At 42.6% G+C, this 254,903-nt stretch overlaps 15 protein-coding genes and 1 non-coding gene across 29 annotated transcripts; 7 read left to right on the top strand and 9 right to left on the bottom strand.

Moving 5' to 3' along the window:
- Positions 1 to 46,693: 46,693 nt before the first annotated feature.
- desi1a (desumoylating isopeptidase 1a) lies at positions 46,694 to 52,442 on the bottom strand. Its single transcript, XM_042087985.1, has 6 exons — positions 52,025 to 52,442; positions 51,412 to 51,433; positions 51,187 to 51,256; positions 50,798 to 50,907; positions 50,438 to 50,560; positions 46,694 to 49,202 (listed from the first exon to the last, which is right to left on the bottom strand). Exons 1-6 carry the CDS (start codon positions 52,113 to 52,115, stop codon positions 49,109 to 49,111), a joined length of 510 nt encoding a protein of 169 aa, XP_041943919.1. The 5' UTR covers positions 52,116 to 52,442; the 3' UTR covers positions 46,694 to 49,108.
- Positions 52,443 to 57,767: 5,325 nt separating this feature from the next.
- cbx7a (chromobox homolog 7a) lies at positions 57,768 to 63,543 on the top strand. 4 transcript variants are annotated; one of them, XM_042087971.1, is made up of 6 exons: positions 57,768 to 58,135; positions 59,310 to 59,353; positions 59,867 to 59,932; positions 60,035 to 60,101; positions 61,439 to 61,814; positions 62,224 to 63,543. In XM_042087971.1, exons 1-6 carry the CDS (start codon positions 58,067 to 58,069, stop codon positions 62,769 to 62,771), a joined length of 1,170 nt encoding a protein of 389 aa, XP_041943905.1. In that variant the 5' UTR covers positions 57,768 to 58,066; the 3' UTR covers positions 62,772 to 63,543. The 4 variants fall into 4 exon arrangements, with proteins under 4 accessions (XP_041943905.1, XP_041943903.1, XP_041943904.1 ...); XM_042087969.1 differs by having other exon boundaries at positions 60,020 to 60,101; XM_042087970.1 differs by having other exon boundaries at positions 59,864 to 59,932.
- Positions 63,544 to 64,909: 1,366 nt separating this feature from the next.
- Positions 64,910 to 102,574, bottom strand: ep300b (E1A binding protein p300 b). The gene is given in 32 exon segments (XM_042087920.1): positions 64,910 to 68,358; positions 68,563 to 68,844; positions 70,001 to 70,162; positions 70,552 to 70,719; positions 72,671 to 72,836; positions 73,055 to 73,168; positions 73,391 to 73,537; positions 73,745 to 73,907; positions 74,161 to 74,228; positions 76,057 to 76,134; positions 76,318 to 76,374; positions 76,678 to 76,758; positions 78,834 to 78,922; positions 79,932 to 80,171; positions 82,234 to 82,352; positions 82,640 to 82,811; positions 83,124 to 83,357; positions 86,061 to 86,345; positions 86,347 to 86,592; positions 86,697 to 86,849; positions 87,247 to 87,332; positions 87,631 to 87,708; positions 89,984 to 90,158; positions 90,351 to 90,468; positions 92,872 to 93,006; positions 93,292 to 93,400; positions 93,728 to 93,967; positions 95,095 to 95,208; positions 95,578 to 95,878; positions 96,014 to 96,175; positions 97,233 to 97,852; positions 100,166 to 102,574. Coding segments are annotated over 32 exon segments (8,319 nt in total). The 5' UTR covers positions 100,260 to 102,574; the 3' UTR covers positions 64,910 to 65,295.
- Positions 102,575 to 102,948: 374 nt separating this feature from the next.
- On the bottom strand, positions 102,949 to 139,081 carry xpnpep3 (X-prolyl aminopeptidase 3, mitochondrial). The gene is made up of 10 exons (XM_042087955.1): positions 138,726 to 139,081; positions 131,966 to 132,088; positions 130,206 to 130,613; positions 128,043 to 128,227; positions 116,928 to 116,990; positions 116,376 to 116,489; positions 115,939 to 116,024; positions 115,384 to 115,567; positions 103,429 to 103,549; positions 102,949 to 103,318 (listed from the first exon to the last, which is right to left on the bottom strand). Exons 1-10 carry the CDS (start codon positions 138,790 to 138,792, stop codon positions 103,146 to 103,148), a joined length of 1,524 nt encoding a protein of 507 aa, XP_041943889.1. The 5' UTR covers positions 138,793 to 139,081; the 3' UTR covers positions 102,949 to 103,145.
- Positions 139,082 to 139,169: 88 nt separating this feature from the next.
- st13 (ST13 Hsp70 interacting protein) lies at positions 139,170 to 143,328 on the top strand. The gene is made up of 13 exons (XM_042087972.1): positions 139,170 to 139,331; positions 139,693 to 139,830; positions 140,172 to 140,220; positions 140,310 to 140,397; positions 140,523 to 140,596; positions 141,154 to 141,220; positions 141,388 to 141,472; positions 141,576 to 141,686; positions 141,779 to 141,881; positions 142,437 to 142,553; positions 142,686 to 142,740; positions 142,917 to 143,059; positions 143,170 to 143,328. The coding sequence occupies exons 2-13, from the start codon at positions 139,721 to 139,723 to the stop codon at positions 143,299 to 143,301; spliced, it is 1,134 nt and encodes a 377-aa protein (XP_041943906.1). The 5' UTR covers positions 139,170 to 139,331; positions 139,693 to 139,720; the 3' UTR covers positions 143,302 to 143,328.
- Positions 143,329 to 148,340: 5,012 nt separating this feature from the next.
- Positions 148,341 to 152,363, bottom strand: rbx1 (ring-box 1, E3 ubiquitin protein ligase). The gene is made up of 5 exons (XM_042087991.1): positions 152,214 to 152,363; positions 151,481 to 151,559; positions 151,311 to 151,381; positions 148,753 to 148,838; positions 148,341 to 148,581 (listed from the first exon to the last, which is right to left on the bottom strand). The coding sequence occupies exons 1-5, from the start codon at positions 152,289 to 152,291 to the stop codon at positions 148,569 to 148,571; spliced, it is 327 nt and encodes a 108-aa protein (XP_041943925.1). The 5' UTR covers positions 152,292 to 152,363; the 3' UTR covers positions 148,341 to 148,568.
- Positions 152,364 to 154,004: 1,641 nt separating this feature from the next.
- chadla (chondroadherin-like a) lies at positions 154,005 to 160,106 on the bottom strand. 2 transcript variants are annotated; one of them, XM_042087936.1, is made up of 8 exons: positions 160,018 to 160,106; positions 159,673 to 159,849; positions 159,111 to 159,305; positions 158,416 to 158,717; positions 157,679 to 158,186; positions 156,465 to 157,157; positions 154,686 to 154,852; positions 154,005 to 154,517 (listed from the first exon to the last, which is right to left on the bottom strand). In XM_042087936.1, the coding sequence occupies exons 2-8, from the start codon at positions 159,847 to 159,849 to the stop codon at positions 154,205 to 154,207; spliced, it is 2,355 nt and encodes a 784-aa protein (XP_041943870.1). In that variant the 5' UTR covers positions 160,018 to 160,106; the 3' UTR covers positions 154,005 to 154,204. The 2 variants fall into 2 exon arrangements, with proteins under 2 accessions (XP_041943870.1, XP_041943871.1); XM_042087937.1 differs by having other exon boundaries at positions 159,673 to 159,874; positions 160,018 to 160,090.
- Positions 160,107 to 160,828: 722 nt separating this feature from the next.
- Positions 160,829 to 171,162, bottom strand: LOC121706311 (ran GTPase-activating protein 1-like). 2 transcript variants are annotated; one of them, XM_042087952.1, is made up of 16 exons: positions 171,019 to 171,162; positions 169,902 to 170,022; positions 169,396 to 169,523; positions 168,751 to 168,810; positions 168,397 to 168,576; positions 168,090 to 168,224; positions 167,841 to 167,999; positions 167,417 to 167,530; positions 167,123 to 167,222; positions 166,197 to 166,281; positions 165,943 to 166,078; positions 165,456 to 165,572; positions 163,739 to 163,844; positions 163,519 to 163,607; positions 162,084 to 162,205; positions 160,829 to 161,765 (listed from the first exon to the last, which is right to left on the bottom strand). In XM_042087952.1, exons 2-16 carry the CDS (start codon positions 170,017 to 170,019, stop codon positions 161,690 to 161,692), a joined length of 1,725 nt encoding a protein of 574 aa, XP_041943886.1. In that variant the 5' UTR covers positions 170,020 to 170,022; positions 171,019 to 171,162; the 3' UTR covers positions 160,829 to 161,689. The 2 variants fall into 2 exon arrangements, with proteins under 2 accessions (XP_041943886.1, XP_041943887.1); XM_042087953.1 differs by having other exon boundaries at positions 171,023 to 171,136.
- Positions 166,778 to 166,893, bottom strand: LOC121706335. The gene has a single exon (XR_006031008.1). It is a non-coding gene; the product is annotated as a U5 spliceosomal RNA (small nuclear RNA).
- Positions 171,163 to 171,613: 451 nt separating the features above from the next.
- Positions 171,614 to 191,310, top strand: LOC121706306 (zinc finger CCCH domain-containing protein 7B-like). 5 transcript variants are annotated; one of them, XM_042087930.1, is made up of 23 exons: positions 171,614 to 171,847; positions 172,258 to 172,322; positions 172,455 to 172,491; positions 172,811 to 173,008; positions 173,834 to 173,992; positions 174,255 to 174,335; positions 175,246 to 175,305; positions 175,451 to 175,493; positions 176,497 to 176,720; positions 176,941 to 177,280; positions 177,531 to 177,592; positions 177,675 to 177,774; positions 178,506 to 178,667; positions 178,949 to 179,154; positions 180,041 to 180,141; positions 180,708 to 180,892; positions 181,285 to 181,361; positions 181,891 to 182,081; positions 182,503 to 182,602; positions 183,484 to 183,592; positions 184,531 to 184,664; positions 184,884 to 185,047; positions 187,781 to 191,310. In XM_042087930.1, the coding sequence occupies exons 1-23, from the start codon at positions 171,836 to 171,838 to the stop codon at positions 187,959 to 187,961; spliced, it is 2,991 nt and encodes a 996-aa protein (XP_041943864.1). In that variant the 5' UTR covers positions 171,614 to 171,835; the 3' UTR covers positions 187,962 to 191,310. The 5 variants fall into 5 exon arrangements, with proteins under 5 accessions (XP_041943864.1, XP_041943867.1, XP_041943865.1 ...); XM_042087933.1 differs by having other exon boundaries at positions 172,147 to 172,322; XM_042087931.1 differs by having other exon boundaries at positions 171,614 to 171,868.
- Positions 191,311 to 194,524: 3,214 nt separating this feature from the next.
- tefb (TEF transcription factor, PAR bZIP family member b) lies at positions 194,525 to 197,915 on the top strand. Its single transcript, XM_042087978.1, has 5 exons — positions 194,525 to 194,901; positions 195,625 to 196,131; positions 196,652 to 196,869; positions 197,078 to 197,289; positions 197,800 to 197,915. Exons 1-5 carry the CDS (start codon positions 194,775 to 194,777, stop codon positions 197,831 to 197,833), a joined length of 1,098 nt encoding a protein of 365 aa, XP_041943912.1. The 5' UTR covers positions 194,525 to 194,774; the 3' UTR covers positions 197,834 to 197,915.
- An 8,602-nt stretch (positions 197,916 to 206,517) lies between these two features.
- LOC121706316 (protein Tob2) lies at positions 206,518 to 211,130 on the bottom strand. The gene is made up of 2 exons (XM_042087961.1): positions 210,951 to 211,130; positions 206,518 to 208,831 (listed from the first exon to the last, which is right to left on the bottom strand). The coding sequence occupies exon 2, from the start codon at positions 208,630 to 208,632 to the stop codon at positions 207,367 to 207,369; it is 1,266 nt and encodes a 421-aa protein (XP_041943895.1). The 5' UTR covers positions 208,633 to 208,831; positions 210,951 to 211,130; the 3' UTR covers positions 206,518 to 207,366.
- Positions 211,131 to 212,990: 1,860 nt separating this feature from the next.
- On the top strand, positions 212,991 to 225,697 carry LOC121706308 (aconitate hydratase, mitochondrial-like). The gene is made up of 17 exons (XM_042087938.1): positions 212,991 to 213,075; positions 214,177 to 214,319; positions 216,203 to 216,461; positions 217,368 to 217,460; positions 217,718 to 217,876; positions 218,133 to 218,283; positions 219,062 to 219,166; positions 219,284 to 219,375; positions 219,557 to 219,662; positions 219,869 to 220,026; positions 220,167 to 220,240; positions 220,416 to 220,527; positions 221,107 to 221,385; positions 221,799 to 221,990; positions 222,195 to 222,327; positions 222,682 to 222,803; positions 223,007 to 225,697. The coding sequence occupies exons 1-17, from the start codon at positions 213,040 to 213,042 to the stop codon at positions 223,139 to 223,141; spliced, it is 2,349 nt and encodes a 782-aa protein (XP_041943872.1). The 5' UTR covers positions 212,991 to 213,039; the 3' UTR covers positions 223,142 to 225,697.
- A 424-nt stretch (positions 225,698 to 226,121) lies between these two features.
- polr3h (polymerase (RNA) III (DNA directed) polypeptide H) lies at positions 226,122 to 229,873 on the top strand. 2 transcript variants are annotated; one of them, XM_042087983.1, is made up of 7 exons: positions 226,122 to 226,291; positions 226,506 to 226,617; positions 226,820 to 226,916; positions 227,082 to 227,168; positions 228,027 to 228,090; positions 228,302 to 228,515; positions 229,307 to 229,873. In XM_042087983.1, exons 2-7 carry the CDS (start codon positions 226,507 to 226,509, stop codon positions 229,355 to 229,357), a joined length of 624 nt encoding a protein of 207 aa, XP_041943917.1. In that variant the 5' UTR covers positions 226,122 to 226,291; position 226,506; the 3' UTR covers positions 229,358 to 229,873. The 2 variants fall into 2 exon arrangements, with proteins under 2 accessions (XP_041943917.1, XP_041943916.1); XM_042087982.1 differs by having other exon boundaries at positions 226,123 to 226,291; positions 226,503 to 226,617.
- Positions 229,872 to 235,747, top strand: csdc2b (cold shock domain containing C2, RNA binding b). 4 transcript variants are annotated; one of them, XM_042087989.1, is made up of 5 exons: positions 229,872 to 230,297; positions 230,902 to 231,015; positions 231,576 to 232,005; positions 232,144 to 232,266; positions 234,511 to 235,747. In XM_042087989.1, the coding sequence occupies exons 3-5, from the start codon at positions 231,827 to 231,829 to the stop codon at positions 234,671 to 234,673; spliced, it is 465 nt and encodes a 154-aa protein (XP_041943923.1). In that variant the 5' UTR covers positions 229,872 to 230,297; positions 230,902 to 231,015; positions 231,576 to 231,826; the 3' UTR covers positions 234,674 to 235,747. The 4 variants fall into 4 exon arrangements, with proteins under 4 accessions (XP_041943923.1, XP_041943920.1, XP_041943924.1 ...); XM_042087986.1 differs by lacking the exon at positions 230,902 to 231,015; XM_042087990.1 differs by lacking the exons at positions 229,872 to 230,297; positions 230,902 to 231,015 and adding an exon at positions 231,022 to 231,499 and having other exon boundaries at positions 231,535 to 232,005.
- A 389-nt stretch (positions 235,748 to 236,136) lies between these two features.
- LOC121706325 (phosphomannomutase 1) lies at positions 236,137 to 245,733 on the bottom strand. The gene is made up of 8 exons (XM_042087979.1): positions 245,361 to 245,733; positions 243,918 to 244,035; positions 243,172 to 243,248; positions 242,582 to 242,673; positions 242,076 to 242,175; positions 241,546 to 241,621; positions 238,230 to 238,345; positions 236,137 to 237,777 (listed from the first exon to the last, which is right to left on the bottom strand). Exons 1-8 carry the CDS (start codon positions 245,442 to 245,444, stop codon positions 237,655 to 237,657), a joined length of 786 nt encoding a protein of 261 aa, XP_041943913.1. The 5' UTR covers positions 245,445 to 245,733; the 3' UTR covers positions 236,137 to 237,654.
- Between the last annotated feature and the right edge of the window lie 9,170 nt (positions 245,734 to 254,903).

Below are 254,903 nucleotides of genomic sequence, written 5' to 3'. Positions count from 1 at the left end.
ACAAGACTTCCTTTTGAACATTCCATATATTATCTTAATGTAGAGGAAGTAGATTGGGGCCCAAATAGAACGTTCAAGCATTGTTTTTGTTTACCTTGTTGAAAGGGTCTATAAGGAGGAAGAGTGAAAAGGAAGCCGCAAACCCCTTCCGTCACTGCCCTGCTCGCCACTTGCCTCTCTGATGAAATACATCCCCCCCCCCCATCAGTCTCTTTTCTCATCTTCAGCACAATCCCCCCTCCCCGCTCCCATCCTCATCAGCCAACAGCCCCCCCCCCCACCCCTCCTGCCAGTTCAGCCCACCACAATTCATTTTATCCAGCTTGTCCCCACCTCCCCCTAGCCATTTATGTATGTGAGTGCCGGAATGTGTGTGTGTGTGTGTGTGTGTGTGTGTGTGTGTGTGTGTGTGTGTGTGTGTGTGTTTGTGTTTTCCTGTGTGGTGCTGGGGGTCTGCAGTCTCATGTCTGATGCCTGATGAGCGATGTCACTCCCTATCCACAGCCCTGGCGCCCACATACCCCTCGGCCATCTGTCGCCTCCCCCTGACCTCTCCCCTTGTGTGTGTGTGGTGGGGGGGGGGGGTGGGGTAGAGTGGATGGCAGTGGCCAGGAAAGAGGGCACTGAATGGGAGAGGGCTTAGGTGGGGTGGGTTGGGATAAAATGAGAAAGAGTTGGAATATGTGTGTGTGTGTGTGTGTTTGTGTGTGTGTTTGTGTGTGTGTGTGTGTGTGTGTGTGTGTGTGTGTGTGTGTGTGTGTGTGTGTGTGTGTGTGTGTGTGTTGGGAGGTGGGGAGGGGGTACAATTTAAGAAGGAGAGTAGAAAAGGTATTGGAAAGTGGGAGTAAGGAAGGGTTTTACAATGAGAAAGAGAAAATGAAATGAATGACAAATGGAGAATGGTGGGGGGAGTAGCACATGGATCAACACATGGACAGTGAGCTGATATGAACATGGATAATGGTGGGGGGAGTAGCTAAGGATCAACACATGGACAGTGAGCTGATATGAACATGGATAATGGGGGGGGGAGTAGCACATGGATCAACACATGGACAGTGAGCTGATATGAACATGGAGAATGGGGGGTTAGAATATAGGGAAAGCGGAGCTGTAATGGTGTTAATGTTGGGAGGCACTTGGTTATAGTGTGCAGACGTGGTTACAGTAAAGTGAGAGTGAATGAGCTCCAGTATAGCAACAGGAGGGGAAGGAAGAGGAAGAAGAAGAGGAAGAGGAAGAAGAAGAAGAGGAAGAAAAAGAACGCCACTGTGATGTAACAGCAGTGGAAATGAAAATGGTGCAAAATTCTCTCTTGTCTAAACAGTGGGGAAAAAACCACAGCATGGACCCCGGGCCATCACGACCCATTGCTCCTGTCCATGTTGGTGTGTGTGTGTCTGTGTGTGTGTGTGTGTGTGTGAGTGTGTGTGTGTGTGTGTGTGTGTGTGTGTGTGTGTGTGTGTGTGTGTGTGTGAGTGTGTGTGTGTGTGTGAGTGTGTGTGTGTGTGTGTGTGTGTGTGTGAGTGTGTTTGCAGCACATGTGTCAGGCTGCTACATGCCTATGTTGCGTGGTGCGGTGCCGTGGATCGTGGGTCAAGTGTAAACACGGCGGGCAGTGTGTGTGGCGCGATGCCAGGGAGCGGCGAGCGCGTACCGCGTGTGCGTGCTACTCACACCGTCTGATTCATGCGGAGGTGAGTGTGTGTGTGTGTGTGTGTGCGTGCTACTCACACCGTCTGATTCATGCGGAGGTGAGTGTGTGAGTGTGTGTGTGTCAGCCCGCATTACTCGCCGCTGGAAGGGCGCCGACGCACGTGTGTCGACGCCTGTCGCCTCCCATCCCTCTTCGCTCTCCCATGTCGCGCCGTGACTCACGTCTCCTCCCTGTGTCTCCTCCTCAGAATGTGTGTGTGTGTGTGTGTGTGTGTGTGTGTGTGTGTGTGTGTGTGTGTGTGCGCGCGTTTATGTGTGTTTGTGTGGGTGTACATTTGTGGGTGTCTGTGTTTGTGTGTGTGTGTGTGTGTTCCTCTCAGATGCCTGGGATGCACCACATGCACATGCTTATCATGGTTGTTCACTAGACACCCCCTGTAGGTGATGACTTGTCTGTCTGTCAGTCTCTGTGCGTGTGTGTGTTTGTGTGTGTGTGTGTGTCTGTAAGTCTTCATCTTCATCTGTCACTCTTGTTGTCTTTGGTAAAATAGCTCTCAGCACCCCCCTTCCCCACTCCCATTCACACACACTGAGAAGTATGTATGGATACACACACACACACACACACGCACACACACAGAGATAAGTCTACAAACATCCAGATAGTGCCTGAATACACAAAGGTACTGAATACACAAAATCATCTGCCTCTCTGTTCCCAGCCTGTCAGATATGATTGAATATGATTGATGACAGAGCCATCACACAAAGAATAGCAAATAACACTGATCATCCTCTCAATCCATTATTCACACTACAGTACTACCATCCGGTCACGTATACAGGATGTTAAGCTGGAAAAGAGCTTATTTAAAAAGGAGTATGCAAATTCCAAACCCTTCTGAAATTCAAACCTTTTTATGCTAATAGTTTCACTTCAGAGTTGACCACTAAAATATTCAGAAAGCTAATAACTTATCAAGATTGAAATATTAATTGAAATACCCATAATTCAAATTAATGACTTTGCTGGAAAGTATGTTCTGACACTAGACTTTTTCCTTGTGGCACATAAATATGAAAATATTGAGTGTAGGGCAGGGAGACGTGTTTGTGTGTGTGTGTATATGTGTGGGGGGGGGTGTAAGTGTGTGTTGGTCCACATGAAGGTGACCTCTCTTTTTTATATGATGTAATAGCAATATAATGTGCTATTTCTGTGTTCATAATCAGTTTGTTCTGTATAAGGTTGCAAGCTTGTAATTATCACGTGTGTAATGCTGTATAGCTTGAATGACCTTTTGTACATATTAACTAAAGAATAATGAGCACTTCTGTGTTCAACTCTACAGTGTTACAGTGTGCTGGAAAGACTGTCTGGTTCCTGTTATTGTTCTCTCCCCTTATTTCCAAGAAACGTGTACTCTTCCAATCCTATATCTTCTGCTTGGTATGGTCAAGCCAGTGATGAATCATACCATTGATGTAATTTTACGATCCACTCTCCAGTCTTTTCCTGGGACTGTTTGTATCCCTTTTTCCTTAGAATTAAATACATAGGAAATGCTTTGCCGTGTCAATTTTCATTTTTCATTTCATTTTTAGTCCCGGGCCAGAGTTGAAGTCCAAATTTCTTTCAAGGCTTATCTTGTCCATCTATTATAAGTGCTGAAATCAAAAACTTATCCCAAGAAGAAGGCACAAGAGTCCGACAATGTTCATTCTGTCGGAAATCCAACATTACATACCGGAACAGATCTCGAGATTCTAGCTAGCTCCTCTTTGTCTGCACTTCCTTTTTATACCATTAGGGGGCTCCTACTGTGGGGTTGGGCCACGTTCAAAGGAAATTCATTTTCTTATTTAAGGTTTAAGAAACCGTTTTAGTCCAAGTTTGAAAGGCAACACCTCTGAGTGGTGTGACTCATAATGGCTTTTTGCAATCCTCTACTGTACATGTCCCTGATCTCCAGACTCTCTGTAGCTGAAGGGGGGAGACACGAGTGGATATACGACTCCTGTCAGTCAGCTAACCTCCTGTTGCTCACGGGATTCTTGAGTTACGGCCTCCATTTCCTCTGCATGGCCAGCGCTGGAAACATGTTAGTTCCGCCAGCACCATGGGGTCGTGCAGAGTCAGCAGAAAAACCCCTTGACATGGAACATCATGAGATGAATGCCCCACCCATTCCATTCTCAGAGAAGTGTCAGGTGTCTTGGTTCATATTCCCTTTTTTCCAGGACTTGCTTTTCTCCTCTTTTCCTAAGAATTACATTCTAGGATTTTGTTATTGTTCCTTTTAGTTGCTAGGAATGAATTGGCATAAATGCATATTATTCTTCACACAAAACTACAATTCATCTGTTTGTTCCAAGTAACCACAAGCTACGTATCTTTCTTATTTTGTTTCATCTGAAAACTGTAGATATGAATTGTATCACTGAGAGTGTTGTGAAAACTGAACTTGACCTACTTAAGTCTTCTTTGTCGCCATATTTACACACAGAGAGAAGCCCACAGGAGGCCTCTGAGATCCAGGATTGGTATTGGCTCTGGCCACGTGCAGCACCTGGGAGTGTAAATGATTTTCTAAAGTGAGCAGAGTCTTTCTCTTCTAGTGTGCCAGGGCCCGCGTGTGTGAGTGTGTGTGTGTGTGTGTGTGTGTGTGTGTGTACTGTATGTGTTTTTGTGTGTGTGTGTGTGTGTGTCTGTGTGTGTGTGTGTGTGTGTGTGTGTGTGTGTGTGTGTGTGTGTGTGCATGCGTTTTGGGGCCCATTCAGTGGAGACTCCCGCTGGCCTGCAGCCTATTACAGCTCCTAATGATGGGAAACAGAAGTCACGGCCAATTCAGATGCGCACTTGGGAGCACAGCAAAGCAAAACAATCAGGCTCTACTGATGGCATAAAAGAGGGGACTGAAGCACACAGTGATTACTCTAAGCACTGGAGAGTGGTGGGAGAAATAGAGAGGGTGGGAAAGAGAGAGAGAAAGAAAGATATAGAGAGAGAGAGATAAAGAGAGAGAGAACAACATTAACCCACACAGAGTTTGTGGATTTAAAGAGAGCATTTGAATAGTTTTAGACCTCACAGTATAGGCCCCTGAGAACTTGGAGCCCTGCTTGCCTTGCAAGCCCATGTTGCTCAGGTGGCAATAGTGATGGTGGCTCCAAAACAGAGATCAGTAACAATGTAATTTAACTCTGTATCCATAAAACACATTTGTAAAAGGTTTTTTTACATGGCTGTATAATGACCGCTGTTAAACGGGGTTTGTGCTTTTGATTCACGTCTTTTGTATCATTCTGCAAGTAGTCTGTTCGCTTAATGCAATCAGGGCCGGCAGAAGGCAATCCTGCGCCCTGAGCGAAATAGGAATATGTCGCCCCCATGTTCATAGAATGTGTGCCACTTTCGACTGTGTGCTACCTTCGTAGAAGCCCCTGGCTGTAGCGGGCAGATCGAGGCTGGTTTCTATGTTGGGGAGCTCAACGTTGCTACTTTCCAGCGCTACTGGACCACAAGGAAAAATAAAAAAAAATGTTGCGGGACCATTGCAATCAGGCCTCACTATACAGAAATCGGACTACTTAATATGATGCCGTCTGTTAGGTGTGCATTTAAACGTGACATTAGGAGCGCACTTCGAGTGTCGCTGTGTATCACCCCGCAATAGGACCATCTTATTGCAGGGAAACGAGCTCATTGCTCCCCTGATTCGGTGACATGGTGAGATTCAGATTTTACCTTATTACATTGTCGTCCCTCTGCTACGTTCCACTGCTAGCAACCTGACGATTCAGGCTGAAGATCAGCACCCATACGCGAGAGAAAAGTTTTTCAACCACTTTTCTGTATTATGCAGCACTATGCTTTGAACGTCTCATTCATGACTGTTATTTAACCGATATCAATGTGGAGGTGGTAAGCACCTACAAGTATCTGGGTCTCCACCTGGACAATAAACTGGACTGGTCAGCCAACACTGATGCACTCTACAAGAAAGGTCAGAGCAGGCTGTACTTCCTGAGGAGGCTGCGGTCCTTCAATGTGTGCAGCAAGCTCCTCAGGATGTTCTATCAGTCTGTTGTGGCCAGCGCCCTCTTCTATGCAGTGGTATGCTGGGGAGGAAGCACAAAGAAGAAGGATGCTGGGCGACTTGACAGGCTGGTAAGGAAGGCTGGCTCTGTAGTGGGAGCTGAACTGGAGTGCATCACTTCAATATCTGATAAAAGGACCCTAAACAAACTGATCAACATCTTGGACAATGAATGTCATCCGCTCTACAGCACTATCAAAAACCAAAAGAGCTTGATCAGCTGGAGACTTCGCTCACTGCCATGCACAACTGAAAGGCTGAGGAAGTCATTTGTTCCTAGGGCCATTGAACTGTTCAATGCCTCACTAAAGGGAAGAGGAGAGATAGACTTCTCTGCTTAGTCTGTCTGCCTCTCCACCCTCTCCATGTCCATGTTTTGAGTACTGACTGCCCACTACTGCTTACTACTGTTTTACTACTGTTTTACTAATGTACACAGCCTAATGTTTTCACTACTGTTTTACTGCTACTGTTCTTCATGCTATATTAGCACACATGATCAATGGCTGCGGTCAGGCTTCTGCTACAATACTGAATGAATGAATGGCTATAACCCTATTACCTCAACCTTGCACTGAAATAGTTTTTTATTTTACCTTGTCTACATTATACTTTACTCTCCTATTCTTCCATATTATTTATGCTGGTCTCTAGACCTTACTCTTGCACTGTTGCACTGTTGGACTAATGTTAGACTACCTTTTGCACCTTCACCATGACACTCACTCTCTTGAGCACCTTGCCAGGCACACATAACTAAAGGACTATGGTTGGACTACTTTTTGCACCTTCACCATGACACTCACTCCCTTTAGCACCATACCAGTCCCGGCCCTGTCACTACAAGCGTCTTATGCTTGATCACCCTCAAGCACATTGGACTTTCTTAATTTAATTTATATAGTGTATTTAGTATTTAGTTTTGTTAGTTTTCTTATCTTTCTTATCTTCTACTGTCTTTATTGTACAGTGGAGTTTAGTTATATGTTTATACTTATACTTATGTTTACCATTTCTGCTGTAAGTGCATGTTGTGTGTGATGTTTGTATGCTACTATGACCCTTGAATTTCCCCTTGAGGATCAATAAAGTATCTATCTATCTATCTATCTATCTATCTATCTATCTATTACTGAAAATGATTTAGGCTACTTACACACTTACTGTACCGCATTTAAACCGTCTATGTCAGTATTTGACAATTAATCTGTTTTCAATCTTGTAGCCTGTAGCTCGCCATGCTGTGGCGCCCCTGGTAGTTTGGCGTCCAGAATGCTCATGCCTTCCGCCAGCCCTGATTGCAACACCTGAAACTGTCAAGTTCTATTTGTATGGTGAAGTATTTGTTTTGTCAGCAGAAGCCACAAAACGGTAACAAAATCATTTTAAAAGACCCATTGTGTGAAGTTTCTTTTCTCATTTTTTCAAGTAGCCGTATAATAAGCAGGATAATGTATTGTCCGCCGGTAATTATCGGAAAATAAGTCCCTTCAGGACGAAGCAAGACACCTCTGCTGGCGTGTCAGGGTCCTGTTCGCTCTGTCGGGACTTATTTTCCAACAATTACCTGCGGACAATACATTATCCCTTACATAAAGTATTCATTATGCCTAATAATGGCTGACATATACTACTATTCATATAAATGCTGTTTATTCACCAAATGCCCTTTTGGGAGCCATGTGTGACTCGATACAAACTTTCAAGTTTCATAATTGTGTAGGGCTTTTACAACATCATAATGCTTTGGCTGATCATGTTAGGCATAAAATGAAATGAATAGATATGTTTATAATGCTGAATACTGGGTTTAAGTAAAGTGTTACAGAGATGTCATACTAAGATTTGGATTACACATATTCAGGAGATGCCACACAGACTGGATCTGACACCCTCTGTAGGACAAATGGACAGCTTTTTGTAAAAACAGCAAGAGCCTGATAGCTGTATTTGTTTACCCACATGGCTGACATTCTTTTTATGCAACTGGAACTACATTAAAGGTACAATTTTGGTTGGAAACACAACACTGAATTGTGGGATTGTACAACTGTAACCCCAAAATGTCTGGGGGTTTCTCACTGTATGTATTCATGTATACAATGTTTCATACAATTTATGTGTCATGTGTAGGTCTAGCATGAGCAAAATACTGTAAGCTGCTGATCAAATCACATAGTTAATGGGTAGGAATTGCCATTTTTCCTGGTTGGTATGTAACATTTACATAACATATCCATGGTTCAATTAAAATTGAAATTGCCTGCATGGATGAAAGGCATTTGTTTTTCTAACAGTGTTTCCCTTTTTCATGAAAACTGAGTCAAGTGATGTCCATTAATCACAGTCTTCTCACGCCTGACTTGAGTCTGCCAGCAACAACAACAGAGGTGAATCTTCCCTTGCTTACAGCCATAGATGCACATAGGACTACAGTACATACTGTAGGGGAATGGTGATTGCTGTGTTTGTGTGTGTGTGTGTGTGTGTGTGTGTGTGTGTGTGTGTGTGAGAGAGAGAGAGAGAGAGAGAGAGAGAGAGAGAGAGAGAGAGCCCACGCACACATGTGATGTGAGAGTGACTTGACCCCCACACACAGGATGAACACACTCCGTCACACTTAATGGAATGAGCCACTGACCCGGCAGGGCATTCTCTGTGTTGATACTGATGAGTAATGTTACCTGTCTGAATCACGACAACAATCGATGGGACTGACACACTCATATGATTTTAAGCAACCTGGCGAGTCCCAGAGCAATTGCCCATTCAATGACCTTCATGGTAACTCCTCATGCTCATGTGGGGGGGCAATCAGTTAATTAAGCAATGAAAACATGTGTGGTTGTACTCACATGAAAAGCAGGAAAAAAATATTTAATAGGTAAAGTATATACCTTACTGATTAAAGCACAAACAAAAACATATACCCTGCAGAAAATATATGAAAGCTATAATAAGGATCTTCATCATTCAGATACAGATACATGTTGGAAAGAATGTTTACATTTAACTAATGCTATCACCACCAATGAAAATCTCCGCCTTATACAATATAAGCTTATGACCAGGGTATATTACACTAAGTCCAAATTACATAAATTTGATTCCTCTCCCTCCACCCTCTGTGTTAAGTAAGTGCTGCTCTCAGGAAGGCACCATTATACATGCGTTCTGGGAATGTGTGAAGATTCAAAAGATCTGGATGGAAATTCAAAATTGGTTAACAAATAACTGCAGAATGCGTAACCGCATCAGAATGTCTCTTGCAGAAAACCAATCATCTGAAATACCTTAAAAAACTATGATGTGATATTACTTAAACATAGAAAAAGCAATGCATGAGGACAGAAATAAAAAGCAGCAGTTTAATAAAAAAATATGGCAGGAAATCTATAATGCTTTATGAAGGACACATGTAAAGAAAACTGATGAGCTGGCTTTGATGGGGAACCTTTTGTGTTTTGTGTTTGTGAGTGTGGATGTGGATATGTTGTCTATGTTAGGTGTGGGTATGTGTGTGGGGGGGGGGGGGGTATGTGGATATGGGTGTAGAGATGTATGTTATGTGTAGCCTATATGGGCGGAAGCCTATGTATTGTGTGACTGAGTGATTTGTTGTAATGTAGATTATGATGGTAAAGATCTAATATTATGTTTGATATGCATATTGGGACTCCAATGTAATCACTGAAAAGTAAGCTAGATGTACCGTACAAAATATGACCGCCGCCCAGTCCAGCACATTTTTTCCACAAAAATAAATCACGCTGAAAGGCCTATATGATTCTAAATGTCTCACTAAATTGCATTATCCACACTCAATTCTCACTGGTATCTGCTAGACAACAAGTACCAAAACATGATTAGTTCATAGATTTCACATAATTAATTTTATACAACCCCACCCCCATCTTGCCTGTTCATAATTCTGAGAAATTCTTGAATTTTGTGCATGTGTGCACGTTTATGTTTATGTGTGTGTGTGTGTGTGTGTGTGTGTGCGTGCTTGTGTGTTTGCCTGCGTGTTTGTGTTTGTGCATGTGCATGCATGCGTACATATTCCCTGCAGAAAATATATGAAAGCCGTGGCCCACTGGTTAGCACTCTGGACTTGTTGCCGGTTCGAGCCCCGACCAGTGGGCCGCGGCTGAAGTGCCCTTGAGCAAGGCACCTAACCCCTCACTGCTCCCTGAGCGCCGCCATTGTAGCAGGCAGCTCACTGCGCCGGGATTAGTGTGTGCTTCACCTCACTGTGTGTTCACTGTGTGCTGTTTGTGTTTCACTAATTCACCGATTGGGTTAAATGCAGAGACCAAATTTCCCTCACGGGATCAAAAAAGTATATATACTTATACTTATACTTATGTCTACTGTGTGAGTATGTGTCATACGTATGATTACTGTGAATGTGTGTGTGTGTGTGTGTGTGTGTGTGTATCTGTTTATGCACATGTGTGCACATGGAATGGGTTAACATGACCCCTGGAGGCAAACATACGGAAAAAATTGGTCACCCTAGGCTCTACGGTTCTCAAGATATTCACAGAAAACTGTGTCTGCCCTACCCTCCTTTTGGGGGGTCCAGTCCAGCGGGGGGGCTACAGATCAAAACGAAAAATCATGGTTCCATGCTATCCATGTGGGGTTACATGCCCACCAAGTTTCGTGTACCCCGGTCTTTCAGTGTCCCGGGAATCCTTGTTGGTGTATGGTCACTAAATGTACACATAAATTCTTTTATTGTAAGGCCCCCCATGAACGAAAGTTCTCAAAACAGTTTTGCAGTTTTGACCATGTCAGCCAGAGATATTGTGATGAAAACACCTAATTTCTTGCTTTTTATTTTTTAACTAGGTGGCGCTATACATGAAATAAGTGGTAATGGGATGGGTTGACATGCCCCCTTAAGACCAACATACAAAAAAAAGGTGGACCTCCTAGGCCCTACGGTTTTCGAGATATTCACAGAAAACTGTCTCCGGCCACCTACAGGCCAGTTGGTGTATAGTAACATAAATGAATTTATTGTGTGGCCCCCCATGAACGGAATTCCACGAAACTTGGCGTGCATTCAGAGGGTGTCATAATGATCCTACACTTCCAATTTCGTGCAGTTTTGACTATGTTAGGTCACAGATACCTGCGATTACAACACCTCATTTTTACTTTTTTGTGTTTAACTAGGTGGTGCTATACATGAAATGAGTGGTTATGGAATGGGTTGACATGGCCCCTTGAGATCAACATACAAAAAAAAAATGGTCCTCCTAAACCCTACGGTTCTCGAGATATTCACAGAAAACTCTGTCTGCCCTACCCTCCTTTCGGGGGGGTCCAGTCCAGCGGGGGGCTACAGATCAAAACGAAAAACAATGGTTCCATGCTATCCATGTGGGGTTACATGCCCACCAAGTTTCGTGTACCCCGGTCTTTCAGTGTCCCGGGAATCCTTGACGGAAATTTGGACATGCGAAAAAGAAAAAAAAAAAACTAAAGACTAAACCTATATGACCGGCGCTTCGCTGCGCGGCGGTCATAATAAAAACAATTTTATATATATATATATATATATATATATATAAAAACTTGTGTGTGTATGTGTCTGGGCGTCTCTAAGCTGGTCTTATTAAGCCCCTCCGACCTTAGGTCACATCATTGCTTTTTACTCCCAAGGTCAATCCATGCGACTCCCACCCTACCCTCTCTCCCCAGCTCATTATAAATGGAACAGGCAGCCATTTATTGATGCGAATCAGCCCTTCTTTCTCATTAATGCTTTCATTTCACCATAATGAATCGGCTTCCAACGAAAATGCCGTAGCTCTCATTCCAAAGCAAAAAGAGGTACATGGATAAATGTTTTTATTACATTGTATTTCCAAGGCTAAGCTGTGGCACAGATTGATGTTAGTATTCTGTGCCTTCGACTTCCAAATTGCACAATGCGGCTGTAACTAAAATTAAATCCAGCAACTGTCCACTCCAATTGTGCTGCCAGGATGCAATGTCAGTGTGATCTTCATCTTAATGCTATCCTGTTTGGCTCCCCCAACCTAATAACATTCTCATTAGCCGTCGTGTTTTACATATCTGTGCAGCGTGTGGGAGATTGCTGGTGGGTAATCTCAGAATCTATTAAGCTCAACAAATCACATTAGACCATGGCACCAGTGTCATCTTTTTTATTGATCCCGTACCGAATATCAAAGGCAGAGGAAGTCATAACCAAGTGACACTTGTGCAGTGTGGTAATTTACATTAAAACTACTAACACACATGCAGTTATCAGCAAGGGGTCACAGTGGTGGCCAGGCAATATCTTCCACAGCATTGGCTAATTGTGCTGGTTCACTGGAGTAATGCTATTTTTTCGAGTCGGTGATTTACCTTATGAGTAGATCATTGCCCCAGGCAGGACAGCAGCATTTTCCATAGGATGTCGCAATGGTATACATGGATGCAATGGTAAATGTAAGCTGGGAACTTTGCATTCACCCAAACTGTCCCATATCAGACAAGCACCAATGACTGCATAGCACCAAATGCACCAAAATGTGATTCTACTTATACTGTACTAAACTACATTATTAACACTATCAAATAGTCAGTGTTCTTTTTTTTTATTTCGATTGTTTGTTTGTTTATGTGTAATTATTTGATTGCGTGGCAGTACAGCCATTAACTTGTCATTATGATGGATGGGTAAAAATGGTTTCAGGTTCAATCTCAGTCAGGCAGTCAGTGAAGGTCACATGGCATGTATGTTGGGGCTGTAACCCTCCAATACATCAGTGGAATCAATTGATGAGTGAACAGCTAATTGCGTTGCGCCAACAAGTTGAGGCTGCGGCCATCTGCGACCTTAAAAGGACATTTCCTTTAGTGAGGGGCGGCGAAACAAGTGTGGGCCCGCTGGGACGCAGAGTGAGGAGATGGCGCGGCTAATGTGCAACGGTCGCTTGGGTCCAGACAAGGCCATTGGGGACGGGAGATCTGAGGCAGTGTGTCTATAATTTCACCAACATCTGGAAGTCGGTGGGGGTGAGATATGGGGGTTGAGGGGGGGAGCTGGTGGTGAGGTGGTACCCAGAGGTGGAAAGCTCTGAGAGAGTTCCGAGATTTGGTATTTGATTTTGCCTGGCCGAGTGAAGACCCAAGAAGCAAGAAAAGGCTGTCAACACCAAAGGTGAGGAGCAGGAAGGTGCCTTTATGTTTAATTAGTGGAGCCAAATTAATTAGCACCCGAGTCGGGATTAATTATCAGTGAAAAGTGTTAGCGAGAGGACCCCACAGAGAGCGGGTGCAGCCCTCAAACTAACTGACTTCAATGTGTGTGTGTGTGTGTGTGTGTGTGTGTGTGTGTGTGTGTGTGTGTGTGTGTACATGTATGTGTCTGCCTGTGTGTGTGTGTGTGTGTGTGTGTGTGTGCGACGCGTGCTCAGATTAATTTGCAATTTGATTTACCTCCATTTCCCTCGTGGTACATTGCACAATTTAATTAATACAAAATAGCCTCCCCCAAATATAAGCCCCTGTGGTTTTACACAGTTCCCACTTTTCCGTTGGTACTAAAGGCAAATGCTGGCCGGCAGGCATCCAAATTGATGTGTAATTATCGGAGGTTTCATGTGTTTGTTTGTTTCATTGGAGCAGTTCAACTTTGCCCCAGGGTCACAGCAGTAGCCCGATGATGGAGCCATTCTGTCGAACCTTCTCTCTGTCGACAAGTTTGTCAATTGCGACACAAACTAAACCCACGGAATGATTAAGCGTTACACCCATCCCTGGCATGACAGTCGTGATTGCCCCAGCCCCACATGGGAGCGCCAAGTAATTCTTCTTCATTTTTCTTTTACGAGCGGATAAAATGGAGCCGGGCGCGATATGTGGTTGATGAGACCAAAGCCAACTCACTGTTCCATCACCCTGACTTCTCTCCCCATTACTCTCTATACCCCCAAGCCAAGGCCAACCTCAACCCACACCCACAAACCCACAAACAGAAACAAACATGGTCTTCACAATGGGATTGTCCCGGCATGGCAATCAGTGTGTGTACAATAGTCTTACGATAGTGCCTATAGATGGGTATAAAAGCTAGCTGTTGATGGACATCATATGCGCTTAATAGGGGCTCGTTCCTTGTCAGCTGTGTAACCCCCCAGATAGGCCATATCGATGGTCATATCAATGGTCGTCCAACCAGCGAACAATCCGTACATTGACCACCCAGGCCGGATCGATGCTAATGACTGTGCGAAAAAAAACAAACAGTGCACCACATGGGTTGGGTACAAACAGCAAAACCTGAATGTGAGAAGCCAGAGGAGATGCTCAAATAGGCCTGCACCTCAAAGAGGCCCACACAAACTCAATATCAAATTAGCCAAGGAACACTACATAGATAGGGTCAAAAACAGAATTTCATGCTTTGCATTTTACTTGGCTAACCTTGTGACTAGGATGACATCAATAGCAATATTTATGTTATCCTTTAGTGACTAAGAAATCTTCCCATAGGTCAAAGATGTGACATTTCAGAGTATAAAATGCAAGGAACCAGGCACACATGAACATGGGTCTCCAATAATTTATCCATTTTCAAGAAGCTGGAATTAAAGATGATTAACGTATTAAAAGAAAACCAAGATGCAATTGCTCAGATTATATGACAAAACCTTGACAGATGTATTCAAGAGGACACAGATGTGTCCAATGGGTGCATGATCATACTGTGGCCATGGTCCTTATGAGCCATCTTTAGTCAGCATTTTTGTGCTCCATGTGGGGATCAATCAGTGGAGGGAACAGAGGAGAAAGAACAGCCTGCACTTGAAGCTGCATTTATGATTCACGATACAACACTGTGAAACAAACTTCAGCTGACTGAAAAAGAAAAGGCTGAACAGGAAAATCATTACATACTAGATTGACTTAATGCTTAACCCTGATATTTATCATCCCAGCTTGTCATTCCCGAAAAAAAAAACCTCAGAATGCCAGAATGCCAGCTTCCCCCCTGTATAGCCCCGGTCACATTTATCAGTAACTCACAGCCATGTATTCAAGTTGCCAGGTGGGCAGATCAGTAATCACCTTACACTCGCAGCGCATTCATCACCTCGGTTTTGTGGGTCAACTGCTAAGCGGGCAGAGGCGGGTGAGGTGTGCGCACGGCTCATGGTGGAGAAGCGTAGGCTGGCTAGAAAAGCCTTGTGGCCCAGAGAGGGTTCAGTCCCACTGGGGGATGGGGTGAGGATGATTGGGCCATGCAGCTCCAGCAGCGATCTCTTTGAGCCCCAGCCTTATCCTCCCAAAAAAACTGTTTTCGTCTCTCTTTCTCTCTCTCTCTCTTTCTCTTTCTCTTCCTCCTCCTCTCACCTGGGTACAATACATCCAGTGCTAAAATTAAAGTGGTCTCGGTCTTGTTTTCTCTCCCTCTCTCTCTCTCTCTTTCTACGTCTCTGTGTATCTCATTCTTTGTCTCATTTTTATTCTCCTTGCTCCCCTTCTTTTCTCTTTCACACACACACTCAGATTTGCTCTCCACACCATCTTCCATCTCATTGTTGCTGCTGTTAGGGGTGTTGCTTTTGGGGTCACTGATTATGAATGGATTCTAGTCTCAACTCCACTGTTCAATATGTGTGTTGGGGTGGGGGGGGGGGGGGGGCAGTGTGCGTCAGCATTTTCCCTGTCATGTGTGTGTGTGAGCTACTGCTTCTATGTGTGTGTGTATGTGTGTGTGTGTGTGTGTGTGTGTGTGTGTGTGTGTGTGTGTGTGCATGCTTCATTAACTTTGTCCTCATCAATAGCAGTCGCATTTGGCATACATAAGAGTGCAGTCAGTCTGTGTGTGCATGTATGTAGGGTTGATATATATGTGTCTGATGTATACATGACTTTTAAGCTTGTTAAGCCATGAAGGTTCACTGGACCAATTGGTATTCTCTGCAGAGGGCTTGTTATTCTTACCGGTGCCCTTTCTACTCCCCCACCAACCCCACCCACCCACCCACACACCCCCGCCCACAAACACACCCCCAACCAACACACACACTCACACACACACACTCACACACACACACACACACACACACACACACACACACACACACACACACACACACAGACCATTCCCCCTTTCATTAATTGCCCCCAGTCCTCCCTGTTGTTTCTCTCTTGTTCTCTCTTCCTCTCCCATCCAAAAACTCATCTAAAAATACTAATCTAGCGATTATTTTTCTCTATCACACACTTTCTCCCTCTCTCTCTCTCTCTCTGTCACTGGCATCACTTTTGACGGTGTCTGAATAATCACGGTAACAGGCGTGGAGGCGATAGATAGGCGGCATGCGCCGCGTCTGCCACTTCAAACGGATCCCGCCCTGGGGGACGCTGAAGGAGAACGTCCGTCTTATCAGAGCGAATGGCGGCGCGGAGAACACACAGGGCTGAGAACGCAGCCGTCGTGCCTGCACCACCACCGCCTCTGCCAACACCACTGTGGAATGAACAGCTTGCTATTCTAGTCTGTGTTCCTCTCACAGACACACACACACATATAGACTTTCTATAGATACACTAGCAAGCAGTCCCACTCCACAACCTCAAAATTCTGAAAAGACACAAGGTGATACACATACTACACACATACTCTCACACAATCATACTGTGTGCAAGCACAAGACTGCAATCCCACATGCTCAATCACAAAACTTAACAAAGTGTACACAAACTACACACACACATGAACATCTTTGTGACAGTGAAGGTGTTACTTGCTTACTTGTGGGTGGCTCAGGTGCAGTGTTGATTGCGGACGCAGATGCACACCCGTTTCCACCCTCCTCAACCAGTGGATCTGTGGGTTTACACTTGGCATACCAATGCCAATCTCCTCCCCAAGCAATATTGTTTTGTAGGGAAATACTGGATATATACTGTATGTCACATCTCATTTAGATTGCTTTTTTTTTAGGGATATTGGCTAAAAATGGTTTTATAGAGGGAGAGAAAAAATGCAATCATCTCAATTTTACCGCTAATCATGGCCTGTAGCCTCTGAGAGGAAAGGAAATGGAGTCTGCTGTCTGCACACTGTTTTGCTTCAATGCAAATGAGTGTTTAATCTCGTCGACCTGGCATTTTTCAGGGCCAAACTGATGAATGGTGGAGATAAGATGGCATTTTTCTATCTCTTCTCAGACAATGGTGTGCTGCTTCTTCCCAGAAGAAAATATTAATCTTTGATATTTAGGCTAACACCAAGTTGCTGACTTTCATTGAGGAAACTATGGAAAATGAGTCTAGAATGTGTGTCTTCAAAAGTAATCCTTGCCCTAAGTGCCTTATTTTAATGATGTGCAAAATGTTCGTTAATAACTCATTAATAAGTATGTAATAAGCATGACTCTCAACTTAATTCTCAACCTCCTGTCAAATAATAATCAATTAAGCCTAACCCAACCAAACCTATCCTAAAACACCTTAAAGCCATGACTCCATCGAATGGACCAATCTTAACCCTTTGATATAGCCTATCAAATTCTCATAAGATATCTTGAACAAATGATCCGTATGTACAAAAGGGCTTTTTTAAATACACTGCCTAACCCTAAACCCAATCTTAAACATACTTGAAGTCTTCCCAATCATCACAGCTTCGAAGGATGGATTGATGGCTGATGGATTCTTTCAGGTCACCGTTTACATGGTGTGGGGGCTTGCTGTGTCCTGGTGTGATGTTGGGTCAGTGGCATGTCTGTGTTGTGTCCTGATGTGATGTTGGGTCAGTGGCATGTATGTGTTGTGCCCCAGCTGCCCAGTGAGCTCGCCACTTGGATCATAGACAGAGGGAGAGGAAAATTCAATTACATCAGATCTCATACTCAGTATAACATTATGAGGGGTGTATCTGAATTAGGCTCATTTAAACAAAACAAACAATGCGTGTATGTGTGCACTAGCTTATTGAATTTCTACAATAGACGCCATGTAAGAACATCATGCATCATGTTTCCGTGCCATCACGTTCTGGCCCACGCTCATTGGGTTCAGGAGTGGCAGCCAGTGTTTGATGGAGAGGCCATTGGAATCCACCCACCAGCAGTGGTGAGATCTAATCAGTCACTTACATCTCAGTGCCATCCGTCACTCTCCCCAGCACTGCATAGGAACGGCAGCCATCAGTTACTCCCTCATCGGAGGCATTAGCCCCACTCTGTAATCAGCATCCGCATTTGTCTGTATTCTCAATAGGGGTCCAAGCAGAGAAAACCCCTCTTGTGATATTTTATTCTGATTATTCTCTGATTATTCCCCTTCCTCCAGGTATTATTTTCATTACTACTGTTGATACACAGAGGGTAGCATATGACTTAAATGTGCTGGGGGGGGGGGGCTGCTCTGAGGTGACAGAAGCGCTTCTGACTGTGCGTGGGCATCCCCAGGTGGCACCAGTCGGGTGAGGGGAAGGTGCCGTGGCAGCAAGGCGTGGTGAGATGGATGGTGCCGCCCCGGTCCCTGCCAGGTGTCTCTCCTCATTGGGCCGGGCCTTCATCACTGACGTGGGTAAGGACGTTAGGAGACCGGCGGGTGTGTGAGTGTGTTGGGGGGGGCAAGCTGGGGTGTCTTCCTTTCGTTCTCTGCACAGAATAAACTTTAAGATCCGCACTGCAGCATTCTGTGAGTTACACAACAGCAGTGTGTGTGCGTGTGTTTGTGTGTGTGTGTGTGTGTGTGTGTTTGTGTACCCTCTCAGAGCTGGTTATTGTATGCCTTAATATATCATTCTCACTGAGCAGTTTCTATCTATCTTCCCATTGTTTGGTTACCTCCCTGCTACTCTCTCTCTCTCTTTCTCTCACACACACACACACACACACACACACACACACACACACACACACACACACTTTGTGTCTTCCTTTCATTCATTTAGGTATTTACTTATTCATTTCCTTGTTGGTTTTCCCTCTTTCCTTTACCAGAGCCTTTCTCTCCCTCTCTTTGTTTTCTCAATCTCTCTCTCTCTCTCTATCTCCCTCTCTCTCTTTCTGTGTCTTGGTCTCTCTCTTTTTCACCCTCTCAGGGCCCTGGGAGTGCCGTGACTGGCAGGAGCGCTGTGGTTTTCGATGAGGAAGGCGCAAGCCTTGGAGCGAACACATCTGGTGTTAGTGTGAACTTAAAAGAGAATAAGGGATACATTACAGGAGAGGAAGTGAGGGAGAGAGAGAAAGAGAGAGGGAGGGAGAGAGAGAGAGGTGGTGGGGAAGGAGGAGGTGTGAGCATAGGGCTGTAAATAGATATAACTGTTGAGAGAGAGAGAGGGAAGGAGAGAGAGAGAGAGAGAGTAAGCATTAGAGATCAGTGAGGAAAGGTATAGAGAGACAGAAAGTGTGAGTAGAGAAGAGGGGGTGAGGAGAAAGAAGGACAAACAAGGGAAAAGATGAATTTGAGGAAGGAGAAAACAGGGGAGTATGAGACACAGGTGAGTTCACACACACACACACACACACACACACACACACACGCACACAGAGAAGCAGAGGCATCAGAGAAAGCTGGGAACCGGTCTGGATCCAAATACGTGGTGTTTATTGCAATCATAATTAACCAAGCCAAGCTGACCTCCATGGCATAATTTCTTGTTGTTGTTGTTGCTGAGATCCTGGCAGCAGCAGGGAGGTCCTCATGGAGCTTGGAGCATGTTTGAATTTGAGATGAGAGAGAGGAGGCCGCTGGCGAGGCAGTGGGGAAGAGAATGAGGAGATGTGAGGACTGGAGAAGGATTCTACAGGAAAAAAACGGAGGAGTACAAGCATGTTCTAGTATTAGAAGCCCCCCAGTTTCAAATATCAGTGAATTAGTTTAAAGGTGGATGATTTTGATATTTGCCAGTTTCGGCATGTTGACAAACTGACAGTAGATTGTAATTGGCCAACAGACGAGAGTAAGACAGCTACTAAGATGCGGTTCCATCTCAGTGGTAACCGACAGCATTGCCGTGTGGCGCTGGCAGGGTTTTCTGAGTGTCTCTGGGCGTGTCTGTCTTCATGCTTGCGTGTTTGTTTCTTCCCAAATTTAACTTTATCCTCTTCCCATTTATGCTCATCCGCTTATCTACAGGATATGTTGTGCTAAGAAAGAGCATAGAAGAGAGAGAGAAAGAGTGAGAGACAGAAAGATACAGAGAGAGAGAGAGAAAGACTTACGAAAGCACACTAGTTCAATTGTAATGTTGGCATTTGCATGCACCCACTGAGCAAACCCATTAGTGTTCCTCACACACACACTCCCACACACAACCCCAGCCAGACAGAAACACCCACCACTATTTCACACAGTCACACACTTTCACCTTCAAACACAAACATGCACAAAACACACATGTGTCCATGTTAGATCAGCTCATTAAAAACATACCTGAGGAACAGAGCCCTGACCCAATGCTTTAGTCTTGCATGAGAAATCAAAACATGACAGCAGTCTGAGTCAGTGCAATGAGGTGCAAAGTTTGCTGAAGTACGCAGGGAATCAAGCAACAAAAAACATCTTTTCTCTCTTAGTATTTTCTGTTTCGGTGACACAGCATATTTCTGATCCCTTTGCTTTGCAACTGACAGGCATCCGGGTGAACTCAGTTCAACATTCCCAAAATGTACAGCACACCAGAAACAAAAACACCTATTTCCACAGACTGACATCACCCTCCTGAGTTGCATCAGCACCTAATTTAGCCTTCCACCACCCAGCTCCAGTGATAATCTCATGCAGTCATGCTCACCTGGGCACCTGGCTGTGGCAGCACACAACACCTATTGCAGATGCTACTAGTCAGCGCAAAGGGCAAAACTCTGTATGGTTCTCTGTTTCTGTGTGACTCGGGCCAGCAAGTCGTAGTTGGGTGCAGTCCGCTCCAGCCCACCCTAATACAGCTTTTCTCTATTGCTTTGATACACTTAGTGAAACTGGGATCCACTTGATCTTGAGCTTCACCTTCTTAGCACAGCAGAAGTAATCTCTTGCAAATGACACATTTTCATTGGGTTAACTCCTTTTTCACATCCTTTTTCAAAACATTTAACACAGTTCTCATTCAAAGACTCCATCGGATTACCGTTTTTCTCGATCGTTTTAATGCTTGTGTCAACTCTGACATCACGTTCTCAAAACAGTTAACACCCGTGTCTGAACAAAAGCACTCTGGCCAAAATGACACATTCTGCTTGCAAAAGGCTGTTACTCTCTCAAAACACATGCAGCAAAGTAAATCTTGCCTTCAAACAACACATCCTGTTGTCAAATCACTGTGTGACTTCAATCAATCATTACACACTGGATAACAAAATGCTAAATCTATTTCTCAAAATGAGCATTTTTGCTATGTATTCCATTTCATTTTTCTGGTATCAGAAAAAAAACTGTGAAAAGACAAAATGTACTGAATAAAAAATTATTTATTAATTCCTCCCAAGATGTAACTGTCATTGACAAGTAAGACCTACAGTAAACACCTAGGCAAGACAAATTTCATAGAACTACAACTTTCATCGAAATAGACCTACAGTAAACACCTTTTGTACTGTTTTCTTCATCAAATAGGCCAATATACTTTGTCTAAATGTGCATTAGATACTTGCAAATAGCAACACAGAACAGACATGACATCTCTTATGGATAATGAATGATTGCTGATTGAAGAATTGTGCAAAGGAGTTTCACACAAGTGTATCAGAGATTCAGACTTGTGCAAGGAATCTATACCACCTGTAAAAAGATGTTTTCCTTTTGTTTAGCACGGGAAAACCAAGAGTTTGGGGTTTTTGAATGACATCTGTGTTAACTGTTTTGCAGAAGGGTGTGAGAAATGTGTGAACCCAATGAAAATGTGTAAACACATTCGCAAGAGATAATTTCTGCTGTGCAAAGAAAGTGTTCATGAAGACCAAGTGAAGACCTTAAGCAGGTCAAAGCAATCGAGAAAAACTGTAATTCTGTGAAACACGGAAAACATGTATTCACAGCTAATAGATTGCTTGCAAACTAAAAAACTTGTAATGTCAATGTGTGAATCTCCTTTGCACAATTCTTCAATTATCAATTATTCATTATCCATAAGCGATACCGATTGTAGCAGGGTAAGCAGGCCCTGCATGCTCTCTGCTGTCTGTAAAGGAGTTGCGGCTACTGGGCGACGTGATCTGTTTAGATCGGAACAGGCCCGGTACCTCATGGTGATTATTCTGTGTGGCTTGAAGGTAAGCTCCTTCATTCTGATGCTCGCCTACTCGCAGTTTTTAATCCTTGGTTTCACCTGGTGTATCAAATCATGTAGCTCCATTTTTATAATAAATATTTTTTTTTTCTAAAAACACGTCTCTGCCCTGCATGTGTCGAACCTGTGTTGCCAATTAGCAAGGTTTGTGTGAATTGGTGACTGTTATCATAGTGGTGACAAATACCCTAGGTGGCATAGTCAGCTACAACTTTCCCCTTTTGAATCTGCCACACATGTCTGTTCTGTGTTGCTATTTGCAAGTCTGGATCTAATAGCCTAGAAATCTAGACGCACCCTAGCGGCAGCAAATTACATTTGCTGCCAGGGCTAGTCTAGCAACTCTCCGTTGGCTTGTGAGCTGGAAAATGAAACTTCTATCAGGCCAATCAAATCGTGTATAGAGACGTTAGGCGGGCTTAACATAATGATTGATGGCAGAGTTGCAACGGTTTGGCTTGAATTCCCTTTTTACTTCAAAACAAAGGATGGATGTTGCTGTTGGCGAACAGCGTGACACGAGTTAAGCTTTTTTTAAGTTGGCAAAAGTTTGAACTAGCCAACTAGCTCCGCTGGTGGGAAAATGCATGGGACTCCTAGCGCTGTCCTATTGCGTGCAGAGGGAATTTGAAAGACAACCGATTATCCCGCCCCTCGGACTGAGCACTGCCAACGGTGAGTGCCCAGACCCTACATTTTACAGTAATGTGGGTCTGGCTCGTTATGGATCTAAGGCACATTTAGAGAAAGTACTGTATTGCCTACTTGGTGGAGAAACCAGTATAAAAGCTGACAAGTCTAGGTGTTTACTGTAGGTCTATTTAAATGAAAGTTGTAGTTCAGTGTATGAAATGTGTCTTGTCCAGGTGCTTACTCTAGGTCCTACATGTCAATGGTAGTTACATCTCAGGAGGAATGAATACAATTCATTTTTATTCATTACATTTTGTCTTTCCATAGTTTTTCTGATTCCAGAAAAATTAAAAGAAATGGCACAGACATAGCAAAAATGAAGGCTGAAACTCCTCATTTTGAGAACAGTGTTTTGCATTTTGTTGGGCAGTGTGTAATGACTGACTGAAAGTGAACAGTGATTTGACTACAAGTTGTGTTGTTTGATGGCAAAATCTGCTTTTGCTGTGTGTTTTAAATGTTTTGAGAGTGTTAGAGTCTTTTGCAGGCAAAATGTGTCATTTTGACCATGAGTGCCACTGTTTCGGCCTGTGTGATACAGTAACTGCTTTGAAAATGTGGAGTTTGAGTTGACTGCTGCATCAAAGCAATCAAGAAAAACTGTAATGATAAAGTTGGACACGCTTCATCCCTCTGCTCTGCTGTAAAGTGATGTGCACATGGCTGTTGGTGAAGTTGGGATGTTAATAAAAGAAGGCTTGGTTATTACTGGCTGAAACCTTTCAGTGTTTTATATAAGTACACTGTGGTAAACTAAACAACATTTTATATGTCAGATATAAGCCAAATTGCGCTTTCTTCAAAAGGATGGTTGGCATGACACACAGCAACCACCTATGTCCTGTTTACCAAACTCTTAGGGATAGTATACAGTTTCCTGTTGTTGTTATATTTGATAAGCTGCTTAACTGTGAGAGCTTTAAATCAGCCTGTCAAAAGTATACAAACAATTTTGCTCATATGGCACTTCCTCTAGCCTCTGTTTGCATTTCACTCTCACTCAGGGAGAGAAGGATTTTTGTATAACTGCCACTTTGAAATAGCAACTATGGTCTCACCCCAAATGAAGTGCCTTAGTTATTGCATAACATAAATAATAAGTAATAGTATAGTTGTTACATGTTAGTACATGAGTTACAAATATTTACATGTTACTGTTACGGACCCTTTGTTGAAGCCCGAGTAATGCTAATAGCTAAGGGGCTGTTCGTTATTTATTTAAGGGGCCACCGGAGGAGTTTTGGGAGCGTTAGTCAAAAAAGACGTGACCCTCCCTCGCCAGCAAGAAATTTTTCTATGACCCTCCAAAGTGATTGAGAAAAAACGCATGACCCTCCCCAACAATTTATTGATGCCTTCTGTACTGGGTCAATTAGGGAGCTTGCATGTTACCACACCTTCCTTGAAATGCCTTGAAAAGGCTGTCGTTTGCACAATTTCACAAATAATCACTTCACCGGGACCGAAACATACCAACTTTTTCCGGGTTTATCATATTATGCGTGCGGGTATTTGAACTTTTTTTACGCTGTCTTAGGAGGAGCTGCAGGGCCGTCGCGAACTTGACAGGTGCGAGGCCCTTTTCACTTGCATGAAATCATGCGATAGCCTACTACACGTAGCCTACCTGTCGGTGCATTTTATAGGCTACATCAGCTTGTCTAAGAGGGGCAATTGTATAGCCTATAACATTAGCTGAGTCACATAGGCTATTTGGCCATAAGCCGTTTATCATACAGTAGGCTACATCACAAAACCAAACTAGTGTAACAAAGCACTTTAACAGGGGATATTAATCATGAATTAATTGCATGAATCATTGTGCTGAACGCTATTTGTCAATGAGCAGAAACACACTCGACATTCCAACTATTGATAAGATGTGCACTATGGAAACTGGTCTGTAGGCTAACATTGGACAAATAAATGACATTCACTTGCCATATCCTGACTCAGAGTAAAAAACATTTTCTTGCTTACTTTGCCGCAAACTCAGCCATGAAATCATAGGCCAGCTTGCAGGTAGGCTATAGCCTAACGTCTTTTTGAATTAATTGAAGGGCGTCGTGCAGGTAACCTAAGGGCATCGTGCAGGTAACCTAAAGATTCTAGTGATTATGAGGAACAATATGAGAGAAATTTGGTGATCACTGATTGTTGTTTTAGGACATCAAGCTTTTAGGCAATGAAGAATAAACGCTTAATGTCATCTTTGGCCAGGTGCGAGGCCCATCAAACGAGGCCATGGGCGACGGCCCAAATATTGCTGTTTTCATTAATACAAAAGTTGGGTGACCCTCTCTCCTAGAATAAAAAAAAATGGGTGACCCTCCCCTCAACAAAGAATAAAAAGACATGACCCTCCCCTATTTTCCTCCGGTGGTCCATTCCATAAATACCAAACAGTCCCTAATACGAACCCCAGGTAATGCTAATATTTGTTTCTTACATGTGATTATTAGCCCTACATTAGGTACATTCTCTGACATCTTACCAGTATAATTACTACACTGTACTCATTCATATTAAATACCAAAGGACACTTAACGTAAAATACTTTAGTATAAAGTACTTTATAGGCAACATGTTCAAATGGAGACAATGGCAATGAGAAATGTTACAGTTATTAAGCACAATGCAGGCACAATCACTCGCTTAAAAAAGTCTGAGAGGGTCTTCTTCTCTCCTGAGAAGAGCTGATTGAGAATGCAGTCAGTGGGAAAATTACAACAAGAGGGATTTGGGCAAATGCAGGATTTTCTCAGAGTCTGTCATTTCATTTGCATTTTGGAGCATAAATAGTGCCTTTACTAATTGCTTTATAATCAGCTCCAGAGACAATGGAACTCTGGAAATGCCTTGTGCACAATTGCCTTGTGCGCCTTGGCCAACACTTCAAACAGCTCATCCAGGAGAATTAGCAGATGGAGAGAGACAAAGAAAGCAAGATTGGAACCGACAGACAGAGAAAAGAGGTGAGAAGATGAGAGTGAGAGAGAGAGAGAGAGAGAGAGATATGGAGAAATACCAAAGAGAACAATTCGCAGGAGAGAGGGGTAGAAATGAGTGAGATAGTTGGGGAGGGGTGGAGAAAGAGTGAGAGTGAGAAGAGGTAAAGAGTGGGATAGAGTGAACAAGGAGAGATATTTGGAGGGAAAGTGGGGTTGTATGGGAATACTGTACAGTACATGTACTGTATGTAGCAGGTGCTATATTTCCAGGATCGCTCACCCAACACGTAATGCTGAGATGCAGAATTCAGGGACGCCCTGAACAAATAATAGCTGTCACCAGGCATATGCTGCCTCGGCTGTTTACCAAAGCAGCCACCCAGATAGACATTGAAGTTTCTCTCTCTCTCTCTCTCTCTCATTCTCTCTCTCTCTCTCCCTCTTCCTCTGTCCTTCTCTCTGCTCTTTTAGTGGCATTTCTATTCTGTAGCCTACAAAGACAAATTTACTGTGGCCATGTGTTTGTATGTGTGTTTGTGACAGAGAGAGACACAAACCTTGTCTTATTCACATATTCATGTTTACAATTCACCAATCCACTGACTTTATCTTGGTGGGTTCTCTACTTCAACATGATACCTGCATGATTTATAGATATAACACAGAATTCATGGGATATACTAGAGAGATGTTATTATTGGATGATGATAATGATGAATATGATGATAATGGTGATGATGGTTATGTGACATTCAGGGATGGATTACTGCACGGGCCTACCGGGCCCAGGCCCAGGGGCCCAAGGGGTCAGGGGGCCCTAAAGCCCAAGCCTTTGCATGGAATCATTGCCTCAATATCAACAAATCAGGATGTAGGCTATGAATCTGATTGAATTTAGTATTGGCCATCCCCAAAATGCACCAGAATACAGGAAATCACATCAAACTAATTAAAACATTTCTGGGGGAGGACCCCAAAACCCCCGTCCCACATACGACAATAAGTGGGGGCCCTGGCCATGGCTTTGAAACAGGGAGAGGGAAAGATAGAGAGAGAGAGTGCAGGTGGACACAAACTGAAGCAGACAGGCCAAAATCTCCCACTGCCTTCCATGCACCAATGCACAGACACACACACACACACACAAACCACTCAGCCAGCACTTGGGCGCATTTTATAGGGAGTAAAGGTCGCAGCATCGTCTCCAGTACAGTCTTGACCTAGATATGGGTGGTTGTGTGTGTGTGTGCGTGCGTGCGTGCGTGCGTGCGTGTGTGTGTGTGTGTGTAATTTTATTTTACATTACTGGTTCCAGGCAGTTGTCACAGACCTGAGCCACACTTTGCAATTTGTGTGACCTGGCTGTTAACAAACTACACACATACACACACACACACACATACAGTACACACAGTGGGCCCTGTTAGACGTTGTGTAAAGTGATGACAGTTTATGAGAAATCTTGCTATCACATTAGCACTCTGGATTAGACGCTGCTTAAGCCCTCTCTCCAAGTTAGTGCTCCAGCTTCACTTCTTTTCTTGTATTCAGCATGTTATAATCCTACCACAGTTCAAACACACACACACACACACACACACACACACACACACACACACACACACACACATACACACACACACACACACACACACACACACACACACACACACACACACATTCTCACATTCTCACACACTGTATCTCTTGCCTTTTTACTCTCACAGAAAATTCAAACACTTTGTGACGCGACGCTTTCATATACACACACATTTTATTTTACTTCAGACACATACACACACACACACACACACACACGCACACACACACGTGTACTCACACACACACAAACATACACACACACAGTATTTCACACAGTAAGCACACATGATACATACATTCTCCTAATCTGACGTTCTCTCTCTCCTCCTCACCTGTTCTCTTTCTCTCATGCACGCACACACACACACACACACACACACACACACACACGCACACACACACGCTCCTCACTCGGCTGCTTTGTGTTAGCTGAGCGTGTCTGTGCCACACCAGAAGCAGTAATTAGACCGTTGCGGAGACAGGCAGGTAGTCTGCTCTGTGCTAATGGAGGGGGGGGGGGAGCTGGTGACGGGGGGGGGGGGGGGGGGGCAGGCGCTGCTATTTTGGGTTCCCGCAGCCTGTTGTGTTAACAATGCTGCGAGGCTATGAATTCTGAACCGGGTGGAATTAAACGGTTCCTGCCCTCCCCTACCTACCAGCATGCACGTTCCCTTTCTCTGAATCCGTTCTTTCCTGCTCTCTGGTTATCTCTCTTCTCTCTTCTATTTTCTCTCTTCTCCCTCGCTCTCTTGTTCCCTCTCCATTTTACTGTCATTTTCCACAGCAAGAAGGCAATGGAAAGAAGTGAAGAGGCTTTCATGGAAAAATAAATCCGCCATTTCGTGTAAAGGTCAAAAGGTCGCTGGTGTCAGAGCCATCCTCAGGCTAGATTCATTATGTGGTACTTCTAATTTCACACATGTAGGCCTGAGTCACACCCTAATGCTGACCTTGATTATAAGCTTGTTGTTGTCCCAAGTATGCATAATTACGATTATGACCTTTAAATGTCTTTGTGCAACATCTCTGCCGAAGCCACTCATTTGGAAGCTTTTCCGTGTGTTTAATCCGCCCAGAGAACAGGGTGGAGGCGATCGTGAGATACCACAGTGAGCCGTAATTGCTCTCTTAAAAAGCATTAATCAGCACGCCAAGAGAAAGGTGGTGAGGCAGAAACAGTATTAGCCACGGCGTGTTCCCATTGTTAACCGGCATCTTGGTGTGCAGAAGATGTAAAACGTGGCCTGAAAAAAAATAATAAAAAATGGCCGCCAGACCCCCCATCAGTGTGCCCAATTGGTTGAGAGCTCCCAGAGTTCCCCTCCGGGGCCGGTGTCGTGGGGGCAGTCGCAGTCGCACTGCACCACACCACGCGTGGCGGAAGAGATTTAGCAGTGGATTTGGTCACAAGGATTTTGGCATACACAGGACGGCAGCTTTGCAGCGGGCGGCCAAGAGGCGTGTGTGTGTGTGTGTGTGTGTGTGTGTGTGTGTGTGTGTGTGTGTGTGTGTGTCTGCGTGTGTCTGTGTGTGTCTGCGTGTGTCTGTGTGTGTCTGCGTGTGTTTGTGTCACTTCTCAATGGAAGAAGGACTTGAAGACAGAAATATACAAACCAGTTTGGATCTATGTATGTATGCATGTATATATGTACTATAATGATGAGAGTGTGTGTTCGTGTGTGTGAGAGAGAGAATTACAGAGAGAAAAAGAAACATATATAAAGTAATTATTGTGTGTGTGTGTGTGTGTGTGTGTGTGTGAGAGAGAGAGGAAAAGAGGAGAGATGAGAGAGAAGGTGGAGGAGGAGAGTTGTCCACTGATGGATATGCACATAAAATGAAGAGAAAAACAAGATTGACATGATGGATGAAAAGCAATAAGAGAGAAAGCAAAACATTTGTGGTGAGACTGAGAGGTCGGCTGAGCAGCCCAGAGAGAGGGAGAGAGAGATGGGGAGGGAGGGAAGGAGAGAGGGATGAGAGAGATGGGGAGGGAGGGAAGGAGAGAGGGATGAGAGTATAAGAAAAAGAGGAAGAGGAAAGGAGAGATGTGGCAGGAGGGACAGCTCTGAGCTCATCTTCATGTTTGCGTGTCAGCTCATTAAAGACACGCTGTCTCACACAGGTGACTTCACAGCCAGTCACACACACACACAAACAGACAGACACACACAGACACACACACACACACACACAGACAGACAGATAGACAGAAACACACAAACACACACACACACACGGTTTACACAGTACAGTATAACAATAACAGCTGATTCACATTTCATGCAAAGATTCCACTGCATACATGCACACAAAGGTGCATGTTTCTCACACAATATCAATATGTTTTCTGTAAAACACACATACGTTAACTCGGAAAACTCTCCCACATACACACATACATGTTTCAATTACACAGTGAGCCCATGGGGCTAAGACGGCAACACAAACGAGCACAGATCAGCGTGGTGTCAAACAGAGCGAATAATCAATCCACATTTGTTTGTCTTTGTGTGTGCTTCAGTCCCCCACCTCACATATACAGTACAGTATACAATTATGAGCGTAGAGCCCCAGGCTACACTGGGTCAAATGTTTATGTGTGCATGTGTATGTGTGTGTGTGTGTGTGTGTGAGAGAGAGAAAAAAGTGTGTTTTTGTGTGTGTGTGTGTGTGAGAGAGAGAGAGAAAGAGTGTTTGTGTGTGTGTGTGTGTGTGTGTGTGTGTGTGTGTGTGTGCGTGAGTGAGAGAGAGAAAGAGAGTGTGTGTGTGTGTGTGTGTGAGTGTGAGCCTGTCTGTGTTTGCACAAACATGGCCCTGTGTCCGGATATTTATATTTCATGATTCACACCTACAGCCGAGTGTGAGGGGCTGAGTGATTGCTCTCGCGATCGGGGCCTACCGAGGTGGCCAATTTCCTGCTCACGCGCATCAGCAGCAGACACATTCAAATTCAGGGAGAGTGCAGAAGCCTTGCTGACAACCCCCCCCCCACACTCCAACCCGCTCTGAATTTACTTTACCTCAGTCTGCACCGCCAAGGCAGGTTCAGTGTTGGGAGATGGCGCACGATAAAACTGAAGCCCTCCTGACAGATTATAGCTGGGTTGTCACTGACACAGGTAAGCGCACCCCCCCCCCCCCCCCACACACACACACACACACACACACACACACGCGCGCACACACGCACACACACACAGACACATCTGGTAGGCAATGATGTCTTCCCCCAAAATAACTGCTCCTCAGTATGGAAAAGTGCAGCTGTGTGCTCCCCCTTTAGAGAGCACTGTGCTTGTCAATGCTTCTGTTTTGCTTTTTCCAGACTAGAACGATCAATTCCATGTTCAAAGGGGGCCCCAGACAGACCACGAGGGGTTACAAAGACGTAGGCATCTTTAATTCTTTTAATTCTGCGTAAAATGCATTTTTAATACTTTGCCACAGGGTAGGATAAGGCTAAGCTTACTCTTGAGATGAAATGCTGACAGACATTGGAATCTTCGCCTTTGAAGTGGAAAAGGTGTGTCTTTAATTCTTATTTCACTCTCTGTCAGTATAACTCTTTACAATTAAGGTAGCTTGGCAGGGTTATGGGTAATCGTATGAGTTTTCTTTTAGGATTGTGTCAGTTTGTAGACAAATATTTTCATGCTAGCAACAAGTTGAATGACTTAGCTGTGTGTGCGTGTGTGTGCGTGTGTGTGTGCGTATTAGTGTGTGTGTGTGCGTATGTGTGCATGAGAGAAAGAGAACAGGTGAGGAGGAGAGAGAGAACGTCAGATTAGGAGAATGTATGCATCATGTGGGCTTATGTATATGTAACCGTGAGAAATACTACGCACGCGGGCTCGTTTGTGTGTGTACACATGTGTGTGTGTGTGTTACTCTGTTTCCTCCAAAGCTGAGGGAGACAGCCTCTTCAGCCCTTCAATCCTCCTGTGACTCATTTCAAGTTCCACACATTAATCATCTTCCTCCTTCCCTGAACTGTGTGTGTGTGTGTGTGTGTGTGTGTGTGTGTGTGTGTGTGTGTGTGTGTGTGTGTTCGTGTGTATCTATTTGCTCTTCTGAGTGTGCATGCGTGTTATTGTGTGTGTGTGTATTTGTGCATCAAGTGAATGAAGGTGTGTGTGTGTGTGCACTCTCATCTCTCTTGCTCTGGCGTTCCCTCTCTGATGCCCATTGCGTCGAGGGCATAGAACAGCCTCTCTCCAGCGCCGCGGCTCGTCAGCGCTGCGTTGCGTAATCCCAGCGTAACCCTCGCTGCTGTCGGAGCGATCGCTCGCTCGCGCTTACATAACCAGTCGATGGCTCGGCCCGGCCCAGGCACCCAAGTCGGCAACAGTTGATGATAAGTGCTGCTGCACTTTTTTTGTAAAAAAAGGTTTGTCTGTTTAGGGCTTTTTCCTTGTTTTTGTTTTTGTGTGTGTGTGTGTGTGTGTTTGTGTGTGTGTGTGTTTGTGCGTGTGTGTGTGTGTGTGTGTGTGTGTTTCTGTGTGTGTGTGCATGTGTTTGTTTCAGTCCCACGCAGTCTGCTCATAGCCAGGAGCAGTTTGTGCTGAGTTACAGCTCCCTGTCCTTGGCTGTGCTGCACGGTGTGGCGCAGGGCAAAACACGATTTCCAGGCCATTTGCAACCAGGCCGAGGGAGCTGCGCAGAGACGGTGATCTGCACAGACTGGGGCCCCCGTGCTCCACTAAGGGTAGCTCGTCACGAAACCAACCAGCCCCTCTGAATGTTAGTTGGGTAACCACCTATGTATTCACATGCACAGGCACACTTACACACATGCATAATCACACAGACACATGCACTGCACACAAACACACTCACTCATATACACACAGTAACACACACACACATAGGCACACACATACACACACGATGAGTCAGGGAATTAACGGAGCCAGTATGACTAATGCCCTAATAAATATTTAGGATGTGTTTAGCTCGGTTAGCGCTTAAACTCTCTAACGCAGGACTGGCATCCTGTCATAAACATGGAATACCATATGTCATATCCTTTCATTATTCCTCTTGACATATTCAACTACTAATATCAGTATCAAGACAACTCCCACATGTTTAGATTCCATAAAACTTTATGAGCTAATAAGCAGTCAATAACTTGAAAAGAAATATTTAAGGCAATTTCTGATGACCCCTATATACTTCAGATATTATAAAAATCATAAAAAAGATATGATAGTGTGTGACAGAAACTAACATTAAATGCTTATGACACGATTATATTTGTCTTATTACGAAGAGTAGCATTACTTCTTAATGAGATGGATCAGAGTTACAGTATATCTGTTGGTTGCAGCCTGAGCGTCTTAATTATCCATCAGCCTGCACTCGTCCTCCTCCGTCTCAACACACTTGGAGTCAAGTCTTCAAATATGTAGGCTCAGCCCATCCACTCTGTACACACTCTACTCTCTCTGAGTGATGGTCTGCCCTGTAAAAGTAACACAACTGACATGGACTGAGATGTTCTGCTAACATTTTTAGACAGCTGAAATCAGCAGCTTTTCATGCTCTTATTGGCTTAGCTGTTCTGATTAGATTTGATCGGATATTGAGGCATCTAACTCCATGATATGTCGACTGGGAGAAGGAATATTTAATCCTCAGTAAACCCTTGCCTGTTTTCCTGATGAGCCACAGCACAAGCAAACTTCACAAGCTTGAAAATATACAGTATTCACTACTAATATAACCACTTGCGAATATAGCTGCACAAACAGGCAAGGTATTTCCACCTGTGCTTTGAGGGATAGAAAACTGAGCAGCACAAAAGTTTGGTAGATGTGACATCTGAGAATAATGCACTTGAAAGTACTTTGTGTTCCTGAGCAGGATGCTTACAACGCCGAGCACAACTAGACCAAGATCTCAACTTCAGACTTAAGTAGTGGGTTTGGTAAATAATATACAACTGATGGGAGAACAGCCTTGCACAACACAGATGCTAATTTGAAACATGATTGAAATGTGGAACCAGGGGCGCCTTAATACCACCTGAGGCCCCTGGGCTATATGTTTCTAAGGCCCCCCCCCCCCCCCCCCCCCAAAACCGCAAATATTAATTATGATACCCGGCCCGCGATCTGACCCTCCTATTGACATTGACATCGCTTATCAAAAAGGCTAGCCTAGGCTACTGCACGAAAACAACAGCCTTGAACTTTTACAACACTATAGGCTAAGTTAAAAGATGAGTTACACATATGGACGTTTCAAGCTTTTCAAAAGTGCATGTGTTTGTCGTGTCGGGGGGTTCACAAGGAGGTTTTTTGAAATTAGGCCTATGTCTACTTAACACACCATTCTAACGCAGATTAGCCTACAGAACAAGCAGCTGGCTTATGTGACGTGAACATTGGCTACCTTATGCATTATCACTACACTACCCAACATGGAGACATATCTCACGTTAACAATCAGAAAACATAGGAATTATTTGTGCGAATGGGTTGGCACAAACTTAGCTTTTGGTGAACGGAGATGCAGATCACTAATTCATTTCTTTGCGCAACAGCCCATGTTCTGCGTTCACTCCAGTGAGACAAGTGAAATAGGCCTAGGCTACATGTTTTTAAAGCCGTTTCATTCAGGCGCCAGTGTGTGGAACCTGAACTGCAGCTCCACTCATTTCACAGGTACACGAGGAACAGATGAGGATCTGTCACAACAGTGTGTGTGTGTGTGTGTGTGTTTGTGTGTGTGTGTGTGTGTGTGCGCACACGTGTGCGTGTGTGTTTGAGAGAGAGACTCGATTCCTGGCGTACAAATGTGTTAAGTGGTTGGGCCCATGTTAATCTCAAGTTGAGAAATCTGTGGTTGTAAAGGTGTTTATGTGCGTGAAACATCATTACTACACTGAAATAGTTATCAGATCTCATCAACATCAGGGCACAACTATACATGTAAATATGTGTCAGGAGTCTATGAAAAGACACTCTTCTTTCTCTCTCTATCATTTTCAGTTCATCCCTCCATCTCTCATTTTGTCACCCTGCCCATCCATGTTTCATTCAATTCTTTCTTTGTAGAATCTCACTCTTTCTTAGAGTTGTCCCACAGGTTGACCCAGTGGTTGTTCTTTTAGTCTCCAAATGAGAATATTATGAAATATACGAATATCCTCCCAAACTCTCTTTCTCTTCTAGTTGACACCACATCCTTACCACTGCAACTCCCTCTCTTTGTCTTTTTCTTTCACTCCCCCTTTCCCACTCTCTCTCTCTCTCATTTTCTCTCTCTGTTTCGAGTTAAACTCTATCCTAGTACACGACTGAAAGGGGCTCAATACTTCCAAAATAACAGCGTAATGGATCTGGAATCGATTGGGAGTGATCCCTGTTGAGAGGGGACAGGTTGCACCCGCCCTCCCCCTGCCCCTGCCCCGGCCCCGCCCGATGCTCACACACGCAGCAGGACTGTCAGCGGGGATAGAAAACTCCTCCGTGTTTGTGTAATTGGCCTTTGCTTGAGTTTTTCAGGTATTTAGGAAAGCCTGGAAGTGTCTGGGAAAGGTCAGTGAAGGTCATCTGAATGTCATTTTTGTATTTTGTTGATTATAGATTGCGGATGGCATTTCAGTCGTGTTGGCTGAAGGAAAATGAGAGAGCCAATCTCTTCATGCAACACTTACGAGTGGGTATCTCTCACACCCTGAAGACACTCCCCATGCCTTTCTCCGGATGCCTTTTTTATCTCACCTAAACATGTGCGCACAGCCACACACACACACACACACACACAAACACACACACTGCATGTGCACACAAACACGCACATACAAATGTACTTACACATGGGAAATACGCTAACTGTGTGGTCGCAAACGCACACACACACACACACACACACACACACACACACAGACACACAAACAAACATACACACAAACAAATAAATGAAGACACCAGAGGATGTTTCAGGTACATGGATTAGTGACCAACCAGGGTAGATGTACTATGGATTTATCTTGGCTCTTCCATTAAAGTGTTTACCACTTCATCGGAGTTAAATTAGTTGAGTAGAGAGTGGAACACGTACACACATGCACGCGCGCACACAAACACACACAGACACACAGACAGACACACACACACACACACACACACACACACACACACACCTTTCCTCACTTCTGCACTGTTAGACAGCACTCCTCCAGCCGCTCTGCTGATCTAACCCTGTGCTCCTCTGGTCTGGTGTCCAGGGCCCAACTGACAGGGTCAGGGATTGATGGGTTCATCCGTTCATCACTCCACGCGTACGTACGCTCACCACCTATGTGACCCCATCATCTGCCCCTCCGTCTGGACCACAGCTGGACGCCGCCTCCAAACCTGCAGACCTCAACAAAACGCTCACCAGAGTCCTCTAAGAAAGAGAGGGAGGGAGAGAAAGTGACAAAGAGCAATAGATAAACAGAGAAAGAGGGTGAGAAATAGAGAGAGAGAGAGAGAGAGAGCGAAAAAACAAACAAGTAAAACAGTTCTTTCAGCACATCAAGGTACATCAAGACTCTGAAGGTCAAGGCCGTTTCCAGCTCGGCAGCTGATGCCAGTGCTGCGCTTAAGTGAGAGACTACGCTTAAGCGAGAGATCTTAAGTTGTCAGCCGCATCAACTCTAATTGTTCTCATGCTCAATACTCATCACCGTCCTGACGCATCACAGTCCTATAATGAGTCTTAGTGGAGAACAAGAACAGAGCGATGCAGCCGGGGCTTGTGTGCACGAGCGCTGGGAAGATCAGCAGTGATGCAGAGGTCTGCATAGAGGCCTCGAGGCGCCTATATGCACAGAAAAGGTTAGTGAAAACACAAGAGCAGCTAATCTCCCTTAAGACTCAGGAAGTGTGTTGTGTGTGTGTGTGTGTGTCTGTAGGGGGGTTGGGTGCGCAAGCACACAGTTACACAACCATCAGGCCTGTGGCTGTTTCTTTTCTATGTGCTCAGAGCAAGAACATGAAGAAATGAGCAAGAGCTGGCATCCCATCAATCTTCATTCCTGGATCAAGACTGATCGATGAAGAGGATTTGAAGACAACAGGGCCTTAAGCAGAACTTACTAAGATGCGCTGAGACAGATGGGTTATGATTATTGATTTTTTTTCTCAATAAGACATCACATTGTTTGAGAGGCATTGTTGAATAGAGGTGAAGATGATAGGTGATGTTAGCCATTACCTCTGAGCCTGTGCCCCTGTCTGTTAAAACCACTATGTGCAAGGAGACTATAGAATTGCCAGAATTTTCCAGAAGAACCAAAAAAGTGTAACAAATTGAAAACCCTTTCAGCTTTCATACACTTCACGGGTCCTGCGCTGCACGCATCCGAATTTATTCTGATAAGAGCAAGCACCACCACCAAATGGCCCCACCTCTCATCTAGCGCTCCTGCTAAAATGAGACGGACAGCCTTGTCAGCCAGGAGGGTAATGACCTTTGGAAACAATAAAGGAACCATCACGGGTTGTGCCATCCCTGGACCAGCCCGTGAGTTATGGTCCATGTGGGGGGGTTGGGGGGGGGGCTGACCGTGGTGCCGTATCACAAGCATATGTTCCCAAATGGCACATGGACAGCACCACCCTATGGCCAGCGGCGGAACAGTGTCACTCACTCCAAATTGGCCTCGGAGGACTTCTCCCTCGCCTGGTTGGAGCGCTAGTCAGTGTTTAATGACTTGTGCAAACTGACCTGGAAGCAGCTGGGGGAAAAGGAAATGCAAACACAGGCTTTCTGGCTTAACAGCGCAGGATCTGTGTGTGTGTGTGTGTGTGTGTGTGTGTGTGTGTGTGTGTGTGTGTGTGTGTGTGTGTGTGTGTTTGGGGGTTGGATGATGAAAAAGGAAAAATAAGGAAAAGCGGAACGCTGAACAGGAACTCGGGAACACAGCTCCGGGGGCTTTTGCTCTTGTGGAGCGCGGCAAAGAACAGCCACATGCTGATGATCTTATTCACATACACCAGCCATCCCTTTGCCCCGAGGACTTATGGGTAATTATATCAGCCTCTGAGCCAGACATGTCATTCCTGAGGGCAAGGTGACTCTGGGGAGGATGGAGAGGGAGGGAGGGAGGAAACTCCATGATCCTCCACACAGCTAGTTGTAGGGTACTCCTGGCAGGAAGGAGAGGATATCAGTAGAGGTCCACGAGGGAAACATCTTTGGTATATCAACATGTGGACTGTTTGCTGAGAGGCAACAGAAAGAGAGTGAATCCTCTCCACACCCTGCACACAGGCCAATCACACGCATCGGCAAAGCTGACAATGCAGGCCACAAACCGAATCAATGAAATATAGAATAATCCTGAGCATATTGTGCCACGGTAAACAGAACCGCATTGCCACTGCCATTGCTCTGCTCTGTGCTGTGGCCTGCTGTGATGGCCACTAAAAGTGAATTGATTTTCTTTCCTGTGACGTGAAAGTGGGGATAGTGGAGAATAAGCATTTCCCCGCCTGTGCAGTGGGGATGATGAGAGGCACCATTACAATAATGACCCCCATATCCAATTCATGGTAGAGATGACAATAAAGTGGACCTGTATTGAGTGTAAAAGTGTGTGTGAGTGTGTGTAGACATGTGGGTGTATGTTCAGAAATGGCAGTTGAGGAGTTTTTTTGCTGGAAATACATTGATGTTTTCCTTTATGAAGTGAAGTGTGTGAAATCAGATGTAATTAATCTCAGATGACTTCTGAACTCCCTGCTGTTTCCTTTCATGTCCTCCATACCCTCTGACAGAGGAATACTGAGAGCTCAGCTTTAGAACTCATGTCAGAAACAGCGCTCATATGAAAGCCCCACAATGCACTGGGCTCGGGAACACTCCAGGGCTTTCCAGGAACAGCATACAGCTAACAAGCTTGGCCTGGACACTACTGTACAGAGAGAACACTGTGTGTGTGTGTGTGTGTGTGTGTGTGTGTGTGTGTGTGTGTGTGTGTGTGTGTGTGTGTGTGCATGCGTGAGCAGGACGCTGTATTGGCCTTGACCCCCTGCACTGCACTCGGGCAGGTTTGCTGTTCGTGGGATTCTCCATATGGTGATTTGGACAGCTGGCTCACCCCTGGGGTGGAACCTTTCAATGTGTGTGTGTGTATAAGTGTGTGTGTGTGTGTGTGTTTGTGTGTGTGTGTGTGTGTGTGACAGAGAGAGATGAGGAGAGAGGGAGAGATAGGGAGAGGGAGAGAGGTGGGAGGTTAAGCTTTTGCATTCTCCATTCCTAAACAGTGCAGTCATCCTCGGCTTGTTCCCACTGCAGTACAAATCAGACTATGTTCATTAAAATCTAGTTTTCAGCGGCACCGTGGAGAGTTTCTGCCTGCTCTCCTTGGCTTGAAACGATAGGTTTGCATGTCAGGCGGATACTGTGAGAGACTGCTGCCTGCTCACACGGGAGGCAGATTCCAGAATCTTCCTCAGCTCTGTCAGTCTGCATTTGCAAATGCGTACAAGCATGAGAAATGTTCTGTGAATAGATGTGAGGTAGAATTCGCACAAATGCCAGTCTAGGCAGAGAAGAAAGATAACTGAAAACTCTTGAGGGTTCTCTTTTGTAAATGACAGAAGGAGAGAGAGAGAGAAAGGGAGAAAGAGAGAGCTGGGAGAGATGGGATGGGAGAGAGAAAAAAGGAGTCAAAAAGCACTGATTGAAAGATTGAAAATGAGAAAGACAAAGAAAGTGGGAGGGCATGAAAGAATGATATGATGGAGAGACAGAAAGTGAGAGAGAGAGAAGGTTGGAATGAGAAGGCCTGTTGTGGCCAAGTACAGAGAGAACAGAGTTGGACGTCTAAGGTCACAGAAGCACAACACAGAGATGGAGGCGTTTAGTTCCGGCTGACTGTTGATGATTCTCAAGTACCAGCAAAGCCATCCAGAATCCGTCCCATCAAGGCCAGCCAGAGTGATGAGCGGCGAGCAAGAGAACGGGCAAATGGAGCGGAGCAGAGACCGAGACGAGAGAGGAGAGGAGAGGAGAGGAGAGGAGAGGAGAGGAGAGGAGAGGAGAACGATGAGCAGAGAGAGAGTGTGGACAAGCGCGCCCAAGCATGAACCCCTCAGAGGTTTCAATTCCAGTTGGGAAAGAGAGACAGAGAGAAAAAGAGAGAAAGAGAGATATTCCCTATCCCACGTCCAAAGAGACACAAAATTGACAATCATGCAAGTTGACTTGCTGGTAGATTTGAAATGTTTGACCTACAATGACCACATCTCGAGGGGGGTCGCGTAGAGAAACAGACCCTTTTTGTTCTGTAGGCAGTGACGGGCTGATTTATGGCCATTTTGTGATAGGACGACTCGCCGAGAGGCATTCCAGCATTGTGAAGTGCTTCATTTTTGATGACTCATTATCACAATTTGCTGTGTCAGATTTTCACTGGGGCGTCCTACCAAAGATCACATCACAGTACGCCACACACACATATACACACGCACACACACACACAAACCAAGAATGTTGGTTTGTTTTAATAATTTGTCACACAAACAACAGTTGCCCCACACACAACCTCTGAACTACATGCAAACAGAGAAGTGCAGGCATGTCCAAAGAGACGCGGCCTTACAGAGCCAGAGATGCGCTTGGAAATGCTGGCGTCGTGTCACTGTGAGGGACGCTCTGTGTGACAGATTAGAAAGTCATTACCCCTGACATGGCAGCCACTTTATTTGCTTGGGTTCACCCCCTTGCCTTTGTGGTAATCACACCCAGGCGCCTTGGGACGTGCAGTCCAAACTTCTCTGGGTCACAGGGAGGGAGAGAGAGAGGGGAAGAAACTTTGCCTGTCAGGCTCTTGTCAGGGTTTGTCAGTCATGGCTTATGGTTTTTACCTCCCTCTCCCTCTTTTTTTCTCAACCCACCAAATTTAAGACCTTCAGTCTGCCATAATGATGTTGACATGTATTTCTGTGTGTGCGTGTGTGTGTGTGTGTGTGTGTGTGTGAGCGTGTGTGTGTGTGTTTAAAAGAGAGAGAGGGAAAGACAGACACACTCCGGGAATGTGAGGGACAGAGATACTAAGCAGAGATTGCCATAATGAGTACTCTGGCGCCTCCCAGTGTTGTACTATGAAAGTACACACTTGAATGCGCACTATTGCCTTTTCTCTCATTCACATCTCCTCATGTCATCTGTCAAGGCTGCTTGGCTCAAAGCAGACCTGACATAAAATGGGGGAGACTACACTGCGTTTAATATAAATACATAATTTATTTACATAAATTAAAAAAGTCAGTATAATGTATAAAAGCAAAGTGTCGTGCAAAGTGTGTCTAGGGGAAATGAATAAACAAAACAAAACGCGACGAAGACGGAGGGAGCTCCCAGCACACAGGGCTACACGACCAGCGAGGGCTCTCTCCAAGCTCTCCCCATCGGAGCAAGCCACAAATGAGCGATAAGGCCAAGAGAGCGTCCATGGGAAACCCGGCCTTCTTATATAGTCCAGCCCATTAACTATTAGGCACCACCCCTGCACTCAGCACCCTGCAGGAGACAAACAGGCAACACACAGAATAAAGGGGCGGAGCCCCAAGAACAGTCAACAGGGTTGTAACGTCATCTAATGGCATACATTTTACGATTTTGGTCTGTTATCACAGTTGGCGACTAAATTTCCAAAGTCGGACAGAAATCATGGGAGTTGTGCTGGAATCGCGGCGCGCTCCCGTCAACTAGATCGTTAAGTGTAAGGTGCCAATCTTAGCATACCTGTCAACATTTAGCTTTCCAAAAACGGCAGATTTTTTTTCGGGGGGGGGGAGGGTGGGATCAGTGTTTATACCGGATCTGTGTTTGCATATTTAATATGTTTCATACACGTGTTTCAACACTGCATTTCGGTCGTTGCTTTTACCTTACCATTACCTTACGCATGCCAGCTATGTATCCACCAGCTGCCGGCCTGCAGCCTACTTCCAAAACTCCAAAGCTGCTTGCTGTCAGATTTGGTTCTGAGGGAACAAGTTCAGTGTATCAACAACACTCAATAACAGTTTATGTGATGTGTTAATCAATTACATTCCCAACAATTTCACAACAGTTCTGGAGTAGGCCATTCATCTAGCCTGCTTGCTTACGACGAGACTCAGGCTGCGCAGTTGGCATCCGCATCCTTATTTGGGTTTTGGGTTGCCAGGTTTTAGCCTATGACAAAACGGTTGAAATTGAAACTAAGTGATCGTGTATGTGTAGGGTGTATTTCATACACAATCTGGCAACCTGAATGCATCAATGATTTTGACGGGTTGACGGGTATGAATCTTAAGTCAGTCGGAGTCAGTTTTGCCGTTACGACAATATCAAACATGTTTGATATTATCGCAAGTCTTTCTAGTCGTGGCTCATGCAAATAGTGACGTGAACTATAAAAACCAATGACCTCTCTCCAACATCAGACAGGTAGGGGCAAAGTAGACGACAGCAATAGCCTATATGATTATTTGTTATTCTTATAATATTTGTAATTTCTTATACATATTTATTCGGCTCTTCCACGTGACAGAACAACTCTATATCGGTTAGGGATGTCACGCATGAAACAATGCTGCAGAAACACGAAAATACGACTTTGAGTTCAGTAGGCTATTATTTCAGTTCCTGTTTATGTATTGCACGATGGGTAATAATTTAAAGGAATCTAGTTGCAGTCTTGTGAATAGTGACCCTGCAAGATCCCTAGTCATTGCAAAATCATAGTCAGTGACTTAAAACTCTACTACTTGTCTTTAGATGTGAGAGGGTCTGAGACTGTAGTCTTTCAAAAATCTTTTCCAAATCTTTGCAAATCTTTCCAAAGTCTGTCAGTGTAAGGAGGCCTTAAGAACTGCATGTTTTATCTGTTTGGACAAAAGTGCTGCAGGTGCAGCAGTGGTGCCCACTTTTTCTCACGCGGGTTTGAATCATCAGTAGGTGCCCCGCCCCTACCCACCTCAGCCTTCTTGGCACAGGCCTCTCTCTACACACACGCAGACACACACACACACACACACACACACACACACACACACACACACACACACACATACACACGCGTACACACACGCGTACACACACACACACACACACACACACACACACACACGCACACACACACACACACACGCACATACAAACGCGCACACAAACTACACTCGGAGCAAAAATAACAGAGAAAAGAGCAGAGACGTGCGCAACAGGAAGTGCCACTCAATGACCTAAGTGGCACCTTTCAAACCTGATTTTCTGTTATTGTGATGACGAGGACACCAGAGACTACTGAGCTTCGTGTGGAACTGACAGAATGATGAGTCACACCTGAAAGAAGATAATGTGCTGTGTAACACAAATACCCATGTGCTTTTTTACATTTTAGGGGGATATCATTAATCTATTTAATTTCATTTATTCTAAAGTAATACATTACGTAAAACCCACACATAGAATGGCTGTACCAGGTGTGGATCTGACTGTAACAGTGGGGATCTGATGGTAACAGTGTGAATCTGATGGTAACAGTGGGAATCTGACGGTAACAGTGGGAATCTGATGGTAACAGTGTGGTAGATGGTAATAGGTGTGGCATGGATGTGACAGTAACAGTGTGGATCTGATTGTAACAGTGTGGATCTGACTGTAACAGGACAGCCCCTGATGTGGATGTGGTCAGAATCCACGCCAGAACAGGCCCAAATCTAGTCCAGAGTGAACTGTTATCTGGGTCACTAAATCTCTGTGATAATAATGATTATTCTCTCTGTAAGCCCAGCTGAAAAACTGTCCTCTATCTAATAATAATCAGTGTTCTTCCCAGTGCGACATAAAAACAGCCAGCGGTCGGGCTGGCTTTCCTGTTTATCACATGCTGCTGATGACATCAGACTTCACACTGAGAGTGGATCATCTGATGCTATGGCACTCATGATTGTCAGAGACAACATGCGGCAATGTAAAAAGTGTTGTACGGTGTGTCCTAAGAAAACGCCCTTAAGCTGCCTTGTTAAATTTGCAGTGTTCTGCGTCTGACCCCGGTTCCATAAATAAGATAATGAGACCCTGGCTCAGTGGAGAGACACTGCTTCCAGCACGGTGGGTGTCCCAGGCAAGAGTGATGACCTCTGGGGTACTTGACTCACTCATGCAAATTCATTGGCAGGTGGCTCATGAGCAGCGACCTTCTTTGGGGCCACACCTGAGAACTTGAAAAAGTACCAGACCACCTTTATCCGTAAAAAGTTTTGTCTCATCAACCCTTTGGCTTCAGGCTGCTGTCCTTCAGAGCGAAATGGAGGTGGCTGTCACTTAAGGCCAGGGGCTGCACAGCCAGTGGGATGAGGGCTCTCCTAAATAGTATAATCTTCTCATTGTACCTGCCCCAAGGACTGCTCGGCTATTTGAGTGTACCACTGATAAGGTCAATCAGGGTTGCAAAGCAGGAACAGCCAGAGGATCTGCAGCACCAGGGGGCGAGATTAAGGACCTCAGCAGTGGTCGTTTAAGAAGGTCTTCCCCCTCCGAGATGAATATTTCTGAGCACAGTAATGAGTATGTGTCACAATGGCCATCTGGTGCCCGTCCACTGAGAGATTTAACGGAAGAGGACCCATTTGTAGGGAGCATACACCATTACGGCAAGAACTACCGACAGTTGTATGAACTAAGAAGGAGAACAACAATGTACAAAATGGCGCAAAATACCAGACACCATTCAGCACAAATCTCCTTGCAGAGATTGATAATGTTAAAGTCTGAGTGTACAGTAAATGTCAAAAGAGTAGTATACATCGCACTCTGGAGGGTATATTTTGCTGACTTTATTTGGCGTGAGTTCACGCCGAATAAAGTCAGCAAAATATACCCTCCAGAGTGCGATGTATACTACTCTTTTGACTTTTCCATACTTATACTGCACACCATCAGCACCTGGAGCAAGAAGGGCTGTGCACAGGGATTTTGACCTTTGATGTACAGTAAATGTGTGGGGACAAGGTTTTCAGAACACACACAGTTACTGCTGTGAAACTGGAGACAGGGATTACACAGGGGATAAGACAATTTTGGATGAACACAACTGGAATTGGGAACAAAACCAATTTCACTTGATCCAGAGTAAAAAGATCATTGGTATTAATCATTCAAATGAACTTTTCTTTGAATATTATTCAAAAGTCCATAGGCTTTGAAAATCACCTGTCCATACAGTGTTCCCCAGACACGTTAGTCCGATTTTATGAATCAGTGTGCCCCCTGTATAATAGGCTACTGTAGGTCTACTATGAGTTGTAAGATGGATATCCTATCCAACACTTTCAGACTGCCTGTGAAAAGGTAGCCCCCTCCTTTTCACTAATCTGCCTGACCCTTTCCGCAACATGTAAACTGACTATTTTTCTCCTACACACACAAACATGGAAACACACTTACACGCACACAGGCACTAGCTTCTAACTATTACAATGCAAACACAAACAAACACTGAATAGCTTGCCTTACACTTTCTGGTCCCGCACAACTATCTTTCCCCCAAGGAACAATTGTGTAATTTGTTCCCTGATTGGGTAAGGGAAAGTGGCAGATTGTGTGGGGCTTAGGCTATGTGTATATTTATTATTTTGTGTTCCAATGATGTGATTAGCCTAGTATGTATTTATAATTTTATACTGTCATTATTGTCAATGGTGAAATGTATGTTAATGTATGTTTCAATGTGTGTTTAAATGTGTAATTGTACTTGTGCAGGAAAGAGACCCTGTGATAGTGGTACCAACCAATTAGAGATAATTGGTTGGCTTAATTTAAAGTCAGGGTTCTGCTGCAGGGTCTTGAGTCTGAGGAAGAGGAGTCTTGAGAAGGAGAGCATTTTGGATGCAGCAGCTTGCTGTGAGGCTGCATGTGTAACCTAAGTATTGAGAACTTTGCTCTTTTATTGACTTGGAAAACTTGTTTGTTGATTTTTGAATTTGTTTTTGTTTCTTTTTTGTCAAGTCTTTTTTGTTTGCTATTTGTCGGAGCATTCCTTTTTCCTGCACTGTAAATAAATCTGCACTCTACCAAAATCCACGTTGCTATATTTTTCATACTTATGTTTACCATTTCTGCTGTAAGTGCATGTTGTGTGTGATGTCTGTATACAGTATGCTACTGAGACCCTTGAATTTCCCCATGGGGATCAATAAAGTATCTATCTATCTATCTATCTATCTGCTTGCTGTCTTCTTCACCCCATCAACACTTCACCTCAGTGAGTCCTAGCTACTACATCCTGTGTGGACTTGGGCCGTATTTTTCACACTGCCTTTTCCAAATAAGTAGCCTACATTACTGAAACATTGTTTGAAATAACATACCAGAGACACTAAGAAAATATCTATGTCTAGTGTATTTTACAGGGCTTAAAGCAAGGGAACTTTCTCTGCCAGAAGTTAGGCTATCAGACATTTCCGAAGATATTATATAGGCGACTTGCATACTTTCAAATCTCAGGCCTCACCTAAGTTCAGGCACAGTGCTTTAAACAGTTAGCCTTGATATCCAATGTTCTTTGATTTGAACCTTTAGGCAGAAAAAAGATTAGGCTATTGTGCTACTTCATAAATCAATGTAATGTTATTAACTGTTCTTCTACCGTTCTTACACTGGTTACCATTTAGAGGAGAGGCCTTGGAAAACTGGAACGGGAACATGAAAATAATGTTTTGCTCATTACAAACCACAATGAAAATCATCCTGTTTTTAGTCCCTGACTGGAGTATATAAATCTGAGGATAAGGGATTGTGCATGGACTGCCAATAATAGTGATAGTGTTTACTGAGGGAAGAAGTGAAAACTAGTAGCAATTAACTTTCAAACGAGGCCAGGGACAGTGCTTTATTAGGAGTGAACTTTGGTCACCAACAAACAGTAAAAGACAGGCAGTGTCAGTTATTTTTCAGTCGGACAGTACTGTAGATAACTCCTACCGGTGTGCTACTGTTGTGCTAATGTATTTTACCAATACATCAGGCCATTGAATGGAAACATGGCAGTAATAAGACAGCACAGAATTAGATGTATTATGCTGCTACACAAACAGAACAGCTGAGCCACTGCTCAGTTTCAGCTGAGACACTGAATAGTAGAGTGTGTGAAGTGAACTTGAAACATACTGTGATATCCATGTCACTTATTTAATTTTGTCAAGATATTCTCAAGACTTAAGCTAAAAGTCTGTTCTAGGGGGGAAGATAGTCTGTGATTCAAGCAAAAAAAATGTGCCCTTTTGTGTAAAATGCCTCCTACTGACAAATTATTAAATGCCCAGTTCCAGTTCCAGTTTAGCAACACTAGAACGTCCTGTGTCTGTACACTGCAGAGAGATGGTATTGAAATAAGTACACTTAAGCAACACTGGTGAATTGTTCTGAGCATATTTTATTCAAACTAAAGCAGAAGTAGGTTGGAACATAAGCAATTTATTCAAGGCTGTAGTGCATGTAAGAATACTTATGGATGATGGCTTCACATTATACATCTACACATGACAATGAATGGCAACTGAAAAAAAATATATTCATAATTACACAATACAAATAACACAAATAAGATAAATAAATACTTAACATAAGAAATATTTTAAATAATAAACTTTTCAATAAAACAGAATAAACATACCATATAATTTCACATAATGAGGGTTGATGTGCTCTAGGTCATATTAGTTAATAGCTGGTAGAGAGCATGTTTAATGGGGATAAAAGAAAATATTACAAAAAAGATCCCAGGGTATTAACACCTGTCTCACTCACACACTCAAACACACACACACGCACGCACGCACACACACACACACACACACACACACACACACACACACACACACACACACACACAGTGTACATCAAATGTGGCACTGTGAGTCTGTGACACTACCCACAAAGTCTAAGATGTACTGCCAGGCTCCTAATGCATGGCCTCATGATTGCTATGTTGAGTCCATAGCTGGATTCTAGTGTACTCAGTTGTATGACTGCACAACAGGCGAGCATTCACTCCACTTCCCTCCTCCTCTCCTTCCTTTATCATATTGGCTTAAGAACGTCAAAAGTCTCCTGGTGATATGAGTAGCTGAATGAACACCAGCTTTGTAAATGTTAGTGTTTACCCAACATGGCACTGGTTGTAAATTCCAGATTTGCCGTTTATTAAAGCCCAACATTAAAAAAAGCAAACGCATTGCTGCGTAAGATTTAGCTCTTCATGAAAAGTCTACCTTCAAATACAAATGTACACATAAAGTACATTAGAACTATTTATATGAGGCATATATTCATTAGCATTGTTTACATATTTCTGATGCAGCAACAACTTCAAACAGCAATGCTTGAGCTACAGCTAGCTCCAGCAGGAAAATAAATACCTGATGACAACATGTTAATGGTCCCTACAGCACTCTTCTGGAGGTTTTTTTGTTAAGTGTTAAGGGAGAGTAAGTACATGAGTATGTACGTGTGTGTGTGTGTGTGTGTGTGTGTGTGTGTGTGTGTGTGTGTGTGTGTGTTTGCGGGGGGGGTTGACCCCACCTCTTGTGCTCCTCCTTCCCTCTCAAGCCTGTTGCTAGGGTAACAGTGCCAAACTCTTCCAGGTTGGTGAGCGTGTGTGAGTGCCAAAGGGGGGGTTGGGGGTGTGGACTGGGGGGGAAGGCACCGAGGTGTACATTACTCACACCGTCTGGTGGGGCATGAAGATCTAAGGCCCTCCGCTCGGCACAGAGCTGGGCAACTACAGCTGGGGGTGAAGGTGAGATGAACCCTTCTCTTAGTCAGATACTCAATTAGTCCCACTGGTGGGTAGACAGTGATGATCCTTTCCACCGCACAGAACTGGGGTTAGAACTAAATAAATGAGTTTACACACACAGGCAGAGGCTCACACACGCGCACAGACAAGCACACGCTCACCCATCCATACATGCACACACGCACGCACGCACGCACGCGCACACACACATACGCCCTCTCCTATAAACATAACTTGATTTTGCTTTTGAATTGCTGATTTGGATTAAGTCTACACAAGCAATGAGAGTTGGCTCTTGGCTTCAGAAATTCTACATTTCTTGATGCATTGTAGAGTAAAAATAACAGAGCAAATCAACTGAATGATTCAGCAACAAATATTTTGGAAACCAACACTGAGCCAGTGAGGCTGGGCTTTCTCCTGTGCTCTTTTGCTCTGTCAAACACAATGTATTTCTGATGTTTTACTCTAGATTTGGCATTGTGAGTCAGAGCAATAGACCCCCTTGTATTCTGTAAAAGTCTCTGCCTATGTCTCAGTACAGGATATATGTCTCCATTGTGACAGACCGGAGAGGAGAAGAGAGAAGAGGAAATGTTGACTAAATACACCACGGGACAAGCCGATAATAAATACACATATCTGACATAAAGGTTCAAAGTTCAGCAGTATGAAATGATCCACTTTGAGAAAAGGGAGGAAAGTGAGAACAATTTTCGGGAAAAAAAAAAGCAAAAAACCAAGACAGAGATTCCAGACCAGGGTAGAAATGTGCAAATCTGTGCACAACAGAACAGCTTCATATATATATATATATATATATATATATATATATATATATATATATATATATATATATATATATACACATACATATACTCAAAGCATCATAAATACACGTGAACTACAAGGAGCAAAAGCCATCGTGTTCGGTATAATACAGAAGAAAGCAGACCTTCACCACATAGTGCGTGTCAGCTAAAAGGGCGTCGTGTATTCTCTTGCTTGAGAGTGTGGTCGGCAGGGGGGTCTAACTGTGGTTGTTATGGCCGTTGATCACATTGCCACCTGGGGGAGCGATATGGATGGAGTCCAGGATGGGCCGCAGCACCTGGCCGAAAGGCCTGCATCGGAGACAGACAGACAGACAGGCAGGCAGACAGACGAACAGACAGACGAACAGACAGGCAGGCAGACAGACGAACAGACAGGCAGACAGACAGGCAGACAGACAGACGAACAGACAGGCAGACAGACAGACGAACAGACAGGCAGGCAGACAGACGAACAGACAGGCAGACAGACAGGCAGACAGACAGGCAGACAGACAGGCAGGCAGACAGACAGGCAGACAGACAGGCAGACAGACAGGCAGGCAGACAGACGAACAGACAGACGAACAGACAGACGAACAGACAGGCAGGCAGACAGACGAACAGACAGGCAGACAGACAGGCAGGCAGACAGACAGGCAGACAGACGAACAGACAGGCAGACAGACAGGCAGACAGACAGGCAGGCAGACAGGCGAGCAGGCAGACAGACAGGCAGGCAGACAGGCGAGCAGACAGACAGACAGACAGGCAGACAGACAGGCAGGCAGACAGGCAGACAGGCGAGCAGACAGACAGACAGACAGACAGGCAGGCAGACAGGCGAGCAGGCAGACAGACAGGCAGGCAGACAGGCGAGCAGACAGACAGACAGACAGAACGTCGGAGGGAGAGGGAGAAGAGTGAGAGAAGACAGATACAGTACACAGAAATAAAGATGGAGAAAAAAACAGAGAGAATTAAAGCTAATTGTACCTTTGCATTGTCACTCACATACAGTACACATGCGATGCATTCTAACATAAAATCTGACAATGGTGCAAGTGTTATAGAAAGCTTTGATTTTGATACAGGGAGCATAAGTAAGCACACCCCTATGTTAATTCCCATAGAGGCAGGCAGATTTTTATTTTTAAAGGCCAGTTATTTCATGGATCCAGGATACTATGCATCCTGATAAAGTTCCCTTGGCCTTGACATAAGGGTGTGCTTACGTATGCCCCCTGTATTTTAAGGAAGAGCATTTATGTATTTACGATACATTATTCATTCACAAAAAAAATGGTGTCCTTAAAGGTTGGATTTTCCCTCATTTTTGTAATTAAGGCATTAAGATCTTGTATTTCCCCTTGGGGATAAATAAAGTATCTATCTATCTATGATCAATTTCCAAGAGATGATTTTTTTATTCCTCTTTTTAAGTTAACTTTAGCATGGGTGTCTAACCTATGCACAGCACTGTACATATACAGTTACTGTGAGAGTAGCAGAGGGACACTGTCCACAATTCTATGGCTGAGACTTACGTTGAGAGCACCTCCGAGGGAAGGTCTGTGATGTAAGACGGAATCTTCCGGCCTGTGAGAAACTGGGCTACCTCGTTGGTGAAGGTGTTACAATTGTGCTCAAACAGTCGGTACCGGTCTCCTCTGCAGACAGAGACGGACAGACAGAAAGGTTGAAAATGTCTGATTTATAGTACAATATATTTACAATATATGATATTATAATATAATAATAATAATATATATATATATATATATATATATATATATATATATATATATATATATATATATATATATATATATATATTTATAGTAGTACAATATATAAAAAACAATATACACACACACACAAACTCTCTTTCTCTCACACACACACACCTGTAACTGGTCTCCCCGAGCGATGAGAGGTAATCCATAAAGATCTCTTCATTCACCTCTGTGTTTCCAAGTTCCACCACAGAGTCTGGAGGGCCCAACATCGTACCACCCTGACACACACACACACACATACAACATAACACATAAGTTAGTACAGAATCATTCAAGTGAATAATATTTCTACAGTATTTTAATAATATGAAGTTTAGATTTTAAAAGGCCGCGTCCACTAATAACAATGATCTGCTGCAGACAAAAGGATGAAGGTTATGGCGATTATAATAACTAACAAAGTATATCAATTAATGGTATTACGTGCTGTAAAATCTAAAAGTGCAGCAGTGTTTTTGAACCATTAGGAGAATGTAGATGTGTCAGTTAAACTGTACCGGCGCACAGCTTGAGATGCCAACACCTCCAAAGAAAAACTCTTCTCCAAAAACCACAATGGCAGTGTGCCTGTGGGTTGAGGAAGCATAAATTAGTGATTTGATCTTCTTGATAAAAACATTACAACTACATAGTTAAGTAAAGTTAAATAAGATAGGTGAGACAAATGCATAGAAGGACAAAAAAATGTAGGCTATTAAATTAGGTTATTTACAAGTTATTACCAGATTCCATCAAGCTGTTTTCCTGTGTGATGAAGAGAAAAAAAATATTTAGAGCCAATGTCATGAGTAACTCTCTATCATGAATTTCAGTTAGGTTCGCCAATCTTTTTGTAGGCCTTTGTCAGGTCACAGCTGTGTGTGTTGATTCAATGCCAGATTCAGCAGACAGACGACCTACATTAATTACTGTGCCAAAGGCTAAGAAAGACATCTAAAGCTCACTTTTCTCTCTCTCTCTCCCTCCCTCAATTCAATTAAATTAAATTCAAAAAAGCTTTATTGGCATGAACGTTTCAGCAACATTATAGCCAAAGCTCAATGTACACAAGGACAAGTATGTTTAACAGAATAAAGTCTCCATATATCTCTATGTGGACTATTCATTGCATACACTGGACTGGTATGCTGTTAAAACAAAACAAAAAAATCAAACAAAAAAATCACTATATATATATATATATATATATATATATATATGGCATTGACCCATGATGCTATCCCGCTAGTCAAAATAGGCTTTCCATTGGAGCCTTCCAGTTCACAGGGGTAACGGTAATGCTGCTAGCTGCATATCTCGACCAGGCCCAGTATTATGTAAAAGAGCTGGACTTACCCAACATGATAGGGCTGAGCTGACGAGCCATCCCCCTGGACAGGTCGTATATGTAAAGCTGGACGGAGTATGTCGTATTGTGCTGGTCCATTATTCTGAATAAATCAGTTCCCCGTAAACGTTAACGTTTCTTGATGTTTGTTGACAGCTGAGTAGCTAGTTAGCCAGCCAGGTAGCTGGATAGCTAGCAGCTATCTAGTTAGTCAGCTGGTGATGTCCTAAATCTAAAATAAATCGGTACGGACGAATATACTGTCTGAAGTCTGAATCACAAGATATTCGTTGCATTCAAAAATGGTTAAAATGATACCTAAGGGTAAATGTTATAACGCTAAGTGTTAGCGGATCAGCTAGGTTTGCCCACTGAGACTGAGATGTCTGGTGGTATCTTTCTTCTTCCATGGGTGGTAAGATTAGTTGCAACAGCGCCATCTAGTGGTATACAAGTTAATAACAGTGAAAATCAAGTTCGTGCACACCACCATCCCATTGGTGCGCACAAAGTTGCACAGAAACCAAGAGCTGTTTACAACCAATTCAAGTCTGACCTACACACCTTAACTAATTGTAAATGTTGCATAGGCCTACTACTGAAAAGACAGCCATCCTTGCTCCTGTAGCTTTGACTAGATTATATCTTGTGTCTTTGTCATACAATGGCTATAAAATGGTGCAGAGTTCTTTTTACACTTAGCTTAGGCTACGCTATCAACGTGACTCATACCATGACATCATCCTAATAGTCCATCCCCGTCTTACCTCAGTAGGCTATGCCTACTCCATCATTTTTGCACTGAGGCAGTTACTGTATCAATATATATTTTTTCATCAGTAGCCTATTCTAATCTGTCCCTCCTTCAAATTTGTGCTGCTGCCTGCAAGCTCCTTGTTGTATCGGTGACTTTTGTTTTCGTTTTTTATCACAAATAATTGACTTCAAATGTTGAATAATTTTCAATCATTTGTTCCTAACAGATTCCCTTCAAAGTAATTTGTATATAATATGGAATAATATATCATGACACTATTATATTGGATTGCAGTCATGATTGATTGATGACAGAGCATGCCTGTTTATGACATTGTTGTGTCAATGTCATGACAGTTACTATTTTTTTTTCTCAAATTCTTTTTAGATTAAGTTCTCTTGCTGTTTTTGGTTGTTTTGAACATTGTTTTAGTAAGCGCTGTTTAATAGTTAGTCTACCACTTCTCCGCCTCTTGTCTCTGTAGATAATGTGGTTTTCAATGCCACCTTTGCATTCAAGTAAAAACACTGATACTCTTTTGGAAATTTAAATGGCAGGCAGGTTAGATGTGTATCCTCTCATTCTTCTACCAATTTTGGCATGCATAGCGTAGTTTTTGATATGTTTACACAGGTCTATATAAATGCACATCCGCCTCCTACCTTTAATACATTGTACTGCAGGGATTTCTGGTCATGCTAAAGTGATGAGTTGAGTCAGCTGTTCAACTGGTCATCAGTGTGAGAGTGTTCAAAAATCAAATATCATATTACCTTATCTGGAGAAGGTTCTAAATGTTTCCTGAAACCATACCATAAATCAAACATGAACTTGGCCTCCTTTCCTGGAAAAATACTTAAGGGTTTAAGATTTTTGTGAGCACTTGATGTATTTTGTAAGGTATAACATACAAGGTTTGGAGTGGTGCAGTGTTCATGAAAGAAAGTCTAGACTTATGGAAAGAGGAACCTGCTAACGGAAGCAAGAGCATTGTTCAAGGGCGAAATTGCAAAAGGTGCCGGCTTCCAGGAATGAATTTTTACCACTCCATGGAAAAACAAGGGGGCTGGAACTATGGCAGGATTTCTCCATGGAAGAGAAAAACTAAATTGTGGAAGAAAAGGAATAAGATAAATGTCCGCTCATTATTATGCCATTATAACACCCGCCAGCCCCCCCCCCCCCCCAACACACACACTCTCTTTGTCACTACACATTGCAAATTGAAGCATTCTTTATAATCAACCATTACATATGCAACCAAGACCATCACAATAAATAACAATCATCTCAATGACCATAGATGTTTCACACAAATTATCAACATTTCCAGATAATTACCTTGAATCTTTCCTCATAAAATGCCACTGCGCAGCCAAAATGCGTTTAAACTAATTAGAAATGTTGACAGACTGTTTCTGGGCAGTCACTCAGTCACTCCAGGCATGCGCTCTTGCTACACACTGGAACTGGAACTCGACTGAGGCTGAGGTGCTGACGAGAGGAAGCCAAGATGAGTCAGATCTGTGAAGCTGGCACTTCACTCACTTTTCATCCGTATTTCACTGGCTGACTATGTCCAGATTTCGTTTCACTTTGAACATTCAGTTTCAATTCTGAAAGTCGCCTCTCTCTTCCATCCGCAAAACAATATTCCTACGAAGGCTCTTCATTGTTTAAAGGGACTGAAAGTCACAAGGAGGCTTTACTCTTACTTAGACTGGTTTGTATTACTTGTTGTCATTTCTCCCAGTTGTTATAATTTCTCTCATAGAGTAGGAATATGATTTAAAGGTTTAATTCACATTTGAATTTTAGGCGTAGGCCCTGTCATTGGTCCGGGTTTCAGCTTGACTCAGCAGATCCTGCTTGATGAGAGCCTGCCCCCTGGACAATGAACGGGGACCAAACTGGTGGTGGTGGAGGAAGGAGAGGACTTTGAAATGATAGCACCAAATGCAGAGTGGCAGGAATGTTAGACAAGTCATTATAAGACAGGTAAATACAGGTTATTGGTCGAGAGTAATGCATGAATGGGTGACGTAGCAGTGGACGTAGCACGTAACAGAGAAATCCTCAGGGATATGGTGTTGCGAGACCCAGAGAAATCCTCAGGGATATGGTGTTGCGAGACCCAGAGAGATCCTCAGGGATATGGTGTTGCGAGGCCCAGAGAGATCCTCAGGGATATGAATTTGCAAGGAATTTAAAGCTGGGGTCTCACTCTACCTCAGCCCCATTATGTGAATGGGTGTATGTCTGCCACTTTCTGCCCTCAAATAATCCACAATTAGCTCTTTAGCTTTTGTGGTGTTGAGATGAAGGTTATTGTATGCACATAGTGCTGACAAGTGTAGGACCTCTTCCATACTTCCAAAGACTAACTCATTGCTGTAAGTGATCAGGCCAACCACAGTGGTGCACCAGTGAATTTGATGAGGGAGTTAGTGCTGTGCACAGGGACACTCATGGATGAAAAGGGAGTAAAACAGTGGGCTAAGCACACAGCCCTGTAGCATGCTGGTGTTCAGAGTCAGAGTGGAGGAGGTGAGCTTGTTCAACCTGACAGGACTGGAGCCTATGTTCAGGAAACTGGTGAGCGTGGGTGGACTGAAGAGCTATGGATATGACCACCCAAACACCAGACATTCCTTACATGGCAGACTGTGTTCTACTGGCCATAGTGCTTGCAATGTTTGTGTAGCATGTCACTGATGGTTTCAATTTGGTACTGTAAATGCCACACATCAGGACCAATCCAGTTCCAAGCAGAGTATGCAACTGTGCCTATTGTGTGGAATATGGCATTCACAAGCCTTCTGACCTTGGAAGGTCCGTTTATAACACAGGTAGTGCACACATAGCCTGTGAGTTTACAAACCATGTGTTATTAAATTGGATCTAATCGTAATATCAGTGTTGGTACCTGGGAGAAAAAGCAGTCCTAATGGATTGACTACTGGTTGAAATACATCACGCCATTCATCTGGTCTGTAGACTGATTGCAGGTTGTACACTGATTACAGAGCCGATATTTGTATTTGTCTACTGGAAAATACAAATATATATATATATTGTCTACTTCAATACTATATATATATATATATATATATGTATATCCATACACTATAAAGGTATAAAGGTGGATCAGGTAGGAGAGTGGCTTCTAGGAAATACAATGGTTTTGTTTTCCTTGAATTTGAAATTCAATAGATTTGGGGATTTATAGCTTTCATTTCTGAAGCAGCTGCTCATGGTTGGCTTGGGACAGCCATCCGGAAGTCCCTTGAGATTAGTTATTATTAGTCCTCTTCGGAGTGTCTATGGAGTCTTGGAATCTCATTGCAAAGTTAGGGATACATGGTTTCTTAAAAACACAGAAAAATGCATCTTTACATGAGTTATCCAGTCAGTTCTGTGACTTTCAATTGACCAAATGTACACAAGGCTGCCAAAGGCTTACATTTTTTGGGGGGCTCGGTCTGTTTTAGTTTAGGCCAGGGGTCTCCAACACTCACCAGCTACCAGTAGCTCCCCACTTGTTTGTGAGTAGCTCTCCAAAATGTTCAAAGAACATGTTCATACATCTGATACAGTCGCTTGGTAAACCTGTTAAAATTCCTATCAAATCAAATTCAAAGAAACCATGCATCCTTCTGATACAAAATTACCAATTAAACAATGATGCAGCTCCCTGGTAGTGTCAGTGATGGCATGAGGTGATGTTGGTAGGCTACAAAGCACACAGCAGACTATGGACAGTAGCCTAACCAGGTTAACAAAAATCAAAAGTTTAGTCTAAAAATATTTTCTATGTTCATGATGAATGGGAAACATGTTTTTTTTGTTGTTGTAAATGACAAGTGAGTTTGTCTAATCTATGGTGTGAGGCATGCCACTCAGTGAAAGATGTTACATAAATCCCCACCTCACAGCAACATTTCTGTGTTCGGCGGATTTCAGCTATGTGAATTCTATGTTCATAAGGCCACGTTCATGTTGTCAATGTAGCTAGGCTATCAGAGGGGTAAAAAGGTTGAAGACCCCTGATAGGCCTACTTTTGCTTTGAGCATTCTTGTAGGCTACATATGAAATACAATAAAGAAAACTTAACCAACTCTTTGTTGATCTGTACATTTGTTTAAATCTCCAACATTTCATAATGTATAGTGTTTTAGATGGTAGCGAATAGCCTAGTGTGGGTCCGGTCTACTGGGCTAATTTCCGGGAATAGGAAAAACTCAGCTCGTGATAAGGTTCATGGGCAATCTTCAATTGGTTGTGAGTGTGAAAGCCAAGTATACATCCATAAGCGCAGAAGAAAACAGCATTGCCGTATGGCCCCGTCATAAAAATATATATTATTATTTCCAGGACTTCCACGGAAAGGGGGGATTGAACTGCCGTGATGAGTCATTCCACATTCCCGTAAATGGGATCACGCGCGCTGGAAAGGGCTGTTCTTCCAGTTAATTTTGAAGTGTGTTGATTTTACTGAAAACAGTTGCCACTGTTGATATTGTACAGTGCATTTGGTTATTTTGGTAAATAACGCATAATAACACACTGAATCAAGACCTGTCTTTCAGATAGGGCCTAGGCTATTTCATAAAACTACAGGAAATGGCAGATATTGCTATAAATTATGTGAACGTAGGTAATAAATAGGCTTAGGCCTATGTGTTTAAGCATCTTTATCTCTACCACACACAACCCACACAAATGCTGTAGGCTAATGACACTTTTCGAAGTTTTTAGAAAATATTCAAATAAATATCAATACGTATTATAACAACAATATATTTTGGAAATTAATCTAGACTACTTTGATTTGTGTGCTTACTACTTTAAATAATGATGCACAATAGGGAAAATGTAGGCTACACTAGGTAAAATGACCGTGACTTCGCTTGCATACTTGGATACTTCTCCTTGCGCGGACTCGTGCGGCCGCCAGGGCTCGACAAATAGAGGGGGACATAGAGCGCGCGATCAGAACGTGCCGTGCACTATCCTTGGCAAGCACGCGCCAGGCAGTGGAGATGTGTCGCAGATTTGAAAACTCCCAAACAGAGGCGAGAATAGGTCGGAACATCTAGAGAACACTGGAAACATAGACAGGTCGTTCAGTTCAGGGAAAAAAGCTATCAAGAGGACCAAACCTGGCTTATTTCGAAAAGGGTTGCACGACTTTCACCATTTAGGCTACACATTTTGTAGGAAGGAACAGAGAGTGCGTACTAGCCTACTTGCGTCCTTCCTATAGCGTGCGGGAAGCTCAAGATAGTGGCGATGGAGCTGTCATCACTTGGCGAACAAGTGTTTGCTGTTGAATCTATCACTAAAAAGAGAGTTAGAAAGGTAAGATTACCTATTTATTTCACACATATAAATGTGATGTTTGTTCTCGGTTGTTTAGCCTTTCGACATCATTAATTAAAACCCCATCTATAGAGTTGCACACCAATGTGCCAAATGAGATTCCAAGTTTACGCATTGATATTTTGTCATCCTTGCACGTGAGTGTTTTTGGGTCATGCTAGCTGTCACTCAGAGCAACTTGAACTTGATACTTTTCACCAACTAACGAACGCCTCAAAGGTACCGTGTGCTATGAACTTAGCATATGTGTACAGTGGAATTATGTGTTTTGTAACACTCTTGACCGGAGCTGCAGCGTTTGTAGGCCAGGGGGTGTGTGCGTTAACGCGTGTGTCGTTGCTATCGCTGAACGTATGGGTTGTCGGGGTATAGCTGCGCCTTCTCTTCGCTCAGCCAATGTTTGGTGGCTACGCAGTTTATTTACTTGTACTGAGGAACTAAAAGGAATATTCGGAAATGGGCAGTCCTCGTGAAGCAACGGCCTAATGTTCTGTCCGACTTGATCAAACACAAGGTTAGATCAATGAGATTGTTTGCTGTATGAAATGAAAATAATGACATTGCGATGCAAAAATGAAAAGGGCAGGATTTGTTGTCTACGAATAGGTAAGGTAGCTTACTGCAATAACTCTTTAAAAAAATCTAAATGACTAGAGTTTAATAATAATAATAATAATAATAAAATAATAGAGTGATAACGTAGGTTAGTCTTCAGATGTATTATCACTATTTCATGTGCACGTAATTTTCTTTTGACTGTAGGCTCGAATCTCTGCGGGGGTGTGTGCGTAGAGGGGAGGATGGGGGGCACCGTGGTTTCTCAGTGAAACGCGTTGCGCAATTCGAGATGTTTACATGTTACCATGGCCCCACCTATTCCCATCCTAAAATGTTCTAGAAACTCCTTTTTATTGAACTCGCGAGCGAACCCATATGCGCACACGTCACCACTACAGTGGCGATCACGACGTTGACGTCACCTTCTATAATATCCATTTCTAAATACACACCCCCTAAGACCCCCGCCCCCTGTTGGCAGTTTAAAGGGGTAGACATCTCTTCTGCAAAGCGTGTTAACTATGAGTGATATTGTGCATGACCACGTTAACTGTGAATGACCGCCTATAATGTAATATGTCTGTTTCTCTCCTAGGGAAACGTGGAATATCTACTGAAGTGGCAAGGCTGGCCTCAAAAGTAAGCATTACACCCTAGAACACACTGTTTCACATTTCACATTTTTCAAATATAAATTCACTTAAATCACGTGGCTAGGTAGACATAAGAATAGCAAGAAAATTAAATGCTTTCTTATTCACTGATACATCTTTATGAAAGATCCTTGTACTATACCCTCCAAATCATTTAATCACAACCATTATTTGCCCATACAGGCATTTTATATCAACAGGGACTGTTTGCAAAAAATACTGATAGCCCCGTCAATATCAGTGAGTGCATGTTCCTGGCATAGCGCTGCTAAGGCTGACTGATGTCACCTAGGCTCTTAGTTACAGAACGTGTTGTCCAATCACAAAGCAGACTTCATACACCAGTTGACTCATCGGATGAGTCACAACGGTACCGTTAGGGAACACTGCTCAATGCCTTTGCAGGCATCAAAGTGTATTGTGTCGATTGTATGATGAGAGTGTGTAGGCAGTTGGGTAAGTACTCATGCTGAGGTCTGCGTTTGGGCCTGTTGAGCAGGTACAGCACATGGGAACCCGAGGACCACATACTGGACCCGCGCCTGGTTCTGGAGTACGAGGAAAAGTGAGTAACTCTGAAAGAGACAAAAAACAATTCAGAGATGATAGTAGTGATGATGTAAGATGTTCTTGACACACTCTAATCTTCCAGTGTGCTTTTCCCCAGGGAGGAGAAGGACAGAGCCTTGGCCTATAGGAGAAAGGGCCTCCGACCACGCAGGCTAGTCCTGAGGGTACGTGGGGCTGCCACACCATGAATATGAATAGGTTCAGTCTGCCCCTCACCAGCATCCTACACTGCTAGAACCTCACTAATTCACAACAGGGACAGTAGGCAGAACATGCTGAAGCAATGGATGGTGTGACAGTACAGGGGTGTTCTGACAAGAATCTGCATTGAGTCACTAGGTCAGCCACCCCCAGAAAGCCCAGATTGGTCTTTCACCAGAAACACACACAAACACACACATACACACACACACTCAGTAGTTCTGTGACACTGAAAGTTCAATTACACAATATTGTTCCACTGCTTGTTAGAAATTGCTTCTAGCATGCCATACCCATTTTAATTTACATGGCTCTCAAACACATTGGCTATTGTTAGTACTAGCTTGGCTGTATCCCCTGGCCTAGCACGTCCTTTCTATGTTCTCATTTGTGGTAGAACACAAGTGTTTAATCCACATCAGTATGAAATTATAAGGAATCAACTAGAGTTGCACAAATAACAAAAAATAGAATCTCCATGGAAACAAACAGCTAAATCTACAAGACATTTCAATGTATACTGCCTATGACTAAGCTAACCTGTGCAGTTTGTTAGGTCTATGACAGATTGCTATAGGTACTTTGAAGCAGGGCTTTGAACCAGGATTTTTTTGTCAATTGTTTCGTTCTGAACAGAAAAAGTATTTTAACGTTTCCGGTTTTGGTTCCCACCCTAAAATTGACATTCCCGAACCGGTTAGAATAAAACAAATATTGTTCCTGAACCGGTTAAATGCCAAAATGAGGACTATTACGTTTTTTCCCAAATAAATTAAAGCTGTAGCCTTAACGTTAATACTAGGTTTTTCCAACAATGTTCGTCACGGCCTAGTAAAAAGAGAAAACAGGTGAAATGAATCATTGAGATTTGGAGACTTCATAGGCCTTTTGATTGCCTGCTAGTGGCAACCTCTGTCTGTCTGCACTCTCCATGCATTCATTGAATGACAGGAGGTGACCATCACCATTTCACTGAAGACACAAATCTTCCCAGGAACAAAAAAAAGAACCGGTATTAACCAGTTTCTGTTCCGGAACATAAAAACATCAAAGTTTCTGGTTTCGTTTTTGTTTCTAGCTAAATGGCAAAAGTTTCTGGTTTTCGTTTTCATTTTCGTTCCATGAACCGGTTCAAAGCCTTGCTTTGAAGTGTATCTATGATTTTCCTTTTCACACATTTCTTGGCATAAACAATAGTTAGTATTTCACGGCTGACAACTGTGCCATTGTAGCAGACTAAAAACTTCCTGTCAGGTTTAATGAGACCTACATGTGGCTTGCTGTTTTTTTTTTTATGCAGAACATGTACCCCATGGACCTTCGCAGTGCCCACAAAGTGCCTGATAAGCCGCCCCCTCGCCTCCGCCTCTCTCTCACGCGCTCCATGGGAGCAGAGCTGGAGCACGGGGTCCGGCCGTGCAGGCCAGGGGACAGGGCCGGTGTCCTACGCCGCCTGGAGAAGCGGCGCAGCAAACAGGGGGCGACCAGAGCCCTGATGCTGGACCCACGACCTCCACGTCTACAGAAGGTCCCACACTACACGCAGGACTCGATGGAAGAGGAGAACCACAGAAGGGAAGAGGAGGACCACCACACAATGGAATACCCAGACAAGAGAGAGATCACACTGCAAGACAACAACAACAAAGCAGACCAGGACCAGGACATTCCCAGCGGTAGGTTCGGCTGGCATGATGTTGGTGTCCCAGCAGCAGTTGAGCCAATATGCTGAGGAATTTGAACTGTGACTGAGTATCCTCGCCTCTGCCTTTGCCTGGTTTATTTATGTCTGATTGCATAAAGCCACTGAAATGGGGACAAATATGTCACATGGCAGACAAGCATAAATACCAACAAGTACAAGGTCTCTAGTTTCCACTGACATGACACCAGGTTATGTTGTTGAGACACTAGAGTTATTTAAGCGTTATAATACTGAAAATATTCCTCATATTTAGAACATCTCAGATATCTTACTCAACAACTTCATGGCTATTGCTGGCTAACAGTTAACAGCATTACTCACACGATTGGAACAGTAGTGCTTGACGTCATCCTAATCCCTCCTTTTTCCATCTCTCTCAGGCCCGCAGTTTTCAGATGGCTACTGTTCCTCAGCTGAGCAGGACATGGCAATGGTGACCGAGGCAGTGGAGGACTGCGGATTGTGTCACAGGCCAGGGGATGAGCCTGTTGAAGGCAAGACCCCCATGGCAGGGACAGGGCTGAATGACACAGCCAGGACTTTGGGTGATCCCGATTTGAGTACAAACCCTGACAGCTTAGGGAGGGACTCTCTATCAGAGGGAACACAAGACGTGGCGATGACTGACGAATCACAGAGCGCTTCCACCACGGCGAGAGAGGCAGACACACACGTTTCCCTAGACACAGTGGACAGCTGTTTGGCACCAAGAGATAGCTCTACCACCCCTTGTATCAAGGCAGAGTGCGAATTGGTCGTGGTGTCCAAGCGGGACGTTTCCATTGGTAAGAAGGGGTCAGAGTCAAGTACCACCTCACGGACCTCTGGCAAAGTGATAGTGACAGATGTGACCATTAATTCCTTGACAGTGACATTCAAAGAGGCACTGACAGCTGAGGGTTTTTTTAAGGGCTGTGGGATGGAGTGAAAAGGAGTTCAGGAGGTCAAATGAAGGAAAAGATAAAAAGACACCGAAAGACAGGAAAGGTGGAGGTCCAAGACAGGTGTTTGGAAGGAACTCATGAATGTCACTTACTGCGTAATTATTCCAACCTTCCTTGTACAAAAGCTAGTGATTTGTTCTGTGTTTTTTGCAAAGTAGTACTACCTTTCCGCAGTATTGCTTCCAGTAAAAAAAACCACTGCAACAAAACAGCTTCCACACATCTCTAGCTCATTTCTTTGATGTTGTCCGTTAACAGAACAAGCTCAAAAAAAGCACTGCATTATGAAGTTCAAATACAGTACAGGAAGCTTTGTTTATGTGTGTGACTACCAGCTGTATGTGTGTATATGATGGACGCAGCGCACAATCATGTGTTGGCTTGTTGGCCTTTCGCGGTGAAAAAGGTTACCTGGCTCTATTTTTGTTTTTGTGGCTGCACATCTCCCTTTACTCCGTTGTGAAGCCTGTGCATTTTTAACGAGGAGGGTGTCAATTTACACTACACTGCTCGCGCAGATGCTGTAGTAGGACTAGGATGTGTTCACAGTTGAATTTTATGTTTCTGTTGTATTTATCGCATGTCCAAAAAACACCTAAATTTAAATTATCCGCCATATGGTTAAAACCAGATAATAATCTTGGGGGAAAAGACAGTTTGGTGTACTTGAATGTTTGCTTGCTGGTTTTTGGTGTAGTTTATAATAACAATGCATTTTTTTATTACCAATAATAATAATTAAAAAAAAAAAACACACACACAACCATGCGTATGAGTGTTTTATCTGCCACATCATAAATCTAGTTTACATTCTTCGTCCCAGATCTCCCTCTATAATTCGTACACAGGACCACTGATGGAAATTTAAAGTAGGGGAAAATCAAGTTCACATTCATAGGGATTACCTTTGGGAACATACTGGTTCATGGTCGCAATCCTGAAGGCAGGAGACACAACGCTGTAAATTGGACTGTAGTTCCTCGAGAAAGCCCCAGAGGTCACTGTTGTCATGGAAAAAAAACAACGTTTATTACAGTTTATGTGGGTATGATTTTGTCTGATTCTAAAAACAGCACTTTTTCCGCAAGGCAGGTAAGGAGGAGGACAACAATTTTTTGTCATTATTTTAAATTTTATTACAAAAAACAGTATTTGAGTCCACAGCTTGTGTTTTCTTTGTACAGTAAAAAATATTAAATTAACCCCCGTTGCTGTTGCGAGTAAACAGCTATACTGGGGAGAGGTGTAAGAAGATGGCGGGAGGAGGTGGGCACAGAGGTGGGACTTGAAGGAGGGGGTGGGGTCTGGTGGCACCAGGCCTAAAGTCCAGGGAGGCAGCGTAGAGAGAAGGGAAGAACTCCCATCCCCCCCCCTCCCCCTCCCATTCATTCTACTAATATGCAGTTCATGAGGTGCACCCCCTCCATCCTACCACACAAGGACAGTTGCCCCCACTTTATATGTGCACACACACGCAGACACACGCACGCACTCAGGCACACACGCTTGCAGCACAACACACACTGTATTCCAGCGCACGTCTTTGTGCAGAATTGCCTTCACTTCCTGGTAAGTCATTCATAAATAAGGAAAGCGCGCGCACACACACACACACACATTCACAAGAGGGTTTATGAGTGTGCATGGGGAGCGGGGGGGGGGGGGGGGGGGAGGGGTGCAATTCCCCTTGGTGGGGTGATTGGTGTCCAATGGTTAGGCATTTCAAAAGTGGCTTGAAAGTAAGATCCATTGGCCAACTACAGCACACTCACCCAATCCAAGACCCCCCCCCCCCCAACACTGTAATACATAATTCCATTAAAAATCCCTCCCCCAACGACATCATCATGGGCAGAGGAGCTAGCCTCCATCTACCCATTTCAACAGTCATTAACAAAAATATATTCTTTGTGAATTGTAGCAGTCTCAGGGTACATAACAAACCGTTTGAAAACTCAAATAAATAAAGCAAAACCATAACTTTACAAGGAAGATATGCATGATGTTTGGATTCATAATATTAATAACAATAATAATAATACTCCACATCACTCTGCAAAACTGAAAACAGAGACTGGTTGACGGAGAAAAAAGAAAAGAAAAGAAAACAATAAAAAGTCCATTGCATTAAATCACTTGCTCTTTAATATTTCACCACTTTTTAAAATCTTAAAAATATCTCCTAAAAAAGGCAAATACTCCTCTCCACCCGACCCCAAAAATATTACCTGTGTTTTTCTCTAAGGGAGAAAAATTTCCCCTCTCTTTGTACACAATTGGCAAAAGAAAAAATATATATATTAACAGCAATAACTTACCATTCATTTATTTTATTCATTCATTTGACATTTTGATTTATTGTAACATCTCCCATAGGAAGGTCAGTTCGTTGTGTTTATATTGAAAACATTAAATAATAATCTTTGTACTGATTTAAAAAACAAAACCCCCCAAAAAACGTAACACTGTTCACTCCCTTGTGAGGCGTGTTCTGGGAGCACCTCAATGCTACATGATGTCTAAGGAGTTGTGATTCATATTGGCGTTGAGGTCCTGGCTATTTCCTGATAGCATGTCCGGTCCTCCCGGCCCGTGCAGTGCCCCCATGCTGCTCAGCTGCGACAGCATGGCGTTCTGATCTGACCCAAAGGGGCCACCGTCCATGGGGTTCTGCTGCTGCTGAGGGTTCTGTTGGGGTGGCGGGACCACCATCCCTGGGTGGTGCTGGGTCAGGTGCGAGGGGTGCGGCGACCCAGTCTGGGTCTGGGGCGAGATGTGGTGCGGGGAGGGCTGAGGCTGCATGCGGGGCGAGGGGCTGGAGTGTGGCGGCTGCGAGTGTGGCCGCGGCGACGGCTGCGGCGAGCGCACCTGGTTGCTAAGCGACGTGGAGAGCTGCTGGCCCTGTAGATGAGGAGACTGGGACATCTGCTGCTGCTGTTGTTGCTGCTGCTGCTGCTGCTGTTGTGGGCTCATGGGATTGCTGTGCTGGGCGGGTGACCCCCCAGCCAGGTGCTGCTGCTGCTGCAGGAGCCGGTGCTGCAGGGCCTGCTGGAGGAGGGCTTGGGTCTGCGGGCCGGCCTGGCCGCCCGGCTGCTGGGGAGGCTGCTGCGGGCCTCCCACTCCTCCTCCGCCTGGACCTCCGTCAGCCCCCTGCAGCATGGCGTTCTGCTGCTGCTGCTGCATCTGGAGCCTCTGCTGCAGGGCTGCGGTGGCCGCCTGCTGCTGCTGCTGCTGTTGAGCCCCAGGAGGGAGCTGTTGGCCACCAGGGGGCACTTGCATGCTCCCAGGCTGGCCCATGTAGCCCTGCGGAGGCTGCTGCTGGGGGGGCTGGGGCTGCTGGAACTGAGCGTGGTTTGCCATCTGCTGCTGCTGCTGGGCCTGCTGCTGCTGCTGTTGTTGTTGTTGTTGTTGCTGCTGCAGGTGCCTCCTCAGTAGGAGCTCTCGGAACTGGGGGTTGTTGGCCATGCTGACCATGGAGGGTCCCTGCCCTGGGATGCCCCCTTGTTGTTGTTGCTGCTGCTGCTGCTGCTGCTGCTGCTGCTGTTGTTGTTGTTGTTGCTGCTGCAGGGCTGCCACTTGCTGTGGTAACATGGGTCGCTGTTGCTGCTGCTGCTGCTGCTGCTGTTGTTGTTGTTGCAACTGCTGCTGCTGCAGTTGGGCTATCGACTGCATGCCAACACCCTGACCTAAGTGTATCCCACCTTGGGGAGCGCCTGCGCCAACAGCGCCCGGTTGGACGCCCATGGCTCCAGGTAGCCCCTGGGGTCCCGCTCCTGGTTGTCCACCAGGGGGCGCCCCACCGGCTGCACCACCTTTGTATTTGTAGACTCTCTGCTTGATGAAGGCAGCCATGAGCTGGGGGTTGGAGCGGAGGATGTTGAGCACCTGCTGCTGCTGGAGAGGGGAGCTTGGGGAGCGCAGGGTCCGGAGCAGGTCCTGCAGCGCCCCCTGGGGGAAATTCCCAGGACCTGCACTGCCGCTTGCGCCCCCCTGCATCAGAGGGTTGCGCCCGGGAATCTGCTGCTGCGGTTGTTGTTGCTGCTGCTGCATCTGTTGTTGCTGCTGAGCGGCCATTCCCGGCTGTGCCATCTGGCCCATCATGACTGGCCTCTGCTGGGGTGGCATGCCCTGACCGGCCCACTGCTGCTGGGGAGGCTGCAGCTGAGGACCCACCCTGGGCTGGAGGGGTACCTGTGGCGGTAGCTGGCCCTGGGAGTTGGGCTGCATGGGCTGGCCCTGCTGCTGCATGGGGCCCACCATCATGCCAGGCGGTACCTGCTGTTGCGGTTGCTGCTGCTGCTCCAGATGAGCCCTGGCTGCAGCAGCCTGGGGGGGCAAGCCCTGAGCCGCCACCATCCCCACCCCAGGGTGGGGCATCCCCATCTGGCCTGGGGCCTGTTGGGGGTGGTGGGGATGTGGGGGCATCATGCCGCCCTGGGTGGCCTGTCTCAGGATCTGAGCCTGGGCCATCTTCCTCTGGGCGTCGGCCACCTGCTGGATCTTCATTGCGATCTCCACGGCGGCCGGAGGAGGCCCCGAGGGAGGCTGCTGTTGCTGTGGTGGCTGTTGGGACATGGGTGGCTGGCCAGGGTTGGGCAGATGCGGGGGCGTCTGCTGCTGCGGCGGCTGTGGTGGTGTCGCCGGGCCTAGCCCCGGTTTACCCTGGGTCTGGGCGCGAGGGGACGAGCCGGGAGCTCTCGGCCCGTAAGGAGCCATACTGTTGGGGTGCTGCATCTGCTGCTGAGCCTGCTGTGCCGCCTGCTGCTGCTGCTGTTGTTGTTGTTGTTGCTGCTGCTGCTGTTGTTGCTGCATGGCCATCTGTTGCTGCGGTGAGTTCATCATGCCGCCGCCTCCGCCAGGCATCTGCTGGAACTGATGGTGCATAGGGTGCTGGGGCATCCCACCTTGCTGGGGCATTGGCTGCTGTTGCTGCCCACCAGGTGGCCCCCCGGACATGCCGCCCACGCCAGGCTGGGGCAGAGCGGGCATGCCGGTCTGCGTGGGGGTCTGTGGAGTGGGCGGCTGAGTACCGACGGACGTGGGCGTGCTGGGCCCCGTGGTGCCGTTGTTTCCAGGAGAAGGGAGTCCCCCAGGCGGGCCGCCAGGGCAAGGCTGCCCGGCCCTCTGCATGGTGGCCATGCGCCGCCGCAGCATCTGCGCCTGCTGGAGCCGGTGCTGCAGCTGCTGCTGCCGCAGCTTGTGTTTGATGTTCAGGCAGAAGGGCACGGGGCACTTGGCCTCCTGGCAGTGCTTGGCATGGTAGCAGCAGAGTGCAATGAGCTGCTTGCAGATGGGACAGCCGCCGTTGGTCTTGCGCTTGCAGCCCTTGGTGTGCTGCACCACTCGCTTCATCTTCTGGCACGAAGGCAGCGAGCAGTTGGCGTTGCGGCACTGGCAGGCGTGCACCAGCGACTGGATGCAGCGCTGGATACTCAGGCGGCGGGAGTCGCTGGGGTTCTGGGTGGAGGCGGCTGCTGCGTTGTTGCTCTCGTCGTCCAGACCAAGCCCGAGCTTCTCCATCTTGTGCTCGTGGCCCTTGATGTTGTAGCATTTCCCGCAGAGGTCGTAGTCCTACACAACAAAACAGAACAAATTAGTGTGAGAAACAAAATATTTACACATCAGATAATACTGAATCTTCAACTACAAACTTTGGATAAAGTACACATTTCCTGGTCGAATATCTTTCAGAGCCCTCTGCAAGTGTGTGTCTTTTTTTTCTGAGCATGAGCAAACCATCTTCACCCTCTGTAAAAAACCCTTCCCCTCTCCTACCTCGCAGACGGTGCAGTGGAAGCGCGTCTCCACGTGGTGCTTGCACTCGTTGCAGGTGTAGACGAAGCGGTCCTGGCTCTGGTTGTGCAGCTCCACCAGCATGCACATGGAGCTCCACTTGGAGCGCCGCATCGAGGAGAACTCCAGGTGCTTGTCGCGTGCCAGCGTCAGGAAAGCGTCACGCCCATCCATCAGATCGCACGCCATCAGCGGGTCTGGGTCCGAAATGGGCGGGAGGGAGTTGGCGGTGGGGCCAGCGATCAGCCGGATCACAAAGAACACCTGTAGGGAAAGTCAAAGGGTTAAACATTGGCACTGGACCCCAATCACTAAGCTTAATAATTAATTTGTGAATTAACGTTGATGTTCCTAATTGCACATCGAAGCCATTTTACTACATGTCTCACTGATGAGTTTGAGTAAATGGGGTGTTCAATGGGGTGTTTTCTGGTCTATTACAGTATGGCAAAGATATCTAAACTGCACATTTCTAAAACTGATAGTTAAGACTGAATCACGTTCGAACAAACACAAACATAAACATACACCTTGACCGCATTCCGTTCTATATTACTGCGCTACCATAACTTGATACAAAAGTTAAAGCAGCTGCGTCTCGACGTTGCTTGGCAACCATTCAGGTAGAGGAAATATATTTCTTGGCGAAAGAATGATAAATTTCTCGTTGCTTTGCCTTTACTTTATGAAACTTTGCCAGGTATTTATAGCAACAGTTTTAGAAAAGCAATAAGCCACTCGAGTCCGTAGGTTACACTGATTCTGCAATGGCTAAGGGCTCCACTAGCGCGTCGTGCCTAACAACGCCCCTTAGCCGTTGTAGAATCAGTGTAACCTATGAGCTCTCAGGGTTTATTGTTTAAATCTAACACTCTTATTATACAAACCTGGGAATGAAAGATATCATGTCTGTACAGTTACATTAGTATTGGTAATTCTTACAGGGAGGCTATCAGTTGTACTGATGGCATCACTTAGTATACATTAGGCATATGTGCAAGAATAATGAATAATAATGAATAATACTTATACTTAAGTGTAAGATAAATACTAGTACAGACCTGACAACCTTGAAGAAGTTTTTGAGTACCACCTCAAGCCGAGAAAAAAAATCTGCTCACATCGGCCTTCATGCATGTGGCCAGAAACAGACAGCCAAACATGCAAGAAAGGCCTTTTTTAAGTCAGATATCTATCTAAATTTGAGACAAACGTGTTCCAGAAAATGCAAACAGAATCTTTTACAGTATCTCAATTTCAGTACTTTGACAGTCTGATCTATGAAAAACACATGTTGATGTGGATATGTTGTCCATTTTCTTTTATTAGTCTCTGTTCTATAATCACTTTCTCTCTCTCTCTCTCTCTCTCTCTCTCTCTCTCTCTCATTCTCACAAGTATCGAACACGAAACACTTTACCTCTTTGTGCTTCTCCATAGTTGCATACAGCTTCTGTGAAAGGTCATTAGACACATTAGGCATGCCCGGCTTCTTCTTGTTGGCCCTGCTCAGGCTACTCTTATTCTTGCTTGTCTTCTTGCTGTTCTTCTTCTTGGCATTCTTGCTGTCCCCTTTGGTTGCCTAAAAGTGAGAGACAGCATGTTTTTCTCAATCGAAGGGTAAAAATTGTTATCATTAAATGTTATGGGATTTGACGCTTTTGTCCAAAGCGACTTACAAATAAATCAATACAATAGTTAAATTAACAGTTTAAAAAGTTGCTAAGACTACATTAAAGAGAATAGCAATATTAATGCATCAATGCAATCAATAGCCTAATGAAAAGAAACATATATTATAATACACTATATACTATACTATAATATACAAACCATAACTCATAAGAAATGCTTAATTAACTAAGTGCATGCTTAACAGATATGCCTTTAGACCCCTCTTAAAAGACCCAACATTTGTACAAAACATGTAGGTCAACAATCAAAACTCTCAAACACTCATGTCTAACTCACATCAATGCTCTCACTGGAGGTGCTGTTCTCCTCCCTTTTCCTCTCCTCCTCCTCCTGCTCCAGCTCCTTAATGCTCTCCTCCAGCACATTGGGCCAGAAATCACCCTCAAAGTAGGGGAGCTCCTTGGCACTGGTCAGACGATCCTCAGTGGCCTGTTTGAAGATGTCCTACACAAAAAACAAGGGATGACCAGTCAGTGGATTATACTAACATGTGGGTAGTAACAGCTCACATCGACAACAATATGTCTCCAATTTTGCAAAACATGTCACCATTATTATGACCGCCGCGCAGCGAAGCGGCGGTCATACAGGTTTAGTCAGATTTTTTTTTTCTTTTTTGCATGTCCAAATTTCCGTTAAGGATTCCCGGGACACTGAAAGACCGGGGTAGACGAAACTTGGTGGGCATGTAACCCCACATGGATAGCATGGAACCATCGTTTTTCATTTTGATTTGTAGCCCCCCCGCTGGACTACACCCCCCGAAAGGAGGGTAGGGCAGACACAGTTTTCTGTGAATATCGAGAACCGTAAGGTTTAGGAGGACCATTTTGTTTTGTATGTTGATCTCAAGGGGCCATGTCAACCCATTCCATAACCACTCATTTCATGTATAGCGCCACCTAGTTAAACACAAAAAAGTACAAATGAGGTGTTGTAATCGCAGGTATCTGTGACCTAACATAGTCAAAACTGCACAAAATTGGAAGTGTAGGATCATTATGACACCCTCTGAATGCACGCCAAGTTTCGTGGAATTCCGTTCATGGTAGGCCACACAATAAATTAATTTATGTTACTATACACCAACTGGCCTGTAGGTGGCCGGAGACAGTTTTCTGTGAATATCTCGAGAACCGTAGGGCCTAGGAGGTCCACCTTTTTTTGTATGTTGGTCTTAAGGGGGCATGTCAACCCATCCCATTACCACTTATTTCATGTATAGTGCCACCTAGTTAAAAATTAAAAAGCAAAGAATTAGGTGTTTTCATCACAATATCTCTGGCTGACATGGTCAAAACTGCACGAAATTGAAAGTGTAGGATCATTATGACACCCTCCGAATGCATGCCAAGTTTTGTGAACTTTCGTTCATGGGGGGCCTTACAATAAAATAATTTATGTGTACATTTAGTGACCGTACACCAACAAGGATTCCCGGGACACTGAAAGACCGGGGTACACGAAACTTGGTGGGCATGTGACCCCACATGGATAGCATGGAACCATCGTTTTTCGTTTTGATCTGTAGTCCCCCCGCTGTACTGGACCCCCCGAAAGGAGGGTAGGGCAGACACAGTTTTCTGTGAATTTCTTGAGAACCGTAGGGCCTAGGATGGCCAATTGTTTCCGTATGTTTGCCTCCAGGGGTCATGTTAACCCATTCCATGTGCACTGCATAAACAGATACACACGCACACACATACATTCACAGTAATCATACGTATGAAACACATACTCACACAGTAGACATATGCATGCATGCACAAACACACATACCAGGCAAACACACAAGCACACACACACACGCACACGCACACACACACATAAACATAAACGTGTACACGCACACATGCACACAATTCAAGAATTTCTCAGAATTATGAACAGGCAAGATGGGGGTGGGGTTGTATAAAATGAATTTTACCTGTGAAATCTATGAACTAATCATGTTTTGGTACTTGTTGTCTAGCAGATACCAGTGAGAATTCAGTGTGGATAATGCAATTTAGTGAGACAGTTAGAATCATATAGGCCTTACAGCATGATTTATTTTTGTGGAAAAAATGTGCTGGACTGGACGGCGGTCATATTTTGTACTGCTCTGCGGTACATCTAGTTCAAGGAATATTTCTGTAGGTAGATTGGTCAATATGACAGCAACTCAATTTGTCATTCCTGCTAGCTGCACGGGCCAATTTGGAAACCTCACCAAAATGTAACCACTTTTTAACAGGCCAATTCCAATCACGTATCCTGCCAAAATACATCACTATCCAAACTAGCATACTATGCAAGTCTGTTGGCTTTTAGTTCTTTTAATAGTTTTGAAAAGATTTGAAAACTCCATGTAGCCTCTTTCTTGGTTCACAACACAAACATACACATAGCCCACCTTGTAGTCATGAACGATACGCTCAGCAACAGCCTTGTCCAGCATCTTCTTGTACCACTCCTGCAGGCGTTTGGGCTTGGGGATCTTCTGGTCCATAGGGTGACAATGGAAGATGTAGTCGTCGCCCTCACTGGGCGGGCACGCCCAAATGTGCCCCGTGGTGAACCTGCGGTCACACAGCATAGTTAGAAATGTACAGGTCCAAAACATCAGGTTTGAAATTTAGAAGGTACAAATGCCTATGCCAGACAGATGTATAACAGATGTAACCAGTTACAAGCTAGTTACTAACCAGTTACTGCTAACTAACAGGTTTGTGTAGCAGTGGAATGAGGTGGTGGGTTTATGGCAACAATCTAGTTTAAGATCATTGAGATTGCTTACCCAAGCCTCCTGACATACTCCAGGTACCCAATGAGGATTTCATGGTAGACACCTGTTCTCAGGTGACGAGGCTGAAAAAAGTGCACACTGTCCAGGTAGGAGATATACACCCGCCTACACACAAAAAAATGAAAGACACCAAAAAGAGGTCAGGTTATACAAGATATGAACTACGAGTGAGCTGGTTGTCAAACTATTCTCCTCTAACATAAAGACAAATGGGATTTCTGTTATTAAACTGATTTTACAGTGCAAATACTGATGTTTTACTCTTCGTGAAAGACCCATTTCTTATGCACAGTAAGTCTCATATTAAAATTCTGGAGGGGTCCTGACCTCTGGTTGGGGGGAGGGCAGTCTGAACCGTACTCCTGCACGTGCATGCCAAAGAAGCACACGTCCACACCGTCAATGTCCTCAAAGGCAAAGAGAGCTTTGGTCCTGTAGGGGAAGGACTCCGACATCTCACCGCTGTCCACAAACCTGTGCGGGTCAACAGATAAGCGTTACTGCCACCAGCCCAAAGGAAAGGTCATCCAAAGGTCATCCAAACCCCAGGTTAGTATAAGAAAGCTATGCTCTGACCCTTCTCCATCACTGAATCAGTTAGTCCCAGTACCATCAGACGCCTACTATGGGAGGCCTTTAGAACCCAAACTATGAGGGAATTCATCAGCGAGGGAGCCTCACCTGGCCTTCATGCCGGGCTTCACCTCCACCACCTTGTCCGATACATGGACAACACGGATGGTGACTTCACCGGCTGTCGGCGCCATATCCCGGTGGTTGTGCCGCCTCAGGTAGTCATTCACCCGTCCCTCAAGGAAGCAGCCCAACTTAGTCTGGGGCAGCCCTGCAGACGGAGAGGGAACAGCCGGAGAAATGAGAAATGAAGGAAACAGACTGTCGAAGGACACAACGCATGACAAAAGCCAAGTGATGACTACTGGAGCAGGTGCCAGTAAATAGCTATCTATTCAGCTGCCAGAAACATAGTTTGTCATTTCATCATATGGAAGAATGCATACTAAGTTTTGTTTCCATGTTGTGATTTGCTATAAAAAAAAATCCCATCCCAGTCCCTGATTTTGAGCGACTCCACTTACTTCTGGCTGCATACTTGTTCTCCTTTCTCGTCTTATTACATTTCTTGAGACAGCTGTCACACACAAAGCTGTTGAGAGTGAGGGGGAAGTGGGAAGAGAAACACATGATTAGAAAGCACACAAACATGGTACACAGCTTTTGATTTCATCAACTCAACTGACGCACAACAAAGACTCACAGTCTTCAAAGAATGTTCTAGACTAATTTGACCCTGATGGACCTCCACCAAGTCTATTAATTCCGTATATCGGGACACCTCAAAGGCTGTTACCCTGCTTACCCCCTGGCTGCCACTGAAGTATGTAGCCAAAAGCCATGCAGGCAAAAACCATGCATTTATGGCACGCAAAGGAAACATGCAGTTCGGTTTAAAAAGAAGCGGACTTGTTCAGTATGTTGTATTATTTTCTTTGGTTACTGACAGTGATAAAGGGTGGGTAGTTAGCTTGTTTCCAGTTGATTCCATTGTTGCGAAGTCTGCTTCCTAGTTCAACTACACAACTTGTTTACTATGGTCCAAAAGAGCATTAATATAGCCTAAAAATCTAGACATGCCCTAGCGGCGTGAAAACAAAGATAGATAGATGTTGCTGTTGGTAGCTACAACTAGCTCCGGTATTTACAACTAGCTCCGCTGGTGGGAAAACGCATGGGACTCATGAGTTGTAGCGCTGTCCTATTGCGTGCAGAGGGAATTTGAAAGACAACCGATTATCCCGCCCTTCGGACTGAGTACTGCCAACGGTGAGTTCCCAGACCCTACATTTTACAGTTTTTCCTCAGTCGCTTTGGTGCTTTTCTCAGATCAGAATGAAAATTTTCATAACTATTAGTTCAACCTCCAACATTTAGTCATTTGTGCACATCATAGTAGCAATTTCTCCTTCCTCTGAACAAATTGCAAATGCTTTTGGACATGTATCAGTTGCTTTGTCATGTTAGTCAAAATGAACTATACTTGGGCAATTCCACGGAAAATTGACTTTTTGTCACATCCATAACGCCAGTGAAATGCCTTGGCATTTGTATGATGTGAATGATAATTCACTTTTTGTGCATTTTTTCTCATGTACATTCTTCAGCCAAAAATAGCAAATGCTCAAATTTCATGTAATCATTTACATCATACCATACCATCACATTTTATTGGCGTTATGGATGTTACAAAAAACATAATTTTCCATGGAATTGCCCACTTATGGATGCTGAATAGTCGTTCCCAATAAAACTAATAGTCTTTATTTCATTGCTTGAGTCATTACATACAAAATTGGTGAACTAGTTATCAAATTCTGTCACAATGCTGTAGAATTGCAAAGAGCATATACAGTAAAAATGTGAAACGTACATATTCAGTGTCTTGTACTCACTTACTCTCCTAACTACAGCAATTTCTAACTTTACTGTAGTTTTCAAACGGCTGTACAAGTACTGTATAGTGCTGTCTTGAGTATATTCAGGTAGTGTCACCGAGTTCTGACCTTTTTTTGCATGGGAAAACACTGAGAATAAACTGCCATAATAAAAACATGACCAAGCCATTTGACTATCTTGTTCATAAACGATGGTGTCAAGACTTCTCATTGATGATCATCTCATCTCATGATGACACCGGCAGTTTCATTGACATAAATACTTGCTCAAAATGGATAGTCCATTCCTCATAAGCAAGTGATGTGCTTTTGCAGGTTATCCACTAGGTTTTGCAGTTTGCACTAATTGTTTTGAAAAAATGCATTATATGGAACGGACATTAACCTTTTTTACCAGATCTACTTCATAGGTGTCCCGCCATAGAGAATTAATAGCCACACTACCAGCCAATCAAGAGTATTGTTTGTTTCTGGGGGATAATACTACATAACAATAAACATGAATCCTTAAATACAACTCACCCTGCTGGCCAAATTGTGTCATTGTGCAAAATGCAGATCTGGTGCATTTTACGACCACAGTCAGTACATTCAACAAGTCTGAGGAGAGAGGGAGGGGGAGAGGGGGGGTATTAGAAAAGTGTAAAATAGAAGACAAAACATTCTGCAGAGATCCACTCCTGCCATGACTCAAAATGTTTTACAATGTGTTCAATACGTTAACAATGACATATAAAGGAAAAATTGGATAATATCAACGGCAAATATTGTCAGAGCACATACAATTCAGGGTCCAACGTGTCATTCTTCTTCCTCTGAAACTGCTCTTTGTTGATGGACCTGTGGATAGAAAGAGACAGAGAGGGACAGTCGGAGGACACAGACAGACAGAGGCCCAGCAGAGTGGGTTAACAAAGTTAGACTCGCCACATTGGACATCTGCATTACAGGCTCACTGGTGGACCAGCAGGGGGCTCTGCATCGCAGATGGAGAACTGCAGAGAACATTTTTCATTACAACATCAACATGCACGACATTTCAAAGAGATGCATTCCACATTTGAACAATTGAAGTGATAAATACATTGCTGATAAAGACAGTGAACATAAGAGAAGGGAGTGTTAGAGAGAGTGGGTACTCACGTCTGAGGCTGGGAGGGGTCGTCTCCCAGGGAAACGCTCTCGCCCTGGATTTCGTTGAAACACTTCTCACAGAAGTGGTACCTGTCAGCAAGAAGCCCATATTTTGGTGAACTACACCGTTTGCCACGAGCACAGCCAATCACAGAGAAGGCACACGGAAGTAGCCACCAATCAGGGCAGGACAGGGCGGGGCAGAGCGGAGCAGGCCAATGGGCAGGCACACAGGAGGAGCAGAGGGCAGGGCCGTCGTCGTAGGGAGCAGCCAATCATGATGCAGCATTTTTGTGTGGGCAGATTGTGTTTGGATAGCGTGTAAATTTCGGAGCGGATGATTGGTCACACCATAGCAGGCCAATGCAGACATCACAAGCATTAAAAAAAAGGAGGGAGAGAAGGGAAGAAGGGGGAGGGGGAGGGTAGAATGAATATTTTAAAAAGTGTGAAAACCAAAATGTTATGGACGAGACATGAAAGACAGACCGACAGACAGACAGACAGAGACAGACGAGGGGGGGTGGGACGGTAGGACCAGGGAGGCGGAGACATCTCAAGCATCCCAAATAACATGGAGCAGAAAGCCAAGCCAAGCACAGATCAACCTCCAGACATCCACATGGCCAAAACAAACAAAAAGGAGATTATGGCAACATGGTAACAGGTGGAAAAAAAGTTAGGGATGTGGAGGAAGAACAATTGGTGCAACAGCGACCCATCATCCTCTCGTGCCATTTTGGAAGTGGGTCCCCACTTACTTTAAGTAGCATTTTTGTGGGAGTTTGGTCATGTAACAGGACATGTGTAATGTGTAATGCTCAGAATACATTCATTCTGAATCACTGAAATAGAGTTCCATTAAACTACACTACCTGGCTGTATTTGTACATCATACTAAATTTTATCTTGAACAAAATGTTATCTAATTTTTTTTCTTGAACAAATGTCTTAATTACATCACATCACACATCAGCTTTCTTCTTCTTCTTCTTCTTCTTCTTCTTATTATTATTATTATTATTATTTTAGTTGAAGTTAAGTGCTTGTGGTAGCAGTCATGGGATACAGTATTACATGATAAGGCATATAATTCATTTTCAAAATCTTGGCAAAAATAAAATCCACGCAATGTGCTCTGAAGCTGCTACCACTATAGTTTTTTTTTTTTAAATCTCACATGAAGAGAACTCACCTAAACTCAAACATTACATGTGTCACTCATGCTCTCGCTCTCCATCATTTCCAAGTAACTATGAATTCCCATCTGTTAAATTTGAAGGTGAACTTCAAGTTTTGGGGGATTTGATTTCTATGCCACAGATGATGTTACCTGAATTTACCATGCACTCATTTTCACTCTTAACTTTTTTACACTGTACAGTATTTTTACAATCTCATTTTTCCTCTTTGACTTAAAACTGACTTATTCCGTAGACCTACTCTGTTAGCGAGTGTAGGTCTCAACATGCTATAATAATGTCTCCTTAACGACACCTGTCGTCTTCATAAGATAGGATATTGCATAGACATTGTTTGCACTGAAATACACATGCAGCCTTAAGTTTGCTAGAGATTCGGATGATCACTGTTGTGCCTAGCAACAAAACAGAACTATGATTTGTTTGAACCATTATATCTAAGGCTGGGCATACGTTTATTTACATCACCGGGCAAATAAAACAAAGATTGATTGAAAGTTAATGAAACACATTTTTCTCAATCCTAAAACAATTGCTTGTCACGTTCCTTAATGTGAACCAATACCACACCTGCTACATCATCCCAACACATTCACATGCTATTTAATGTGTAGGACTAGGGACCCACTTTAAAAATGCCACTGTGTAAATGAAAATGGTAGGAAACGTGATGTGAGGTGGGGTTGTGCATCACTAATGATGAGAGGCTACCAGTCAACCCAAGATCACCCGTGATCAACACAATGCAACATTCACATCATCTCACATGTTTGGGGACATAAGTCAATGTAAAAGGACTAAACACAAAAAAAAACAAAAAAAAAAAAAAAACACAAGCATTGGACAACCACTACTGTATGGAAAAAGATCTGAAACTAATTTCTTATTTGTAAGCTCTGCAGGACTTGCACGTGTTCTAGTCTGGGGCTATAGGGTTCTAACATGATTCTACTCCTCACTCACCTGTTCTGGTAGCTGAAGTAGGCAGCATCTCGTGGGATGGTGCACAGCTGCTTCCCGTAGCAGCAGAGGGTTTGTGGGGAAAACTCCAGCTGAGGAGAGAGGCCAGGGAAACGACATTTAAGGGAGTGCTTAAAATCAACCTTTACTCAAACTCTGGATCACACACCCAGATTAATGACACACACACAGACCACAAGTAAACCAACCCTCTATTAAAGGATAATTCCGGTATTTAGCACTTTGAGTCCCTTTTCTGGTTTGTTTTGGATGAACTAGAGTGGTGGACACCGAAATTTTGACGATGGGTCCGGTCTCGACTTTCTGACTCGTTTTGAATAGCCTTTGACTGTTTCAGAGTGGCTGGCTATGGGCATGCACAAACATGTCCTTAAAACAACCCTTAACGTTCGTTTTTTAAAACTGTCCAACTCACCGAGTGGTTAGTGATGTTCGTTGATGTTCCGAAACAAGTAGCATAGCGAAATATAGTTTCTGTCATGTTTTATTTGGCATTTTGTAAAATCCCATTGATTTCTGTTGGATGACTCTTTACTCCTTGATATCACTGCACTACCGGAAACGGAAAGGGGGTCTGTTTATATTTGGTTGTAGTCTATCCGCGAGACCTTCTTTTACGGTCTATGCTATGCTTCAGACTCAAATATTGAGCGGAAGTTTATACACGGTTGTGAGATATCTGAAAAAATAGTTTCACAATAGCAAATAACACGGATTGAAATCATACATTGCGCCGGTATATTTGTTTTTAATAATCAACGAACACCACTAACCACTCAGTGAGTTGCACAGTTTTAAAAACGTTAAGGGTTGTTTTAAGGACATGTTTGTGCATGCCCATAGCCAGCCACTCTGAAACAGTCAAAGGCTATTCAAAACGAGTCAGAAAATCGAGACCGGACCCATCGTCAAAATTTCGGTGTCTGTCCACCACTCTAGTTCATCCAAAACAAACCAGAAAAGGGACTCAACGTGCTAAATACCGGAATTATCCTTTAAAATAAGCACACAAATATAAAAAAAACAATACTACAGACAGGCACAGACAAACAGTCACTCAACAAATAAACACACACACACCTTCCTCCCACAGCAATAGCCCAGGCTCTGCATCACTGGGTCGATCTCCTGCTCGAAGACCTCTGCCAGCTTGGAGCAGTACTTGTAGACGCGCGAGGTCTTGCGGTTGTAGAGCCAGGCGTTGTTGAACATTAGCCAGATGTCGTCCACGTACTGCCAGGGTTCCTGGTACTGCCCCGTGTCTAATTTGCGCTTGATGGTGGACAGGTCCATGGGGTTCTTGACTATGTCGAAGTAGTCCTGTGGAGGACGGGCCGCCAGTTTAGGAGCAAGAAGAGTCCAAAGGAGGGGGGGAGGAGGACGAGGAGGATTGGCGGTCAGAGACGGGCGACACAGCAGTGGCGTAGGAACACGGAGGAGGTCAGTAGGATGAGGAGGAGCGGAGGAAGAGGGGCAGCAGCCGGAGGTCCACAGCGAGCCAGAGCAGAGGAGAGAAGAGGGTGCAGGGGGACAATGTTGAGGGCTGCAGAGAGGTTCGTGTGCAGACAAAAAAACATGACAGCTTCTCCCTTCCTCACACAACTCTGCACCCCTCATTTCTATTCCTTGATCTCTATCCTTGAGCATGAGCGAGCACACACATGCATACAAGCACATACCAGTGAGCACACACACACACACACACACACACAGCGCAAAGGGGGAAGGGGGGGCAATGAGACATAGGGTCTCTGTTCATAAGCAATTAAACACAGGTTCACATTCATGATGCTTGAGAGGTAGACTGAGGACAGGAACAGCACAAAGCATTACTGACTTGCAACACTGCTTTGTACTGTACTTCAATGGGATTTGGGATTTTGTGGGGGGTTGAATAAGGACACAAACACGTCAGGGTGCAAAGTTGAGGGGACTGGATACACGGTAGGTAAAAAAAAAAAAAAAAAAAAAAAAAAAAAAAAAACACTACAAGAACAAGCAACGCACATTCAGCCTGATCACAACAGGAGAACATTAGGAGCAAAACAAACTGACCCCCCCCCCCCCCCCCCCACCCCCCACAGGTATGACTGCTGGGACAATGGAGTGTAATTGAGTGTAATTAAGAGACCTGCAGATTTGTATTCAGATTGTTATCCGCTTTGGAATTCAGCCAGAATATATAATATAGCTGAAGGTGGTGACCATAATTTAGGTTTATTTGTGCCAATTCTTACTGCAGCTGTTGGCCGGGGTCTTTCATTCAGGTGTGAAGCAGCATGCCAAACCAAGAGTGGATCAAAGATAAATAGGAGATCTGAATAAAGAGACCGTCTATACACTGACTGAAAAACAACTCAGAAGCAGTTGTGTCATTTATTTAACTCAGATATAATTAAGAGCACTGGAAATCCATTGCTTTAACAGGAAGGGATGACAACTGCACATAGTGCTGCTGTGATTTAGTCAGACAGAACACCGCAAAATATTTTAAGAATATAAAATTTGGGTACCCCTCAGAAGATTGCCACACTTCTTCACTCCAAAATGAAAACTAATCACACTGCAACACATTACTGGTGCTGACATGTGCCACTTAGCATTGTGCATTAGCTTAAACAACAGAAAACAAGCAATGGATCAAAAGGCAACTTGACACATTCAAAAACATTACGGACACCTAAGCAAAAATGAAGCTGTGGAGCAGATGCATTTGTTTAGCTTGAGCAGTCCTGAGGACAGACACCCAGCACTGTCCTCAGCGTAGAGTAGGAGAGCACTCAGAATAGACATCTCAGTAATCAATTCTATGAATGTATCAAATAGACACTTTTCAGCAATCGTGGGCTTTATTATTAAGAAATGATTGATTCATTATTTCTGAAATAGCTAGGGAGGCAAATTTAATCAAACAAATGCTCCATCCATTGCTTCATTTGACATAGATAAAGCAAAATTAAACAACAAGAAAATGAAAACTACAATGATCAGCAGTGAACTGGAGGGGAAAGCATGAAGGACTGACATGCACACATAAACATGTGCATGCAAACACACACGCACACACACATGTAAACACACGCGCACACACACGCGCGCACACACAGCAGTTCTTAAGCATACTCCTTTGGTGGGACATAGCAAGCAGCAGCACATTCACACCCTGAGACTACACACCACTTACTCTACTTCTGTGCTTATGTCATGAGGGTGAATACCGACACAATAAGGGACAGGGTAGGGAGGAGACAAACAAGTGGAGAATGGCAACCAGTTGCAGAGAAGAAGAGTGTGACAGTCTACGTGTTTTAGGAGGGGAAGCAAAATGGAAGGCAGCGCAGTCCCTTACCAGGTTAGTTTTGTTACTAGTTCGAATACGTACGGGTATTCCCAGTAACTGGGGGTCTACAGGCTGACGGAAGGGCAGAGACTCGGGATCCTGCCGGTACAACGCCTCCAGGGTGGGCATGAGTGCCTGCCGAAGCTCCTCCGGCTTGAAGACTTCGGGTGGGGGAGGGAGAGAGAGAGGTGGGAAAAGAGTTCAGAATCAATCACAGCTGTTTTAAGGCTTTGTCCAGAAATAAAAATGGAGGACTAGGTATGCATTCTCACTTTGATGAATAATGAGCTGCTACTGAAAACTGGCTAGGCACCAAAACATAAACATGGCACCGCACAGCCACCCTATCTACGTGACAGACGACTGAATCACTGTCTGTGATTTCAAGCACAGATTTCCAAACCACTCTTTGGAGGAGCTGTGGATGGATGAGGAAAGCTGGTCATACTTTTCTTCTTGCTCTGGGCAGCAGCGGGGGAGCTGTTGGCACCGGCGGCGCCAGGGCCATCCTCTTCCTCTTTGGGTTCGCTCTTCACCTCTGGCTTCCGGTCTTCGCCGGAAGCGATGGACGTCTCCATAGGCTCTGCCTTACAGCCGTCAGAGGGCTCCTCCTTTTTCACCTGGGGGGTCAAGATCAACACCGACTGGTCAGCCTACAAACTCATGGCCAAGACTCAGTCACAGTCAATGGCAGTAACCTCATAGTCTCAGTCAAGATCTTACATGCCTTTTCAAAATAGGCTTAGATAGATATCAAGATGTTGTATACAATGCATCTCAGTCATTTCATATACACATATATACATTCATTAAACGTATACATATTATATACACCATTCATTTGCATCAAATATAACCTCTACTCAAGCTTCAGAAAAAAAGGAAACAAATACCGTTGCACTGAAGAAGCCTGGTTTTGTGTTGGCTCTCACCTCCGGCTTCTCCTCAGACTTGACCTCGTGCTTCATGCCCATCTTCCCCGAGGGCTTCCCCTCCGACTCAGCCTCTTCTTCCTCCTCGGCCGATGGCTGCTGCTTCACCTCCATCTTGGGCTCGAGCGGCGCGGGGGCGTCGGAGGGGGGCATTTGGGAGCTGTGGTCCACGCTGCTGACGGAGGCTGGCGTGGAGACCTGCCCGTCGGCCGTCAGAGAGGACTTCTGAGAGAGCTGGAGGGGTGGGGTTACAGAGAGAGAGAGGGAGGTTGCAGAGAGCCTCGGAGGGAAACGGCTACAATGATTGAACTAGGGCCAAGAGGTTGACAAAAGGAGGCATGCTTGAGGGTTGCTACCAAATAAGTAGAGAGAAAACAATTGATATTACCCTATATTGATTAGAAATGCAACGGTATAGTGTGCCCACGGTTCGGTATGCATCACGGTTTGTGAGCCACAATAACGATATGGTTTCGATATTTTAATATAAAAAAAACCACTGATATAAACAATTAACTACATTTTTTTAAACAAATATGGTAGTGTGACTGACTGACTGACAAAGCAGTCGAAAACTACCCTATAGTTAGACTAAAAACTATCAGTGGAGAGAGCTGGGGCGCCCCTGTGTCAATCTATTTTAAATTTCGCTCAGCCGAAGTCCCGCCCCTTCCGTTTGCCACCATGGGACCTATCCGGAAAAATTATCAACAGTAGTCAATGGCAAAAGAGAAATTATTTTCTGGTCCGTTTCAATAGAATTCCTAGGCGTAGCCTATGACATTGTAATATGTTTTACATTGTGAGGGAATCCTGAGGCAGTAACCAAATACTAGGGGTGCACCGATCCGATATTAGGATCGGATATCGGCCCCGATATTGACAAAATTTGGAATTGGAATTGGAAAAAGAGCAGATCCATTGGCTGATCCGAATTTACTTCAACTTCAAAGACTGAGCCGTGACACGCAACCAGCCACTTGCCACTAGACATTTCTTCTGGTGTTTGTCATTACCTCATTGTCTTTACAGTCTGGCCATCATTATATTTCTGGTTTACCATTCATTATTTTATTAGCCACCATGTCATCGATTTTTAATTCGATAATTACAATCTTCATGTGTTTTTTTGCATTTTTAGGCAGGTTTAATGTGTGACGGTCAACACAAAATACTCAAACCAAACACATTGATTTTCATCTCTTATCTGTATAAACTGTTCCAGTGTAAATTTTTACACTAGCTGTTAAAAACTTTTTTAAAACTCATTTATTAGTCATCACGGGGAAACCGAGGGACCGTACCACTATGGGTAAATAGAGGGGTTTCGTGGGTGAAACCATTTTAGCATTTTGGATTTTTATCGGCACAAAACTGGTTTTGGTGGGAGAAAGTTGTTATGTATTTGTGTGTTTTATGTTTGCTTGTTATATTTATTATTTAGTAACAACTGTGAACTTGAACGCTGTTCCAAGTTGCTGCTGGTTCACAATTATTTATTTTTAATACTAATAGTAGTAGTAATAATAATGATAATAATAATAATAATATATTATTAAGTCATAATACATGACATTTATATTTAAGTGTTATTTTGTTAGATTTTGTCCTAGGAAAGTAATGTTTAGTCTTTTCCACATGATGGTTTATTAATTTAATTATGGTATCGGATCGGTAATCGACCGATACACAAAGCCCAGGCCCAGCTTTTATCATTGTTTTATTGCTTTATCGTTCTTGGTGCGATGGCAAGCTACCGGCCAAATTCCCATGAAACATGGGAACCAATTCAACTTCCTAGTTTCATTTTAAGTACATTTGAAAGACATGTCTTGGCAGCGAACAACATCTATTTTTTAAATTTTAAACGCAAATTGTTGCTGACAAGCGACAGTGAGAGAAACAGATTCTCATTGCAGGCTACTAACAACCATACCTGCAAACTCAGAAGGGCTGAAAAAGGTGACATATTTCCGAAAGATGCAGGCCATAGCAGGCAGGCTATGCGTAACAGAAAGTGAGAGAGATAAAGCCCGCCCTCACAAACAACTGATTGGTAGGTCTTCAAAAATAGCACAAAGAGAGGCCAATCACTTGCCTATCAATCTTGCATGAAATCGACGATAGTCTCACTCCAGACCCCCCCCCCCCCCCCCCCCCCCCCCCCCCGAAAAAAACTCTTCGGATCCACACGATTCACGTGAATGACATATTTTGATTAAAAAAAGCCGAAAGGTGACTAGTTTGCTGGTATGAACAACGAATCCGGCTGGGCGATAGGCCATCATGTTAAAAGTGCCCGCATTTGTTGACTACATTAGCAAAGTATGCCTAATGCTTGTAGGCTGTAGGCCTGGCCTAATGCTTGTAGGATGTAGTCCTAGCCTACTTTGTTTGTTTAAACTTTACGGTCTTCCGTTTGTACTGAAATTCTAAATATTCCCTTATAGTGGAGGACAGACGGCGGGACCTTATCAAAGTTAGTGTCTCTGTTTCTCGCTAAGCTCCAGTCCAGTCCATTCACGTTGGAGCAGTCAGCTGTTGTTTGTCAAACTCATTTGCTTACAGAGCGCAACATATCAGGCCTTTGCTACATCAGCAGGGAAGCACTGATAAGTTGCAGAGGTGAGAAGGCCCATGCACTGGTTCTCTGGAGGTGTGAATGTCTAACATTCATGTAGTTTGCAGCACAATGATAAACGTTTACAAATCATAAACAAACCATGGGGGCGTATTGTTTGGTACGATAATACACTGTATACCGTTGCATCCCTAATATTGATATATTATCTATATCTACCCATTGAAAACCCATGATATCAACAACAAACCATCAATACTAACAAATCTGCAGGTGTTATAGTAAGCCTGAAATATGAATGGACTATAAATGAATGAGGCAACCCCACGACCCAAAGGGCATTTTCTCTTCCTCACCGGTGTTCGCGGGTGCTGGTTGGGCATGTGAGAGTTCTGCGCAGGCAGAGACGGCACCATCCCCGGCTGGTGGCCTCCATTGGCACCGCCCCCGAGTGTCTGCTGCTGTTGCTGATTGTTTTTCTCCGCTCCCATCCCTGGCGCCATTGGCTGAGCCATTGGCGGCGGCTGCTGCTGCTGTTGCTGTTGTTGTTGTTGTTGTTGTTGTTGCTGTTGCGCTGACGGTGGGACAGAGGGCGGGTTTGGCGTATGAGGCTGCGGTGTCTGCGAGCCAGGGTGGGCGGGGAGTAGCGGGGCGAGGGGTCGGCGTGAGGCTGCGCGGAGAGGGCGAGCTCTGGCGCATGGGCGGGCAGTGCCCATGCGAGTTGGGCTGCGAGGACGGTGCCATGCTAGAAGGACCACCTCCGGGCACGCTACCGGGCAGCATGGAGCCCACAGGTGCCCCGGGGCCTGGGCCCGCTCCGGACACCGAGCTGGACTGCCCGACTGGGCTGCCCACGGGGAGGGAGGTCGGAGTGGGCATCTGAGCCTGCTGAAGGAAAGGACACAAGGATGACCATCATCAATGAACAAATGATTCAGCTGGACACAACGACAACAATAAAGTCTCCAAATACAGGCTTATGATGGTCTCACCTGAGTCATGCCAGGCTGTGGCCCCGACTGGCCCATACCTACTGGGCCAGCGTTGAGGCCGCCATTGGAGCCTGGAAACTGCCCAGATGGCAGGTACTGATTCTGCATCTGGGCCACGTTGGGCTGGCCCATCCTTGGGCTTCCCCGACCCATCTGAAGACAGCAGACAACAAGCGGGTTAGAACAACATTTAGAGATCATACGACACCTCTACCGGTTTTGCAGCATATTGCAAACATACACAGGCCTAAACATCGAACTTTGTGATCGGAAGCACAGGCACCAACTAAAATCTCATTGATTGAGTAAAATCATTTTGAAGCATACGTGTGTGTGCTTGCACTATACACTGAACAGTGAAGCAAAGAACCAAAGGCATCTGCTGCCTCACACCTCTGACCACTTTCCAAAGCAATTACATTACATTACTTTTAAATTCATTTGTGAGAATGTGAAATAACAGACACTCATTAAATTCCTTTTTCCCCAAGGTGACACAAGCCACTTTAATTGTTGCATCAGATGAATCAAAACAAATGCGGGTGCCAACCTGATTGAGCGGACCTCCCATGGGTAGTGGGGGCGTCGACCTCGGCCCGCCCCCCTGCATCGCCATCTGGTTGAACTGATTCATGGCTGCAGAGAGCAAAGAGGAGACTATATGAGCCACGCTCAGGACACGCGAGGAGCACAATGCAGCCTTTCTTCTCCTCCGTCTGCCCATCGCTCACATTCACTCACTCCGTCCAAAGGAGCTACTTCTATGAAACGACCACTAAAGCTGCGCCATGACAGGAGCTGTCGACAGGCTGCATTGCTTGAATGAGTTTTCTTGTTGGCAGCCGTGTACTGGCAGAGGAGGGGGGGGGGGGGGGGGGATTGTCGGGGAGCGGCATTAGCCATCTCAAAATGGGGCAGACAAAGCGCCACTTACCTGCAGGGTTCTGCATACGGCTGACCATCTGATTGGGTCCCGCTGGCTGGACAAGGGAGGGGTCTGCATGGGGTCCGTCTGAGGAGAGACCAACAGAGGCAGAGGCGCAGAGAGAGAGAGAGAGAGAGAGAGAGAGAGAGAGAGAGAGAGAGAGAGAGAGAGAGAGAGAGAGAGGGAGAGAGAGAGAGACGCACAGGAGCAGAGAAATACAATCAAAACCAAGGTGGAGAGACCAACAATGAAGACAGAGAGACGTTTTTTTCTCTTTATACCACTGCTTGGTGTGCTGCACTCAACTAACATTGATTAGCATCAATTAACTTGAGGTATTTGCGCACCAATGAAGAACCTCCACTTTTTTGTCCCTTTCCACACTTTTAGATCAATTCGCCAAACTCGTTGTAAAGTTTAAATGAACCATCATGTTGCGACAGAGATACAAACTAGCGATCTGATCTGAAGAGTTCAGAGCAGAGCAAAAGTGTTAACATGTCAATACACATTACACTGCATTTGGAAAGCAGTGATTTTACAAAGCCAAGTCAACAGAATCCTGGAATATTCTTGCTTGACAGGTATAAGCCTAACGACTGGGGTTTGGCCATTACAGTCATCAATTTCAAACTATTAACAGGAGTTTGTCCTGGTAAGTTGATGAAAGAGTCGATGTGTGGCAGAAAGAAGTAGTTCTAAAAACAAGTCAGTTTTAGAGACCAAGATGCGTACAGTAAATCAACATAATGCAGGTGTGGTATAAGCAACTAGCCTGACGAGCCAGACCCACATTAAAATGTAGGGTCTGGGGACTCACCGTTTGCAGTGCTCAGTCCGAGGGGCGGGATAATCAGTTGTCTTTCAAATTCACTCTGCGCGCAATAGGATAGCGCTACAACTCATGAGTCCAATGCGTTTTCGCACCAGCGGAGCTAGTTGGCTAGTTTAAACTTTTGCCAACTTAAAAAAAGCTTAACTCGTGTCACGCTGTTCGCCAACAGCAACATCCACCTTCTTTGTTTTCAAGTAGTAGGGAATTCACGCCGAACCGTTTCAACTCTGCCATCAATCATTATGTTAAGCCCGCCTAACGACTCTATACACGATGTGATTGGCCCTATCGAAGTTTCATTTTACCAGCTCGCAAGCCAACGGAGAGTTGCTAGACTAGCCCGGGCAGCAAATTAAATTAGTTGCTGCTAGGGTGTGTCTAGATTTCTAGGCTAATAAGCAACAACAATGCAAAGGTATAAGCAGGATAATGGACTCTTACATTAACATTTTACTTTTAGGTTATTTGCACTCCTGTGATGTAGCTCCAGTTTTTTGGCCGTATCACACTTGTATATTAATTCGCCGAACTCATTGTGACGTGTCACGTTGCATCCGAGCTGTAAAATACAGACCTTCAGAACATAGCAACATTGTAGCATATGACCGAGGTGGCTTTTAACTAGTTGGATGGCAGTAGGCTAAGTAAAATAGGATGTTTCCTGGGATATTCCCGCTTGACAACAGAAGAGAAGGAACTAACGACTGGCCTTAGGCCATAGCAACCATCAATTTAGAACTAGTAACGGCAGTTTGTCCTGCAAGTTGAGTAATTTGTTTCTATGTGTCGGAAAGTAGTCATACAAACAAGACAGTTTTAGCGATTAAAACATTAGAACAGGAAATTAACACAACAAAAGAAGCAACAATGGAATAAGTGGGACTCCACGGCGTTCGGCTCAAAGAAATTAATGCACTTATGAAATGTAACAGCCGTTTTACCACCTCGAACATGCATTTCTTGCTTGATGGTGTTTTAAGCCCCACCGTCGATTTCAAGGCAGCGCTGCGACCATCGAGTTTAAGGCACCTAACCCTAACCCTAACCTTGTTTTAAGCCTCCAACGTCGTCTTCCATGCAGTGCTGCCTGGAAGACGACGTTGGGGGCTTAAAACACCAAACCGAACACTGTGTCGTCCACTATCCCTTACGGCTCCTACACACAGCTGCGTGCGTTGCGTTGCTGGAGACGCATCCCATTCACTTTACATGGGCTCACGTCATCCGTTGCCGAACTGAATTGTGGGTCCGTTGCGTCGCGTTTCTCCCGCCGCTCGCGTTGTTCAGCTGTTGCTCCACTGACAGACGGCACCGGCCAATCAAGCCAATCGACTGACAGCACCAACCAATCAAATTACGGTTATACTTCAGGGTCATAGCTACCGTCGAGAACACCCACTGGCATGCGTTGTCGGAATGCAACTGTGTGTAGAAGCCGTTACTTACACAGCTTATTGTATTTATTATTTATCTTTTCCTTATATACATATCTGTATATGACTGTATAATTGTTAAGGTTTTACATACTGGGCGGCTGCCCGGGGGGCAGAGGCAGCTGGCCCATGACGGGGGGCAGGTTGGAGGGGGGCATGCCCGGCTGAGAAGGCATCATGCCCTGCTTCTGTAGCCGAGTCCGTCTCTTCTCCTCCAGCTCCTTCTGGATCTTATAAATCTTCTCAGCTAGGAGGTGGTAGTATTCCGCCTGATGGGGCAAAAGCGAAAGACAAATGGACAGGCAAAAAGAGAAAGAAAAGAGAAAGGATAGAGAGAAGACAAGCAACGGAATGAGGGTTAACTTGGGTGCTCAATCAAACTATGAGGGTCAGGCAACATTTACACTTTCCAAACACATAACCCATTTAGCTGCAATGGGTGTAAGTGAGCTCATTCTCACCCTGCTGTTGGCCGACTCGTACATGTCCCCTTCCACCTTCCGCGCGTACGCCACCAGGTTCTCCATTCGTCTGTCCTTCAGTGCAGCGGGGTCTGGTGTGGGGAAGATGGCCTGCACTCTGCTCACACAGGGGGGAGGGAAGGGTCCAGGTCACAAAAGTTCTTTTTGTCAGGTTTTTGATTGAATTTGATTGAACTTCCAATCACCATTTGCAATAATTTTGATTCAAGTTAATTATGAAGACTATAGACTGCTTAAACAAACATATGCGTTCCTACAGGCATTTCCAGTGGCACAGAAAACAACGTTGAGCTAATGGTAACTTGTTTACTTGTTTAAAACTGGAGTTTTAAAGTCAACATTTTGTAGACCATAAAGCAAAAGTCTATTTATTTTCATTTCAAAAGTATCTGGGTCTCAACCGGAAACCCTCTTGGAAAGGGTCCATATCTGTCATTATACTTCTGTGATTTATCGGACAGTCACCTATTTCCACATGTACCTGGTTTGTATAGAAGTTAATGTTAAGTGACAATAGTGCCTGTTTTCGTAAGAGGGCAAAAAAAGGGGACTATTTTGGTGGATTCCTAAAGATGGTGGATTCCTAAAGAACGTTAATTTGCTTCCCTCTTAAGTTTCTTCCGAATGTTTCTGTAGAAGTTCTCCACTGATCTGGGCTAATGCACTGATTACCTAGTGAGATAGAGGTCTCGGGAGGACAAGAATGTGGTTTTCAATTCACCACTAAATGTCTATCATAGCACCTAGATGGACAGAGTGAGTGGGCTTGAACAGGGCACCCACCAGCTCAGTATCAAGCTCGGACCACGGTAAACAAAATCGGGTATTTTAGGCAGTAAATGCTCCCGGTAGGAGCCAAACCAGATGTTGTCCACATCTACAAACTTCTCGCTACTGTAAAATGTAAGGTTTATAAATTAAATATTATTTTGAAGTATAAAAAAAAAAACTTTGTTTTTGAATTTTCTGACATGACTCCACATGAACTGATGAAATCCCAGTGTTTCCTCTACGTTTATTTCAGCATGGCGGCCCGCCATGGTTTTATTAATAGCGCCACGGTATCAGAATCAGGGCAGATGCACAATGTAGTTGCAGTTGCTGTTTAAATAATCCTGCAATTTAACAATAAGTAGCCTAAAACTAGTCAGAGGTTATAATGGCCCGTCCAGTTTCACTTCACATAGTATATATTGTATTGATGTAGCCTATTTAAAACATTAAACTTTCTTCTCAGTGTTTCTTCTTCATTTAGTGGTGCCACGCAAAACATTGTCCGGAAGCATAGTAGACTAAATGCCATCCGCTGGCTGCTGAAAATTGCAGTTTAACAATAAACAGCAATGCTAATCCGAGGTACCTGTCTAGTTTTATTCCATAAATATATTGTTTTTATAGACGTTAGTGCCATGCGCCATCAAGAGCTTCCACGTGCTATGCATGTTTGTCAACATCGCAAAAACTACAATTTGGTGGAAAGGCGTAGCCTAGCACAGGCTAAAAAAAACCCATTCATTTCTGAAGCTGATCGTATTGAAAGTATTTCCCATAGTGTTCCCACAGTGTTGTGGGTTGTGTTTCTACAACATGTTGGCACAAAACTTAATTTCTGTCAAACAAAGTAAGCTAAGCGTTTCTCCATTGTCAACGTGAACTACCGGTATGTTTAAGCGTTCAAGTGACGTGGTTTAATGCATGGGTTAACATAGCAACTAGAATTAAAAAAACATCCCGGGAGTGACACCCGACCCCCAGTTTTTTCATACTAGCCTTGTAACCTTTTTTTTCCTTCGGGGGGGGGGGGGGGGGGAAGACCTGCCGCCACTGTTAAAAAAAAATCTAGCGGAAACACTGAACTCCACATGAACTGATGAATTAGTTTTGAACTATGCATTACGACTGAGTTATGCTCGTCTTAATCAAACGGCTATACTAGCCTGGAAAATCCAGACTCTGCTAATCTAGAGAGATTAAGGGTCTGGCCACAAATAATGAAAATGGCGACAACAAGCATGCATTTGAATATCTCACTGCACACAATTGGATAACACTAAGATCAATGTTTACTGACTGATTCAGGACTTCGACGCAATTGGATAACACTACGACCAATGTTTAATGACTGATTTCGGACTTCGACGCAATTGGATAACACTACGACCAATGTTTAATGACTGATTCGTTGCAGCGCTGTTGTCATCTGCTTATCTCGCCTCTGGCCCACTTATATCAGATACAACGATGTGATTGGTTCCTCGCGATGCAAGGGGTAAAAGTAACGTGCATCATTACTCATTGCCAGAGTGTCTCGCAGAGACGATTCAAATTTTGCTTTTGCGAGAACTCTGGATTAACAGGGTACGGCGATACTGAACCAGGTTGAAGAACTGTAGTATTGGATAAAAAGAGGTTCTGCCAGCTTTGTGCCAAAGTATCCTAATTTAAAGGTGTTACTAGGACACCCACAGTCAGGAGTGAATGGATATGGCTAGGGACTCACAGTTTGTGCACAAGGTGGTTGCGTAGGTCCTGGGTGATATCCTCATGCCAGCTCTTCCTCATGCCCGCAACCGAGGGCGGCGTGGCTGTGGGCATGGAGCCCAGGTTACCCACGGCAGCGCTGTCGTTCATTAAGCTGCGAGAGCAAAACATAAGAAAGCCATTGCCAAAAGTCTTTGAATCAAATCAGAAGCAAATTTGAGCTTCTTGACAAACTATCTTTCATACAGCTTGAATCCCGTACACATCTAAATCACTACACATACATATGCAAAGAAAAAAAGACAAGGCATAAATGCTTCACTTTACACTTCTATAACAGGAGCCTGAACTGGTTTGTAAAAGCATGAACTCTGCTGGCAAGACAGGGACAGCCTCTCGGAGGATTGTGTTACATGCATGAGGTGGTTAGAGCACGGACCTTTGCGCGTTCATGTTTCGGTGCAGCATGGAGTCCTGGAGAAGGTTAGTCTGCTGGCTGGGGGACGGAACCCCCACACCACCGTTCACACCCATGGGGTTTCCTCCAGCTTTGAAGGGGTGAGAAGAAGAGAGGGGAGGAGGGGGTGAGATGGGTTGCACTGACGAGACCCTGATGAGCAAGTCATGCATGTACAGATCCAGGCGATTGCATGAATTAAAACTACATTGTCTTGAGGGACAGCAACAACGCACATGGAGAGACTATGTTAACCACAGAAAGACGCTGTATGAGTGCTGTGAGTCTTTTAAACAACAGATTTACAGTTTTCAATTATTCTGAGTGTAAAGCTGTCTCTCCCTTAATTGATGTCCTCCAAAACGTCTACTGTGATTGCCTACCACCCCACCACCCATCCGAGAAGCCCCACACATACCCATTGGGTTCATGGGCCTGACGCCAGCCTGGCCCGGGAGGCCCTGGGCGGGTAGAGATGACGACTGAGGTGTGGCGGTCATCTGGTTGCCTTGGTAGGTGAGACCGAGAGCGGCGTAGGCCCGCTCTATGGAACTGGGGTCGATCTGGCTGGGCGGGTTGAGGTTGGGCGTGCTGGGCTGACCGCCTGGCACAGCCCCTAACGAGCTACCCAGACCCACCCCAGCCTGGCCAAGGAGCGCTGTGAGAAATGGGGGACATGAGACAGAGTCAAATACAGCAAAGCACCAACACCATGTGTCAACAGAGAGTTACATAGAAGATGCCTACCAGGAGGAAGAAAAAGGGTCTTTAACAAAAATTCTATAATATGCATAAGCAACACATTGGGTCTGAATGACAAGCATCTTGGATGGAGTATAACCCCATTCCCACACAAGGGGTTGATTTAATGACAGGTTGACAAGAAGTCTTCAGGCTAAAGTTATATCGTCACAGTACGTTAAATGTTTTTCAATCTCGCACACCTGTGAGAATGACAAGCTGATTGATTAACGGGTTGGAGTGGTTGTGATAACTTTGAGCCCCAAACTGCTTTTGATTGGTGAGCTTATTTGAGACATTATACAGGATATGCTCGTTGCATGCTTCTTGGTTATGCTAACTGTGCTTGTTTTAGTTTGCATTGTTAACAACTGAAATGATGCACATGAAATTATTATTAGTCTAAAACTAGCATAGCTGTCAGCTAATAAGTTGACAAAAGGCAGAGTTTTATTTGCATGAAATATATAACGTTCCTGTAATGTCTTGCTGACATGATATCTTCAATTCAACTTGTAAAGGGAAAAGGATAAACCCCCAGGATGCTTGCGCAGCTCTGCTGCTTGGCCAGTCCATAAAACACACCTGCTAGTTAAGAGACTGCTAGCAAAGATTAGAGATAAATAGCAAAGATTAAACCTCGCAGTTGGGCCAATAACAGCTTGGATATTTAAAAGCAAAAATAATACACCTTGCATGTTCACTCTTGCAAGGTTCGCAAGAAGACATAAACCTGTTAAATGCCTTTGTCTGAGAACAGAGGGAACCCACTACTTTATCATTATGGGGGAGTGTGCGAGGATGCAAAAATGTTATCTAACATTACTATCTGTTATTTATTTATTTATTTATTTATTGATTGATTGATTTTTTACTGCGACTTAAACGGGGTTCATGTGAGAAAAAGGGTTCATCATGTTCAAATGTCTGTCAGGGGGGTACAAAAGTAAAAAAGTAAGCTTTACAAGAAAATGCATATTCTCTTGGTGAGAGAAGGCCACGCAGCTTTAGCTCTGACCATGGAGTCCTTGAACAGATACTCACACTGCTGGTTGCGCTTGTCTCCAGCGTTCTTCAGCGGCAGACAGACAGGGCAGTCATGCCGCGTGCAGTTCTTCCAGTGAGAGATGATCTGTCGCGAAGAGGCACAGTGCGCCACTGAGAGCAGGAAAAAAAGACAAAAAAAAAGAAATAAAAAGAAAGTAAAAAAAGACAAAATAAAGACATGTTTACGCTTGCGCTCTCTCGAGTGTACACATCATGGCATAAGAAACCAGAATTTATCAGCAACTGTGAGTCAATGTGCAACGAAGAGAGGAGAAGCTAAACCACAGGGAGAAAACCACAAACCACGCTCTTCACACAGACGCACTGCGACAAAGCGCAGACGCTCGGATTCGGAACACAAGAGACAGACAGGCAGACAGACAGACAACATAGAGTATAACCAAACAGACATGAACAAGGAAGCGAGTCCTGGGAAAACACTGCCTCCCGCTCTCTTGCGCGCTGTGGGCACTCACTTACCCTGGCAGGACTTGCCAGCTTGGCAGTGGGTCATGTGGTTGAGGACGTTCTTCATGGTGCGGCAGTGGGGCAGGTTGCACGGGCGCATCTCGCCGTTGGCCTGCTCGCGCCGCTGGCACTTGTGCGCGTGCAGCAGCAGCACCAGCTGCTGCTGGATGAGCTTGCGCTTCTCCGGGTCGGCCGTGGGGGGCGCCGCGCTGCCCGGGGCCGAGGCCATGGCACTCAGGCTCGTCTGGGCACCGGCGGGGCCCGCTGCGCCACCCACTGCTCCCGAGCCAACCACCGAGGGCTGCTGGGAGGCCTGGAAGAGTGTATCAGTATGGTGAATGCAGGTGGAACATGAGAATGCAAGTGAATGAGACAATGAGCAAATATAAAGACCAGAGATGAACTAGGACTCCGGAGTCAGTAAAGTTGTCATGAGAAACATCATTACCATGGCAGTCATGCCCTGGACGGGCTGGGGCTTCTTGTCCATGTTAAACTGGGCGAGGCTGTTGGGCATCGTTGCTTTGTTCTGAAGCTGCCCGCCCATCACCTGACCTGCAGTCTGGCCATAGGGTCCGCCATAGGGCCCAGCATTCTGCATCATCCCCATCTGAGGAAACAGGAGAGAGGGGAGGAGAGGCGTGGGATACAGAAAGAGAAGGAGGTTAGATAAGGTAATGGACACATTAGATGCCACTGGTCTTTTCTGCTGGGTAACTTCAAAAACTTTGTGAAATAGCTTTTACATTCCACGTAGTAATGGTCAACAGAGGGTTGAGGGGGTTGGCCATGACAGCAGTGGCAGCAAGACCGAGTCAATTTCATTGAACTTGAAGATGAAAATAAGATTCAGCCAGACATCCAAATTTCTACCCTGCATGCCTATAAATTAACAGCCTGAAAGCATTTAATTCTGATGAACTGCTTTGACCTATAAATGATGAATTACAGTAACTGTGTCGCTGACGGACTTCAAAGTTCATTTTACGACACGATCAGAGGCTTTCAGAGGGGGAAAAGAAAACCAGCAGGAGCATGGTCTGCACTGAGGCAGAATTCAGTTACACTTTGTGCCCTGACAGAACCTGTTAGGAAAGCCACAACTGTGTTTGAACTGTGTTTGTACCCTGTCAACAGATTTATCATACAATCCCCAGACACTGCTGGATGCTCTCCACTATGAAGAAACCTTGGAAGATCAATCCATGACCAAAAAATGATATTCTCCAACTGTTTGAGTTGAACCACAACTAATAAAAGGTGAACATCCATGGGCTTTTTGACTTGCTTCTTTCACATTTTTCCACATCTGAATGACATGCTAAATCTTAAACCTTTAACCAAACTAAACATGAAACCTCAAAGTAGAATTTGATATCATAATGGATCTTCTTGGCTTAGACACTGAATGAGTAAAATGTATCTCATTTTTATTGCTCCAAAATACACATCCATTCAGCGTGGCTCTCACGGTGCACAGAAAGATTCCAAAACATCACCCAAAGATACTGACTCAGGAGGAGAGAGAACTTCATGCATTAGCTTATACACCATTAGGAGGTAATACTGAAAAATATCGAGATATCCGGGTCATTTCACACATGCATAACAAATGACAGATCTTTGCGTTACATGCTGCCCTTACGGTGCATGGCCACTGCGCCTACCTTGTTCATGGCTCCGGGTTGCTGTGGCCTCATGCCAGCATGACCCATCTGTGGACCGCCCTGCTGCTGCTGTTGTAGCGTGTCTGCGAGTAGGTTGCTGTTGCTCCCCATGCCCTGGTTCGGGTAGCCCATCCTGGGCGAGCCGTTCATCACTTGCCCGCCCATCATGCCGGGGGCAGCTGGGCCCTGCAGCTGCTGGCCGTTGCCCTTCTGGGTTCCCATCATGCCCCTGTTCAGGCCACCTACCATGCCAGCCTGCTGCATCATGCCTGTCTGCTGGGGCGAGGAGTGTTGCTGCGGCTGGCCCAGGGACTGTGGCCCCGAGGTGGCAGCGTTCAGCCCTCCCAGGAGTCCCATGGAGGCAGCGTTCCCCGGGCTGCCGGCCGCCGAGGTGGTTGGGAGAGATGCCCCGGAGCGCAGGAGCTCCGAGAGCTGCTTGTGTTTGGCAGCAGCATCCTGGCCAGCGCCCGCGGCCCCGCCGCCGACGCCGCCTCCTCCTCCTCCTCCGCCCAGGCTGGTGTGGAGCTGGCTGAGGTCTCCGCCGTTGGGCAAGCCCAGATCCGTGGAGTTGATGAGCTCATCGGGGAGGTCGTGCTCCAAGTCGAAGAGGGAACCAAAATCTGTATGTGCGTGCAAAGAGAGAAAATCAGAAGCAGCACGCATACACACACACATACACACACGCACGCGCACACACACATACACACTCTTGCTTAGCATGACTTCAGCCATGAGAGACAGGTGAAGCATGAAACTCAAACAGCAGTGTGAAGCATGAAATTCAAACAGCAACATGAAACCACAAAGTTACTGGTCTCAAACCTTTCAAAATAACAATAGAAAAATGTATTAATGTAGTAATGTTCATATTAAATAGCACCTGCCCTAGTAAACAATGTTAACTTTAGCGAGAAAATAAAAAAGGAAGAGAAAAGAAAATGCTTTCCTTAATCCCATCCCTGCTGCCTCCCAAAAGGACAGAAGCTGCTCCAGTAGATATGACTTAACAGGCTTGATATTTATTAATGGTAAACCTAACATGCTCAGTAACAGACAATAGATATCTTGCATCGACTAGCAAGCTGTTGAACGTTTGTGGTTCAGTCTGACAGAACACTATAAAAACAATGGAGCAGTATGAAACTGGAGCCCATGCTGAGCAATTTACCCCAATAGTGACTATCAAAAATGTCTTCTGCATTAAAAGAGAGGATCCCGATTAGAGTGCCCAACTGAGCCATTCACAGGGTTTAATGAATTCCAGGAATCATGACAATAACAAGATGGGTGCCCCGAGTCAAAAAGATTTTGCCAGCATAAAACAATTAGGATTTCAGATATACATGTTTCTGCAAAGTACAGCCCAATAAAAGAACAACTTCCAATGATAAATATGGAGAGCTACAGCTAATGAATGTGGCAGCCACAGTACAATTTCAGAGCACAGTACATATCATCTCTTATATGATGCTGTAGCCTACTTCAAAATCTAACAAAACATTAGTAACCTTCCTAACCAGTAGTTATTTTACGACAGGACACCTTGCCATCGAACAGATCTTAAAAAGAAATCTCAAGCAATGTCTGCAACTTCACTCAAGGCAACAACACTAACTACCCAGCTCTTTGTTTATATTTAACCAACAAGTAAAAAAGTCCAATTTTGGCGTCAAGCTATGCAAAACAGTCAAATTATTTTTGTTCATGGTTATGTTTATAGCTACTAAGCTATTAGGTAGATAAATTGCTCATTAGGCCTAGTACTTGCGCGTCGTACTTAACCTGCTAGCTAGCTGGATTATGTTTTGGTTTTTCTACTCTGCTAACGTTGTGCACTTACTTATCCTTGATAGGCCAACACTAGTTTTGTGTAGATGCGCATTTCCACCTGTGATTGATCATGTAGTATCTAATGTAACGCACCATCTTTGAACAATGTCAGCCTCTCAAAATGTCAACAATGACGTCCTTCAGAATGTTGATGATGGATAGCGGTATTCAACGACTGATTTCTCATTATTTTATTTGCACTGTAGTGCTAGAACTAGGCCAAAACATCCATGTAAGCACCACTGCTAACTTTAACGTTAGCCAACTTTCAAGAGTGTGCATTTCGTTCAGCTAGCGTTTATTAACGCCGGCACAAGTAACCACTTGAATTTCTTCGCAGCTTGCTCCAGTCACAAATGTTATTTGGTCAGTTTATGTAAGTATCCGTGTTTTTAAACATAGGCTAACAAATGATTGACGTTAGTCAGCCACCGTTAGCATCAATTAGTCTACAACCCAGTAACATTGATGTAAATAACTAACGTTAAGTAACGTGAAATGGTTGTACAAGTTCATTAGTGTCTGACCCAACTCATCTACCTTTCCATAACGTTACCTAATGTAATCTGGCAGCACACCCCCAATAAATGCTACTGTTTTCGCCCAAAGTTATCTATCGTTAACGTTTAGTTACCCAAACACTTCAGCTGGTTGGTTAACTTGGATAAATGTTGCTACTAACTAGTGTTTACATTTTAACATTTAAATGACAGCCTCTCTGATAATCACTTTTATCCAGTTAACTACTTATCTATGTATTTTAAGCCAATAATAAAGTGTGGATCATTTATGAAAACAGGCTAACTGGCACCAAGTTATGCCTGGTTTCCCTTGATACGCCACCTACCTACCAGTAGTTCAAAAATAGATAGCCAAAATTGTTAGCAAGCTAGCAAACGCTATATTGTCCGCTAGCCAGTAAGGGAAGTTAGCATTATTGAACAATCAAGCTAAACGTCGATTGGCCAATGATTGATTGGCTTTTATCCTACTGTAAATAAGCCGAAGCCTTTTGAAGAAGGCATCATTGCAACACAACTTAACACCATTCAAACATTTTATGGCACACTAATAAAAAATCAGAAATTTAAGAAAATATTTACCATTTCCATCGCTGGCGGAGACAGAGAGAGCCGGAGAGGATAGTTTAGGCCTCTTGGCTGAAGGCGGGCCGGAGTCCAGAACATTATCGGCCATATTTTTTTTCACGAATAACAAAAAAATATGTATCCACAAAGGACAGACGTTTTCCCTTGTTCGAGTCCTTCTGGGTGTCTTGGGCAATCCCTTCTCCAAACGTTTTTAATCTGTTCCCCTCCGTTGCGAGTAGATGGAGGATAGCCTTGTTGCTACAATCTCGTTCTTGATTCGCTTTTAAACAAGACCCAGTGTATCAATCCCCTTCCCCTCTCGGATTAATAAAGAAAATGTAACGTTATAGCAAGGCTAGATTGTTCCGAATAGAGCAGGACAAGGGAATGTGGCGTCGGTAAAAGACAGAAGAGTCCAGACTCCAAAGAAACTCACGTAGCCTCTTCGGCGACTGGGAGATTGTCCCAAGACTTATCCTCCATAGCTGTATCACTCTTTTCCGCCATAGTCGGCGGTGAAATCAAGAGTTCAGTTCTGCGTTGAGCTAGGGCGTCGTAGCGCGTGAGGCTAGATGGGAAACACGATAAAGAATGCAACCCAAATGCACCCCGATATCTACGGTTAGGGGCTCGCCTCATGCAATGGTAATGAAAATCCCGTCAGAAGGTAAATCCATTTTTTGCACAGAGTTCCCATTGCAGTCAATGCAGTTCGTTCCCAGCATCACCATTCGCATTTCTGTGTCTAGATATCCAGTGAAAAGTGGAAAAACTCCCAAAATCACTACCACCAAATATTTATTGTCGACTGATTTTCAGCAGTGTGAATTTCATTTGCAATCACGAATCACGCCTTTTGTAATTGTGTAACTGACTCTGAAGTAGAGACTAAAAAAGAAAATGTCAACCGTTCGTAAAATAGCCTAAGACCTAACGCTAGACCTAGTGTTAAAACTTTAAGTCACTAAGCACTCCCACGACCTACTACAAAAATGACACGATTCACAATGCATAATCTGTTTTACTGTATGTCGTTATTAATCTAGTGAATAATAGTCGGATCAACCTCAGTTTACAGTATCGTTTCGTGCGATAAATAGCATACACGTGCATTACTACTGAAATATAATACCATGGCGCTTATGAGTAGGCTGGCCGATCACTTCTGAAGTATGTATAAACTGTCCAGAGCCGCCCTGATATCGGTGGTTAACACTTCATTGCAATGAAGAAATTGCATACTGCATTAATACTTGTTTCACAAAAGATTGCAATTTCTATTTAGATATCTAGAATGCAAGCTATTGATATGTCGAACATTTGTTTATGCGTCCACCTAAGTTGGATCGGGCGCCCTCTGCATAAGCAGAATGCCAGAAATTGGGTTCGAAATATTATCAAAAATCTCTGATCATTGCTTCAAGCAACCGCATTGATTGTGTAGTTGCAGCAATGTGCATTCCCAATTATCACCACTGTGTTAATTTTATAAAAATGCCACGTTTACCAAAATTGCACACCGAGCTAATTAATATCAGTTTGATCCAATTAGTCGTTAAGCTAGTTTCATTACCAGCGAGCGTTTTTGCGAAGTATAAAGCTCGCCGTCTTGCGACCATACATTAAGTAGCCTGTTTTAAAGAACCTAACGAATTGTTGTAAGCTATTTTCACCGGTTGACAAATGTTGCAAAAAATAATTTATCTGTCACTGCGCATACCGCGATGGCTCGCGATGCAAGTTAAGAAAAAAAATCCCTAACCAAGAAAAGAGAATACGGCGACGCACGAAAATCGGATATAACGAGGGGGGTCGCCCCAATATTTTGTAACGTTACAATAAAAGTGGGGAATCAGTTCACATCCAAAAGATGTAGGAAGCGTCAGCCCCACAAAATAATTTTGGTTCCTCAAAAACCTTTCATTGAGTCTTTTGTGATGCTGTATCCCCCCCTTCGCGTTTATCCTTTTATTTTCTCTACCTTCCAATTCTTCTGTTATATCCTTTACTCTCAGTCCTTCCAGCAGCTAGTTAAAGACATCGTTTTATCTTCTGAAGGATTTTCCTCCCCGTGACCAGAGATGGAGATGTAGTAAAAATTAAATGTTATATTTTCCTCTCCCTCGCAGGCTTTCCTTCGTTTAAATGTATTGCCTTCTTCCGCCTCTCCTCTCCGCTCCGTAAAAACACCCCCTTCCTTGGATTTTCAAGAGAGCGTTTAACCCGTTTCTCCCTCTCTCTGTTTCGTTTTTAATCTATTAAGGATTTCGTTATGTCTTATTTCCACCGAGACGATAGCACCACTTTCCTCCCGGCGGCTATCCAAGTCGCTAGGAACGGCGCTACAGAAGCGTTTTCTCGGTCTCCTGTCTCTTTCGGTCTCTCCGCACAAACAAAATGGCGGCTTGTTGTTTCTACTCCTTTGGTACGGGGGGAGGGTTGGAGGTACAGCAACATTAGAAAGGGGGTTTGGCGATCGGGATTTCCCGGAAAACTGTTTCGTATGGTATCGGAGTCGCAGTAGCCTACCTATGCTGCGAAGAGGGACAGTCGTGCAACATGTTTCGGAGCATGAAAATGCATTGTTGTTTCCACAAAGATTTTGGTTAATTCAACTGGTCTACACTTGGCAACACATCGGAAATATGAACAATTTGACCAGAAGAATAGGGATGAGAATAGAATACTCAATCTGTTGGGTTATAATTCCCATAAATAGACCCATGTATAACATGTTAATAGGCTAGCATTTTTTTGGCAACAGATGTTTAGTTTTAGTTTAGCAGATTCAAACATTACTTGAAATCAGTTTATTGTGAAATAACAGAACACTGAGATTTGTTTTGTTTTGTTTTTTTTTCAGGTGAAGCTTTAGGCGGATGCCATGCACTCTGAATTTTCCAGGGTTCAGGTATGTCAATGCTTTGACATACTCCTCTGCATCTGTCAGCACTCTGACATGGCATTCATAATTTTTGAACACCCAATCTGCTCAACCATCTTTTTGATTGCAGGTTTTTTCCACATCAGCAATGGTTTTTGGGGTGTCTGCAGACAGGATCAGAGGGACCCCTTCCTCTTGGATCATGACATCATCCTCTATCCGCACCCCAAGTCCTCGATACTGTTTTGGGCAGTTTTCATCATCTTCACAGATGTAAAGTCCTATTCAGATAAAATAATAATTTTGGTAAAACTGCAACAAAATTAAGCGTATTGAATAGCAGCCTATTGGAATCGGCGATACACCCGACAGTGTATGCAGTCATGCAGACCTGGCTCAATAGTGATGGCCATCCCAGGCTGAAGAGGCTGAGAGCGTGACAGCTCAGGCGTGTCATGCACATCCATGCCTAGGTAGTGGCCGACGTGATGGGGACAGAGGCGTCGTGCAATCTGAGACGATTAAGACAATAACAGCAGATATAAAATTGCTTTGTGTACATCAATCACTTCAAATGTCCACAGATACAGGATAATGTCATCATACTTTCCATACTTTTCCACTGGTTATTTTGTGTCTTTGTATGTGCATGTGCACCATACTTGTCCAGAGACCAATTACATTGCTTAAAGTATTTATACACAGTGCAAAAAAAGAAACAAAGCAAAAATTAAGCATTAAGAACCAAATGTCACCATAGGCTAAGGCATAACATGTTGTGTGTTTTGACAATCTAATATTCAATAGTGTGGGCTGTACTGACAAAAGCCCAATTGTCAGCTATCAGTAGTCTTGCAAATGTAATCAGCCCTTGTGAAAGTCATCACCATGCTTGTAAGATACTTGCACACTTTTTCCCCAATTAGTGTTTTATTCATGCTGTCGTATATATCTAAAGGTCAAATAAGTTATTTGTCTTACAACTCAAATTATTTTGATGTCACAAAATGTTTGCGACCCCAATCATTCATGTGTAGCGAGAGAGAGCGCAACTCATCTCTGCTGTAACATCCAGACGAGAGCGGTACTTTAATTTTTCCCAAATGTCCTTGCACGTATGGTTGTTTAGCCACTTTGTTTTGAACATTGATCAAGCATAATTCCATCAATCAAACATATCATGCGGGCTTGTCTAAGTTTATTTTTACTTCGCTAGATTGTAATGAAGGATCTGTTACTTAACCTGGATATCATGTTTTTTTTATTTAGTTTATGTTTAATTGTATGTAATGAACTGGTCAATTGATATCAAAGATATCTCAGCCGGCCCCATTTGGACTTAAGGCACACATGGGGTCCCTACCCTAAGGTTGGGAAATGATGATCTAAGTGGATAGGATGGTGTTTCTGAACAATAGTGTCACAGATTCTCAGTTGTATTTTGGTCAGGGCTTTGATCAAGGCATTCTAAAACTGTGCCTTTGTGCCTGGGTAATTCAAGTTTTCTTGTGATATTGTGTAGAATTTATTTCTACTCATTCTCCATCCAGCATGATGGTGCCATGTACAGTACAGGCCAAAAGTTTGGACACACCTTCTCATTTAATGCGTTTCCTTTATTTTCATGACTATATACATTGTAGATTCATCAAAACTATTTTGACACATGTGGAATTATGTACTTAACAAAAAAAAGTGTGAAATAACTGAAAACATGTCTTATATTCTAGTTTCTTCAAAGTTGTTGTTTTTTTTATTTTTTATTTAATACCATAACTTGACAAATATTCATATGTGGGCCAAATACCTTTGCATTCATTCATAGATTTGATGCCTTCAGTGAGAATCTATAATGTTAATAGTTATGAAAATAAAGAAAACGCATGGAAATGAGGTGTGTCCAAACTTTCGGCCTGTACTGGATCTGCAATATCTTACAATTTAGGTTTATTGAGGCACTGACAGTGTTGGATTCACATTATACACCGGCATATCTAAAGCAATCACTGTACATGGTTTAATGGATATTCTAACAGAAAAACGTATTTTTTCCATTCTACAATCCAGTTTTATGTATCATGGCTCATTTCTGGACCCCTTCACCTGTATCCCAATTTCAGTCACAGAACTTGCTTTGATTTGTTTAGGGTGTTGACTGGACTGGTGGACTCCTTTACCTGTTAATAAGTTTACGGTTATTGTTATCATTTTACAGAATTCGATGTTATTTGAGTCTGTTAATTACTGATATTTAATTTAAGTTATATAAGTTTCCTTTACACTGTAAGTTGTAATGGTAATGTAATGTTTATTGATGTCATTGTAAGTTGCTTTGGACAAAAGTGTCTGTTAAGAACTATAAACATAAACTAGAACCCACCTGTTGCCAATTTTCATGTTAAATCAAAACCTGTTAATCTCTGCAAAGGGGTAAAACAGGTCATATATATTGGACCTTCCAATGTCCAGAGCAAAAACTGTTTATTTAACACAAAATCAAGCTTTTGCCATGGCCATGTTATTCACCTCATATATAGACTACCTGGTGGATGAGCTAAAGGGGAGAGAGAACTGAGGACCTACCTGACTGAGGAAGATTATGATATTTTGTAGAGAGAAATGGTCTCAAAATCCCTGTTCTGCATTCTCTATTCTTATAAGATGTTGTAAGAGAAGATAAAGTACTGTTTTACTGGAAAAGGTTGGGTATACAATGTATTGAAGGCAGACAGAGGTGCCAGCAGTTGTGACATGTGCTTTACCTCATAGTTGTTTTCAGTGTGAAACTAAGATAGTTCACCAGAATATGATCTTTTTATAACTCTATTTGCTCATCTTTACCATGTGTACCAATTGTTGTTGTATGTTTGTGTGTGTGCGCATGTGTGTGCGTCTTTATAAGGAGAAATGAGTCGAGGTCCAGGGCGTACGGAACCCAGGCGCAGATACCTGCACACACACAAACAATGACCTCTAAAAGATGAGCAAGTTAATCCATCCTATATTAAGGCCAATTGGGCTGACGCTTACAGTAGCCTATGTCCGGTTTCCATGGTGCTAAGCGGACGAGAGCCATAGACTCCCCCTGGACGGGACACCAGTCCATCACAGGTAACTCTCCCAGCAGAAGCTGGTACCCATTTTACAGCTGGGTGGACTAAGACATGTCCAAGGGCACGACCTGCAACAAGTTATCATCTGGGAATTGAACCAGCGATCTTACAATTGCCAGACTAACTCCTCAGACCACTGAGCTTGCCGGTCATTGTCGTAAAATAAGTCCTTTCAGGATGAATCAAGATCCTTCAAATTTGCGTTGGAGTAAGAAGTATGTTCTTTTATGTAGAGTATGGACATTAAGAACAGGACATGGGTATATGCTATGCTAATAACTAGATGTACCGTATAGCAGTACAATATGACCGTTACATGATGATGTCATGTGCTATCCGAAGAAAATAAAGCATGCTTTTCAACTTCTCTTCATCCCATATTTCTGCAACTCCTTGTCAACCACAAGTACTACATGCACTCCCCTTGGTTGCTCAGTCTATGTATTATGTCTATTTATTACTCTCTCTGCTGGCTGCATAAAAAAATTGCCCCTTGGGGATAGTAGACACCTTGAACCTTGTTGAAACTCAAATTCTTGCTTAGTAAATTTAATGAAATGTTTAACATATTTTGCACAAAAATATGTGTTCTATGAAACCACATCCTCATATCCTTCTTGAGATAACAAACTTCTGTGCACTACCTCACTAAGACAAGTCTGCAACAAAGTATTCTTTGGTGACATCCAAATGCACATCTGTATCTGCATTGCACAAATATACTTATGCAGTGGTCATATTACACACTGCTTGGTCTAGATTTTTACAATAGTGTGCCTGCGTGTGTGTGTGTGTGGGAAGGTGGGTGTATGTGTCTGTGTGTATACCTCTGTTGAAAGTTGCTTGGTAAGTAAGATGTTAAGGAAGAAAACGGATGTTACCAAATCACCTCTCCCAACAACTTTTGAGTCATGAACTGTTTGTACCCTATGGTGTCCCCTTGACTTTATTTACAAAAGGTACATAAATGATTCAGAAATTATACACATTAATACCTTAGGGCTCAACTGTGAATCCTGTGGGATACAAAGCCAAAAGCTAGAGTAGGCCTACCTTCGAGAACACAAATCTGAGGTTGCATGTTTATGGTTATTGTTATTATGAACATTTGCTATTTTTATTCTTCTGTCAAAATTACTTAGTTTATTACTAATATTTAAATTCTTATGTAGGCCACAGCACCCTCCACATTTATTGGTACCCCTGATGGTATGTGTATACATGTTCTGGTATGAATGTTCATACCAAATTTGAAGAAAGAGCCTCATGATATTGCATTCACAAAAAAAGAACATACATGTGGTCACAGTGATCTTGAACTTCAAATCAATCAGTTTCTCGTAAAAGCATCTGTACTAAATCTTGAGAAATCACGTTCAAGAGAATGGGATATGCCGGTACATGTAGTCACAATGACCCTAAACTTTGACCTTTGACCTCCACAATCAAATCAGTTCATCTTTGAGTCCAATTGAATATTCACACCAAATCTGAAGCATGTGCTTTGAGGCCATTCTTGTCATTTAACTACAAATGTAAATAGCCGGAGTTGGTAATGTTACCAGGGCTTTGCCTATAATTGTATTCTATGGCCCTGGTCCTGTTCTAAAAAAAGAAAATTGAGCTTTTAGGCAATAATTTCATATTTTTTATCCACCAAATATTCAAGGTGGATGCATAAAAGAATGACTGAAAAGAACGTATGGTGGAGGTTTTGTGATTTTTCTGGGGCTGTTTTCAATCGAAAGGCCTTGGAACCTTTTTTGTTAAAAATAAAATGAGGATTTTTTTCTTTCAGAATAAATCTGCTTCCCTTCATGGTTGAATTTATCAAACGGTTTTCACCAAAAGATAGATTTTCTATACTTCTTTTTACTCGTTTTTACCAAGTATGCCAGTAAATGTAGAGGGCCATATGACTTCTTTAAACTGTGATTATGTTTTAATAGTAATGTTAATAGTTATTATTATACGTTGCTCTGGACAAAAGTGTCTGTCAAGAACCATAAACCTAACCATAAAGGCCTCCACACATTGAAACCTGAATGCGGTGCAATTTGCTTTCAGTATTCAATTACTTAGATTCCACTGTTTTCAACAGAACCCCGCACACCACGCCGAACCTATTTGGCGCCTCCATGTAGATTACTATTCAGTTTGTTCTTATCAGCGCTGTTCAATAAAGTGTCAGTGCTCTTCCCCTACTGGGTAGATCTGTCCATAGCCTGGTTTATCTCACTCCAACCTATACTCCTTTTGTTAAGGAACAGCCTGTGACCACAAGGAATGTTAGGAGGTGGTCTTTGGTGGTGACGGAAACACTACAGAAGAGCTTTGAGGCTACAGATTGGGATGTACTCTGTGAGCTTCATGGAGATGACATCAATTCCATGACTGACTGTATAACTGAGTACATCAATTTCTGTGTGGAAAACATTGTGCTTACCAGTGTGGTGCTTCCCTAATAGCAAGCCCTGCATAACCAGAGACCTAAAGGAGCAACTAAAGAAAAAGAAGAGGGCCTTCAGGGATGGGAAAAAAGAGCTACTGAGGTGTGTGCAGAATGAGGGCACCGGAGGGGACTGTACTCTCAACTTTCCTCGTCACAATATACACCTCAGACTTCCAGCACAACTCTGCAACCGGTCATCTGCAGAAATACTCTGATGACTGCAGTTGTGGGGTGTGTTAAAGATGGGGAGGAGACTGAGTATTGAGAACTGGTGAACAGCTTTGTGGCGTGGTGTGGAAACAACCACCTCCTCTTAAATGTGGCCAAGACAAAGGAGATGGTAGTGGACTTTAGAACTTTACTGTTTCCATCAAGGGGGATGGAGGTAGAGGTAATACACCTTGACCACAAACTTGACAACAACAGCCATCTGTGGGGGAAACAGCATCAGAGCAAATTGATTAAAAAAGCTGTCTTAGTGCTTGGAAGTACATTGGAACCCCTAGAGATAGTCATAGGGACAAGGATGCTGCAAAAACTGCTGAGCATTATGGACAACACATCATATCCGCTGATGAACTAATGTTCAGACAACAGTGTTTTTTTTCCATTGGAGGCTGTTTCAACCTTGCCATAATAAGGACGGTTATGGAAAGTCATTTCTGCTCACTGCTATAATGACTCCCCTATGTGCTGGGAGAGGAGAATCATCCACCATGCTGAGGTGACCTGGAAGATAGAGCGTGAATGGTAGTCCAGCAGTTCTGGTGACACCTGTTGAGATGGCTAATGCTAGCACAGATGTTAGCGTAGCAGAGGGCCAAAGCTAGCGCAAAGGGTACCAACATGGCAAGACCTATGTGTCGTCCAAGACTGGACTTGCAGAAATATCGACCCAGATTATGCAATAATAGCCAGGGGGCCCCACACAGTCTGTGAGCCATGAGCAATTGCCGATCCAACTTTGATGTAAAGATTGTATTTTCACTCTGTTTGAGAATGGAGTACCAGACAAGTCTGCAACAGACAAAGTATACTTTGGTAACAACCAAATGCATGTCTGGAACTGCTTTCAGTATACTTGTGCAAGGCACAGAGACAGTAGGGTACACAGAACACAGGACACAGAGAGTGTCACCCCACAAGTGTTGGGATTTTGCAGGGTGATCTCTCATTGTGAAACTGACAGACAAAGTAGTACACAGCTCCAGTAACTCTAAATGCTGACACAGTGTGGATGTTTGGAGCACTGGATTGCTTTTCCTGCCATCACATGACGCCAATTAGCTTCCAGATAAAGTAATGTATGCAGGTAACATACATGTATTTTAATAACATTAAAGAAAATGATACTTTGTAGGGCAATACTGGTTTGAGACAAGAACACCACAAAATCTATTCTTAGACTACCATTTTCTCCACATCAGTATTAGCCAGGCTAACAGGCTACTAATCTAGCCTGTAAAACATAGTGACTCTCAACATCCATCTTCTGTCTCACCTGCATCTCTCTCTCAAATCTCAACGTTTGCTTTCAATATCATATTAGTATGGCAACAGACCTGAGTAGTATTGAAGCCTACTTTCATGACAATATGAAATCAAATGGAACCTATATTGTTGATGTTGCAGTTAGTACATGGGACTAGATCTCAAAGATCGTTTTTTTAGACTGTGGGGTTGCATGTCCTTGATGAACAAACAAAATTGTGTTATGGCCTCACACATAACCACCTAGACTATACGAGACTGACTGTTGCTCAGTACTGGTCACCTGATATTGATAATATGTATGGTCTCTGAATCAGTTTTCAGTACTAAAACCATTTTTATGTACAAATTAAGCAGGAGAGCAGTGTTACTACATTCAATGAGCATTAATGATATACAAATGCACATCTACCCGAATCATCCTTTACCGAAAGCAGAGCATGGACATTGGAAAATACTGAGGTGCAGAGGGTTTTCAACCATGTCTATGTCCTTCCATCTTGACATTTCGAATAATTTGTTTTTATGTGAAATGACTATAAATTCAGCCTGCAATCATATCACAAAGGATCAAACATACAATCAGATAGCAAAATATGATAGAATGCAATATCTTTAGCACATCAAGAGGTGCCTGTAAGAGCTGGGCAGCATGAGATTTACAATGTCATTCTGACTGAATGAGTGAACATGATATAGTGTTGGCCCCCTGGGAGGGGGACAAATCGTCAAATTAAAGGGTTATTGTCATAATGTGAATCACAATCACATGCATCTGGATGTCTTACATGTCACATTGGTCATAACCAACCAACATATAAATAACAAGATTTGAGATCAAATAGTTAACAAACAGCGGAGTCATTCCGCGTCAAATCAGACAAAATCAAGGAAAATGGTTGCTGCACCGTCTCAGATTTTGCTTAACGTTTGTCTACCTAATATTTAGGTCCCAAAACTAAGACCTGTAAAATATTTTTGTTAAATTCCAATGTTTTCATACATTTTTACACCCTTGCTTTTGTATCATTTTGGGATGTCATTTTGGCCATGTTTGGGTATTAATATCAGTAGTATTAGTATTATTCCTAACATGCCCAAACGTTGTAGGGTGGATGACAGACATGTTCTCATGTTTCTGTATAATTGGACTGTTAAAAGTTTTTTGTATTCACATGACACCAATCATTATTTTGTCTGCAAGTACAATACTTTATTAATGTTGCCAATTAATGTGAATATTTAAGGTCTCTGCAACAAATGCACATGAAGATATTAAGAATAAAACAAGGTGTAATTGCATTTCTTGGTAATGTTCATAGGATTAAAATGCTATGTGGGGTAGCTAGTAGGAACACAAAAATCATTTATAGTCATTTCGTGTATAAAGTGCCAATGATGTACCATGATGTCAAGTGCCAATGATGTTTCATTCATGCATAAATACACTTACTTGGTTACATTGTATACCTATGGGTTTTCATTCTTGGCCTTGGGTCAAAACAATGATTTTGACTCAATTTATTTATCTATGGTACAACATTGGCACTTTGTTCACTAAATGCCCATATGAGCTATTTTCACATAGATTTTCAAGTGCTGAAAATTACCGAAAAAACACAACCTCTCCTTGTTTAATACTTAAAATCTACAAGCCCATTATATGTGGAGAGCTCAAATATTGGTACAACATTAATGAAATATAGTATGTAGAGAAAAAAATAATTATTGATACTAATGCGTACAAAAACAAGTTTATACTACCCTTAATGTCACACGTTTTGTACTTCCAAATCTAGGGCTATGTAGAAAATCAATGAACATGCCTTACAAACTTGTAATGGTTCAGACATACTGAGAACATGTTTGTCTTCCACCCTACGAAATTTGGGCTGCTTAGAATAATACTTTTCATTATATTAATGCTCAAACATTGCTTACCAGACAATGTGGTTTTCAGGCTGTAAAACTGAAGTAATTTCAGGGGCTGAAAATAATATGAGGACATGAACAGATTTTTTTACAGGCCTTGGTTTTGGAACCCATTCTTGATATAGACAAAATCTGAGATTGTGCAGCAACAACCTTATCTGATTTGACACGGAATGACCCAGCTGGTTTCTAAATGCTGGTTAGAATAGTACATTTTGGGTATGGGGGGGAGGAGGGTAAGTTATCACACAGATAAGTTGTCATACTGGTGATTTCTCCAAAACTAGGACACAATGTGAAAACTGAATTAGCTACAACTGTTTGACTCAACTACTTTTAGTCAAGGTTATCTGAAAAGCAAGTTTAGCATTCTTCCCTTTCCAAACTAAAACTATGCCATACCACATTTCATGTGAAACAAATATTGACTTTTAAGTGATTGAAGGTATTAGTGGTGTGTGATTTGATGTTGTGACAAGAGTCTTAATTTGTAATATCTTTGAGTTTGGGCCAAGTTGTCACAGCAACCAGGGAGCACATATTACATGTGTTGCGTTGATTGTTCAATACCCTGACAGGTTTTCTCTCCGAAATGCAACTGGTAGGACACACCATTAGGCCAGCAGTCATTTACTTGGGTTTATGGCAAAGTGTTGCAGCATTTGAAAATCCCTCCAATGTAGGCAGATAAAAAATTTGTCAGTGCAGAAAGGGAAAAAAGTCAAGCTTGGGAAAGAAAAGAAGGGGAACCAAGCATTGCATTATGCATTATACATCAACTAAAATGAAACTACCAAATGAATAAGGCCCAATCCTGTGTCTCTATTGAACTCTGCCCTAACCCTCCATTCTGCGACATTAAGGAGTAGGGATGTCCCGCTTCTCTCTGGGGTAGAGGGGTATGGCACAGTCAAACAAAGATTTTTCAGGGGCACAATTCAAATGGAAGGTAATGACATTTTTTTTTCAGAACACCTTTCGAATACATGAACATAGCTACTGTACCTTTGCGTGGAAAGAGGGCCATACATGTTTGTATATTCATAATAAATAAAGAACATTTTCAAATCTGCCTGAATATTTCTGTTGTATGTAGTTGCAACTTTGTGAGTGACAGTATAGCTTGAAAAACAAACAAGCAGAAAATGTTCTGCACTTTTCCACTGTGCACCTGTTTTAGTTTTTTAACTAAGTCTGGGTATTCTACTCACGACTGCAATTTATACAAACTATCTGGTTGGCTTCCATTGTCAATAGGTAGACAGCTTCACTGGTACATTTTCATTTATAAAGCATCCTATTTAGCGATTTTCTCAAAGTAGAAACAATAGATATAACCTCAGGTCTAATAATGTCATTCTTTTCAATATACCAACTGTGGTAAAACAGCTTTCAGGTTTAACGCTCCAGCATTCTGGAATGCATTTCAAAACAGTTAAAACATAATAAATTCATTCCACTCTCTGATTTTAAATTCTGTATTGAAAATGCTGTAAAATATCACTGTGAATGCTTTTAGACTGCCATTTTTCCTTACTCTATTAACATCCTATTTGTGCTGTGTATTTGTATTGTATTTTATGTTGTATGTTTATCCCCTAGGTGCTGCCTTTCTTGGCCAGGGCTCACTTGAAAAAAAGAGTATAAAAAATAAATGAATACATAAAAATAAAAAAAAACTTAGTGCAGGGTAGACATGTCTTAGCCTGGAAAAATCCAGACTCATTCATGATGTGAATGGTGATTGGGAAACGTTTCCAACACTTGCATCACGACGGGCACTAACTTTGAAATCATTGGCCCAAGCCTTACCAATCACATTGATCAGAGATTCCTAACATTACTTCTTACTTCGCCTAAACTTTACAAACTGACAATAAACAGCATCAGCAGTCAGGAAACAATGTATGTGGGTCTACCTTTGCTGCATTTCTGCATTTTTCCAACTACATTTTTTGAGGTTTGCAGGTGTTGCTGCTTCACAATAAGTTTTGGTTTCATCTTCCCCTCTCATCGTTGATTGGCCTGACATTTTTCTTGTCTGAGGGAAATGGTTATGAACTATGGTGTTCCAGACTAGATCTCTGAAAGAAGATCTAGGTGGGCGGGGCCAGGCTAGACATGTCTATGGACAGGAGGAGATTTGGACTCATGTGTGACATGCAGCAAATGGTGGCATGTACACCACATCATGAGGGGCACTTGCAAGAATTTAAACTCTATGGGCCCTATCTTGGTTATCAGAAACTGATGGTCAGAGAGGCAAAGTATATAGACATTAAAGGCATGGCCAGTCCATTCACTAAATTAATGGCATGATGGCGCCGGGCACAAAAGGGTTGTTCTTATGTTTCTTAATCAGTTATGGGTGTGTTTTGGGTGTAACATCCTTTAAACCAATGAGAATGACATACATGTAACAGCAAGCAGTGCAACTTCAAACAGCGCATCGGTATTTTGATAGTCAGCAGCGGATTTGATGGAATCTGCTTTGACACGAGACTGTATAGAACAGGGATTCCACTAAACCTTGCTTTACTAAACCTGTTAGTGATAGGCATACATGCATCTGCACTTGCCTATTATTTGAACTCAAAGGAAAAGTGAAACTAACTTCACCGTGGTCTCATAGTTGATGACAACAGTTCTACACAGTTAATTACTTTCACTATTGACTGACAAAGGGTTATCATCAAAAACATAGCCTGAAAAAAGCAGCACTTACCCCAATAATATTCGAATGACTGAATAACTAAATAAGGATATTTATCCTTCAGAAGAGTTGCTGCTTACATCTTGTGACAGTGCATCTTCAGCTGTGCTTTATATGCACCTTTTGCTATAGACCAGGTTTTTCTTGGTCAGAGGCATAATGATTTTTAGAGGGTGTAGCGATTTTTGGATCATGCGCCAGACACACCGTATGTCATTAATTGCCACACCCCTGGGTGCAAGGTTTAATATAGTGGAGGACATGGCAAAAAATTCCTCACTTTACTGAGTGTAAGATAAGAATAAGCCTTGCGTCATGCTTTGCACAACCTTACGCCGGGTGCACGATAGGGCCCTAAATGCTAGCAGACCATACTCCTCTCCACTCTTCACCTTTATTGCAAAGGCATTTTAAGATTCTTGCTGCCAGTATTTATATATTTATCGATTTAGCAGATGTGTTAGAAAAACAGCAGAGTGAACAATATGCCTGGTGTGGGATATGGTGTGTGTGTGTGTGTGTGGTATGGGGTGCGTGTTCCCTTGGTATCAAAAATGTTAGCATGACCGTTGCACTGTCAGGACCTTGTCTTAATAACGGTATGGTTTGAGATCACTGCGATTCTATATGAATGTCAGAAAATACCTTGAGCATATCCGCCTCGCTGGCGCCGCTGCTGACAATGCCCAGCCTCTTGAGCTGTTGTCCCAGAAGTGCTAGCATGGAGCTGTAGATGTGGTCCAGGCTGACCCCTGGGGTGCAGAGTGACAGACAAGCCATCTGGACCTCCAGCACCGCCTCATAGAGCTCACCCTGGGCTGGACTGAACCTGAAGGGAGAGAGGAGAGAGGAGGAACAACATCAGCATGTGAACGCAAATAGTAGAATACAATCAGTTTGTAGGCCTACAGAGGAAATTAGCAGTTTTTTCTACTCTATGGATAGATCAGTCTATCATCAGAGTTAGTGAACATTCTGAAAACACAGGATCAAAATTCAACTTTCACTCATGATTCCATTAAACGTACTGATTAGTGTTGAGCAAATTATCTGCATAGATGTTGTTACAAGTGACTCCACAGTTGATCCTACCTATACAATTAGTGATGTGGGACAGATACTACATATGGATGCTCAGACCTCTCATGCTTATGGTTAGGAGCCCCCTCTCAACATACACTGTCCTATGTGTCCCAATACCTTCCATTTACCGGCCACGTGCGTGTGATGTCACTGACGTAACCGAAATATTCACATCCTCCATCCAGCAGCACCATCTCCCCATCCTGAAGAGCAGGATGAAGCAACTCAAGTTATTTTATTCAGTAGATCTTCAATGTAATAATTTTCTTTCATTGGATCTGTACTTGGTCTTTAGGATGCTGAAAGGAACATATGATTTTAACAGGAATATAATGTGCATATGGTACAAAAAAGGTACATTTAGAAGGTCTGTGGTGCACATACCAAAGGCAATACTCCATCATTCCCTAGAAACTGACAGGCACTACGAAACCAACAACAATATAAAAAGGAGAATAACTGTCCTCCCAAGTATCAGGACAAACAGAGAAGGGAGGGGGACTGATGTAGCACAAAGATGGCCAGCTGATGGGGCTTTTGGATACCCAACTCACTTTAACAATCTGGTTGTTGTTAATGTAGTGCAGAGTGTTGGCTCGGTTTCCACCTGCCACCACTGGGGGGTACGCCAGGAAGTTCGCACCGTGCGCCCGACATTCGAAATCAAACTGACAGAAAAAAAGACCACAGAAAGACAATGAGGGGATGTTTTTAGAGACATAGTGAAAGGAATGGCAGTTTCTATTTTTTCACACTGCCACCTCCTGTGGGTGAGATGAAATGGATTAAAAGTGCTACATTCATTTTCATATTATTTATTGTAGTAATAAACAGGCATCACACGCTGGAGCAAAGATGCACATTTAACCACAGGAATGAAAAATGGAGAGAGCGCGGAGAGAAATAACAGGCCCTCCAGATCTGCCAGGCTTGGACACATGTGAGCCGGATTCCGTGTTGTTGCCGAGGCAACCACTCTGCAATCTCTCTGGGTTACCACTTGCACGTTACACCGCACCCTTCGTGGCGATAGCAGGGGAGAGAGCATCCGTCGCCACCGAGCGAAGAGGCAGACAGAAGCCACTGGCCATTTCACAGGAGCTCACCTTGGCATACAGTAAAGCTTCATCGATGTCCCCTGAAGACATAGCCATGGTTTTCTTGAATGCCTGTAAAAAGACAGTGTCATTGAGCATATCTGTAGAGAGTACGTTCATTTGACTCTGTCTCTCTTGACAACCGGTACTAATATATTGCTTACTTTTTGCAAAAGTAGGGGTATCCAGACAAAAATTCTATAGGATTCTACCTGAAATTTGATTGGTTAAATTCTTTCAAAAACTTAATTAGGTATTTCACTGCTTAGACATATTTAGAATGGTGTATTTAACCAAGAATTAGCAAATTAATCACATTAATAAGTCAAGTCTCTTTATTTATATAGCACACCTATGAGACAAACAAGTAGATAATACAGCATTATGTGAAAAGAAGGAACACAGATTTAGCAAGCTAAGAGGATTTCAAGAGGAATGACACAAATAGATAAATAAACTGAAATAAAGACAAAATAAGCAAATCAATAAATAAGCATAAAAAAGTCAATTGAAATAAATTAAATAAAGGTAAAATAAGCAAGAATAAGTAAGAATAAAATGTAGTAAGACTGAGAGAGTAGTGAACTTGACAAAAACAAATTGAGTTAAAAGCAAGAGAGAAAATATGGGTATTGAAATTTGATCTAGAATAGTGGGGCAGGACTTAAATGTGTAGCGGGAGACAGCCTGGGGGCAGCTAACAAAATGGCCCGATCACCTTTTGTTTTGAGGCATGGTTGGGGGACTATGGATGTGTTGTAAGGGAGACTGAAGTGACATAGGTCAGAGTATGAAGATAGCAGATGATTTTAGACCCATTGCACTTACTTCCATCTTATGTAAATGCATGGAAAGAGTTGTAAGCCAACATATAACATCTTCTGTATATAGCTCTTTAGACCAGCTACAATTTGCATATAAAGGCCAGAGGGGCACAGACAATGCAACTGTTACCTTGTTTAATGCCATAGCTAAGCACCTGCAAGTCGCTACCCACTGTCAAGAGTATTGTTTATAGATTTCACATCTGCATTTAACACTATGCAAATACATATTCTGCTGCAGAGAATGGTGGACTTGGGGGTTAACGGAGGTATAATTCACTGCGTAAGACACTTTCTCTGACTGCCCCCAAAGAGTTATTTTTGGAAATATTGTGTCAGATGAAAGTGTGTTAAACACAGGAGCACCACAAGGGACAATCTTATCACCATTACTTTTCTCTATTTACACAAGTGGGTTTAAGAACCATCATGAGGATTGTAGACTACTTAAATACGCAGACGATATGGCCTTGGTTGACCTATTACAGAGAGGGGACACTGAGAGAGAGCATTTATATTTCAACCATGGGTTAACCCTACAAGATTGGTGTCAAACTAGCTTCTTGGAAATAAATGCCAAGACAAAAGAGCTTGTTATTCAAAATGAGATAGAGAGGATACAGCCAATAATGATCAAGGGACAGATAGTAGAAATGGTTAATGATTTTAAATAGGGCTGTCAAAATAACTGATTAATTTCGATTAATTAATTTGAGAAAAAATAACTGATTAAAAAAAATAGCTCAGATTAATCGATTCCGTATGACCCTGAGCCGTTCTAGTCAGTAACCATTAGATTGTAAAATGAAGGAGAGAAGAAAATGTGCTGCCTAGATGATTGGAACATTTACTTTTAAAAAAACGGCCTGATGGAGTTGATAACAATAAAGTGTTGATTAAAATCCTCTGCAATGTCTGCAGCAAGGAATTTGCATATCATCGGAGTTCGTCAACTCTAAAGTCGCACATCAATGCAAAGAAATAGTGTTGACATTGAGGGGAGTGAATTTATTTTCATTGTGTCCCCTAGGTTATATCTGTGGCCTGAAATGCCTTGTATGTAAAAAAAAAAAACTTCTTCCCGAAGCACTTTTGAATTTATTTCCTCAGCATATTAGGTCATAGCATAGATTATTATGGCCATTATTTGAACAGTGAAAATAATAATAAAAGAGTTTTTGAACTTTAATGTCACTAAATTATTCAATGATTCATTTGAATTTAAATATTTAAAATACTTTCACAGTAAAAATTATATATGCGATTAATTTAGATTAATTAATCACAGAGTATGTCATTAATTCGACTACATTTTTTAATCGATTGACAGCCCTAATTTTAAATAGTAGTGAGAACAGGCGCGCTCAGCTTCAAATCTCACAACAATTTCGGGTGCGAGTTAAAAAGTGACAACTAGAAAAACCGCACGCTCAAGTATATTCTCTTTACTTATTTATTAATTATTTATCTCTGTAGTGGGAGCTGAACTGGAGTGCATCACTTCAATATCTGACAAAAGGACCCTGAACAAACTGATCAACATCTTGGACAATGAGTGTCATCCACTCCACAGCACTATTGTAAAGCAGAAGAGCCTGATCAGCTGGAGACTTCGCTCAATGCCTTGCACAACAGACAGACTGAGGAAGTAATTTGTCCCCAGGGCCATTGAACTGTTCAATGCTTCACTTAAGGGAAGAGTAGAGATAGACTTCTCCGCATAGTCTGTCTGCCTCTTCACCCCCTCCATGTTTGGATACTGTCTGTCCACTAGCCACTTTTTACCACTGTCTTTCTGCCTCACTGTTTGCGTGCTATATTAGCACATTTGCATAACCCCTCCCTCCATGCCACAGCCGAACTGTGGCCACACTTATACCTTTTCTTAATATAGTTACTGTATTTTCCGGACTATAAGTCGCTCCGGAGTATAAGTCGCATTAGTCAAAAAATGCGTCATGAACAGGAAAAAAACATATATAAGTCGCATTTATTTAGAAATGTATTTCACAAAATCCAAAACCAAAAACAGAGACTATATGTAACTGGACTATTGAGGCCAAAAAGATTAATGTGGGCTGGAAGGTCTAATTGTAAAGCAAAAGATTCACTAAAAGAAAATGCCATGTGGTACACCAAAATGTAGCTAAAATGTGGAGAATACAATGCAATCAAGCATTTTGGGCAATGTGGAGTCAGAAGCTGCCAGCAGATTAAATGTTCCTGAGAGAGAAAAAGATGGTTTTAAAAGGACGTGACTGAAGCAAGCCAGGCATGCATAGACCTATCCTGAAGGTAATTGTAAAGCAATTTACAAAAGATTCACTGAACAAAAATGCTAATATAGACAATGCTAATATAGTATATACATACAAATTTGGAGAATGCAATGCAATCAAGCATTTTAGGCGATGTGGAGTGAGAAACCGGCAGCAGATTAAATGCCCACGAGAGAGAAAAAGATGCCGTTTTAAAACGAAGTGCACAGACCGGTTTTAATAGGACGTGCAGACCAAAGCTGCAGCAAGCAGGTGATATTTAGAAATCTATTTCACAAAATCCAAGACCAAGAACAGACAGATGTAACTGGACACATAGAGGCCAAAAATTGAGAATGTTAATGTAGACGAAGGAGTGAATAGCGGCAAGATGCAAGCCGAAGGTTGCTGACAAGTGTCCGCACTAATTGTAAAGCAATTTACAAAAGATTCACTGAACAAAAAATGCTGATGTGGTACATGAAAATGTAGCTAAAAATGTGGAGAATGCAATGCAAGCAAGCATTTTGGACGATATATTGGCACAAGCTGGCAGCAGAAGAAATACTCGGCTGGCCACCTCTAGCGAGAGAAAAAAATATGCGCATTTATAAAACCAGGGCTTAAATTTCAGCGCGGGATTATGGTTTTTGCGCATAAGTTCTTAAGTATTGAGCATAGTAATAAAAGTCCCACAACTCCATCATAATGAGAGAAATTCCCACACATGTTACAGCACTGTCTGATAACATTAATCTAATCATAGAATGGTCTGAATACGGGACTATTGACTGGACGGACCAACTCTGACTTCAATTGGAAACCCCTGGCACACACACGTGCGCGCAGGACCACTTTGCGGGTGCCTCTCTCTCTCCCTCTCTCATCACCGCTGAAGTCAAATTATAGCCTATAGGTGCTTCTACATCAACCGCGATCGACAGGAAAGGAAAACAAACGTTTAGCGATCAGGAACCGTCAGGAATTTTGCGAACACAGAAGCATGACAGCCTATAACGTGAGAGAGCATGGATGTGTTCTCCATTTGAGGAACGTTATTATTATAATCGATTGCAGACGTGAACAGACAGATACAGACACGGAGCGCATAGTAGGCCTACTTTCACTTTCTAGTGTGCATATTCATTATGTGAAAGATAATTAGTAGCAAAACAGTGATCAAATATTAGCCTACATGGCAGTGAGTTTTGTTTTCAAATATTTTCATGCATGTCTAGATAACGGGTGAGGAATGTTTAGGAGACAGACTATCGTAAATCCTCAAATTATGGGTCTTTTATTTAGGCTGCGCAAAGCACAGCACCTTTATTTGGGGCATGGCTTGTAGGCTACTGTTTGATATTGCTAAATATCGGGACTGATGACCACTGAAATCTGTGGGGTATTTGATGGTTCATGAAAGGGTGTCGGGATTTCCATCCTCTTATTGCAAGATAAGGCATCCGCTTTCATTTATTCATGTGTTGTGCTGAAATGGAAACCTTATTCCGTATAGCCAAAGAGGTCTAGATAGCCTAAATTTTGTTATTTCTTTTATTCTGCAGCAACAATTGGGTTTAAATGTAGGTTACTGATTCAGCCTCTGACAAGCTCAGAAGGGGGCGGCATGCAACTGGTAGCTTGAGAGCAACGTGTTGGAGACTCGTGGTGTAAGACAATGACTTTTCATTGGCAACAATATTAAACCAACCAACAAAAGAAAATATTAAGAAGAGCTCTTTTATGAGTTAAATTGAAACAAAATTATTACTGGCCTTTATTTGTCCGAATCTGAGGCCCAGCTATAAATAGAATCCCGGCCATAATTTGAGGCTTTAGGTATGCATGTGTGCTTCAGGCATAGGGCTACCTAATCTCTGACTGAAAGTGCACAGAACTTGTGCATTTGAGAGCGCTCTCTTGCAGCTAGATAGTTATTTTTCATGTAGGGTTCATGTCAGTTAATATGAATTAACATTTAAAAACATGTTCAATTATATATTTTTTCATATATAATTCGCACCTGAAGTCGCAGGACCAGCCAAACTATGAAAAAAAGTTTGACTTATAGTCCGGAAAATACGGTATATATATAGATATATATAGACTTTATTCTTGCACTGTTGCACTGTTGGACTTACTCATTTGCACCATCACCATGACACTCACACAGAGCACCTTACCTTACCTTACTATGCACAGAGAATCACAGGCTCAGTCCCTGCCTCAGTCATTGCAAGCGCCTCTTGATTGATTAATCACCCACTATGTGGATACTGTTTTTAGAATTGATTTAGATTAAGTGTTTTTTAGTATAATTTGTATTTTAGTATATTCTTTATCTTCTACCGTCCTTATTGCTTAGTTGTGTTTTTTATATTATATACTTTTAATTACTTTTTTCTGCTGTTAGTGAATGTGTGTGTGATGTCTGTATGCTACTGAGACCTTGAATTTCCCCTGGGGATCAAAAAAGTATCTATCTATCTATCTATCTATCTATCTATCTATCTATCTATCTATCTATCTATCTATCTATCTATCTATCTATCTATCTATCTATCTATCTATCTATCGCCATGTCCACAGACGCGTTTCGGGCTTAGGCTGAAACGCGTCTGTGGACATGGCATTAATAAATAAGTAAAGAGAATATATTTGAGAGTTCGGTTTTTCTATCCTAATGATTTTAAATACCTTGGTACATATATTGATGGCAAACTTACTTTTAAGTCAAAAAACATGAAGTAGAGCTGCGCCTTGTTTTTAAGTCCTCTTAAGAAAAGTTCTCTGGTGCAGTGGTCAAAAAGTCTTAGTAGATAGGCAAGGAGGACTTGCACTCTGAGAAACAAATAATCCCAAAAGGTTGTTTTTTAAACAACTGTATTTAGTTTTTTACATATTTTTTTCAAAAGTTTTTTGAGGCAACACAGTGTGCAAAAAGTGCAAGAAAGTGCAAAAGTGCTGTGATTATTTGTTTCTCAGAGTGCAAGTCCTCCTTGCCTATCTACTAAAACTTACTTTTAAAGGAAAACACTGACTTCGTCTTTAAGAGGTGTTCTCAACGGCTTTACCTGCTACGAAAGCTCAACAACTTTGGAGTGAACCAAAACATCCTGGAAACTGTATATAAAAGCTTAGTGGAAAGTGTCCTATTTTTAACTGCAGAGAATAGTGAGCATTCCCTCAAAAATGATAGGGAAGCCACAAAGGCACTTAAGCAGTATTTATGAGGAACGCATTACAGACAAAGCTGAGCAAATTATTAGTTACCCCTCCCATCCATTACACAGCAAATATGAACTCCTACCCTCAGGGAGGCGTTTTAGAGTACCAACAGCAAATAGAAACATCTTTAAGAAATCCTTCGTCCCTAATGTTGTGAAGGTGCTAAATAACACTAGAAACCGTACATAAGAATTGAATGTAGGGCCAGACAGACTTTCGGATTGCAGGTTCTATGCACAGCAAGCATTTTTAGTAGGCTATAAATAAAATAATAATAAATAAATTCTATTTATTTATTAATTTGGCTTCTTGTAGATGCAACCTTTGTCATGTCATTTTCTATTAAATGTATTGTCTGTATATTCTGTCTTGCCGTCTTGGCTATGTACTGTTTTTTTAATGTCCTGTCTCCCTTGTCTCCCTTCTTGGTGAAACCAAAGGAAAATTTTCACATCTGTGGATAATAAAGTATTCATATTCGTATTTGTATCTTTAATGCAAGATGGAGCTAATCCGTTAAGGAAAGGATGGAGCTAATCCGTTGTTCAAATCAATTTTATGTTTTACGGGTAGCTAATGCAACTGAACCAGAACAGGACTGATGAGCTCTCTTTAAAAGTCTGGCTGCTGCATTTTGAACCATTTGTTGTCTGGCAATGTTGGACAGAGTCAAACCTGTATTCAAGATACAAGATACAACAGTCCAGTCGAGAGGTAAAATAAAAAACATGTTTCCAGATCATTATAAGACAAAAACATCTTAAATTTGGCAATGATTTTAAGTTGATAAAAACTTTCATCACAATGCTGAGTTATTTGTTATAATTTAGAGCACTGTCCAACTGAACAACAACACTGACCACACTGTGCAGATTTGACAGGGGAATGAGTATATTTCTTAAACTAGTAACAAAGCAAGGAGAGGCAAATATTATCACTTCAGTTTTCCTATTGTTGAATTTTGATAGATTTTATGTTGTCTAAGCAGTTAAACAGGTTCTTTATGTGGTAGTGCCATCAGATATAACTGTTAAATACAACGTTGTCTGTGTGTCGTCTGCATAGCAGTGATACTGACTGTTAAATCTTGAGGATAGAATCAAGTGGTAGCACGTGTAGTAAGAATAAAAGAGGTCTTGGTGGATGCCACATTTGATGGAAACAGAGGATGAAGAGCAGCTAACTAATTTGTCTGGGAACGTTCTCTCTTTCAGGAGGTGAATGATCTTAAACTGGAAACTGCAGGCCTACTTTGTCCTCCAAGCAGTTTAACAGGATGTCATGGTCAGTCATACCAAGCTACACTAATGTTAAACAAGACCAATATTCATCAAAGACAGTAAAAGTATTCAAGTAGGACAAACTAATATCTGTTCATTTTGAATGAATTGAGATACTAGTATGGCTACTGTCATAGCATTTCCCTTAAGTGGCAGGCCAAACAGTAACAAGATAGAATGACGTCAGTTTTGAAATCGAAAATGGCTATGGTAAACGTTAGTAGCAATACCTGCAAATAAAAAAAATGCAGTTGGAATGTGTAAATGTGCAAAGACAGGTCTAAATACATTATTATAGGTTTAGACAGAGTTTTTATTCTTCCGGATGTTTTTTCTTCAGTGAATTTCTGTCAGCGATTCCCAGGACACTGAAAGACCGGGCTGTACGAAACTTAGTGGGCATGTAGCCCCACAAGGATGACACGGAACCTTTGTTTTTTGTTTTGATCCGTCGGCCCCCCACCGCACCGTCGCCCACCCCCGAAAGTAGGGTAGGCCAGACACAGTTTTCTGTGAATATCTCGAGAACCGTAGGGCCTAGGATGACCAACTTTTTTTCATACGTTGGTCTTAAGGGGCCATGTCACCCCATCCCATATCCACTCATTTGAGGTATAGCGCCACCTAGTTAATGATGAAAAAGCAAAAACGAGGCGTTGTAATCGCAGGTATCTTTGACTGACATGTTCAAAACTGCACGAAATTTGAAGAGTAGGATCATTATGTGGAATTCCATTCATTGGGGGCCATACAACAAATTAATATATGTGTACATTTAGTGACTGTACACCAATCGGCCTGTAGATGGCCGGACACAGTTTTCTGTGAATATCTCGAGAACCATAGGGCCTAGGATGACCAAATTATTGTTGCATGTTGGTCTCCAGGGGCCATGTCCACACATCCCATATCCTCAAAAACGAGGCATTGTAATCGCAGGTATCTTTGGCTGTAGGGTTCAAAACTGCACAAAATGAAGTGTAGGATCATTATGACACCCTCTAAATCAGTGTTTTTTAAACCACTGTGCCGGGGGACACTAGTGTGCCGTGAGAGATCATCAGGTGTGCCGCAGAAAATTACCCAAATGTCACTCACTGGTCCAGAAAAGCAACTGTTGCATCAAAGAATTTATAACCACATGCTCCCATTGATTGTATGATTGCACTATTTGTGGTATGCAGGCATTGTACAATGGGGGCCCCATATCCAGTATTCACAGAATCATCACATATCCAGTTCATAACAACAATTAAATTAGATATAGTCACCTACAAATGAAACAGAGGGCGCTTGTTTTATTGAGCAGGTCTTGCATAGAAGCCATAATAAGGCCATATCTGTGTATTATTTGAAATCTTAGGCTATGGTATGTTTATTTTTTCTTCACACAGGATGTTAGTGTGCCGTGGGACATTTTAAGTGTCAAAAGTCTGCCGTGGCACAAAAAAGGTTGAAAAACACTGCTCTAAATGCATGCCAAGTTTCGTGGATTTACGTACGCATGCACGCACACACACATAAACACACACACACACATGCACACACACACACACACACACACACACACACACACACACACACACACACTCGCGCGCACACACACACACACAAACACACAGATATGCAGGCAAGCAGGCACACGCACACACCATTACCCCCACACACATACTCACAAGCGAACCCACACACACCCACCCACACACCCAAGCACATGTATGTTTGCTTCTGTATATATGTGTGCTTATCTGTGTGTGTGTATGTGTGTGTGTGGGGGGGTAGGTAATGGTGTGTGTGTGTTCGCTTGTGAGTGTGTGTGTGTGTACAGTCACTAAATGTACACATAAATTAATTTATTGTATGGCCCTCTATGAATGGAATTCCACAAAACTCTGTATGCATTCAGAGGGTGTCATAGTGATCCTACAGGTCAAATTTCATGCAGTTCTGAACACATCATCCAAAGATACCTGCAATTGCATAGCCTTAGTTTTGCTTTTTCAATTTTAACTATGTGAATGGTTATGGGATGGGTTGAGATGGCCCCTTGAGCCCAGCGTACAAAAAAATGTGGTCCTCCTAGGCCCTAAAGTTCTCGAGATATTCACAGAATACTGTGTCCGCCCTAACCTCCTTTCGGGGGGTCCAGTCCGGGGGGGGTGGGGGCCCACCAAGTTTCGTGCAGCACGGTCTTTCAGTGTCCTGGGAATCGTTGACACAAAATTACTGAAGAAAAAAAAAACTATGACTAAACCTATATGACCTCTACACTAGCGACGGTCATAATGAGGGGAGCTGTGGCGGAGGAGTCAGCACCGTACCACATTTGGGTCTCGGTGCCCATGGAGACCCAGGTTTGATTCCGACCTGCGGTTATTTCCTGATCTCACCCCATCTCTCTCTCCAACTCGCTTCCTCTGTCCTATTGACATAAAGGCAAAAGCCCCAAAACATATACTTCAAACTAAAATCAGCATATGATCATCACAATACACACATAATTAAGATATCACCAAGTCCAAGCCTGCTTGATTTTTTTTAAGTGGATGCTGGACATTTGTTTTTTGTTGATCAATGTTCTGACTCTAAGACGCCAAATTCTTTTCAAATTCTTGACAATCTTGTGTATACAGAACATTATTGTCTTTTGCTCATTAATGGCCATGAATGAACATGTTTCATCACAAAACGTGCTGTTGGAAAAAAGTCAATTTTCAGGACTGAAGAGGATATGATCCTTAGGCCTACTGTAGTACAATGCCATTTTAAAAGACAACATGTAAAATGCTGGTGACAGTTTATGACTGTAGGCAGGCTAGTTTAATATCTGCACTTTTTGTACATGCTGCTATGCACTAGAAATCCAGACAGAATTTGGTTTGGTGTTGTCCTACTGGTGTTGCCTAAATTTCCCTCGGGATTAATAAAGTATATCTATCTCCTTATATAACACAGAAGTGCCCTTGGAAAAGATAATATCTGGACAGCAGTTTATGTAGCCCCAAAATCTTTTCATGTCTTTCTGCATCAGTGGTACTCTTGAAGATGTCATATATTGGATGCCACAGGCTCTGACACAGCCCTGTGCTTTGACACACTGGTGTTTCAACCTGATACTGATAACAGCCTCTTTTCCTGTTTGGCCTATACAGACAAAGATGATGTTTTTTAACTTTTTGAAATTGACTCATTGGACCTCAAAATACTCATCCACTGCAAGTTGATGATCATCAGCGTTCTAAAATCCATAAAATAGTCAAAGTTAAAAGTAAGGGGAAATTAGTTTGTATAAAACAAACATTATTTACCATTTTATTTGCATTTCATTCACAATCCCACCTTTTCTGGAAATTAAGTTGTAGTTACTTTATTAGTAGTAACTATCCAACTAATTGTAAACCAAAGAAAAAAAAACAGAGGACACTGGGATGTCAATAGAGGCTATGGCACATATATCTAATAACCCCCCCCCCCCCCCCCAATCTATCCACAAGAGCTGTCCTTTCTCATCACATACTCTGTGGTGCTGCATACCTGAGCAGCGATGTGGCCGGCCTGCTTCATCAGAGCCACCTCGGCGGGGCTCTTGACCGCTCGGAGGGAGTGCGTGAGGGCCCTGAGGGGGTGCACCGCCGCCCCGCCCTCCAGCAGGGGCCGCACGTGGGACTGGTGTAGCCGCGGGTGGCAGGGCTGGGTGCTGTCGTACCACACCGTGGCACCTGGTACAGGAGAGCATGTAGTAAGGTCAACTATGGATGCATATTTTTTCAAGCATATGTACTCACATTTTTTATTAACCATTACAAATGAGTGAAACTGTGTTTTCTTTTTTTGGGTATAAAGTTTATTGACATTAAAGCTGTGGCCAGTCCACATTCACTAATTTAATGGAGCGATTATGTGGTCAAACGTCGGGTGGTTGTCGCAAAAAGGTTGTTCTTATGTTTCTTAATCTGTCATGGGTGTGTTTTGGGCGTTCAGTATTTTAGTCAGCCGCATTTGAAGGAATCTGCTTCCACTAAACTGTGCTTTACAAAAACCTGTTTGTGACTAGAAGAGTATAGCCTACATGCATCTGCACTCACCTTTTATTTGAACTCATAGGCATTTCAACTTCATCTTGGTCTCATAGTCAACGACAAAGCAGTTCTACACAGTTAATTACTTTCACTAAGGGGTTACTATCGAAAACATAGCCTGAAAAAAGCAACACTTACCCCAATAATGTTCGAATTACTGAATAGAAATCCTAAGGACATTTATCCTGCAGAGGAGTTGCTGCTTACATCTCATGACAGTGCATCTTCAGTTGTGCTTCATATGTGCCTTTAGTTATAGACCAGTTTTTTCTTGGTCAGTGGCGTAATGATTTTTAGAGGGTGTAAGATAGCAATTTTTGGATAATGCGCCACACCACACCTTATGTCGCCAATTACCACACCCCTGGGCGCACGGTTTAATAGAAGAGGAGCGCATGGCGTTAAAATCAACACTTCATAAGATAAGAATAAGCTTTGCGTTGCGCTTTGCACCACCTAGCGCCAGGTGCACAATAGGGGCCTTAAGGTGTCAGAGAATAAGAATGTTAATAACTGAATTTTGACAAAAATGCCAGATAGAGCCTTATAATTCTAAGGGGATGAAATAGTTGTCCATGTATATTGTCTATATCTGCCTGGAATAATTATGTAATGGGAAAAAAACTCACTCCTCAAAGGGTTAAGGAGCCTGTGGAAGTGGCGTTGAGTCAACCAAGGCACCTTCATCTCTTTCTGGTGATGCCAGCCTCACATGTCATATTACATGAATGAACTATTTATTGTCATTTTTGGCAATGGATTTGCTTTTGCCTGCTGTCAAAAGGCATGAAAGAGTGTGCTCTTTTCTATTAAAAATTTCTGCCACAATTCAAATTCAATCTCTTTGGAAGAGACCCTACTGAGAGTAGAGAAATACTTTATTTCAATCAGCTCCACCTGCTGGTACAACTGGGCTACCTTCACAGTTAGATATAAGAAGGTCTGTCAGAGCTAGAACTTACTACAAATCTGGAGACTATAGAGGTGATTTGTGTTTTGTAAAGTGGTGGAGAGGTTTTGTCTTTTACCCTCTACCCTTATGACAATGTGCTGAAAATAACATCTGGCCTCAAAAGCTGGAAAGTTGGCAAGCAAAGTGATGCTAGGTTCTAGATGCTAAATGTATTGAACACAAACAATAAATTGGGTTCGCCCATTTCATTGCTAGATTCCCAAATACAGTTTCTGGCTCTCTGCTGTTTGCATTTGATTTGTGACCCATCATCCTTCTGGTAACTACATTGGCAAAGTAGCCAGTTTAGCTCTACACAATCCCAATAGCCCTCGAAATTCTGTGCATTTGCATTTGTAAGGTACACTACAATGAACCATTAGACAGCTTTTTCCTGTGTAAAAGCCCAAGAATGACATCCATAAACCTACAGTATTAACAGTGTTAAACAACTACAAAAGTGATGGCTGGCATGACACTAAAAGGTCCAAGGTATGAATTTCTGCAACATTCATTCACAATATGAAAGTGTAGACATTATATTGTGAAATTATCCCAAAATGTACAATCAAACCATTTCATCAAACACATTCTATATCCCCATATAACACACTTCTGACTGATTTTGGCGTGGAGAGTAACAAATGTTAATTGTCGGTACTTCACCTTTAAGGGTCCTGAGCACGAGGCTCAGCTCCTCTGTGCTGTGCACCCTCTCCACCCCAGTCAGTGCTGCCGCTCCGTCCTTCCCAGAACGCGGGCCGTCCCACAGCTCGCGGGCGGGATCTCGGCGGGGCACAAACAGGATGGCGTTGTCCGGCCGCCCAGTGCCATGCAACACCAGCGCGCTGTCGGGTTCCAAGATGCCCGTGAGGTAGAGGAAGTCCTGGTTCTGGTGGAAGGGGTAGGGGATGTCGTTGGTCATGTAGCGGGTGGGGTGGGAGAGGACGATCACCACGTTTGAGGTGCGCGGAGAGCTGCCTCCCAACCTGTCCAACTGAGCCTCCACAAGCAAAGCTAGCCGCTGGCGACGGATCTCGTATTCCGTCTGGGTCAGACCAGGGGTCACCTCACCTGAGGAGAACAGACCCAAACATGGAAGTGCATTTAAACAAGCAAGAGGCACAACATAAATGTAAGGATGAGTTGTCATACATGATGAACCATGATAATGGTCAAGTCCTCTACAGTAACCGTCAAACTACTTTAGGTTAGAGAAATACAATCAAATAAGAGCAAGCTTTTTCTGCAATAGCATTTAATTTCTATTTAACTGGATTGACTGCAAAGCTTTGGAGACAGCGATATTAGATCATTACATCACCCTGGCAGCCTATTAATGCCTTTACTTTAGCACCTCTGTAAAGCAGGACATATGTATCTCCAGTGACACAGCTATGGTAAAGATTGTAATATTAGTGTCCAGGAAGGTCTGCATGGACCGTCCTCACAGCATCAACATTTTTTGGTCCACACATGTGCACATTGACCGTACATATGCATGCAGGTGTTAGCACTGGCTCAGGGTCAAGGGAAGAAAGAAAATTCACTTCTGCTATTTACGGTATTCATTAAATAGATACCTCAATCCAAAGCAACTGACAGACAGTATAGACAGTTGCTAAATTCACTATAAGAAAATTAAAGCAACAATTAAAGCAACAACATCTTCATTTCTTTTCAACTAGTAAGCCTAGCTCAAAAGGAAACTATCAGGGAGTCTTTTTTTTTTACAATTAATCATTAGCCTATCTGTAAAAATAATAGATCAGCACCATCGTTAGACCTACAGTACATATAAGGACTATCAAATGTCATGATTTTTCCCAAAGTTTCAAATCATTTTCTGAATTCATGTCTTGGCCAGGTCTAAAAAGGGGAATTATAAGATTCCATGACTTTATCAAGATTTTCATAACCAAACTCCAGAGAAATCAATATCCATGAAATAAAAAAAAAAACAAATTCTGTAGATTCAGAGAACATAGAGAGTTGTGTCAAACCCTCTGATCGAGTAACCAAGTGTGTGTGCTGAGAGACGTGTCGGACTAGAATACTTTGGCAAATTAAAATTTGGGAAATTGGGTCTGGAGTAACACAAGATATGACAGCGCAACAACTATAAAAGACAAACAGAAAACAGTGTTTTGTCGAGAAGGATTTTTTTTGCTGTTCTCCCTAAAGGGTTCACATATTTCATTGCTCTGATTGGATACCCCTATTCAATTGCGCGCAGAGGCATTTTTTCACTGTATCGGTTGAAACATGCCCCATAATCAAGTCAAAATGCTGAGATACCAGACTCACATTCTAACAAGAATTCAAGACAAGGTGGTAATAACAAGCAAGATGGGGAAAAAATGCAACATGTCAGAGTATGATGCTGGTGTTTCACATGTAAAGTCTTCCCCAGCCATCCCATTTACCATGTTTGACCAGATGGGGGTGAGTATAAGGACTAGGCTGGCCCAAGTATCTGTGAGGAAAACTCTTTTTCTTCCATCCTCCCGTCTTCACTGACACACTTCTGCACGGACACCACAGGCAGCCTACACACAAAAAAACAACATGAGACAGGGGTGTTAAGAAGGGTTGTTTTAGAGAACACAAATACGGACTTCTCACACAGCCTCATCACAAATGGAGTGCCCACTTTGGTTTTTGGTAGAGGTAACCAGTTAACAGATAACTAAAATGGTGCAAACAGCGAGCAGCCTGGTGCAAACGGTGAAGTTTTAACATACAGTGAAGAGTAAAACTGTCTCAGACCGAACCATAAATAAAACAGCCTGTTGCTTCAGGAGCATGACAGGGAGGGAGGGTGTAATTTGATTAGCTGTTGATCCAAAACAACAATAACTTTTCATCAGAATCATGGGGTGGACCTTTAATGGTTATCTTGTCTGAGGAGGAAAAATTAGAAGATCGTGTCAATAGTGTGATTCATATCAAATAGAGGTGGTATATTACTTTATATTACTACTTATATTACGTCTGGTAGGAAGGAGGGGGTCACCTGCACCCGAAAGGTATATATTTTTTAACCTAGTTTTTTGTAATCTTTAAGGTGTCTAGAAAAGGAATTTTGATGTTCCCCACGCAAATTATTGTCCCATATGTGTTTTTTTGTATCATCTTTTGTGTCTGTGCTTGATTTTCGGCTGTAAAAAATGTAAAACTTTAAATCTACATAGAATCTGAACAATACATCCTACAGACACAATCCACCCCAATTTCTCTTCGTCTTTCCATGAGGAATTGATAGATATGAGGATTGTCATGGTTAGATGATGTATGGTGGTATTAAAACTCAAATAAACACCAAAAAATGTAAAAAAATCGGTGACATTGGATCACTGGAACTCCTCCCCTATGGACCCTATTGATATATGTTTTCTAACTTTTGTATTTTTACAGTCTTTAAGATGTCTAATAAGCAAATGTTGATGATCCCTACTTGAAATATTGTCACATGTTGGTCCAAATGAACATCTCCCATAGTAAGGAGTTACTATTCAAACCGTTATATTGGTATTATATTTATTGAAACAAAACAGAAAAACACTCATATAGTCAAATATGTGGATATATAGGGTATAACAAATCCCCATTAGAATAAACTGAAATAGAAAAGAGTGATTCTAATGAAAGGTCAAAAGGTCAAGGGCAATGATGTCTATACATAATACGACAGGTCTTCATAATCAATCGCTTGCTCCTTGTCTTCTTCACCATCTCCATCCATCTCCTCGACTGTTTCCTCCAGCAAGCCAGTGAGTGAAGTGGGGAGGATAGGTCCACAACACACTGGTTCCAGGGTACTCTCTTCAGTCTTTTCCCAGCCTTGACCAGGATCATGGGGCTTGGGACACCAGAATATCAGTGTGGCTGCTCTCTTGTAGATGGCCAGACGGTGGTTGACACGGTTGATCTGTGCGACCAGGTTGTCTCTGCAGTGCAGGAGCTGGGACAGATCCACCTTGGATCTGGTGGGAAGCGTCTCATCCTCTCCAATCATTTTTTTTTCACTATGATGCTGCGCATGTTGTTCACAGATTTTTCACGGGCCTGGCCATACATTACACAATCTAAATGCCTCGATGTACTCCACCACATCTGGCTCCACAGACCACTGATCACCAAGTTTTCTGAGGACATAAATAATTATAGTATTACAAAGTCACAATGTATCAATATCTATGTTCAGCATTAATTGCCATTACATGCTACAGAATATCTGACTAAAACTATTTAATTTAAGGCTGCAGGGTACTTTGGATTACTCTGTAGCTTTTTCAGAGGTCCAACGTTCCCTTTGCCTCTAAAGGCACTTGTAACGTCTTCCACTGTGAAGACGTACAGGCCGAGTATTGTTGTGCAGTAGTCTGCCCCCTAACATTCTGCCAGTTCGCTGACATTTAGGATCCGCCTGTGCTTTCTGGAGGATGAAGAAAATGTCTGTGTCTGGAGTCCTCACCACAGCCACCTTGTGTCCCAGTTGAGCGGCATACAGCAGGTGCAGAACAATCTGGCTGTCAGTCTGTTCCTGGGTTGACTCCACCTGAGGTATCTCTCATGTGGTCACCTGAAACAAGTTATTGAGTAAGGTGTGATAGTATTTAGTAATGCAACATTTGACCAGTTTCTCATGTATAACTGGGCTTGGCTAAATATTTCCCAAAAGTTTCTAATAAAGAAGAATAGTAAGAAAGACTGTTAAAATACTCACATTGCCACCCAATGACTCCAACTCATATGATTTGCCTTCAACGACTACCACTGCTGTTCCACATTTCTCCAGTCGTGATGCAGATGCTTTGCTGACCCACACCTCAAGTAGCAGTTTACAGAGTTGTGCCTTGTTCTCATCATTTGCAAGGAAGAGTTTGAAGTCACTCGGCTTCCTTGTTGCAGGACCACCTATGATGTACCGCTGGGACACGCCACAACACAATCGCTCCTGAGCTTTGACAGAATCATCATGGTAGGAGTGCTTCTTAGCCACCATATAGTCAAGGGACTGGAGACAAATTCCCTCGAATGTTGGTGGGAGGTTTAAGAGGTCAGAGAGAGACGTTGATTGGGAGGATGAAAGAGTGCATTGCCATCCTGGATGTTGAAAGCATACTTCGGATAAGGCACATCTTCAGGAGCATCTTCCAATAAGTAGTGAAGCATTGCAGCCAGTTCCTCCCAGCCTAGGCACAGCTGATGGGTTCTTCATAAGACCAACAAGGCTGCAATGCTTCACTACTTGATGGAAGATGCTCTTGAAGATGTGCCTTATCCGAAGTATGCTTTCTACATCCAGGATGGCAATGCACTCTTCCATGCATTGATGAACCTCCCACCAACGTTCGAGGGAATTTGTCTTCAGTCCCTTGACCATATGGTGGCTAAGAAGCATTTTGTCTTCTCAACAGACTGCTACCATGATGATTCTGTCAAAGCTCAGGAGCGATTGTGTTGTGGCGTGTCCCAGCGGTACATCATAGGTGGTCCTGCAACAAGGAAGCCGAGTGACTTCAAACTCTTCCTTGCAAATGATGAGAACAAGACAAAACTCTGTAAACTGCTACTTGAGGTGTGGGTCAGCAAAGCATCTGCATCACGGCTGGAGAAATGTGGAACAGCAGTGGTAGTCGTTGAAGGCAAATCATATCAGTTGGAGTCATCGGGTGGCAATGTGAGTATTTTAACAGTCTTTCTCACTATTCTTCTTTATTAGAAACTTTTGGGAAATATTTAGCCAAGCCCAGCTATACATGAGAAACTGATCAAATGTATTACTGTATACTATCACACCTTACTCAATAACTTGTTTCAGGTGACCACATGTGAGATACCTCAGGTGGAGTCAACCCAGGAACAGACTGACAGCCAGATTGTTCTGCACCTGCTGTATGCCGCTCAACTGGGGCACAAGGTGGCTGTGGTGAGGACTCCAGACACAGACATTTTCTTCATCCTCCTACACCACGCCTAATCCGCCCCGCTGACCATTTACGTCGACATTGGGACCAGAAAGCACAGGCGGATCCTAAATGTCAGCGAACTGGCAGAATGTTAGGGGGCAGACTACTGCACAACAATACTCGGCCTGTACGTCTTCACAGTGGAAGACGTTACAAGTGCCTTTAGAGGCAAAGGGAACGTTGGACCTCTGAAAAAGCTACAGAGTAATCCAAAGTACCATGCGGCCTTCAAGTGAATATTTTTAGTCAGATATTCTGTAGCATGTAATGGCAATTAATGCTGAACATAGATATTGATACATTGTGACTTTGTAATACTATAATTATTTATGTCCTCAGAAAACTTGGTGATCAGTGGTCTGTGGAGCCAGATGTGGTGGAGGACATCGAGGCATTTAGATTGTGTAATGTATGGCCAGGCCCGTGAAAAATCTGTGAACAACATGCGCAGCATCATAGTGAAAAAAAATGATTGGAGAGGATGAGACGCTTACCACCAGATCCAAGGTGGATCTGTCCCAGCTCCTGCACTGCAGAGACAACCTGGTCCCACAGATCAACCGTGTCAACCACCGTCTGGCCATCTACAAGAGAGCAGCCACACCGATATTCTGGTGTCCCAAGCCCCATGATCCTGGTCAAGGCTGGGAAAAGACTGAAGAGGGTACCCTGGAACCAGTGTGTTGTGGACCTATCCTCCCCACTTCACTCACTGGCTTGCTGGAGGAAACAGTCGAGGAGATGGATGGAGATGGTGAAGAAGACAAGGAGCAAGAGATTGATTATGAAGACCTGTCGTATTATATATAGACATCATTGCCCTTGACCTTTTGACCTTTCATTAGAATCACTCTTTTCTATTTCAGTTTATTCTAATGGGGATTTGTTATACCCTATTCAGAGATTCAGAGAGATTTATTCATCACATACATAGTTATATTAGTATATAACAAGCAGTGAAATATAAGTCTGGTTAGCTTCATGACTGTGTAAAGTAGAAATAATCTAAGTAAACAGTTAAGATTAAAAGCAGAAGTTAATAATACATAATTCAAAAATAGAATAATAAAGTGACATGAAATAAATAATAATAATAATAATAATGTTATTAAAATGGGATGGAGTCCATGGTGTTCATAAGAGTTGGCATGTCCATGTTGAGGAGTCTAATGGCCTGAGGGAAATAGCTTTTCCTCAGTCTCTCAGTTTTGGCCTTCAAGCTGCAGAAGCGCTTGCCTGACTTCAACAAACTGAACAGACAGTTACTGGGATGGGTGGAGTCCTTTATGATTTTAGTGGCTCTGTTCTTGCAACGGCTGATGTATATATCATGCAGGGAGGGGAGAGAAGTCCTAGAGATGCGCTCGGCTGAGCGCACCACTCTCTGCAAGGCGTTGCGGTCTTTCTCAGTGCTGTTGGCATACCACACAGTGATACACTGCGTCAGTATACTCTCTATGACCCCAGTGTAAAAAGTTTTTAAAATCACTGGGGGGAACCTGAATTTCCAGAGTTGTCTTAGATGGTACATTCATTGTCTGGCCTTTTTAACCTGAGCTTGGATGTGAGTAGCCCAGGTCAAGTCCTCAGAGATGTGTACTCCCAGATATTTAAAACTGCTAACTCTCTCTACCTGTGTTCCATCAATCAAGAGAGGGGTGCAAGTCTGCTGCTATATTTGACTATATGAGTGTTTTTCTGTTTTGTTTCAATAAATATAATACCAATATAACGGTTTGAATAGTAACTCCTTACTATGGGAGATGTTCATTTGGACCAACATGTGACAATATTTCAAGTAGGGATCATCAACATTTGCTTATTAGACATCTTAAAGACTGTAAAAATACAAAAGTTAGAAAACATATATCAATAGGGTCCATAGGGGAGGAGTTCCAGTGATCCAATGTCACCGATTTTTTACATTTTTTGGTGTTTATTAGAGTTTTAATACCACCATACATCATCTAATCATGACAATCCTTGTATCTATCAATTCCTCATGGAAAGACGAAGACAAATTGGGGTGGATTGTGTCTGTAGGATGTATTGTTCAGATTCTATGTAGATTTAAAGTTTTCAATTTTTACAGCCGAAAATCAAGCACAACCACAAAAGATTATACAAAAAAACACATATGGGACAATAATTTGTGTGGGGAACATCAAAATTCCTTTTCTAAACACCTTAAGGATTACAAAAAACTAGGTTAAAAAAAATATACCTTTCGGGTGCAGGTGAACCCCACCTTCCTACCCTACTAACTCTTGTCTTACACTGGTCTTACACTTAAAATCATGGCACTTTTGTGAAGATATTTTTTTCAGATTATAAATTCTGGTAGCTTCTAGTTCAACTGCAACAAGGTCATGGCATGGGTTTGTAACGGCAGGCAGAGATAGTGATGAAAAATATATTTGCCCTGTACTAAAGCATCTAGCTAATTTAAATATACTGTGTACAGACTCAAACATGTGTTACATCTGGCTCATCTATCTGGATTAACTCTCAGTGATTGTAACATGGGAGACACTTTTCTTTGAAATTATACATACCAGTATTCTTTGATATGTTCTCTTATTCCAACTCTCAGTGATTGCACAATGGGAGAGACTTTTCTTTAAAATGATTTATTCCTTGATATGCTCTCTTGTTCCAACCGATTTTGGCCTTTCCATCCTGCATCAAATTTATTTAGGAAATCCCCATTTTATTGTGTAAAAAGTGTTGTGTTATGTCTTCAAGAAAAGTCAGAAAATGTTTCTCGGTATTATTATATGTGCTTCTAACCTATGAGGAGGGTGTAAGATTAGCATTGTTAGTTGCTTTTAAAGTCTATAATGTGCAAAGATTATTTAAAAGACAGGCCTATACAAAGCAAACCACTTCATGTAAATGTACGTGTTCTCAACAACAAGCTGTTGACTAAACCTAAATCCCAACATGCATACACATACCAGTGTATCACTGTACTCTGACTTGAATCTTCGACAGTAGGCTGTTATATCAACGTTATACCAAGGGCACCAGTATGACTGATTCCTAACACTGATGGTCATTCCTGGGTTCCACTTGGGATTAAAAATGTGTAAGCATTTCATGTCCTCGTGTTGATACCGGATCTTTGGTTAATTTTAGCTGTCTTTGCAGTGTGCACCATATTCCAGTGCAATGCAACACCCGTGTTCAGTAAATTTAAGGTACATCTGACCTGGATTCCAAGTAGAACGTAACGCAGATTGGACGGTCCATCTTGTCAACATGGACAGAGGCAACATTATTGCAAGCTGGGAAGATGTCTCCACACTTTCACCATGAGGTAGGCATTGAGATTTTGCAACTGACAGAAATGACTAATCAATCAAAATTGTTTAACTACAGCATCTCGAGGTACATTTCTAAACCATGTAACGTATAGGCCTCCACATTTAACAACGCAAAATTGGTTACTTATTGCACACTGACTACATGTCAGACACCCCTTGACATAAGAACACAGTATGCTAAGGTGACAAATGCTAACCTCCCCTTTAAGAGCTTATGGCTTATTGGTGCATAGGGAAAGAATTGGAATTACGTGATTGGCTAGATCGTCGCTGACATATTATATGTGCGCGTTGAAGTGTCGCGTTAGGACCTCACTCACTTGTTTTCTCCATTTCTGTTGTCTAATTTTTGCCTGAGTGAAAATCTGCTGCTCCAGTCGTGGAATATTTATTGAGCGCGCATGAGGATCGAGGAAGCCATTCAAAACTGAACAGAAAGCTTCGGAGTAGGCCGTGTAGTCGAAAGGATCAGACACATACTGTTGTTTCAGGTAGTGCACATTCATATTTCATGAAATTCAGCCCTTTTGAAAGAAAGGTCTTTTCATATTGTTCATCAATTGAATGTGAGTGTTTAACGTAACTGCGTAATGATGCCGTTCCAGAATATTCCATTGTGAAAGCAAGTGAATGTTAAACATTAAGTTCGTGTGTTGAAATCTTACATTATTTGTAAATGCCTATTTGGAAAAGTGAAAAATCATCTTCACTGGCATATTTTCGAATTGCCTGTGCTTAAAAAGTAGCTAGTTGACATTACCCAAATTCGTTTTTCCTTGGCTGCACAAGCAGGGTTGGAACATTCGCGCAATCCAATTTGACAACATTTCGTAACATTTCTCGGTGTAATAGGTTTATCTTCAGATCGAAAGAGGTGGGAATGGACCCGCGGAAAGTGACTGAATTGAAGGCCTTCGTGCATCTGTGCAATGATAATCCCTCCGTGTTGCACCTGCCTGAGCTGGGTTTTCTCCGGACCTGGTTGCAGGGGTTAGTAGCCAATGTCTTTTTCTGCCATTTTAGTTCATCTTACTTCCTCTAACTGCAGATGAACGGAGTCATTCAGTCTCACGAGAATATGTGTAAAGATATAAATAATTAAAATATAATTGGCTAGCTATGTGTTTTGCAGTGAAAGGTATGCAGTCCCGCCTATTTGAAGTTGTATCTTCAGTGTTATTATAGAATTTGCTGTCAGGGTATCAGGTGGTCTAGATGTAGCATGAGCTCTCTCTTCGTGCCTTGGGTGGATAATTCAATGGGAGCATATCAAATTATGAGCAGCATGATGTTACTAGACCCCCAAAAATAAGGTGCATGTTTACTTTCAGCTTGGGAGCTACTATCCCCCCAGCCCCCAGCAATGAGTCCTCGTGCAAGGTAATGTTGAATTCTTATGCTTTTCTGATGGAAACACCTTTGGTTATCTGGAATTCTCACTGCCACTGACGGGTGTATGTTGTGTCCAGGGGGGATGCCCATGTGGACCACCACCAACCACGTCAAAGCCAGCAGCTGAGCCAAGCCCACCATCAGAGAGTGAGGAGAGCGAGCTAGGTATGTAGTTCAGGGAGGACATTTGTTTAAAGGATATTGCGTTTTTGTTTTATAAAATATTTTCTTTTATCTGTCATTCGACCTGCAGTGTATCCTACCTGTATATTTGTATTATTTTTCCACAGAGATAGACAACGAAGGAGTTATTGAGCCAGACACAGATGCACCCCAGGAAATGGGAGACTTTGAAAACCTTGAGGTACAGTAAATGTTGTCTGAATATGGATAGTAAAGGCTTTTCAAATTGTATATAGCACTTGAAACACTACTTTTTAGATATTAGCTAGAAGATGCTTTAGTACAGGGCAAGAGATAGAATGTGTTGGTGTTACCTAATTATGTCTTGAAGAAGTGATTCGGCTGGAACTAAAACTCATTGATTAGGGGACGTGCCCCAGGCCATAAACATTGTACGGGAGTGGTTTGATGTCCCTATTATTGATGTCCCTTGTTTTACTTATATTGTTATACTTAAATGTCTGTTATACTGTACCTATGCTATGCTATTGTACAGCAATTGTACATAGATTGTATACAGCAATTGTCTCCTAATTGGAGATTGATTAATCAGGCATTTGTGTAACTCTGCACCATGTATTGTTTTCAGAAATTTCTTGATACTGATGGAAACTTAGAAAGCATTTTACTTCTATCTGTTGTCGTAGTGTATGTGTATTTTCTCCTACAGTAAGTGTCTGTAAAGCATTTGTATAAAACCTGAAGCTGATTTGTTTTGACAAATTTGTGCTTCCTTAGGTCACAGAGGACATGATGGACCAGGCAAATGCTAAGAAAATGGAGGCAATTGAAGTCCTGGGAGAAGGTGCATGATCATATTTCACATTGTGCTTTTGCAAGTAGCTGCTGTTTAAAGGAAAATGTCCCATATGGAGCTCCTAAAAGCACAGAGAGGACAACTTTGTCTTTACCTCTTTTGTTTCTATTCTCATCGCAAATTTGACGTAACTTTCTTCTTGTTGTTTCTTGTAGGGGAACTGCAAAAAGCTCTGGACCTCTTCACTGAAGCAATCAAACTCAACCCATGTTTGGCTATCCTCTATGCCAAACGGGCTAGGTAGGAATTAGAAACCACCACAAGCTGTTTAACAGGCCATTTATTTAGATGTATTAATTTTGCATGCTACGATTGTATAACATCTAATGATTCTCTCTTCCAGTGTGTATATCAAGATGCAGAAGCCGAATGCTGCCATAAGAGACTGTGACCGAGCCATCGACATCAACCCAGACTCTGCACAGCCGTACAAGTGGAGAGGAAAGGCCCACAGGTGTGTCCAGGACTACTTATGCAGCATTTGCCTGGCTGTGTGGTAACATCGTAGAGTGAGTATGTGTGACCGCTCTGCCTTGCCTTTCTTAGGTTGCTGGGCCATTGGGAGGAGGCTGCTAAGGACCTGGCTATGGCCTGCAAGCTTGACTACGACGATGATGCCAGCACCATGCTGAAAGAAGTCCAGCCCAGGGTGTGTGTCCTTTCATTCTCAGGCCTCATGTTGGGGACAAGGCTCCTCTCACCATGAAGCCAAGCTATGTTGTTTCTAATGGTATACCTGAATTGGTGTACAGAGTTTCCTCAGACTTTCTCCAAACTCTAGCAGGCCTGTTCTTTTAATGGAAGTATGACCTGCACATTTGCATCCAAATGAAAACATTCGGAAAGGTGAATAGGCCACTGAACAAGATTAAAATCCGAAGGGAGTTGTGTGCTAGGTAAATGCACTGTTGAGTTGCTGTCATGCATACCAATGCTATCTTTGGCAAGTTGGAAACAGATGGACTTGCCATTTTAGATTCTGGCAGTTGAGGAACATGTCATTGATAATTCATGGCTTGTAAAGTGTCCTGGGAGTTAAAGGAGAATACAGATGTAGGATCATGTAGATTATGCTACAAATACTGTTAATTAATGACGAGTATTTCATTAACCATTATATGTGAGAAGACTACACTGAGTAAGAGTGTATTGTGTCAGCAGCCATCTTGCTAAAAAAAAAAATTGCCATTGGTTTCCTGAACAGGCTAACAAAATCATTGAGCACCGGCGCAAATACGAGCGCAAGCGCGAGGAGCGCGAGATCAAGGAGAGGCAGGAGCGGGTGAAGAAAGCCAGAGAGGAGCACGAGAGAGCCCAGAGGGTGAGTTGGCCAAATGATCTGAGCTGATCAAAGGCCATGACATTGAGACAAATCATATACTCTGACTAGTACAGATAGTACTGGTATAAAAGTAGCAGTGCTTTTGTAACCGAGAGACGTACCTGTTTACAGGAGCAGGAGGCCAGACAACAGGCAGGTGGGGCTGGTGGCTTCCCAGGATTCCCAGGTAAAAGATGAAGGCCCAACTGACAAAACTAACATGTTATTTCCACAATTGTGTATCTGTGATGTTTGGAGACAAACAACCAGTTCAGACACCTTGTAAACATGATGACACTAGCAATTGAACTGTGACCTGAAATACAGAAGTGTTGTTCATGTGGCTTCTGTAACTATTCCCAGGTGGTGCCGGTGGCTTCCCAGGTGGTGCCGGTGGCTTCCCAGGTGCTGCCGGTGGCTTCCCAGGTGGTCCCGGTGGCTTCCCAGGTGGCATCCCTGGTTTGGACAAACTTCTCAGTGACCCGGAGGTGCTCATGGCCATGAAGGTACAGCATCCTGTAATCAGTGCCATTCATGCCATTTCTGTAAATGCTTTGCAGCATTGTGCACCTTTTATGCAAGGTGGGCTGTAACATTGTGATTGTGTGCATCCTAGGACCCAGATGTAATGGCGGCCTTCCAGGACGTGGCTCAGAACCCCGCTAACATTGCCAAGTACCAGAGCAATCCCAAGATCATGGCCCTCATTGCCAAACTGAGCTCCAAGTTCGGTGGAGCACAACCGTAGGGTGGGAGAGGGCAGCAATGATGGGGGGGGGGGGGGGGGGGAAAGGTGGGATGGGTAGACGAGGTGAGGTGGGACGAGTGATGTTGGTGAAGATGGAGTTTGAGTGTGGAGGTAGGACCGGGTATGTGATGGCTTTCCAGCTGTGCGTCATTTTAGTGGGAAGGGGGGTTATATGGAAAGGTCAAAGGAGACTGAAGCAGGTGGGCTTAGCCATATGCATGCAGTACAACCCCACAGGTGGTTCTTTGGCACTGAATGGGGTGGCAGGTGCAGTAAAGTAATTCTTAACATGGGGCCAGCCTGCTTTAGGCATACAGCATTTCCTTTTTACAAATTAACAGACAGTGGTGCAGGACTCAAACCAAACCTTTTTTTGGGAATAATTTTGAATTCAATGAGACATGCACACTCATCTTTTCTACTCCGTTAGGGGTAGGATAAACGATCAGGGTGGACTTAATCTAGTAGAAACAATGTGACGTGAAAATTAGCAAATCTCTGGTCGTCGAACAGATATAGATTTCTGTCTCGTGTCAGAGATGGTCTGTTTGCAGTGGGTCTCGGGTGAACTACTCTTCCCCTCAGGATTTTCTTTTACATGTTTTACTTATCTTCACTGTAATGTAACATATTCCCCATCTGTCTTTCTTGCTCCAAAAAGCAAAAATGAGATGTATACCTGTTTGCAATCATTAAAAGACTATTTCTGATTGATGCAAAAACATTTGAGTTCTTTTCACTTTTGCTCACAAAAAAAAACGCCTGAGGATGTAAACCCATACATATTTATGTGTTCTTGTCACAAGACCCTTAAATACTTTGTGTTTCACTAGTTTTTTGTATTAAGTAAACACTGATGTACAAGTTAATGTTTTTTAAGAGTCAAATGGTCAATAAGTCAAGCCTGCTTAAAAAATGTGGACAACTTTGTGATTTTGATTGCCTTTTCTAATAAGGACATGCTGACATCAAACTGTGGCTATGGTGAGAGAGCAGTACTACACTAATCCTCTTCAGGTTTTTTTTTCTTTTGCTGGATTAAAGCTTCTCAGCAGGCCAGACGGGCTGTGGGCATTACCCAAGGTCACCATGTCGAAGCACTCCAACAATAGTATTGAGTTTGGTCGTGTGACCATGAGCCATGGATGTAAGTCCATAAAGTTTGAACTGTCAAAGTAGACAGAAGTGAAATCAGTGTGTATGAATACATACCATCTGTTTGTAAAGCACATTCAGTTATTACATTCTTCCCTTAAAGTTATTAAAACTTGCCATACTTGCTACTTCCTTCATTTCAATCTCAACATAAAGCTTGAGCATTAGTATTCTGAATCATATCCACAGAATAGGGCCATTGTATAGCCAGGACTGAAATTTGAGAAATAGCCCTGGAAAAAATGTGGTAGGCATTTTTTAGGAAAATTACTTCATGGGTTGTTTCTATATGATTTTAGGTGCTGAATCCATTTCTGTTGTATAACAAGCTGTAAAAGTCACTGTTTAGTCATGAATTATAAAAAAAAAATGGCTGCCCAAGAGAAAGTCAAGAAAGAAACAAGCAAAAAGTGTGTGGTACAGTTAAAATCTTAAGTTGATTAAAACAATATTGTACATTTATAGGTTCTTCAAACATGCAAACGTTGCAAAATATAACAGTTATGAATACATCCTCAGTTCTTTAACCCTTTAAAGGAGAACATGAGACGTTACCAGATCAGGTGATGAACTGAACCAATAAATTCATAACCATGGACGGATTATGAACTTTCGGGCCCCTGGGCCTAGATGTATTAAGGGGAGGCAATGACTCCATGCAATGGCTTGGGCTTCAAGGCCCCCTGACCCCTTGGGCCCCCGGGCCCGGTAGGCCCGTCCAGTAATCCATCCCTGTTCATAACAGTTAAAGAACGCTATGTTATAGGTGAGGTCACTCAATGTTAACCAATGTCAACACGTATAGTCTACTGTGCCTCACTGGCGATAACGGACAACTGTGTCTTGTACTAAACTACCATCAGAGTCATGAACACAAGCTGAAAACCTTGCAGAAGTTGAATACTGGCTTGTTTCTAGAGTCTAGCTTACTTGCCGCGAGACGACAACACAGAGCAGGCAGGGTCCTGGCGAGCTCTTAGTGTCTAGGCTGTCTTTCACTTTTTTCTCGTTTTTTGCTTCTTTTTGCTGGCTCTGTCATGACGAATGTCTGAGAAACTCCATCGCTACCTTACCCCGCCGGCCCAAAGTTGCAAGGGTGGTTTTTCCGCTCACAGGCGCTAGGAGGAAGCGAGACGGCCACCAAAAAAAGGTCGAAAAAAGTCATATAACCATTCCAATGACTCTGAAGCTGTTAGGTTAAGGTAAATTAAGGTAAATAACGCAAAAAAACCTGCATAGTTCGCCTTTAAGTGATGGGGCCAGTAGCCTGATGCCTTTTATGCTTAAGAAATAGCTTCCACGAGTCAGTGTGCTTGGACAGTGCACGGCCCTCTGCTTGACCCTGAAACAGACAAACAGTTCTTTCTAGACATAAAATGTGTAGCCACGGAAGGCAGCAGCTCAATAACTGCTTCTGGAGCATGAGAGGGGCATAGAGACTCCTGCTGGCATTCTTTGATGCCACCATATTCTGGCACAATAAAGTATCTGCTGTAAAACACCCTCAGTCTGTCTTGTGCAGGAATTGGGTGGATGGCATGCTTCATTGTGGTGTGTTTCATTATTTCCTGTCTCAGAATAGGAGCGCAATGAGGAGGCACTACCATGGGTCGAATTATTGTGGAAGGTAGGGGTGAATGAACTGTAGCCTTTTGTAATAATTTGGAGTACCTATGATTGTGCATGTTCACTAATTGCTGAGGTAAGTAGTAAGGTGTGGGGGTGTGCAAAGGTATGTGCTTGCCAGAGCATTATGTACAGCAGGAATAGGCAAGAAATAGTCAAATGGGCTGTGTAAGCTGCATGTGTGGTCAACTCAGGCAAAACTGGAGTAGACAGAGCTACCACACTGGGGCTAAGAGGGGGCGTCATGAGTAACAGTTGCCATTATAAAAGTCACAGGCTTACACAGCCTGCGGAAAGAGAGGCGTGGAGCTTCATTCTGACGTTGGGAGACTAACAGTATCTTGACTGATGTCCGCCCTGTGCTTGTCTGACGTTGGAATTCAGCAGGACGCAGCAGCACCCTTGAAGAGCACGAGCATGTTGTTGCGTGTCCAAACTCTGACACTGGGGGTGGAGACGGGCTGAGGCTGGGGGGCCAGAGTCTGCTTAGAGGCTGACCTATGCCAGGGTAGCATACTCAAGGACAGCTATGCAGAGGGCTGCCCAACTTGGTCCACCTTGCATGGAATAAGCGACTGAAAAGCTGTTGCATCCATCATAGTGCTCAGAAAATGCCCGGCACGAAAAGGCCGTCAGGACAACACCTGAGGCAGGGTTGGGGTGAGAGCTTGGCATGACTGCCCACATGCATGAGCATTGCTTAAAGCAAGGAAATTATCTGTGCCTGAACTTGGCAAACATTTCTGAAGCAGTCATATATGTCTTGAAATTGTAAATGGCACGGCCTACGCCAAAACACATTAAGCCCTGCATAAGCCTTCTCAGGGAGCAATAGGTTTACTGCTGACCTTATGTGGCTGGCGAGGTAGGCAACCACCACCTCCACTACTTTGGAAAACCAACCTCATCAGCCTTATGGAGTGCACAAGCAGAGCACTAGATCGTATGGGTGAACTCCAAATAGGCCAGGTGTGGATGTTCATGCTTCGTGGAGCAAGGCCCGAAGAAGCAACTATCCTTCCTGTTGTTGTCCACAGTCAGCGGTGCTTTACTACATTTCTGATTTGAGTCTGCAGATTTCAATTCCAAACCATATTTTTTAAGGTCGTTTCCTTAAAATTTGTTTTTCCTCACATTCTGAAACATTTCAATAGCACTTGCCTACATCAAGCTCTCCAGATTTACTCCTATATATCAGAGTCTTTCTAATGACGAGACACATCACTCAAAGAATCTCCCATAGAAATGTATGGGGTTAGTTTGTAACGCAAACATGGCAGTTGTCTACACATATTCCGACACTTCCGCCGACAAAAGTTGACATGTGAATACATCATGCCAATCATGTGTTGTGATCTCGCAGCTGGAGCGAGGTTGGTGTCGTGCCTTGCACACATGCAGTTCTGCCTGAAATTGATGCCCGATAGTGCCCAAAATGCATTTCAATATGTGGAGGGACTTGCCTAAAAGGACTTTGTCTATATTCTGAAGGCTTTTACAGCGGGTTTTGTTTATATATCATAGCTTCAATAGTATAACATTTTGTGTTATGCTGAAAATTGATATTTTAACACTACCGACAGCACTTTTTGATTTAATGAATGATGAGATATCAAAAATTATCCTAGTAAAATGTTTTGTATCTAATGTCAACAAACATTCATTTTGAAGTTGTCATCCAGTGCTCAGAATGGTTTTTGGAAAAGTATGCAAATTAGTGCATGTATACAAAGATAATGACTCATTTCCATATATAACCATAACATTTCAGAAAACTTGCAATACAAAAGTTACTTGAGTTAATGTAAGTCACAAACTAGAAAAGTTTCGTGGTATTAGCTATAAGTTAAAAATGTTACCCTATTCACCTGTAGTGTCTTCCCTATGCCCAATACACATATTGTTTCAATAACAATTGTGAAAAACTGAGACCCTTATTTTAATGTTATACAATGGATTCATATTCAGAAGATATTGAACTTTCAAAATATCCTGTACGACAACTTTTCCTCAAAATTGCCTACAGGGTTACAGAATTCATGGCCCGGACTATTATAGTTTAGTTAGTATAGTATGGAAGGATTTATAACAGCAAATAGTCTACACCTTCTACAGTGTATTAAAAATACATTACATAAAGGAAACTGATGGTTTTCTCTACATTTATGTCCCTACATAAAGAATGACCTAAGATTCCTGCTGGCAAATATTGCCATATGGTGTTATTTTAAGTATAAGAGATGTAAAAGGTCATGGTGTACTGGACAGGAAATCTGCTTTATTTGGAATTTACATCATTGCAAATGTAAACTAAAACAATGAAAAAGAAGCAGTAAAAGAGAAGATGAACACACTTTCATTAGATCACTACATTGTACACCCATTTCAAAATAAAAGAGTGCTATCCAAGAAGCAAGGTTACAGAAGTCACGGAGAGGCCACTAGGTCTACATTTCAAACCTAAATCATGCTCCAAACTTGCACATCTAATGTCCATACCTGGTGGAAGAAAAAAGTAAATGGTATGTTACTAATAACATTTGAGCTCAAGTTCTGAATACACACACACATTTATTTTTTATTGAAAAAGTATATACCCAACTAGTTACTCATGTATAGAATGAGGGATGACATAATGCTATATTAAGTGCAAGACATATGTAGACTTACTTTTGGAACTCCCACTCTCTGTTATCAAGAGGGCAGACCTGCCTGGTCTTCAACCAACGAGAAATGCAGTGGAAATGGAAAGCATGCTGAGGACATAAGAAAACATAAATAAACAAATGCTGCAAACATAAATGTTTAGATTACTAGTTCGATAGAGAGATGTGACATAGCAGGGTGTTTCCATAGTTTTGATTAATTTACACAATAATAATGAATGAATGAATGTCATTGTTGTTTATGCATCAACTCTCTTGCACCAGCTTCTTTACTAGATAAGTTGAACAGACAATACTGCCAGGACTGTATAATCAATGGTAAACTAGGTTTAAAGACCCTGTAAAATTAAATCAGATATGGGAACACCTTGTGTACGTTAGAAAACTATTCATGAAAACATAAAAAGTGATAGTGAATTGTGGAGGCCAGTGTTTGTAGCGTTTGCCTGTCCACAGTGTTTGCCTGCCTTTATATAGATGTATCTACACTGGATGCCAGGATTACGGTAAACTACAATCTTTTTTTGAAACACCTTATGTAGATTAGAAAACTACAGATATTATGAAAAGCCCCCCCCCCCTCCTGGGCTCCCTCTACAGTTGAGGAGAAATTTTATTCCACCCTTCCACCTGGACACAGTACATGTGGATGTGTTTACAAACTGGCAAAGATAACCTCTGAAGAGCCATGTCAACTGACAAGGTAGGATAATATTACCCAATTTCAACAAACAGTAGGCTATGGGCTCTGTGCACTAGCTTAATTGAAGTCAGTAAACCAGTTTCCTGGTAAAACTGAAGAACTCCTCTTCAGGTGATTGTTGTTAGCGATGTCAACGAACAGGAAACTGACTTCAAGTAAGCTAGTGCACAGAGCCCACTGCACAATGGACCATATCCACGAGAGGCTGAATATCTTCAGGCATATGCACGAGAGGCTGAATATCTTGTTTGCCCAATAATAAAAAGTTTGAAACACGTGTAGACCAGTGGTTCTTAACTGGTCTGGCTTTGGGACCCACAATTTCCCATGTTCATTAAAGCCCCCCTTACACTGACATACTTTGGAAAGATTTGGAAAAGATTTTTGAAAAAATACAGTCTCAGACCCTCTCACATCTAAAGACAAGTAGTAGAGTTTTAAGTCACTGACTATGACTTTGCAATGACTAGGGATCTTGCAGGGTCACTATTTACAAGACTGTAACTAAAATCCTTTAAATTATTACCCATCGTGCAATAGATAAACAGGAACTGAAATAATAGCCTACTGAACTCAAAGTCGTATTTTCGTGTTTCTGCAGCATTGTTTCATGCGTGACATCCCTAACCGATATAGAGTTGTTCGGTCACATGGAAGAGCCGACTAAATATGTATAAGAAATTACAAATATTATAAGAACAACAAATAATCATATAGGCTACTGCTGTCGCCTACTTCGCCCCTTCCTGTTTGGTGTTGGAGAGGTCACTATTGGTTTTTATAGTTCACGTCACTATTTGCATGAGCCACGACTAGAAAGACTCCAACTCCTGAGGTCACCTTTCAAAGTGCTTGACAAGTTTGCCTTGTTTCCATGTAGCATTTTAGCTTTGATGGTTTCATGCTCTCATGTACCAGCAATTCACTGCACACCACACACTGAGGTTTCTGTACCATTCCGACCCCCACCCAGAACGGTTCTGCGACCCACTTTTCGGTCCTGACCCACCAGTTAAGAAACACTGGTGTAGAAACTAATTACATTAACAATAATGGCAGCTGCAACACACCTGGCTCTACCAGAAATTAATGGCTGGCTTAAGAGCCTTCTGTGCATATGGTCCATTGCCATGAAGCAATTTGTGATTCTCCAGGTCAGGGGAGAGCAAATTGTAAGTCTGGTTCTGCGTAGATGGCTGGGGCTAGGAAATGCATGCAAAGAAAAACTAGCAAAGGATGCCTCGAACACAGGTGTTTTCATGACTTAGCTCTTATAGAGAGAATTATGTTAACTTCATTCACGCCAGTGTTGCATTGAACACTATAGTGTGATGGTGATACAGCTATGAAGATCAGTCATGCTCTCCTACGTAGTAAGATGTGTAAAACATTTAATCGCAGATGTTTAAAAATGTAACAATTTAACATGTTTCTCAAGTCACTGGGTTATCAGATTTATGAAGACCTTTTGGAGAGCTACTTAGAAACAGGTGGGGAGCTACTGGTAGCTCACAAGCTACCTGTTGGAGACCCCTGTTCTAGGTGGTTAATGGTGACACCCTTTTCTGTGGTATGACAAACTCATACTCTATATCTATTTTTGGTTTATACGGTAAGTAGGGCAAGGGGAAAATGAACCCAACAAAGACTTGCCTAACTATAAAAGATGATACCTGTAATGTAACCAGGATGCAGGTCACAGCAAAGTATATTCAAATACAATTAACTAAGAGGACAGTCTGATACAAGTGTAGGCCTAAAAAGTAGCGGTAATTATTTTTCTTTTTAACACATCACAATTAATCACTTATGTCTTCCATGATCTTGGCATATGTGTAGCTGAGAGGGATAATTCTTACATTGCAGACACCCCACGCTACCGTGCACTCTTCTGATGTCGCTGAGGCCTGATTTGCCTGGCACTCAATGCCTGCAAGAGATAAATATGTCAGTATGTCACACATGAGCCAATCAATCTCTAGCCTACGTTATAAGTTAAACCACTTGACCTCCCAACCCTCGTACTTACAGAGATCCATGATGTGATTCCTGCAAATAGCACAGTTGTCTACTACAATGTCCCAGGCCCACAGTGCAACGGCGTTCCACTGGGGAGGAAAAAGTCACCACCGTTATGTTTGACTGGGGAATTTGTGTTATCACGTTATCCAGTAAATAAGACAAGCCGCTATTTCCTGTATAGCTAAATAAGCCGTATAATTAAAGTACAGGCTGATTTCTTGGTTGCTTAACGTTAGACATTTAATGTTAACGGTTACTATACATGTGTCGAATTATCACCAAACGTTAACGTTACGTTAGTCAACTAGCTTTTCCATAACTGAGTTTACCTGCATAGATGCTACATTGTACACGCTCAGTTGGTAGGGTGGCTATGCTAGCAATTGCTACACTGATGTTACCTGCCCAGGAGACCTGCGGATAACCGATAAAGTCTCCCTGGTCTAATGACGACTTTGTTCACGGTCATACTAGCGCTACCAATTATTAGAAATGCCGAACTTGAGTGAAAATATAATCGTCTTCCTTGTATCAGCTAACAATGCTGGTTAAAGTTAGCCAATGGAAATGCGAATTCACTCCTTCTCTAGCTAAATTAGCTAGAAGCTAGCTGGCTAACGACCATGAACATGAAACAGTTAAGCAAATCAGTTACCACAAATCATAAAAAACAGTTACCACAAATCATACAATGACTGGGGTAATCGTATATCCTTCAATATAGAATACGTAAAGATTACCTTTTTAACTTCAAAACGTTTTTTGCTAGCTCCACTATTTGTTCCGCTGGGAGTATCAACATCCATTGCAGCCGCCATGTTTCTAAAGCCTAAGCTATTTTACTGTCTATGATGCTATGACGGTGTCGTGAGAGCATGCGCAATATCAATGTTCTGCTTCTAGTCATCAGTTTGCCTCGATGGGATTTGTCGTTAAAACATTAAGTGAGCTGACGTTGCCTCGAGTAATTCACAAATTTCAACATCTTCTCTAATTTACGCCGTGCTATTTTCTTTCGTTAGCTTACGATAACCTTCTACGTCGGATCTTCAGAAAACGATAGGTTCTACCGAGATTTGAACTCGGATCGCTGGATTCAGAGTCCAGAGTGCTAACCATTACACCATAGAACCACGTTATGCAGTGTGTAGGAACATATTTAAAAACTATTTCTCGGTCATTTATGTATTTATTCAAAATACCTGTTGAAATTTGGTCTGAACAGTACGCATTGTGCTTTTGTGTCATTTATATTATTCTTTACACAAATAACAATCAACATTGTGACTTTCTGTAAAGTATACAGGTCAGTGTTCGTATAGCTCCTACCCTGATTTCCTTTGTGATTTTGTGCAGAGCCGTGAGGGTGACACCTAGTGGTCAATAGGTAATTTATTTCTACTAAGTGATTTTATATACGCCATTATTCATATATAATATATCATATATTATTTAATTGTACAGGCCATGGTTATCGGCAAACTAGATTAATTCACTGTTAGCTGGTCTGCCTGCTTGTTTGTAGTAAGATTGTTACAACTTATTTAGAATTCTGCAGCACGCACGCCTGGTCTTCAATCAGCCAAAAAGGACACATTTAACTCCTCTCTTTGTTACTCTCCATTGGCTTCCTATAGTGGCCAGAATTAAATTTAAATTTCTCATCTTGGCCTATAGGACACTTACTGGATCTGCTCCCTGCTATTTCAATTCTTGGCCTATAGGACACTTACTGGATCTGCTCCCTGCTATTTCAATTCTATGATGAAGCTGTACATCCCCAACCGACCACTGCGGTCTTCTGATGAGCGTTTTTTGTGTCGACCAGCCATAAACGCTGGTTCAAATTCAATACTCTTTTTCTCAGTGGTTGGTGGAATGAGTTGCCCAGTGCTCTCCGTTCCTGTGATAGTTTTGGGTCTTTCAAGAGGGGTCATAAAGGCCTAAAGGCATATCTGTTCAGCATGCAGTTAATTAAGCATTTCTTCAGTTATGATATACAGTATGTATATTATAGTATTTGTTTATTTTCATTGTTTATTTTCATTAGGCTATTGATTGCATTGGCATTATTGTTTATTATTGCTATTCTCCTTAATGTAGTCTTATCAACTTTTTTAAAACTGTTCACTGTTAATTTAACTATTGTTTTATTGTTTAAAGTCGCTTTGGAAAAAAGTGTCTGCCAAATCCCATAATAACCATAACCATACTTGAATTGGGATTAAATATCTTGACAGTTCTCCAAAACAGTTTGTAACATTCTTTTTTTACTATGCAAGTTTGCATCATGTAGGCCCTACACTTCTTTTTCCTAAGTGCTTACTCAAATAATGTGCTTAATAATTGCACATTAAATAGAACGTTAAGGATTGGAACGGATTTGACCTCAGGTTGGTTCCAATAGCCATGATTGTCCCTGATAAACAGCCCAGTCATAAATGTGTATTTCACAAATTATTATCTTTAATATGGTGGAGACAAAATAAACTTTGTTGACTGATAATTCACTGGTATATATTATAGGCCACTGTAGGTTTTTAATTATGTTACACTATCTCTCACAGTTACCTCGAATCAAAGCACAACAACTGTAATAATAGCAATACAATCTTAAACATCACATGTAATTAATGCACATAATATATCATCCTTGAGAAAAAAAAGTGTTATTTCCATGTGTTTACAGAGAGTAGCAAAGGAAAGATGCTGTGTTCTTTTAGTGGTATCTCTATCGTTGCGTTATCTTTTTGGACTTCTTGTTCTTCTTGGCTGGTTTAGGAAGTGCTGACGGTTTTGGACTCTCCACTGGCTTGGGGTTGGTCTTTGACATCTTCGGTTTGCCCCCTCTCAGCAGAGAAGGCTTGGGTTTGACTTTCTTCGGGGCCTTTGCAGCACCTTTGGCTTTCAAAGGGGGCTTGGAGGGGCTCGGCTCATCTTCTGGGCACGTTTGGAAAACGGACACATCCTTGACACTTTGCCCATGCAGCTCAGCTGGATGGCCACAGGTTGCTGACACCGTCAGGCTGACATTGTCCATCCACCTGAACAGAACATGACATGAGGTTAAAAGCTACTGACAATTGTGTTGCTCTTCACATCTGTGATTTTTGTTTGTTTGTTTAAATTTGTAATTCACTTCACAGTGCAGTATTTGTGAACTTGGCACAGTTGTTAAATGAACAGGGACAATGTGTGTGCGCGCCTCTTACTTGCGTAGTAGTAGGAGATTGCAGTCACAGAGCAGTGGGTTGTCGGCCAGGTTGACTTCCTGCAGTCCAGTGAGGGAGCTCAGGCTGGGTAAGCTCTCCAGCTGGTTCCCCTTCAGAGACAAGGTGAGCATTCCTGAGCCCAGGCCAGCAAGGGAGTCCTTAGACATCTACAGAATGGATAAAGTAGCAGAGGCTATTAATAGAACAAAAAAGAAATCAGTGCAATGTTACTGTATGCTAATGTAACAGTGATGATTTAGTTTCTTCCACTTGCACTCATTTTTGAGTTGTTTTCTTACACACTGGTATAGCTATGTCAAACAGTTGGTTGTGTACTGGCCTCTAGTGGTCATACAGGTGAAACTGCGTGGCTTTCCTCATAGTTTAGAGGATTAAAGCCAGTGGTAAATTGTGTGTAAACAGAGCTCCCACATAATTACATTAGAATTCATTACTAAACATTCTAAATCAACACCAATGATCTCAAGGTGTTATGGACTTCCTTTGCCAATGTAACCTGTGTATTCTCTGTAGTGTTTTTGTACATTAGAAGATATCGAAGCTTCAAATCACACATAGCTAATATGTCTTCTCCTTATATTGGCATTCTGTGTTAATATCCATGCTGCTGCTTTGCTACGGAATCCCTAAGTGTTATCTCTCATGCCAGCTCAATAAATGACAAACTGGTCCCACGTCTCCTTGACATTTCTTGGAAAAACACAACGCAGACAAGTACATGGGGTTACACTAACAGTAAATTATAGATAATTTGTCATATGTGTGCGTGATATAAAAAGTACACTGGTGTCTGCATACACTCTATGGACCAAAGTCTTGGGACACCTACCATTACACCCCCAGATACTTCAGTGACATTATAAATCCCCCCCGCAGCTTATATGGAATTGGTCCCCCCCATTTCCATCAGATTTTAAAGTATCTATGGATTTTTTGCCCATTCATTCAGGTGTTGGACAAGAAGGCCGGGCTTGCATTCTCTCTTCTAGTTCATCCCAAAGGTGGTTGATGCAGGGGTCTCCATCAGGTAGCACGCAAGCTACTAATGGCTCTCCAACTGTTTCTAAGTAGCTCTCCAAAAGATAACAGTCACTTGGTAAACCCTCGCAGATCAAATTCACAGACATCCTGCCCCCTTCTGATACAAAATTATTAAATATAAATTGCACAACTTCTGCTGCACGTAAAGTAAGTTATTTTGGTTGGTCAATGCTGTAGGTGTGGCATGAGATGGTGATGTGGTGATGGTGACCAAACACACACCAAATTTGGCTATGACTAGGCCAATAAAATAGCTTTTGGCCATGTTCATTTAGTCAAAGTATGACTGTACACAGTGAAGCAAGGTCCATGCAGACTTGCTTAAGTGAATTTTATTATGGAAGAAATGAACTCACACAGAATAGTTTTTTCTACTTCTACACTACACTTCTGGGATGAGCTAAAACAGACATTGCGAGTCAACATCAGCATCTGGCCTCACAAATGCGTTTCTGGATGAATGGGCAAAAATTCCCACAGTCCCTCCAATGTCTTGTGGAAAGCCTTCCCAGGTAAGTGGAAACTGCTATAACAGCAAAGGGGGGACAAATTCCATATTAATGCTTATGGATTTAGAATGTTGTTGAAGTTCCTATGGGTGTAATGGCAGGCGTCCCAATACTTCTGTCCATATAGTGTATCAGTATATCTTTAGGTATATAGGTTTTTAACTGTGATTTGAAATGAACAGATGTCATGTGTACACACATTCCCCACCTTCGCCAGACCAGTGCCATCTAAGTACAGGCGCTGCAGGCTCTGAGCGATAGGCATGAATGCCTTTGGGCCCACCCAGCGTATAGGATTCCCCGACAGATGGAGCTCTCGAAGGAGTGGAGCGTTTCCCAGCGCTTTGCTGGGCACCTCGGTCAGTTTGTTGCCCTCCAAGTGCAGCTTGTCTAAGTGCGGCGCCGGGTCGAGGGCTTTGGCCACCACCGAATCGATGGTGTTGTTGGCCAGGTACAATGCCCTAAGCATCTTCACCGAGGAGAGCATGCCGGCCGACTCCAACTTCGAGATGGCATTGCCCTCCAGATTCAGCTCCAGCAGGCTGGGCATCGGCGCCAGCGTGGCTGCTGAGAGGAACTGCGTCAGCCGGTTACCATCCAGGTGGAGGTAGGTGATCTGCGGTGCCCCTGCGAAGGTGTCTGGCTCGAGGGAGGTGAGGTCGTTCTCCGTCAGGTAGAGGTAGAGCAGACCCTTCATACCACGGAAGGCCCCGGCTTCAATCTCATGGATCTTGCACCGGTCCAGGTGCAGGGAGACGACCTTGGCAAGTCCGCGGAAACTGTTGGAGGGGACGTTGTGGAAGTGGTTGTCCCTCAGGTCCAGCAGGCTGGTGTTTTTGAGAAAGCCTTGAGGGACTTTAGTGTGACCCCTGTCCTCACAGGTGGCGTGCTGAGCTTCAGGCTGGAAGCAGAGAAGAGTTGAAGGAATACTTTGAAGGGACATAAGTTGTTGGCCAACAGCATTTTGTTACCTCCATCTTTATCACCACCAGTACAAAGAGCTAGTTTCAAACTAATCTGAGTCACTTTCAAACAAAAAACTTGTATACAAAAGATATATCTTTTGTATTCCTGTCAGATTTCTTAATTTGGAGGTTCCTTCCCTGACAAACATAACTGAGTGTGTATTGTAGTACCATTCTTGGATTGAAGAATGTTGTTGCACTATGTTCTCAGAGGATATAAACTTATGTGTATATTTTAGTATATTTTTGGGGCTTTTAGCCTTTATTTAGATAGGACAGTGAAGTGTGACAGGAAGAAGGTAGGAGAGAGAGATGGGGTGGGATCCAGAAATGACCACAGGTTGGATTCGAACCTGGGTCCACATGGGCACTTACCCCAAGTATGGTATGGGCGCTGTGGTCTGTTACGCCACAGCGTCCCCCACCTCCCTACCATTTCTAAATCTCCTTGGCTCACCTCACACTCACAGTTGTCTGGACAGCCGACCTTCTTCTGGGGTTTTGGCGGGGGCGCCAACAGCTGTGCACCAGCTTCCTCGGCCTCCTCTAGCTCCTCTTTGGTCAGGCCCTCCCTGCCCCTGCAGCGCAGGTCTGCTGGGTCCACCGCCTCCAGAGGCTCCTCCGAGAGGTGCGGAGGCCCGGCGCAGAGCCCCAGGAGCTTCACCTGGCCCACCTGGGCCCACTCTCTCAGAGGCCGCAGGTGGCAGTTGCAGTAGGTGGGATTGCCCGTGAGGTTGAGGAACGACAGCTCTCTGGGGCCCAAGATGGGTTCCAGGGAGCGGAGCTGGTTGTGGCTGAGGTCCAGATGGGAGAGGAGGGGCGCATGAATGAGGGCGCCGTCTGAGAGGTCCTGTAGGGACATGTGGTCCAAGTAGAGGTGTGTGAGTTTAGCCATGGACACGGTCTCCTCTCCCATATAGATCATTGGGTTGTAGCTCATCTCCAGGTGGGTAACTTCGACCAGTCTGCACATAAATTTGATGAGAGTATTAGTGTTTCAGTTGTTATATAGAGTAATTATTGTATTCTAAATCAACACCGAAACTTACTGTTTTCACACTTTTTTGCATTGACTATTGATTGAAAATTCAGAAACTAAACTGAACTAACATAAGTAGAACACCTATGATTCATCTGTTACCTTTCAATATCACTAAATGACAATTAGCCTTGCCCTCAGCCTACCTAGCCTACCTGGTCATTGTCTGTGTGGGGAAAAACTGCAGCTCGTTGTGGTCCAGACTGAGGCGCGTGAGGGTAAAGAGGCTGGCGAAGGCCTCTGTGGCCAGGTTGTTGAGGGAGTTGTGGCTAAGTTTCAGCCACTGGATGTTCAGTAGGCCCTGGAAGGCCATGTTGGGCAAATAGACCAGCCGGTTGTGTGTGAGTGAGAGCAGGTTGAGGGAGCCCATCTGGGTGAAGGCCCCTGGCTGGACCTCCTCCACGCGGTTGTGGTCGATCAGGAGCTGCTTCAGGGACAAGAGACCATCAAAGGACTCCTGTTGGTGCAAGTAATAAAGAATGTAATTCAGTGAGATGGGGAGACAGGGCTGAGTTGATAATAAACTAGTCCTTAATAAACAGTGCAGTTGAAATTGAGCATAATTCTTTTTGTGGATTGGAAATATGTGTTTGTTACTCCAATATACATAAAATATGGGAATATGTTACTGCAAAGGTAAAGTTTTGGACCTCTGTTTTGATTGCATTCACAATGGCCAGTACAAAAATACTCCAGATACTGATGAACTGCACTGTATTTTTGGAGGAAATGTGTGATTGATTTTCACTGCACAAATTAGAAAAGGCAATGCAAGTTTATATAGAGCCCAAATGCAAATGCAAAACAACAAAGAGGACGATGATTTACAATAGTCAGGAATGCTACCAACCTGGTACAGGACATCAATGTTATTATGTGCCAGGTTGAGATAGACAAGGCGTCCAAGGCCACGGAATGCCCCCTCCCGCACTGACCGGATGTTGGAGCTCTGCAGGTTGAGGTGTGTGAGGTAGGGCGTGTGCTGGAAGGACCCTCTGGGTAACTCTTGCAAGTCATTCTTCCTAAGGTCCAGCTTCACAGTTATCTGCATAATTGTTGTGGGCATGATGAACGTGCAGATAAATTAAGGAGTGTTTTAAATTCAGTTAATTGACTAATGAACATGAGTGCTGATATGCTGGCAAACAGTAAAATATGCATTTCATTTATAGCCTACACTTTCATTGTAGATACTTTTTGAGAGGAATGTTTGCAACAAGCAGTCTGTTGTGACATGTAACTTTAACATATAATAACACTGATATTATCACTGGTCCCTGTACTGACAGTCAGAGGCCCCAAATTTAACACAATTTGACCATCACCATTATTATCTGAGAGGCCCAATTATATACTTACATAAAGCTCAAGATATCTCGCAACACCACTGTATTTTCAAAGTTAAATCTTACCTCATCTATTGTGGGGGGAACCTTAGTTAGATTTTTGCCGATGCAGGCAACAGTGAGTTTCTTCAGGTCACAGGAGCATGGGCGCAAACATTTTCCCGAAAACGATGGTGAGACTGTCATCAGGAGCAGTAAAACAGCGACTCGCCATTGGTTGAATCCAAATATTGACGACCACATCTATGTATTTGGCAGGGACAAACCACTTTTACATGAATGCGAGAATTATTTGTAGTATTAAATCGATCACAATGACGCGTGTGCACATCCATGCTGACCAAACACCAAAGTGCTTCTCTAAATGTAATGCTTATAAATAATTGTTCTCACCACAAAAAAACGACTTACCTTTTACATTCAAGTAATGTCGACCTAATCCCAAGTGACCAATCAAATAAATCCAGAGGGTGTTGGTATTTCCACTATGGGCATCAGAGAACGCGACGCAGGTCAGTGGTTGGTTATTTTATTTCGACTGGTTAGGCTGAAACATTTGACCAGTTTAAACAGACAGAAGTCTTTAAGCACACCTTTGTTACATTCTTTTGTCCTGACCCCTGGTCCCCCCGTCAGCGCTTTTCGAATTAGCACTTGGGCCACACATTTCCCTGCCGCTTAAAGTTCTGAGAACACATACTTGATTCCTTAGAGAAAGACCACCAATACATCAAATCGTAGTACCCATATTTATTAACGTTTGCTAATTTCACGCATGTGATTTTGAAGTGTTAAAGGAAAATATAGGCCTATATGGCGGTGTAATTGTGTCAAAAGTAGCTTCGGAGAGCCTCGTTGCATTAAAAGAAAAATACGCACTTTGCTACTTGCTTACTATTAAGATTATTAAAGGCACGAACGTAACACTTAAAGCATGCACAAGTGACTCATCGCGATGCAATCCATTCCTAAAACGGTAAGGTAAAATGGTAATCTTCTATACAATAGCAGAGGGGAGAAATGCACCAGGTTTGCGCACAAAGGCGCACTGTTGCTCTCTGTAGAACAGAGGAGACTGTTGGTATTGTGAAGAAAATAAATGGTTAATCCACTGACTGAGGCTGACCACTTTGACTAACCAGTGTCCACATTGCCCTTTTATGTAACTGACCATAACTACTTTAGCTGGACTCTGGATCAGAGTAATTAACCAAAAACAAGCTGATACCGAGTAACTTTATTGTACTGTACTTGAACAATATTGCATTCACTCTAGACAGGAGGGCCCATTCAGCTTCATAACATTCTTATACACCATATATCATATGGATATTGACCTTGGAGTAACTTTTCTAGAATGTATATTTTATTTTTCAAAACCCTGATTTGAATAGCTGACATTGTTTTCAATGGATAAGCTTATCTTCAGGAGCACTCTTATGGATATGATAACTAATTAACTTGTGATAATACAGGCCAAATAAGCACCTGACCCTTTAGTGCAGATACAATGAGGGTTGAGTGAGTCGAATTTAGATATCTAAACTGAAATGGATATTTTTAATTCTAGGTTCACCCATCAGTAAACAAGCATTTTCATTTTTGGACAAATGTAGTGAGCCATTGTAATGCCTGCAAAATAAAACGCTACTTTTCCCTTCTTGCTTATAATTCTTATTACCATAATCAAGTGTTTAAATATTCTTTATTACATATGTATTTTCATAACTATTGATTTTTAAAAATGTTTTTTTTTTTGTCCATCAATGTATTTTTTCCCCCTCTTTTTAAAAAAAGTTCCTCCAATAACTGCATGCTTGTTGTCTCAGCTTTCAGTCACAAAATGAGTCCATTGAAAGGTGAACTCTGATCAGTCCTGTCTGGCATAGTGTCCCGTGATATGACCTGCTGGTACAGGAGCCATGATGGGTTTCTGGACATCCTGCTTGTCCCTGCTCATCATCATGGTGTGGCTGGGGCACCAGAGGGAGGGTGGTAGGGCAGGGGGAGTGTGTGGGAGTGTTATGGATGAGGTCCATGTAAGTCAGTCTGTGGGAGACATGGAGTACCAAGATGTCTAGCACTATGGCCTGATCCTCTGCAGGGTGGACTTCAGACTGTCTCGGGCTCCAGCGCATGACTCGCAGGCCTGTGTGTGTCTACAGGGACGACACAAAACATGGTCAATTGATGCCATACATTTTCATGCATTTACAAAAAAAAAAATTCAAACAGATATTTTAGTTTTTAAACTTTCAAAAAGCTGCTAATTTCGAATTTTGTTGTATTTTTATGTACAATGACAATACAAGCTATTCTGTAAGGCTTGTAAATGGTGCTGATTTTTATACTTGAATAACATCAAGACGTGTTGGTAAAGACATAAATTAAAATTCATCCCCAAAGTAAAATTAGTCCCCGGGCAAACACTTTTTCAAAGCACTTTCACTACTGAGAATGAGACTGAATTAAATTACCGTGACATGAAGGCATCTAACACGCCGATGTGTTCCTGGGGGAAATAGTCCTGCTGCACAGCATGCTCAAGAGCCTGCAAATGACCTGCCACCACCCGCATTGGCTTCACCTTCTCTTCACTCTGAGATGAGACAGAGAGCACGGATTAGTCTTAAGTAATTAGCAAGTGATATCAGTCTATGCTCATTTTGGTTACAGTGTATAGCCAAATCCCATAGTGCAGTGGTTCCCAAAATTTTAACAGGCATGTACCCCCTGAGACATTATGATCTTCCGGAGTACCCCCAACACCACCAACTGTTAACAAGTTTTTTTTAAATTGTTTTATTAATATTTATTTTTATCAATTTTGTCGAGAATAGTGAATAGGATCATAAACATATGATACAAATCTCATCAATAGTCAACATATGATAGGCCTACAAATGTGCTGAATATAATGATTTTAAATAGATCTGCACCTAATCTCACACACAATCGTCTTGTTGAATGCAGTGATCTTATCTGCTAGGTGCTTGTCTTTGCCTTGTAACTGGAGATTTAACTCATTGAACTTTCCAAATATATCGCTAAGATAGGCCAGCTTCGTCAAGGAATGTTCATTAGTGAACGTGCTTGCAGATTCAAACATGCGCTCTTCCTCCAAGAAGAGGCGTCTCGGAGCTCAAACACGCGACAGCACTTTACCTCGGGAAAGCCACCTTGCCTCGCTGTGAAACAGTACAGCCTTTTGGTCAGCTCCCATCTCCTCTTAAAAAGTGCGGAGAATAGACACGCTTTTAAGGGCCGGGTCTTGATGAAATTCACCACTCTCACAACCTCGTTCAAAAGCTCATTCAGGTCGGGACTAACTAAGCTGCCTTGACACGAGCGCTTCCCTATGAATAACACAGTGCGTCCATTGCGCATCGGGTGCTACCTGGGCCTAGGCTACAGATAAAAAAATAAATAAAAAAAACTCCTGTGGGGCGCGACGGAGTTCGCGCCCCACCTGGCATGTCTCCGTGACCCAGTTTGAGAAACGCTGTTTTACCCTCTCTGTCTCCACTCTCGAATATTTTGTTAATGCGGAGAAAATACGTTTTTAATGTGCAGTGCAAATGCGGAAGTTAAGTTACCAATGTGGGATAGAGAAAACGTTTGAAAAGGCATAGGACTTAGATCTTTTTTTCGCGTACCCCCTGAAATCAGTCCACGTACCCCTGGGGGTACGCGTACCCCAGTTTGACAACCGTGGCCGTAGTGTATTTGACCTGTCTTGCATTTGATCACTGTAATGGTGGGTGCCCCCATTTAAATCCGTTTCAATCGTTCAGTGTGGTCAATTTAAGACCGATATAACTTATAACTGATCAGGGACAGGGATTAATCAGCATGCCTAACAAACACTGTGTACCTGTATGTGTGGCTGACAGGGAGAGAGCTTGGACTTACTTTCAGCAGTCCCAGCATGATGAGTAATGAGGAGATGAAGTGGAAGGTACTGAAGGAGGGGCTGGAGAAGGCTTTCCTGAGAATGCCGTCTGAAACAACACACACAGACACAAGCTCAGTAGGCCATTCACAAACCTACATGGTGTTAACTCAAATTGCTCACGGTATTCTGGTGTGGGTGTGTATGGATGTGACTACAAAAGGGGAAGACAACACTCACCAACACTGTCCAAGACCGCTGTTTTCACTTCCTCATCCTGGTCTTTGTAAACTGAGGAGATTTTCAGGAAGGCCTCGGCCGTCTTAAAGGCATCGTCCACATCCACCTGAGGAGATAATGGCCACATGATTACATACAGCACTCTGAATGTCCTTCCCTTTTCATGTTTGCAATCAAATGAAAGGCCAACAGTGGGCACGTACCGTAAAACTTCAAATAATAGCAGAGTCCCAAATAGACGCCGGTCTCTTTTAAACGCCTGATGTGGCTACAGGTTTGGGTTAAAGACCGGTCTCAAATAGAGGCCTGGTCTGTTTTAGTTTCAGGTTGTATTTAATCTTCTTAAACCTGTCAGATCGTCTGTTCAAAGTCCAATTCACACCAAAGATTCACAATTAGACAAAACCGTTGCAGAAAGGAGTTGCAGCGGTGTGAATTAGATGTTGCACGTCGTAGCAAGCCGTAGCAAAGCATTCACCATGTCTAGTCACAGTTGCAAGGTTTTAAAATGTTGCATCAAGTTGCTGGTTTATAGAATGCTGCAGCTCATCTTGTCGCAAATCTTTGGTGTGAATTGGGCTTAAGCCAGTATGGTGCAGACTGCGCACGCTAACGTTATGATTAGATGGCATTAGAAGACTGTGGTGGGGAAAAGCTAGAGTTCCAAATTGTATAACTTTTTTAAATATGAACTATGCCTACATGTCCGACTTAGTCATCGTTCAATTCATCCCTTTTGCTTAAAATTTGTGGATAGGCCAATTGTTTTTAAGCTGGCAACAAAACAAAAGGGTTTGCGAACGTTATTCTTTATTCTAAATGCGTACCGCCATGGCGATAAAGAGAAAGAAGTAGGCTATGATTTGAAATGTAAGCTGACTGTTTGGTCAAATTTGCCAAATAAAATATGGGAGAAATGATATGCTCTCTCATGCTGTTTCATTCGTGCCGAAAAGGAGGGAGAATGAAACACGCACACTCCACTTTTGCATAAATAATTCCTGAACAGTTTTGGTCAGGGCTGATAATGCAACTGTATTTGACAAAGGACCGATATAGGCTAGGTTGCTAGTGACAAAATATGAGCTTTTAGTGTGATACGATTTCTTTGTAAATTACGTTTGATTAAAAACGTGTTTCCTCTGTTCTGGCTATCCTGCTATGTGGATCTTATCTCACTCAATGAACAACATCTCAACACTAAATGAATGATGATCCGTAATTGTCATCAGATAGCCTAGTCATATGGGTAAACAATCAGTGTTTGAAATAATTAATTCGATAATATTTTCCATCTTTGGAGAGAAAAAAAGTTTTGTGTAAAGGGAATTAAAGGCCCGTCTCATATAGACGCCTGTCTCTAAAACTAGCCGGTGCAGTTTGGCGATTTGGGAAAATAAAAGCCCAGGCTCGGGAGTTTTACGGTAATAGATTTTCTTGGAAACCATCAAATTACAGCACAATGGCTGAATGATTGTTTTTCCTTCACAGGGGACAGCACGCTCACACATGGCCTACCTAAATATGTAAACGTAGGCAAACATACAGTAGTGTTTTTGTAAAAGGAATTCCCTACCTTGTAAACTCCCCAGTCAGTAATCAAATCAGTAGGCTTATATCTTTCCAGTTAAAAAATAGGCCTGGGGTCTATATCTTTGACCACTTGTGTCTGGTGTGCTATGGCAATTAAACTAGTCTGGGAGCCCTCAGCTCTTACCTGCTGCTCGATAAGCAGTGCTCGCTTGGCACCCAATCGGAGCAGCTTGTCCGGAGAGGGGAAACTCAGGAAGGAGGAGACATCAGGAGGACGGGGCTCCGACGGTGGAGGGGTCATCTGAAGGGGATACACAGGAGGTGGGATACAGTTTTTTTAAAAGACTCTACAGTTCACTTTGACTTCAGTTTGTTTTACAACTCAGGCTCTGACCCATTTTCTAAGTAATATATCACTATAATTAAACATGCAAAATAGAACATCAAATAGAAAAGCAGATATAGAAATAAATGTAGCTGAAAAACAAACAAACAAAAAAAACAACACTTTTCTGAGTGCATAGGTCACAGGCTTCAACTACAACTGCTAGTTGGAAATCAGTGGTAGGGGTACATAGTCAGGTAGCTCAACAGCTGAAGCCTTTAGCTAACAATCAGAACATAGATTATGAATGATGCATCGAAGTCAAGAATACCCATAGAGAGCTGACCTGGTTGACTCTGTTCTCTTCCTCTTCTTCTTCCTCCTCCTCCTCCTCCTCTTCAGCATCTTCCTCTCCTTCATCCTCATCCTCCTCGTCTTCATCATCCTCTTCCTCGTCGTCCTCAGGCTCTCCCTCATCGTCACTGCAAACACAAGGGCACAACTCAGTTTGCACCATGTAAAGGGGGTCAAACAGGGGATAAACGGTTAGGGTCAAAGGTGAGGGGAGATGAGGCCGTTTATCAGATGGCCGTGCTGTACCTGAGAGATCCCAACAGATCTCCCATGTTCATGTTCTCCATAATTTCTTTCAGACTGCTGCAACCATCTTCTCCCAGACAGTTTCCTAAGAACATGGTAAGAAAGATTATAAGAGAATCTAATGTGTTTAACACAGCCTGATTTTAGCTGCACAGAACATAATTCAGCCCACAGATAACTGGGGCAGACACGTGGACATGTAATGTACATTACAGACAGTCTGTATGTCATGGAGCACAAAAGCAGAGTTGTCTAAAGCAGGCTAAAGATATTCACACCAGACAGTTACCTCGTTCATGTTTGATCAATTACAACACTACACTGAATCCTTATTTATCGGTACTACTGTATTGCCTTCAGGAGGAGTAGTATAAGTATATATACTCTTTTGAGTTTGAATTTTGTCTCTGCATTTATCCCAATCTGTGAATTAGTGAAACACGCTCAGCACACAGTGAACACACAGTGAGGTGAATCACACACTAATCCCGACGCAGTGAGAGCAGTTAGGCAACCCTTCGGTTACAAGCCCGAAGCCCTAACCAGTAGGCCACGGCTGCCGCCCATTTTTTTGTTTTTGGACCCCACCATAAGGTGGGGCGTTAAAAAAATTAATATCAACTCATAGTGGTCGTTTCCACAGAAATCTTTAGTAGAAGGCGAAAGATTTATACGATATGAAGAGAACCATGAGTGTTCTGAGAGTAACTGTTGTATGAGAGTAACTGTTGTAAAAATGATAACATTGCATAAATTAACATTTTACAATATGCAATTAATAATTATTACATGAGTGCCATGAGACCCATGAATGAGCTGAGCAAATAATGTTAGCTCAAGTAAACGTTAGCTCGCGAGTTGTAAAAAGTGGTTAAATTTAAACATCCATGGTTGTATGTCTAATGTTTGGCACTTTTGTTTTGTACCATTGAGATCGAGTTTCTCCAGTTGTGTCTTGTGCTCTAACGCCTGTGCCACCTTCAGAGCACCGTCCTCAGTGATCTCGCCAAACGACAAGTTCAGCTCCTGAGAGCAGGATACACAGAGAGACAGCAGTTAGTTTAAAGACACGCACACGCGCACTGAGGAAACTGTACCCAGATATTATCCAGGTAGGAGACACAGGAATATAATTTAAACAGGACCTATGTATTTCAAAACTACAGGATGCAAGATTGAGCAAAAAAGAAGTAAATCAGGTACTAGTTGCTCTAATCTACCTTTAGAATAGGCAGGCCATCCACAAGAATGTCAGCAATGGCCATAGCTCCTTCAGAGCGCACTAGGCAGTCCCCAAAGTTGATCACTTGCACATTACGCAGATTTTTCAATGCCTGTAGAGTCAAGAAATAATTATACACACCAACAGATCCTACAGTAAAAGTATAAATTCAGTGTAAGTTGCCCATTTCCAAACAGCTTGAGCCAAAAGGTAACAAATAAAAATGTCAACATCGTTTTTGAGACCATTTGCATGTTACAGAGCTATCCTTTCTTCTTTAAACATCATACATTAATGTTAAAACTTGGAATATGTCCTGTATGCCTTAGAACTTGCTCACTACAGTTCATTCAAATATGTGAGGATACTCACAAGGCATTCAAGTACTCTATAACAATAATACTACAGTTTCCAGCTCATACCTGTGCCATAGCGATAGCTCCTTTTTTGGTGAAGGTGTTATCATTGAGGTTGACGACACGGAGCTGAGGATTGTGCTGCAGGGCGTTGGCCAGGGCTGTGATGCCTGGGTGGTTGATGCCATTCTGAGGCATATGGATTTCCTCCAGACTCCCCATCAGCTAAGGACACAAAAGCCTTACATCAGTATATATAAGAAATTCACCCACCACTAGGTGAGATGGCAAATCACGCAACATGATAATGAGCACCTGGAAGGCCTGGGCAAGTGCTGTAGCTCCATCATTCTCAAGGCGGTTCCTGCCTGCAATGAACACCTTTAGCCTGAGGGGGGCGCCCTGTGCACTAGACTGCTTGTGGCACTCTGTCAAGGCGGCTGCCAGGATCTGGTTGGACAGTTTCAAATTACTCAAGCAATCTTCTCAAGGTACATAGGTGGTTAAATAAAGGTCAAATAAATATTCAAGGTAAAATATTCCTAAATAAATAAATCATTTATTTGTGTCCAAGAATAACTTGCTGTAACCTCCTGCAAAACATGAAAAACACTTGACCCACCTTTCCACCACCGATTCCCATGCCACAGTTGTTCAGGCGTAGCTCCTGAAGTGTGTGGCAAGCAGAGCTCTTGAGCAACTTTTCAATACCCTTGACCCCATCTGGCCCAAAGGCATTATCACTCAGGTCCAGGACTCGGAGATGGGCGCCAGAGGTCATGATGGCTGCTCCCAGGGAATTCTGGGAATAACAAGAATGAAAATATTTCTTGTTGGCATGGATTCTTTTCACTACCATATCAACCGTTTTCTGTCATCTTCTCCCATTGTATAGTTCAAAGTTGTAGTCTTCACTTGATGGAAAGTGAGCCAACTATTGACACCTAGGCCTTGGATGTTTGCATTGAGAACTCACCAGGGCAGGAGGGATCTCTGGACGCAGGCGGCCCGTGAACATGTCACTCCAGTAACAGTACTGTAAAATATGGGTAATAAAGTCAGGATCGAGAGAGAAATAATGCTATGCCATGCAGGCAGGGTAATATACTATACCTGAGGGCAATTGTAACATCCATAACGCCAATAAAATGTGATGGTATGGTATGATGTGAATGATTACATGAAATTTGAGCATTTGCTATTTTTGGCTGAAGAATGTACATGAGAAAAAATGCACAAAAAATGAATGTTATCATTCACATCATACAAATGCCAAGGCATTTCACAGGCGTTACGGATGTGACAAAAAGTTAATTTTCCGTGGAATTGCCCCTGAGCAGAAATTCCACATAAAATGTGGATACTGTAGATGCAATATGGTGTCAGTTGAATTGTTGAGTCCACACAGTAAAGACAAAATTATAAACGTCGCACACAGGTATTCTATATGTTTGTTCAGTCCTCGCTCCAGAAATTGAGGGGAAAAAACATTGTTTGGATCGAACCATACACTGTTCCATTTAACGTGTTGCTTTAGGAACATGAAAGGGAGGGGTGTAATTAGTTTTTGCTCGAGTTCCCATAGCAACAACCTCTCAATAGAACTACAGATTGCCTGTACCTGCAAGTCACTCTTGTCCTCCAAGGCTTTGGCAATGGCCTGTGCAGCCTCCACCCCAATCGTGTTACCCTCCAGCCGAAGAGCCTGGAGCCCCTGGAACTCCTTTATTTCTTTGACAATATCCTCAACTGGAGTTTGAGAGGGAGGGAGGGAGGTAGAGGGAGAAGGAAAGAGAGATTCAGTAAGGCACTGACAAACCATGCAAAACTTATAAGGTAGAACATTAAAATGTATGTTATTTGATGGACACTTTAATCTCAACAAGGCACTGGGGATGTGCAACACAGAGAAACACAGAAAATGAATGTATCCCTTCACAGTAAGGAAGTGTCAACATGACCCAAATGCAGACATTTCTCCCATGGAGTTCATTCTTTGATGTACACCCACATTGTATACGCCTGTACTCTAATATTTGTTTATTAAATAAGGTTAATTTTGGCTTTGAAGGGAATATACTTTAATAACCATTGCATACAAGTTATTTAAACATTTGTCCAGCTCACCAGATTCTGCATTGTCCAGTTTCAGCCCTTTCCCCTTATAGCTGAGTTCTCCTCCTCCTTCTACCACCTGCGTCTTGGCCAAGGAGTCGGCCAACTGCGCCACATCATCTGTAGCCATGACCTGCAATAAATCTGCTCCTTAAGACTGGTGGATTACATTTCATTTATTTTAATACACATACAGCAAAATTCCCCTTTTGAACAGATGACTTGAAACATGATGAATCATGGCAGGAACTTCATTTGTGTACACTTAAATGCTGCCCATCCCATCCCACTATATTTATGCTACCATCTATCACTCAGGACATGTTTAATAGAAGCACCAAACAGTGAATGTTGTGAATGTCCCAATCAGCAAAAGCTTGATCAAAGACCATAGAAAGAGAGTATTGTTGTAACATTAATTGTATAAATTACCCATAAAATGACGCATGAATTAGTTACCTATATTCCACAGTTATGTCCTCCTAAGTCAGACCCTAACAGTACCAGGCTTGGTAAAATGATGTGGTTTATGAGTGACTTTCTAAAATATCTGCATTTCCTATGATCTTCTATGTGAAAATCTGTTATTTGCCAGACGCTCTGACCCGAACATCCAATCCCTGATCCTTTAAATAGCTCACTAATGAGGCTGGTTAAGAACAAAGTTGTTTAGATGGAGACTTAAGCCAGGTCTGAACTTGGGAACTTTAACGTCAAATTGCAGAAAAACGAGTGATATATAGCTTGTTCCGACGCAATGTCACCAAGTAACCACCCAAGCTAACGTAAGGCAACTTAAAAACATTAACGTTATTAAGTAACAAGTCTGGTGCAGGAGAGCAGTCTTGTTATCATCCAGGTCTAACCGTGTAACCATACGGAAATGATTGCAGACTGTGCTACAGACTACATGTTAGGAGCACAATTACACTGAGCTTGATTAGCAAACATGCACAAATATTTTTGGCAGAACCACATGCGCCGTCAGAGCTCGCGCTGGCTAAGTAGCTAACGTTAGCCTTTCACCTAGACCACAGAATGTTCGTCATCATATCCACAAATGCGCCTTTTAAAAGAATGGCAAACTAATGTGTGAATAATAGTTTATGAAAGCTGCCATAATAATTACCTACGGTACAAAGGAGCAGAGGTCTGACGAGAGTCGTCTCCACAGCCACCACCACTTCCCAAAGGGCTGTCCAGTCCCGCTCGCGACAATGACGTCGGATAGTTCAAAAACCTCCAAAACCGGGGTCTCCCTCGTGTGGATCCAAGGGACTTGTAGTTCTATTGTATGGTGGCATTTTTTCCCCCCCAGTTTTTCTGTTTTCCCCAGTGAGTAAAGTTCAGCATTTGCTATTTGAATAAATGAATGGAAAAGTGCACGTTACATGTTTCGAATCACAATAGGAAAAGGAAAAATATTAACGTGGGTTATTAGTACAAAGGCTAGTCCAATAACCAACCCGCTTCAAATAGCTTCAACTCTAGGGTCACAAGGGGAGCGATAAAATAATCTGCTTTAATTATATTAATGTTTTTTTCCTATAATATTTTGAACCTAATTGGTCGTTGTCCATTTATGACATTTAATGTATTTACACTGCATTCTCTTGACAATTAAGTATCAGTCTGAGTTTGCGAGAGCCATGCCCAAGATAACTGCATACTTAATGGATAGATATAAAAACCATGGTGGCATGGTCGATTCGGTGACCCGGAAGTTTGCCAGTCAGAGAGCGAAACAAGGAAGGCGTTTTTTTTAAGCAAGAGAAACCCGAAATGACGACGGCTGTTCCGAGAAGTAGCCTACTTTTTAATTCATTTTTTAATTGATCTAGACACCTCTTTGACTTGCCAAGTTCCTGTAAAGTTTATGCAACAAGATTTAACTTCTTCCAAGTGGATAGAGCAGCCTGCGGGTGTTCTTTGAAGAAGTCTTGCGAATGCTCAACAACGTGAGCCAATAGCTCCTTATGGTGAAGTTGATACTTGTAACATTAACAACAATATATTTAAAACGGCAGACAGTTCTACTGATGACATTTCTATGAGTTTGGCACAAACTTTGTTTCGCATTAATATTGATAAGCAGAGTCCTCTATGGCAAAGTAACTGTAAAAGGTAGCGTGAGTTGGCTGTCCACTGTGTCAGCTGCAAACATTAAAACATTTTTTTCTGTCGATTTTATTTCTGATTTTTCATCGATTTATTTGATCAGTTGGGTTTTTGTCGACGTCACGTCCTCTTTGTGTAGGGCTCGTATTGGAAGTTGAGGTTTAACTTAATTCTGGCCGCTAAACAACTGCGAAACCCACTTACAGCGGTGCAATAATAAGGTTGATGGTAAAACCGCTGGTTCATGTAGGCTACCATGGATTTGGAGCGACAGAAGCGCCGAGAAGATATTCAGAGGGCACTGGCGTTTATACAGTAAGTGCCTAATGGACATGAGACGTCACCTCATTTTCAGGGGAGTTGTGCTCCACATAGTTGCCATAATTCCCGTTGTTTCTCATGTCATCATGATTTATTGCTTTCAACAGTACTGTTTTATTTTCGTAGGTCCTCTTTGCCTTTTCCAGAGCCTGAAAGCTACGAGGTAGAATTTTATGCATACACTTTTTTGCATATAAACAAAGGGAGAGGGATGATTATTGTGGGAGTTAGCCATTTTTTTCACCACCTGGAGGTCTTTATCATATATGATGGATTTAAATTGACCTTATTGGCACTTGGGCAATATTGTCATTATGCCACAAGATCACTCATGCCTCCTCATCACATGTAGAGCCTGATCATGTTGATGTAATCTAAATTGGCACTTTCCTCTGAAGCCAATCTAACCATCAGAGTTATGTGATTGTTGCATCTTTTCCTTGCTTGCTCTCTTCCTTATGGGACCTCCGCCTGTCTTGTAGGTGTTCCTGACACAGCTAGTGTGCAACCTCCTGGACGAAGGCAATGCCACCTTTCGGGAGGGCAGCTGGAGGAAGGCGGTGAGGCATTACAGTGAGGGCATTAGCGTGGCGAACTATGCCAGGGAGGAGGCCCTCTCCATCCCCACTGCCCTACTGGAGAGCCTGTACTTGAACAGGGCAGCCGCCAACTATAGTGTGGTGAGTCATCATTAGGAAGATATATGGGTTCTGGGAGTCATCATGTGATTGTGACTTGTGTTATCCGCACTGATCTGTTATTAATCTACGGCTCTATTAAATATCTATGACAGATTGGTGGTTATAGGCTTATTCATTTTACATTTGTTTTGCTTTTAATTTTATTTGTATCTTCACAATTAATCTCTCCAACATTACTTTGGGTTTTGGCATTTTGACCATTTGAATAAGAAATCCTGACTGGAAATTTGCATTTAATATTCTAATCTACATAAAAATGTATGGATTCAGTGCAGGTATAATGAGTTCATTTAACTCTCAATTCATGCAAGCTATACCGTAATTTCCCAACTATAAGCCAAGGTTTATACATTTATTTTGCCAAATTTCTTCAGCTATGAGGTTAATACACAGGGGCAGTTAATATGGTATTAATATGATTTGTTTTTTTTTTTTACTTGCATAAAACACTGTCCTGAAGTTTATAGTGCGGCTAATACACGGGAAATTAATGTAATGTAGTTAACATTTATGGAAACATTTCCACCTGCATGTCTCCATAAACATTACCTTAACACCGTAACCTTACCTTTTGATCCTACAGATGATCAGAACTCCTTTTGTGATTAGGAGAATATTCAGTTTTAGTTGTCATAACACAGTGGATGTAAGCGCACACAGTACGCATCCTGTTTTGCCAAATTTTGCAAATGAGCTGAATGGAAACAGCTATTGTGTTTCCTGTCCTTTTTCAGTCATGTATCTCACTCAATCTTTTCTTTCTATCGTTGTCTTTCTTTCTTTCTTTCTTTCATTCACAAATAGCACGAGTATGAGCTGGGACTGCAGGACTGCGAGCGTGTGTTGGCTGTCGAGAAGGACAGCCAGAGAGCGCTCTACAGGAAGGCTCTATGCCTGAGAGAGCTCGGCCGTGTGAGGGAGGCATACGACTGCAGCACAGAGTGCCTTCTATCCTCACCCCAGGTCAGTCTCTGGAAAACAGTCGTACAGTTTACTCAGCTGTGCTCTTGTGGAGTCTCTAAGATATAATTTGCTTCACATTGACACTCAACACCTGGAGTGATCTTGGCATGATTATCAAATCTGCCAATGTCACATAGCCATCAGCAGGGATACATGTTGAAGTAGTGGTTATATCCAAACGAGTCTTTTGCTTGATTGTCTGGTCTTGATCTGTCTGGTTTTGTTGAATTTACTGACTGTGCGATGAACAATTCCTCCTCAGGACACACGGGTGAACGAGCTAGCACAGGAGCTTGCCTGCAAACTGGGCCTGAAGACTCGAAAGGCCTACACCAGCTCTCCGGTTAGCTGAAACCCTCTCTTTTAAATATAGCTGCATACAGAATGTGGTTCTATTACCTTAAAATAACAGCTGTAAACTAATTTTGATTCTTCACACTGGCTTACAATCTTGAATGCTTGGTATTACACTATGTAACGAAATGATGGATGAAAGAAAGAATTCCTGCATTACTTTAATGGCGTTTTAAAAATGGCACAGAACAATATAGAGAGTAACCTATGTATAATCAATTTTGTAAATGTGCTTTATGTAGAGTAAACATGCCTTTCTACACATCTATATGAACTATTCATTCTGTTTTATATCTCCATAACCACTGTAGGAAGACATTTTTACCTTAAAGGGTTATTCCATATATATGCTGATCTATATTCAGTCATTTGTTTGTGAGCAAGTTATTCATGAAAATGTACAAGTAGGCAGAAACTGAGATGATGATTTGTGGCTAGCATCTGTGGAATGTATTCTCAAGGTGATTTGGGATGCATGCTGTTTCTGTGTGTATAGCATGGGTCTAGGGAGAAGCCTTGTCCACTATTTACAAGGGTCAGCTCTGAAGACATACCACAGATGTCGGTCGTTAGGGGATACATCCTTGTGGGCATAGTTGATAGTTAAGTAGTGAAGTAATAAGATGATTTACATACCACAATGGAGATGTAAGCTTGTCAGGAGGGGTATAAGAGGGACTGTCTATGCAGTTTATCTTTGGACTGCGCCTGTTAGTAACACAACGTAAGTCCCCGGTGCTGTGAATAAAGCTCTCTGAGACCTCTGACTGACTGCTTCGCTGAACTTTTTTTGAGCGAATCCATAATTTTGTACCTCACCAGACATACTGTAGTTATTTCAATTGAATGTCAAGTTAACCTGTTACTATAACACAAGTAATTCATTGCTGTTTTCATAGGATGATTTGACTCCAACAGAAGGGAGTAATGGACATTCGGCCCCAGCTACTGAAGAAGAGGCAGGTTCTGCTTTTAAGACATCCACAATCCACATAGGCCGCAATGTGGTCATATCTGGCTTAAATGCCATTTACCATTGTCTACACATTTTGAAATGAGCATCAAAGCATTCTGATTGTTGTATCTGTGTTCTTTCTTTTTCAGGGCACATCAAATGGTCTTGATTTCTTGAGTGACATTTCATCAGGTATGTATTATTCTGACAATTCAAGTAGAGCTTTCTTTCAACATGTCCCTCTTCAAAGTTTGATCACAAACATTCCTGGCAGTGCCCTTTACCCATTTCATTGATTGTGCTTTGTGCAGTTAGGCTCTGATACCACATACAAGTGTTTAATCTGCCAAGGCTGGTAGGCTTGGTTTGGTAAACATTCAGTCTACACTTACCCTGGAAAAATATACAAAATAATGTAGTCCCTACTGAAGAGGCAGGTTCACTTTCATATATAAGAGGGAGAAATGTGCAAGTGATAATGAATTACGAATACCATTCACTTTCATCTGTACTGTAAAAAAGGACTTAGTGTTTATATTTGGTGTTGCTTCTTCACTTTCTTTATAAGTATCTCATTGGATAGTCCCCAGCTAAGTTTATTTGGCATATGTAAATAACCTAATGCGAATGCTAATTCCTCTTTGCTCTTCCTTTTTGGGAAAGCTGGCGTAATCATGTGTACAATTTTGTGTACAATGTTAGACGAGTTTGGGTGATGTGGTCAGTGAATATTTGACGTGCCACAAGATGAGATGTAAGCTTTGACCAGTCCTATAAGAAGTGTGATTTTTCTCTGTATCTTCAGACTACGTCTGTTAGCAACACAATGAGGGTCTTCGGTGCCGTGAATAAAGCTCTCTGAGATTTCTGACCCGACTACCGACTGGCTGAGACTTTGTCGATCAATTCCTAAATTTTATTCCTTCACTATACCGGTGCACGGCTGAAGTATTCTGTTCGCGGAGCGTAAAAAATTGTTTTAGAAGTTTTTTTCAAATGTGCACGTGCTGCTATCACATCTGGTCTGGTCAGTTCCATTGATTTATAGAGGAAGCTCACATACACTCCACAAACAGGATGCTTTAGTTATGCGCCCGGTGTAGCCCGGCTGTAATAACCAAGCCATTAACTGAAACTATCTCCCAGCTAAACTCTAGCTTTCTTCTCTTGACTTTTCTCCCTCATGCGTCCACAGTCCAGTTGTCCTTGGGCATTCCGATCCCAGTCAGTGAGGAATCCTCCCCTCCACCCATGTGCGCCGCCAAGACCGCCATGTTCTCAGACAGCGCGGCTCTTAGTCCTGAGTGTGTGCCTCTGTCAGTTCCCATCTCTGGGGACATGGGGAGCTGTGAGGTGTTGGGGGACGAACTGGACAGCCTCCTGGATGCATGTGTGTCCACAGTGGAGCAGCCCAACCTGGTGAGAAAGATTCATCTCTGCTCTGCGGAATAGAAGAGATCAGTTAAGAAAAGCAAAGTAACTGAAATGGTGTTCAATCAGGCTAGTGAGTTGTCTTGTTCTCTGTTAGCAACTGAAAGCTAAGCCTCACTTCATGCACACTGCAGCAAGAATATTATTTATTTCCAGTATATGACTATTAATACTACATGTTGGCTATTTGCTTCTGTCTGTTTTGCAGCTGACTATACCAAGTCACCTGCCTGTTAAACCTTCCGTGGGTCTGCCGCCTGCCTTTCCCGCCCCCACAACCACCTCACCCCTGCTGCCATCTGACCTCTTCGGTTCGGCCCTCAGCCAGCTAAACTCTCTGGATGCCTTCTCGGGGCTCTGTCCGGCCCAGGCAGCCTCACCCAGAGGCTTGGACGCCCTGGATGCCCTGGATGCCCCAGATTCCATGGATGTCCTAGATGCCCTGGACGCATTCTCTCCCCTGGGGGCTACCTCACATGCTTCCCTGGGGCCAGCGCTGGTGGTGGGCGGAGTGGGGTTGGACTCTCTGTCTGAATTCTCCCTGCCTAGTGAGTGGGTGGAACTGCATGGTTGAGAACTAGAGTTTAGCAGAGTACAGAGAATGGATAACTAGAGGACTATGAGAAGCAATTAGCTGAATTTGTCCAAAAGTGGATTGGATTGGACTTGCGGACTGCACCTTAAACATGTATACCCAAGTTTATATCATGGTCAGCTTTTGTGCTTAAGGAAGTGTCACAAGAGATGTCTCTGTTTTGACAGTTTTATGTCTGACTTCTTTCTCTGTGTACATCCCAGGCAGTAAAGAGCCGCATAGTTTTCTGTCATCTTTACGGACACCAAACCCTCCAAACAGATATGTAAGTCTTGTCAATAAGGCTGAAGGCTCTGTTACTTTGGTGATTTTCAGCCTTTAAAAGACATGTCTTCTTTTGTCTCCAGAATGGTCAGATGATTTCTAAGCTCTACCTGCTTTCACGGAACCCTCTAGAAGCCACACATGAGTTTATTCAGGCCTGCCCTATCTGTTATGTGAAGAACGGTGAGCCTCCCACTACCTTCCCCTATTTTTGTATGATGCATAAAGGGCATTCAGTGTTGTTCGTGTGCTTTTGTTATCTCTGTCTTTTTATCACTGTATTGCTTTAGCTAAGCTTTATTGCTTATCTCTCTATTTACTACACAGTTATTATATAGTGTGCATTGCAAATTTATATTTATATTTATTTATGCAATTTAGATCTCATTTTGTCTATTACATAAACACACACACATATACGTACAGACATACATGTGCACATGTGCAATGCAAGCTATGTGAAATAGCATATGATGGTGTATATCATAGACTGTATGTCTATGGTGTGTATATATAATATAAAACGGATAGTTCGTGTTCGATGCCGTTGTATATTTCCCCGATTTAGCACGGCTGAGACCACATTTCGTTCTATATTAATGCGCTTAGAATGCATAACGGTTAAAATTCAAAGTTGCTGAACAACAATTCTGATAAGAATCTACTAGCAGTGGAACTATTCTATGGGGACTTCGCAGAAGAATGGACATTTGTAGATGAAATAGCTTTTAAATTTCATGATTATTTGTTTATTTTGTATCAATTTTTAATGTCCTATATATATATACTCAGCTTCGTTTCGCTCTCTTTGTGCCTAACAACGCCTCTCAGCTGTGCTAAATTCACGATATAGAACGGCCTCTCGGGGCTTTTTGCTTAAATCTCCAATCCTTCCCTCCCTCACCTCTCATCAGGCCCAGGAGTGTTGGACTATCAGTACCATCCGGATCAGGCCCATGACTGTAAGAGGAACACCCTGCTTTGCCGGAGGAAGAATCCAGAAGATCCCACCTGGAAAAGGGTTCGTCCCAGGCCAGCATACAACAACTTCATGGGACCCTTTGTGCTTTGCAAAGGTAACCGCAGACATGCTGTTTTAACACGTCCACTTAGTTTATTAACATTGTTCCTACATTTTCATAAAATTGTTGTATCAGAAAGATACTATTGTCCCTCCTATACTGAAATGTTTATGTTGTATCGTGTACTGTTTGAACCGTATATGCATATGTTGTCATGTTGTGCTCTTGTGTTTCTGCACCCACACTAGTTTACTGCTATACTGTAACTGTCCTCCAGGAAATGATGTAAGAATTGCTTCTTTTTGGATTGTTTGTGTGCATGTGTCTGCATACAGAGGTGCAAGAGCGTCAGGAGTGTAAGTACGGGGAGAACTGCACGTTTGCGTACCACCAGGAGGAAATTGACGTGTGGACGCAGGAGCGGATGGGCACCCTGATCAGAGAGCTGCTCTTCGACCCTCTGGGCTCCTCTGGTGGCCAGGCGCTCAGCATCGCCCAGCTGCTGCACATCCACGCCGGCATGTTCATGTTCCTCTGTAAGGTGGGGGGACACACTCACATGAGAAGCACGTAGATATAGCCTTGAAATCTAGACGCACCCTAGCGGCAGCAAATGTAATTTGCAGCCAGGGTAGTCTAGCAACTCTCCGTTGGCTTGTGAGCTGAAAAAATTAAACTTCGATCAGGCCAATTACATCGTGTATAGAGTCGGTGGGCGGGCTTAACATAATGATGGCAGAGTTGCGACGGTTCCTTGTGAATTCCCTGCTACTTGAATGCTTACATGGATGCTGCTGCTGGCGAACAGAGCAACACAAGTGAAGGTTTTTTAAGTTGCCAAAATGTTTGGTCAACTAGCCAACTAGCTCTGCTGGTGGGAAAATCGCATGGTACTCATGAGTTGTAGTGCTATCCTTTTGCGTGCAGAGGGAATTTGAAAGACAACCGTTTATCCCGCCCCTCGAGCACTGCGAATGGTGAGTTCCCAGACCCTACTCCTTAATGTGGGTTTGGCTCGTCAGGCTAATGCAGATACACACGCTATGGCTGTGCAGTTAATCGATTAATCGTGATTATGAATTCCAACAATTATGAAAACAACATAATGACAACACAAAGTGTCAGTCAGCTACTACAAATGTTTACAGTATGTTCATTTGTGTGATCGGTACGCACACCCACAGATACACACACGCAGACAGACACACAAAGTGTCACCCAGCTGAAACAAATCCACACTGGTGTTATGGTCCTGGTTTGTGTGTGTGTGTGTGTGTGTGTGTGTGTGTGTGTGTGTGTACATTCACGTGCATGCTCCCACAATTCAGTTTGTCATGTTTCCCTGCGTGGTGGGTGTGTGTTCTCTTGTCATGCACACATACTCTCATACAAACTAACATAATGTTTGTATGACTCCATTTGTCCAGGAATGTTTTGATAGTAAGCCCCGGATCATTAGTAGACACTGCAAAGAGAACAAGACTGTCTGCTCCAATCTGACCACCCACCATGTGTTTGACCACAACAAGTGAGTCCTCCTAAATGTCTATATCCCAGAATGCTACTCCCTTATTACATGTTAGACTGTCATATAAACACTTACTTACTTCTCTCAGATGTCTCTCTCTCTCTCTCTCTCTCGGCCATCTGGTTGACAAGGAAGTGTATGATTTTGAGAGCAGTCTCAACCAACACAATGGAGTCATGTAGGGGGATGGTGGGATGGAGAATCAAAATTGAGTATGCATTTTATAAGTTGGCCAATGACATTAAAGGCTTTCTGACAGTAAGTGGGGTGAAAGGGTTGCTGTGTGAGAGTGGGGAAGATGTGGAGGTTGTTTTTAAAATATGAAACATATGAAAATATGAAAGCTCTGTATGGTTTTACTTGAGGCTGCAACAGTGTTTTTTATTTTGTAGTGTTTTAACACCTATTGTTGGTTCAATAAAGGTGTGTTAAGCCTCCCCCCCCCCCCTCTTTTCTTTTCCCTCTCCCTCTCCCTCTCTCTCCCTCTCTCTACCTTTCCCTCTCCCTCCCTTCCTTCCATGCTTGGTCTCCAACTCTCTATTTCTCTCTCTGTTTCTCGCATACAGATGTTTAGTGCACGTGGAGAAAGCCAATGGCAGGGTGCGTTACACAAAGATCCGCCCGCTGCGGCTCCAGTGCCAGTTTGACGTGTGTCGATATGAGGCGCGTTGTGGCTGCCAGCACGAGGACGGCTGTCCTTTCGCCCACTCCGTCATCGAGCTCAAGTGCTGGGTGCTACAGCACAGCTCTGGTACACAAACGCAAACTACCAGTACCATTTAATGTGCACGCATACACACCATCATTGCCATAGTATGCACTCAAGTCATTTACTTTGGAACATGCACCAGCTCCCATGATGTATTTTTCGAGGGACATTTCCATTACAATATGGAGTTCTGCTGCTTGGATGGCATAAAACAACATATGGTTGTCCTTTGTCCAGCAGGGGGCGACAAAACATTTATTTTAGCAAGTCTTCAAAGGCTCCAGAGAATTATAATCATTTGTAGTTGTGTGTACAGGCAGAGTGTGGTGTAAGCTCAGTCAAGCACAAAAGCTTGCTTTCCATCACTACTGATCACTGTAGGAAGGTAGATGTTTGTTTGTTTTGATTGTTTGTTTGTGTGTGTGTTTGTTTAGGCACCACCCAAGAAGAAATCGTGCAGGAGTCCAAGAGACAATGGCACAAACAGGAGCTGATCCTGAAGAGACAGAAGGTTAGATGACTGCTGCGGCAGATGGCTTGTGTTGACAGTCTCTCCAATTCCCATCAATTAAAGCAATCACACCTAGTCACATAGAGTGTCATGATAACACCACAAATACAAGCTGCCACACAGTTGAAACTGTAATTACCATGAAAGGTGACCTGATTCCTGACTATATACTGACATAGCTACAATTGTATTTAGTGAAGTCTTGCATTTGTTTTTTTAGCTGTTTTGCTCAAATTACTAATGTAGAGAAGAGCCATTGTGGAGTTGGAGGGTCGATGTCCCATACACAAGTCCAATGGCAATAAGGACCCAGGTTCGAATCCGGCCTGCGGTCATCTCCTAAGCTTATTCCCCGCATCTCTCTCCCACAATCATTTCCTGTCTGCTCCTCACTGTCCTGTCAACAAAGGCTTGGATAACCCAAAAATATGATTTTAAATTGTTCCTAATGTCAAGTATGCTTTCCTCACCTCACCTCACCTCACCTTCCTTTGTCTGTCTTTCCCTTTTGTGATGTGATTGGCTGAAGCCTGCATATGTTCCAGCCAAGCCAGTAGCTCCTGCCAACAGCCCTCCATCAGCAGGAGGAAGTGCTGGCACGTCCAGAGGCCGGAGCTTGAACATGAAGATGAAGTTTGTGTGCAGTCAGTGCTGGAGGGATGGCGTGGTCAACGAGCCAGACAAGGCGTTCAAGTACTGTCTGGGCAAAGCCCGCCACAGGTGAGCCATGGTGCCTCAGGTCCTCTGCCGTTTCCATTTACTGACAACTGAAAAGTTGTGCGGTCCAAAAAGACTCCTAACCAGGAACTGATCCTACTTCAGTAAGAGTGTGTTTGGCCTCTTGACACTCCCACCCTGCTCCCAATCCTTAGGCAGAACTTGCATGTTTCCAATGCCTCTTAGAAACGACCTTGGAAAAGAGACAGTGAAGGCCATGGCTCATGACCTTGTTCATGTTGCATTCTGTTAATGCTGGGGTATCTGTCTTGTTAAACTTTTATCCTATCTATGGGCTCAGAAATGTATTTACACTGTAGCATTGTAATTGTAACATAATTGCCATATGTGTACAAATGCTGACATCTAGGTCACCGTGTTAGACTGTACACAATGACGACTAGTCTTCCATGACCCTTTGCAGCTGGATTAAGGAACATCGGGTGCTGCTGGTGAATGCCTTTGAGAAGTGGGTGATGGTCAGAGCACCACCCTTTTCTAAGCACCACTTTCAGAAGTACGATGTAAGTGCACCCAACCGCTCCATACATAGATCTCTCTGAGCATCATGCTTCAGTCATACGTACAAAACTTTAGCAGGTCCTTACAGATTTGTGTTTTGTCTCGATCTCTACAGTGTACCACAGGGTAATGTTGAATGGGGCTTCACAGCACAGGCTAAGATTGGAAATGTGTTTCTAATGTCTATTCCATCATTGCATGATGACAGAAATTGAATTTTTCATTCAAGTTCATTCTTCAATATTATACATTAACTGACTTGAACTGAACGTAAATGTTCATATTAAAGACTTGCTATGTCATGACACCATCCTGAAAATATCAGGTGAACTCGCAGTACTCACAGAACTCAGACATTTGATAACATGAAAACCTGTGATGCAAGACTAGCTAAACGTAAAAAAAACCTTTTGTTTGTTGAATTTGTTTGTTTGTGTGTTGAATACAGGAAACAGTTTGTTTCTGTATTCAACAGTGTGGTGAAAAAACATTTTTCATCTCAATCATCCACTTCCATTGTAATGTAGTCTGTGACAACTCCACATGCTCAGTGAGGATTTGGTTCCACATGACAAAGCAATGCAATAAAAGATAATGATGACAAAGCCTGAAACACTGAATTTCCATCAAAGATGTTTGCAGATGGAATAATTTATGTCTTAGCCTGACCTTCCTGGCTGTTGTTGCCCCCATGATCCCTATGGGGGCCATAACTGAGACAAGCAGAATTTACTTTTTTTGGTCTTTTATGTAAGCGCTAGTCTTTTTTTTTTTTTTTTTTTTTTGTCCTGTCTTTGTCACTTTGTCCTGGCCAGCATGCTGACTCGGTGTCTGTGTTTGTGGACAGGTCTGTGCTTGACGTCTGTGTTCCTTCTCTTCTCAGATCTGTGCCCATGTGCTTAAGCAGAGGAAATGCACCTATCCGGGGAACTGCTCCTTCGCTCACAGCCAGGAGGAGAGGGACGTGTGGACCTACATGAAGAACGAAGGCTGTGAGCTCCCTTTTGGCTTACTGAAATGTTTGCAGTATTATTGCAGTCGTTGTCTGAGGCAACTTGCCTGTACAACTGTGCTCGTGTCTAAAGAATGAGACACAGTGCTGTAAAGTGGATAGTTATCTACACATACCCAACACATAACAATTACTGTAAAATAAAGAAGTAAAACATTTATTTACATCAGTGCATTTTCAGCTGAGGGTGGATTTGGATTAGCCTGGAAAAATCCAAACTCATTCATGAAGTGAATAGAGTCTGGTGACTCTTGATTGGGAAACGTTTCCAACACTTGCATCCCGACGGGCACTAAGTTTAAAAACATTGGTCCAGCCTTACCAATCACATTGATCAGAGATTCCTAACATTACTTCCTACTTCGCCTAAACTTTATGAACTGACAATAAACAGCATCAACAGTGAGGAAACAATGAATGTGGGTCTACCTTTGCTGTAAATAAATTTCTGCATTTTTCCACATTTTTGACGTTTGCAGGTGTTGCTGCTTCTGTCTAAGGGACTATAGTGGACTATAGTGTTCCAGACTAGATCTCCCTGAAAGAAGATCTAGCTGGGTGGGGCCAGGCTAGAATTGGATAGGCTCAGTTAGCAAAGACAGGCTATGGTTGAGTTCTTTTAATACTATACTAGACTATACTATGATATAGTCTATAATACTATACTATACTATAATACTATACTAGATACAATACAAACATCACCCATTGGAACTAGTGTCAAGGATTTTTGGTTTATTGTCCCCCAGTATGGTAACCAAATACATCTCAGATGGTAACCAGTCATCTCAGAATACTTCCTCCAGAATGTATCTCTACATAGTCACATTATTTTTTAACTATGAGGTTCAACATATGAGCTCCATATGCTCACATTGTTCCTATTTCTTTCCTGTTTGTGTCGGGTTTAACCTTCAGTGCAGGACATGCAGCAGCTGTATGACATGTGGCTGACCACGTCCAGTCAGAGCCACCATCCAAACAACACCTCCCCGCACCAGCGAACCGATGACAAGCATATCGCAATGCCAACAGATTATGCCGATCTAATGGTAAGCAAGGCAAATTATAAATTAGCTTAGAATTACTATAGGGAGATGTCAGTCATTTGCTATGACAGCTAGGTGTTTTCTGTTTGACCTTTTGAGACAATTGTGCAACCTTATCTCTTGTTTTTTTATTCAGAAGTACTACCAAGCAGACGAATTGGCATAAGAAGTGTTGGTCTGGTCATGTTGTGAGATACACCTGTTCTCTCTGCCCCTGGACAGAGTGGCTTCCATTGTCGGCTCTGTGGGAAGCACAGCAACAGCGAGCGGCAGAGGCAGCAGCACATCTCCACAGAGAAGCACAAGGACCGCCTGTTCAAAGAGGACGAGGAGAACCTGGACTGGATGTACCGCTTCCCTGGACTCCACCTCTCCCTCTGCCCCAGGTCAGCACCCACCAGCACTTGCCAGTCAGGGCATCCACAGGGAGTTTTAAACAGGGAAACAGCAGGGAGTGATTAGCTTTGCGCTCTGTATTTCTGTACAACATACAGTAACAGACATGTTAAATCCGTTCAAATTAATGTGTGGGTCATTGTGTCAAGCATCCTTGTCCCACTGTCAACATCATGGAGGTAGAAGTAAGACTTTTGTTATTTTATGCTTGTAATAACTAATAAGATTAATTTCCTTCTGGATAAATAAAGTATCTCTATCTATCTATCTATCTATCTATCTATCTCAAAGGTGAATACAATATGGCATGAAGCTGGACTAAAAGGATTTTTTTCATATACTGCCATGGAAACATAATACACATTGTATCCTTGTTACCAGTGTTCACTGGTTTAGGCACCCAGGCAGGGGTCCTATTCGTAGTTACACACCGTTGTTTCCCTATGAAACTAGTTCACAGAATCACAGAAATAATCCTGATGTAGGTCCAAGACGGGGACTCTCAATGACCCTCCCCTCCACCAAGCTAAAAAACTTGTACGTCTGTTCCAGGCACACCTGATGTCCAAGAAGAAACATAATCTGGTAGTTTAGTGCCTACGTTTACAGTGCTAACTGTCAGTTTGATCTTTACATAGGATCTGATAGAGAGAGTGACGTCACTGGAACTGACACATGCCTAGGCACGCACACAACATTCAGACTCACAGACACACACACCACAGTTCAGGACAGGATGAGCCTGGCAGAGCTCTTACCAGGTAGAATCAGAACAACACAAAAAGACTGAACTTAGTGCAAACACAAAACTCAGAATGGAGACAGGAGGGTTTATGAGTGATGAGGAGCCCTGGTCAGTCCAGGGGCCTAATGTACAAAGACTTGCGTGGATTTCATACTAAAACATTGCGTAGGCGCAAACCTGAAAAGTAGCGTACGCACAAAAAAAATCCTGATGTATGAAACTGTGTACGCAGCATTCCACGCAGCTTTTCTTTGTACATCCCAATTAACGTAAAATTAAGCACACATGCACGAACATTACACTCCACCCTCTCTCCTCCCTCAATCACTCATTTTAATATGCTAACTAGAAGGACATTCGAGAGCGCAGACCTCCGCGAAGACAAAATGGCCTATCCTGCGATATTAATAACAATGAAAACTCATCTGTGGATTCATTCATACTCAAACCTGTTGCAAAGTTTAATCATTGAAATCATCAAATGAATAAAAAAGTTTATTTCCAGCGAATGCGAGGTAGACGTGCTTATCTGACGAAATGGCAAGAATCTTAGATCTTTATCATCTGTAATTAATAACAAAAACAGTAGTGGCAGGGCGTGGCAGTGTCTAGGCTATAGGAGACTGTGGCAGAATTATTGGTCAGTCTGCAAGTAGGTGACAGGGTTCGCATAACTGGGTTTGAATGCATTTGGACCATTACAACATAACTGCATTTATTAAAAAATCATTAAATAAATCGTGTCCAAGTACCACGCATTGTGCACCCGAATGGAATAAACTAAGTTGATCCAGGCCGACTTGCCACAACATTACGATTTCTGGATCATATCCCTATATTTGCACACAAGTGTGACAATAATGCGAATGCTTACTCGAGGAAAGTCAAAGTAGCCATGCAGTCAATCAGGGAAATAGCTTATATTCGCGCTTATTAGTCAGCCTATCTATTCACATGCATGATCCTGTCCCATATGTATTCAAAATTTATTTTAAAATGAAAACTATCGAAGATATAAAGGGAAAACACTGGGCAAATGTTAAGGCATGGGCAAATGCGTGAAGGCGACCCCATTTATCACAGGTTTTGTGGAAAGCTCTTCAAAATCTGAAATGTTTGATAAGCCAGTCATTAACAATCCTGTAACCAAATATCGGCGCTGTGTAGGCTATGTTTCACATTCCCTTTTAATTCTTATCCTCTAATAAGTCTACAGTTGTCATTATAGATAGGTTGTTGCATAACTTAGTTGAATTTGCGCATGTTGCATGTCCAAATATAGAAACATAGGCCTACTTTCGAAGTGTTATCATTTTTAATAACCCACGTTTCACAATATACTGTGCAAATAAAGGCCTAGACTCGCGATCAACTAATGTTGTTGCGCTGCATTGCCTCCAAGTGTCGCCAACTGACGATACATATTGGAAATGTGCGTACGCCAGACATGAAGTTTGCGTGGAGGACCGCACATTCTCATGTTCAAGTCAGTCTTCATACATCCGGACGTGAGCGAGAGAAATGGCGTACGCAGCATTTTTGTGCGTACGCAAGCTTTGTACATGAGGCCCCAGATCCTTAAGATGTGATTGGGGTTGAAGGACGAGGTGCTAATTCAAAGTCATGACACGGTGGGTGGATTACTAGCTGCTGTACAGGGTTTCTGGAGATGAAGATGTGCTGGTTGTCAACTGCTGTCAACAGTTGAACTGAGAAGGGTCACAACACAGGCAAACTCCACAACAACTGCATATTCAGAAAACGCCTCCAAATTCTGAAAATACCTTCATCGATTTCACAACAAAGTGTTGGCCACTGTGGAAATGCCCCTCTTCCACTTAGCTTGTGTTTACCAGTTCCTCTCCAACTACAGTTTGTTTATGTGTGTGTGCATGTGTGTGTGTGGGGCGTGACTGTGTGCATGGAGACAGATGAAATGATAAACACAGAGTGACAGAGGACTGTGTGTGTTTGACAGGTTGGGTGGTGCATGTCCAGACGGCCATGCCTGTGATTTTGCCCACAGCGAGGAGGAGCTTGAAGAGTGGCATGAGCGACGGGCCTTCTTGCGGCGGAAGCTGGCCAAGGCCCGGGCCGATATGCTGATTGCCCCCACTGACTTCAACTTCGGGAGGTACAACTTCCTCCTAAGGGACTGAGCCATCCTCCAGGATTCACATTCATTAATTACATATGCACGTTATGCACAAACACACACACATGTATATGGAGACTGCCATCAAAATAGTTTTTCAGTGAAGTGCAAGTTAATAACTAGTCTACTGTCCTCTGACTTCAAGGATCAATGAAATCTAAATATACACTGCTCACAAAAAGTTAGGGATATCTGGCTTTTGGGTGAAATTGTATGTTTCAGTAACGAAAGTATTGAACTGTTGAACATGCACATTCAAAAGTTTAGAGAAGGTCACATTAAGTTCAGCTGTAACGGTTATAGTGGATTTTAGGTGCATCCTGAAATGTCACCCGAAAGCCGAATATCCCTGACTTTTTGAGTAGTGTAGAATAAAATTGCACCCCCAAGACATTTCTAAAATTAATTCTCCATGGATTAATCAGAATTTCTAATCCAGCTACCAATTAGAAAACAGTGTTTCCCTTCCCTGGCCTCCAATTGTCTGCCCTGCCCCTCCCTGCCCTGCCCCCCCTCCCCACTAAACTTTGAATTGTCCATTAAAGGGGGAATATTTTGCACATTTAAGCTATTAGTGATAAGTTGACTCTGCAGTATTGTTTACCTTTTCAGGCCTATCTCAGAATATGTATCATATTGATATTCTTGAGAATCAGACATAGTTTTAGGTGTGTGTGTGTGTGTGTGTGTGTGTGTGTGTGTTGCAGATAAAGGTTGATGATCATGATTCAAATGTGTCCAAATCTAGTTCTGAGCATTCAAGACCATGGTCTTGTAAGGTTCAGTGTGTCATTAGCACTGGCATTTGCGACCAAAGTCAGTGTGCATTTCTCTATCTTTGTATGCAGTGAAAGTGTGCCAGCAAATCATTGCAATACAGACTTTATACTAACTATAATGCTATTGAAAGGATACATTGCAGTACATTGAATATTAAGTGATTTGTAATTGCACAAAGAAAGTGTTGTATTGTCCCGACAGCTTGAAGGAGTTGAACCACAGAGAAAGCATTCAAACAAAATGTGTATTTTTGGAAAACATAGTGATTGTAACTGTAGGGTTTTGCAAACCAGACGGATAATAAATAGAACTGAGTCAGCAGCAGAATTATACAGTTGAATGCTGTGAACAAGGAGTGGTTGTGTTAACCAGCAGGAGAATGTAGTGGCTTTGTGGTGGCACAGTCCCATGCTTGGGTTTTAAGCATTCCTGACATTGTTGCTACAGTCAATGAATGGTGGTGGTATTGACCCAGTAAGAGAAATAAAGTCATAACAGTTAGGTTTGCAGAGAAAATAATTAAGGCAGCACAACTGATCAGTGTGTAAAAAGGGAAAACCACACATAGATCATTGTTTTCTGTTATAATTCACTGGTACTTTGTGTTGGATAAAAAAAAAAATTTGGACAAAAAATGTACATTCAAGAGAGACATTCTGTATGTATTTTAATCTGCCTACTTCAGTCATTTTCACAGGCGTATTATAATTATTCCGCCTGCTTTTACAAAAGAGCTGCTAGTCCTATGGGGGTCGACTAAACCACTTCTTTATAAAAGCACAAGTCTGGAGGCAGCTTGCTGAAATTACGTTGCACTCTGAATCAACACTGTGACATCCACCTCCTCTTTCATAAATGGTTGGATTAGATCAGGCATTTTGAAATCAGTTAACTCTGGGTCCCATGCAAATTCAAGCCACATTCTCTCACAGTTTGCTCCAAACCTAGTATTTAATAAATATGTCACATCCGAGAATAATGCATTGTTGAATGAAAGAAGGGAGCATGAAAAACACCTCAAGGAGATCAAGAATAGTGAAAACTACAAGTCATGTGTCCATGTGTTTGTCACAAGTGATCAAAAATGTAAGAAGAAGTAAAACTGTAAAAGTAAAGATGAAAAGAAGATAGTGTGAATGTGAATACACTACTTCTATGTTTTTAAACAGAAGTACCAGAAAGATGGTAAAAATGGATTTATCTTGAACAACCGCATAATATGTTTGTTTACAATGTCTGTATCTAGACAGTCTTACTGAAATGTTACGCTTGTGAACATACAATCAGAAGATATACTCTCTTTGTATTGTAAGATAATGTAACATCTATATTAGGTTGTAGAATGTAGAGAATAGTTATGTGAACAATTTAGAATTTAGAACAATCTTTGTTGCCAGTATAATCTGCACCATTTATATGTTGTGGTATTTGGTTCCTTGGCTTAATGAGGGACCTATCCTCATATGTCTTTGTGCCTTAAAGTTGTTACACCTTTATACTGTTGGTAGTTAAAAACTGTTAGTGGTTATATTGTTCAGTGCCACAACCCAGTCACAACCAGTCATTCCTGACCTGATCAGTAGAGAAGTAGAGATTTTCCTTTTGTGTGCCAAAGTATCCGCATTCAAGGCACTACTGAAGGCCTAGATGTATTAGAAATACTGGACTTAACACAAATGTCTGCAGAAAGCATCAATGATCGGTTATTTCTTATTGCACTTGCCAGTATTTTTTTTTTACTTCTCTCTATTATGAAGAAAAGGGTGTTTCTTTTGGTTGATGCAGCATTCCATCTTCAAGTTAAGAGCAGTAACGAAGCATGTGAAATATACTCCAGATTCAGTGATGTAGGTCTGAACAACAAGCATCTCTAACTACTGTTTCACACTTCTAATGTAAATTACCATTAGGCTTCTAAAACAAACAGGACTGACAACTTTTGTTGTTCTGTATGATAATTAAGTTCATCTCTCCCTCTTGCCTGGGATGGTTCTCAGTGGCCTACCCCCATGTCCATTCTACATTTGGTTGGTATCCTTTACACCAGTTTCCTTCCTGGCCTCAGGTATCTGGGTGAGGCCAGAGCACGGACCTTTTACATGTTATCTTTATGAGCTCACCATTACCATGCATCTCATGTTCTTAGTCTTAGAGTATTCAGCCATTTCTTACACTCTCATTGTGTTGGCACGTTGAAACAATTTTAGCAGATTGTGTTCTTTTTGATCATTTTGTAAACCCCCCAAATAACTGAACTCCAGGGCATAACTAAGTTGAGCTTTTACACTGTTATGAAACAGAGAGCTTCACAATGGTCTTTAAACAAATAATAACTGCTTTACTGTTTTTACAAGATTGTATTGTTATTTCTCTTGGGAAAAGAAAGGCTTGTGATTGCTATACTATCTCATTTATGTTCTATGAATTTCATAGTGTGAAAATGGGTCTCACTGTGTACATATGGATTGAATGTGAAAAGACCCAGACACAGAGAACTGTTTTTAGGTCTTGAGGATTTTGACATTATCATGTGAGCAATGGACCAAAGCATGCCAATAAAGATCTTAAGGGATCCTTTGTGTTTTTGTTAAGTAGTCTTCCCAAACAAACAGATTTTTAATTGCAGGAGCCCCAAATATATGTCAGAAAATGCTTTGGAAATTAACTAAATATGACATTGCATTTGTTTATGCTTATGTTTATGTCTGTGTTGACACTTTTGTCCAAAGCAACTTACTGTATATTGGAACCAAAGACCAAACAAAACATGCCAGAGATGTTAGGTAGCTCACTCCTCCCTTCAGTGCTCACCAAGGAACTCCACACAGTGTTTTGTTGTCATTTAAAGGGGAAGGCTGCCCCCCACTTTGTTTCCCATTCATGGAGCCAGGGTTATGTAAGAAGACCAGGTTTTTTGACACTGTACACTGAATTTTACAAAAACGGTTCAATTAGAAATCGCTTAGAATCGCTCACCTTACCTTTAGCCCAGTATTTGTTGGCCCCAGTTTGTTGGATAAAGGGAACAGATTTCAGAACTGGAGAATCAGGTGTTCAAGGCTTACCTTGAACAATATGCCAGAGTCTCCATTCTCCATATTGTCAGTGTTGCATCGAAATTAATTTAAAGCCATTATTTTTAGGATAAAAGAGCAGCATTGCCTCACTTTAACTAGGCACAGTCATCTGGCCGACACTTTGCTTTGTAAATATATCATACAGGTATATCGTTCAGGAGACAATGGGTGAAGTTGGCTGTTGATTGCATGGGCACTTTGGGACAAAAAAGATCAGCTGGACTTTTCTGTTTGTTAACATGGATGTCTTGACCTCTGCCCAGCAGAGATTACCACAGTGGTAAATTACATTCTGGTTCAGATTCTTTCATACACACCATGAGTCAGTCACAAAGAGCAGTGTATGGAAACTTCTCAATAGACAGAAATTAATGGAAAGTGACTTGATGGAATGTCTTTTGGCTTTTGTTGTTATGCAGTCAAAATGCCCATGTGACCCTAATATTTCAGTGAAAAGAAGTTCCTGCTGTAATACCTCAAAAGTCTGAGGTGAATGGCAACAGACTGATGACATTTATTGTCTAAAATGGTAATGTTGAGATTGTAAAACTTAAGTGCTAGGTTGATGGAAGAACATGTTGTTCATGCAAAATAGGCCGAATTGTATTGCTTTTGTCAGGTAGACATCATGTCTTTCACATTTAGGCAAAGTAAAACTACCATGCAATTAAAATGTCCTGTGTGTATGTGTAGGCGCTGCGTGGATTCTAAGCAGAAACAACAGATACGAAGCAAGCCCAAAAGAAACAACCGCACAAAAAACACGACCCCAAATGTGACTTCACAAAAACAAGCCCAAAGTAATTTATAATAAGCGGACTATGTCTACAACATTCATACCACGTTTACACATAGGGAAAACACACATATTTTCATGCGGTTTGGCCTTTCATTCACACGAAAATGGAGGTTTATCACTGAAAATTATTATTCTGAAAACTCCGGCCAAAGGGGAGATTTGGGAAAACTCCGGTTTCACAATAGCACAATTGTAAACAGTGGTAAACAGCATTTTTGCATTGTGAGGTGATGTTCCTCTCGTTTGTTTGAAATCTCTGATTGGCCACCTGTTTGCTCAACGTGTTTGTGACACCACCCTTCCCCAGCTGTTTTTAGCATTGGTGTGAACAGAAGTATTTTTTTTTAAATGAAGGAGGGGTATCCATTTTTCAGAATACCCTGATACGTATAAACGTGGCCTCAAGTGTTCAGTTTAACATCAAACTTCCCTGGATATTTGTCTTTCAAGAGTTTCTCCACTTGTCTTTCCTAACACATCTGAACTCTGTTACAATGCTTCTCACCCGTCAGGCCAATCACCCGAACAATGAACACCTGTATGTTGTGGTTGCCCTGAGCTCTATGGAATTTTCTTCAGGGACATTCACCATTCACAGACATTTTCTACATTGTCTACATCCAGTCTTAATATTGCTTTGGCATCATGCTTAGGCAGGGACCTCATATCCACTTCAATTCAATTCACAATTTCAAAGGCACAATTGCTCACATGGTAAGTGACTTATTTGGCAATACTGACTTGGTGATTCAAGACCCATCTGTGGGTCAGGTGTGTCCCACCTGTATCTCACTGTAGTTGCCACAGTGGGTTATAGGCACACATACTGTAAATCACAAGTTCCTCAAAAAGTATCAAGGGATCAACTGCTTGGACCCCGATCATCGCTGCTCTGCAGCTATATTTAAATGAGCTTAAGTTCGTGCATAATGGCCTTATGTTGTGCGTAGAGAGCATGTTGCTGCATAGAGCCATAACACTACCTTTTGTACTTTAGTGCAGCTGGAAGAATTACTGACATAATTGAACATTTGTTCAATTTCCAAGCTCAGGCACCTTAGAAATGACTTTATCTGTAAAGGCCATGTCCGAATGTGTGGAATTTTAATATTAATATCAGGCTCTCATGGCCCTTTCAAAGGGTCTTCAAAGAACATGCTTACTTTACGTGTTACAAAGAATCCGTCCGGGATCCTCTCCTTATTATAGTTTTTATTTTTGCGTGACTACAAGACTGTTTTGTAACCAAAACCAAAGCCATCAAGACAACTTCCAAGTCGGAACACAAAAGTAGGCTACATGCGCGCGCTCTCGCCTGTTCTCGCGCAATTCGCACTCCAGTCGCCTATGCTTGCACACGGGCCAGCCCTGCACATGCGGTACCCCCGCCCCTCGCCAAATGAGTGTTCACAGAGGGAGAACGGCACGTGTATCGACATGAGTGTTCCGCGGAAGTGGAAAAACACAGGCCCGTATGACTGTTTTGTTTGGAAATGTAAAACCATCGGTTTCTAAATAATAATAATAATAATAAAAATATATAAAACATGACATCGTGTAGCCTAGGTCAGTATATGAATATGCGTTGTATTATTTTGTATCTATGTTTTATTGAGTGTATATTAAGCTATGTTATATATGTGTTTATTATTAAGTTTAGGAGACAAGTTGGTCAGGTTCTCAACCAGCATCACCTTTTACTCATCGTGAGTAATTTTTGGTTAGGTTTGTCATATGAACATCATTGGAGACACAGTGTTCTTTTCTACGATCACAATGTTCTTTTCTACGATCACGTTTCACATTGCTACGAGAGGGATTGGATCCCTGCCGACCAATAGAGTATCCGCTTTCCGTATAGAGTTGTCCTTGAGTACGAGTAGGCTACACACAGCGTCCTGCAGATGTTGCCTTATTCATATTCATGACAGCCAGTAGAGTGACCTATCAGCGACGGCAAATTTCCACCCAAGGCGTGTACTTCATGAATATCTAAACAGAAAGCGCAGAAGGGTAGATTGGTTCGGTTCACAATTGTTTTGGCGAAACTAATTTTTGAAGAGGTCTCACAGCGATAGGACTATCACAACAATCGACGAACTTCAAGGAAACGTCCAACTTCTATAGCAATTATTTGCGCGAAACCGGCCCTTAAGCAATTATGCCTGGAGAAGCGACAATTACATTAACCCTTGCGCCAAACTCGGGACAAGCTAAGCCGTTCCCTTTTGTTTTGAAGAAAGTCATGGATATTCCTCCACCCAATATCCTTGACGAGGGCGATGATGGTAAGCTTTCTGCTTTTCTGTAATGAATGGATGAACGGACCTAGTCTACCTTACATAGCTAACTGAATTGTACGTAGATGAAAAGGGGTTAACAATAGGCTATGTCGGCTACTCCGCATGCAGACTAGAAAATGATAGAATTGTCAAGCTGTTTCTAGTCGGCGCTAGAACATGTTGGCCCATGCAAATGTCAACATGCATCTGACTCTCTTCTTCTGTCGTTTGTACACATTTATGCATACTATATTCTGTTTTATTATCTAGACTCTTTAGCCTACATTCGTAGTGAATGTCATTCATCTGTCAGCGTTGTGCCGTGTGGCACTTGGAACAGTGCGTACCGAGACTGAGAAAAAGAACACATAGTTCTAACCGCTTTCCTGTCCCAGTGTTGATAACCGACTGGTGTCTATATATAAATCCGGTGTCCCAGATTCGAGACATGTAAGATGATATTATGATTTTTTAAGCGAGATCATACGTTCAGCTCTGATGATTCATTTAGACATGGTATTTTTTAAGCAAACTTCCACCTCCACGTTTGTTTTGGAATTGTGCGGTCATTACATTCAGTTCTGCGTATCTATGATATGACAATCAACTTTGAAATATAATTTGAGTTCACATTCTAAACTTTCTCTCCCCCTGTCCCTTGTAATACATGTGCACGCCCATCGTTCACATCATCGCCTGTTTCTTGGTGCGGGTTCTTCAAACCCTCAGAGATCAAGAAAGAGAAGCTATGCCTGGTCGAGCGCACCGAGTCAGGAAGTGATGCGGCCAACGGTGCTGGCAGCACGGCCAGCGGCGGAGGGGCAGGGGGCGTTTCAGCCTCCCTGACCCCCGCTATCTGGGAGAAAACCATCCCGTATGACGGCGAGAACTTCCATCTGGAGTACATGGACCTGGACGAGTTTCTTCTGGAGAACGGCATCCCCATTTCCCTCGAGGAGGAGCTACAACGCAGCCTGGGACAGGAGCAGGGCAGCGAAGGGAGCAGTGGCGCTGACGAGGCCAAGTCATCTTTCTCCTCTAAGACGCCGGCCACTTCGAAGGCTGCTCAGCCAGAAGCCACAGACCCACCACAGGCAACAGCTGAGGAGGAGAAGAAGAAAAAGGAGGAACAGCAGGACAGGGAGGATGAGGAGCAAGAGGAAGATGATGAGGAAGAGGATGACACTGAATCTCTGACAGATGCCATCGAATTAGAAGCTGCACAAGTTGAAGCAGGTAAATAATCAGACACACACACACACACACACACACACACACACACCCATACACAGACCACCTGCAGCTGAGAGTATATCCATTCACCACCTGTCTTCCCACACACACGTATACTGGAGGCCAATCATGCAAATGCACAGGCATGTACTGTATCTCAGTTATGGCACTTTCCCTACAGTGAGGCTCACACACCTTACCCTTATAGACTTGTAAGGGAAGTACTAGCTGTTGCTTATGCCAGCATATACTAGTATAGTGTGCTCTTGACATGCTGTGCTTTCATGACATGTGTTCTTGTGTCAAGTACCTCTTATACGATCAGCTGATCCAGAAATAAAGCCTGCTTACCCAGCTGATGATTTGTATACATTTATGTGTAGTTATTGCTCACTCCATTAGTTATCTTAATCCAAACCATAATCCCCTACTTTAGCCCTACTGTAGCATCAACGGTGTCAACTGTGTTGGTATCACAAAGTTTCTGTTGAAAAGAAAAACATAATGTCACCCATTTCATAAGGTAAATCTACTAAGGAAAGAGTCACCCCAACACCCCTTGACCCAGAGGAGATTGAGGTGGATGTGAACTTCCAGCCAGACCCCACTGATCTGGTCCTGTCGAGTGTGCCGGGGGGTGAGCTCTTTAACCCTCGCAAGCATCGCTTCTCAGAGGACGAGCTAAAGCCCCAACCCATGATAAAGAAGGCCAAGAAGGTGTATGTTCCTGATGAGCGAAAGGTAGGTTGCACAGAGCTGTGATGATTGATGGAAAAAGTTTGCACACAGGTTTACTCAGACTTCAGACCTTTTCTCAACATAATTTGTATTTACCTGCTGCTGCACTTTGGATGTGCACATTAATTTTGAGGTTGTACAAAATTGCCTTACCTGGCGTTGTGGGATGGGACATGCTTTACCTAACCCACTGCCTGTGTCTTATCTGCAGGATGACAAGTACTGGTGCAGGAGGAAGAAGAACAATGTGGCAGCGAAGCGCTCCCGCGATGCACGCCGGCTGAAAGAGAACCAGATTGCCGTGCGGGCGTCTTTCCTGGAGCGGGAGAACGCGGCACTGCGGCTGGAGGTGGCCGAACTGCGCAAGGACTATGGCCGGTGCAAGAACGTCATCGCCCGCTACGAGGCCAAATACGGTCCACTGTAAGGGACAGTTTTAAGCCTCTTGATCCCCAAAAGCTGCAGCAGCAGCAATGACAACAGTATATTGAAACCAAACAAGACAACACAAACAAATCCACCACCTGAAAACAGTGTCCCTGCAGGATGTTGTGGCAAACACCTAAGGTTTTAAGTGACTCTGTCAGAGGCACTAGGAGGTGGCAAGGTGGGTCGGGCCTGGTTTTGAGTAGCAGTTGTATAACAAGGCACCCACTGTCACAAGTAAGGGGTAAGGAGCCCATCAGATAAGCCAAGTTGCAGGGACATAAAGAAGGCACCTGAATCCACCCCCTCTGAATTAGCCATGCTGAAAGCAAGAGAGAAAAGGGCCAACGCAATGGCTCAATACAGCACACAGTCAAAGCATGAAGTCCCTGTGAATGACTGAATGATGTGTCTTCCCTCACCTGCCTTCCCCATTCCCAATCCCCCCCAATTATTCCCAAACCTTGCCAGTCCAAATAACTGACTGTCTCTCTCCTCTGTTTGAAGCACTGTGTTGGAGAATCAGGACAAGGACATGTGAAGCAATGATTTATTGATTTATTCATGACGGGAGAGGGTGAACCAGATGAATAAATGAATAAATGGTGTGGATGACAACTAAAGCAGATGGACGTCTTGGTAGGAATCTCGTACAGAAGAGGACAAAATGGTGTGAGGGGACTGGGTGTCTATAAAATGTGTGTGTTCCTCAGCACCTCAGTAGATGTGTGTGACGGTCCGTGGTAATGGTGACTGTGGCCCTCAGAGTTCTTTCTTCCTAAATCACCAATGGGCTGTGTGTGTGTCTGCAGGAGAGGTTTTTGTACTGTCCTTCCCTTGTTCACACAAATGCTTTGTGTTTGCCCTTTCCCACTGTTTTGCGCTCTCAATTGTGTGTGTGTGTGTGTGTGTGTGTGTGTGTGTGTGTGTGTGTGTGTGTGTGTGTGCTTGATGTGAGGGTGAGGACATTGGAGAGGGATAACTCGACTGAAGCAGTTGCTTTCTCAATAGTAATATTTACATGGGTCTTGCATGCCCATCTGTAAAATACAGTTTGAGACGTGTAAGGAGATCCTTGTAAGAACTAGCCCTGTCTACTGTGTTCCTGCGATGGCATCAGAAAGGCTAAGATGACCTTTTTTTGGCAAGGACATTGTTGGAGGCAGATTGCTTTACAGATTACAAACATGTCTGTGGTCTGGCATATCAGGTAGATATAAAAGGGAACAATTATCTGTTATCTAAGCTGTAAATAGGCCTGTTTTTTGTTTCAGTGTGATGAACTAGTAATATCAGCCAATGCCTGAGAATTTGTACCTTACTGATGTAAAAATCTGTTGATTTCGTAATAATGTGCATCTCTTATTTGATGCATCTATTGATTTTGATGTGCACAAATAAATTCTACGACAATAATTTCTTTCTGTAGTGAAAGAAGTACACAAAAACAAAATCAGTAACTGTGCAGGGATTCTATGATTTTTTAAAAAGCGCAACATGTTGATGACATTGCCAAGAAATGTACACAACTGATTTGAATATTATGATTTTTGTACTCTTCCGACCAGTCCACAGTCATGTTTACCTCATACAAATGATTTTTGCCTGTTCTGGACTTTAGGGGAGTAGTGTGTCTTCCTAAAATGAATGTGATCACAAGAAGGCTTTTTTTCAGAAGGCCTTGGTGGCTTGGCCAAGGACTGTGATCACTGATAGGCTAGGTGTCTTTATTACAGACTATCATACAATATGGACATTAATCATGGCACTCACTGCACAGTTCTGGGGATCTAAACAGATCTCCACATGGATCATTGAACAGTTCTGGGGATCTAAACAGATCTCCACATGGATCATTGAACAGACCTGTGGGGTGTACTACGAATCTCGATTAGTGGGTTAGCGAGGTATGTTGCGCTCAAAGCCAGGGTATGCTGTGACACGAAAGTGGATCTGTTTTAGTGTCGCTATATCACAATGGTATCTTATGCTGTCAACCAAACCTGGTCGGGAGGAGGTTATGTGCTAAGTTATAGCTCATATCGTGTAATCTACCGCCCGCTGACCAATCAATTGTCTTAAAAACGAAGTTTTTCTCACGTGTAGGATTCTGTCATATATCTTACAGGTGGAGCTCCGCCTCTTCTAACATTTTGGATCTCGAATGCGCTTTAATAGGGCGGTGCATGCAAATATCCCACTATGGACGTGCGTACCAACGCGCACAGATCTGAGCTGAAAGCCTAGTTTGACAAATATATCACATAACTGCTATCATAGTATCACTTAACGTATACCCCTGAGTCAAGGCTTTGCCTAGATATGTCTAACGTGCTTCGTAGTATACCCCACTGGCATTTCCACAGAGGACTGTCAGAAATATATATATATATATATTTTTTTTTTAATATTGTCTCAAATAAGTAAGACTATCTCCATTTATTTATCTGCTAAAATAGTAGAGCGGAGATTAATTGAAGGGTATATAGGCACCAAAGTTTATTTGTGCTTCCATCTGACGACTAGTAAAAGTTGGAGTAATGAAAGCTGGAAATCATATATGTTTGAAAATGGAAATACTTTTTTTAATTGTCTTTTTTTATGTCTTTTGTGGTGGGACAGTTTTTATTATGGAGGCCTTGCAAGGTCAACACATGATTATTACTGGGGTTGGGATTTGCATGGTAAGCTTTGCTTTGGACTTGGATGTGTAGAACCATCAGGGCGCACAGTAGTGACTTCACATTTGGTGTATAGAATACATCTCTTTGCCTATAGTAAGGGAGGTGCTTTTCTTAGTTTTATCTACTGAGCAGCGAAATGTATCCAAGGTAATGCAATGTTAAAATGCAGTTGATTAGTTTTCAGCACTAATTGCTTGCTTCCTGTACTTCCAAAACATTTAAAAAAATTTTTTTTTTTTTTTTTTTTTACTATTTTTGTAATCACTGCATTTTTTATATGGAAGTTAAAGTAGCAGGTGGTCAGTCACAAATCGTGCCCTATTCAAAATGTTTCATCACTGTGTAATTTATGTATTTTGATTACATATTGTGGTCCAGAAAAATGGGCTTTGGAGGTCATCTCACTGCCTTTTTCATGCTGCAAAATTAGGAAATTATTAGAAAGGACTTTAGTTTGATTGGTTGCAATTAAAAAAAAAAAAGAACTTATGATATGAAGGGACTGGTCATCACCTGTACAATTTGTGATTGACCACAGATGCCTTGGTTTTGGAAATGTAGCAGTCTGACACTTTATTTAAAGCTCACTTTTTGCAAAAACAAAGATAAATATAGCTGCAAGCAGCAATGAGGGGGCCAAGCAGTCAGCTCAGCAGGCCAGATTTGCCATGTAAATCAATGCTGTTGCATCAGACATATAGCATTAAGCAGTCACAGCAAGTTCCATGTCAAACAACCCAAGATTGGCTGAGTTACAAGGTCAAGTTTCACATCAAAACATAACTGACTTTGTGGGGCTGAACCAGGGCTCAGTGTCACTGCCCCCTCACCCAGCCAACCCTGGGTTTAACTGGATGGAACTGTCTGTCATCAGTTTCACATCAAAAATAAAAGATCGATTGAGATATGATCATGCTTGCTGTGATTTCAATGCCCCCATAGAGGTCAAAGGTCACCAAATTATTTGTGCATCATCAGGATGAACCAGACGGTTCTATGGGCTACCATTGACCTCCATTGCAGAATAATGCAGCAACTACAGGCCAAAATACATTTTTGCCAATTACAGAGCCCCCTAGAGGTCAAAGGTCACCAAATTTCTTGAGCGTCCTCCTGATGGGTCCTGAGGACCATGTACTAAGTTTGGTTTTGATACATGAAAGCGTTGCTGAGATATGAGCTCACTTCCTGTTTGGCGGCTTCGCCTCAAATTTCGATTGGCTGTTACAGGCGAACGCTTCTGTCAATTGTTCCAGAAAAAAAATACACTGATAAGGCATGGTCTGAAGATGGTCTCTGCCAATTATGGTGAGGATCAGCTGAAATTTGTGACTTGCGAATACTTATTCATGTTTTTGATTAAATCCAATATGGCGGCCAAATCAATTATGTTGATGTCACAAGTTGTCCTCTGTTGACCTAAGGACCTTCCACAGTATTGTCAGACACCACTAGTGCATTTTAATTCTAAGCACAACAGCAGCTACAGGCCAAAAGGCATATTTCTTAATTGCAGCGCCCCCTAGAGGTCAAAGGTCACCAAATTTTTTGAGCGTCCTCCTATCCAATATGGCAGAAAATCCATCATGGCGTAAAATGACGAATGCACTGAACTCGGCTTGATCCAAGGATTCCAATGATACCTCATTTTTGAGAATCAATGCAAAGGGTCAACAGTTACGTGCGTGAACGCACATCCAACTTTGGCCTGTTGGTGGCGCTAGAGCGCTTGAGGTGCCGGTATGAAACTTGGTGACATTAAACATGGGACTGTCCCAAATCAGTGTGCCAAATTTCACAACTTTTGACCAGACGGTTCTATGAGCTGCCATAGACTTCCATGGCGGAATAATAATAATAAGAACAAAGAGAAACACAATGGTTGCCTCGCAGCTTCGCTGCTTGGCCCCCAACTATCTTGGACAATTTGAAGTGGCCTGTTGTCCAATATTGGTGCATTTTCAGCCTCTTTTTTTTTTAAAGAAATAATATGTCTGTTTTTATATAAAGGCACCTTCAGTTTCCTACTTGTTATCTCTCCATCATTATGGGGTGTGTGTAATAGCTGTATGTTCTAACAGTATCTTGTGTCATGCATATTAATAAATATTGATTTTATGAAACATGGATTTGACATTCAACCATTGTCATTGTCATTGTACTGAAAGTTAAATCCACCATCATACTGAAGTGGATTCACCCATCGGTCAGAAAGACAATCCCTGCTATCAGCTCTTGATTCAACACCACACACACACACACACACACACACACACACACACCGAGCTGTTTGACTGCCTCTACCACATCCTCATTAGTATTCTGCATGTGTGTGGTGTTGCGTAATGATCATACAAACACACACAAGGGGATGATGTTGCATAAGACAAGGGGAGAGGGAAGCTGCAGCGGGTGAGGGAAAAGGGAGATGTGTGGGGGAGGCATGATGAAGCCAAGGGATTAGGTGGAAGCAGAGACAACCATCAGGGAGGGAGACGCTTGACTGCACAGAGGGATGCAACAAACACGGCATCTGAAAGCGGAGAGGGGAAAGGAAGGGCATTTCTTTAAAGGCTGCTGTTATCATTCTTCATGTTGATTCCCTCCTGTTAACCTTCACTGTCGGTGGTGTCAGGAGAGAACAAAGCTCATTTCAATCTGCCCACAAGAAAACGCATACCCAACAGATGCCTGAGAACAGACTGCCTGGCTCAGAGGATATAAGGTTATAGGAGTGGGTGGTAGGTAATATGAGGTAGGCACTTAAGTAGGTACTTAATATACTTGAGTGAGGTAGATACATAGTTCATATGTATGTGTAATATGTGTAATTCTACATGAGAAATACCTTCAAAGTAGCATCAAGATTTGAATGATTGTTATTATTGAATTATTTTAAATGTAATTCTGCTTCACTAAGTTGTTAAGCAAAGCAATGACAGTTTTAATATATAACCTATTCATCCCTTATGTTGCTATCAAACTAGATTGAGATTGCCCATCTCCTTTAATGATATAATGAATTGGATGACTGACCTCAAAATACTTGAAAGAGAAGACTACTCAGTTTTGATCTCTAATTCACTTGAATAGATGGTAAACTTGCACTGTTGCACTATTCTTGCACTGTTGCACTGTTTGACTTACTCATTTGCACCATCACCATGACACTCATTCACACAGAGCACCTTACCTTACCTTATGCATTGAGAACCACAGGTTCAGTCCCTGCTTCAGTCATTGCAAGCGCACCTGATTGATTATTCACCCACTATGTGGATACTGTGTTTTAGAATTGATTTTGATTAAGTTTTATTTAGTATAATTTGTATTTTGTATATTTAGTATATTCTTTATCTTCTACAGTCCTTATTGCTGAGTTTTTTATATTATATACTTTTAATGACTTTTTCTGCTGTTATTGAATGTGTATGTGTGTTGTCTGTATGCTACTGTGACCTTGAATTTCCCCTAGGGATCAATAAAGTATATCTATCTATCTATCTAAACTGAAGATGAAGAATGGCTTACTAAGCATTGCCGTGTAATTTGCTGCAAAAACGTGACCTATAGCACAGATATCACCAGCTCACCACTGTTTAGTATTGTGATGCTTTGAAAGCAGGCTAACTGTTTTAATTGGATGTATGTTTTGAGTTATGGGGCTCTTATTCAAATGGCGCAGGGCAAGGTGCAAATTCTTAAAAGTCTACCAAAATTTAATCCAATAATTATAGGCTAAATCAATTTGGTAATTTAACACCATGGGGAAGACCTTAACCACAAACATTTATCAGTCAACTCTTTGGTCCCACGTGCAACATTATAGCTACAGTATAGTTCATGTACAAGAACTTTGCCATCATTTAAATTAGGGCCTATGCTCTTTCAATCTTAAGAATTGTAGTTCAATAGGCCTATGTTCCAGATAGGCCATCACATATAAAAGGCCTTTCTTCAAATTGTCAGTGCACAGTACTACAATAAGGACAGGACCAACAGTTCATATACCATGCATCCACTTGTCACTATTTTATTACAAACTTTTAAAAAAGAATCTCATACAATAAGAAACAGCTTTAGTAAGTCCCCATTTGGGGAGCACAGAAAAAAGGTCATTGCATTTTGTTTGTGAAAGATTCAAATAGAACAATCAAATAGAAAATAGGACAAAACTATAACAAAATTCAGGCAAAAAAACAAAGAATTATAATAATATATCTAATAATTTTTACTCTCGTTTCATGTACTCTTGAAAGCTAAATATTACATATAAAATAAACTTATATTTCTCTCAACAAAATACTCCAGAGTGCAAACTAAAATACAGTACTATATATGCAATATGTTTAAATACAAAACTATGCTTTCCCTCAGTTCAAGACATTCTTGGTCATAGGCAGGGCCCCACTAAGTGTTAGGTGTGAAAATAAATCTTGCATATAATTACCGGTTCAGGACACCGCTTTTTCTTTGAGAAACACAAAATCATAGCAAGTCCTTATAGGGACTAAGCTTAGAGCACAAAGTATTATGCTGTTTGTAGCAGATGGCAATATGTTAAAGCCCACAGCAAAGAAGGTTGGCTTATTAGACACTGGCCGTGGGGTAAATACATCAGCCACGCAGCCTCCATCCACCTTGATGGCCCCTAAGTGATTTTAACTGAGCTAAACCCCACTCAGTATTTGAGTGCAGGGTGTGTTAGAGCATTATATGGCCCTGTGCCATTTAGGATTGTTGAGAATTTGACTAAGACATTTTAATACAAAAATCCCTTCAGTAGTAGTGCTCGCTGGGGGCCCTTCACAGAGAACAGGAGTGCCCTTGCCTGATCCAAAACATTCACAGCATTTATTTCCCCCCCTTAAATCTCAACCCACTTCCAATGCTATTTCCATATCTGAACGTTTTATGTGGGGATTGAAGGACACACATTTAAATGACTCAAGGGAGGGCTTTCCACATTGCACATCATGAATGTAATCTGTGAGCTCACAGACAGACTGGTGTTGAACTGCAGCAGGGAGGTGATCACAATAGAAGGTTTATTCTGGTGGCCCAAGATCAGATTACTATGACTGCGTCGCTCTCAGCCTGTGCAGACAAATGCTTTGCCTCCATTTTAAGTTGGGTACACTGGCTGGTAAAGTCTCCAAGACCCAGTGAAGGTGCAGAAAACACCACTGCAATTTAAGAGCAATGTAGACATAATAAACCAGAAACAAGCCAGAAAGAAAGGGGAAAATGGTGGAAGCCAGAATGTGGGCTGCTTAGTCTGCCATTAGAGCACATAGACAACCAATACATTTCCAAGATTTATTACAAGAAAAGCAAAAAGAAAAGGGCAACACTATTGTAAACATTCGTTCCTGAAATTCTTGAAAGAAATCCCTCAGATGAACACATAATATATTACCCGTCTTTTTATTAAACAAACTCTATACAAGGTACAATACACATTCAATACTTTGTTTTACACATTTTATTTATCTCTCTTGCATATATATTTATAGTTATTCTGAAAAAATAACTTCAGCACATAAGAAACTAAAGAAAGGATATTTAAACATAAGAAATCTATACATATTCATGTCATACTTTTTTTAAATATAAATGTCATAGATATTTCCTTTCAAAAACACACGAAAATATAGAAAATTGTAAATAAATTACAAACGAATGTAAAAAAATTACAGCCATTTCACCCAATCTCAACACTTACAGAGCAGTACCCACCCAGCCAAATCTAAACAAAAACAAAAATGGAATGGACAGATGATGAAAGGGCAACGTCAAGTCAAGGGCCTAGAGGATAGCTCACATGTAAAATATTCATGGGCACAATTTGGGCACAGAGACATTCAGATGAAGAATAGAAGAACCTCTTCATTCACACAATCCTAATCCAAAATTACAGCACTCATCTGATCATTTACCAGGCAAACAGGTCAAATAGTGGATGATATGGCTTTCCCCATGCCTTCCTCTGGATATTTCAGGAATTGAATAGGACTACGAGGCCACTAGATCATATGCCCCTTCCCCAGACAAAATATCAGTGAGCTACAGGGCTCTCATACTTCATAAATGAAATGAACAGACAACATTCACCGTCGCAATATATGCACTCTTCCATTGCATTGCTCTTGCCTTCACATTTGAGCAGTAAATCTCAACTGCGTCGTTCACTGAACCATGGCAAAGAGGGGGGGGGGGGTGCAAAAGGCTTTTTTTTTTTTTTTTTTTTTTATAAAAGAGCCTCTACACAGTGCAGCTATTCCAGTGCAGACATGATGGCAAAAGCTTCTACTGATGGCTTTACTGTTTACCTCACATCCCTTTTCTCCGCCTCCTCTCCTTGCAGAGTAAAATCTTCATAGTCAGTCACACTAAGCCATTTATCACAATCCCTGCCACTAGCGTCGTCCCCATCCCCCCTCCAATACCGCCCTCTCACCTTCATGCTCTGCTGACTGGGATTGCTTGTGTGCACGTGAGTGTGCTGGAAGGAGAGGTTAAAAAAAAAAAAAAAAAAAAAAAAAAAAAAAAAAAAAAAGAGATTTAGGTTTTTTTTATAGCTATACTTTCATAGAATCTTGAATCCAGCCTAGCTTGATGTGTTTTCCTTATCAGTCACTTAGGATTGCTATGGAACGCCTTGCCAAACACATTGAAATTGTACCACCTCACAACCCTTCCGAGGGACATCAACACTCCTGACTGCAAACATATGCACAAGCGCTTTACATTCAACCAGAATGGTCCTTAAGCTTGACACAATCAAAGTTCACAATATGCATTTATGTGCACAGGTGCAGTTTTAGCTCAATTAAATCAGGTCCTCTTAAAGACTGACGTAAGGTCACAAGCCAAGCCACAAATAAAAGTATATGAAAATGACATTGTCACAAAGCAAGAAAAAAAAGGGGGGGGGGGGGGTTGCATTGGTGATGTGCTCAGTGAGAATCATTACTCAGGTCTGACTAACACGGAATGCTGACAGACAGCCTAGCTTTCCAAAGCCTTCCACATCTGCTCCTTTTTTCACAGCAGGAGGGTGCAGTGCAAGCTTGAGAATGATAACCCGGACACTGGTGTTGGGGTTTGTACGTCCACGTAAAAAGAAAAGGGGGCCACCCTAAAGGTGTCAAAATGGTCAACGTTAAACTCAAAAGACAATGGTTTTGACAAGAGGCTTGTTACTCCTCTGCCATAATAAAACAACTGAAAGTAATGAGTGATATGACACAAAGTCTTCGCATACTCTTAATACTAGCTCTAAGCTCTTAGCTAAGTGTTAGTAACAACAACTCTTTGAGGGGAGGGAAAAGGTCCTCAAGACCACTACTACCTTTATGTTGATATTTTGGATCATCAAAAGACTTGGTTAATTGGCCAGAACCACAGGTTGGAAGGCTTGGTTTGGATACTGCAGGTTATACCCACTCAGACCATCAACAAACGTGGGTTTCTCCACAAACGAGATTCCTGTGTTAGCATTGATGATGCCCACAGCTTGACCTGGAGGAGGGCTGGAGAAGGGGTCGAAGGACGGGTGGGTGTGGGGGTGAGTGTGAGCAGAAGTGGCCTGGAAGGGGCTGGTGTGAGGCGGTAAGGTCGGGGTGTCCACGTCGAAGTAGAGGTGGCCCTGGGTGGACGGATAAACAAACTCTTTGGCATTAGGGGAGAGCTGGCTGGACATGGGCCCCCCTCCCAACGAGTGCAGAGAGAGGGAGAGGGACTTGTGCTTCAGCAGCCCAGGAGGAGAGATGGTGGTGGGGGAGCGACTGAGCATCTGGGGCTGGGGCTGCTGCGACTGCTGCTGCTGCTGCTGAGACATGCCCATGCCGGGCACCACAGTGGATCCGGCGTTACTGGATTTCTTCATCTTGGTGGAGCCGAACTTTGTGGCGGCAAAAGTGGCTGTGGTGAAGGTGATGGGCTGCGGAGGCGGCCGAGTGTTTGGCGGGAGCGGAGTGTGCTGCTGTTGCTGCTGCTGCTGCGCCTGCAGGTAGGGGAGTCCACCACTTGGTGGAGATGGAGTGGAGGTGTTTGAGGAGTGAGCGGTGGGGTTGGTCGGGGTGCTAGATGCCGAGTAGCAATACAAGCCTTGGCAGGATGAGGTAGACATGGGGGTGGGTGAGCTGGACAGAGAGGGCAGAAGAATCGGTGACATCTGGCCACCAATCGGCACAAACACCTGGGCCTCGGGGTTGAACCCCAGGCTTTTCACCTCGTCCGCCTCGAGGTCTCCTTGGCCCAGGATGGCCTCGGCCATTTCACCCTCACTCCCTAAACCGAGTGGATCGTCCAGGTACAGTACCTTCAAAGCACTGCCCTCCCCGATTCGGTAGGATACCTCATGGGGGTCAATCCAGATGGTCAACTCCTCAGGGACGTTCGTACGGACCTCCTCAGTGTCCAACCCACTCCTCTTGGCTGCCAGCTCCACAACAGGGTCCCTGATGAAGCCCAGATGCAGACATCGATAGGCGGATCCACGCAAAGGTGAGTCAGAGTACCAATGGCCATCGAAGCGCAACAAAAGGATTTGTTCGAGCTCCTCGCCAAATAAATCTGCACGGCGTCTGGGAAGCTTGTTGTACAGGTAGGACACAATGAAGTTAATGGCTACCTTCACCTCCAGGTGCATGGTTAGAAAGCAGTCTTGTAAGCACTGTGTTTATACTTGAGTGAAGCCACTATGTAAGTCAAAGCTTCCTCCGTTCCCTTCACTTTCCCAGAGTGAATAGGAAATACAAAAATATAGTCTGATCCAGTGAATCAGAAGGCTTTATAGTAAAAATTGCCAAGAGAGCATCATAGTCTTCAGTCCTCCATCAATACCCCTCCTAAGATCAAATACAAGGAAGAAATCTGTTATTGCTGTAATTAGGCAAGCAAGTAATACAAGCTAGAGCCAGGAAAAGTCTACATTTATGAGATACTTAGTGCTTGTATTCTGTTGAAAATACAAACCATGGTTCTTTTCAATTAGTTCAATTTCACAAAAATACTCGACTCTCTTATCACACAGAAACTAAGCGCATTACTTAAGAGTCTATTTTGTTGCTAGAAATGCCTGTTTTATTCAAGTAGCCTAAACTAAAGTCAGTTCTCTAAAACAAAGTTTAGACATTGTCCAGTATATTAAGTATCTATTTTGAGTTCCAGCATTCAGACACATTCTGCTAGCTACAAGTTAAGTTAGAGGACAAGAACTGAGAGCAGCAGCGTCATCAGACCAGTGACCATAGGTATATCTGTGCCAGTGACCCTCTAGTACCATTGTGAATATCACAACAAAAGTAGGCCTAACTTCATTGCACTATGCTGTGAGGATTTCTGAAATTAGCACAGCATTAAATTTACTAAAGAAAATATGTAAACTGCACGGTACCACAAAATCATATCTATACAATTCTCAAAGAAATTTCAAGAGATTAAGCATTTAAAATGGCAGGTGATTTTGGTGTGGAGAAGTTTTGGGAAAACACAATTTCCCAGTATGCACTGTTACTGACGTCATCATCACGCGTGTAAATGATAATGCACCCGCCTCCGCACCATCAAAACATAACAGAGACGCGAGTGAGACCCGTGCAATTATTATGATAGGCTATGTTGTAAGAGATGTTTGGATTGACGATTCTTGTCAGTACATATACTGTTATATAGTGCCCAGTAATTTAATTTGCAAATAAATGGTGACATTAGAAGACAACTCTTGTTTGTTATGGTGAGAAGCTGCACGGGCAATTACCAGTCTACGAAGGAAAAGAGAATTAAAAAAAAAGCACTGGATTTAGCGATGGCATGATACTATGGAACGGTCAGGAAAAAGCAAAATGTTACCGTCGACTAAGTTGCCCTTCCTTAAAACCAAAGTATTCTAATAGCAGGCCAGTGAATACAGGGGTGACCTCCATTTAGAAGCAGTGACAGACACGTAGGCTACATTTTGTAAAAACAAGTGGAATAGGTAGGCCTACTGCATAACAGACGAGCCTACACTTTAGCCTATGGCATTTTACAGTCACTTGTGTACAATGTCATTCAATGTCACTGACAATACCCGAAAGCGTGACCGCTCAGTGCATTTTGATGAGCCTAATAAAAAAGGGGAAAATGAGTATTATCCGCCATGTAACACTCTTGCTGCCACCCATGTCACTTCACATACACACAGCCCGCGTTTGGCAGTTACATTCATGGTGTAGGCTAGTTGTGTTGACACAACTACAAAAAAGAAAACTGATTATTTCCCTTCAGAACCGAGAGTGTATGTCACTGCCTGTGACTTGGACTTTTCAAAACAGGACAATGCATGAATATAGCCTAAAATGCATTTAAATACACTGAAGGATAGCATAACCCATTTCTCTTCTGTGGAACGATTCGACGATAATTAGGATATGCACAGCAAAAAGACGTCTATGGCTGTATGCCATCAGAATAATTATAGGCCATCAGACTACTTTTGTTGCACGCATAGCTTGCCTCATAAAATTGAGAGTACAGAACGTCCTAATGTTTTCTTGATAACAGAACACCTAGATTTTTCTCCAAGTTAGGATACGTTACAGTTAATAGGCTAGAAATATTTTGTATCGGTGATTCAGACACAAGACACAATGCTATTGTGTTTTAAATGCTGAAGAAACCGTTACAAAGATTAGCCTACAGTACTGAAAAGCAAAATATTTTAGTTGCCAATAGAATTACTTAGGCAGTCGAAGATCTACGTTGTTGTTTATGTAAGCTTTCTTTCAGAATTAAAAGTAGGCTAGTCAATCCCAAACACACCTAAAATGGATGACGGTCCCACCATGCATTGTTTAATTGCATTGAGTATGTAACATCATACACTTCTCCCCTTTCATGGAACAGATTAAGATTAAGCCATATGCACATAGTATAACATTAAATGAACAAACGTTATAGAAGCAGAACATGCCAGAGTATACTTACTGATGGCACGCCTGCTTATTTTGCTCCTTGGTTTTTAAGTTAAATTGAAATAGAGAACAGCATTGCAGAGGAGTTGATTGCAAAAAAGTTAAAGATATTTTACTCTAGAAATACATTGGTGTACTGCAGACCCATCACCAGTACAAGAGGATGAAACAACCAGCAGAAACTTTGCTGTTTGACAATCTTGCGCATTTATACAAGCGACACCCTCTGCGTCCACACCCCCTTTCCCGATGACGCGCTGAAATGTAGGAACTACTTTTACGTTATTGTAGTAAGAAATTAACCCTTAATTTAGGCCTAGGCTATACATCTCTGGAAGAAGGACACAATGACATACAAACTTATATTTTTGTAGCCTGATATCCTACAGTTTTGGCGAAAAGAAAACAAAAGCTTTTCAAATCGTTCAATACTCAATATTAAATGCAATTGTTGCCTGATTTCCAATGTTGTTGTCTTTCCAATATAGGCTATTTTGCACGCCTGCTGTGCAATTAGAGGCTACTTGGTGTGCACAAGCCAAAATGCCAATGTTATACGCGCTACTTTATTTGGCGAACTGGCATTACCATTTCAAGAGCAGTACTCTGCAATTGCTAAAAATACAATATGTGATAGCAACAGACGCGCTATTGGTCGAAAGGAGGGAGGACCCAGAATCAATTGGATTGCTTCAATATCCAGTCAGCATCGACTACCGCCAGGGCTCATACTTCATATTTACAGGCATGATGGGTAATGTGGTTTGTTTGAATATTGTTGCACTGTTGCTTTTATTCCACACTATTTGTAGTCAATGACTAAATGATAATAATAATAAAAGACTAAATACAATTTTCTTAACATATTTTGCATGGCCTATAACAATCGTTCCACTTCCAGAGCTGAATGCAAAGAATATTTCAACGGATTACTAGCAAAATGCATGCATCTAACAAAGAAAATTAGAGGCCAGGTATAATGGGAAACTGAATGGTAAGTGTTGTTCTGATTACAAAGCTAAGAGCCTAAATTCTTCTAGACTCTAAAGTCATTCAATTATGTTTCCATTCACACATTAAGTTTGTGTTAATATATCTATCATCCAAAGTATAAGTGAGGTAGAGTACAAGCAAGAAACAGTACGCTAAAGAGGACCTTTTTCTAACAAAACAAAGTCTCAAAGTAGGCTACAACACTCACTAAACATGTAAGAAAAAAAGGAAAAAGAAAGCCATAAATCACTTTAAACACGAAATCTTAATATGTCAAATGTGTCGTGACTCATTCACATCTGATTAGAAATTAGTTTGTAGTTAACAAAGCTTTCCATACGATGTTTTGCATATTTCAACTGATACATTAATATATTCAATAGATGTCAATATTATTAGTAAAATTGCCAACTTTGCACTGCCCCCTATGTCCCAAATATTGTTTCCCCTTGAATGTCTCACCTGATTCACCTAAAATATAATTGCCATTTTCAAATATAATTTCATATCATCTCAAAGACCTCTTGCAGCTACCTGAGGCCACCCCCCTCATTTTGAGGCATCAATTAGGCTAGATTATATCTGAACCATTCACCTTCAATTACCACAGGTTGAATTAGCAGGGGATACTGTTAATGCTTATGAATAAATTGTGCCTTTAGGTAGCCTATGGAAGATTGATTTTAGAATGTATTCCCTTGTAGCCTATTGTGTCTGTTAACTTCAGTAAAAAATCTGTAGTTTCACACCAGAATAACGTGCAAGAACTTTCTCCCCAAACCACTCTGAGAAATTGTGACAAATGTGTGCTACAAGCTTACTCAGTAATCTTCATGATCACTACTCATGTCCTGTAAGACAAGTGAACAAAAAAAAAAACAGTAACATCCTTTCTGAATGTTTATAGTAGTGCTATTCGTATACCTTCAAGTTAATTCGGAATTATTTTACTGAAATCTAATTTAAATGATCTATAACATATTAGTCACAAAACGAAAATAATTTAAAGACCACTACAATTCTATACATCTGTCTGGATTACAAGACTGGGACGCTTTAAATGGAATTCCTTTTACGTCACACCTTAGCGACACATCGTTCAGCAAAATATGGCGTCCTACTGTATGACAGTTTCTCGGCTCCGGGTAAGAATCATATTTTACCATATAATCTAAACAGAAACGCGCGGTCAGTTGTGTGAATGACAAGGATATTTGACCATTTCGTAGCAGCTGTCATTCTTTCGTCGGAAAATCTCAAACACAAAACGTTGCTTGACATCTTTCAGACTAACTACGCACTTTCCCAGGTCACTGTGTCCCCGGTGGATATTGTTGCTAGCGACGTCTAACGCGACAACGTTGCAGTTCATCAGAACAAACCGCGCATCAGGATTATATCCAATAGGCAACTTGGTTCGTTTTTAACGTGGAATTGTATTTTTCCCCGTTGTGTTTTTTTTTCTTCAGCTTTAAATACATTCAAGCGTTTGTAGCTTGTGTTTTGTTGAACGGGTTTGATAGTAAGACACCCAGCTGTTTGGAAGGTGATCACGACGTTATCTCGGGCTAAATGATAAGTGTGCAGTTAACACTAGTGATAGAATGTGTACAGTGATTGTGAACAAAAAGAGAGTCCACTTGATTTCTACCTAGATTTCAGTCTTGTTTATGAGACGGACGATACCATGTCTTAATTGTCATAGTGGTCGTAAATCATGGGATGTCTATGAACTCTTTTGTTTTACTCCGGGATCCCAGTGAAATTCTCATCAAATGCACTGTTTTTTGTTTCTTTTTGTTCTATCCAAGTCTCTGGTGGCACTTGATACTTTATAGACTGCCAGCATGATCCTCCTGGCAGTTGTAGATTAATTCTTTTCGGGCAAATGTTTGCTATGTTAGTTTTGTTATATTTATAGTGAATACTCCCTTTGAGAATGGTTTGCTGTATAGCTGGGCACATTAGGTAAGATGATCTCCCCTTACATCCAAGGCAAAGGCACTGCACTAACACTGGCTGTGAAGGAGCAATTAGAGATTCTAAGTCATTGTGCAGTGTAGCCTAATAGTCGTGTGCTCTGCTCAGGGTTTCAACAAACCTTTAGTGCTGAATGCTCTTGATGAATTGGTAGGCTACCTGACCTGTCATCCACAGAAAGCACTCTGGAGTCTTATTGCATAACATTACATTAACCTGTTGTGCTCTAGCAGCAAGTGATGAGTCGCTCTCTCTCTTTCTCTAAGCTTGTGCTAGGAGATGGGGCCAGGCGACTGCATGTCACAGCAGCTCTCAACGCCAAGGCAAAGGTGTCCATGAGCCGCTTCGAACCTGGCTCCAGCATCAACTATGAGGCCCTGAACACAAATATCAATATTGTGCGCAAGAGGTCAGTCCTAAGTCCTAATTCTTAAGAGCTCACACAACACTATCCAAATGGATATCGGGGTCATTCCCAGTCTCAGATTTCGTTCAAACACTGGATCATGAAAAGGTCTCAAAACCAAGGCCTGTAATGTAGTTCTGTTCAAATCCTGTCTTCATATTTTTTAAGCCCTATAGTATTTTTTCTGAATTTAGGACTGTATATAAAATCAATGGGTAGGCCTATGCAGTACAAACTATTCATGATCGCTGAACTTCATATTGAGAACATGGTTTCTTTAGTCTGGTTGGCACCAGACCGCTTCTCAAATCTCAATTGTGATTGAGAGTGGGTCTGGAAAGGCTTCATTGACTTACGACTTCCAGGGGGGTAACCAGCAGTGAAATTAAACTTATTGGTGCATAAAACTCTTTTAAATTTGTCCATATCTGTTTAACCCTGTTGCCATCTCAGCGCAGCCATAGACCTCTGAAGTTCACCTACAAAAAAGCTACCATCTTTGCCCATATAAGGAGATCCGGTATCTTGAGACTTTTCCTATGGGAAATTAACATGGGGATTTGGAATTATCGCACCTGTTAAACTCTTGCGGGGACGACAAAATCAGAAATGCAAACGTTTTGCTTTACACACTTTTGTCCTCTGCCTTCGAGTGGATATTGTGATCTCTGGTACGTGAAAGCGGCACACTTTGATTTTTGCTACCCCAGAGCTAACTTGCTAACTAACTTAATGGCAAGTTGCATCGCAAGTTAGCTCTGGGGTAGCAAAAATAAAAATGTGCCGGACAAAAGTGTGTTTAGAAAAACGACTTTTTCGTGCAAATACAGGATCTCAAATACAGGATCTCAAAGATGGCAGCTTTATTGTAGGCGAACTTCAGAGGTCTATTGGTGTTGTTGAATGCACTGCTCTATCTGTCATCATATAAAGCCCGCCCTATGCCGGATAAGTGATTATGATTGGATCCTGGGTTTGTGGTGATTTGGAAATGGGCGTCAATGGTAACTTTTCCAGACAGAGCTGCATAGCAAATTCAGATTTGCTAACAGGTTCGTCTGGGTTCACTCAGACAATGCCTGTCTTCCATGCAACAAAGTTTGATCAGGCTGTGAATCAAGGGTGAAACATTGGAATTTAAGAAACATATTTTACAGCTGTTAACAGTTTTTGGACCTAAACATTATGTGGACAAACTTTGAGTAAAAACTGAGACCGTGCGGCAACCAGTTTCCTGGATTCTGTCTGATTAGACACAGACCAGTCAGCCAACTGCAATTGAAATATGTTGTTGTAGGCGCATGTCAATTCTATCATTCCACCGTAATTCTTGGAATTGGCTAATTGTTTTCAAATGAAAGACACACAATGTGTGTTGTGCAATAGCCCAGGTTTAAAATGTATGCGGTCAGTAAGTTTTACAAGTTGATGGATTCCATTTTGTTAAGAGATTCCAAGAGAACTGGCAAAATGTGTTATGTATAGATCCACGTGATTATAGACTGTATTAATGAAAGTCATCTACTTTAAATGTTTTCCACTTAAACTTGAATTATCATGTAGCCTACATGTGTAACAATGGTGGAATTTTGAGGTCTTCAAATCTTGAGGAACCATTTTGGCTACTTGGCTCTAATTAGTTTGCTGCATTGACAAACCAAATATGAATTGGTTACATGATCAATGTGTTACTCTTTGTCATTACTTAGTCATTATACCAAGTAAAGGAGCTTACACGACCTGGTTTGGAGGACAATACACAACATTTTTTAGAATTTGGCAGTGGAAATGTAATTTCAGCAGGTGTTAAATTCTGGTGACTGACTTCCGGGTCCACTGGCGTAAGATTCCATCTTGTAGACTTGCACCACTTTTGTCCTTTACAGGCTTAACCGTCCCCTTACCCTTTCGGAGAAGATTGTGTATGGGCACTTGGATAACCCCCATGAGCAGGATATTGAAAGGGGGCGCACATACCTGCGCCTGCGGCCGGACCGGGTGGCCATGCAGGACGCCACAGCGCAGATGGCCATGCTGCAGTTCATCAGCAGCGGCCTGCCCAAGGTGGCCGTCCCTTCCACCATCCACTGCGACCATCTGATCGAGGCCCAGATTGGTGGAGCTGAGGACCTGCAGAGAGCCAAGGTGATGGGGGTGGAGGGCAGGTAGGGGGTGGAGCTGGGAGGCTAGAATGGAGGATGCTGTACAGTAATTTCCTGTGCATTAAACATATTGTGTATACACCACATGACTGTGTTTTACGCAAATAATAATAATTAAACATGACCTCATTGAGTCACAAAAAAACAACTACATTTCATGTGGTTATCATGTCCATTTATGGCACGTTTAAAACCACTCAGCTGTAGGTTGCACCCACAAGGTGCTTAATAGCCCAATGAAGCAGAGCTTTTTATTCAAAAAGAAGAAGAATCCATATCCTACTTCAAATATAGGGGCGTAGCCTATTTGTGTTTACCACTAAAATTGTGTCTATGTCCATGGCAATGACGCACGAATAAAGTATATCAAAATAAAGGTCCAATATTAGATCTGATAAGGTAGCATTTGAAATGGGCATATACCTGTATATTGTATATATATATTTTTTGTCAAGCTCTGCAACCCACCAAGAACGGTTCCACTTTTGTGTCCCAACTCACCAGTTAAGAAACACTGCCTTAGAGTAGCAGAGAAGGCTGGAAGAAATGTGAAAAGAAAAAGTCATGTCAAGTCATGTCTATTTATAGAGCGCATTTAAAACAACAGTTGTTGAACCAATGTCCTGTACAAGCCATATACCGTATCAAAATAAACGTTTGGAAAGCAAAGGATAAAATTGGGAGGGATAAAAGGTCAAGCCGGTGTGTGGGCAAATGTTTTGGCAGAGCGCGGGAGAGTGCAGAGTGTTTAGCTGGATTAACACTTAACTGGATCCTGTGTTGAGTAACATGGATTAGAGGGATTCAGCGGCCTTGTGTGATACAGAAAAGCAACCAGAATGTAACCTAAAGTTTGTGTTCTTTTCCGCCCTGCCCTTCCATGCCCCAGGAAATGAACCATGAGGTGTACAACTTCCTGGCAACAGCTGGAGCCAAATATGGAGTGGGTTTCTGGAAACCAGGGTCTGGAATCATTCACCAGGTGTGGTTTGTTATTGTACTGCATAAGGATACATTTACTTTATTATTTTCTTCTTGAAGCACCTCTCCTTGTAATTATTAAAGAATAGTCTTAAGTCATATGTTTTGCTAAGATTTAGGAAATTGCTTCTTGGCAGATGTATGCCATGCTCCATTATCGGTGCTATTTTTAACTAATGTGCACCATTTTTGGTTCTTATGAACCTTGGCACTGCTCATAAAGCTTCAATTATGATGTGTTTGTGTGAATGATTCCAGATCATTCTGGAAAACTACGCCTACCCAGGGGTCATGTTGATCGGCACAGACTCCCACACGCCAAATGGCGGGGGCCTGGGTTCCGTCTGCATTGGAGTTGGTGGAGCTGACGCTGTTGATGTCATGGCGGGCATCCCCTGGGAGCTCAAATGTCCTAAAGTGAGTTTCACTGCGTGTTTCCAGCCATAACTCACTTAATAGGCACTTTCAGTGGCCTTGCTGTGGTATACTGTAAACACTGGTGCCTGGAATTGCACCTTACTGGCTGCAACCCATATTCCCCTTTCTCTCTTTCTCTCTCTCTCTCTCTCTCTCTCTCTCTCTCTCTCTCTCTCTCTCTCTCTCTCTCTTTTTTTTTTTTTTTTTCTCTTTCTTTCTTTCTTTCTCTCTCTCTCTCTCTCTCTCTCTCTCTCAGGTGATTGGTGTGAAGTTGACGGGTGCGCTCTCTGGCTGGACCTCTCCCAAGGACGTCATCCTGAAGGTGGCAGGCATCCTGACAGTTAAAGGAGGCACTGGAGCCATCGTGGAATACCATGGCCCTGGTGTGGACTCCATCTCCTGCACTGGTGAGGCCAAACTAATGAGCTCTTAAGATAAAATAACAGATTTGACAAATAATTGTACTTAATTATTTTAACAAACATTGATCACTCTAGGGAGGTTATCTGAGGGCCTCTTAACACATTTGTAAAAGTAGACTTTTTACCTTTGGACACCATGGACACCAATTCTTCCAACTAGTGTCTGAAATACAAGTAACTAACAAGTCACTAACATAGATTATGAAGTCGAATAGGCTAGAAGAATTAAGGTCAAAAATCCTGTTTTATTCCTGTAGACCTACAGTCCCAACCTTAGTGCATCACTAAGCCAGCATGCTCAGCATGAAATGCAGCTGCATACATAGATAAGATTGTCAGATACAAATTATTTTGCTTTCATTGGTGTTTGGTGAAGTAGTTAATTGTTGCTCTGATACCATTGTTTATTGTTGGGCCAGTATCTGCTTATTTAGTCTCTGCATGATAATTACTTAGACATGGAGTGGAGTTCACTCACAAACAAACATTCCACCTGGAATATTAAGTACTACTCTGAATGTGCATGGTCAGAGTTTTAGTACAAACCTATATGGAGTAGGACTTTAAACTTCTGCAAACTCGACTCATCTAATGTGCCTTTTTGGTCATCACAGTGTTCAGTGTGTGAGGGCAACCAGACGAGGAACGACTCAAGCATTGCAGCTGTAGTTTATGTAGTTGGTACTCCTTTCTAACCATAATTTACACGCATGTTTACTGTCGTTCCCTTGGAACCCGCCCCACCTGGATGTTCTGTATGCAGGTATGGCCACCATCTGCAACATGGGAGCTGAGATCGGAGCCACAACCTCCATCTTCCCCTACAACCACCGCATGAAGACCTACCTGGACAAGACAGGCCGTGCAGGTGAGTGTGTGCCCTTGCATAGTGGTGGATGATGGTTGTCTGGGAGAGTGGCCCTCCTCTGCTTTTTTGTTTTTTTTAACTCGTATTATTTCTGTGCCTCTCCTGTCTGTCTCACAGAGATTGCTGAGCTTGCTGATGAGTATAAGGAATGCCTCGTCCCAGACCCCGGCTGCCAGTACGACCAGCTGATTGAGATCAACCTCAGCGAAGTATGTTAGAAAACAAATCATGTGTTATGTCGTTGAAGAAATATTATGGTCCGAATATGAATCTATCAGTTTTTATTTGCATGGCTACTGTATAGGAATAACAGTGTGCGTACTGCTCTACTCCGTAAGGGCCCACTCTAAGCTTCATGTTTCTAACAGTCTTTTAAATCCCTTCCTGCAGCTGCAGCCGCACATCAACGGCCCCTTCACTCCTGACCTGGCCCACCCCGTGTCTGACATCGGAGCTGTAGCTGAGAAGAGTGGCTGGCCCCTGGAAGTTAAAGTAGGTCAGTATTGACCACCATGCTGGAGGACATCTGACCAATGACTTATTTAGGTTCAACACTTGCATGAAGGACTTCATTCTTCATTCAGCTAATGGCTGAATAAGTTAGATAAGAATAAGAGTAGTAGAATAAGAACAGTGATAGTATAAGTAATAGAATATAAGCATAGTTCTTCATTTTCTGCATCCCACATTTGTTTGTGTCAGGTCTGATTGGCAGCTGCACTAACTCCAGTTATGAGGACATGGGTCGCGCTGCATCACTGGCCAAGCAAGCCCTAGACCGTGGGCTCAAGTGCAAGGCCCAGTTCACGGTGACCCCCGGCTCTGAGCAGATCCGCGCCACCATTGAAAGAGACGGATACGTAAGACAGTCCCATCAGCTATAGTTTGGTCAGATGCTGTGTACTATGCTATATGGCATCAGAGATTTGAGCGTAATGTCACTTCTTCACCTCTTAGTCCTCTCTGTGTCCCTGGCTCCTTTCCTCTCCTCCTGATGCAGGCCCAGATCCTGAGGGATGTTGGAGGTGTGGTGCTCGCCAATGCCTGTGGGCCCTGCATTGGACAATGGGACAGGTGATGGCCTTTTTTTCTGGCTGCATGAAAGCTATTTTTCTCTTGCTCTTTCTCTTTCCCTTGGCTTTCGTTTAAAAGCCTTTCAAATTCATACTCTTTTGTATCTGAAGCTTCTTTAGCCATTGAGTGCATATATTTTCTGTAACACTTCTGTTTTTCCTAAATCTCCCAACAGGCAGGATGTGAAGAAGGGAGAGAAGAACACCATCGTCACCTCCTTCAACAGGAACTTCACGGCCAGGAATGACGCCAATCCAGCCACCCATGCTTTCGTGACTTCCCCCGAGGTACGAGTCACAATGATGACCTAAGTGTGAATTAAAAAAGTGCAGTGTTCTGTCATGAAATGCCCTCATTGAATGCCTTTTTAGCAAATGTTTTTTATAAAATAATGTTTAGCAGACTCTCCATACAGTGACTATACCATCTGTTAAACTTTTCTCTTTTCTTTTCTTTCCTTTTTTTTTAATTTTTAATTTTTTTTTTTTTAAATTTGGATTTGTGGACCATCCTTGTAAAATGAACATGAATCATTAATCAGATCACTGTAGAACCCCTGTCAGTAAAATAAGCAGCATGGTGTCCTTCAGGTCCTACAGTATGGCTTGCTGTCACCTCATGACATTTGAAAGCCTGCAGTCTATGCTTGGTATTTCGCAGGCTTCCCCAGCAGGAGGTCACAGTGCCTCTGGTGTTTTTTTGTGTAGAACATGTCATATGATGTTCAATACATTGGTGACCGATGAAACCCACCAGCCATTTTGGATCAAAATCCTCTGTCTGTGTGTGGTCTCTCTGGGCTTCCTTAATTGTGACCTTAATTGTGACTGAATTGTCCATTCCTTTTATTTTCTCTCATCCATCAGATTGTCACAGCGCTGGCCATTGCCGGCACGCTGAACTTCAACCCCGAGAAGGACTTCCTCACCGCTCCCAATGGTGAGAAGTTCAAGCTGGTCCCCCCCACTGGTGACGAGCTGCCCTCCCGTGACTTTGACCCGGGCCAGGACACCTACCAGCACCCCCCATCTGATGGCAGTGGTGTCTCGGTGGACGTCAACCCAGCCAGCAACCGCCTGCAGCTACTGGAGCCCTTCGACAAGTGGAGTGGAAAGGACCTGGAGAACATGGCCATCCTCATCAAGGTACGGGCCTGGAAGATGAGGGAGATGGGAGGGGAGATAAAAAAGAAAATAAATAAAACAATTGTGTGACAATTCCTCAGGTGTGTAATGGATTTCATTAATTTGTGTGCATCATCAGGGAAGATCTCCAAGGCATGTCTAGCATAACCCACGCTGTATTCTTGTCAAGAGCAATTGGAAGACATTATTAGATGATACACTTTAGGGGACCTTTTAAATCTTAGCTCTTCTAGAAGTGGGTTCTCAAGGGGTTAGGAGTTCCACAAACATGGAAGTTGGCCTGTATAGTCTGTCTTCTCAGTAATACAAAATAAATGTGTTAAAAACTCTAAAGCTTTTGTAAATGACCGTATCTGTCTGATATCTTCTCAAACCTTCCATCCTCTGTCTACTCTCACTCCTGCCCACCTCAGGTGAAGGGCAAGTGCACAACTGACCACATCAGTGCTGCCGGCCCTTGGCTCAAGTTCCGCGGCCACCTGGACAACATCTCCAACAACATGCTGATTGGTGCCGTTAACAGCGAAAATGATGCCGTCAATAAGATCAAGAACGTCCTGACTGGAGAGTACGGAGGCGTCCCTGACGTGGCCCGCCATTACAAGGTGAGGAGAGGGGGAGACACAGGAGACATCCTTTCACCCTTGATCAAGAAATGCGGAATGGAATATTGGAATTGTCTTGTAATGTCTGCATTACCTTTACAAACTGCACACTTATTGTCTCTGATACCATATTTCTATTACTATCATATGTCTAGTGTGTACAGTGCCTTTCCCACTGCGTCACTCTTCCTCTCCCTCCCCCAGGCCAATGGGTTGTCGTGGGTGGTGGTGGGCGATGAGAACTACGGAGAGGGATCCAGCAGGGAGCATGCAGCCCTGGAGCCACGCCACCTGGGGGGCAGGGCCATCATTGTCAAGAGCTTCGCCAGGATCCACGGTACATACATGTGTGTGGGTGGAGGGGGGGGGGGGAGAAGACCGATGACAGTTTCTGGATGGAGAGTTTGGCTCAAACTTGCAGGTGGACAGAAAGGTCATAAAGAAACATGATACTCTGTTTTTGCCAGTGGCTTAAGCTGGGTGCTTTGCATCATCTGGTGTTCTGGTGTTCTGAACGGGCCTGTATTAAAAGAAAGTATGGCGGGTATGGTTTGAAATGTTGTTGTGACAAACTGTATAACTGCCAGCATGCACTTGATTCACACTGCTGAGTGATTTGGAACGACAGTTTTGCTTATGTTCCACTCTCTGGTCAACTCGACTCTTTCCTGTTCCTTCTCCATCTGAACAGAGACCAATCTGAAAAAACAGGGGCTGCTGCCTCTCACCTTCAATGACCCGGCTGACTATGACAAGATCCGCCCCGACGACAAGATCTCCATCAAAGGACTCGCGACCTTTGCCCCCGGGAAGGTGAGGACCGCACAGTGCATGAGTTCAACCACACGTGGTTTGAATTGAGTACAGCACAGATAACAATAATGCATGTGCTTTCAGACTTCACTCAGCCTCATTCACATAGCGTTCACCTTTTGAGTATGGCAGCCGCATGAAATATGAGTATGAACAAACTCCAGTTGTCCGTGTCTCTCATCTCCTCCCTTGTTGGCCTGTAGCCCCTCACGGCAGTAATCACCCACGGCGATGGCAGCCAGGACACCATCCAGCTGAACCACTCCTTCAATGAGACGCAGATCGGGTGGTTCCAGTCTGGGAGTGCCCTGAACAGGATGAAGGATCTGCAGCACTAAGGAGGAGGAGAAGAAGGAGAGGCCTCAAGGACGAGAGGCAGGGCTAGTCAAGACTGAAGGGGGGTGGGGGGTGGGGGGTTAAAGCATGCACTCCAAAAGAAAAGATTAAAGTAATTTGTCTCCTTTCCCCAGACACCCCCACACATCCACTCGTAACTGCCGCCAACTGATCATTGCACCCACAACTACACATGCATACATGCTCACAGAGACCCCCCCCCCCCCCCCCCCCCCCCCCCCTCAGGTCGCTGTATGAATTGAACGCGCACATCCCTAAGCCCCACCACCCCCCCCCCCCCCCCTCCAGACACACACACACTTGCACACTCAGGCATGTGGTCACTTCAAAATGTAGAATCTCATGTCCATTATCAGGGAGACCTAAAGGACACACACACGTTCAGGAAGGCTAGATTTGGTCCTTATCCATGTTACTGCAGATGACTTAGCTTTGTATGGTCAACCTTGGCCATTTGTTACTGTTGTTACTGATACTGTATGCATAGTAATGAGTGCTCTCTGCACACTAATAACGTAAGTATTGTTACACACACTTTCTGTATAGTAACACTGGTTATATTTTGTTATGTCTGATAGCTCTATACCATGTACTCCATGTTACTGTTGTGGGGAGTAGAGGAGCAGACTAGCAAACTAGTCAGTCCTCTGATGGAGATGGCTTGCTTGCTTGCTCGCTTATGTGTTGACTGGGTCTGATTTGTTGAGAATGTCCCCTCCAGGAAGCGGTTGTTCTGTAAAGCTAGACTTACTTACTGTAGCAGGGTAAGCCCTCATTATATGCAGTAGGTAGAAGGGTGCCGAAACCACCTGTGGTTGGTTAACAGGGTAGAGGTGCAGCTTTCCTGTCCTGCTACTCGTGTGTGTGTGTGTGTGTGTGTGTCTGTGTGTGTGTCTGACTCATTGGTCATTTCTTTCTTTAATCCCTGAGGACATCTGCCTGATCGTCCTTTAAGCCGGCCTCCTCTTTGTGCTGACCTCCCTGCTGAGTCATTCCCTGCCTGGGGTGACATCTTGTCGGTCTTCGTTGTGAAAAATTAAACGCACAATCTACAGTGTGCAGCGCACCTGTGTGTAGCGCATATTCTTGCAGCACGCAGATGCTCTGTCACTTTCGTACCACTAGCGCTTCACTCCTTAATAGCTGAGCATAGTGTTTAGATGTTATTATGATGATATTTAAATCTTTAAAATAATCAGAGGAGGAGGTTTGAGAAACCGTTATTCCCTGTTGTTGTTTCACATAATTATGCCAGAAATCCATTTTAGGGGATGGGTTGTATAGTTCTAAAAAATTCACAGTGACCGCATATTAAAGCTGAGATTATTATGTATGAATGTGATTTGAAAGGTTTAGGGGGCCTTTGCCAGTTACTGTTTCCTGTATTTTAAACTTGATTGTGACTTGTGGTCTCACCCACTAGATCTATGATAGGTGTACTGTAATGAACCATGCAATTGAACGACCCCTTGCTATTGTTAGGTTCCATTTCATTTGTCAGCACCTTTAGATTAATATTATGCCTTTTGATGAAATCGCTATTCCAGTTGTAGACTATTCCATGATAAATGTGATTTTATGTGATTGTGTGTAGGACCTGTAAGTGACAATGGCTCCCTATCTTGGCACATGTAACTGATATTAATATAGCCGCACATTGCGTACCTAAGTGTGTATTTACATATGATATGTAAAGGAGAATGAATAACCAGAAAACTGTACACATTCCTCCTGTGTGTGTCGGTCCCAGGTTACAGACTCTAGCATGAGAATGTCGGTCAGAAGGGGAAGTCGTGGTGATTGAGACCTATTTAGGGCATCCATTAGGACTTGCTTGAAATGCTTCCAGAAATCAAGGCAAATTGATGGATAAACAAACCTGTGAAGGATGAGAAATATCATGTGTTCATTGAGTGTAAATTAACAGCATTTCACGCAAATTTTGATCATCGTTGTAAGGGGTGAGAATTTCTAAACCTTTGCTGCAATTGCCAAAGATGCCTCAATGTGGTATTGTACAGAATATATGTGTGAAACCCAGATATGTCAGATGGATTGAGAGACTGTTGTCAGGGTCTTTGATGTGTTTTTATTTTGTAAGTGAAATACCACCAGGCATGCACTGTGTAACCACTTTATAGCAGACTAAATTTTAACACAGTATTTCCAGAAGAATCTTTTGACAAACTATATTCAGTATTGACATGACATGGTCCCCTCAAACAATCACCCCATGCACAGAATTTATCATAAATTTATCATAAAGTCTCTGCTTACACTGTGATTTAATGTAAAGCAATGTGGTAACGGTTACATGTGGTTCCAATGTGTTGCTTTTCAGGTGCTCCTCTTGGAGTAGGGCTGTCTTCTGTGAAGCTCTCCCAACACTGACTGAATCAGTTCTGTCTCTTCAGCAGATTCTGAGGTTGATTGTGTTACAGTTAGGAATGCAAATGCTTAGTTCCATTTCCAGCAAGGTGCAATGAAAGAGATGTCAGAGAATTCCTTTATAATGGTAAATAAACTATTTATCAGACTATTGTGGTTTGTTTTATTTATTTTATTCTGACATTTTTGGTGTTAAGTGAATGAGTAGTTGAGAATAAAGCAAGTGCTAAAATACTCCTGCTTTCAATTTCTGAAGAAAAAAAAAGTTAAATGTTGTGTACGTAGTACTCCACCCCGACGTGGTTATGGGGGATGTGTACCACATTTGAGGGATGGAAATTATGCTACTTGTACTTTATAGATATCATATTCAGGGAAATAACAATTGCGGTAAAAAAGGCCTACATTGAAGCCAATGTATATATTTATTATTTATATTAATATATGATATACATATTACGACCCCCTCTCTCTCCTCAAAGTAGCTGCAGCCCTTTAGGACTTGTGATTCGTGCTTCTCAGTTGTTTTGCTTTTACGACTTGCCGTGTGTTGATGCACACTGTCGTGACACACGGCACGTGTGGCAATTTACCGTCAATGGATACATAAATTGAGCCACACGTTTGGCGTGAGAGCACTTAAAAATGTTACACAATTAAGGGTAATGGAACGTAAAAATGGATGAAAAGCGCCTTCCTTGTACTGAGTGACTCATGTATAACTGCTGAACAGTTTCGACAAGGTAGTTAACATTTGCATTAGGCCTACTTTAAACATGATAGCTGGCTAGCAACTTAGCTAGATAACGGTAGTTAACGTCAAGGAAATATTTCAACGTTACTTTCCCCATGTGTTGCTACATTGACATCATGCCCACTTTAGCTAGGTTACTATTATTTGTCATTCGAAGTCATCTGTTACAATGTAATGTTGTCGCTTGTCGCTATGTTTAGCAGGATGTTTGTTTTGGTTGAGATGGTCGATACTGTGAGGATTCCTCCATGGAACTTTCAGAGGCAGCTCAATGAAGCTGTTACAGAGGAACTCAATAAAAAATTGGCGAACAAGGTAAGAGATGTCCTTACCTTAGTAAGTACATTGGCCCATGTTTGTCACTGTAATTTCACAAAGGAAAATAAATAATTGACAGACAGCTTCGTTTTAGAATTTTAGCATTGCAAAATGATTGTCAGATGTGTAGGCCAGATTTTATATGTCAAATCTTAACGTTATGTTAACTGTTAAGATGTGTCGGTGTTAATGTTTCCAGGTGGTTTACAATGTTGGACTGTGCATCTGTCTTTATGACATAATAAAGTTGGAGGACTCCTACATATTCCCTGGTGACGGTGCCTCTCACACAAAAGGTACCTTCAAAGATCCTTGATTACTAGCTTTAACCCTCTCTGGTAATTTTCTTACACTATTCCCCTTTCGCAGGGGTGGCTAACAGTCTGGCATGAAGCTGTTTCTGTAGAATTGCAGTCATAATTGGACCTTTATGAGCTGTTCATACCTTTCCTTTTCCTCAGTCCATTTCAGGTATGTGGTGTTCCACCCATTCTTGGATGAGATACTTGTGGGCAAAATTAAATACTGCAGCCAGGAGGGGGTACACGGTGAGAAATGATGGTGACCAGATGAATAAAACATTTGCTTCTATGTTTGCTTTTGTCTTTTAACCATCCTAAATAGCATGTAAGGTAAAGTGAAACCTTTATGATGCCAGTGTCTTAGGTTGCATGATGGTCAGTGTCATTGTCTGCCCCACTTCTAGAGGAAAATCATTTTGGGCCCTAATTTGATCAATGGGTAAGAAAGTGCAAAGTCTTAATTCTAACTAAAGCTAATTTAGCAACTATCAGTTTGCGAATTAACAATGATACCCCCATAAGCCACACGGGACCTATAGGCTAGTTCATGCACGTGAACTTTGCTTGTTGATAGACTTTGCGCTTTGCCTGCCTTTTGAAAATAGGGCCTTAAGTGTCACTTTGTGCTCTGTAGCTGCCAAAATATGAAGGGTTAGTGTCCGTAACAGGACATCTGGTTATTTGTTAGTTGTGGAAGTCTCTCTCTGCCTACCTATTATTTGAGTGCTAGTTTGTTGTAAATGTAAATATAAATCAGGTTTCTTGGCCAAGTATACTGGCGTATACAAGGAATTTGGTCTCTGCATTTATCCCATCTGTGAATTAGTGAGCACACAGTGAACACACAGTGAGGTGAAGCACACACTAACCCAGAGCAGTGAGCTGCCTTGCTACAGCGGCGCTCGGGGAGCAGTGAGGGGTTAGGTGCCTTGCTGAAGGGCACTTCAGCCATTCCTACTGGTCGGGGATCGAACTGGCAACCCTTCGGTTACAAGCCCGAAGCCCTAACCAGTAGGCCACGACTTGCTGCTGTTGACACTGACTGCTTCATTTTACTGCTGTGCATGACTGAGTATTTTACCTGGTCTTTTTTTGGGTTTCTAGTCAGTCTTGGATTTTTTGATGACATAGTCATTCCTCCAGAGTCTTTACAACAGCCTGCTAAATTGTATCCTTCTCTTTGATGGCAAAATTCTTGGAAATGTAAAGTATTTGCTGTAGATGACATTGAGTTAATGTTGTCTGAATGTTTGTCTTTTTTTGCTGGATGGTGCTGGTGGTGCAGAATCTGCTTGTGTATATAGCAGGTGTGTGTGTGCGTGCGCGCGCGCAAGTATACACTGACCACATTGAGATATGTACCTTAACTGCAACACAAGTGATGAGGCAGAGCAGGTATGGCTGTGGGAGTATGAGACAGACGAGGGAGCCCACGACCTCTACATGGACCAGGGCGAGGAGATCCGCTTCCGGGTTTCAGATGAGCTCTTCCTGGACACCTCGCCCACGGGGCCGAGTAAGGCCTCAGAGACGCCAGCAGCACCAGGGGTACCAGAGACTGAGCAGAAGAAAGAGGCTCCATACACACTCATAGTAAGATACATTTTATGAAGGGCTACTTGGATGGTCTTTGTTTCCTGTGTATGTTTGGCTGGGTGTATTGAAAAACTTTGGTTATGTTATCACAGTTGTGTAAAATTGATTATTTTTAATATGTCTTACCCCACCCCCTAAATGTCCTTGTTTTGAATGTATCGCTTCACTGTCACATCTTTAATTATTGTACTTCCTTCCACTATTGTGTGTGTGTGTGTGTTTGTTGTTTTTATATGTGTTATGTAAATGGATGCCTTGATTTCCTTGGGGATTAATAAATACAGGGTTCCCACACGTCATGGAATTTCTGGAATATCATGGAATTTTGAGTCTATTCCAGACATGGAAAGTCAGGGAATATCAGGGAATTTTGTTGTAGCATTAACTTCCCTAAACACATTAATACAAATGTATTTACACACAGAATTGGTGTATATCTGGTTATTAGCTTTACTGCATGTTTGAGTGGTGATGGTTAGCCCAACTTTGTTTCTTCAATACCCATTTATTCATATTCCGCTCTAAAAAAAATCAAAGATTATTGAACGCTATGCGGCTGCTCATAAATCTTCTCATTATAGGTCATGGAAATCCAGATTTTTTTTGTCAGGGAAAGTCAGGCAAAAGTCATGGAATTTTACACTTGACTTAGAGTGGGAACCCTGTAAATACTTGTCTGTCTGTCTAATTCATAGCTATAATACTTGTATAACAACCTTAACTGCCTTTTAGTTGTCTTTTCATGTACAAATAATTCCATTTTTACAGCTTGTCCCTCTCTGTTTCAGGGCTCTATAAGTGAACCAGGCTTGGGTCTTCTGTCGTGGTGGAACAACTAGTTAATGGAGGGTTGATGCCACACAAAAGGACAAGTTGCCATCCCTAGCCATTGAATGAACCTTCTGCCCTCTTCAGCTCTCTTCAGCTATAAGTATGAATCACCCAAAATCTGCTACTGTTGTAATTATGGTCGTTACACAGTTGAAGGATTGGCTCTAGATGGTCGTAGTATATGGTCGTATTATGTTTTGTAATGAAAGCAAAGCACTGTTTCTTTAGGCTGCACACAGTTACTCTTAATCCATTATCAGACTCCATCAATTCCTCTTTGGAAACATACTTGTTGCAGAAACTTACTAGAGTTTTGTTTGAAAAATCTATTTATTTATATCTGAAAATTTGAAAAGGGCCAATGAGAACCAAGTGTTTCAGATTCATTCCTGTCTGAATAATTGTAATCTCGAGAATGTTAACAGTATGTCTCTCCAGCACATGGTAGTGATGAATTTGACATGTTGTGTGGATGAACTTTGTATTTGCATAATGTGTCTCGAATTTAATAAATATTGGAATGCATGTGTATGGTGCGGTCTTGTTTTTGTGTGCTTCTGGTACATTTAAAAACACTAACATCACATGGCCATGACTGTTGGATCATTTAAAGGGCATGTAGTCACGCATCCGCTCTATTCCTGTTTCTAAGCAAGCGCACATTGTTTAAATAACGTCACCTCCATAGTGTCCCATTCCCGGTATGCCTTGAGCTGTCATATCGCGGGCTTCTCTCTTCACGCCCACGAACTCACGCCCTTGTCTTCACTACCAACGGTGGAATCCCAGCCAGCTGCGCAAGCAGCCATTCCCGGGGAGCTGGGTATTCCACTGATACACGCGCCGTTACGTGATTTATTTATTTATTTGTAGGCTAGTTATATAATAGCGAGTGACAAGACGTATGCATTTTCGACCTCAACTGTCAAACGAACTTCATTTTTTATGGTAAGTAGCCTTTTCAAATTGTAGTCTCCAATGTTTGTCCTTGATGACTAGTGATGCGCGGGACTCTTGTTGATGGTGTGCCTTTCTGTTGTAGGATAGCAACAATGAGGAATAGGTCCGCATATGTGACTCTCCTCTGTGAGTTAATGAGTCGTCTTGAATTATTTTAGTGACTTAACTACGAGCCTAGCCATTTTGCTTCCTTGCCCACTCCCTTTTGTCTCATCACCCTTAAGAATTTTCTGGAATCTGAGTGCATGATTTCATCACCAGTTTTGAACGGGGCACGGGGTTCATTGCGGATGCTCGTAAGCTACTTTCATCTTCAGACTTATAATCGCAAGTTGTTGTAATACACTCTTTTAATAAGATTATAATAATTGGGCACATTTTTAGCGTGTGTAATTTTGTCTGTAGGTTTATCACCCTGGCAAACCAAGCTGTTGTGAACTTCCCTGTCGCATCACTGGCATGATAACAAAAGCACCAGACCGTTGCATATTTTATATTATTTCGTCACTGCTATTGTTGTGGTATAGGCTAGATGTTTTGTTGGTTTTTGCCATTTCAATAACGTGCAAACGTTACAGTCGGTTAATTACAGTCAAGGGCTGGTCGATGTCGTGCTGGATAGCTCGATGACGTAAGAAGCACAACACTAGCGTGATCGTGATGCCAGCATCACTGACGAGGGCGCGGATGAACGTGCAGAGCAGCAGTGAGTGGCCTTTAGAGTAGGCTAACCTTGATCTTGTATGGGTCCAGGATAAGAAATGGTATCTTGGATGGCACAGTGTATCTCTCGATGCCCTGGAAGCACACAGTGCTCTTACAGCCTGCGCCTCATAGCAAACACATTGTCTCAATTTGTACCAGCGAGTCTTGATGCACAATAGTGCTTTTGTGTGCGAAGGTGTCCAGTGGGGCCTCACATGGCTACACTGTTTCTCTGTTTACCAATCCCTCTGCTTTTAGGGACAAATCCACTGTGCTACAGTAGGCTACATACAGATATTTGGCATTTTGCGTTGTAGTAGAAATAGGCTAGAGAATAGAGAATTATGTTTTTTGGTGCTATCAACTTTTACATTAGAAGAATGGCATATTCTCTTGTTTCTCCGTAATTGTATCAGTTGATTTCTACTGAAATATCAAACTTATTATTTATTTTTTTTTTTACATTTTCTGCAAATAATATGTAAGTTGTGGTGAAAAACCATAGACTGAAAAGCTAAAGCGTTCTAAGTAAAACTCTTCTCTGCTGTCTCTCCCTTTTAGAAAGTCCAGGGGCTTTGAATCTTTCACATTTTGTGCACCAGTCAGACACACACTACATCAGTAAGCTTTAAAATACAAACAAAGTAGGTAAAAAACAACAGAATTAGGATCACATCTAAGAACTAAGTATCACATCTAGCCAGGACGTAACTCCAATCCACCAGCACAGCCTGTAGGCCTTCTACCAAAGCCCCACCACCAGCTCCTGTTCTACCATTCCACAAGGCGAGAGGAAGAATATTGTTGCTGTTATGGCGGATCCAAGCCTGTCCTCTCCCACGGACCCATCACTGCGGTCACCCCGCAACACACCCTTCTCCCTGTCCTTCCCCGTCCTGCGGGAAGGAAGCCGCGTGTGGGAGAGGGCACCGCCAGTTCCAGGGGAGCTGCCAAGCCCGTTGCCCACCAAGCGCACCCGCACCTACTCGGCGTAAGGACTCTCCTGACTTTTGAGTCTCTGTTTAGGGCTAGACCATATGGTCAGTCCATATGCTTTCGTTTCCTGTGGCTTGATTAACTTCCTGGTGCTCAATGTTTCTGTGTCTGTACTTTGCTTTCCGCTTACCAGCACGGTGCGGGCCACCTCAGGACCAGTCTTTAAGGGTGTGTGCAAAAACTTCTCCAGGTCACAGGGGCATGGCTACATCCGTCCTTCCCACGGTGGGGAAGACATATTTGTCCACATCTCCGAGTAAGTTGCTTTGTTGCAGAGGCAGCCTATGCTGGCCCTGCTGAAAGCATTGATGGTTATCTTCCTTAAAGCACATGTACTGTAAGTCTTGAGTGCTGACATGAAGTGACACTGTAACCCTTTGCTGAAGAAATTAAGACGTTGTGTTTTGTCTTTGTAATGGCTTGCTCAGTGCAGCCACTCTGATTTGATTTTGGGGCTGATGCTCCTCTTTATCCCTGATAAGATATCTTTTTTTATTTATGGAATGTACAAACCGAATTTCGAAAAAGTTGGGACGCTTTGTAAAACGTAAAGACAACATATCAACTGTTGAAAGAGAGAATGTTATTGTTTTTAATATATACATACATACACACATACACACATACATACATACATACATACATACATACATACATACATACATACATACATACATACATACGCAGAATAAAAGAGAGAATGTTATTGTTTTTAATATATATATATATATATATATATATATATATATATATATATATATACACATACATACATACAGACATTTCCTCTTCAATTGAATTTGGTGCATGTGGGTCGTTGGCGAAACTGTCTGCGGCCCCCATGCACTGAATTCAAGCCACAGTATCACTCTGAAGACAGCATGGTGGTGCACAATTCATGTTATGGGGATGTTTCTCATACTGTGGTGTTGGACCTATTTATCGCACACCAGAGATCATGGATCAGTTTCAATACATCAAAACATTTGAAGAGGTCATGTTGTCTTATGCTGAAGAGGAAATGCCTTTTAAATGGGTGTTTCAACAAGACAATGACCCAAAACACACCAGTAAGCGAGCAAAGGCTTGCTTCCAGACTTACAAGATACCAACACAGATGTGAAGCAATTCTCAGAAATAATGGTAATGCAACTAGATATTAGTGCAGTGATTCAAAGTAAAGCAAAATCTTGAGATTTTTCAGTTTATACAGTAAATGTTTGTGAGTTTGTAAAAAAAAAATGCAAACACTGCTATTTTTTTGAATAGCCAACAAACTTGATCAATTTTGGTCATGTTTTGATTTTTAAATTGAATGTGCAATGTTCCCAATGCATTAATATTATGGAATTAACAGCTATTCTAAGGATTTTGCGCTAATTCAATTTTTTTAAACGCACTGCTATTATTCTGCACATAACTGTATATGTGTTTATTTTGAATTTAATGCCAGCAACATGTCTCAAAGTTGGAACAGGAGCATTTTTACCACTGTGTTGCTTCACTTCTTCGTCTTACAACATTCTGTAAATGTGAACTGAGGAGACCGGTTGCTAGATTTTTGAGAATGAAATGTGGTCCAATTCCTGCCCCATATAGGATTTCAGCATTCAGAATTGATTGTGCCATGCCAGATGTGCAAAATGACAGAGCAGTCCATGATTTCCAAAAAATAATTGCTTTTTGATTGGTCTAACAGGACCCATTTCCACTTTACATCAGTCCATTTTCCACTTTACATCAGTCTAAATGAACTCCGGCTCAGATAAGACGGTAGCATTTCTGTATCATGTCTAAATATAAAATGTCTTCTTTGTAAAGTAGAGTTTACACTAGCATTTGTGAATTGAGAATTAAATTGTGCTTCTAGACAATGGTTATCAGAAGTTTTCCTGAGCCCACATAACAATTTTCTTTACAGAAAAAGGTCTGGTTTTAACACAGTGCCATCTGGGGTCCAAAAGACATCCAATATTTTTTTTCAGCCCTGTCCCTTGTTTTAAAGGTTTCTCTGGATTCACTAAATGTTTTAATGATATTATACTGTAGATGATGAAATCCTCAAATCCTTCATAATTTGATAAGTAACATTATTCCAATATCATTTTCCCACACAGGTTTACATAGAGTGATGAATACCTCCACATCTTTACTTCTGATAGACTCATTCTCTCTGACATGCTTTTTACCCCCATTCATGGTTCCAGTTCACATAATTAGTTGTGTAATGTTCCTCCTTTTGTTTCTCATTACCAAACTTTTCCAGCTTTTTGCTGCTCCCGTCCTAACTTTTTTGAGACATGTTGCTGACATCAAATTCAAAATGTGCTTATATTTTCCATGAAATAGTCACATTTCTCTCCTTCAACAATTGTTGTGTTGTGTTTGAACTATTCTCAATTAAATATAGGGTTGACATGATTTGTAAATAATATAATTCTTTTTTATAGCATTTTTTTTTAACATTCTAAAATGTCACTCTTTGTTTTGTGTCTCATAGCATCGAAGGGGAGTATGTGCCGGTGGAGGGGGACGAGGTCACCTACAAGGTCTGCCCCGTTCCACCCAAAAACCTCAAGGTCCAGGCCGTGGATGTGGTCATCACGCACCTGAACCCAGGAACGAAGCATGAGACCTGGTCAGGCCAGATAATCAGCTCCTAGGCTCTGGTCCTGGTCCTCTGAACACAGCGGGAAGGGTGGGGAGGGTTGGGGTGGGTTGAAGCAGAGCGGGGGTGGGGTGGCTGGTAAAGGAAGAAGAGGGGAGCTCAGCTTAGATGGAGTTACTGTGAAAGGTAGATGGAAGTGAGAAATGGGACACTGAAGGTTGCTGGATAAGCATCTTGAAGGGAAATTCCAAGTTGACAGAAGAATTGGAAACCAAAGTTGTGTTGGTTGTTGTGTCAGGGCGTGGGAATGTAAGGCAAGACACAGGGGATGCTCGATACAATGAGAGACTCCCACTCAAGTAAATTGGTCCCTCTATGATGGTAACACAAGCAATGATTATTGTTCTTCTGAGTACAGTCAGCACCTGGCTTGTTACTTTGGCCTTTATTTATTTAGATATTTATTTTCTAATTTATTACTCTTATTTTGTTTGTGTTTGGTTGCTAGGATAAGGGATTTTCAAAATAAAATGATACGCTGGATTGGGATTCATAGTCAAAGAAGACATTTATGACTTGAATACAATTTACTGCCAAACTTACCACAACACCCTTACTGAAACAATTGGGGCTATTCAGGGCAAATAATCAGCTTCTATGTAGATACCTATCAGAACTTTGTCAAAGTAGCCGTAGCCATATCAAAATAATTGTGTGAGTAAAAGAACACTTTAAATTGTAGTTACTATAGTTAGTTATTTTCTACAAAACAATAATTTTCCAACTCAGAATACGCAAAATCATATATATTAAGGATTAGAGGTATTTTGAAATAACTGTTAAGACATCCAAACCTTCATCATGTAATTGGTTGTGGATTAATTGCATGTTTCCACCTTATTTCTTTTTATTTTTCGATTCAGAGGTCTATGCATCTTTTCTATGCTTGAGTTTGTCAGTATTTGACTTTATTTCATGTAATGTTTGTGGTACTATATGTACTTTCATATTTAAATATTGAGTTGGTACATTTCTGAGCACTTTTCTTTCCGGTCAGATCACTGTGACTGGTGTTAGAAGTAATTTTAATGTGAATTTGAGAGTTATTAAACAATTTATGATTAAAATATGTAGTTGTGCTGGCCTCTCTTTTTATATTGTAATATCATTTATTATTCTGAATAACTTTCCTGAATAGTGCTGGTCCTTAATGTATTACCCTAACATTAATATAACACGGTAGTCTGACTGACAGTGTATCTGGATAATGAATCCCATTTTGAAATGATAGGAAATCTGTGTCTAAATAACAGCCTATTGTGTAACAATTTCCTGTGCTGCAAACATTTTTATATTACGTTACATCAGCCATAATCCTTATATTTGGAGCAAAGATCTGTTTTATATAAACTGTCCTAAATGATAAGAAATATATAGATTGATTAATACCTAAAAGCATGTATTAAGATGTCTTATGGGATATACAGTACAATGCTAAGCAGTAAGATAAGTAGTTCATTGATTGATTGAAAATCTTTATTGACGTGATGTACTTTGCATTCATACACTAAGTGTATAGTTTAAATGTAAACTCAAATAATGTGGTGGGATAACCCTGCAATACAATGCTAATAACCCACACCACCCACACAATGGTCTCACTTGTTACCGCAGGATGTGTTTGTGTGTCTGTCAACAATCATATCCTACACACACACACACACACAGAGAGCCTGTAAATGATTTTTTCCCTCAGTGGTGGGAGTGTTTACATGGATGCTACTTTGACATTCCAACTCATCCGAAGGAGTAATGAAGTATGAGAATGCAAGATAGCTGGAGAGTAATCATGCTTTATGTGGTGACTCCTGCCTATGGCTTCTGCTATAGATGTGTAGCACAGTTGTCTACGATATGTCAACATGTACAATTCACATTTCAATTTACATAATCAATTTGACATATTGTCTTTGCTTTGTAGACAACAATTGTAGACTCCTAATCAATTACCTACTCTGCCCTGTAGCTCTTGCAAGGCAGAGGACTAATAATAAATAGTATACAAAACATCAGTCACTGGGATAAGCACCCATGTCCCACAAGTTACATGCTGTTTGTATTCTATTGGCTGGCTGTTGCTTTCAGTAAAGGGGAATGATTCACTGAACACTGTCTGCTGGGAATGTTTTGCTCCGCCGTCGCAATTAAGGAGAAATACATTGGCAACAATCTTCTTTCCCACCCACTCTGTCTCTGTCACTCTCTCTCTTTCTCTTCTCACTCACTTGCTACTTTTAGCTAACTTCATTATTACAAGGTGCACCTTTGAAATGAATAACTCACCTCACTTGCTACATTCACAATGTAAACTGATCATCCCCAACAAAGTATGCTCACTGTGTCAGTCTGAGTGCAAAACTAGTACACACACCCCACACTGATGCAGTGGCATTCACAATGGATTATCTACATGTACAAGTCTTGGAGGCTTGTGAATATTTAACCATGAGAAATATTATCCGACTTTGATTTGAAACACAATACCCCCCCTCCCCTCCCTCCACAGGATCAGACACAAAACAGAGATTAGAAACAAAGCTATTTTGTTCATCCATTGTCCATCTTTGTCAGAGCTCAGCTTTAAAAGCAACAGGCCAAAGTCATTTATACCAAAAAAATTCCACAAAGTGGCGAGCACCACATCAAGGGGGTGCTGAGAAATTGATCCCTTTAAAAGTTCCAGTACTCCAGAATGATGATCTTCACCATCATCATCATTCACAATGACAGTGAAAACAAAAATATATATTATATATATATATATATATATATATATATATATATATATATATATATATATATATATATATATAAAATTATATATTATAAAATCAGTAGTGGTCTGTACACTATGTAGAGATGAAAGTGATGCTCCCTTGGTTTGGCTGAAGGAGCACTTGTCACCAGTGCACTCCCAAACGTAGAGGCACGAGAGTCTATTCCTGGAAGGACGTTGCTCTTCCCTTCTCAAGGCCATCATGATTCATTGGGAGGGGCGTTGAAGAAGAGCTCTCGACAGAGCCTCGCCGTGTCCTTGGGAGAATAGACGGTGAAACCGATGGTGCGTGGGTCCTCAAAGATCTCGTAGTCATTTCCACCCTGGAGATGAACAAATCAGAACTGACAGTCACTACAGGCAACAACTGTCATGAGGATTTTTGATAAACAAACATACGACTTAATAGCATGATCTGTGCCTGGATCTTCAAAACGTCTTCTGTTTATTTCTTCTTTCTCCTAGTACCCTCCATCTGCCCTTAACGTAGAATTCCGACGAAAAAAACAAACATACAGTGCTACACTCTGGGGGCATGTTAATGAGCCCCTATGTCCATGCCCCTAGAGTGTAGCACTGTAGCTGCCTGGCTACTCTAGCTGTTGGCTGCAGCAACTTTATCTAGGTAGAGCCGATTGTTTTTGGGGGGGTTTCGTACCAACAACAACAAAAAAGAATCACCGGAATTCTCCTTTAAACACCCTCTTTAGGCTACAACTCAGCCCTTGTGTGGTGCCCTTTTAAGCCCAACCTTTGCCGCTTCTCCCTCACTCACCAGATCTGTCTCGTTGCCAAAAAAGTAGATGGCATCCAGGCCCTCGGCCTCCAGGACCTGCAGACACAGCCTCTTGTCCCAGCCTTCAGGGAACACATCAAAGCTGATCAGACCGCCTGTAGAGAGACAAACAGCATGGGGGCACTGTTTCATCAATTACACCAGCACAGCTTAACCAGGCATAGCCAGTAAGGCTCCGCAAACAATCATCATAGAACTGACTCTTCCGAACTGGTGCATTTGTTGATGATGTGATCCACACATCAGCTTTTTTTGTTTATACTCGTTTTAAACTTCTTTCAGTTTTGTCATCATGTTGACAGTCTTTGGTGCACATGGGTCCATTATTTTGACCTTTGTTTCTTTTTTATTATATGTTACATGTTTCATGCAAGGGTAGGCCATGTCATAGGCAGCACGGGTGGTTGCTTAGGGCTTAAAATGTCAGAAGCATGCCGCTGAAGAGTTATTTAGTTTAGTATATTTTGCAGCCATATAGATAAGAGCTTCCTCCTTCCTGTTCATGATTACAGCCTGCCTGTTGTTTGCAACATATTGTACTGTACATAGTGACTGAAGACATGACTTCCAATCATCCAGTGCACCCAATATACTGCAAGATACCAGTTGAACAGCCCACACTCTCATGTATCCATGAGTTGGTCATGTTGGTGGTCATGTTGTGCAGCACGTATCAGTTTCATTATGTACCATGAATCATAGGGCGGGGTGCACTTTTGCTATACTAATGGAATACTGCATGAAATTAAATTAAAAGTGTGATGTGTCTTTTTGTATCTAGGCTACTTTACTATATCAGCTAAATGTAGGTGGGTTTAATTTGGTGACCATAGTATTTCCTTTATATCTACCCTTTTGGATTTATTTTGATTACTTTCACCTTTATTGTTGTGATAGTTTTAGGTACTGAGGATCTTTTGTTGTTTAACATGTTTCACATATTGTTTACCCTTTATTCTCCATTGTGACTGCTGTGTGTTTGTTTCCCAAGACCAGTGAAAAAACATGTATTCAGATCATGATGTTCACAAACTCTACAGTATGTAGTAACTTGCCTCAGTCTTTACAGACACAGGAGGTTTTTCAAGAGCTAGTATTTACCGTGGTCCAATCCTATCTAGTCAAAATTGTGCACAGACTCACTTATAGTGTGTCTTTCAGACAAAGGAAAAGATTCCTCTTGGAATTAATTTATGAAGATGTAATCCCAATAGGGTTAACTGCTAAGATTCTCTGAGATCCCATAGCCAACCCAATCTACTGCAAAAACGGGTTCACACAGTGGTTTTAAGCACCAACAACAGTCTGTTGCAACTAAGACAACTGCTGCAGCTGTTTTGAGAGTGACACAGCTGAAAAACAACCCCCTTGTTATGCAGCAAAACAGAGACTCCAGTGATCAGTCCACTCAAAGCTTAGAAGAACAAAGGCGTTTGAACCCAGCCGTGGGGTGATTAGTCTGACAACACAGATCTTTGATAAGGTCCATGGATGCTCTGCGCAAGCAACGCCCCTTGGCAGATTCAATGCAGGGCCTCAGTCTACAACACACTGCACATACACTGCATTTGTGCAGGGACATGCATGCATGTCTTACTGGGATTGGAATGCCAATTTCTGGTGGTTTCCAAGCAGCCCTGAACACATTATGGTCTCTGGGTCTGCCCTGTTTGTGAGCTTGCAAGTTTGCCAAGCAATTCATTTGGTAGTGGTGAGAGAGCTTGCTTCAATTCCAAGTCACAAACATGCATCAGCAGTCACTGTGGTTACAGTGTTTCAGTGGTCAATTAGCATGCCTCTTGACAGGCATTGTTACATGCGGTGCCCCTCCGTCTTGCCAGACTTAACTACTTTGTGGAAAAATCCCAGAGTACACTGAGCAACCTAACTCTCCAACAAAGGCAGAAACTGGCAGGTTAGCAGCCAATCAGAAAGTCTGCTGGTGCACACCCCCAACTTGCTCAGCCCTCTTGTGCATATGTTCTAACCCAACCCCCGGTCATAAAGCCAGAGAAAAGGCAATGAAAGGCCAGATATGTGCATTTTGCACGTTGCCCTGGCAAATGGCAAAAAAAAACCTGCAGAATCATTACTTGGCCAGTCTAGATGGGCAGAAAGATTGCATAAAATGGGAAAAAGACTCAAGCAGAATGATTATATAACTGTCCTAGGGTGTCCTGAGATACTGTCCTAGGTACATGACACTGCCCCAAGATGTTAATGATGTACAGACAGCATGGGAAGACTACATGGCACGTACCATGTTGGAGTTAGTTTAACAGTGTAACAATATGTGAACAGAAACATTAATCGATTTCTTGAGAGAGAGAGAGAGAGCTTAAAAGCAGCATCCTGGTGCATGTATTTACATGTCTGTTTGTCATACACTAAACAGGTTTCTTTGGGAGGAGCAATAACAACAAACCATAAAGTGCTGCTACTAAACTGCATGACAGTAGATTCGCAAAACAAAAACAGAAATGTGAATGTGTGTCTCTGCCACAGTCATATCAGTCGTCAACGAGGAGAGCAGTCATAAAAGACATTGCTTTCCTCATAATTCCTTATCATGGACAAACATGTCCTGTCCTACTGTTTACAGATAATTACCTTTCAGATAATTGTGTCATCACGGCCAGATAACTTTCCTGCTGGAAAAAAACATCCCTGCAGGCTGTTTGTGTGTCTGTCCACAGTACATTTTCACAGATCATTAACTGAGCAAAACAACTCATTCCACCGTGAACAAACACCCACGTTCTCACACGCCAGAGAAAAACATCCCTGGCTGCAATAGGGGATAGAGAGAGGGACTATGGATGATGGCCTTTTCGAGTGCTAAGTGGTGCAACCACGGAAATAGCTCCGTTGGGAGGACCCTCTGATAAAAGAGGACAAACAAGTCCAATGTATCCACAGTTGGGGGAATGGGCTGGCTAACAGGTTGAGAAAGGAGAAAACAAAAATATGACTGTAAGGGGAACTGTTCTTTTTTAAACCTCTTTCTAGAGCTGGATGTGATATTACATTTTATACAGTGAGAGCAGGCGCGCTCAACTCCAAATCTCACAACAATTTCGGGTGCAAGCCAAAAGGTGACAACAATAGAAAAAACGCACTCTCAAGTACATTCTCTTGCCATGTCCACAGACGCGTTTCGGCCTAAGCCATCGTCAGTTACATTTACATTTTATACATACATAAGCATGTGCAGACCCTGATTATGATCAAAACCAAGTAAGAGAATATGAAGAACTTCCATTGGCCCCAAATGCCACCTAGCCATTTTGCTCACCTCTGGTGAAACGTAATCCTTTCCCAGCAAACTCCTGCTGAAGGGCTTGAACAAATTTCTCCCGGATTTTTTCTCTCTGTGCAAAGGGAAGGAATGAAAACCTGCTGTTACAGGCTGACAGGGGAAGACACGCACATCCCAAAAACACTATTGGTTGGGTGCAGACTCAAAACAACTCAGCACAACAAAACAGCTCCCATTAATAATGTTGCTCTGCTTCTGACTGCATTTCCAGGGTTAAATGCCACATGGCATCCCAACCCCGTTTCCATTCAACACTTCACTGAGTTACTCTAATGCAAAGAGTTATCTGTTGAGTACCTGGAAAGCTGCACGGTGTATTATTATTATCCTATTCACATTTGGAGGAAATTGTTAGATTGCAGACAGCTACTTGCTTGAGGAACTACACTGCAGGTTTGTTTGTGTATTTTAGGGTGAGATGTGTCTATATATTGTACTTCACTACCACTCTGTACCAAGTATACAGCATGTGGGGAAACTATTGTTTAAAGTTGGTCCACAGTTACCTTGTCAATTTCAGAGAACTCAAGGCGCTCTTCTGGAGTACAGCTTCTTCCAATGGGAGAAATGTTCAACATTCCATTGCGGAATTCAATGAAAGTGCCCCTTGGATAGAGACAAGGAGTGTTACGATCAACAGTGTTCGATTCATTAACAAGTTATAACTCATCCTTGCACTGAAGCTTGGCATGTGGTTAATGGGGAGAAAGGTCAATGGGTCTGTCCAAAACTGAAGGCCGCTATCAGCTGCCTAGCTGCCCTCAACTGTCTAATGAGTTACTAAGTCACTAAGGATACATGTATTCTGGCTTCAAAATTAAGGTGTTCTAGAAGGCTAATTTGTATATTTGATTTCATGCCTTGATGCCTTGCCGTCACTGAATGCTATCTTAGAAGGCAAAATAATTTTCCATTTCAGACAAAGCCAAGATGTAGTACCTATTTCTATATCTATTTTTTCCAACACTTTTACAAATGATGTGCAATTCTGGCTACATAAGAGAAATCCAACCTTTTCTTGGGCAGTTTGATCAATCCCATATAGCGCAGACAGAAGTTGATGAGATCCTGCAGAAGCTCCTCTCCCAGTTGGTTCTGAATAGCCTACAGAGATTAAAAAGCAGTTCAACTGGATGTTTTGAAGCTGACCAGAAATCCCTTGCCAGCACTATTACAATATTATAACTGGGTAAGAAGCCCCAGCTGTGGCTCCAGACACTGTTGATTTGGCCAGACTTGGTGGGACTTTAGAAATGCACATGGCTCTCGGTCTTGGTGGTGATCTGAGGGAGTGTCCCTGATGCTGGGTTAAGGGGTCATAAAAATGTATGAAGTTTACTGAGAAGAGACAATGTCAAGCATGACCTCAAACATGACCTAGGGTTAGACCTATGACCTATGTCTGAGTATAGTTGCCACGGCCTATGTCATGTGTGACTCCATAGACTAGGTGTACAGCACATGAGGTAGCTTTGCAGAGTGCTAATAAACTCTACCCTTCAAAGACATTGGCAGAGGAGAAGATCAGCTACAGCGACCGTTGCAACATCAGAGATAAGTGCAACATATTGCAACACTTATTGTCATTGTAGTCAGAATTACCTGTTTGGAGAGGAGCTTGCCATCTTTGTATTGCACCGTTCCATTCTCAGCAAACACGTAGTCATACTTGTGGATTACTACAAGAGAAAGGGTCAGAGCATGCATCAGACCTTACATGAACTAAGACTTTGAGCCCATGACAAGACACACAAATAGCCACCCTCCCTTTCAGGACAGCCATTCTTGGACATTGTAGGATTACAGCATTGTAGATTAGCCCCATTGTAAAGCCAGCCTGATCCAGAATTGCTGTAAAGACTCTCTCCTGTTCTTTAGATTTGACAGTGTGATGAACATGACCGAATGTCTGCGTTCTGTCTGATCGGGAGCGGCGGGTCGTATGCTGCCAGTTCTCCCACATTCCACAACTCTTTGTTTACTTGGCCAGACATGCTCGATTCCCTTTCAAGGTCACTAGGTCAGGCCAGTGCATTCACCTATGGGAATGTCACAGGTACGTCAGTGAACTGTGCTATCAGCATGTGATCTCTGTCAACATGCTTTTTTTCACACTCAGTCAACATGCAGTGGGGCCAACAGACGTAAGCAGATCACATCTATGAGGTGTGCAGCAGGATTCTCTTAACCATTCATCTTGGCAGTCTCATTAGTGAGTGAAATGGTCCTTGTTTTCTTATTTTCATCAGATACTAAAAGTCTTTGATCAGTTCTATTCTTCACATCAAGGTGTCAAGAAAAGTGAATGGGGTATGATAGTGAGTTGTGATTAGGGATACAACACTCACCTTCATCGCCATCTCCCAACTGTTCTGCAATCTTGCTGTAGTCTGACCCTCCCACCACACCAATCTTCACCTTTTTCCGCAGGGACTGGAAAAAAGCATCCAGCTGCGGGTCGATCTTCTGCATGAGGACAACATAATGAAGAGAATTCGATCAAAAAGTACTAATACTCACAAGATTACAACACATAACACAAGGTAAACATAACAAATATACCACTTAAAAGGGTAGGCTACACTATTTTCCTGTCTGACAATTATAATGTCACAAAACTGCTCAACAGTCTGACAGGTGGTTCACAACACTAGCCCCATCATCAGCTGGCTCAAAATCAAAATTACACGTTGTGTGATTACTGAGCACGGAACACCTATGGTAGGGGCTGAATATTCAGCTCTGTGATTTAATGACACCCTGCGTTATGTAACTGGTTCTTGCACGTTGGGTGAGCAATACTGATAAGTTGTTTTGGAACTCTCAGGTAGCCTAGTGTATGGGTTACGTGAGGACCAACACGATTTTTGGGAGTGTCATAAATTGCGCGTGCTGCTGCCCAGTTTGCTTCTGGTACGTTTAACCTTCTGTAAAATATTAAGCAAACGTTGGTTAATAGTAGTAGTATTTCCTGGATGGCAAAACAGGGATCAGCTCGCCCAAACTTTTCAATCATGGTGAAATAGCTTACCCTACTGATTGATACGACTGAAACTATCCCTCGGCATATAGCTTGAGGAAAATTTACGATCAAAGACGTGTCTGCTCTACAGACGACCTTCAGATTGGAGACACGACAATGCACCATTCCTTTAGTAGCCTACTATAAGATTAAATTGACGCCGTGATGTGATTGACGCTCAGATCCACTGAAATATCTGGCTATTACACAACTATAGGCTATGAATACAGCCCATACGAATAGCGGAGAACACCGCGTTCTCGAGAATGTGTTGTAGCTAATGTAGCGATCCAAAACAACCTGACATTATTTGATATGTTTAAATCTGTGTTTAAAACGGTCAAATCAGCGGTTTGCGTCAATGATAATAAATGCTTTAATACAGCAATAGCAGACATTCAGACAAATAAATCAATCAATCAATCAATAAATAAATAAACATTGAATAACTTCAAATGTAGGGGTATGATATCGATAATGGTCTATTATAGGCTATTTGTTTTACCATGGGGTATAGGGCAAATTATGGTTTGTTTTCAGTGCGTAAATTAGGTAAGTAAGGTTATCAAGTAGCCTTCAACAGCAAGAACATCAGAAATAGCCGTAATGGTGTTACGTAAGAATAGAACATGCAATCCAAGCAAAACTAGCCTATACTATCCTAATTGCCAGTACGCAAACTCGGGATATTGCGCACGCAGGAGCCTCTATTACAAAATACAGAGTTAGATACAAACGGCTTAATAATCTAAGATATTGCAAAACTGACCTCTCTTGGTGATGTCAGCGTGCCATCCACATCAAATAAGCACAAGATATTTCTGTTTGAGGAAAAGCAACGTATCTCGTCCATCTCTCGAAGTTCAGTAGGTTAATTAGCTTTGTAGAAAAAGTTAAATGTTCGATATATCAGCGAAGTGAAACGCTGTTCAATGCTCTCTCCCAAAATAACCCGATATTCTCGAATAATTTGAAATAGCCTCCATAAAACAAAGCAGCAGTAAAGTTACCCTACCTACGACTAAACTGTTCGCCAACTAAGTAGGCTATTTTCTTATGTTTCCTGTGTGGATGAAGTCGACAATCCAATACCGGTTCTGTGAGAGTAGGTCTGAGTTAATTCACTTTCTTTCGGGCAATGTGTCAATGCTGTCTTGTTGTGTCGTCACTAAAGGAGGGTTTAACCGTTCAGCCAATTGAAAGCTCGTTTAGAAGATCACATGGACAAGTTGACTTGAACAAAATGCTTTCTCCTCAAGTCTGACACATGAACACAAGCTGACATAAACCGTCTGTCTCAAAGAATGCAGAAGTAGGACCTACGTAAATAAATAGGCAACACAAACATTCATGCTTAAGTCTCGGATAGGTTTAGTTAAACTTTAGACCATGTATTCATGTAGGCCTATAGGCCTACCATAAATAATGATTATTTACAGAAAAGAAGAAATGCATTTGAGTGCCCACTACATTGCGTTTGCGTTTGTCTCATAAGGAAAGGCCGGACAAGAAATATGTCAGCCATATGAATATCCTATTAGTAACATCCAATCATTATATTACACTGCCTCCACCAGCTTGCTTTCTTCCCTCAGTGCATCCGGGTGTCTTCCCCAAGCGATGCACATACACCTGACCGTCGTCATGATGTAAAAGAAAATGTTATTCATCATCAGACCAGGCCACCATCTTCCACTGCTCCGAGGTTCAGTTCTGGTGCTCATATGCCAATTTGATGCTTCCAGTAACAGAAGTCAGCATTGGTACCCTGACCAGTCTGCGGCTACTGCTATGCAACATGCAATGAATCGTGATGCAATGCGCGTTTAGACACTTTTCTATCAGAACCAGCATTACCTTTTCAGTTTGAGCTATAGCTCTTCTTTTGGATCTACAGTAACCACACAGGTCAGAACTTGCTTCCCATGCACATCAATAAGCCTTGGCCATGACGACCCTGTCCTGGTTCTCTGGTTTGCTTTCATTGGACCATGTTTGATAGGTACTGACCACTGCAGACATCCCACAAGAGCTACATTTTTTGGTGATTAGGCCCTTGTCAACTTCAAAGACAAAATGTTCACTTGCTGCCTAATATATCCCACCCACTAAAAGGTGCCATGACAATTAGCTTTTCACTTCACCTGTCAGCAGTCATAATTTTCTGGCTGATCAGTAAATTGATACCAAAGTCCGTCTTGCCACTGTTGTTTAAAGTATAAACTGATACTCTGACAGAACATAAACTAACATAAACTGGTTGTTGACTAAACTCTGTTGACACCACAAGACAGACTTTTTGAAAGGCATTTTGAAATCTGCAGATTGATGTCAGAGTTCTACTGCAGGAAGGTTAGGCCTACACCATAAATTGCGCGTGCTGCTGCCCAGTTTGCTAGTTTGCTTCTGGTACGTTTAACCTTCTGTAAAATATTAAGCAAACGTTGGTTAATAGTAGTAGTATTTCCTGGATGGCAAAACAGGGATCAGCTCGCCCAAACTTTTCAATCATGGTGAAATAGCTTACCCTACTGATTGATACGACTGAAACTATCCCTAACTAGCTTGAGGAAAATTTACGATCAAAGACGTGTCTGCTCTACAGACGACCTTCAGATTGGAGACACGACAATGCACCATTCCTTTAGTAGCCTACTATAAGATTAAATTGACGCCGTGATGAGATTGACGCTCAGATCCACTGAAATATCTGGCTATTACACAACTATAGGCTATGAATACAGCCCATACGAATAGCGGAGAACACCGCGTTCTCGAGAATGTGTTGTAGCTAATGTAGCGATCCAAAACAACCTGACATTATTTGATATGTTTAAATCTGTGTTTAAAACGGTCAAATCAGCGGTTTACGTCAATGATAATAAATGCTTTAATACAGCAATAGCAGACATTCAGACAAATAAATAAATCAATCAATCAATAAATAAATAAACATTGAATAACTTCAAATGTAGGGGTATGATATCGATAATGGTCTATTATAGGCTATTTGTTTTACCATGGGGTATAGGGCAAATTATGGTTTGTTTTCAGTGCGTAAATTAGGTAAGTAAGGCTATCAAGTAGCCTTCAACAGCAAGAGCATCAGAAATAGCCGTAATGGTGTTACGTAAGAATAGAACATGCAATCCAAGCAAAACTAGCCTATACTATCCTAATTGCCAGTACGCAAACTCGGGATATTGCGCACGCAGGAGCCTCTATTACAAAATACAGAGTTAGATACAAACGGCTTAATAATCTAAGATATTGCAAAACTGACCTCTCTTGGTGATGTCAGCGTGCCATCCACATCAAATAAGCACAAGATATTTCTGTTTGAGGAAAAGCAACGTATCTCGTCCATCGGATACCAAAGTCCGTCTTGCCACTGTTGTTTACTCTGACAGAACATAAACTAACATAAACTGGTTGTTGACTAAACTCTGTTGACACCACAAGACAGACTTTTTGAAAGGCATTTTGAAATCTGCAGATTGATGTCAGAGTTCTACTGCAGGAAGGTTAGGCCTACACCATAAATTGCGCGTGCTGCTGCCCAGTTTGCTAGTTTGCTTCTGGTACGTTTAACCTTCTGTAAAATATTAAGCAAACGTTGGTTAATAGTAGTAGTATTTCCTGGATGGCAAAACAGGGATCAGCTCGCCCAAACTTTTCAATCATGGTGAAATAGCTTACCCTACTGATTGATACGACTGAAACTATCCCTAACTAGCTTGAGGAAAATTTACGATCAAAGACGTGTCTGCTCTACAGACGACCTTCAGATTGGAGACACGACAATGCACCATTCCTTTAGTAGCCTACTATAAGATTAAATTGACGCCGTGATGAGATTGACGCTCAGATCCACTGAAATATCTGGCTATTACACAACTATAGGCTATGAATACAGCCCATACGAATAGCGGAGAACACCGCGTTCTCGAGAATGTGTTGTAGCTAATGTAGCGATCCAAAACATTATTTGATATGTTTAAATCTGTGTTTAAAACGGTCAAATCAGCGGTTTGCGTCAATGATAATAAATGCTTTAATACAGCAATAGCAGACATTCAGACAAATCAATCAATCAATCAATCAATCAATAAATAAATAAACATTGAATAACTTCAAATGTAGGGGTATGATATCGATAATGGTCTATTATAGGCTATTTGTTTTACCATGGGGTATAGGGCAAATTATGGTTTGTTTTCAGTGCGTAAATTAGGTAAGTAAGGCTATCAAGTAGCCTTCAACAGCAAGAGCATCAGAAATAGCCGTAATGGTGTTACGTAAGAATAGAACATGCAATCCAAGCAAAACTGGCCTATACTATCCTAATTGCCAGTACGCAAACTCGGGATATTGCGCACGCAGGAGCCTCTATTACAAAATACAGAGTTAGATACAAACGGCTTAATAATCTAAGATATTGCAAAACTGACCTCTCTTGGTGATGTCAGCGTGCCATCCACATCAAATAAGCACAAGATGTTTCTGTTTGAGGAAAAGCAACGTATCTCGTCCATCGGATACCAAAGTCCGTCTTGCCACTGTTGTTTACTCTGACAGAACATAAACTAACATAAACTGGTTGTTGACTAAACTCTGTTGACACCACAAGACAGACTTTTTGAAAGGCATTTTGAAATCTGCAGATTGATGTCAGAGTTCTACTGCAGGAAGGTTAGGCCTACACCATAAATTGCGCGTGCTGCTGCCCAGTTTGCTAGTTTGCTTCTGGTACGTTTAACCTTCTGTAAAATATTAAGCAAACGTTGGTTAATAGTAGTAGTATTTCCTGGATGGCAAAACAGGGATCAGCTCGCCCAAACTTTTCAATCATGGTGAAATAGCTTACCCTACTGATTGATACGACTGAAACTATCCCTAACTAGCTTGAGGAAAATTTACGATCAAAGACGTGTCTGCTCTACAGACGACCTTCAGATTGGAGACACGACAATGCACCATTCCTTTAGTAGCCTACTATAAGATTAAATTGACGCCGTGATGAGATTGACGCTCAGATCCACTGAAATATCTGGCTATTACACAACTATAGGCTATGAATACAGCCCATACGAATAGCGGAGAACACCGCGTTCTCGAGAATGTGTTGTAGCTAATGTAGCGATCCAAAACATTATTTGATATGTTTAAATCTGTGTTTAAAACGGTAAAATCAGCGGTTTGCGTCAATGATAATAAATGCTTTAATACAGCAATAGCAGACATTCAGACAAATCAATCAATCAATCAATCAATACATAAATAAACATTGAATAACTTCAAATGTAGGGGTATGATATCGATAATGGTCTATTATAGGCTATTTGTTTTACCATGGGGTATAGGGCAAATTATGGTTTGTTTTCAGTGCGTAAATTAGGTAAGTAAGGTTATCAAGGAGCCTTCAACAGCAAGAGCATCAGAAATAGCCGTAATGGTGTTACGTAAGAATAGAACATGCAATCCAAGCAAAACTAGCCTATACTATCCTAATTGCCAGTACGCAAACTCGGGATATTGCGCACGCAGGAGCCTCTATTACAAAATACAGAGTTAGATACAAACGGCTTAATAATCTAAGATATTGCAAAACTGACCTCTCTTGGTGATGTCAGCGTGCCATCCACATCAAATAAGCACAAGATATTTCTGTTTGAGGAAAAGCAACGTATCTCGTCCATCGGATACCAAAGTCCGTCTTGCCACTGTTGTTTACTCTGACAGAACATAAACTAACATAAACTGGTTGTTGACTAAACTCTGTTGACACCACAAGACAGACTTTTTGAAAGGCATTTTGAAATCTGCAGATTGATGTCAGAGTTCTACTGCAGGAAGGTTAGGCCTACACCATGCAGCCTATACTTAGCCAATAGAGTTATTAAACTACCAACCGATGGGATTAATTATTTGAAATGCCCCCTGAGACAGGGTGAACATATCAATATCAAATGGCGGAGTGAAGGGATACGACTACCAGTAGTAGTAGTAGTAGACGTCCCTGTAAACCAAGATCACAGAAAAGTGTGTCATTACTGACATGATAATGATAACTAGATGTACCGCATAGCAGTACAAAATATGACCGCTCAGTCCTTTACATCCTCTCTGCGAAAATATTTTTTTGGTTTATATGTGTGTGTGTGTGAGAGAGTGTGTTATACAGTATTTGTAGCTCCTTTCCTTATCATCTTCTACCATCAACGTTCATTCCTAAACACCACTAGACTACTTCAACAAAGGTGTTTCAAGTAAGGAAGACCATGGAGCATCCTCTCCAGCTGTATCGCTGTGTGGGGCGGAAGCTGCACTGAATACAACAGGAAAGCCCTGCAGCGCATAGTGAACACAGCTGGAAGGATTATTGGTGCTTCACTCCCCTCTCTGAAGGACATTTACACCACCCACCTCACCCACAAGGCGACCAAAATTGTGAGTGATGCAAGTCACCCCGCTCACAATCTGTTTGATCTAATGCCCTCTGGGAAGAGGTACAGAAGCCTGCGCTCCCGCACTACCAGACTCACCAACAGCTTCATACACCAAGCTGTAAGGATGCTGAACTCTCTCCCTCCTCTCCCCCCTCCACCCTCAGCTACATAACATCCTGGACATTGGACCCACAATGGCCGCCTGCACTACTCCACTTGCACACTTGCACACTTGTACACTTTACAACTTGTTGTTGTTGTCCTGAAAACACAACACTTCTGCTGCCTTTACATAACTTGCACCACTATGCCACTTTCTTTCTTACTTAGGTCAAACAGAACTACCCAAGCCTTTTATTGGCCTGACTTTGCACTAGTATTTTTATTGACTGTCTATGCACAATTTCAACCAAATTTTGCTGCTCTTATTTTTTTCATTATTATATGTGCCTTCTTATTTACTTATTTACTTACCTTTTTGTTTACTTGAATGTTATGTTTGTCTGTGGACTTAAATTGGTAAAATATGTCTTGTCTTCACCGTGGGATAGTGAGAAACGTAATTTCGATCTCTTTGTATGTCTGGAACATGTGAAGAAATTGACAATAAAGCTGACTTTGACTTTGACTTTGACTTTGATGGTTTAGGCCACAAAGGCTAAACATAAAGTAAAGGGTCAAAGACATGACAAGCCTTTTTTGGGGTCGGATACATTTATTTAACAAAAAACAGAATTAAATACATATAGTATATAAAGTGAAACTTCATTATCTACTTTATTATTATACTTAGATTTAATGAAAATGCAGTGCAAAAATATAGAAATACTAATGTCATAAAGTGCAAAATTGTCATTCAGTGTAATGGTCCAGACTTTAATTTGACTATTACATCTTTAAATAAATATATAAAATACCAAACAAAATTACATTTTAATTTTCTTGGCACATTTTTATGAGTGTTGGGATTAAGATATTAAAAGGACATTGAGTTATTGTTATGTTTTGATATTGAAATCATTAGGGGACTAGATAGTCAGTTCATTATAGGTCATTCAGTGTCATGAGATCAATGAACCATATTAAAATCATATCATAACACTAACGTACGCTAATTGATGGTTTGCTGATGGAAGATATACAGCAGGGCATGGACCAGATACCTGTCTAAAGTGCATTCTAAATACTGGAAATATTGGAAATGCAGGATTTCCTTTACTGAATTTAAAATCATGCTCTACCAGCAATCCTTTGCTCAACACCACCATCTAGAGGCCGATGGGTGTACAGTCACTAAATTCATTTATTTTATAAGAGTAGAGTTAATGCTCTAACTCTACAATTCATACCACACAGTCTGTGTACACATATTTTGCGCGGTTGGGTTTATGTAAAGATTCTAGAGTAGGCCTACAGCAGCTGTGCTTGGGTAGGCCTACAGTTTTATAGTAGGCTATGCAGTGTGAGTGCGGACCAAGAACAAGAGGGAATAATGTCCAATGGCTTAAACATTGTCCTTTATTGTTGCTTTAGGCCTACCTTTATATTTTAGCCTACATTATTCAACTCACGTATTGTCATCTGATCTTGGGCACTGCCAGTCAAAAAAAGCAAACAGGCGCGCGCTCTGCACCTCTCTACGCAACTCAGCGTCTTCATTCGCCCTGTAACGAGTCATTTAACCATATACTGACTTACGAAGATGAGTAATTAACATGAAAACGTTGCCTGGTGTCCCTTTAAAGACACGCACCATGACTTATAATGCTGGGCTTATTTCAGGGGATATGACGGATTACGTCATTAAGCAGCATCTTATAGTTTAGCCTACGTAGAGCTATTAAAGATGCTAAGCGGCGCTATAGAGACAGAGTTGAAGCTGATTTCTTGGAGGGTGATCCAGCGCGAGTGTGGAAAGGACTCCGAACCATCACTGGCTTTGAAAGAAAGTCCCCTCCTATGATGAATGTGAGTAAAGCCCTCCCTGATGAACTTAATGCTTTTTATGCTCGCTTTGACATGAAAAACACAGACTATCTTGCACTAGCTGCAGCATGTGAAGCAAATGAGGATGCACCTTTCTGTGTCTCTGAGGTCGATGTGAGCAATGCCTTTAGGAGGGTAAATTGTAGAAAAGCTGCTGGACCGGATGGAATTTCTAACAGGGTTTTGAAATCCTGCGCTGCTCAGTTAGCTCCTGTGTTCACTTATATATCTTTAACACACAATTGGCTCAAGAGACAGTTCCTACTTGCCTCAAGCAGTCTGTTATTGTTCCAGTACCGAAAAACAAAAGTCCATCATGTCTGAATGACTACCTCCCAGTAGCCCTGACGTCTACAGTGATGAAGTGTTTTGAGAAGCTTGTGAAAAACATTATTTGCTCATCCCTCCCTGCCTCCTTCGACCCCCTCCAATTTGCTTACAGAGCCAACAGGTCTACTGAGGATGCCATCTCAAACTTCATGCACACCACCTTAACTCACCTGGAGGAGGGGAATGGGAATTATGTGAGGATGCTGTTCATTGACTTTAGTTCAGCATTCAACACGATAGTACCTCTCACCTTGGTCACAAAGATGAAGGCCTTAGGACTGAACACCACCCTGTGTCACTGGATATTTGACTTCCTCACCAACCGTTCACAAGTGGTTAGAGTGGGGGGTCTGACATCTGACTCATTAATCATCAGCACTGGTGCTCCCCAAGGCTGTGTTTTGAGTCCACTGCTGTACAACATCTACATACATGACTGCAAAGCCAACAGTAGTCATACCTCCATCATCAAGTTTGCAGATGACACAGTGATCTTGGGCCTGATTAGTAACAACAATGAACAGCTCTACTTGGATCAGGTTGATGAGGTGGCACAGTGGTGTCAATCTAACAGCTTGACACTGAATATCAATAAAACCAAGGAAATGGTAGTGGATTACAGAAGGCAGCAGCAGAACTACAGTTACACCCCACTAATGATCAGCGGGCAACCTGTAGAGAGAGTCACAAGTTTTAAATACCTTGGTGTCCACATTACTGAAGACTTAACATGGACTGTTAACACTCAATATGTTCTGAAGAAGTCCAGACAACGACTCTACTTCCTTCGTCAGCTAAGGAAATTCAAAGTTTCTACATCCATCATGAAGGCCTTCTACACTTCAGCGGTTGAGAGTGTTCTAACTGGTAGCATCATCACCTGGTATGGGAACTCCACAGTTAGAGATTGTAGTACTCTGCAGAGAGTAGTGCGCTCAGCTGAACGTACTATAAGAACTCAACTCCCTGCTCTACAAGATATCTATTCCAGAAGAGTACTCCTAAGAGCCCAAAAGATTCTGAAGGACTCTTCTCATCCTAACAATGGATTATTCCTACCGCTGAAATCAAGAAGACGCCTATGTAGTCACAAAGCCAGAACTGAGAGACTCAGGAGAAGTTTTTATCCCCAGGCCACCCAAACTCTGAACTCACACTATACTGACTTTGCACACATTCACTCCTCAGCACTCATGACCCCCCCCCCCCCCACACACACACACACCTACAAGACTTTTAGCACTTTTACATCCCTCTCCCTATGCTACAGACCTTTTATTTATTTTCTTATTTCATCACACGTCAAAACACACACACACACACACACACACACACACACACACACACACACACACACACACACATATCTGACTTTCTCCAACTTTTGCACAGCACATCTCCATAGAACTTTTTATTTATTATTTTTGATTTCTCCTCCATCTACCCATGCCTAGCCTTTTTGCCCCCCCCACACACACTACACACACACACACACACACACAGTCACTGCTCCACTCCCCTCCCGCCCACACACACATCTTCACTGT

The sequence above is a fragment of the Alosa sapidissima genome, chromosome 3 (genome assembly GCF_018492685.1).
Source record: "Alosa sapidissima isolate fAloSap1 chromosome 3, fAloSap1.pri, whole genome shotgun sequence".
NCBI lineage: Eukaryota > Metazoa > Chordata > Actinopteri > Clupeiformes > Clupeidae > Alosa > Alosa sapidissima.
This window is presented reverse-complemented; position numbering and strand designations above follow the sequence as displayed.

Bases quoted from the DNA above. Each gene is read 5' to 3' on its own strand.
- csdc2b (XM_042087986.1), top strand. From the start codon at position 231,827: ATGGCGGATCCAAGCCTGTCCTCTCCCACGGACCCATCACTGCGGTCA. The intron at 232,006-232,143 runs GTAAGGACTCTC...TCCGCTTACCAG, and splicing joins CGCACCCGCACCTACTCGGC to CACGGTGCGGGCCACCTCAG. The intron at 232,267-234,510 runs GTAAGTTGCTTT...TGTGTCTCATAG, and splicing joins ATATTTGTCCACATCTCCGA to CATCGAAGGGGAGTATGTGC.
- desi1a (XM_042087985.1), bottom strand. From the start codon at position 52,115: ATGGACCAGCACAATACGACATACTCCGTCCAGCTTTACATATACGAC. The intron at 51,434-52,024 runs GTAAGTCCAGCT...TTCATCACACAG, and splicing joins GCTCAGCCCTATCATGTTGG to GAAAACAGCTTGATGGAATC. The intron at 50,908-51,186 runs GTACAGTTTAAC...TGTGTGTGTCAG, and splicing joins GCATCTCAAGCTGTGCGCCG to GGTGGTACGATGTTGGGCCC.
- LOC121706308 (XM_042087938.1), top strand. From the start codon at position 213,040: ATGGCGTCCTACTGTATGACAGTTTCTCGGCTCCGG. The intron at 216,462-217,367 runs GTGATGGGGGTG...TCCATGCCCCAG, and splicing joins AGGACCTGCAGAGAGCCAAG to GAAATGAACCATGAGGTGTA. The intron at 221,386-221,798 runs GTACGGGCCTGG...TGCCCACCTCAG, and splicing joins ACATGGCCATCCTCATCAAG to GTGAAGGGCAAGTGCACAAC.
- tefb (XM_042087978.1), top strand. From the start codon at position 194,775: ATGCCTGGAGAAGCGACAATTACATTAACCCTTGCGCCAAACTCGGGA. The intron at 196,132-196,651 runs GTAAATAATCAG...CCATTTCATAAG, and splicing joins AGCTGCACAAGTTGAAGCAG to GTAAATCTACTAAGGAAAGA. The intron at 196,870-197,077 runs GTAGGTTGCACA...TCTTATCTGCAG, and splicing joins ATGTTCCTGATGAGCGAAAG to GATGACAAGTACTGGTGCAG.
- chadla (XM_042087936.1), bottom strand. From the start codon at position 159,849: ATGTGGTCGTCAATATTTGGATTCAACCAATGGCGAGTCGCTGTTTTA. The intron at 158,718-159,110 runs GTTGGTAGCATT...TTGCACCAACAG, and splicing joins ACATTGATGTCCTGTACCAG to GAGTCCTTTGATGGTCTCTT. The intron at 154,853-156,464 runs GTGGGGAATGTG...TCCATTCTGTAG, and splicing joins ATGGCACTGGTCTGGCGAAG to ATGTCTAAGGACTCCCTTGC.
- LOC121706306 (XM_042087930.1), top strand. The intron at 173,009-173,833 runs GTGAGTCATCAT...ATTCACAAATAG, and splicing joins CAGCCGCCAACTATAGTGTG to CACGAGTATGAGCTGGGACT. The intron at 174,336-175,245 runs GTTAGCTGAAAC...CTGTTTTCATAG, and splicing joins AGGCCTACACCAGCTCTCCG to GATGATTTGACTCCAACAGA.
- polr3h (XM_042087983.1), top strand. From the start codon at position 226,507: ATGTTTGTTTTGGTTGAGATGGTCGATACTGTGAGGATTCCTCCATGG. The intron at 226,618-226,819 runs GTAAGAGATGTC...TAATGTTTCCAG, and splicing joins ATAAAAAATTGGCGAACAAG to GTGGTTTACAATGTTGGACT. The intron at 226,917-227,081 runs GTACCTTCAAAG...CCTTTTCCTCAG, and splicing joins CGGTGCCTCTCACACAAAAG to TCCATTTCAGGTATGTGGTG.
- LOC121706316 (XM_042087961.1), bottom strand. From the start codon at position 208,632: ATGCACCTGGAGGTGAAGGTAGCCATTAACTTCATTGTGTCCTACCTG.
- st13 (XM_042087972.1), top strand. From the start codon at position 139,721: ATGGACCCGCGGAAAGTGACTGAATTGAAGGCCTTCGTGCATCTGTGC. The intron at 141,687-141,778 runs GTGTGTCCAGGA...TGCCTTTCTTAG, and splicing joins TGGAGAGGAAAGGCCCACAG to GTTGCTGGGCCATTGGGAGG. The intron at 142,741-142,916 runs GTAAAAGATGAA...AACTATTCCCAG, and splicing joins TGGCTTCCCAGGATTCCCAG to GTGGTGCCGGTGGCTTCCCA.
- xpnpep3 (XM_042087955.1), bottom strand. From the start codon at position 138,792: ATGTTGCCTCTGTCCATGTTGACAAGATGGACCGTCCAATCTGCGTTA. The intron at 132,089-138,725 runs GTCAGATGTACC...TTTTGTGTGTAG, and splicing joins ACGTTCTACTTGGAATCCAG to GCTGCCTGTGGTGTCCGTGC. The intron at 103,319-103,428 runs GTCTGCATGACT...TTATCTGAATAG, and splicing joins GGCCATCACTATTGAGCCAG to GACTTTACATCTGTGAAGAT.
- LOC121706325 (XM_042087979.1), bottom strand. From the start codon at position 245,444: ATGGACGAGATACGTTGCTTTTCCTCAAACAGAAATATCTTGTGCTTA. The intron at 243,249-243,917 runs GTGAGTGTTGTA...TTTCTCTTGTAG, and splicing joins GTTGGGAGATGGCGATGAAG to TAATCCACAAGTATGACTAC. The intron at 238,346-241,545 runs GTGAGCAAAATG...GTCTCTCTACAG, and splicing joins AGGATTACGTTTCACCAGAG to GCGGTCTGATCAGCTTTGAT.
- cbx7a (XM_042087968.1), top strand. From the start codon at position 58,067: ATGGAGCTGTCATCACTTGGCGAACAAGTGTTTGCTGTTGAATCTATC. The intron at 58,136-59,309 runs GTAAGATTACCT...TTTCTCTCCTAG, and splicing joins CTAAAAAGAGAGTTAGAAAG to GGAAACGTGGAATATCTACT. The intron at 61,815-62,223 runs GTAGGTTCGGCT...CATCTCTCTCAG, and splicing joins GGACCAGGACATTCCCAGCG to GCCCGCAGTTTTCAGATGGC.
- rbx1 (XM_042087991.1), bottom strand. From the start codon at position 152,291: ATGGCGGCTGCAATGGATGTTGATACTCCCAGCGGAACAAATAGTGGA. The intron at 151,382-151,480 runs GTAAGTACGAGG...TATCTCTTGCAG, and splicing joins GAATCACATCATGGATCTCT to GCATTGAGTGCCAGGCAAAT. The intron at 148,839-151,310 runs GTAAGAATTATC...TTATGTCCTCAG, and splicing joins TAGCGTGGGGTGTCTGCAAT to CATGCTTTCCATTTCCACTG.
- LOC121706311 (XM_042087952.1), bottom strand. From the start codon at position 170,019: ATGGCTACAGATGATGTGGCGCAGTTGGCCGACTCCTTGGCCAAGACG. The intron at 169,524-169,901 runs GTGAGCTGGACA...CTCAAACTCCAG, and splicing joins ACTGGACAATGCAGAATCTG to TTGAGGATATTGTCAAAGAA. The intron at 166,079-166,196 runs GTACAGCACGGC...TTGTGTTTGCAG, and splicing joins GATCTGTTGGGATCTCTCAG to TGACGATGAGGGAGAGCCTG.